This window comes from Helicoverpa armigera, chromosome 24 (assembly GCF_030705265.1).
Source record: "Helicoverpa armigera isolate CAAS_96S chromosome 24, ASM3070526v1, whole genome shotgun sequence".
NCBI lineage: Eukaryota > Metazoa > Arthropoda > Insecta > Lepidoptera > Noctuidae > Helicoverpa > Helicoverpa armigera.
In genome coordinates this window covers 1782943-2071300 of record NC_087143.1, presented here as the reverse complement: position 1 = coordinate 2071300, position 288358 = coordinate 1782943, and the positions used below count along the sequence as shown (strand labels likewise).

Here is a 288358-nt window from a genome sequence, read left to right as displayed (position 1 = left end):
ACAAAAACCTCTCAAACACTACGGGCATCTTGTATCCCTTTCTGTCCCTATATCGGTGTCCCGTTCCCTCTAATCGTATTAAGCCGCCATTTTTGTAAGCGCTTGGAGCCCGATCCAATTTCAAACTCATTTGTTAGAGCATAAAACAATTATTAAAAAACGCCAGTGATTTGGCGAGCAATTTTTGCCGTTTTACATCACTTAACGGTGCCCAGGAAAATCTGTGGAGATGGCCTATTTTTGTAGAGAATATTGGTGTTAAAATGAGCTTTAGTTTTAACACTTTCAATATAGTTTCTTCGTCATCCATCATCTCGCGAGCCTTTCCCCAACTGTGTCGGTAGTTTCTTTGTTATAAAAGTTAACACGTACTGAAACTGATTTTTATTAAGAGTCATCATCATCTCATCTGCCTAGCCTATTCTCAACGATGTTAGACTCCACTTCTAGTATAACTTAATGCTGCGGAGTACCAGTGTTTTACATACAACGACTGCCTATCTGGCCTCCTCAACCCAGTAACCCGGGCAATTCCTTACGTAATACCCTTAAGTAAGACTGGCTGATTTATAGTTAGTAAATTATTAAAAGTACAGTACTAATACATTAAGGGCTACCTCCTTCACAAAAAACCAGCGGATCATTTTACAGTTCGATGCCGTTTTTTGGTGCACTTTACAGTTGCGGTCAATCACTAAAAACAACATTATCATCCCCGCTCATTAACATCAGCAATTCCGCAAAAGACGCGGTGGCACTATACAAAACGAATTCACTTTAGAAAAATGTGCCTAAAAACTTGTTTCTAGAACACTCTTTGCCAACCACTGTCCATATACTGAGCGTTGTGTTTTTTCGTCTCAGTAATCGAATGATCGTGCGTGCGAGCCGACAACGGGTGCCCTACCCGCTAGCGCCGCGAAAACAATAACCTTTGAGTGAAGGCGAAATTATATTATTTGCAAATATATCGATACTATAGCTTTAAGGGATAAACCTCATTTAAAGTGAAAATGGTTAAAACATGATCCTATTATGAACAACTAATCATCATTTGCGTAACCTTTTTGCAGTTGTCTCCGATTGGTATTTTGTAGCTCATTGACAGTCGTTACTGGTAGTAGGTAACTAGTAAGAAGCCATTAACTAGATTGTGGAGGTCAGACAGACAGTCCTTCCATGCACTCAACCCTAACTCCAACAAGCACCTCAGAAACTCTATATTGTAAATACTATGTCACATACTTTCCGATTATTTTTCATTATAGGTACGTGCTATTTTTCATGGCAGAAATACAGTAAGCCCATTGACCGGACCTTGATAACAGCTGCATCTGAAAACATGAAAACTCGGATGAAGTGTGTGAATGACGATATAGCTAAAAAGAACTTATAAGACAAGGTTAGATACACAAGCATGAAAGATGAAGACATGCTGCAGTGACCCAAATTAAGAAATATGGATAAAGGCAGGAGGAAGATGATGTTTGAACCACACAAATAAAATGGGAATATTTGTGGAACCCAAGCAATTGCAAAAAAACTTCTAGCATATCAATGATTGTTGAACTAACAGTTTTTTATACATGTGTTTTGTGATATCTACAGTTTAGTTTCGCGACACATTGCACTCAATAATACAGTGAACATGTGATTATTTGCCAAACGTGTAGTTTTCGCCGCGGGGCGCCGCGTGACAATCTCCGTGGATTCTTTTGTGTGTACACGACTTTATTAGGGTTCCTTGCTAAAATGGTAATGTGGTGTAGACGTTTTTAGAGTTGTAAGTTGAAAAAAGATCCCGATGAATTGTAAAGCTTCTCCTTTTTGGGATGTCGGTTGAAAATTAGGGTTTTACAAGGATAGGTAGGTAACCAAAGTACGATTTTTTCAACTTCAATCTTCATTCTATTGTAATCTGTTCATCGAATTTAATTCTAGGTAAACTCCCATGTTGATTCTCATAATTTTTTTGAACATTTTTGTGGTCCAAAATTATAGTTTTCTCTAGAATTCTTCCTCATCTTCTCATTTGTTTAATTTGATTCCATTTCCATTCTCTTTTTTATTGCTTTAGCACAAATTTTGTAGGTACTCTATTCCATATGGGGTGATATGTGTTCTTGAGCGACACACATATAAAACACAGGTAAAAAATATATAAATAAAATTAAAATTTCGTGATTTCATACTAATGGGTGTAAAGTGCAATAATTACAATATACAGAACCATATCAAACAAAACTTATCAATTTTAAAGTAACAATATTAGAGACGGGATGTAGCCAGCGGGTGGCGAGCGTTCAGTCCCAAGTTCGATCCCGGGGCGGAGTCAGCTTTGACGCTGTTACCGGGATCATATCCCGGGGCTAGTAAACTGTTCAAATCAACTCTATAATATGAAACTTTGAAAGGGGAATTAGATTTTAAATTTAAATTAACTAAAGTATCGTATCTACATACCCCCGTTATGATCAGAGGGTTATAGTTAATGAAAACTGCGTGAGTTCAAGCAATGGACCATTAAATTCGTTTAGGAGATGTTTATCTACATAGTTGAAAACAAAGAGACCAAACAATGGATATTTAAAGTCTCTATTATCTCCTATATCCTTAACAGTCGTTACGATTAATCAGAAGAATCAGTGTTTTACATGGATCGACGGCCTATCTGAACTCGTCAACGCAGTTACCCGGGCAACCTAATACTCCTTGTTAAAACTGTTTCTCTGACTCTCTGGCTTCTGACTACCCGTAACGTCTACCAAAGATGTTAAACAGACAGCCGGGACCCACCAATTTATCATGCCTTCCGAATCACTGAAGAATTTTGATGTATTTAACCTATTTCTCTGTCAAAATGAAGTTCTATGATGATATGTCTCGTTATACTTACACACACAAAGCTAAGCTCCGAGATGCTATCTCTATTAACTCTCGACTGCATCTCTATGCGTTTTTCAATTTATTGTTCGCGTTAAATTGCTCGAATCTATCCGATCGTGTGATAACGTCCTAATAAGAGGCTGTTTAGACGATATTGTTATATTTTTTTTAAGAGGACGACAGCTGTAAGTATTTTGTTGTAAAATTGTGCAATGTCATGTACAGTAAAGGTTTTTTAATTTGATTTTAGGTGCTTTGACCTATGTTTAAGTTAAAGTGATGTGAGTCTTAAAGTGTATAGTTATGTAAATGATCTACTTATGATTTAGAACAGTTTTGAATTTCTGCCAATAGCCATTCCGAGGATAGAATATTTAAGAAAATATTTTTTTGTTTACATAATAAACACTGCTTTTTTAATAAATTGTATATAATTTCAGTTATAATATGCTTTTTCAATAGATGCTAAAAAAGAAAAACCGCTACAAAAAAACTCGTTATTATCTACTTAATTATCAATTGACCGCATCATAATTTTCCAGCGTAACGTGTGAACTGATTCAATTTTTCCAGTAAAATATATTAAAAACACATAGACTCTTTATAATAAAAAACATGCATTACTATTGCAAACATCATAACAATTAGTTGTGGACAAACGAACATAACAATATACACAATAGCTATTAGTTCTAATCACTTCTCGCAACAATTGTGGCATTTATCCCGGGTAATGACATCAGAGGTTCTAAAACTTTTTATTAATATTTGGCTTTTTTATATAAAATAAAAAAATAAATAGTCAACATTTCTAAAAGCAAAATAAAATAGTTATTATACCCTATGCTTATTCCTGTGTGTTAGTGTTAATCCGTGTTTCTATTTTTTTTTTCAACTAGGTTTCTATATTTTTAAAATCTCACTTCGAAGATGGACCATACTCAATACAACAGATTACTAATACTTTAATAAATAGCCTAGAGTTGTAGATATAAATGGCTGATTTTTTATTTTTCGGCTGACGTTCAACTGTTTTATAGCGCGAGCTGATGATGTTCTTAATCATAATAACTACACACTTATTTTCTGGTTTAAAGCAACTTAGAACGTATTTTTTAAAATAAGCTACAGTTTTTGACTGTAACATTACCTGTATAAAATAAATAAAAATACATACTGCGTAGATATTGAAAAAGCGAAATCAAAGTTACAGAGATACTATGGTCGTAGATACTCTGAAAAACCATTTAGATATTTCAGAAGTCGATATATTGAATTTGTTTTTCGTTAGCCATATCCTATCGGTTCTTGTTTGTTTGTTTTTTACAGTAAAAACTAGAACTTTTACATATTTGAAACAGAAACAATATTGACTTTGGTGGGTTTTATGAGACTTTGATATTTGAAATCGTAGGCAGACCCCAATATACCAAAGATATACGTAGGTATATTACCCTACATCATCGTAAAATCATGGAATTTTTAAAATGTCTATTTTAGCAAGCTTTTTGACTATTACCTACCAACCTAATTTTACTTTCAAAAATCTTTATATCTAAAATCACAATGCAAAATACACAAATAACATAGATACATACATGTTTACAAAACTGCAAACAAATACCCAAGCACAGTAGTTCAACATGAAAATAGAAGCGACAAAAACTTTGACAATCGTGTTCGAACAAACCACAATGCAACAAAACAAATCATATTACATATCCTTGTCCCTCTCGCCTTCTGTCTCTCTCACTCAAACTCCCCGCTGACTCGTTAGCGACGAATAAACCTTGTAATACAATAAAACAGAAAATAGTGTAAAAAATACTTGTTGCATACTTAACCATACTGCTTCACAAACCCTTATTTGTATGGAATTAGAAGTGGTTTTGGCATAATTTAATGTTAAGTTAAAGTGGTAATATATGCTCAGAGTGACATTTGTTTGAGGCGTTCACCCAATATGGTGCTAGAGAGAAATAAAATTGTATTTTTCTATTTTTAATTGGTGCAAATTTTCTGTTATGAAAGGGGATGAATATGAAAGCAAATTATTTATTTACTTGATACTTTGAGGTTGTTATTTGGGGCCTCGCTTTTTTATGATAAACCGTTTTGGATATTTGAGTTAGTCTTCATTTTGTTGCATAATAACCTATGGAATGAGATTCATTCTTTACCAATATCATTTTAAACGAGTGTTACCTAGATTGTATTAATAACACCTAAGTAAATTAAATTGGAGAAATCTTTCTTTTTCATAATCTTTCTTCATGTTTCTTTTAAATTCAATTAATGGAAGGAATGTAAGGAATTCTATATTAGGTGTTATTGTTGTAAATTTCATTATACTTACATAGGTACACCGTGGTTTCAATATTCTATTTGTTAGCAAAAACTATTCATTCAAAAATATAGTGTTTCAATCAAACCACCGACGGATTCAAACCCAACAGAAACTATACCAGTCCACAAATCGGCCATCTTTGTGTAACTCAATCTGTTTAAGATCTAAACATTGATACTTGTGGTACTAAGCGCCATTGTGTCTATGGAAACGGATGTGTAGCTAGTAATTATACGACTAAAGCTTGCCGCAATTGGAATAGAAAAACGATTGTAATAAGCTTTTTAAGGATGTAGGAACGTTTGAAAAAAGCGCTGAATGGATTGTAGGAAAATGGCTGAAAATAATGGTACCTACTTGTGAGATGACTTCAGACGGGGAAGAGAAAATATATGAGAGGAACGTAAGGATAATGATGATGTTTGTTAAATTCATTCAGTAAGCTGGATTATGATAGTATACTAGGTTCTAGTTATTATACTTACCGTATCTTTTTATACGAATAAATAGGTATTCCATCGTCAAGAGCATAGATATTCAATGTTAACTTAACTGTAGATTCTGGTAGTTACTTTCTCAAAATAACATATCATATAGGTAAAATAACCAAAAAAAAACATAGTAAACACAAAATATAAATAAAATCAACTTATTCCCAAATCTACATTCAATAAGGCAACCAATTTTCTAATCCAAAACGCACTTGAAAATAATAAAAAAAACTTTACCTCAAACGCCTTCAAATAAACCTTTGAACCACACCCGATGTAATAATGTGAGCAAAATCCTTTTATACGGCCAAAAACCTAATACGTCTAATAAAGCCGCAAAATTTCGAAGAACCTTTTTTTTGTCCAGATACATACGAGTATTGACCACTGTGCGGCTGAATGTTACAAGTAGCACAATGAAAGTTCGGTCTTGTGTTCGCTCTCAAGAGGCTCGTGTTACTATGTAAGTGTGATGCACAATGGGTCGAATGAAGGAAAAAAAAATGTGGTGAAATGACCATTGGGCGGATTATGCGTTTGAAGTAGCACATTGTTGGATTTTGTTTGGCTGTGATAATATTTTATTTGTGAGGTAAATAAGCTGGGCTTTCTTTGGGGAATGATATTGACGGGCGTACCTACATACGTAGATCACGCCTGATTGAGTCGAAGGCACAAGGGCATATTAGGTACACTAACACATTTTGCCAAAGAGATTTAAGATACCTACTGTACGTTTATTGTAATTGCATTTTGCCTATTATAAACTCTATATGACTATAATCTATTTTAAAATATCTTTTCATGATCTACAACAAGCCTTTTTAAACCAATAGTCGTACTGACTCAAGCCACAGATTGCTAAATAGTTACTTAATCTAACCAGGCTATTAGCTGGAGAAACCCAATTATCTTTTTCATGATCGAAAATATAATAGGTAATTTTAGTATGGCAGTTGATAAATTATATCTTGAATAGCCATTGGTGGCTGATAAAAAGGTGAAGGAAAAACATCTTGAGGAAACCTGGACTATAGTCTGAAATCACCAACCCGCATTGAGCAAGCGATTATGCTCAATCCTTCTCCGTGTGAGAGGAGGCCTGTGCCCAGCAGTGGGACGACAAAAAAAAGGCTGTAACAGTAACAGTAACCGTTGATAAATTGCGAAGCCCAAAAAACATTAAAAACACAACATTTCATTAAACAATCTTTCGTAAAAATTCAAATAACTCGTCGCATATTTACGGGCACTCCATTTTAGATATATTGTGTACATACATGGAATCCGGAGCCAGGTGTTCAAAGGTAAAGTCAGAGGCGGGGGGAGGGGGGTGCCTGAATTCGATTCCGGGCTATTGAAAAGTTTCAAGAGGCGAAAAGCTTCGACAAACGAAGCTAAGTGAATTTCGAGCCCTCGGAAAAGACAGGACCGGATTTGGGATACGTGAATTTGAAGAATATTGTTAGTATTGGAAACATTTGAGCGTTAACATCCTTAACTAGGTACCTATATAAACTTAACTAGGTACTAAATGAATTAATTAACATATCTCGAACATCTGAGAAATACAGACAGTAAGCAAAAACACGAAAAAACTGACGAGACTAAGTAAGTGAAAAACCTTATTGGTAATTATGTTTAATTAATTATTAAGTAATCATGTTTAATTAACTATCGTGATTCGTGACGCGTTTTTAAATACTACGTCAGAATCGTTAGGTTAGAAAGATGCTGGTAATTACTCTATAGAAAACAGCAGAGTTTCGAAGGGATCAAACATGTTCGATAACAAAAATGAAAATTTTTGTTGGCACATAGTGCTGAACACCAGTTGCAGTTAAGAAACAATAAAATATACGAATAAAGATACCATATAAATACTTAAAACAATTACTCTGACATACAAAATACGTGCCTGCACAGGCGGCTTGGTTCCAATTTTTATCAATCCCATTTCATTTCCCCTTACGAAAGTTTTCCTCCAATTTCGCGCTCTCGCCCCCGCCCTTTTAGTGTTGGGAGTACATAGCTGTTTTATTGTTATCGATAAATAAGTTAAAAAGACTAAGGTATTATGGGAAATCAATCAAACGGCGTAAATGTTAGACTGATTAACTGACTTTAAAAAAAGGAAATACTCTGTTTGATATATGTAGGCATGTGTGTATGTTTGTCCGCGATTATCTCACGTTTGCGCATCTATTTTGATGCAGTTTTCAGCATAGAATTTGTAGACTGAGGAGAAGAGTTTTATTGATTCGGTTTTATGTTTTTGTAAAAGTTTTTATTTTAGTTTAAGCATAATTTGGAAGTGTTCCTGTCAATCCGATAATACTTACAATATAACCGAAATGTATGTGGCATGTATATTTTTATAGTTATGCTAGAAAAAATATCATAACCAGGTAGGTACCAAAACTATTGTAGTTTATTTTATCAGTTATAATAAGTAACGTATCGACAAAACTCAGCAGCGTCTTAAACTGAAAGTATCGATAAGTTTAAAGCGCGTCACTACAGTTTAAACATTAAAGTATTTCTCGGGAGACGCGGACGTATCAAGCGATCATTTCTGTGTTATTACGCGACCGAATTCAATTGAGTAGCGTTTACAACGACACTCGCTTATTAACTGACCTACCTTATTTGATAGGATTTCCTCATTAGAATTTAATGATGACTAATTACTAAAAAACACTATTGCATTAAATTTACCTATTTGCAGTTTTATAATTAGCTCATTTCTTGAGCTGACTTTTATTTATTTTTCTATCTATTTCTTTTTAGTCAATTGAGATCTACGTAGTGAAAATAAAATTCAGCTGTACTTGATAACTGCTTATTGAACGAACATATTACAAAAAAAAAGATAAGTATTTTCAACAATTTCACACTCTTCAGTGATTTATTTCAGAAAAAAAAATGCATATATTTTTACCATAAGTTCTATGGCTACTGTTATAAATAAACTACAATATGAAACGTGGGTAAAACAGATCAGATGTTTATATCGAAAATAATGTGTGTTCCACTACGTAAAACAGCAGGCAAAATCTAGTCTTGCAAATATTAATTTAAATTTTACACGAAGCCTTATTCTATTTCACAGGTACAAAATAAAATATAATTTAATTCCAAAACTCTTTTCGTTTTCATAATTTGTTTTGTTGGGAACCGTTTAAAGAGCAATTTACTAAGTCCCCTCTTATTTATTGGACTCCTAAAATAATTTAGTTTCGTTAGAAAAATATAGCATTTTTTGTTTTTCAAAGAAATCCATGATTTTCTTTTAAATTGGTTCGCTTTAGTTAATTACTGTATTTTGGTGTAATTTGATTTAATGTTTTTAAGTGCGATGTTATTTATTATTTCCACCGTTTTGCCATTTTACATGTTATTTTTTTTTCTTTAAATAATCTCTAGTAAAAAGTATGCCTAATATTCCAGACGATACCTATATATTTAGAATCCAGAATCCAGATATACCTAATATTAGGTACCTACCTATTAAAAAAAATATCTTAATGTCTTAACGCAAAATTCTACTAAACTAAAATATTTACCAAAAACACTCTTCTCAAAATAGTTGTTACTCTTGACACGCTAATACAAAATTACCCTACTTAACAAAAAGGTGTTAATGTTGGCTAATCCTTAAGCCCTTTCACACGAGGCGGCGGACCGCAGCGTTGCGCCTATTACACGCTGCGATGAGCACGCGTAATGGGCCCTATTCATTGGTACTGAGAATTATACATGGTGTTGAGTTTTGGTTAAAATATAGAGTGTGAAAATAGATAATTACTTCATTATGCGAGGTTCTTCAGACAAGTTTGTAAATATATTCTTTGTTTGAGTATTTTGTGTGGTTTTAAAAATTAAAATCGCGTTCCTTTCCACTATGTTCCTCAGTATGTATGTACATCAGTGGTAACTGCCATGCACCTTAACTCAATAGTAATAAGTGCGACTTTCCTATAAAACTGTTACCTCTGACCTGAAGTTGACATAGTACCTATGAAGCAAAGTTTTCCAGTAAAGTAGCAATCAACTCAAAAAACGACTATACTTCTTTTTGTGCTGTTTACATCAACAGCATAATTCATTAGAATTTTTTAAATATATTACAAAACTGAAACCCGCCCCTACTTTGGCTACAGTTCCAGGTTTTACAGGCATTTTTTTCTTAACAAAGCATCCTGTATTCAATAAAATCGCCTTACGATTATTTACATCCAATAATATCAAAACCATTAGCACATAATTCCGTGAACATTCACATAATAACCACAATAATGTACCTCAGATATAATCCGCTCATTCACGGATCATAATCGTTCATTCACGGAACATATTCACTCATTTCATTCATTCAGTGAACATATTTAACGGTTTAATGGCCGGTGAACAGCGGGTGATCGCGGATTTGGGGGTTTTTTAACACGCTTTTATTAGGTTGATCTGTATGTAACTATGTATTTAAGGTAACTAATGTACCCATCTTCCAAGGATCGCTAAACATGCAACAGTGTATATTGTGTTATATTTGGTTGCGATTTATTTCTCACATCTAGATTAAAAGTAAATAAACGCAATAGGATATATGGTTATACCTATTTATTTACACATTTTTGTACACAGACATAATAAAGAAAGATGACACTAAAGAAAGAATTTACAAAGGTAATGCTTATTTATAAAGAAATCTCTTCCAGCATACCTGCGAAAGGAAAAATAATAAAAGAGATGTAGACAGTGTGTAAAAAGCAAGGGAAAAAATTAAAAATAAATTAACAATTCTCTAATTAATATTAACCATGTTTTGCATTCACTTACCTACTTACCTACAGTTATCTTCTATAAGTTCATTACACGTTAATTGACATATAATCTAATTAACATGTCAATAAGTCTATTAGTATTTATTTTTAATAAATACTGGAACTTAATTCTCGTTAGTTACCCATCGACACAGGTAAGATGACTTCCGTAGCAATATTAAACATAAGTAAAATAGGACGCGTTAATTTAAGAGGAAATTGTAAAGAAAATGCATTCACTCCTATGCAATTGAGTGGTGGTGTAAGTTACAAGACTAGAGCGGGTAAATAGTATGAGGAAGGATGGCTTTCCTGGTTTTGACGAATTCAATAAAGAAATGTTTAATTTTTTTATAATTTTAATTTTTTTTATTATGGATCCTAAAGCTCAATATTTAATATGGAGCAAAAGGATTAATTAAGCTTAGTTTCGTGCGGTTGGTCTTTGGATGGCTGACTATCTTGTTTGAGTTCCTCCATGTTTCAGAAGGCACGTAAATTCAGTGGACCCCGGCTTGCAACATCTTTGGCAGACGTTACGCGTAGCAAGAAGGCAGAAAGTCTGAAAACCTGTCTCATTGATAACTGAGTTAAGGAGGTCAGAAAGGCAGTCGATAGGATACGATCAAGTTCTCAGTGGCGTCCGGTTAGACTGGAAACCATAGGTATAGTTGGAACTGGGACAAAGATACTTAGGCTGATGATGACATCTTCGACATTTCGATAGTTCTACAAATTATTCTCCAACCCGCTATGGACCTTTAAATTGTACCACACATCGCTACAATGAATGAGTATCGTTAATCGCGTTATATTTTCCATTTCCAGTCGGCTCCAGAGGCAGTTCCTTCCAATTTCATTCACAATTAGCTGCAGCTATTTACCGCCCGCAAATCATACCTTAACTTTAATGTATTAGGAACTAGCTTTCATAGGAAATTGTCGCTTGTTATGGATAATTTTTGTGAGAGTCTTCTGAGAAAAAGGGAAAGTTATTTTCATAATGATGAAAAAGTTAGGTGCATCATAAAATTACTTTAGTTAAATGGCCATTCTTATGATTAAAAAATACATAGCAGCTTAAATATATGTATGTCTTTTTGTTCAGGATAGATGTCCTCTTTGAAAACTCTTTTAAAACACGTACCTATACAAGAATTGCTTTGTTGTTTTATTTTTTAATATTTAGGTACGTGTTTATATTTTTAGGTGTAATGAGTAGAAATTATATCACACAAGTTTTTTAATAATGTTTGGAATTAAAAAATAAAAACTGTGAGATGCAGTGGTTCCAAAGATCTTCTAAAATACAAAAAGTATTGTTGTTCGCTAATACTGCGGTTTGATCAAAACCTCTTTGTGAAATATATCCGTTTCCTTGTATTTCATAGAGGCGTATGATCTCCTAAACAAGTTGTATAACACTTCACACCATTGTACGAAGCACACTCCTGCGCAATTCACAACATAAGCTATTGCATTTTCAACCTTATCACAACTGTATACGGTTCTATTGACTGCAAATGTAACTTTGTAAGTTTACCTAATCCGCAAAAAAGTGTGATCCATTTGCGCAAAACGCTGTGCATTACAAACTTATATTTTGCGGTCAATAATTGAGTTTTCTGAAGAAATATCTATAGAATTAGAATTCTTGCAACCGCATAGTGATGCAAGAATCAAATTCTTGTCGGTGCTATTGTGTGAAGGCGTTAGTTTTGACACAAAATAGTTTTTTTTCTATTATTTTGTAAGTATTTTGCACAAGTTTCGAGTGTGTATAATCTGATGTTTCTTGCGTGTGTCGGCTGTTAAGGATGTAAGATTATATTTTTTTTGTGTCAAAATAATGCTTTCGGCGTATATTGGGATATTACTTATCTGTTTGTTTGTAATCTTCAAGTGAGAAGAAATCTAATACACCGGTGTGACAATGTGGCCAAAATACTGTCGAAAATATAACAAATGGAAAAAGTACCTATTGTATCATGAAATGAAGTAGCCACCGCAATCACATTGGCTTGTTTAAAAAAAATCTTCCCGATTCCCTTATGAGTCTTCAATTCTTATCCAAATGTTTATTTTATGTGAGGAATACATGCCTATTAATAAGTATTTGTGTAAATACGTAGATAACTGCACTTTGTTTATGTACCTACTTATGTAATAATTAAGAAAATTTGTCAACATTCATTAATTTATTAATGACCAGTATGGAGACAACTGAATTTTCCAGATAATTTCGTACAAATGATATTCCAATTTTAATTAAACTTCCTTATTTGTCGTAATGAGCATTTATATTAGCCATTTTCAACTCAGAGTCAAAATATAACTCATAACTATACTAACACAGCTAGGTCTTCCACGACACGACAGTACGACAAACGCAAAATCGCTCTCAAATAATCGTTCAGCAATTAAAACTGCTTATTTCCTTAATTCAGAGCAATCGGACGTTTAAAGAGCCTTCTCTGAACTCCCAAACAAATTCCAACCTTATATCAACGTCCTAAAATGCATATTAGGTTACACTAAAGGGATGATTTTCCTATCAATATTTTATGGGAGAATATAGACTTTATGCCGGTGGGATTAAGGTTTAATTTTGTGTAGCAAGCGATGATGAGGCGACGTAAATGGGAAATTGTGCGCTAACTCGCCGCCGTCGGAATAAAACAACTCTTTGCGCTAATAATGAGAAAGAATGTACAGAGTAGTTTTGTAGACAGAGATTGCAATTGCCTTTCTATGTAACGAGAGGCTTTTTTGGGAGAAATTACCATCAGAATTTGTGTATAATAAAACTAACTTAGGTACCTATTCTACTGTCTTTATTTTTATTATTCATCAATAAGCAACTCACTCTCTACTTAAAGTGATTTCCATTTTTTTTGTCCTAAACTGACTTAGGTTAATGTAAACAAACGTTGATAAAAAAATACATAAAAGTATTGCCCTACTTGTAGATACCTACCTAAGTAGTAGTAGTTAAAATTAATTTTGTTTGATGTTTTCTTTTTTATTGGACCACAATATCCGTACAGTTTTATTTTCTTTATAACTTACCAGCACGCACGCAATTGAATTCAAATAAGGAAAAATAGTGTAGGTAACAACATAAAATAATCGGTAGGTACTTTAATTTTTAATTAGGTACCATACCATTTTAATCAGCAACCTCTGTTTACCAAGGCTACTCTGTGCACCAGATCGTTCCGAATCAAACGTCGAACATTAACCATTAGGGATGTGCACTTGGCGCAAGAATTGCTTTCTTGCTTGATTACTTCGTTTGCTGGCAGTTTGTGCATGTTTCTTGTTTACTGATGCTGTGCTGTTATCTCAATAGGTAGCATCATTATTTGTTTTAGAAGCTCTGTTATTAAACTGAAACTTGTCGACGCTTCACGTGACCAGAGGGCTGGCTCATTCTTGGGACAAAGAATTAGCATAGCCTTTCAACGTGGCAATGCAGCCAGTCTTCTGGGCACGTTTCCGGAGGACAATGATGCGGAGGAATACTTCGACGCCTAATCGATGTTTTTCTATATATGTTTTGTATATCGTATTTTATTTTTAGTATTGTAGATGATAAGTATTTTAAGTTTGTATATATAGTGTGTACTTATAAACTCAAACTATTTGTTGGCTTCTGCAAAAAATCTTCTGCAAATCTTTATTATTTTTATAATTATCCATAGTTAAACACATCACAAGATAATTTTAGTTATTTAGCCTGACTTATAAACGTCGAACATTAACCATTAGGGATGTGCACTTGGCGCAAGAATTGCTTTCTTGCTTGATTACTTCGTTTGCTGGCAGTTTGTGCATGTTTCTTGTTTACTGATACTGTGTGTTATCTCAATAGGTAACATCGTTTTTTAACCGACTTTACAAAACAGGAGCTTCTTAGTTTGACTTGTATGTAGGTGGGTATATGTATGTTTGTCACGTATAGCTGAAGTGATCTGTAAATTCATAATTAATTTAATATTGTATTTAATTATAATTATCCAGTTCTTTACTGTATCTTAGTAATAATACAAACTTACTGCCCTCAAATCTCACAGCCGGATAGTTAGCTAAAAACACAGAACTTCTATGATTAGGTTGGAACTCCTGCCCTTACCGGTAGGATAAGGCGATTATCACACTGCCCCGCATGATGCAGCGTAGTGCGTGGATGCGTTTTTTTCCGTTGTATGGAAATATCACCGTTTGTATGGAAAACACGCATAGTCCAACACACTGAAAATGCATCCACGCGCGTTCATGCGGACGCACATACATGCGTATGCGGGGCACGCACACACTGATCCCGCAGTGACGCGCGTGATTTTGAATGGGCGTGACGTGTATATTTGAAAATGGAACTCGATGAGAGCCGCTGTGCGTGAATTTACAAAACGCACCTACGCGCGTGAGTGCGTGAAAAACCCGCACGATGTTGCAGATCTGCACTCCCGCAGGAACGTGCGTAGGTGCGTCGACACGCAAGATGCAGCGTGATGCGGGGCAGTGTGAAGATCACCTAAAACTTCACATAAGTAAACCATTGACTAAATAATCCGAATAAAGCCTAAACGTTAGGTTCAGATACGTGAGCCCGTTCTTGAATTATAAAATTACAACAAAAAGTTGCATAGTTTTTTATATTGAAGATATACATAGAAGCAGGGGGTGATTGCAATATCTTTCAGCCAGACAAATTGTTTAATTTATCTAACTATAACGACAATTGGGAAAGTTTAATTTATAACTTTTATAATACCTAATTTAAATTAATGATACGAATATTCATTTACATTTCCTTTATTATAAAAAAACTTATGTGCAGTATCTCATCCCTTATTTTGGAGCGACATCTAGCGTCGAGTAGCTACATCACTTTTGTAGTTAACTATAAAAAGTTACAAGACTTTTTATATATAGTCAACTATGTAAGTACATTAAAAGATATAAAGTTTTACATTATTTAATTGTGTTACGTAGATACTTAGTACATCCTGGACTATAAACAAACTTAAAATAAATTATAAAGCACAATTTTTTTATCTTAAGAATTAATTAAGTAGTAGTAGTACGGAGATAAATTTACGCTTTACTTATCACAATAAATACATTAGTTCACCTAGGCTCGCATCGTTAAAGTTATATTATTGTTGTTGGTTGTACCATTAATTAGATAGTAAATAAACAACATTAATTATGTTGCTCGAAATTAGTGGCACTGACTAAATAGCAATTCTTTTGGTGTTTTAAATAACTATGCAAAATTAAATTAACAACAAAAACTTAATAACTAAAAACAACGACTAATATTCAGAGTGTATTAAAACTTAAAACAGCGCCATCTATCCTTCAGTAGCGACTCTTTTTTGTTTCTGTTCGGCCCGCTGTTGTTCATAGCGGATTACGTCAGCTAGAGTGCTCACGGCCGCGTCCATGTCTTCGAGGCGGATCTTGCTAAACGTTAGCCTTAGATACGGACAGGGGGCGCTGGTGTCGTATAAAAATGCTTGGCCAGGTACCAACATGAGGCCACGCTCGAATGCTGTGTGGAATACCTGAAAATAAATGGACAATTTAAAACTATATTAAACCAGAAGTAAGTGCAGTATCCCCATCATCTCAAAAGAATTTTCCCAACTTTGTTGGGGTCGGCTGTCGCTCTACCGGAGTATAAAGAGAATACCATACCTACCTACCGATGATCAAAGAAAAATCCACATAAATTAATTTCTTATATATCTGTTATTATATTTACATACTTAGCTGTACAAAATTAAGAACCAAACGCAAACCAAGACAAAACCAACCAAAGAGAAAAGGTTTTGACACTTTTTGGTCCTATAACAGAGTAGGTAGACGATGGTAGGTGGAGGTCTAGAAAAATAATCTTACCATATTATAAACATCATCAACGCCATTGACTCTCAGCCAGAAGTACAGGCCAGCAGTAGGATACTCGAAGGGTGCTAGACGTTCAAGCGGCTTCAATGCAGTATGTAGCGCGTCCCGGCGCTGCTTGTAGAAGTCACGAGCGAATGTCAGGTGGGAAGCGAAGGATTTGCGGTTTTTCACCAGTTCTAAGAGTATCGCCTGGAAAATAAAACAATGTATAAAATTAAGAAGTTTATCTAAGTAAGTAGGTATATCTATACTAACATTATAATGCCAAAGAGTTTGTTTGTTTGCTTCAACGCGCTAGAACTACTGGTTCGATATTAAAATTATTTCAGTGTTAGATAGCCCATTTATCGAAAAAGGCTGTAGGCTACGATTTATCCGAGTTCGTGCTGATGTTCCCTCAGGACGCGGTTAAAACCGTGGGAAACCCGCTAGGTACTACTAAATATAATACAACGATAGCTTGAGGACCTCCGTATTTTAAACTCGGTAAAGGACAACTATTAGTTCGAAAGTTCAAGTTATATTTGATATTTATAGTTAAACCAAAACAGTAGTTTCGGAGTAACCATCGAATAGGTATATCAATTTACTTCACCTGAGACAAAGTACAGGAGTGCAACAGTTCCACCTGGGAGTGCAGTTCCAATCTCTCCAGCAATGGCTTGGGTGCAGTTATCCAGGCTCCTCGCAGACCAGCGCTGACCACCTTCGACACGGAGTCTAGACGCAGCACACGACCGCACGTGTCCATGGATAGGAATGATGGAACGTTATGCTGGAATGGGACAAAGAGTTCGATTAGCTAAGAGAGCTTATTTACTTATATGTCGGAGATAGCTATGGTTTTACCTTTTGATTACTTTTAAAATTCATAATTAAATTCAAAGACGCCCACTACGCCTGCAACCACTAATGACAATGTCGCTTAGAACAATGTTTCTTCGACATATTATACAAGCTGTTGATTTGCATCACATTACAAGAACAACAAACATATCAGATATTTCCCGCAAACCATACTTTCAATAGATTATTACGTATTTACGTATTTTATGTCAACCTCCTTGAATTTTTCACGAATGAATATCAACAGCTTGTATGTTATTTAACTAAGGCATAGATACTTTCGCCATTTGTTTCTTATTAACCTACTTCTTGCAGTGGTATCTATGACTTAGACTTTCATACTCACGTCAGAATAATTCAAAAATATATAAGGATCATCTTCCACGATCAAGAAGTCGTATTTGCAGGCCAGCTCGTAGATCCGTCTCCTTCTATCCTCAGGTAGCACTGTCCCAGTGGGGTTACTTCCCGTAGGTGTGATGTATAGCATCTTCGGCATCTTCAGACCTCGTCGGAGCCGGTCAGCAAGGACTGAGTCTAAAGTCTCTGGTAGCATACCATCTTTATCTTCTGGGATGCCCAAAATTTCGGGCTGGTACGGCCTGAGCTGGAAGGAAAGTTGAACAACTGAAGTTAGATTTCAAAATATAGAGGTACAAAATTAAATTACCTTCTACGACAAAAAATCTACAGAACAAAGTATCAGAAATTAATTTTTATGTACCTATGTTGCAGCGCATTATTTACCTTCGTAAGGAATTTATATAAACGTCAAAATAGGGTATCTGTTCTCTACATCTGGATTATCATTCATGTCAGTCTACCTTTTCTTTAAGATTAACATCTCTAAGTTCTGTAGTACCTATATAAGACTACGCCGCCCACCTATGTATAATCACTTATTTTAAAATCATCATCATCATCTGCCTAGCCTTTTCCCAACTACATATGTCGGCTTCCAGTCTAACCGGATACAGCTGAGTACCAGTGTATTACCAGGAGCGACTGCCCTATCTGACCTCCTCTACTCATTTACCCGGGTAACCAGATACCCCTTGGTAAGACCTGTTGTCAGACTTACTGGCTTCTGATTATAATTACTTATTCTAAAATGTAGGAGCTTTCCACTTTCAGAATTCCTCAAAAATACTCACAGCACCATGAAAGCCGGTATAAGCGAACTCGCTGGTAAGGACAGGATCTCCCGGCTCCAACAGCAGTTCCACGCATTGGTAGATGCCATGCTGGGAGCCGTTCGTCACGAGGATGTCTCGCGGCAACTCCGGTGGACGATGAGCTTCTGATTGGAACTTGCGTAGTTCTGATAGGAGAGCTGGTAGCCTGAAAGTAGGGGATACATAGTTATTGGTTTATTTACTTTTTATATTGCGAACTCTTTACACACGGTCGGTTAGCCCAGTGCCAAACTGTTTATTAGCTTGTGTTGTGGGTGCTAACACAACTAATAGCCTGCATATGTACCTATTCATATAATAACACTCAGACCACAGTCAACAAGCGTGTTCATCACTCAAATATTCAACGTACCGGGAATCGAACCCAGGACCGTCAGCACTGCAGCTCGGCATTGTGACGTCGTCGACGTTATACACCTATGTATATGTATGTATGTAGGAAGAAGTTGAGAGTTCTTTCAAAATAATCATCCTCCATCATCCACTTGGTCGTTGTGACAAATAATCTAATTTGTGTTACTCGTATTCCCGTTGCTTTTGGGAATCAATCTGGGTAGATGTTTCTTTGCAACCAGGCCATCAGTCTGCCGACTGTTTGTTCTACAGTGCGCGAGCTCTCAAGAGTTCCATGCTACACTTACCCCTGTGACGGCAAATACTGCAATGCGGCAGCCAGTTCCTTTCCTTCCAGCACCAGGCTTGAGAACCGCGTGTCTAAAGCCAGCCTCTTGTAAGGAAAGACCTGCTCATTCGGCATACCTTCAGCTAAGGAGATCATGTCCTTGCCCACTTTGTAGGCCAGTGATGCTGGAACAAATATTTTGGTTGTTAGCAATATTTCATTCGTCAATTTCTTTTGCTTATTTGGTTTTAATAAGTATAAAATCAAAATCAAAATCAAAAGTCATTTATTCAAAGTAGGCTGAAAATCAGCACTTTTTGAACGTCAAATCTACAAAAGACACAGTACTGGGATGTTGTGGTTTACGGTTGTGTAACCTAAAGCCTTTTCGGTCGGCTACCAGTCTAACCGGATATAGCTGGCAGATACTGGCTACATGCTCGGAATTAGAGTGGTTAGCACCATGAAGCCTTATGAGACCTTATGATAATCAGCCAAATCAAACTGGCGATTTGACCAATTTTGCTGGTTAGATTTTGGTACTGTCATAGTTACCTATTTACTTGGCGTAACCCACCATTATTATGTAAATTCAAAACTTCAGTTTAATAATAAAAAACGAAAATTGTTTATACCAGCGCGGTAAAGTAAACAAGACACACCCTCTCTCTGAAATGTTGACAAAGTACCTAATTAATATTCTTATCATCATTTCGTTGACGGATGACTAGGTGTGTGTTTCACGCAAACAAACAAACAAATCTCAAAGCAAACTGAGATGCTACTTTATCTACATTATCTAAAATACGTCACTAACTGCGCATTTAAAAAATAACATGGAAATTCATCAGTGTTTTCGTTTTGGATCGTTATTTTTTTCTGTTTTCGCGAAAAATTTTGAGACCTCTGTGTAACATTTAAATATCCTAACTCCTATAATGATATTATCTTAAAGGTACACAGTATCCCAAAGAATCAACCTTCTATAAGGCAGACAAAGAGCTGATTTTTCTTCTTCTTCCTTCTGTCCTGTTCTAAATTTTATTTTGCTTCCATTTTCCCCTGTCACTCGTCATACCGACACTCACTCCCTTCCTATTCATGTCATCTTTCAGGCTATCCATCCATCTTTTCTTAGGTCTTACTCGTCAACTAAAGTAAAGGTAAATTAAATAAGTACATACTTAAATCAAACCTCCTTTTTATTTGGCCATCGACGCTTTCCACAGAATTTAGAAATTAGAAAACAGTGCTAAATCATTATCATCCTCCGAGCCTTTTTCCCAACTATGTTGGGGTCGGCTTCCAGTCTAACCGGATTCAGCTGGGTACCAGTGCTTTACAAGAAGCGACTGCCTATCTGACCTCCTCAACCCAGTTACCCGGGCAATCCAATACCCCTTGGTTAGACTGGTGTCAGACTTACTGGCTTCTGACTGCCCGCTAAAACAGTGCTAAATGTTTGTACGAAATATTTCTGTTTTCCACGCCCCCTATTGTCTTATCTAGTCATGAATATTTATTGTTATTGCTATTTGTTTAGGTTGTAATTACGTGGCTTATTGATTTAATCGTAAGTGTCATTTACTGGGTACCGGCTTATCTTTTACGCGGCATCGGAAGTAAGTATTTTGTTCCTTAATGCAAGATAAAAGGTAATTGTCACCATTTTTCGGCAGGTGGGATATATCCTACTTATAATATTATAAACGCGAAAGTTTGTTTGTATGGATGTATGGATGTTTGTTACTCTTTCACGCAAAAACTACTGAATGGATTTTAATTAAACTTTAGGGGAGACCGGGGTTGGTTGACTATAGGGGTAGGTTGACTAACTAGCAAAAACTCGTCCAACGCAATAGCCGTTCCTTCTCTCAAACGACGTGCGTGCGCGACGCCGCGTTCCCGGTGACTGAGCGGGGGGAGGTGTCGAACGTTCGTATCTCACTGGTTAGCTCAAGGCTATTGCGTTGGACGAGTTTTTGCTAGTTAGTCAACCTACCCCTATAGTCAACCAACCCCGGTCTCCCCTACAATAATATAGCTTATACATCAGAATAACACATAGGCTACAATTTGTAAACATATTGTTCGAAATACTAAACCTGCGCAGACGAAGTCGCGGGCACCAGCTAGTAAATAATGAATGACTTCTGCTATAGGTGCAGGCTATAGGAAGTTTCATTATTTTACTGACTAAAATCTGAGGTGGACTCATACAGTATTCAATGAAGACTCATACACTGTAAGAGTCTTCTTTAATGTGACTTTAACTTTCGAAAAATCCCGCAGTCCCGGCAATAAGTTTTTCTAATTTTGCAACGGATGCAAAACTTGCTAGTATGTTCTTTTGCGATAAATCTGGTACTTATTCATTAATGTTTTCTACACATACATAAACAATGTATTCGATTAAATCCAATTCTGACGAGGCACGGCAATCGTTATCATTTTCCGTGCTAAAAAAAAGTACTTATGCGGTTTTGATAATTTTCAAATCACAGACATACAAACTGAACTTCTTATCTGTCAGCGCCTTTTATATCATTAAATCAATTAATTAAAGTATGTAGATCTGATAAATGATGCATTCTTTGTGTATTTTAATCGAAAAGGGAAAATACGCACTGACATTGAAAATGTGCTCTAGGAAATAGGAAACAAACAATTTTAGTTTTATCTACGTTGTTATCTACGAGACAAGGTTTTTTATAGATTCCGTGATTTTGATATTAAATATGTATTTTGTATTTTTGATTTTCCATCCTTATAATGTCGAAGTTGTGTTGTCTGGTTTTAATCTTTTCAGGTTAAAATATTGCACTGATATTAATATATAAGTATAGGTACAAATATTACTAAATTGCCTGAAAGTGCCGATTTTGTGGCACGAATTTCAGAAACATTACAGGACCGATTTGAAAAAATCTTTCAGTGCTACTTCCAATCTCCGGGTTAAGTATGAGAGAGACGAGCAATCCCTACTTAATATTATAAATGCGAAAGTAATTCTGTCTTTCTGTTACGCTTTCACGCCTAAACCACTGAAATGATTTTAATAAAATTTGGTACAGAGATAGAGTTGACCTTGAGAAAGAACATAGGATAGTTTTTATCCCGGACTTTTGAAGAGTTCTCTTGGAAACGCGATATAATCGAACTTGACGCGAGCGAAGCCGCGGGTGGAAGCTAGTACCTAATTATAATAAACAACAAAAGTGTTTTTTTCTAGAGTGTATTTACGTAGTTTTTTTTTCAATTCTAGTCCATTCCGTCTGGCAATTGACCGTATTATTTCTACTGAATTAATCAATTGTATCGTATGGCCCCGTATTCAATTATTTAAATGTTTTATTTCGATTAGCTTCAATCATTAATTTAAATTGTTAACTTGTTTATTTTATGTTTAAAGAGTCAATGGATTCGTTTTGGACATTTATGTTAATGTACCTACTGTAATTCAGCAACCAAATATTTTAATTATTGTGAGAAATGAATCAGGTTGTTCAAACAATGACCTGAAATTTCCATTTTCATAAAGTTTTATGACATTCTTTTCCAGAAGGTTCGTAAAATTCAATTTTCAAGCATAATTGTTAATCAATGTTAAAAAACATTTTGTTATCTGGTTGTTTCTTAGTTTGTTTCGAAGGCTCCGAAACTACTGGAACTATTTGAAAAATTCTGTCACAGTTGGGAATTTAGACCATTACCGAGTATATAGTAGACTAGTAGAGTATATAATATAGCCTATATTTTATGCGGGTACCTAGTTCCCACGGGAGGCAGGTGAAACATGCGTGAAAACCGCTAGTATTTATATAAATAAATAAAATATAAGAAGAAACAAATATGATACTTGTGATTTCTGAAAATCAGCTGGTTCCTTGAGTCAAATTCTATAATATTTACAAAATGGATTGCGTAAAAGATAAAAAATAGACAGATGATCGTTTCAGATACTTAGTGCATATTAATTGCCAATGACTTTGCAAGTACACACCCAATTACGATAGTATTATGACGTAAGTACAATATTTATTGTTCTTGTTCGAGATCGATCTAGTTTTCTGTTTAAAGGCTCTGAAACTACTGGAAAAATCTTTCCAACAGTGAAAGTTTTTTTTCAAATCGGTTCAGAAGTTTCGGGAAGAGTGTATTCCCGAGTAAGGCTATAAAATATTCCGGTACAGGCAGTATATCCACGGGACGCGGTGGAACCGCGGGAACATGGCTAGTTATGATTAAAATGGCATTTTCTACTACATAAGCTATAGTAATTTGAATTTAAACTGAATTTTAGAGCCAATTATCGCTCTCCGTTCCGGTTTCTCTGAAAAGTGTTTAGATTATTTTATTTTTCTCTTTTCAGGTTTTGGTGTCAATTATTTTTTTCTTTGATAAGTTTTTTTTAAGTCTATCAATTAAGAATTCTATTTTCAATAGTTTTTAAACTGAAATTCTAAAAGAACGCATGTTTATGAACCTACACAAGTAGGTGACACTAATTTAAATAAATGCATTTAATTTTGCAATTAATTGGTCATTCCACTTTGATAATGTGTGACTAGCCTTAGTCACATGATTTTCAGTGTTTATAGTCGTTGGTCGATTCTAGATATTGAAAATATATTAAGAAACATTTTTGTAGTAAAATTACGTAATTAATCCGTGTCCAAATTATGAATGCCTGTAACACATTTACACATCTTATGTTCTTTAAAATATCAATAAAGCTATGTACTAACTATATCATAACAAAGTATGTAAGTAGGTAGGTTCTTGAAAATTAAAAAATATATATTTCGAAATTAGAGCCTAAATAAAGTTTTGAGAATGCATATATTTTTCAATAATAAAAATCACAAAATTACCCAAACAAAACTGTATAATGTACAAAATGTCTGTGACAAAAATGTATTTTCTTATCACCCTGACTAACCATTAAATCAAATCAGATCAAATCAGTGTAAATTGTTATAGTGCAGACGATAACAAACTGCACCCTACATACCTAAACGCATTCCGGCCTTTTTCAAAGTGATTCTTATATTTTTACAAACACCTGATAAAAATATAATCTATGAATTGTTGACACTTGAAAAGAATCAACATTCTGGCTAGTGATTTACGTAAATGAATAAACATGTGCATACATTGTAAATTTTGCACAATCATGACGAAGTTATTTTGGCAAAGGATATTAGTTTATTTTACTGCGCTCATCATCTGCCGAGCCTTTTCCCAATTATGTTGGAGTCAGCTTCCAGTTTAACCTGATGCAGCTGATTACCAGTGTTTTACGTGCGACTGCCTGTCTGATCTCCTCAACCCAGTTACCCGGGCAACCCAATCAATACCCATTGGTAGGACTGGTTTTCAGAAAACACGTAGTTAACGACTGCCAAAGATTTTACTGCACTCATAGTGTATTCATAAAAAAATATTTTTATAAAGTCATCTTAGTAACTAATACCAGAATTTATGATCAGGCAAAGTTAGTGAGATTGTTGTGGGCAATCACTGGATCTAAAGATATCGATTTTGAAAATTATTTTACCAATATGAAGCCAAGTATTTTAAGAGTCATAAGTAAGGTATAATATAAAAGTACTTGGCGTGCTTGCTCGATCGATCTATGGATGGACAAAGAGGAGTTCCAGAAAATTTTAGAGTTTACGTTTCTCAAATTTTCACTAATCACGATTTGAGCATCGATTTTTGATAAAATCTAGTCCTTTCAAATACTTAAACTACATCACTTTTTATATTAAATATTATAATATTAAATGCTACAACTTACTCATTTGCCTCGTCAACGATGGTTCTCTTCGCGAAGCCCTCGTGCTTAAAAACCGGTCATAATCACGATCTTTCAGTGGTTTATACCGATCTTCACATTGCCCACTCTCATTATAAAACTTGAAGAATTCATCCACATTTACATCCTTTTGGGAAAACTGTTTTTTCGACAGCAATGTCACTGAGCGAGCTTCAAATATTTTCTTCGCCAGTTCTCCATTCACCTTTCCAAATTTTGATGTCACAAACATTTTCATAAAATGTAATTTCTCTTACTTATTTTTTAAAATTTTCACAACAGGTTCGTTTGTGAAGACGTTGCGAACGAAATGTAACCGAATTGTGTTCCTTAATTAAAATGCTTAAGATTACGTCAAATTAGTGATAGAGTGATTATGCGATAACGTGATAATGAATAGCAAAGTTGTTTTAATTTGACGGTGTTGTTTGGACTACCGAGCCGATAGAACTACCGAGTTTTGAGGTATAAGTGTACCGAATTCTGTTTTGTGTGTGGGGTCGAGAAATGTGATGCAAGATTAAGAAGTCAAATAAAATATATTGTTGAAAAAAGTCTGCTTGTTCTTGCAATTTTTTTCTGCTTTTATATTGTTGAAGTGATACCCTTAAGGCCTCTTAAGGTCTATGCTTTGCATATTAGAGATAGCTACTTAGTATTCCTTGTATGGGCTAATGTCAAACTTCTATCTTTAGTAAGCTTCTTCTTCTTACATGGCAATGCATGACATGGCCATAACATATTTATTTTATGCTTTTTAAAATCGTTTAAACGTTGGCCATTGTTACTCTTCCCGATGTGAGAAAATATAAAGGGTCATAGCAATAAAAAGGTAATTTAATGATTAGATTTTTAATGACCATCATATGTACCTACTTAGACGAAACCAGGAGCATAGCCTATGCGATATATTATAAACAACGCCTTCAAACATTGACCTCCTATCAAAACAATATTGACATGACATTTGATTTCTCTGCATTGTATTTAAAAAACAATAACACAAGTGAAAATATTATGTTAACCTTTATGGCCTTTGAACCTATGTTATGATAGTTAATCTTATGTTTTTTTTATTTGCTTTACCAACTGAATGACTATGCATTTTTGAAAATATGGTGCAAAAATTCCGAATTTCTTGTAACAGCCGTAGACAACCAAAGGTTTATTTTAAACATGAATAATTAGATATTTTTTAATTGCTCCGGCTGTCGCAGGCGCGGCTGCTGTGCACGAGGTCTCAGGTTCGATTCCCGGGTATGGCCGAAATCGCTTTAAAGGTTAAAGATATTGTCAAAGTCTTATCAAAGGTCAAAAGTCTCATCAAAGGTCGAATTTTATTTAATTTGTATCAAAAATAAGTAAGCCTTGGAATAAAAGTGTTAATTTCATAATCGATGACTTTTGCTATGCCTTGGAGTTGTCATTTCACTGCCTGTCGGTGTACCAGTAATGCTTGCATCGGGAAACAGTCTGCAAACATATGAAGACATTTAAATGTTCGAAAAAAGCTACAATAGTCATAGAAGGGCTCGTCAAATTCCCGCTGATCGATCGTTAAGAGTTAAGAGTGAGTCTACACGTTGCATGAAGCTGGAGCAAGTTAACATGCGCAAGTGACAAGAGCACGCGGGTGGGTATTTTGCTTTGGTACAAGCGCTAGCTGCTGGGCACGCACGTTTTTGAAATACATGTAACCTGCGCAAGTGCCTCAACATGCGCAAGCTACTTGCACCGTGTAGATGCACCCTAAGCAACGCTTGGCGCAGTCTGTCACCACGATAAATTGAGTCCCGGCTGTCAATTGAACCTCTTTGACAGTTGTTACGGGAATTTTGTTTCTATTGGACTTTCTCTGAGTTACTTTAAGTTTACTAAGTTCTGAGTTTTAATAGTAATAGTTACCTCATGACTCGCTTGTATTCGTCCATCATTTCGTCCACGGGTTGCACTGTTATAGGGTCGAACGTTCTCAGGGCTAAATATGGCGCTCCCGCTGAGACCGCATTGTTCATCTAATAATTAAGAAAAAATATTAGTAGCTGGTATATTTCTTTATTTTTGCAAGGTACACCAATAGTCATACGCCAGTGGGGTCCAGCAGGGCCAAGGCCTGCTGAGGTTGCGGGATTGTACATCAAGAGCTTAAGAAGAAACATGATGTGCTTTTTAACTCACAGCGGATGGGGTCATTTGATTATTTCCCATTAAGGAAAGGTACATTAATTGTCGCTGTATACAAAAAAGGAGATTGTAATAGGTGTGGTGCCAACATTATCAAACAAACTTAGGAAGGAAATATTGCTCATTTTGTTATTTAAAAAAATAACATGTCTCCTGTCGGAGTCATCTTTTAAGAGCCCTTGAAGACTTATTTCCCAATCTTTTATGTATTGTAGCTTGAGCTACATCGTCGTTATCCTCGTTAGATTTAACGAACAGAGATATTTGAACTTTGTGTGACCTCAAGCTGGAAAATTATCTTACAGATTTTTTCCCACAATTTGTAAGGCAGATTGCCATCGCAGCATATTTTTTTTATAATGAGAGGGCCTTTTGATTCCCTTTATTTTTACCGATTAGGGTTTCTTTGCGGTAACTGCATACATTATTACATATTCCGAAGAGTTATCGACCCGGTGAGAATTTTCTTGCTTTTTAGGCAAGTAGATTGTGTAAAGTAGTGACTTTAAGAGAGTATCTTAATAATTATCTTTTGCACTTACCACTTGTTTGTTTGCTTCCATTTCTGCCAACTTTCTGTTCAGATCATTCTTTAGTCCTTGCATAAGCACGAAGTCCTTTTCCAAAATGCCTTGGAGTCCTGCGTTGAGAGACGGCAATTTTATATTTATTTATTTATTTGTGCCCATCATATTGTTAGATTAAATTAAAAAGTCATTTATTCAAAGTAGGGTAAAAATAAAATTTTGAAGGTCAACTTTACAAAAGATAGCCCCTTTATCATTTGATAAAATCGATCATTTACTGAAGTGCGTTTTAAAGGATCCGTTGGGAATGGGATACGTCTAAAGATAACTTTGTATAAAAAATACTTTTTAAATATTTTTATAATTTTAAAAGTAAATAAGTAACTGACCAGCATTTTCCAGCAACGTATCGAGGTCTGTGAGCGGGAACTCCGCGGTAGAAGGCGACAGCAGCTGCGGCGTCGGCGCAAGCGACGGTCTCAAGCGCGGCGTCGTTGATGACGCTGGAAAGTTGATTTTTTTATGTCATTCATTTGGCTGGATACATAATTAAACAGTTACAACCTTTTTACCGCCCCACTGCTGGGCATAGGCCTCCTCTCACACGGAAAAGAAAACATAAGTAAAAGTATGCATAAGATTTATTCATGAAAAAATTATCTTACCAGCAGACAGGCAGTATTTATTAAGCAGTGTGAGAGATGTAAGTGAAACTGAGAATTGTATCTGTTATGTACAAATGAGTGGGTTGATACCTAGAACATTTTGTTACGCTGTCGCAACACGACACCCTTGTACTCACTGCTAGTGCCGGGCTCGTCAGGCAGGTCCCAGGCGGAGGGGCGGCGCGCGCGCAGCTCGTGCGCGGGGGGCGCCACCGCGCGTCCTACTGGCGCGCTGAGCTGCAGCCGGCACACGCTGTCGCAGCACGACACTAACACCTCGCTCCGGCTGCACCGCGTGTACTCACTGCTAGTGCCGGGCTCGTCAGGCAGGTCCCAGGCGGAGGGGCGGCGCGCGCGCAGCTCGTGCGCGGGGGGCGCCACCGCGCGTCCTACTGGCGCGCTGAGCTGCAGCCGGCACACGCTGTCGCAGCACGACACTAACACCTCGCTCCGGTTGTACCGCTTGTATTCACTGGCAATCGTCATTGATTCAACTTAAGCAATGTGAGTTCTCCCATTTCGAAAGTGAGTCAACCTATTTTGAAAGTGAGTTAACCTATTTTGAAAGTGAGTAAACCTATTTTGAAAGTGATTTCTCCTATTTTGAAAGTGAGTTGAGTGGAGGATTAACTCCCATTCATCCTTTCTAGAATAGACTAGGGATGCCATCATATAATTTTATTAATTTTTTTTTCTACCTTTTTCCTGAACTATTTCTTTAATTAAAATAAAATTGCATTTATGATAGTAAAAAAACAATACTGACGGTTCATCTTCAAGTCCTTTCTTGTCCCAATCGTTCTGGCTATCGAGTTGCAGCATAAGCCCACCGGTAGATCCCTGATACACGCTCGACCCTCGACGAGACAGTATTATTGGCTCGTCTACTGGTAATTCTTCTTCATCATCCTCTTTGCGAGCTGGGCCTATGAAAGGTTCATATTGCTTTCAATTCTGCTTGGTCGTTAACGTCAAAATCGCTGTCACTTCTCACCGATGTCCCCTTGAAATACATATGGAGAGTTGCTACCTAATTGCTGCCAGATACCATTAGTTTGTTTTGTGCTCGGTTTTTCAATATTATGGGGATATTTTCTTAGGTATGACATTGAGAGCCTGATGTGTGTATTTCCGAAGGGACTCATATATTTGGAAGACAATTCTCAATTCTAGTTGATAAATCTGCCGTTCGCACATCTGATATATTATCTTATTTATTGATTTAATCATATATGTATCTACATAGTAAACAGACGTGATAGGAGAAGTAGTAAAATAAGATACTACAGAGTAAAATTGATCTAATTCTTACCAGGGTGTATACAATAGGGACCGAACTCGACTTTCTTTCCCAAGACCCCGAGAAATGGGAATTTGATTTTGATGGTCTGCAGGAGACACTCCTCGTACAAGTCCCAAATGTGTACCGTCTGTAATATTAGAAAAATATTTAGTGTTCATTCCTTGACACAATAAATCGAGGCTTGGATGTGTGACGAAGTCATTTGAACATCCTTGGTAGTACCAGATACGGGTAGTTAGACGCCAGAACGTCTGACAGCCAGTGTTATCAAGGGGTAGGTTTGCAAAGATCAGATAGGGAGTCGCTCCATTTGGCACAAACCGGGCTGAGGAGGTCAGATAGGCAGTAGCTTCATGCGGGACAAACTGGGTTGAGGAGGTCAGATAAGCAGTCGCTCCATGTGGCACAAACTGGGCTGAGGAGGTCAGATAAGCAGTCGCTACATGTGGCACGAAATTGATTGAGGGGGTCAGATAAGCCGACATACTTCCCAACATATTTGGAAAAAGGATAGGCAAACAGTTGGAAACTTATGACATGATTAAGAAGGGAGTGAGTGCCAGTGTGGCGAGTGACATTGAAGACGTATTACGCCGACCCCAAATAAAATTGGGATCAGGACAGGAAGAAGAAGAAGGCAGTTTAGAACTTACACAGTTATTACAATAAGCGAGGACCAGTTCATGCGCAGCGATGACGGCGACATCCCGCACGGGCGGTGCGGTGGGCGCCGCGAGCGTGGCGAAAGGCGCGCGGCCACTGGGCTGCCAAAGACGCACCGCGCCGTCACACCCACCCGTCGCTACCAGGTGGAGAGCTGATACTATGTGGAAGCAACTCACACCCTGTTGGCACACACACAATGTTCTGTAACGTCCTTCTAGCCGATTATCAGCTAGGGCGGTTGTTCTCATGTAAGATTAGCCAACTGCGCAGGACATATTATAGCGCACAAGCTTTTGCGCAGACACAGGTGCACTCACTATTCCTTCACTCTCATAGTCCGATGAAACGGCAAACTGACACGACCAGAGAGAGATCAGGCGTAGGACCAACATTTACGTGCTCTCGCACCCGCCTGTCGCCACTTATATGGAATGGATAGCTGATCCCTGGAAAGGGACCAAGAAAATGTTCTGTGGCATCTAACAATTACTAGAACTACTCTGGTTTCTTTGGCGGGTTTGGCTATCACAGCTGCACCGAGCCTTCGTACCCGCTTGTTGCCACCAGGTGCAGAGCTATGTGGAAGCAACTTACACCCTGGAAGAGTCCACAAAATGTTAAAGTACATACATAATGAAGTTTATAGATTAGAGTAAATAAGGGATTACAATATACGAGTACATAAGGAAGTACACAAGGGGAGTACATAAGGGGAGCACATAAGGGGAGTACATAAGGGGAGCGCATAAGGGGAGTACATAAGGAAGAACATAAGCTGAGTACATGAGAAAGTTGATTAGGTAAGTACATAAGGGGAGTAAATAAAGGTAGTACATAAGGTATTACATAAGGAAGTACATAAGGTGAGGGCATAATAAAGTATACGTAGTGACTTGCTCATAATTTAGGAGTTTATGAGCAAGTTTCAATACCTACTTCTACAAAAATTGGACTAATTGGACTTCAGATTTATGTACTGTATGCTAACTATTGTTTTTTCTTGATTGTCTTAACCTGTAGTCTGTCACTGTACTTATTAAATAAATAAATAAATAAAAAACCAACCGGTTTGTCTGTGAGAGTTCTTTCTTTTCTCATCCAGCTAGAAGGTATTTATTCAAACTTAACGGTCATCTGATTTACCCTAATAACTTTGAAGGTGTAGTCATCCATCTTGCCAGGCACGTGTCGGATCCTGAGACTGACGGAGGCATCATGAGAGCAGGAGACGAGGATGACGCCTCCGCGACTGTACGCGACGCGCTTCACTGAACGCGAGTGTACGCGGCGCCAGCGCGTTATGGCGCAGTATGATGAGTGAGGAGGTGATGGTAGCTCCTGCAAGCAAAGATAAGTAATTATAATAGTCATTTATTTTGGACCAAGGATCTGTAAGAATTAGATCTTAGTATACTTTGTAAAAAATCAAATTATATCTTCATTTTAATTTAATAATAAAATTAAATCTAAGTATACGACACTGAAACCTGCGAAGAATCGAGGCACAGCGCTTCCAAATGTTGGCATGAAATCGGTGATAGTAGTACCTAAAAAAGTCATTTGATAAATCTGTCAAGTTGATCATCGTAGGAAAACTTAGTCTTAGAAAGTATGAAATTACCTATCCGCATTGAGCAAGCTTTTTGAAAACCCTCATACCATCTCTGTATATGAAGATACTAAATACTCCCGGCTGTGCAATTTCAAAACCTAGTATCTGACAAATTTTTAAAAAAGCGTGTTTTTGCATTTTTCGACCTTATAGACCATTCTCCACATACTAGGATAGCAAAAACTCCCAAAAATTTTACAAAAACGAAGTTACACAAAGTCGGAAACCTAGTATCTACAGTAAACGTTTTCAAAATGCAAAAATTACAAGATTAAAACATAGTATCTAACATCAACCATTTTAAAAACCTAGTTAGTGCTTGTAGTTACTTAGATATAAAATGGTTCATGTAGATACTAAGCCAATGAAATGGTTGTAATAAACGTCAAAACTCCCGCGCAACTTTAGTATGTGAGAACAAGTCGTTGCAAGTGCGTGTTTTTGTCTCTAAAAATGAGCAAAAATCAGTTTTATAGGTCGAAATTGATCTTGAGTGCTTTAAAAGAACAACATGGTGAAATTTAAGTACGCTTCAGTGTATAATATTGTCAAGATTGCTTGTTTTCATAGGTTTTTTATGAATAAAAGGCATTTTTTTTAAACGACGTCAAAAATCATCAAATGACCCCTCCCGCTGTGGGTTAGCAGCGATGAGGGAGTGTCAGACTCTTACTGACCAAAAACCGTCGTGTTCCGTCGTGGGCTTTTTATTTGCCAGAGCCACGGTATCTCTTTCGAACAACCCGCAGCCCCGGCAGGCCTTGCCTACTGGGCCCCGCTGGGTTGCTGACATCTTTGAGGAGCGCGTGGAACAACGCGCGCCGTCGACACGGGTCTGTCGTCTAAGCAGACAGAGGGACGCTGAGCCACCCGAACTCACCGCCCACAAACCCATGCCTATGGTGGCCGGGAGTCATCTCGCGACACCCGGCGCCCGTGGTGTCTACCTGGTCCAGCGTGGCGGCCGGGATGAGAGGTGCGAACTCTCTGACGTTCCGCCGCCTCCTTCTCGAGCATGACTGCTTCGCAGAAGGAGGCGAAGGCTTCCCATTCCCTCTCGCTCCGGACCATGGCCTGAACCAGGGCCGGACGCGAGAAGTCGCCGCCGCCTAAAGCCTCGACGAGTACCCGGCGGTGCCCTTCCCACGCAGGGCACTCCTGGACTGTGTGGTCCACCGTGTCCTCGGGGCTGTCCGCACAGTGGTGATACCCGGGCGCCTCCTCACGAAAGATTCGATGCAAGTACCTCCCGAAACAACCGTGTCCGGTGAGGACCTGCGTCATGCGGTACGTGAGGGCGCCGTGACTCCTGCCGAGCCACTCCTCAAAGAGGGGACTTACCGCCACTATGGTGGCGTGCCCTGTACTGGGTTGCGACAGTCGTTCCCTCCAGGCCACCATAAGATCGCGCCGGAGCTCCGCCCGCTGCTCGACAACTTGCCGCGGCAACGGGGTTTCCCCCCCGGCGCTGAGCCTCCTCGCGCCAGTCGTACAGGCGCAAGAAGACTCTCGCCTCCAGATCCCACAGTGGCAGTCCGGCTAGTAGGCCAGCTGCTTCGCGGGATATCGTGCGGTACCCCCGGATTAGCCTAATGGCTCACCCTTTGGGGCACGTTCATGTAGTGTACGGCCCGCGGCCATACCGAACGTTATGAAAAAACACAATCCCTTGACCATGCCAACCTTAAAATATATTCCAAGAGGCATTAAAGAAAGTAAAAAGAAAGGCATAGTAAAATCATTATTACACCTTATGCCAATGAACAGAAGGGAGTTTTGGCAAAGTTTACCGATCAATAATAATTCAGTTGATTTAGTTTCTGGTGGTCAATTTTTAATAAGCGAATAATTTATTTTATTTGAATATTGTTTTCAAATATTTTGAGTGATTATTTTTTTTACTGAGAAAAAGAGTTTTTTTTTTTAATCTTTTTCATTAAAACTGCTTATCACTATTTCGTTGTTTTATTCTATTGTTTCTTACTAGGTTTATAAAAGTGCATTTAGTTTCTACTCAGTAAATTCAGATCTAAATGAAAACAAAGCAAGTGATCTTACTAGGTTTTGAAATTGTCACACTCAAAAAGTTAGAACTAAGAAAACAATTTTTTTATTAGTAACTGCTCCTCTACGTACATACTTGGTGATAGACGCATTAAAACACTTTTTTTTTAAACCCTGTTATCTCCCTCAAATTTTGCAATCACTCCCAGGACGGTACGACTAATATTATTGAAACGGCAAGCTGTCAAAGATATGAAATCGTTTTTCGGCTCTCCTATAAAATTTGGTTTTGTGCAGATACTGGGTTTTGATATTTCGCAGCCGCTCCGGTATTTGAGCAGTTCCACGACATCTTACATATTGCCGTGCATAGAGATACCTATATAAGACTTTTATCCACACTACGAACTTCTTTTAAACTCTTACTTACCATCCAAAAGTAATAGTTGATAGCATCAGGAGTCTTGGTATGCAGTAGCTGCACCTTCGGTTGTAGGAAGCGAACCAGTGTGACGTCACCACGTTCCGTACCGAATGCGAGCTCTGATGTATCACAGCTGTGTGATGATGGAGTGTACGCTAGACACTGGAAGGAACAGTTAATTAAAAAAGATTAAATATTCTGCTGCGGAAATTCTGGCAAAAATAGTTACAAAGGAAGGAAGACCTAAGAAAAGATGGATGGATAGCCTGAAAGAGGACATGAATAAGAAGGGAGTGAGTGTCAGTACCTATGACGAGTGATAGGGAAGAATGGAAGTGGAAGACATATTGCGCCGACCCCAAATAAGAAGAAGTTTCAATCAAGTCAAAATATAGCCGGAATTTCTTATCGTTTCTGTTGCAAAAAGTGGACCAGCGATATGCTTGACTTTTTACAGATTCTTATGTATGTGGCAAATAATTGCGATACTTGTTTCTTTAGAGTAGTAGATACCTACTCTAAAGAACGTACCTACGCCAAACATAGTGGGTGTCATTTACTTTCTTATGAACCACCTATTATTGCAACTTACCGTAGGTATATTGGGCAGACCAGTGATGCAGTAGAGAGGCGTGTGTGTCAATGTTTCTGCGTCGTACACTGTTAGACTACGGTCTGATGCTGACATCATCAGGAATTGTACGTCCTGGAAATCCAAATGTTTTGGAATGAGTTTCTAGCTCAAAAATTGACAAGTTTTTGAACTTTCGTTTTTAAACTTTAGGTTTGAGACTTTTCGTCTGAACACATTCGAGAATTTTTATGTTATTTTCAATAAAACTTATGTTTTTTTTCTTCGTAGGTAATACTAAAAGCTTGATTTTTATTTAGTAGATAGGAAAGTTTATTTACGTACCGGTAGATATATTGCGTCAGTTATCCATCGATTCTTAACTCGACCGTGAAACCCTGATCTGTGGTAAAACATCTGTAAATCAGTAAACAACCAATTAGATGCAAGCATAAGCTTCTTTATCGAAAAATGCTTACGATGAGCCATTTTACTTTTCAGTTGTCATATCGCCGATTTCACCAGTGGGATGCAACTATTTACCTGGTTATTGTTTGGTTATCGCTATTGTTAATGACAGAACTTACCGTGTTTTCAAGTGACTTTTTTAAGAATCGTGGTGCAAACTACACATTTTTCTATTGTTCATTTACCTCATAAGAATGCAGTAGCCTCATATCTCCGCTGTAGACGCCTACACGACCGCCACGCGACACCGCCACGTAACAGAATGAGTCTTCGCGTTCCACGCACACCAATTTCACCAGTGTTTCCCTCTAAAAACCATATTTTTATTAATATTACTCGCTTTAGAAAATTCACTCGTACACTGCAAATGTTTAGTCGGCTATTAGTTTGATAGTCTACGGCCAGTTTCTTCATCAAAAGTTAAAGTTAAAGTAATGTCTAAAGTAAAACTAATAGAAAAATTGAATTTGACCGTTACTTTTACTTAAGACATTACTTTAGCCATAACTTTAACTTTTGATGAAGAAACTGGCCGTTAATCATTTGCTACTGCCACTGTTGTACTTTCTAAGTATATATCTCAGATACCAATGACTGATTAAAGGTAAAGGAAAACTTTTCGATGAAAAAACCTCGGATCCGTATTAAGGAAGCGAGGTGATTAAAGCTCAATCTTTCTCCGTTTGACACTAGGTCTGTACCTAGCAGTTGGACGTTATAAAGGAAGATGTATTACTTCTGACCTTGCAATGTTCCAACCTCTGTATATCTTGTTCGGTGAGTGGCGTCCAGGCTTCGGCTCTAGTGCTGGTCTTCTTGGCCCCCACGGCCACCAGCCTGTTGATGAGCTGCCTCCACCAGACCTTGCCGCTGCTGAAGCCGTCCAGGAGTTGGAACAGCTTGTGTGCGTGTGTTGTGTACTTGTGGTGACCTAAAGCAGATTTTCTTATTTTTATTTCAAGAGTTTGAAACTGGTTCTAAAGAGTGTCTCATGGAGGAGGAGAACCGGAAGAAACTCCATAGACGCACTTTAAAAAAATGTTGCCGGCCACTGTGTTGCAGCCCAAAAATGCTCAAAAATCTAGCCCACCAAGACCCTTCATGATCCGCATCTTACCTAACTATCAAGAAGGATTCTTTTTCGAACATACTTATCTTGTATGAATGTAACAAGTATTTAGGTCCGGTTTCACTGGTTACCAGTAAAGTGTCAGTTAGTTATCTGATAGTTAATTCTATCTGCCAGATATTTACATTTTTTCCAGAGTTACAGCTAATGCGTCAGCTAAGTTTCTGACAGGGTATCAGAGAGTTTATCAGTAACCGATAACTTACTTACCGAATATATTATCAAGTGATGTTACAAAGCCGTTCTCATCAAGCCATAGAGTGTCTTGAGTCTGTGGAGCGGCTTCAGCAAACTCTATGCCTTCTTCCGCGGCAGCGGCCCGCATCACTTCTTCTACACGCCTTGTCAAGAAAATAAAACATTTTAATTTATTTAGAAAAATATCGTTAATTTTTAATCCGAGGTTATTCTTTATTTTATTCAAACAAAAAAATATTTAAAAGGTTTATTTATCCTTCAACAAATAAATTAAATTAAAATCGTACGTTTTTGGAACTTGGCTTATGCTACTTCAACGTAGTAGAAATTCGGGTAGTAAGAAGTAAACCTGTTCAGTTTTTACTATATTACAATATATAGGTATTACTTGGTGGTTACCTATCAATATCTTGCGCTTTGGTCCTCTCTTTGTTCTTCTTGAAGCAACGTCGTAATTTGCTCAGCACTGCTGGAGTCATCTTGTTCATGAGCACGCGCGCTAGACTTTCATCTTCATCATCACTGAGGAAAGAATATAATTTTGCTGCTAACTTTTAGTCGGCCGATGATTTGTTTGGACTCATAAATCAGTATGAAGATGTATGACAATAGGTACGCACACAACAAAGATAAGATATTAAGCCGGTATCTGGGCAACTCAAAACGTTGGTTGGAATCAAGATTTTTTAATTAATCTCCGACCATCGGGTCCACTGTCGGTCGACTGTTTAGTCTGCAGTGTGCTACTCTTTAAGTTATTTAAGTTCATTTAACTTTAGTTCAATATAACATTATTTTTTCTATAGTTAAAAATCTGTTAAAGTTCTATAAAAACAAAAGACTGTACATACCATGACAAGCTTTCATCGGACGCGCTTCTCACTGAATAACTTTTTTCTATTATCTCTGAACATTCTTCAAGCAATGATTTCTCAGATTTTATAGACATTTTGTTTGAAAACCAAATAGGTAACTTGGCGTCTGTTTGTTTTGGTTGCTTTTGTTAGGTCAATATATTGGCGGCAACGTTGTGGTTTATGATAGCGCCATCTCTCGTTACATTAGCACAACTTATGTTCACGCCATCTAGCGATTATTTATGAATTTACTAAAGACGATGAGACACTAAAATACAGCAACGTTAAAATGGATTTTCATTTGCAATTGAAAAAACAGAGTTCATTTTATTTATTAGGTATGTGTATTATATTGATTTTTAAACTAATTGTTTCTTTTCTCTTCTTTAAACCCTCGTTGTTTCCTTACTACGTCAACAGATGTCGCTACTAGTTCCTCTCTTTAGAGATTTTATTATTCTTCGGTTGTTTTATTTATTTTATGTATGTAGTTCTAATATGTTAATAACACAAGCTGCAAAAGTCACATTAGTAACTAGGTATGACGTTTGATGGAATAGTTTAGGTTTTTTCTAATCTTTTGTGCAATTCTCTCCTTTACACTCATTTTTTGTTTTGAAAATAAAACAGAATTTGAACATTGTCTATTTTATTGTATGTATGTATAATAATACTTAATAGCTAGTACTGTAATTCTAAAATGTAGGCTATACATACACGGAGCGAGCGATTATCGTTATCAATTAAAATATTATTTTTGTTCTAAACATTATAAACCACTCAGTCCTTTACTTATAGAAAATCGAAATCTAAAATAAAATGAAACGGTCGTAATTTTCAAAATATATGACGTAGTAGAAGTTGCGTTTTGTTAATCCAAAATGAGTTAAAGTCCCTTTGGTTTGTACATAAAAATAATAGTATGATACAGGTTACGCTTAAAACTAAGAGATTCTAAATAAAATGAAGGCTCCGAATGAAAATTAAATGTTAATAAAAACTTGAAAAGCATTAAAAACTTACACAAAACAACGGACGGAAATAACCTCTCAGATAAAAAAAAACGAAACGATTTGAGTTTTCGGAGCCCAAAACATAATAGGAACTATCAACCACTTTCAACTAATAAAAATTTAAAAAAGAAATACAGTGGCCGTGAGTTTCCAATTTTGTTTTACCTATATTGAATATACCTAGCTATACATTTACACACAAAACATACTTTTGCATCAAAATTCCGTATACAGCATAAGGTCTGAAGTTTTTTTAATAATATCTCTTGAATTATGAAAAACACTGCGAGTCACATGTCCACAATAATGTTTCAAGTTACACACTGTTCTAAATTACCCTCTTTTGTCGTAAAACTATTTATTTATTTACCGTAGAATAAACTTTTGATTTAGGGTTACCATGAACTCATTATTACCAGGACAAGGTCCTATTACTCAGTTTGACATTTGATCAACTTATGTCACTTTGACGTTTATCATTCATCAAGATTTTTTTTGACATAATAATGAGCACACGTGTTTTTCCGCTTTAAGCTGAGTTTTCATTAGGAAGGTCACAGCTTTGGCTTAATTAAAATTACTATCACATTCCCTATTGCATAAAATATTGTATTTATCTGCACTAGGTATGTGGCTATCCAGCTACATTCGGGCTCAGTCTTGCTCTTAAGTTCCTAGAAACAAATGCTGTTAATACTGATTACATTGAATTGTATTCACAAGATATTACATACATATGACGAAGCCCGAATAAACAAAAGATGTTCAGGTATTTCTACATTAAGGTGCGTTTTGAATGATAGCTGTCAACTGCAACTGCCGACCGCACTTGCGACTGTCGATATCTGAGAGCGACTGCTCATGCTGAAGTTGCTTTGGTCCAAAACGGTTGCCGTCGGCAGGTAGCTTTCAAAACGTACCTTTACATTTTGGAATGTTGGGAATCTGTTCCTAAATCTATAACCTCATATCAATTACGTCAAATTTCGTAAATACATTAATGTTACGGCTATTTAACACTATTTAATACTTTATACTCACTTAAACAATAAATAGCTTAATATTAAACTATAATTTATTATTGTACGAATGCGTATACATGTATTTTCTTGAATACAGCTCACAATTTTATCGTAAGTAATAATGTCTCTGAGAAATCGCAATAAATTGATGTCGCACTAGCGCTGAACATTTTGTATATACGTATACTTATGTAGTTCATGAAGAAAATCTTTTTTTTTTATACAAGATCACCCGTTTAAGGTAATTCCATACGAATTTTGGTGTCAGAATCTTAAAATAATGAAAATATATTTGACACTGAACTTTCGTATACTTGGTGTTTAAACAAATGAGACAAAGCCATGAATTATTTACATTTTCTTACCCCTGACTCGATTCAAATAGATTAAGTAAGTGGTTCGATAGGAGAACCGTAGTTCAACACATTGTTTATTAAAATATTTTATATCGACTGACTCTGATTCTGATGCGACTGATTCTGATTCAATAGACGGAGTAACTCAGTCAGTAGACGCTTCAGAAATGTCAATAAAAGGATAGCCAGATAAGCGCAGTCAATAGACGGGGCTATGCGGTCAGTAGACGGGGCTATGTGGTCAGTAGACGAGTCTGTGCGGTCAGTAGATGGGGCTGTGTGGTCAATAGACGGGGTAGCACGGTCAATAGACTGAGTAGCTCAGTCCGCATACGGGGTAGCACGGACAATAAAAGGATAGCGCGGTCAATCAGAAAACAGAGAAGCGCGGTCAATAGTCGACGGGGCTGTGCAGTCAATAGACGGGGCTATGCGGTCAGTAGACGGGGCTGTGCGCGTCGTAGTTGAGCTGCAGGTACGGGGGGATGGCGGCGGACAGCTCGGAGGCGCGTCGCCGGAGCGCTGCGATGCTGTGGCCGCGCCACACCTCTTCTTCCGGAGGCTCTCCGCCGTTACCTGGACAACAAAGACGTAATAACTATTAAGTAACCTGTGAATAAAGATAAAATATTAACTTAAGGACCGATTTTTCAACAGCCAGATAACTATCTGAATGACATGTTTATCTTTATTCCTCAGACAGAAGTTAATTGATGATTGAAAAATAGACCAAAATCTACATTTACATTAGTTAGCCTCCATTGTTCAGTCGTATGCTTGTTTTGGAAAATAACAGAGAAAGGCCACACAGTGCCGTGGTCTCGGCCGTGATGTCGACAATGTAAGACAACCACAAGACAACTTACCGGAGGCAGTGGGCGAAGCGTTGTTGTTCCCGCAGTGCGCCATGTGGGGAGGCGTGGGGGAGCCCTCCAGTGCACCCTGCTGCTGCTGGCTGATGTTATTGCAGTACGACATCATCGTGTCTCCTGGGAATAACACTTCTAGATTAGCATTGCGCTGAGAGATTTGATGTCTCACCGGTCGTGTCAGATTTTCCGTCCCGTCGGGCTATGAGAGTGAAGGAATAGAGAGTGAGTGCACTTGGGTCTGCGCAAATTCTCGTTCACTATTATATGTCCTCAGCTGGCTGATCTCCTAATATGAGAACAGCTGCCGTAGTCAACAAATAGAATGAAAAGAAAAACCATGGACACGAATACATATGGACCTTATCCATAGAACTTGAGTAAATACTAGGCTGAATCTAACACACCTTGTGGAGTCTTTACCACCATTTCTCCTTTCCAGCTAAAATACATAGAAAGTGGTGAAGGGCGAGCGTTTTTGCGGTTGTCTTTGCTACACTTGATGTTCAAAAAGTGCTCATTTTCAGACTTTGAATAAATGATTTGTATCTTTATTGAATTTGGTGACTTACCGAGTGAGTTGAGCGGATAATGTCCCTGGTAGGGCTGTCCGGAGGCGACAGAACTGATGGGCAGCGAAGGGTTGAGGTCTGCGGCCAGCTGCGGCAGACCACCCGCCCCGAACCCTCCCATTGATACGCCGCCTTGAGATAGCTGACCTAGACCTGTAACATAAAATAATTTATTTTTAAAAAATATTAGTTTATTTAAGGTTAAAAAGATGATCATGAGCACCAGGACTATTTAAGGGTGTTGCAGCGTTCAAAGTTGCCGTATCTATCCAATTTTTACGGGATATCATCAAACTGACTTGATGACAGGAAGACTGTAGTCAATTAGACTTACATTTCTATATTCTATCAGTTTTCTTTTAATTGCTTTTGAATTTTTTAATCCACCAGGCTCTCTAAACCCTTCAACTTAAGTTTTCGTTAATATCTTCGAAAGTTTAAACCGTAATTCTTCGCTAAAGTAACTGTAAGAAGTGGCCATGTATCTCTCGCTATCATTGAGCCCATTAATTTAAAAATCAAACGAGCATCTTATAACATCTCCTTAGGGTAATTGGAACTTGATACGGATGAGATATACACATAACTAGCTCCACTAACTTTGCCTCTAAAGGTTTCTAACATGCTTTAACAGAACTCACCAGCGGGCATAGACCAGGGTCTGTCAGCGAAGACGCCGGGACTGCACACGTCTCCCGCGCCGAATGGTGGTAGACCGTGAGACGGCAGCAGAGCGCCAGGGGATCGGAACACGTTGGTGCTCTTCTTGCGTTTCTTCCATTTGGCTCGACGGTTCTGGAACCATACCTGGGAACAATGGAATCTTTGATTAATTAATTTGCATTATTCTTGTGTTTGATATTTGCTTACAATTTGACATTGATATCAGTTGGTAGGTAATCGTAGTACGCATCGTACGCGCTATTTCTATGAGTAACCGCTAGAGGGACTGCATTTGCTATACAACATTTTTACGAGGATCGACAAATGCTATTGCTTTAAACTTACAGTAGAGGTACTGTTTCGTCCCGAATTTGGGGGTTAAGTGTAAAAACTTGAATACAGAATAAGTATACATTAATAACATCATACATATAAATATTATCCGTGATATAAACCTGAGTAACAAGGAAGTTTCAAAGATAAATTAGCAATTTAAAATATTTCTTCCTGTTGAAATGACAAACGTTCCTTTCAAATTCACACCTTGATAGACGTCGGCAACTGACCATCGTTCTCTCTAAGATATCTCATAAGTTACTTCACCCTTCTCCGATTATCATCGATCAAGCGAAAACCCCTAAGACCGGCCACGTGGGGATCATCCGAAATCGCGCGTCATTTGTCAAGGGATCCAGTCTTATTGATTCTGATAATACCGGGATAAGATCATGTCATTTGTCATTCTTCTGCCAACGGTTGCAGTTCTACCAAATTGGCATCGAAAATACGTCGAATAAACATTTTAAACATAAACTTAGTAGGTAGTATATTTATAATCCAGGGTATAGGCTATGCATCCTTACTACATTAACGTAGCCTTAGAAATCGTGCGTCATTCGTCAACGGATCCAGACTTATTGATTCTGATAATACCGGGATAAGATCACGTCATTTGTCATTCTTCTGACAAAGGTTTAAGGCTTGTGAATTTTTTGCAAGTTGTGAGAAAATATTGATTGAGTTAACTTTCGGATTTGTAAGGACTCCGTTAATGCATGTTTTAGGGATGGACCTACATCGTATAATTTAGTTTTTAAGTATATCTTTATGTCTAAATTGTTTATACTTATAACGTATTTTCGATACCAATTTGGTAGGATATTATGTGCTGCACGCACCTACAATTTCTCAGATGAAGGGATGAATATTTTTCGATGGATAATAGCCAATGATATGAAAATTTCAAACGGTATGGTATAAACCACTAAAAACGTCGAAGTGATCGAATTATACAGTTTCTGAAATGAAAAAAATACAGTTTATGAGTTAAGAGGAAATATCAACTACAAACTTTAGTGACTATAGTAAAATAATGATCACTAAGCAGAAACATTACCATCATAGGACTAACAGAACAACAGTAAAACGAAACAAAACTACCCTACCGCGTGAAAACCTTTATGCATTATTTAAATCTCGCTCCTCACTTTGTGATAAGCGAGAGCGATTTAGATGACAATTGAACGCGCATAAGAAAGTCGATTTTCAAAAGTAATTTTTACGACCTTACAATTTGCACTTTTTGAATACTACCCTGCGGTTCCAAACTTCAATTTTTTTCTTAGTTGAAGTGGCACACTTAATCTTTAGACAACAACACCCCAAAGCTACTGAAGAGTTATAATGTGATAAAAGAATTTGCTTAATTATTAAGTTAGTCTAATGACTCTAATGAGTCTAATGAGAAAAGATGGCTCTCTTTTATTTGGTGGTCCCGCTAAAATAAACCTTTAATAAGCATTTTTACACTCAAATAATCCATTCAAAATAAATAAGATTCCCATTATTAAGAAATGATTGCAGAATTTCAAGCCAGTAGAATAAAAAGCAACTTTCCCGCGTCCGCTTGTACCATATTGCACCCTCACTGTGTGCAAGCGAGAGGACATAGAGCGAGTGAGACAGACATTCTCATTTGGCAACTGTCACCGTCAGAACTCTATTATTTATGGTGTCAGCGGTTGCGTTGCTAGCTTCGCAAACATACAGGTTTTCCAAGCTTTTCGTTTGTATTTTTTTAACTTAGCAGTAAACAAAATGTACTTTTGTAAGGAAATGTATTAAAGTCTGAAGCGTCTTGGGTATCTACTGATATTGTTTTCAAGACTCATCCTTGCGACATTTGAAGTAAAATCTGTGTTAACATGGAAGTCTTTCCATTCACATTTCACACCAAAACGCAATCAAAATACTTATGAACGCATGCTTGAATGATTGCGTAGAATTGTACTGTTAATTGGTAGGCCATGATTTTGCGAAGAATTGTACTTTATGCCACGATGATTAATTCTTGCACAAGCATATAATGTATATTGTTAATATTAGCTAAAATGCTGAAGACATGGCCAATTTTAGTCCTGATTCCTTTATTCCTTGAAAAATAAAAGTTCTTTGTTACTTTGCACCCTCATAGGAAAAAGTGCTAATTCAAACTTTCTTGTAGTATCGTGTGCAAAAATTACATGAACTAATGGTCAGTCTCTTAATCCAAATCAAAAGAATTCATAGACCCAAAATGACAGAGCTTTAGCCAAACCCATTCATCTTGGAATACGTCTGGGGTATCAGGTTAATTCCCATGGGACGGCTGATCCCGGTCATCTAGCATATTGACAGGTAGCCCTGGCCGACGATCGGTCAGTAATCTCGCTATATTTCTCATGTTCTTACGGTCTTTAGAATTAACAAGTGTTATATTAGAGTTCCGCCATTTTATATTTCATTTTGAGTGAATTATTTATGAATGATTTTATCATCATCCTCCTGCAATCTTATTTTTGGTAGTCGCAGCATATTTTCTCCTATTATTCTAAATGCAATTCTGAATAATAAAAGGGCAAACTTATGTAAAATTTGGCCTTGAGGCAGGCTACTGAAACTGATATTGTTGATAATTTTGAGCTTCTGCTATCAGAAGTATCCCTATCTACAGAATTAGGTCATTCTTAATAGAACTAATTCAATTAACATAGAAATAATATTATGACACACATGATTATAAAGGCTTAATTAATTTTAGTCCTAACTATATTCTTCCACTGCTGTGCATCAACCGTCCCTACCTATCTACCGAATCCATTCAATATCTTGACGTAGATGTCCAGTTATCCTGACTGCGTCATCCGTCGGGAAACAGCTAGTGAGTGACACAATCTACTTTTTGGTCTAAGCTATTATTTCCTAATTCCGTCCATATTATTTGGTAGGCATAACTTCGTCGTTATAGAAATATCTTTAACATTGTAAGGTATTTCTTACTTTTTGACTGATTTATGTCCCAAACTTGTATTTATCGATTGCCCAACCAAACGGCAAATGGCGGCCACATTTCCCTCGACCCTGTACGTTGTACGTTTGTGCAATACAATGAGATTCATAAAGCGAGGCGTCTAATTGGGCATACGGTACAGTTTCTAAAACGTGAGCTGTTGCACTCGTGACTCTTCAGTTAGAGGCTCATGTTTGTGTTTCGTGGTCAGCTAGCGGGTGAGCGGAGGTATAGTAGGCTTGCTACAAGTTGTGGAAGGTAGCGGGTATGAAAATCTGCCTTATGTATGGAATATTTTTGATGTTAACCGATGATTTAGCCTTCCAAAGTTGTACTGAATTGTTTTGTAGAACTTGTTAATACATAGCTCTTAGCTTCACTTGGTCATAATAACTTTCTCAGGGTTAGCTTAATTATTTGAAAAGAGTGTTTATGGAGTCTCTTGCTGGTTTTTTTTATTGAGTAGAGACCCACTTTTTGGAGCCGTGCAATTGGCTTGACGTAACGAAAGAGCTCGCATAGGCCTATTTGAAATAAAAATGACTTTGAGTTCCAAGACTTCCTGACTTGATACCGATGGAAAAAATAATGAATTGAATCCATGACTGGGCTTTGCAAACCTAGTTGTTTTGAAGACTTTGTAGTTCTTCCCTAGTTTCAAATTAAACTAAGATTACACCAATACAAGAGAATTGGCAAAACTCTTGTTTGTTCCTGTTAAAACGAATTCGCTGTTGGCGCCAAAAATCTGTAATATGTTGACATTTTAAGTTTGTAAAGCAATGGCGGTGTTTGTCAATTCATCTGCACTTAGGTTCTAGATACACAATAGACTCTGAGAGTGTGAAAAAAATATGCAAATGTAAAAGTAGGCATCTCATTTGCATTAATATTGTCCGGAGTAAACTTTTTACTCGACTAGTAGCTTGGACTTAATGTTAAACGATGTGATTTCTGCTAAACTAAAAAAAAAATGTATTTTTGAGTAGTAATAATGTTTCACATAGGATTCAAACAAATATATATTTATATAGGTAATTCACTAGCATCCGAATTGCTAATTGCTCTTCTAACAGCCCATCATCAGTAACAGCTGACTTTATTTTGAAATCGCTATTATTCTTCCATTTCGGTTGGTCTTGGGAATAAACAAAAGAGTCAGGGACAGTGACAAAGGGAGTCTACAAAACTTGTCCATTTTCTTTTTTAATAAATAGGTCCCAACTGTCATTTGTACAATCATATTTGATCCTGACTGAGAGACTTCGTACTTCTTCTTCGTTCCTTACGAAACCAGAAATTTTGCCAACCACTTTGATAACGTAAACTCTTATCAACAACACTTCATACTTCTATAAATGCTGAGTCATTGCACCAAGGCTATAATGAGTGTACCACGAGCCATGGCGCCTATCAATTGCGCCAGCGCCGGTCGGTCTAATGAGGTGAGTACACATGGAGTCACGGTAGCGGAGATGTTGCTACCAGACGTTGTAGCTGGTAGAAGTATTTTTTTGTACTTGATGGTCTTTTAAATCCTGTAAAATAGGTACCTACTAAAATATGTAGAGGTATGTGAAAGTACAGGTTGCTGGCAAAATATGTGTGCCTCTAGTGTATTCTGTCTGGGTTTAGTTAGTAACAGCCTTTTTATCGTACCACTGCTAGGCTCAGGCCTCCTCTCACACGGAGAAGGATTAAGCGGTTATCAGCTCGCTCAATGCGAGTTGGTGATTTCAAACTATATAAGTACCTAGTCCAGGTTTCCTCGAGATGTTTTCTGTTTGGATTACATAGTCTGAAATTCCTCAGTCTCAAATGATTTTCGCTAAACGGGCATCATTATCAATCACATTAACAACAGAATTGCTTCCATAGTTTAATTATGCTTGTTATTCAACAACCTTCTGAATTAGGCCTGAACTTGGAGAAAATTGTTAACAATAAGGAAAGAGACATTCAAAAGCGTTTTGATGAGAACACAAGTTTTGATACAAATGTAATTACGATTAAAATGATGTTAAGCTTGAAAATATGTGATATTTGTCGATATTCGGCCCGTCTAACACAAACACTATAAAAACCCTTTGTATACTATTCTACAATGGCACAAAAAAAAGCACGATCCATAGAGAAGTACTACAATATATTTCAGTGGAATTGCAGCGCAATATTACCAGAAATTCTTGTTTTAATTAATAACAGTATTGTAGCTCCGTCGGTCTACGTGAGCGGTATATAGCCGGTACATAGCCGCCGCTCGATACATACGCGCCCGCGCGTACACGCCCTGTCGCCTGGTGGTGGGTGAGTGTCGATAAAAAATGTTATCGACATTGTAATAGTGAGTTTTGAGATGTGGGGACTCATGGTAATTCGTAATTGAGCGTAATTGAAAGACAATGCAGTTTAAAATTATGCCAAATATGCAAATGTCACTTCCAAAAAATTTACTACTCTTCAAAACACTAAATAATGTAATTAGACAGGGTTCGAAAATCTCTTTTGGAGTATCATATCAAGTCCGTTGTGTAGGCATTCAAAACTTTGATAGATAATTTATTTTGTAAATATGTGGCTTCAGACTTGAGACCACAATGTTCATTAGCGGCAAAATAAATACTTAAGTAGTATTCTCATATTATTTAATTAAAATATTGGAACCTGTTACAAATACCCTATTGAATTCAATCACTTTGAACACTTTTGTCGTATCAATCAAATTATCGATATACAGAAGTTGAAACGCTAATCCCGCACTACGACCCCACCCGCTTCCGTTGGCTATATACGTCTGTGTGCCTACGTGAATAATTATACAAACACCTATTTTTATACTTACTAAAACGTGTCAGCTATTTTCTAGTAAATTACAAAATTACGTTACTCAGTGGAAGGGAGACAACTTCAATTTCTGGGTAAACTGGGTTGATCGCCTCATAAAGACAAAGAAATAAGGCGAATAAAAACTTTGATCTAAGAGACATATAATAAGATAACATTTTGGTCCATTTTCGAGTAAAATCTTCAGTAAGTTCTTAAGAAAATCAAAGAAAAAGGAATTACTACAAAAATTAATTCACTTCAGTCATCCGTTTCATTAAGACAAAACAACTCTTTCGCTTTAAAACTTAAGAAATAATTACGAGTTGGACAAAGTTGCGCGTTTCCGTCATATTTATGTAAAGTTAATAAGTCGTTGGGAAATGAAAGTCGACGGCTGTAATCCGTCGGCTTCCGAGCGCGCGTAAATTGAATGAAGTCGCTCAAAGCGTTTCATTACAACGCGCCCGGCTTATATTAATGTTAGCCCTTCTCAGGCTCTTACCGTGCAAGTCGAGCAATTTTGGAACAGATAAATAAAAACGCTGTTAACAATATATTCTTAGATAATCTTAGGGATCTTTTGTCATAAGATTAGAAGAAATCTTAGACATTAGAAGACTCTTATGTGATTTTTCGTGAAGCTAATTGAACGATGTAGAAACGCTACAGATTTGGCTAAAACCTTACACACCGTTTTTTTATAAGTGATACTTAATGCACATATGGAACCGATAAATAAACATGAAATATGTTGTTATTGCTATCGTTGTTCTGGCAAACTTTATCACAGCAAAAAAGCCTGCTAGAATACCAGTTAACTAAAAATTACTGCACACTAAGACATAATATGGATACGATGATAAATACAAAGGATGATAAAATATTTAAATACAAGAACACAACAAAAGACTTAAATAAAACTGCAGTCGCCCGAACCAAACAAAGCCAGCTGCGGAGTACCAGGGAGTCATAACAGGGAGGATCCCTCGGGAGACTTAATTTAGTTCGCGTGTGCCTGTCAAAACGCGGAACTGGTACACAGCTACACTAATGGTCTGCAGTGTACCTACTTTCTTTGGCTCTAAAGGATGTCTGTGTAGTACAGATGAAATTAAAATTTGAGAATGCTTTTGTACCGGAATATTATCTTTATATCTTGATGCATATCGGATCTCGTTAGGATAAAAGGAGAAAATTGTTGGTCATGTGATGTGGAGACTGAGGAGACATAAGAAAGCTTACAGTTTGATTTTAATCAGCTTTAAAACTTGAAGAATTGCTTAAAGAAAAGGAACTAATGATTAAGTATAGTCAACTCTAGATCACTGTAGAGTCGCATAATAAAGATGAATAGAAGATTAGACATGAATCACTATAGATGAATAGCTCTAAACCTATTGAACACAATACTGCAATCCAATAAGAGAATGTTAAAAAATATCGAATGAATTTACACATAACATTATTAACAGCCAACAAGACTACAACAAAAGACCACTCGAAACAACACATAAATAATTTCCACAAATAAAATGTGGACACAAAACTTAATATTAGCACTGCATAACCAGAAACACGTATTTAATTGAGCGCGTAATCCGTATTAATAATAGAGCAGCTGGCAACCCCTGGTGTGATACTGCAGATTTAAAAGTCAATATCCTGGGCCGGGATTATGCCAGGGTACGGACAAAGGGGGACGTGTAATTAGGTAGCCCATAGTGCGAGAATAATCAGACTTGTTTTACGAATTATTGGGACGATCGTCATTTGTTTGGAAAGTATGGAGAAGTTGAATTAAAGGTGTAGAAATGGTGGTGATGAAAGTCATGGCAAAAAAAAATGAGTCTGACTTTTATGAGCAAGGTATTTGAAATAACATATCAATGGAGTGAAGATTTGGTACAAAAATGCTTGTTTTCTTCCAAATAAAAGAAGAATAGGCCTCAATATATTGGAAGGTTATTATTTATCATCATTTGTTTCTGAGTTTCGACAATTATTTACAGACAGTCCCTTCCCAAACCATTACTAGCCGAAGAAACAAATGATCGCTCATTTCTTATTACTTCTGAACTCACCTGGGACTGAATGAACACTGACCCTTACAAACCCCGGTGTTGCCACCAAAATTAACTCGCCCGTTGATCCTCAATACAATTTTATTGCAAATGGCCCCAAATAATGCTAAATCACAGCCAAATCCCCATAATATGGGGTACGCTCGATTTCGGGGTCTATTTTTTGGCTAGCAACATTATCTTTTATTGTGATAAGTGTTTATGTGGTGCAATTTTTGGTTTTGTTAGTGCGTTATGAAAAATGTGTTGGTGTAAAAAATACTGGTCTGTTTGCGATAATTTACATCTCAAATATGCACTGCAAAAAAGTACTCTACTCTTTAAACCATAGAGTCTTTTATATAAAGAATCGTTTAACAACATTATATTCGAACACCAAACAATAAAATGTAAATTAGTGATTAACTTAATCCATTCACAAGTTATCGATGTATCGATAACTGCACCACCTGTCGATCGATACGTGTTCCAGGTGTTAATATATTTATTATGATTACATTGTGGTTTACAAACGACCCTTCGTTTATTTGTGATTCATTGCATTCTATATTAGAAAGCTATTACGGTATTACTAAAGCTGTTTATTTTTATCATCTTTAGGAAACTCTGAGGTCTAACTACCAAGTCATTTTGCCACCTTTTTTGTGCGAAATAAATTGTTTTAGAAAAAATGATTCTATGATCAAAATAACACGTCGTGGTGGGCTAAGCGCCGGGACTTGGACCCTAAGTTATTGGGTTAATAAATCTTAATATACCGCGGCGCGGTCGGCATGCTAATGCCTCCTAATGTTGCAGGGGCGGCCACACTTGCTCAATATAATTATATTTTTGTAAGGGGTGAAAATGTGCATATAACCAGATCATTATGGGATGTAGAGAAGATACTTACTTATTGTATTTTCTGTTTTTTTTTTTTTTTTAAATATCGCGAAGCGAAGGTAGGTAAGTATAAATAAAAAGTGTGTATCTGTATGTAAGAAGGATGTATCTTTTTCTAGATTCTAATATAAGAAAATATTCGTAATAAACAATGGCTTTTGAACATTTCGAACATTTTGTCGAACTAAACATTTATTTTAAGGACGATAAGTCTATCCGTCATATATAGGTATGTATGTCTTTTATATGTCTTTCCGTCGAGGGTTAAAAATAGGTTATTGCAAAAATTAATTAAATGTTGTTAAAAGGCATTCATTACATCTAAATATTTAACAATAAAGACTGATTGTCCCGACTGTCGAATGCATCCATTTTACAATTAACGAAAATCACATCGAAAAACTAAAAAGTTTTTACACAAAAAGGTACGGAATAATTGATGATAGAAAAAGATTTCCCATGTAACGTACCCGGCGACCATTTAACTGTCTAATCGTCGAGAATATCGAATGAGGGGAACGCGTGCCATTTATTTTTATCGATGTCGGTACCCGGTATAGTGTCACAACACTAGGGTCATGCATCTTTTTAATAATGAAGGGATTTTGTAAACATGCGACACAGACGGGGTAGAGTATTTTTTATTTATTTTTATTTGATTCGCTAGAGGAGTGATGCGCGTTGTAAAATTTTAATGGTTTTACAGATTTCGTTTAGGTACCTATAAGTAGTTGTTTTCCAGGTATAGTAATTGGAAAAACATAAGTATTTGCAATATGTCAAAAATTATGTTCGCTTAATACACCTACTAGAATTTCTTCCTGTTATTTGTAACAATATACTGCAAACTTTTTCAGTAGTAAATTGTTATGAATTAATTAAATTCTTATGTTATTTTTGGTGGATAGAATAACTAGCTAAAGTCTTAAGGCTCAATGTATTGAATAATGAAAAAGTGCGAATAAGCAGGAATTCTTTGAACAATGAAAAATCAAACAAAAGCAATCGCATCACTGGCCGACGGCAGATCAAACGAGTAGGGTGACCAAGATATTCAGTTGTCAGAGATCTTCACCGATGTTTTTCTAAAAGTGCAATAATTTTGATCAAGTACACTCAAGACAATATTCATTTATGGCAATAAAAATTTAGAAAACTAACCCTACGCGATTTATACTTATTTGGCTAGATTTCAGACATTATAAATACCTTACTATCTAGATTATTTTTTTACATGAATATTTAAAAATGTGCACCTATGTGAAATCAATCCTAGAGCAACAACTGAATTTCACATACCCTAATTTGTCTTCCATAAAAACTTTAATTTTGAAATAATAACACAGAAAGTAACTCAAAGGTTTCCAAAATTAGATAAACCAACAAGTTTCCCAAACGCAAGTGTAGGTATATGGAGTTCCTACCGTTACGTATTTCTGTGTAATATTTTTATGGTAGTGCTAAAATGTTCGGCTGTAGAGTATCCGAGCACTCTTTGTTCTGATATCGTAATGTTAATAGTGTAAGAACTGTATCGTGCTGTTCAGAAAGGTCAGACGTAATTTCTTAAAGGAATTGACGTGTTTGTCTTTAGACGTTTTCGTAGGTTTCCTATCTTTACTAAAATAATATTTAACTAGCTTCTACCAGCGGTCTTTTCCCGCATCCCGTGTTAACGCTGAAAGAATTTTTCAAATCAGTCTAGTAGTTCCTGAGATTAGGAATTAGAAAATTGAATATTTGTTTAAAGGTACCGAAATTACTGAAACAATTTGAAATATTATTTATTTTTTACCCATGTAATATTTTTATGGTAGTGCTAAAATGTTCGGCTGTAGAGTTTCCGAGCACTCTTTTTCACCGTTGGAAAGCTACACTATCACCGAGTACCATAGGCTATATTGTATCTGGATAGATACGGCAAGAAGTTCCCTAGGGATACGAATGAAACCGAGGAACAACAGCTAGATACATTTATAATATCAGAAAGCTTAACAACAAGTCTAAATGTAATATTTTCTAGGCACATACCCTTGGACTGAAGCTCGTATTTTCCCATACATATACCTACATTATAGCAGTTCTGTTTGTTGAGTCGGCTGCATATTTAAATAATACGGTGCGGACCGAAGTCGGGCAAATAGTCGGAACTCAACCGCTGTTTGCAATTGACCGGCACTGTAAATAGTCCGAGAGTAGTGTATGCCCCTACAGAATACGGCCTTCTTTTCTCAGTACGGCATATACTACCTATAAATGGTGCTGTGTTTCAGCTTTGTTATGCATTCAAAATAACGGGGGCCTTAATTACTTGTATTGATTGTAAAATAGCTTTTTTTAAATCATCAAGTGACTGCTCCCGCTGTGGGTTAGGCAGCGGTGAGGAACTGTCCGACTCTTACTGACTAAAACCCATATCTAAAGTTATGGGTTTGCCATTGTCTTGAGCTGTGTCAAAGTGTGTTCAAATCAATGTGGCACGAGTTGCGCTATAAGTATTCAGTAGTGAATCAACATGCCGTAGCAATGATGATGACGATATAGTCAATGCTGAACCTACACCAATTTCAAAGATGTTGATCAGAAACTTTCAAGTACAAGACACATTTCCTGAGTAAAGTTAAATCATAACATAAAGTGGAAAGTCATCGCAAATAAAAACATATTATTCGTGAACCTAAAGTATGCTGGCCAAAGACGTCTGCAAATTAGCCAACTCCACCCACAATTTCACTTGCGCCAATCGTTAGAAACATTGTTAGTTATTTAAACCATTGGTAAGTATTTAAGATGAGTACAAGAGTAAGTAGGTATATTGACCTAATTAATTATATTTCACAACCCCAAAGAGATTCAATAGGTACCGATGACGATGACATGACAATTGACAACGACCGAATTCTATTCTCTGTGATTCTCCTGCTATCACGGTAAGACGAAAACGGAAAGACACCTTAAAGCAATAATTACTCTAAAAGCTTGAAGCTTAGACAAAGGAATGGGAAACAATAGAAGTCGAAGCCAGCACAGTAGCCGGTTGTCTGGCCGGCGGCCACACCGCGACCGACGGACGAACAAACACATTTGTGTTCGTTTTGTGTGTTTCTCCGGGACCACTTCACGCCACACTGCGACATTCTTCGTACGCGTTTTATTATGTATTTATTGTGCGTAGCAAAGCATCGACTTTTTCGACGCTACTTTTTAAAATTTTAAAATCTCAGAGGTGTAAAGGTTAGTGCTGTTTGTTTTGTGCGTCGACCATATTCATACATCACGACTTTTTTGACGAAATTCGTTTGCTTGGGCCGAATGTGTGGTTTAGGTGGGTTCCGATTGCCGTCCAATGTCGTGTTACGAAACATATTAAACTTAGACAAACTGGTGTTGTAAAATTGCTGTCGAAAATATTCTTAGATTTAATATCTTGTGATTGAGTTACAGATCTCAAATGTAGAGTCATTTACTTCGAACTTTTATTAAAACTATATACTATAAGTACCTACTCACTGCACACATTTGAACCGAAAGTTGATATAAACAGCCATATAATAAATATTCCTTTCCTACCAGACAGATTAATATAAAAAAACTAAAAACAAAACGCCTGTACTTACAAACATATTACATCTCAAACAGTTTAAAACTTGAATGAAACAACGACGTCATAAACTATGGACAGTCATCAATATTTATGAGAAGACCCAATCAATGGAGGCAACTCATTCAGTAGCAACCAACACATAGTCGATAACAGTAACAATGAATAACGTAACACTAATCTTAGTTACTGTGACGATAAACAGCCAATTTTCACGGATTACAACTGGCTACTTGGTGAAGAACACACAGATGCATAAATTGACCAACATGTTGGAGAATTCAGGTTTGAAGAGGACAAGCGTGTAATGATTTAAATTTCCTATGTAAAATATAAAGATGTAATCAAAATTGGATCAGTTGCTAGCAAAACATACTGTCTTATACTGTTAGATAACTGAAGTAGAATTGCAGAAAGACCTTTATTTGAATGAAAAGATTGACTGATGTACACTCGTTAAAGCTGCGTTCAAACCAAACTGACTATCAGCCGCCAAATGTGAGCGAACGTTACGCAGTTTATTGTATTTCCATACATATTCACGTTTTCGTTCACATCTAATCCACCTTAAGTTATGTGTAATATGCATAGACGCTGACATTCGGACGCAGCCTAAAACTGCTACAAACTTCAACCAAAACTTGGGATCTCCAACCCAACGGACCGTGTGTCTCGGGTGTTAACGAAATACAAATATTAGTCAACACACGACACAAATTAAGACTAATGTCTAATGTAAAGCATAGTTTAACTTGAAACTAAGTGCTTGAACAAAGTGACAGTGGCTGATTACTGATAGTTAGTCTTTGATATTAGTCTTTACAGAAGTTTATGCGAAATTTTCAATTAAAACATTCACACTATTATCAAGTCTGTCGTCCGTTATCATAGCACTTGTTTATCTTCAACTAAAATGTTTGCAAAAACCTGTTCGATAAGTAAAGTTACACAGTATAAAAATATGAGATATCGAAAACTGAATAAAAATGTTAATCCTATAACAAAAAAGAACCAGTTGCATTATTACCCCGTCATATATTCAGAGTCTATAAAACACGGCTACCGAAGGATATCGCGGCAATAAAAAGAAAAAAGTCAAGACACAGAGTTTAACAACTATAAAACTTTAATACATAGACTTATTCGACTATGAAGTTTTGACAAAAGCATTTGATAGCCTCGACCACCCATTTGCATGTCTTTTAAAACAGCATAACTTGAAATTTAATTTTTATTTCGTGCTCCGCGAAGGTTGAATCAGGTAGAAGATGCCGTGAAATGTATCAGTATAGTGCAACTTTTGAACTGGACGTGCGAAGAGGGAGTCTCGCAAGGTGAACGCTTGGGACCGATTCTTTTTATATTTGTGTGTTTTCAGCGGATGTTGGTAAAGGTATTTTTATCTTAAATTTATTTGTTGACAGTTATTTCAATATAATAAACCGTTTAGTAATAAAACTGGATATAAATAAAACGGTTATATTTCAAAGTAATAAATATGTACAGTTAAAATTGTAAGTCTTCAACTTCAAAACTAAAATCTGCTAACGAACGGTATATTCTTAAACTAGAAGTATACAGATAATTGCGTATATTAATTAATCACGACGTTTCGGATCCTTTACAGCGTACGTACATGGTCACGGGCAGACTGAATCTGCCGCAACAAAATCCGTAAAAGTAGTTTTATTTAAATGTCTAACATTCAGTTATGTCAAAAATCAATAATAAAACTTAAGCTAGTTTTGTGACTGACCTGAACTCTGCTCTCAGTGAGGCCGATCCTCATAGCGATCTCCTCTCGCATGAAGATGTCGGGGTAGTGTGTCTTAGAGAAACATCTCTCTAACTCGTTCAGTTGCGCCGGCGTGAACCTTAATCAAAACAAGCAAGTTATAATTTATTGATCTTCAAATAGAAGAACAGAAGGGATGCTGTAGTAAATAAAATGTTTATCATTGAAATTCCATGCACTTTAAAAAGTTTCAATTTTAAATATTCATCCTCCTGGTTGTTTTATTAGAGGTATTTTTGACGTTCGATTACGATATACTGATAACTATACTAAATTAAACTAGAATAATCATTCGATTGATACACTTTCTGATGGTATGATCCTATTTACATGGTCGTGTCGGATTTCCGTCGGATTTTGTGCGCGATTATCTCTCGTTTAGCAGCACCGATTGTCATACGGTTTCATAATCAATTAGTATAGTATATTATATGTCAGACTTAGAAATAGGTTTTAAGTACTAACCTCGTCCGATGCCTCTTCTGCTTGGCAGGCTTGTCGCTGTCTGATGCTGATGACGACATGCTGACCGGCACTGTGGCCATGTGACCCCCACTGTGCTGCTGGTGGATGCCACCTGGATGGGAGCACATCAGGCTGTACATCAAACGTTTTCAATTGAAGAGTATGACAACAAATATTTATAAAATAAGTGTGACTGGTTAATCGCCTAAAAATTCAATTAAACGGGGAAAGTATCTGGTGAATATTTCTGATTCATTTACTATCTTTGTTTTATTGCAATTATTGAAAACATATCATTGAAAGAAAAATACATAAATCAGAATTCTTTTCAATAAAAAAAAAACAGTTTGCTGAAATAGTGACGTTTCAGTGCAGAAAAAGATTAATTGCTTGATTAAGAGACAAAAGTGAATAAAGGGTGAAATAGGAATTGCAATTCGGACCATATAACCGACGTTAGCAAGCTTATTTTACCAACAAAAAAGACACTTGCGGGTAATGATTATGTGTAGTAAAGAAGGTTACCCGTGCATCGGAGAGCACGTTAATATCGGTCCTGTGCCTGATCTCTCTCCGGTCGAGTCGGATTGCCGTCCCATCGGTCTATGAGAGTGAAGGAATAGGAAGTGCACCTGCGTCTGCGCAAATGCTTGTGCACTGGCTGATCTCGTTATATGTGAACAGCCGCCGTGGCCGAAATCGGCCGTGGACGCCATTATGTGTAGTAAATGACGATGATGAAGATGAAGAAAGAAATATTGTACCTTGTAAATGTTCGGTGCGTATATTGTGCGCGATGTGCAGCCGCGGCCCGAGCGCATGGTGCGACCGGTCCAGACTAGGCTTGATCTCGTGCGGCTTGCTGTCCTCTGGGCACGACTCTTTGTGACCTGCTGAAGAAATAGGTCATGTTCACTATCATCCTCATCATTCTCCGAGCCTTTTCCCAACTACATATGTTGGGACTGGCTTCCAGTTAAACTGGATTACTGGTTAAACCGGTTTACTAATAGATATTTATTTATTTATTAACCCCCGACGCAAAAACGGAGGGGTGTTATAAGTTTGACGTGTCTGTGTGTGTGTGTGTGTGTGTGTGTGTGTGTGTGTATGTGGCATCGTAGCTCCCAAACGGATAATCCGATTGTAATGCGGTTTTTTTTGTTTAAAAGGTATGTCAGTCGGGAGTGTTCTTAGCTATGTTTGGTGGAAATCGGTTCAGGTCTTCAAGGTCATCAGCTCGTTTGCTAGATGTGATAGGAATGTTACACGGTCAGTTTACTTGCAAGTATATGTGGGATCTGAAATTTGAAACACTAATGTCTTTTGGAACCACTGAGCTGGTCTTCTGTTAGGGCACGAAGGTAGAAGACGTAACCCTGAACTGCCTTTTAGTAAACCCATTGAGTTTGGGCTCGTTGAATTTGTCTTGACGAGTTCTCTTCATGTTTCTGATTGACGAGAACCTGATGCTGGAAATGGGATGTGGCGGATGAAACCCTGGAATACCGGAATGAAACGGATAAACCGATTTATATTTTTGCTGAAAATCTAGAATGTCCAAAGGTTAATCTTTATTGTTTCTCAATCTGTGCAATTCTCCCAGAGCCAGTTTGTCATGAGGATTGTTAAACAGCTTCTTTTGGCCGAGATCGCATATAGCGACCCCATCTTAAGATAAAATAAATTAAATGAAAGAAGGAAAAATTAAGGAGCTCCTTTAAAAAGCATGAAATAAAATTAAATTATAAATTTTAAAAAACCCCCGACCCAAAAAAAGTATGCAATAATTATGACAAAAGGTTAAAAACGCTAAACCCTATAAAAAGCAAAAAATAACTTTAAACACTACGTAAACTAAATTTTGACGTGTCGGGGGGCCGCTTTTTACCTTCATAAATACTTAAATCAAATGATACCTACCTAATTACAAAATCGTTTAAAAAAAAAACACGTATCTGAAGTACTTAATGAATTAGAGCGGTCCCCCGACACGACAAAATCAGATATAAGCTGTGTTTACTATCATCCTCATCATTCTCCGAGCCTTTTCCCAACTACATATGTTGGGACTGGCTTCCAGTTAAACTGGATTACTGGTTAAACCGGTTTACTAATAGATATTTATTTATTTATTTAAATACTCCTTGCACATACCGTACAATGGCGGATTTAACGCCTTAGGCGTTCTCTACCAGTCTACAGATATTCAAACCACCATCGGGTGTAGACAGATATTCAAACTGAAATACAACTCGTCTAAAGGAAAATGCTTTATGACACTCGTAAAGATTTGCGCTTTCCGCCTCTCTTGATTTAAAACTGTTAGAATATCCTATCCTAGTGATAAATATGACCGGATTTAGTTACATTGATTTTCGCAATAGGTAAATAGAAGTACATATTCATGAGAAAAATTCAGTTGGTGTATAAGGTTTGCCTCACCCCGTTGCTTGGCCTGGCAACGGGGCGAGGAAGGGTCTAGTTTAATTACAAAAGTAAAGTCTCGACATTGTAAGCTTAATCGATAGCAGTAGCAATCGGAAAGTCCAGACACGCAACGTGGGATAAAACTGTACTGTAATTAGTGGCAAAATATCACCAATGGCAGAACTTGTATAGCCTAGCTAGACCTATTACCTACATAGCGTCACTAACGAAAAGCCCAATCAGCCAGCCACGATACGTATGAATGATTCTGAGCCACTTAAGCAGAGGGATTGTTCGTGCATGAGACAAAAATGCTCCATCACAACATGAACGATATAACACGTCTTACAAACTGCATCTCAAAATCCTCGCAACGATACAAAAATAGAACTACGTCGTTTAATAAATCCAATTTAGACGAAGAACAAAGTGCTAATGCGTGAAATTGCCGAAGTTCGGTCGTCGGCTCTTCGGAACGACTCGGCGATACTCGGCATTTTCTATTTGCCGAGAAATTGCGAATTTTCAAGCATTAAACTCGCGTCTCAAGTTGTAATGGGATAATGAAATGGTATCGTTTATAGCTGCAGATTGCAAGGTTTTGCTCGCTCGGCTTTGGGAATACTTTCGTGGGTCTGTGTGTATCTTGCAGTCGGCTGTCATGGTGATCCAAATTATAAGGTTTACAATAACATCATTATTTTGCAATAAGTCAATTTTTCGAATTTTTTTAAATATCTGCTTACTCCTACCAAAACATTGCAGGCTAACCTAATACGATGCCTTAATTAATTGATTGATCTTAAAAAAGGTATAAATTAACCTATTAACTAAAAATGGTACATCGAAGCGTCTGTGATTTAATTTTTCGAAACTCCGATCCTTGTGTGGCCACTAAATCTCAGCTCGATTGCAACCTAGTATTTTAAGTTTTACCTAAGTATAATATTTTAATTTTCAAAATTTAGCATCATTACGGCCACAGAGCATCAAGGTCAGATGATTGTGCAAGCATTTCTTTTTGCGGTTGTTACTGCCGCAAGCATTTATTTTTATCAATAGGTAAATAAATGCCTGTAAGTACGACATTTTCTTCGCATTTGTCACGGGTCGACCAAGAGTCGACCACAGGTGAAGCAGCGTAAGTCATTCGAAGTCTTTTCCTATTTTTTATCTAACCAGGCTTCGTCATGTTTTGCAGCAACTTTTCATTCAAAATATAGCAGTGAATGCAAAATACGGTGTTATATATTTTGATTAAAAACATTCGTTTGCTATCATCATCTTTAGGTAACTGAATCCTTACTTAAGAAATCGCTCCGTTGATGAGTCAACACTAGAATGTGTCATTAGCCGAATGGTGAGTAATAACGTCATCAAAACTGTCAATAGTTTGCTTGGGAAATCTAAAAGTTTACATACCTATAGTTACTTAGAATTACGAATTACAAAACTTAGACCTAAGAAATAAGCAGGTATACCTATGGGCCGCGGGATTGTGCGAAAGAATTACCGTGGCCCTGGTATATGACAACTTCAAAAAGCGATGGAATTAAACTACGATTAGACAAAAATATGATGAGTTGTTAAATAAAATGTGAACACATAACTGTCTCATGTGTAAAACCAGAGAGCAACTAGTACCTATAGACAAAATGTAGAGTAAAAATAGATTATGTTAATCTTACGACAAGGCTGAATTTAAACTATTCCAACAAGAAGTAACATGGTGGTCATTGGGCTGCAACTCATCGTCTGCCGAGCCTTTTGCCAACTATGTTGGGGTCGGCTTCTAGTCTAACCGGATGCAGCTGAGTACCAGTGTTTTACAATTAACAATTACAATTAAGGAACGAATTAACACAAAAATACGTACGTCCATGTAAACCGACACGTTTTTGAAATACTCATGTTTTTTACCAGCTCTTACCGACCGATGAATATTCTGTCGTCTCATATTATCCATTTCCACTTAAATGGAGATCACAAGTAAATTATGGTAATGACTCAGTGTTGGATAAATTAAGAGTGAGATACCGAACAACCTTTATTCCTAACATTACATAAAAACATGGAGTAAAGAAAATGTAAAAGATGAAAAATCATAAAAACTAATTAATTAATTGGAAAGTAATCAGTACCGCACAGCAACTAGCGATCAACGCTTGATGGAAATCTGCGTCTTTCTTTTTAAAATCGTCAGCGCATTAACGAAGGTTTTCTTTAAATATTTTTGTAATGCTCTATTTTCATTCAATTTTCCATGGTTTGTCATAAGTTTTTTTCACAATCTTGCTATCTTTATTTAAAGTTTTAATTCATTAAACGTCTATTTGTAGATCCGGATTTATTTTTAAAACAAAATTGTAGTGATATACCTACATTACAGAGCAGGTACGTGTCGTTTTTCCTTATTGCTTTTTAAAAAACTTTAAATTCCGTGACATAAATAACGCTGGGCTACATGGCAAAGCTGAAGTATCTTTCAACTTGCCGGCAAATTCACTGTCATTTATGTATTATTTCTTAGTTTAGCCATTTCTATATTTTGCGAAATATATTTTATTCACATGGATACACTATAAACATTTACAAAAAATATTTTAAACTATATTAATTAAGTACTTACTTAGTCAAAACCTAAATCTAAAAAGCGCCAAATCCTCCCCATCGCTGACTGAGAGCGAGCCCTTGAGGCTGGCGGCCAGTATTGCCGCGTTGGCTCGCAATGCTTATCCTTGGACGAAGGTTATAGCCAGCCTTATGGTAACAAAAAGCGTCAACCAGCTACCTAAACCTACAGGTCTTTAGAGTGTTTTCGGACCTCATGGACTCGTGGATTATTAGAATTTATGGTAACACGTTTATTATTTGTGCCGAAACATACAGAACGCTTCCTTGCAGAGGTGACTGCTTTTACAAACTCGATTATCATATGCTGTTGTGTATTCTTTTTAACAAACTTTTATACGAACGTCTAAATAGGTAACTTGAACTTGGTGGAATCTTGCGGACCAGAATATTAGGGAGATATTTCTCTAGATAGGAAAGGTAATATTATCGACCAGTATTCGAAAGGGTCACAGTAATTGACAGACATTTCCACGCTTCTGACATTGACATTGGTACGACATTAGGATCAGCAGGAAAGGTACCTATCATTAATACATTAGCCACTTAATTTCAAGGATCGATAGGTAGGCACTGACAATATTCAAATGATTTGGCCGTGGCAAAGTTGATTGGTCTTTTTCACTGTTAGAATGAATTTAATTGCCATTTGTTTCCCTGAAAACCTATTTTTTTATGGCAAATTCTCTGTTGTAGATTTTCGACTCTGATTCAAAATTCGACCGAAAAGCTGTAAGGATTGGATTCCGAGATACGCCTAGGTGGAGTTAAATTACTTTTTCTGAAGAGGACAGAATTTTTTTTACTCATTTCTAATTTAAGCTCTTTTCATTATTTCTCTTCCTCTTTGAAAACCATATCTGGACTCTTTAATTTGACATAAGGCTTGACCTTCACGGTTTTCCAATTGGAAGCAAAAAGAATTTACACATTTTTTAACACTGTAAATTCCTTTCGCAGTTACAGACTTCTCTTATCTGCCGTACCATTCTTTTCTCAAAACGATTCGGCTAATACGAAGCGTGCCAACATACATATATGCCAGATTGTTTACAGCCAGCAAGAGCCATAAGGAGCATCAATACTCTCATTATGTCACTACAATATACATGATGCGTTTTTTTAAATTCTGAGATTATTTCAATGAAATTCCGTCACTTTGTTAGTACCTGTTCACTTTGAATCGAATACTTTAAATAAGAAAATAATATTAGCAATAAATAAAAACAAAAATGAAGTTTAGTATCTGTTAACCTATAGTGCAAGTCAAACATTGAATACATTTCTGTATTGAAAAGAGTGTCTTTCGAGTTTCTTCTCCATAAGACCCATTCTTTGGAACCATGCACCTAGCTATTCACGTTTTGCAAGAACCTGTAATAGTTCTGCCTACAATTCTACACTAATATTACAAAGAGGAAAGATTTCAAAGACATGAATAGACTCCGAAAGTACTTAAGTCCAAAAATGTACTCTTTCTTTAGGAACGGCTAATATTTCAAACCATCTAATACAAATTGGTGATTTATATTCGAACACATTGAGTCAGCACATTCACCAAGTTCTAGTGGAAAATATTTTGTATTGAAATAATTTTTAGCCTAGTAATTTCAGCCACTTCTGAAATTATTTGAATTTCATCTACTTCTGAAATAATTTCGCTTCTAGTAGTAGCTTCCATTAGTTCCAGACGGGCAACTGAAAGTTTTTCGACCTTTATGTAAGTATGTTAATGGATTCTAGAGCAACTAATTAAACCATCTTTCCAGGTACCTACGTAACATTATGAAAATTTGTAGCTGTATGTAGTTCTGATGACAAGACAATAATATTGTATAGTCGAATGGATCTGATAATGGAGACGGAAGATATGAACTGGAACTTCATGACGGAGTATCGCATCATAGCTATGTCTGGACGTATTAGGAAAGTCTTGCAAAAGTTGCAATGAACTTTTACCATTTTTATGTGCATTTATAAAAGCATGTATTTTTTCGTGATTTTTTTTTTACCTATTAATTTATTAGTAATCCTATATCTAATATTCGTCGATATTTAACTAACTATTAACAAGAATATGTCTGACTGTTGAAACTTGTATCCCCATGACACAAGCTGTAGCCTAGTTTGAGGGTCAATGCCAAAATTTATAGTAACTCTTTTGACGAATAAATAACTTTGATTTAATTATTTGAACCTTATTTCGGAGCTTTCCAATCAACTGATATAATAAAACACTCTTCTTCTTAGATCAGAATTTAAATTACATCCACCCCTCGGGGGCAAAAGTCAGGGCGGTCCGGAGTTAGCGCCTCAGTCCCGGGATCACGGGATTACGAGCGGCTCATAAACACGACTTAATGGAATTGAATCCCGTAAAACAGAACGGTTCGACGCTAGTCCCGGATATTGTGGAAACCGTTTTATTGTACGCTCACTTTTGTAAGAAGTCGAAGCAGTTTTGATATTTGATTTTGTTTTGGTGGTACCTACGCGTTTTGGTTGGAGTAATTTATCAAACATTGTGTTTCAAAATCAAAACGCTCATAATTTTTATTGGGATAATGAACTTTCCATGAACATTCGCAATGCGTTCTGTTTCATTACTCCATTGAAATGCTTTAGAAATTGGTCCTCGACAATGGTATGTTCTCATGTTCATTTTAGTTGATGCATGTTGCATATCAAAGTGATAGGTTTTTATTTCTTATAGACCTATTACAGGTTCTTATGAAACGTCAATAGCGTGAAGGGGTCTTACAGAAAAGAGCAGGCAAGAAACTCCTCAGACACTTTTTAAAATAATACAATTACTCGTATCATACCAATTTATATCAAGCTCTTTCCATACAATTATGTTGTCCAAAATAGTACCTATACGAACATTATCATTACATCGGAATAGCTTCGTTTAAGTGAGATTCCTTCGTCTCTAGGACATAATACAGCTTCTCAAAGTGTCTTCTATCGCCAATCAATTTTAGCCATAGTATGGTAAGGTGTCATAATATGTTGTTCTAATAGTGGACTCGCAAAGTGACTACGAAAATAGCCACATGGCTGAAAATTGAACTACCTACAAACCGTTTCCATAGTTTAGCTGTGGGATCTTTAAGAGTTCTTTCTATTTTTTAACACGCTTAGCTTCGGTTGAAACTAACTAGGTAGGTATGTATGCAAGAAAATCTTGGAATCTTAATTTGGAACACTTCCCGGTCTTCGATTATTATGAAATTTTGCACACGCTCTGAGTTCTGATGACAATATATGACTAGCCTGTTTTTCAGATTTTAAAACCATTTTTTTAACGTTTAAGTTTAATTCTCAATTTGATAGGTTTAATAAAAACTTCTAAGCTGACTTGGCAAAACGTTTCATTGGCTGGCTTCTTGCATCAATAGGTAATATTTATTATCACTCTGTTGAACCAGGTGCCTAAAAAGAGTGTGCTGTCTTAATGTGTTGGTTAAGGCTCTTGTCTACAATGCTTTTAAGTGAAATTACTGTCGAAATGGTAAACATCTTTATTACAGCCTTTTCTTGTTTATGGAATCAATTGATAATAGTTCCAAATAATATAACTAAGCATTGTCCCGTGTACCAAGCAGTGTAATTGTTTAATAGGCTAGCAACTAATCTCAAACTATTAATTTATACTTAGCCCTAATTCATTTAAAAAGGAATTAAAGGCATTTTTGTTAGAAAAATGTTTCTACCCTGTATCAGATTTCTTATAATTATAACTGTGTCAGGGAATTAATTTGTATCATCATTTTAACTATTAGTTGTAATTTGTATGTTCTACACAATGTAATGTTGTTTTGAATGAAATGAAATAGATGTAAAGGTAGTTGTTCCCTAATCATTTTTCTTTTTTAGCGTGGGACCAAAATGGTCTTCACCATGGTAAGTTACAGGGATACAATCATCAAATAAATATTTGTGATTGCAATCTAGGTGTCTGAGCATTAATTTTTATTTATTTTTGTGCAATATAGGTCTTCTTTGATTAAACACGAGCCGTCGGGTGTCATTTCTTCGATAGCTTGAATTGTTGTAATTTCGAGCTCAGTGTTATTTTATCTGGTTTTCGTTTGAGTAAGAACTTGGCTGTTTTAATTGACTGGATAAGCAACTGTTTTTGGGCTCCAATAATGTTATATCTCCTTTGACTCATCAATACTCATCATTATCATCATCGTCCTGCACTTACCTACCCCATTTTTTTATTTTGTTAGCTTTTGCGATTTACAGTTGCAAAAATGTAGGCTTAAAGTGAATGCTTCAAATAGAAGCTTCAAATATGAACGTCTTTTTTATGGTTTAACTAAGGTAACATTCCATATGAGGCGTTCAAAAGCTATTTTTGATGTCCTTTCTTAACTCCAAAAGTTCTTACAATTGAAATGTATTAAACCTACTGTCATATTTTGCATTAAACAGTTTATCGGGTGAAGTTTGGTAACTGGATGCAACTGAGTACATGGGTCAACTACCAATCTAACCTGCTCTATACATTTGCCAAAACATTAGATTACTCCATGGTACGACTGGATTTTAGATTTCCTGGTTGCTCACTAAGTATCTACCAGTATTTTTCTGTAAATAATTTACTACGACCCGTATATTCTATCAATGCCAGTACGAATGCGGTATTTGTAACATTAGTCTCAACCACCAAAGCAAAACTTATTGGGGTTACACCAACGAATTAGTTATCAAGATTTTAGGGAAACATATTAGTTACTTACTCCCGCTATGCAGTTTCTGTCTTATTCTGTTTGTGTGTAACCTAGGTATGTTATGTCTTCCCTCAAATACTTGTTTATTTTACTGAGTTGAGTACCTAAGTACATTTAGTTTCAAGCACGCTTCGACATGAGAATTTTTTGATGCTAGGTCCATCAACTTTAATGTGAACAATCTGCTCATTCATTTGAAAGTTTTTTTTATTTTTTTGGCTTGTATCTACTTATACTTAATTTTTAGTTGGATCAGAATGAATTTGGTAGAGCTGGCAATTAAAGTGGAGAATTTGGGTAGGTAAGTCAAAATTTTCCTATTTTCTGTAACTAAGTAAGTAAATAGGTATATGTGCTGCCTACGTAAAGTCAACTAATGATTCTTGAAGAACCTTATGGGTCACTTTTCAGGTACCTATTGTGTCATATTTTTAAATGAGCTTTGTGACTGCTTGGTGAGCATCTTGGAAATTGTAAAGCATACCACTGAAGCAGAAAATATAAACTTACCTCCCAAAGCTGTCGCGGTGAGGTTATTGAGCATGGCCTCTAGGGGCCAACCCTGGCCGCCCCCTATGTCGACATCGTGCCCAACACCCCCGCGCAAACCAATGGCTGCCTCTGGCGCCCTGGCCGGCTAACCCTGGCTCCTCGGTGATCCAGCGACCATCGCCCCAAGCCACACCACTAGTCCACTTTCCTCAGACACTCCAAAATCCAAACGTCACTCACGCAACCCGACAAAAAGGACGAAATTCCAGCGAAAACCCGCCTTAATACAAAATAATTAGCGCTATATTAAACCCAATTAGTTTTAATTACGACTCCGTTCAAACTTATTTACACACTTAATTTTTGTTATAAAATTAATATAACCCGTTTAGTATCAATTTGTATAAATTTGCAGTTTGATTGGTTCGCCCTTAAAATGATCGTTTAATGTGGAAACCGACCGTCGACTGGTACAAAAACAGATAGTGCTCACATTGTTGCCGACCCTGCTCCGAGAAGCTCGACGCGAAGACAGATACCCGTCCCTGTCTAGCGGCCGGGCGACGTCTGTGCGTCTCGCTCGCGCACCACGCGTGCATCAGTAATGGATGCTTACATTTTGTTTACGTTCGATTTGAACAAACGAATAATCTATTATTTCATTCGTGCACGTATTATTGATACGGACCTTTCCCATTCATACAATATTCATGTACCGACATAACTACTTTTGTCTCGTTCTCACTGGTAGTTTCCCTACGAGATGATCGTAGCTCTGTCTCTATCGGTCGCAGGTTTTGGATATCGAACGCATTCCTCGCCAGTGCCGGGCGACCAATGAGCGCGCAGAGGAATCACTTTGGAAGCGTCTAGGGCTGGCACCCACGTCGCGATATTGAAATATTATTGCTATAGCGAGCGCAGGGCGTTCCGTTCTTTTGTAATGGAAAAAACAAATACAGGCAGTGTGCTCGTGATATAAGTCGCTATAGTTGTGTTGTCCGAGGTAAATAAGAGTACTCGAATGAGATCCGTTGGAAATATTTCAGCTGGGTTGCGTTCGGAAACGTCGCAGTCTGAGTGCGATTTCTTGTAAAAGCGCCTTTAATTTTCGGACGTTGTTGAATAAGGAATGCGGGGGAATGGACACTTGACGAAATGGATGCCGACTGTTTTATGTTACTTATATCTTTTTTGTTGTGGACCATTGAAGCTTTTATTTGATATTCGGAATGATACGTTGTATTTTCGTTCCGGGATCATAAAATATTTTCTGTTCTTTTCGGACTATTTTTAGTTCTTGATATGTTAAATTGAAAAACTGAAGGGTTTCAGTTATTTTAATGGCCACTGAAAAATCTATCAACCGTTAACATGAGATTTTGTTTTCAAGTTTTATTTTTTTTTATCACCCCACTTTCCTTCGTAGGTAGTCAATATTTTTTTACATAAGCATGTAGGTACGAGTACATCCCTACTCGCTTTTCATATTCACTTTGATGAAATTCTTTGTACTGCATAAGAATTTCATAAAATTTTGTAACATGAAAGGGGCTTTTTCTAGTGAAAAATTCTTCACATTTCCCTTAAATCATATTTGGTACTTCGTTTCGAATAAATGGTGTTGTTTCCAAGAAATATTTTGAAACGCAATTCCTGTAAAATTGAGAGTTCCCAGGACCTTAGTTTAATTTTACTTTTGAATATTTGTACATGGATGACCTGTTTACATCAAGGGTGGCGGTTTTAATAATGTTCTCCAAAAAAGTTGATGGTCTTGCAATATGGTTTTCTGATGAAGACACTACTTATAGATACCTAATTACAATACCTACCAAGTACCTAACTTCGACCAACAGTTTCACCCGCGTCTGCTGAAAAATCTTTCGCACATCAATAAAAATTAGCCTGAAGTTAAACATAAATTCGATGGATTTTTTTTAATTGGACCACTAATTGTTCGTGACCACGTTCGCACGTTCCATCAAACAAACAAACTCTTCAACTTCATAAAGTCGAAGTTATTTTATTTTATGGGATAGATAGGTATTATGTATACACATTTTATAAACACAGGAAAAGCTATTTCATTTTGACTGCGTTTCTGAAATACAAAAGAATGTAGAAAATACAAGAATTTTCAATTTTCCAATCAGGCATCAAAACGAATTTTTGGAACTTTAGATCCGAAGAAGCCAGCCGTGTTTGAATACTTAGTAGGTATGCATCACCACTTACATACTATTGAACAGCACCATAGCAGATCCTAAAAACATCCTCAATTAGTTCCAATGTAGATAGACCTACTTATTGATCCCTTTGATATAGGTTTTTTAGGGTTCTGTACCCAAAGGGTAAAACGGGACCCTATTGTTTTCGCTAGTAGGTACTAATAGTACCTAACTACTTACATGTAAGTATAACACTTCAGGTATGTATTTAGAAACTAAAAGAACAAAATGTAACTGCGAATCAATTTTCACAAAAATACCCAAGGAAGATAAAAACTATTAATATTATCATCATATGACTTATCATATGTAATAAGAAAATATACCTACTTACTAGTGCCTCCATTCAAATAAAACCTTTTCACCCAAAGATTCAATTTTGCAACAGTCTGTATAGCAATTAATTCTTTTCGGGCGGTTGCCACGCAACGGTTTTACCCCTGAGCAAGGGAGACTGTTTCGAAGTATACACTTCAGACGCAGAATACTTGCCAGTGTTACTGCCTTTCAGATATTTCAAATACCTACCTTTTACTATAAAAGTGATGTGTAATATTGGAAAATTGTGTATAGAATAAACTGGATTACAGTCTTTACAGGTTTGCAAACTGGTGAGAATTACGCAATGTGTTAATGTATACTTAGGTCAGGTTAGGTCATCGTTATTGAACCTTCAATTGATTCAACTGTTTTTCTGATTAATCCTTAGTGAAAGCTTAAGAATTCCTTTTGCATCAATGATATGAGAGGTTTAACTGCAATAAATTATATCCTTTATGCAAAATTGAACTTAATGGATGTGAAATGTAATCATCGTCCTCCGAGCCTTTTTCCCAATCATGTTGGAGTCGGCTTCCAGTCTAACCGGATTCAGCTGAGTACCAGTGCTTTACAAGAAGCGACTGCCTATCTGACCTCCTCAACCCAATTACCCGGGCAACCCAATACCCCTTGGTTAGACTGGTTTCAGACTTACTGGCTTCTGACTGATGTGAAATGTAATAGGTACTTACAAAATATCGTAGTTGATTGATTGCTGTATGACCCGGGTGGAACCGCATGATTGAACTTACTACATCCAACTATTATGGCATGTCTACTCCACAATATTTGTGGAAAACCAATTTTCGAATATATTTAATAAATAAATAGGAAAATGTGTTTATAAAAACGTTGTCGCCAAACCAACCACACTGATAAAATGCGGTGACGTGGTTTCAGTGGGTTTTGTGGTGAGCATATGGAAAAACTATTTGTGGTTCGTACCACAAATGGTTTCAAAATCAATATGAGCTTTCCATAAACAATGTGTAATCGACATGTGTTTAATAAAATTGACTTTAGAAACACTGAAATGAAGATAACCCACTGGCCGTCTGCAGGTTGATACTGGGTAAATTCCACCTTTACAGATTATTTTGTATTTTTTCAGTGTAAGCAACAAAAATAAAGCCTGTGTTTCCGTATTATGAAAAGCTGTAACTGCAAAAAGCATTTAAGTGCATGTAAATTATAGGTAAATTCTGAAGCGATTCTAAGGCTTTTTCTTCGAACATGAACTCTACATTTCTCATCATGTTCATGAGGCTTCCATACCTTCAATGTTAGGTATTCTTATACAAATATCAGATTACAGGTGGTGGGTACCTGTATATTTTTAAATGGAAGTTATATTGGATAGTTCTTTTTCTTACTAACTGTTTTTCACGGTTTCATATCCGTACCTTGGGAAGTTTTTCACGTACTTACTTATCGTAGCCTTTGTTACTCAAGGATAGTAATTTCTAAATATCTTCTCATACCGATATTCATGAAACTGAAGAATTCAATATTTGCTGGCAGACACACGTCACAATATGGCGACTGCGCGCATCACGGTATGACGTCACGGATGTAATTGCAACATATTGCATTGCTGGGCCACTTGATGTACCTACCTACTATGCCACCCGGGTTCATAGTAGAGCACCCTTACAAGTTGAAAAACGTATCAAAATCATTTTGAAACACTGTTTTTAATAAATTTACCGTTAGAGAAACCTTTTGGAATACAATTTCTTTTTTATATGATGAACTTTAATATATTTTAATTACACTTACTTCCATCCATCAGCTACCGATTGGTTCCTAACCTTAACTGGGAATGAATGCTTGAAATGAAACGTTTGAAATAATTAAATAAGACTTGGTGTTCGATGAAAATATAGGGCAATAAGAAGGTAGGTAATGTATGAGTTCCTGCGTCAAGCTTTATTTAATCGAAGTAGTTATTTAACTATGTACCTGTCACCTTTGTCCTAAATCATCTGAATTGATTGAAACAAAACTTGTTATGTAACTGTGTGCCTATGAAATTATTAAGCTAACCAGATTTTTTTCAGACCCCTTAGGAAAAGTATTTATAGATATTTTTTATTAGTTCAACAAACAACAAAATCCACAATTCGTGTGCCCCACAATATTCAGGTGAGCGCAATAAAATGACGTTTGCTAGTCCTCTGACACTAGTGTCACTAGAGCGCACGAGAGCGCTGACACAATCCGCTTTGATGTCAAACGGGAACTAAAACTCTTTGTACCACGTGAGTTATAATAAGAGCACCAAGTCAGTTTTTTTTTTAATATTTTGGATCGTAGCATTTTTTCAGGACTGATTAACTGGGGATTCATAAAACCTACTTGTCTCCTGTTTTGCGACAAAAGAATGAAAAATTGACATAATTTCTATGGATAAAATGAACAATCTCCAATCGCAAATCAACGGATAGATTCGTTATACAAATCCAGAATATGTTGGAAATATAGCGAAAAATAGATATCAGTAGGTATTGAGACATCACCCTTCAAGCTCGGTGGAGCCTTGTCTGTTTTAAATTTCAAACAGTTTGATATCCTCATTAGATGGGGCAAAAGTATATTAGAAATACACTCTAGAAATTATCAAAATTCCAATTGGAATAAATAAAGAAGCACAAACAAGTTCAAATAACACTGTCCTGAATCCAATTTAAAACTTTCACTAAATATGCATTACACTACAGTTCAAATAAACTGACCCAGTTTCTTAAAACATTTTAGATTTAATTTCACAACTGAATCCGTTAAGTCTGTAAATTATAACTAACCGTTTTCCCGTGGTTTCACCCGAGCCCCGAAGGAACTACTGCCCGTACCTAGACAGAGTAGGTACCTATAGCCTATGTTACTCGAGAAGAGTGTAGCTTTACAACAGTGAAATATTATTTCAAATCTGTTCTGCAGTTTCAGAGCCTAAACCCATTGTATGATAGCGCAGCTGTATACGAGACATTGTTTTGTAAATTAGCGACATACAAGCAGATAAGGGTACAAACAAACAAATAAAAAATGTTACCTCTTTATTACCTACTTAAGAATAGATACAAAAGAACGTATCCGCTTTATTATTTAAGTATAGATGCTTAAATCAGATTTACATTCATACCTAAACTTAGTGAAGAATTTCATGAATTCATACAAGAATCCAGCAAACAAACGCAGCAAACTAATCGTGATGGATTAAGTAAACACTTGGGGTTTCACTTAGCGCTACTTAGCGCTGCCCGTCAGATTAACACTAATGTGTCTTTACTTAAAACTAATGCAATTACTGGGCTAAAACGAGATAGCTTCGTACGAGAGAAAAGGATGGAAATACTGCGTGTAAACGTCAGGATAACGGAGTAAGGAGAGATTAATGGAGATGCCATAATGCAAGTAGGTCAGGCGAGTTCTTCTAGGTCAAATAGTTATGGTGGGCATGACCAAAATGATCAGTAACGAGTAAAGTATTTGGGTTCTTTGAGACATATGTCGACGGTTTTTGATATTACAAAAAGTGATAGGGTCCAAAGAAGGTGTATAACGGTGAAGACAGTAATGTTCCTTGTCCCCCGCCCACCTGCATTTTGGTGCGCTACTTTCTTAGAAAATTTTCTGTTATTTTTTTATTTTTATTTATTTAAGTCAGGCATCTGAGGCCCATAATTTTCTGTTATGGCACCTTTTGTTTTTTTTTTCAATCATCAAATTACATCTCCTGCTGTGGGTTAGCAGCGCGAGGGAGTGTCAGACTCTTACTGACTGAAACCCATCATGTTCCTTCGTAGTCCTTTTATGTACCAGGGCCGCGGTAACTCTTTCGAACAATCCCGCAGTCAGTTATGCCACCTCTGGTAGTTTGGTTCTCCATGGTGTAAACGTCAGGACGATTGACCTGGGATAGCTTGAAGTGGCTAAACATGTTCAGTGGGAATATATTTAATTTAATTGTACTGCAGTTTGTCTATTTCGATTTGTCTCTAATTGTTGGGCTAGATTTGCGTTGATTTACGGATACATTCTGCTTATTTCAACGCATGCTTGTAAGCTGTTGCATTTTGTGCTTTCTATTGTGAAACTTTCCTATGGGATTCTTAATAGAATAAACTTTAATGGGTTTCCAATAAAATTAACGGCATTGATCCTTCTACCACAATATTCGACTAACTTACTATAATTATTAGTATTTGTGACTTATTTCAATAATGAAATCTGGCAAAATTAATCGTTACTGATGCGTTAAAATAACATAAATAGATATTATAACTAAACATGTTAACTATCTTGATAGATTTACTATATTTGTTATAATATTTATTTGTAACAAAAACATTTAACTAAATCTTTTCATTACAAAAACAACAGCTCTCAAACTTGACATTCGCTCCGGTTCCAACAAACGAGCGTGAAATCAGCAACAAAACGCCACATTATAACAAACTTATGCAAACAAACAATAAAGCTACCAAAACACCATTACTGGGGAGCGAGGCTAGCGACCCGCTAAGCGATGATTTTTAATAAAAAATATACCCTCGGCTTAATATCGGATATGTCTATGGGTATCTGTGAAAACACTCCCCAAAAGGCAACAAAAGCCATCTCACTGCCGTTCAAAACTACCACTTATTTCAACGCTATAAAATTGAAAATTGCATAAAAAATCTCACTCTGCCTAATCTCAGCCATTCCCAATTCATGCCCTTCAAAATTCGACCTTAATCAGCAGCGATAAAGTTTAATTTTGTTCGTAAGAGAATTGTCGTTGGATCGTTATAGAAAATCGCGAGGGGTAACGCATGGTAACACCGAAACCGCGCGTAGTTTATTATAAGTTAATACGCACCCGCCTTAACTCGCAGGATAGCTTATGATACACTGCGGGACAGAATTATGTACGCAGGATATAATTGTTATTTGCGAAATTGTACCTATTCACATCAGAACATAATACAGGCTAAAGTTCAATAGATGACTAAATATACATAGTAATTTAGAAGAAAAATCTTCATAATTTTATCTGAATTGTAAATGAAAGCAGCTTAGAGTTCAATCTCAAATAAATAATTCAATCTACGTAAAACATGTATCATGACCAAAACATAGCCTTAGGTATCATTCTATGTACCTAGTCATCGGGACCTAAACTATAGATATTTCATAGCTATTTCTGATTTCTCAAGTAAATTACTGCTTAAAAGAAAGCTTGCATCGCTCACACTTATATTAAACTTGACACTTTCACAAACGTCAAAAAAACGCGTCCCATCTTCCCTGCACTGCAGTGTACCTCGCTCCCTATTTTAGCTATTCCATTGTAATAAAGTTACACGGTTTTTAACTCTGCGGGCTTGGCACTTGCCTCTAACACGTTAGTACTAAGATACTGTAGGTCCCTTCGTTCTTCGTCCCTGGGCCCTCCGTCACTCGTCCCTGGTCCCTACAGGGTCGGCAGATGTCCCGAATGTATGAGCAAAAGTGATCGGTAATGCATGTCAGTTGTTTTTGGCGTATGCTTCGTTTTTTGAAGTTGGGTAAGTCTGGACATCATGTCGTGAATGAGTTGATTTGTTAATCAATTTTCAAGAAGTACCATTGCTATTTGTGTTAAAATTAAAATTCGCTAATAGGTATGTAAAGTTGGGTATTGGTATGGAAGAAGAAAATATTATCTCTGAATAGGTAAGGAGCCTAAGTATGTAAACTTCACATGCATGGATAATAGGTACTTACCGTATTAAATTTATTCAAAAGAGATACGTAGATTTATGTGAAGTTCAATTTTCTCTTATGAATATTAAATAAGCTGGTATATATATCTTACCGTTAGAAATAACATTCTATATTGATAACAGTATAGTATAGTGAAGAATAAATACAGGCATCGTGACAGAAAAACTGTCTGCTTTGTCGCATTGAGCAGCAATATGCCGATTCTTCCTGCAGACAACTGAAATGAGAACCTGATGTGAAAACCTGGTGCCAAGACTGCAATCAATTATTTATTTATCACACTACTCATCTCACAATATCTCACAGACATAATGACAGTATCGTCTTCTAATCGTCAGCAAACAAATTGTAGTCAGGCTTACGGTCATTCCCAATACTTTATCTATGTATTGTTTTGCTTTCTACCGATAGAAATTTGACATTACTTGCATGAGGTTGGTGTCAGAATTCTATATTTAGTAAGAAAACCAACGCATAGAATATTGGAAATCGCCATTTGCGTCCAAGAGTGCATTGAGCGCGGAATGATTAACAAATACTTCCACAATAATATGTACTATAAAAGACACATAAAGAATGAATCTACAAAAACCTATAAATAGCTATAGGTTGGTAGATGAGGGAATAATTCATTTCAGAATGGATACCTACTTCTTCCGCCTTCGCCACCCGGTTGAATCGCTGCCCTGCGCAAAGTTTAGGTACCCAAACGTCTGAGAGAAGCTTTCCATGTCGATAAAGATAAATCTATAATTTTTTTTTTGTATTTTCAATTTGGTTTTTGGAAAGATACTGCAATTGACTACTGAAAAGTTTCATTAAAATCTATCTATCTATCACAGGATGATTTCCCTTCATAGGAATTTGACATATCATTTATACAACATTCTTATTCTTATTCTTTATTGCACACTAAACAGTAAATACATACGGGATACAGACAGTTATGTACAACGGCGAGCTTAACCCAGAATTGGGTTCTCTTACAGCCAACCTTAAAGCGATAGAGATATTCGATAGAGGTAGGGTCAATTATAAGTGCACAACAAATATGAAATACTCAACAAATATTAAATAACAATAAACTAAACATATGTATGTAGTAGAGCTACACAGTATATAAACATTTCTTCATAGGTAGGTACTCTAATCAGCAAGTCAACATTCAGTTTGGTTATGTCAGATTGGTTATGGAAATCCACAGTTCATGAAAAATGACGCGAAAGGATATATAATCATCATCCTCCGAGCCTTTTCCCAATCACGTTGGGGTCGGCTTCCAGTCTAACCGGATTCAGCTGAGTACCAGTGCTTTACAAGAAGCGACTGCCTATCTGACCTCCTCAACCCAGTAACCCGGGCTACCCGATACCCCTTGGTTAAACTGGTGTCAGACTTTCTGGCTTCTGACTACCCGTAACGACTGCCAAGGATGTTCACTGACAGCCGGGACCTACAGTTTAACGTGCCATCCGAAACACAGTCAATGGTGTCTAAGATATACTTAGAAAGTACATACAAACTTAGAAAAGTTGCATTGGTACTTGCCTGACCTGGGATCGACCCCGCGCCCTCATACTTGAGGTTGGTCCTTTACCCACTAGGCCACCACGATTATTACGCGAAAGGATATATAATAAAGGGGCAATATTAGATGTTAAAATCTTACCATGGCAAGGGCTTAATCAACTGATCATTGAGGCAATGTACTCATTTTTAACCGACTTCATAAAAAGGAGTTAATTAGTCAATTAGTCAGAATCTTTTTTTTATGTTCACCGAATACTCAAATACGCCTTGAACGATTTGCAACATTGATTTTTTCATCTTTCATTTCGTCATAGCAAAACAAAACTTATCGACATCGATACATCATCCCCCAAAGCTCAGCCCTACCCGGTGCCAGCGTAAGAGCTAAGCCCTGTTCCCGCTCCCCGGGGAACTAATATATTGTTATTTGTAACTGAGATACCCACTGAGTTACTCGCCGTTATTTGCGAGTCGCTTGCTCAACGCTACATATTTGATACTTACATCACACGAATTTTTTGGCTTGACTTTCGTCCTTTAGGTGGGCTGGACTGATTGTGGAAGTTGCTGGAAAAATCCTTGTCTCATGATCGAAGTTTCTTAAAATAAGCTAGTCGTCGAATTGATTCCTGACACTTACGCGAATATTAGACATTTAAATAAAACTACTTTTACGGATTTATAAATTAATTAATCGCGAATAATAAGTGATAAAATCTGTAAAAAGAGTATTTATATTATAATTATATCAATATAAAAATTAATCCTATATCCCTTGGTCACGCCCCATCACATATCAACGGCTGGACCGATTAAACTGAAAATTAGAGGCGAAGTAGCTAAGACCCGGAGGAAAGACACAGGATAGTTTTAGTCACCCTCTGGCTACGGGAAGCAGTTATCTCGGGCCCCGAGTGAAACCGCTGATGTAAGCTAGTTGTAAACGAATATAGGTGTTGTATGATTATCGTCCAATCATAGTACCTAGAGCTAACCTACCTCTAGTACCACCAGAAACGGCAAAAAATCCCAAAAATTCGCTCAAAAGTTCATAAATTCAGTATCAAAACCATAAAACCGTTTCTAAACCCCAAAACCGATACACAAGCAATCGCAATAACTGCGGAAACCACCATAACTGTTCAGAAAATCGTAACCAATGAGAACGATTCAGTAGGATAGTCGACATCGGAGCATTTTTCCTAACGCCTCGCTCTATAAGCCCGTGATCCAACCAGTAAACACCGCCCCGAATACAAACTGCCGCTAACTAGCCTCGAAACAAACATATTTCAAACTGTATTAACGCCTGATTTATAAAACGGCTTTGTACGGAAATGGCGAAGGAAAAAGCAAAAAATCCGCATTTCGCATGCCCCGGGATTTTATGATCTCGTAATGGCGGAGGGTTTAGCTAGAATGATGTATGGGAAAGATGGGCTAATAATGCGGTCAACAATTCAACCTGTTTAGTAAATATTTTTTGGGTTATGTTTGCTAAGGATTTGGGTTTTTTGTCTATGTAACAACAACTAATCCTTTAAGAGCTTTGGCTAAAAAGAAATAACAGGTGCTGATTTTTTAATCATCAGTTAATTTCTAGCTCAAGAATAAATATCGCGGGGCATACACCTACTTATATTTTATACAAAGGTGTCAAGCATAGTGTTAATGTATTTTTTGTATTTTATCTCAAGCTTTTAATAATATCTGTTGATTAAAAATTCAAACTTACTGTAAATCAGTAGAGATGACAGGGTCACATTATGATCCGAACAATACCAGCTAAGTTGCCAACTATTAATACCCCCCAAAAATCATCGCAAAGATTTGATTACGTCATCAGATGAGGCATTAACAGACGCACAAAGAATGCGTTTGTAGAACAAGGGTTGTTATTAAATCAGTGACGTGGGCGCGTGGCGGCGCGTGTCGAGCGCAACCAGGTGAGCCGAGCGCGCGCGCGCATATTTCATCGAGTACGAGTGGATTGTTCTTATTGGGGCTCGGGATTTGTACCGGTTGATATTTGCTTTCACCCGTCTTTGTTTCAGTTCAAGGTGATTTTTGAAAAATGTATTAACCTGTCAAGGTGGCTAGCGAGCTTTCTCAAGGCCCGGGGCCTTATATAGTGTTTTAGAGGATAATTTATAGTGTTTTAGAGATCAAAATTAAGTGCTGATAGCGCAGTCCTAGTTTCCACCATGTCCTGATTAGGGGTTTATTAAAATGTGGTTTTACATTTTTGATATCATAACCAAGCAAAACTTGAAACTTAAGCTAAAACATAATCGAAACACATTTCTAAAATGATCCATGATAAGCTGGATAAAAATTACATCCATTGTTGCAAATATTTTTTTGCGACAGTCTTCCACGGAGAACACTTTACAAATGTACCTAATATGACATCCTACCAGGAACCAGAAACCAGGAAAAGATATGAAGAAGTAGATCAAAGCGGAACATATCACAATAGGTATCATACAGCAAAGGTGCATTTAATAGTCTGTTGATTGATGTTTATTGGCGGGGGTTGCTACAATTTGACCTACAGCACACTTACAGCTGCAATCCCTTAAATTGTACCATCTCTCTTATGCCCCTTGCAATAGCAACCATTTTTGAATAACGCGATGTCAGTTTGAACGCAGAGGGAATGTGGTTTTAATTCATAGGTGCGTTAGTGTAGTCGTTGGCACAAGACAGGTAAGTTTCAGTAAAACTGAGCAACTTAAGAGAATGTTTGTTTTACACTAACTATTTAAAAGAAGGATAGTTCCTAGATCTTAAAAGGTAAAAGGTACGACAACACCCACAATGCGATTTACACTCAAATCAAGACCTTTATCATAGCAACTGTATTCATCATCATCTGCCTAGCCTTTTCCAAACTATGTTGAGGTCGGCTTCCAGTCTCACCTGATGCAGATGAATATTAGTTTTTTACAATGAGCTACTGCATATCTGTCCTCCTCAACCCAGTTACCCGGGAAACCCGATATCCCTTGGTAACTGACTTTCTTCATTCACATAATTTAGGCAAATTACCCCTGTTAATGTATTATGTGTATTTATTTTAAGGAAGGTGTTGTATTTAAGTAGATTGTGACAAAGGTTTTTAAATATTTTAATTTATTACATTGCACTTTGTGTTCACTATAAGTTTATTGTCTCCCATTTTAAGTTCACCTTCTGCCGTTATCTGTTGAATGTCATCAGTTTGGCATGATTCGAGTTTCTCATGAGAACTTGTAATCAGTCCAACATTGCTGACGTAATTTTATTTGACAGTCGTTTTGTACCGTTGCATATCAAACGCAATACACTGCCTTTGTAGTTCCATATTGAAGCTACATTGAAGTGCCTGTCTACCTGTCACCACTCATCTAGGAAATTGTTGCGTCAATTCGGATGGAATTTATTAATATCCTGCTTTCTGGTATTTGGTTGTGCTTATTTGTTTTTGGAACTGTTTAGTGGAAGAATTATTGGGTACTGGAAACAGAGCGATACTCAAACATAATATCGTGTGTTGTTCATGTTTGTAATTTTAACTAGATGTCAGATATTTGATTATCTTTAACAGTCTGCAAGGGTAGGAAGAAAAAAACCTCAAGAAGGCAAGGGATTTGTCGAGGTACCTGCTTTGAGGAGGTAAAATATTCAGATGTAATACACTGCTTCTAAGATTCATCTGCTAAGACTGAAGACCAACCTTAACATACTTGGGAAAGGGCTAGGTAAAGATGTATCAGTCAACGTTGTTTTTTTACTAAAAATGTGTAAAAAAATGTGAAACAAATATTGATGGGAATAGAAAAAGCAGCATGAGTCGATACTACTCAAATATTTTTTTTTATTTTGAAACCTTTTTTGAAACGCCCAGCTAGTTGAACAATTGTCAAAGTAAAACCGACAGGAAACTCCATAGACACTCTTTTCAAAACGTTAGGTAGAAACAGCACAAGTTGTAAACCCATACTTGTAAACCCCAAACTTACGCTTATTAAAAAACAAAGCTAAGATGACAGACACGCCTACCTTCCCTACACTTGGCTAAGCAGACACACCGTGCGAATCACAAACACAGCACGTTGTTAGATTGTCAGTTAACTAGATAATGGTCGGTGGTGCTGACAGGCGACGCGTTGTACCCGCGGCGATGTCGGCCGACGCTCGACAATTATAGCTGTTTAATGGTTATTTACTAATTGTTTTCAGTTTTATAGGGCATGGTTAATTTTTTCTTAGTTTTTAGGGTAAACTACTGTTCTGTGTTTCAGAGATGGGTCGTTTATGAGGACTATATTAAAGACACTATAAGTAAGCTCCGCAGAAGTTGTATTTTAGAACAGTGCTGTAGGTACCTAATGTAAGAATCTGGTTAAAAGTATTTGTTAGTCTATGTTAGTCTATCCAAAATGAGAAATGGCTGGTAGCCTTAATTATAGGAAAGCATCCTTTACGCTAGAGTTCTGCTTTTCTTGAACGGATAGTCAACTTTTCTTGAATTTATATCGAATAAAGATCATAAAAACATTAAGTTATAAAACACACAAGAGTGTGTTATAAAAGAATTGAGAAATTCTTTTGAAACTTCTCCCAAAGGTTAGTTTAGGCTTCTTTTATAACAGCTTAATTCTTAACTCCATCGATTTCAGCAATACACGCATCATTTGATTCCCACTAAGCGCCATTTATTGCTTTTATTTATGACTTGCAAGTTCCACCTTTACAGTTTAAACAAACAATAAGGGCGGGTGCACACGGCGCGAGCCCCCGCCGCGATAATGACCTTGCAAACATGCGCTACAATAATAAATAGATATTAGGAGATTAACGCTGTAGTCGGCACGTGTCGGGAAGCCGCCCGTCTGTACACGACATTATGAATTTTTAGTTGGTTTTCATTTGGGCGGGGTGGCTTAATAAGTTTGGCGTGGGATGTTTATCTCAATTTAGCAAGGTATGTTCTATGCAGATTTTATCCTCTAGTATGTATGGGAAGTAAGTAGGTAGGTATACTTATTGTTGGTATGGGAAACTGTGTCTAGTGATGGAACAATGAAAAAAGCTGATGATGACGTTCTGCTGAGATAATTTCTGTTCTGAAAAATAATTTTCTAAAATTACTGAAAAAACTTAAAATTACTAAAAAAATGTAGTTCAACAGATTACTTATTCATTACGAAGAAGCATTTGCCTATATACGTACACGTACGTACTTATGTGTATGGTATGAGTATGAACGTATAAAAGCTTACATATAAACGAGTTCTTTATTTACACCTCCACATCTATTTTCCTTCAGCACATTTCGTTTCAAAATAACATCAGTACCTAAACTCACGTAGGTAGTGAGAATTTAATCAAAGAAACGTCAATACAATATATCTGGAGAGACGTAGCGAATGCTCGACATAGCCGGCGTGCCTGACGCAGTGACGTCACAAGATGGCCGCGCGGAGACGAGACAAATTAATTTATTGAGAACAATACGACTTGGAAGTTTGGTTGTGAACGCTGGGTAGCTGAGAAAAGTGTTTGAGCAAGAAAATCTACAAGAATCGATCGATTAAGCTTAAGTTAGGCCGCCGTTTTATAACCGTTTCCTTCAGTAATGCATTTGGTGGTCGTCAACTTGTGATGTTAATAAAATATAAAAATCTGTTGTGCCTAATCCAGGTGTAGACCAGATAGCAATCTTTGGAGTTGCATATAGCTATGGAATGTACCTAATAGTGAAAATACTTTCAGGCTTCTTGACTATATTAGGTAATACTTTCAGGGACAGCGAAGGTTTTTTATGTAATAGAAAAATACATTGTACTCACTAGCATCCTATGCTTGAACCAAAAACAACGAGGGAATCGATTTCAACTAAGATTATAATTCAAGAACCGGCTGAAACGCTCCGACTTACCAGTCGTATGTTTCCACCACTGAACATAGCTCTCGAGGCATTTGCAACCATAGCGACAATCTCACTGAGGGCCTATACCAGCTATACGATCTGAGAGCATCTTCAGCCAGCCTATAGTGTACTTGACGATGAGCACTCTGGACATAAGCTGCCTCTCTGATTGATATGTTATTTGAAATATCCTGCTATACCTATATGAAGGAGACATGCTGTTACTTACTTTATAGATTTTATACTAGGTCACTTTTAGTTTTAGCCGAAAACCGTCTATTGCTGGACCCCAAGTTTCGCCACTTTGCTCGAGCTTCAGCAATCTGCATCCACTGCTTCCCGACGACATCGTTGCATCTTCCGGGTCGTGGTCACTGTTTTGTAGTATTTATGTACTCCAAAAATGCTTGTTCGAAGAAAAACCTTCGACCAGACAGGCATATTATATATATACTTATGTTATTTTGAATTACAGTTAGTTTAGTTTTGTTTTGTTTTTGTGTTAGATTTAAGTTAAATGTTTATTCATTTTGTACGTATAGATAATAACTGTGGACCCCACTATCATATTGGTTGAGCTGTAATGATAGTGTGTATATTTAAATAAATAAATAAATATTTACAAACAAATAAAATTTTCAAATTGAGGAATCAGGTCTTATTCGCTTACTGTGAAATTGCACAGTTAATCCTTGACCTTCAAGTAAATGATTTTCTCTGAATTCACATGTACATTATTGTGTCCTGAAATCAATTAAACTATCGTTTAATTTCCCGTTATCTTCCCGTTATCTAGTAATTTGTCTCAACAGTACTTAGTTTCCCGACAGAATAGGGTCCGCTGTCGAACAGTGATTGATGTTAATGAAACATGTCCTGGACAAACATGCGCCTATTGCTTCATTACTTATGTTATATCTTAATTAGGTATGCTAGTATTTGATGGCTGGATTTTTCATTCCTAACGACTTCAGTGCAAAGACGGTCCTATTTTATTGAAAAATTCATACCTGTTCCGATTGCACTTCCAGCCAGCTGTACCTAAAGATTTAAACAAAAATTGTGGAAATATTATTAAAATAAAAGAAATACCTGAATAATTTTGTCTTTTCTTTCGGGATGCAGATGATGCAGCGGAAAAACGATTTCAAATCCCAAAGAACTTAGTTATTTACAAATTAGTAAGAAATTACACGGGTATCATACATCCAGCCTATATTTAAGACTTTATGTAATTTATCCTGTAAATGAATAGTTAAAGATTGCATTTGAATTCATTACTTATACGAAATAAACCACAATTGACAAGATTATTAATATAAAATGTAAACATTGATGCCGTGGCCTCCCAGGACATGCACTATAAACGTGAGAACCGCTCTCATAAAACGAACACCCGAAATCGCTTTGTAACTAAACGTAGAACAAAAAGAACTGGACCTCTTTGTTGCTGGACGAATGTCTACTCTATGCCGTTGTGATAAGGACTGTGAGCTGGTGACCTCCCACGCGTCGGGTGGTTCAAGAAAACTCCCGCGCTTATAGGGTTGCTCGATTTTAATGCTAAGATTGCTTTCTTGTGGAGTTCCTGATTTCTAAGGAACAGGCAGGTCATTCCACAAAAGAATAGCTTGAATTTGACAAGAAGAATGGATAGTGTCAGAAGTATGGGTAGGACAGTGAAGAAGAAGAGAAGGGTGGAGATTTTTGAAATGACCTGAGCAACAATATTTATGAAAGACTCGCAGCTAAAATAAAGACGAATAACACAAGATAAATTACATACCTACCTACCATACCGACTTATCTTCACTTAGTGGCTCCTTGATCAGTATTGGGATTCTATAAAACTCGATCAACAACTCGCATTTCACTTCGATTCGTAATGTCATTTCATACTTTAGGGGAGGTAGGGGAGCGATGGGCACTTTTTCACATTTATTGCATAAAAAATCAGATTTTACAGATAATCAACTTTTATTGCCATTTCTTATGTTTGGCTAGATAAAATCAAAGAGCTATCCTAAAAATTACAATCAGTTTCAACATTACGAGACATTTAAACGGTTTAAATAAAACCGTCGACACGTCAAAATTTTGTTTAGTCTGACATGCTTTAGTTGGTACTTACGTAGTGTTTAAAGTTACTTTTTGCTTTTTATAGGGTTTATCGTTTATAACATTTTGTCATAATAATTGCGTACTTTTTTGGGTCGGGGGTTTTTTTTAATTTATAATTTTATTTTATTTCAGGGATTTTAAAGGAGCTCCTTAATGTTTCCTTCTTTTATGATGGGTTCGCTAATGCGATCTCAGCCAAAGGAAGCTGTTTAACAATCCTCATGACAAACTGGCTCTGGGAGAATTGCACAGATTGAGAAACAATAAAGATGGACCTTTGTTGATCCAGGGTTATATATCATTCTAGGGTTTCATCCGCCACATCCCATTTCCAGAATTAGGTTCTCGTCAATTAGAAACATGAAGAAAACTAGTCAAGACAAATTAAACGAGCCCAAACTCGATGGGTTTACTAAAAGGCAGTTCAGGGTTACCTATCTTCGTGTCCTAACAGCAGACCAGCTCAGTGGTTCCAGAAGACATTAGTATTTCAAATTTTAGATCCCACATATGCTTGCAAGTAAACTGAGCGTGTAACATTCCTATCACACCTAACAAACGAGCTGATGACCTTGAAGACCTGAACCGATTTCCACCAAACATAGCTAAGAACACTCCCGAATGACATTCCTTTTAAAAAAAAAAAACCGCATTACAATCGGATCATCCGTTTGGGAGCTACGATGCCACATACACACACACACACACAGACACGTCAAACTTATAACACCCCGTCGTTTTTGCGTCGGGGCACATAGGGGTATTTTGCATTTCTAGCCGGGCGAAACTAGAAAAACAAACTTCAATAGAAAATAAAAATTTTATGCTTGTTAGAAAGCCAGGTAACTACTGAACAAAATCCGACCAGTTTCAGGCTCCTACTCCCTCGCCATTCAGTCACAAACCTCTCGGAACTTTATCATTGTGACATGCACTCGCGTCAGTTCTGACTACATTAAAAACGTACCGTGTTTGAAACCTCAGAACTTTTTTATTGTCAGCTATTTAACCAAAACGACTATGGATTATCATAATACAGATAAGAACAGTTTTATTTGTTAGGATTTAATAATGTTTACGTGTATTTTTTAAGGTTCAAAATCAATTCTTAAAGTTCAAAATGTTTGAACCGTTTTTTAATGAATTGTACTTTCCACAGTGAATATAGTTATCTTCCGAGTGCTTCCGGCTAATGATTTCTGTTGTAACGTATTACAAACAATGTCAGATGATAGATATTACACACATTAGGTGCTACTTTTTGCTACTTTTGACAGAACTTAGATGTTACTGCTGGTGTAAACTAAAAACAATTAACCATTATTTTCAAGCAAATTATTAAATGTTTTCTTTTTAATAAGCTTATTTATTGTTTTAGGCATACCAGGGAGCTCTAACTATAAACATTTAAGTAAAGAATACCTGTTCAATATGATTTTTATCTAATTAGTTAGTCAATAAAACCTTCTCCAAATCATGAATATTCCTTTATTTTATCATCGTATCAGCCCATAATACTCACTTTTGAATTAAGGCCGTCTCAATGGTTTTCTGTAAATATTTGTAAGTCCTATCTACTTTACAGCAGAAAAACCCGTACTAATAGTTTCGCCCGGCTAAACATGCAAAATACCCCTATGTGCGGGGGTTAAAAAGAATGGTTTGCGACGGGAAATTCCTAAAGATTTAATATAACGAGCAATACAAGAGGTATCAAAAGGTTAAAAAATAAAATTAACAGCTGATAAATATGGAGTCCCTAGATCAAGTTGGCAACGGTACCTGAAACAAGATTCTATAAAGGATTTTTAGCGCAGATTTATAACCTCACAAATTTTCACTGAAGAAGAAGAACAAAAATTTACAAATTATACATTACATGGTATGTCCAAGCCTCCCTACCATAGGGAGCATTGGACACTTTTGACTTAGTTTATAAAAAAAAAATCGGTAAAAAAACTTAAGTAAAACGGTTTTATCTTATGTGCACTGAAAACTAGAAAATAAAAAATAGTTACTTACCTGTCAACCTACGTAGGTGGTCCCGGTCATATTAGACTAAAATAAAAACGTGGGGCCCATAAACTATTGCTGTAGTACCTCTTCTAGAGGTATAATAGGTGTGGATTGCATCGACTTACTATAATCGTAACTGGAGATTTTGACAATCAATCATTAATAATAGAAATAACACATACCTTTCATTAGTTTTCTCTTTATAACGATCCGAAACCGCAACAAAATATTTAAGTACTTTTACGAGTGTTTGTTCTTGACAACTCACAGAAATGACAGATAGTCTATGGATGAACACCGTTACCAGTCGGTAACGTAAACTACCCAATAAAACTATGATCAAATCAGAATAAAAGGACCCCTTTAATCTGATTTGATCATGTCTCAACTGCCCACCTCTCCCTACCTCCCTATAGATAGACAGATTTTGGCAGATCTGTCAAAATCTCGACTTTAATTTAGTTCAACTTGTCAACACGCTCGATAGTGTAGCGCTAGTGTAGTTTGACAATGTCAATCACGAAACTTTAAGGTAGAATTCCGTGGGTCGCGATTGTCGCAGCCGCGCGCGACAAAGTCAACCTATGAAAATGTATGGCACCGCTGCCGAGGGCCGCGACAGTCGCGCGCGGACGACGAATTTCGTGAGCCGCTGGCGGCCGTACGCTTCTCAACATGGTCTAGCGCTTAATAACATCTATAGAATTTTAGTAAAACCAGAATTAAATTGTTGACAATGCCGCGAGCAGCTTACGAAATTCGTCGGCCGCGCGCGACTGTCACGGGCCTCGGCAACGGTGCCATACATTTTCATAGGTTGACTATTGTCGCGTCCACGGAATTCTACCTTTAGATCGAAGTCGAAGTGAGAGTGATGTCGAAGTGAGTTGTGATATTTTATAGAATCGACATGCAGCATCATGTAGTTTCAAATAAGTGAAGACCCTTTTTTATTTTAAGAGCATGGCGTTTCACCCGCCGATGAAATATTTTTCGGATAAATTGTCACCTAAGTCGTCGTTTCCCATCTTCAGCAGAAACTCCTTATGACAAACTGAGCAACGTCCGTGGATGAGTGACCATTTTGTCAAAACAAGCGTTGCTTGTCCTTGAAATTCTCGAGCTATGAGTATCCCCAAGATAATGATCGTTCCCCAAGGTATTAACAAACTTGAATTAAAGAAATTATGTTTTGTTTTCAGAAACTAGTGGCAGCCCTCGGTTCCGCGGCCGGAAGCGGCGCGCGCGCATCCACGGTAGCCGGGAGCTGATACGTCAATTAGCGGGTAAATGTCAAAATTCTATGTGAACTACGCGCTCACATACAGTGGGTTGTGATCGATTTTTTTAAATATTATCCTATGCACTCGATGATGTATGTATTTTTCGTACGATTGGAAGAGAAACTCCACAGTGATGGAAATAAATACTAAAGAAAAGTGCAACCGCAAATCGTGCTTTCATATTTCTAACGTCATCTCCTGAACTCAGACTTTGAATTAAACCCATTGATGAAGAAAACTTCTCACCTGACAGTCGATAGAGTGCATTACAATTTCAGTCTCAATACCTGATCTATCCGCTGTTCTACGATTAAAATCCATAGTATGTCCACAATATTGCTTCTACATCAAATCGTGACTTTTTTGGTGGCAATCTTTTCACGCATGAAGTGATAGAGATGCATTTCCGAAAGGAATCGCGTTTTGACTGTTGAAGTACTCATAAACATTTCTAGATATTCTTCCATTTTTCTATTAAATATTTAGCTGCAAAAATATTATTTTCGTTTCCATCAACTCTCTCTGCAGATCAGAACACGCTGTAGTTCCACAAACAAACAGCGCACGCCCGGCTGTTCACACGTCACGCGGAATATTACTACCCCTCTCTGACTCCTCAGCTCCCCCCCACGACACAAGACCGTCTGTGCTACTCCTTATAAAGGTGAGCTGTTACAGTTACACAATGCTTGGCCTTTTTGGTTCGGAAGCCCAGTTCAGGACAGGAGGATCCATAGCCATCTAGTAAGCATGAATATCCCTAGCTAGATAGAAGGACTGGTGAATAAAACAGATTTAACACACTTAATTGTAATTACCATTTCGATGAGCTGGTTGTTAGTCAGGTGACCAATAATGTGGCAAATCATCTGAAAGTAGTAGTCAGAAGCCAGTAAGTCTGACACCAGTCTAACCAAGGGGTATCGGGTTGCCCGGCTAACTGGGTTGAGGAGGTCAGATAGGCAGTCGCTTCTTGTAAAGCACTGGTACTCAGCTGAATCCGGTTAGACTGGAAGCCTACCCCAACATGATTGGCAAAAGGCTCGGAGGATGAGGATGACTATATCATCTGAAAAAGAAAGAAAGAAACAACATTATTGACACAACACAAGACGAACACATCACTGAAAACGGAATTAATAGTGCAAAAACAAATATATGACAGCACAAACAAATGAGACTTAAATAGATGTATGCGTTATGCAAAAATTAAAATGATTATATTCTTAGCACATTTGGTCATCTGACTGCACTAGGTAATTTTAATACATGATAAAGTTTCACCAAAACTAGGTACACTGAACATCACACACAGCAGTAAGTCACTGGTTAAAACCGAGATTAGCGCCACGCCGCGCCCCTCGCCTTATAAATCAGAGCCCGTGATTTAATATTAATGATGTTTTAACCTTAGTGATTTATTGACGATGGCCCATGGTGTAGGGGAAAGCGATTTTAGTTGTTACCAATAATGTGACTGTGTTGAGCAGCTACATATTCAATAGAAATAAACAGCATCTTTTAGGTGTAGTGAAATTGAAGACAATACTTACATGGCCTGGGACGAGGCGCTGTTCCCAGGATTGGACAAGATGGTGGTGTTCAAGGAATGGTGGACCTTGCCTTATTAAGGAGATATAGGAGACAAGACCAAGTGCTCCAGTTGAGAGACACTTCATGCATGATTGGAAACAATATTTTAAAGTTAGATGAGAGAAGCCCATTTATCGAGGATGCCAGACTGTTTTATGCGAGCTCGCGATATGCGGGTGCTTCTGTCAAAAGTATGGGTGAAACGTTGTATGTTACGTCCAATTCGTCAACAAATCATTCTCGCTCCTTCCTTTAACTTGCAGTTCCCCAGTCGCGACCGGGTGTTGTCGGCCCCACTTTTGTTTATTGCTAATAAGCTATCGTAAGCTATCTACAGCAAATTGCGTGGCTGTGGGGGAATTCTCAACTTTTCCTCGCCTCCCTACAACTTGCACTGCGCAAAAAATATAAATTTACTAAATAATGTTGTTTAAGATCAGGTTAAAATGTTTCTTTCTTGGTAAAGCCAATAATATTATGTCGCTATGCTGAATTTGCGCTTATGTTTTGTTTCGACATGGACTTCAATAACACAATAAGTAGTGATGAGACCCAATTCTGCTAATATTTTACTTGCTACACAATGCCGACCAAAGACTGTGGTTGATGAACCGACGTACTTAACCCATCCGACTATACACTTTACATCTTACTTGTGTCATGATGTTAAGCCCGTCAGTGCAGTTTCTGGTTTCATTTCATCATTATTATACTTTCCACGTTACTGTCGCCTCTCTCCCGTTGCTAGGCAATTCCTCAGTAGTCTCAGTAGTCTCCAAGTTCCTGTTAAGTGGTGCAGTGCTCCGATTTTAGAGCAAACACCTTTTTATTTGTGTTTCTAGTTAGAAGCTGGCGGCGTCACGTTACGGTGCTAAAAGCCACAATAGACGTGAAGTCGATCGTCGCCGGATTTCTGAATAAATATTGTAATACCTAAACATGATGGAAACTGCGGTTGTAAGTATGAGAATTTGATTCTCAAAAATTAGGTTTCATATGAAGATTTTGCGGTTCTTGTTACCTACATTCGTCTGTGGCTTTCGAGGAAGAAGCTTTGGTTCCAAATAATTAGGTTTTGCATGAAGATTTTGCAATTCTTGTTACCTATCCGTTTGTGGTTTTCGAGGAAAAACATTATGCTAGGCCCAGATAAATGTTTGATGAAAAGCATGTTGGAAAGGTACATTGAACTCATTGATATTTGTTATATTTAAGGTATAAATAACAACCACACCAATTAGATCATATTAAAAATATGTATGTAATTTTTTTTTCCAAGAACTTTTCCACTTTCCTCAAAAAACTATTCTAAGAAAGCCTGTAAATTATCACTTACACATAGATACATTTTTGTAAGTAAAGACTGGATTACCGTTGCTCGCCATATAGGGAGACAGACAAACAGACACACGCTAAAACAAAAGCCAGTGACATGCCCGTGATAATTGTAACACAGAGCCGTGTGAAGAAAATAAAATATATCACTATACGGATATACGGCAGTCGCTCCTTGTAAAACACTGGTACTCAGCTGCATTCGGTTAGACTGGAAGCCAACCACAACATAGTTGAGAAAAAGGCTCGGAGGATGATGAGATGATGATGACTACACGGATATACGCCTGTCATTTGAACATCTTTGGTAGTCGTTACGGATACTCAGTAGCCAGTAAGGTCTGACAATCAGTCTTACCTAGGAGTACTGGTTTGCCTGGGCAAACGAGTTGAGGAGGTCAGATAGGCAGTCCTTCCTTGTGAAACCACTGTTGTTCCACTGGTACTCGGCTGCATCCGGTTAGACTGGAAGCCGACCCCAACATAGTTAGGCAAAGGATAGGCAGACTATTTATACGCATACACGTCGGTACTGAGAAAATGCTAAAAAGATTAAAGATAAGCTATCTTTGTTACTAGCTATAGGACGAGCTGGACCCAAAATGAAAATCTCATCATCTGAACATAACGGAAAATAAATAGGGAATAAGGTAACACCTCAGTGTAAAAACCTGTGATGGACCTAAAAGTTAGTCGTAGAAAGGTTTTTACATCGCTCACATAATGACGAATGTTTCGCTCAGATTTTATGAATCAGATCTTAAAATAAACTATCTTAGCTCGCTGTAGGTACAACCAGGACATCCTAGAGAGCGCTCATACACTATTAACAAGCAAACCCATTACAAGTGAGATCAAGAGACCAGTCAAACGTCACGCTAATGAAATTTCCATGTAGCCAGTCGAACGACAGTGTACGACGCAAATGAAACGTCCTAATCTCTAGGGCATTCGTTGCGCAGTCGGGTAGAGGGCGCAGGTTTTACCTATTGTGATGGGGTTTTTATAGTGTTATGGAAGAACAGATTAAAGAGGAAACTTCTTTTTTGTTTGTCTGTAAACCCAGGCTCCGAAACGACGAAATTGTTTTTTTTTTAATTTTCACTAAGTATACGTAAAAAATCCTCCTTCCTAAGCTGTGTTAAGATTCAGTGCCCAGACAAAATATTTGGACTATCTGGAGCGGAAAATTGAGGAAGACTTTTGAAATACTAAAATCTTAAAAAAAAAGTAAGTAAAGTACCACATCAAAATTGGTCGAGCGACAATTGAGCATATACATACATAGGTAGGTACATATATGCAGGTCAAACTGAGAACCTCTTTTTTGAGGACGGTTAAATTTTTATGTTTGGGATACAGTCATGTTCATAAATGATTTTGTCTCTATCCACCAGCACATCAAGTAAAATACAAACTTATTGCTTATTTTTTTTTTTTTTACATTCTTACCTTATTCGAGCCGTGAGCAGCCCTAGTCATCGCCCTCGGTAGGGCGCGGCCCTCTGGGAGCCGCCGGACAAGACTCAGCCATTACGACGTCACAGACTGACGTACCTACCCACCTACAGCGACGTGAAGGAACAATGGAAGAAATCGGTAGAAGAGGGTAAATAAATTATAAGATTTTTAATTCGTGTTTTTTAACCTAAGTAGCTTCCTAAATACATGTAAGTACCTAAGGATAAAAAGAAATGGAAAGTGAATGGAAAATGTTAAAAATAAATTCATATTATGCCTATAACATTCAGGACACTTCTTAGGAACCATTAAGTACTTTCTTATCACGTCAATTCATTATGTCGTCACTAACCCGACTGTCGCAGCTGAAGGAAACGCAGAAGTAGGTAGAGGTTGGAAGAAATAAAGGTTTCGTGTTTCAGAGAGCATGTTTAGTTTGTGGATGCCAGCGGTCATTTGAACAGTTTTGGCGGTCGTCAGGTCAGTAGTCGGAAAATCTGTCAAAACGTCTCACCTTATCTGTATCTGATTTGAGGTCAGATAGGCAGACACTGGCATTTTTTAGATTAGGAGCCAACCCAGTTGGGAAAAGGCTAGCTAGACGATGTTGTTTTGATGAAGCGCCATCTATCAGGTTATTGTAGCAACAATGAAATGTATGTTAGCGCCATCTAGACACACAGCTAAAACATCAACAACGTTCAACTTCAGGTTCTTGTTTTCGTTAAGCTACTCGGTGATAGATGGCGCTATTTTACGATTTTATTAAAACGTACACCAAAATTCTAGAGATGTTTTAAGAGAATAAAGAATTCATTATTAATAGGTCGACTATATTTTAGTTTCGATATAACATTAAGTAAATTGTTGATTTATTTTAAATGAGTGATAAAAGCAGTAGTATAGAAGCCAGTAGGAGGTCGCTTCAAAATCATGTTTGTTTAGTGAGTTCCATTCGCCAACAGGTGTCGCCAACTGTAACAAACTAAAAAAAAGGCTTTACTTACATGTTTTTTTTTTGTTTATTTATAATATTATATGTAAATACTTAATTGGTACCTACTTCGTTCGTGGTGCCACGTATTAGCACTAGGAGCGATAACCGCGCCGATTTTCTTCACTCCATCAGAGGATAGGAAAAGTAAAAGCTGCTCTAAATACAGTCAAACTAGAATAAAAAATAACTAAATAACGCGTTTTTTGATGCAACACACCATAACAGTCTATTTCCATATAGGTAAACGCACATTTAGTGATATGCGCGTGATCAGAATTCGTCCACGCACTATCATGTCAAACCGCACAGTGTGAACCGCACGTAATGTCGTTACGTCACGTTATGTCGCGTCAATTACGCCTAGTGTGCGCCGCATCTTAATAATGAACTAGTTTGGTTTATTGTAGAAGATGGATTGCGTGTGACATGAACGTAGGAGTCTTTTTGAGCCATTTTCGAGGTTTATTTTGTGATTGCCACGGTCAATTTATGGATTGAGTAACGATGTAAGTAATTGACTGAATGATCTGTGATCATAGCATTGCAAAACATGGTAGATCCACGATTTTGATTTGGGGGAGACCGATAACATGGCGTAGGATTCTTCAAGCTGAAAACCAGGCCATATACCTACAGGTGCCACATATTGGGAGACGCTTATGACAAGTAAGTAAGTAAGTATTCAAGTGCTCTTATTCAATAGAGCGATGACGATTCGAGAATAAAATAAAAATTTTGTTTGAGTTTTGAGACTCCTGCTCTGGATTGGTATATTCTGAGTTTAACACAGCCCATGTTAATTTAACTTTACTTATGTTTTTCTAGGTAAAGACTTAAAAATAAAGTTCCTAATACGGTAGGTTTCGTAGACAGTTAGTCTAATTAGAACGTTCAGAAAATCTCACGGCATAAACCATCTCACGCGCAAATTGCTGCACTTTATTGCAAAAGTGCAAATATAGTGCACTCACATGTAGAGCTTTCCGTGTCAAGGACCTTTCAAACGGTTTATACATAGGTATAAGTACAGCTACCTATATATATTTCTTAATTAAGTGTGAGATGATCCACATACAGTACTTAGATTTCTTAAATGTCTTCCCATAGATAGATACTTTGATATCATCCAATGTCTAAAACCGTCAGGCGCCATTATGACAACTCCAATTTTCATGGTCAGGGAACTTCTTAGCGCTGCATTCACATACATAAAATAAAAATAAACACTGAAAACCACTATGAAATTCGATTATTTTAAATAGGCTAGCTTTACTTGCTTGCAGCTAAAATACACATTAGCTACATATAAGCAGATACAATCTAGGTAAGTAAGTACCTATACCCTGTAGGTAGGTACCTTTCGTTCTTTCTATTTACCTTCAGCTACTCTCAAAGTACCTACTTACAGAGGTATGTAACATGCAAAACCATTTCTTATATAATTTATAGCAAAATATATGTACCTATGTGAAAGGCACATAATCTCGATTAATCGATTAAAATTACAGGTAGACATGCTAATTCGTCAAACTGGCTATTTTGGCGATACGAACGCATACCTTCACAGGGGTTTTTCAAGCACCAGAATAAATTAGGAACTTACCTTCTTTTCTAGAATTCAAAAGTCCAGGATTATCAGTGTACCTAAGTTTTAATGAGTGACAAATAAAGACAGAATGAAGAAGAAAACACACTGCGCCGACAAACGAAATCAAATTGCGACGAGGGCAGGACGATGTTGATGTAACAAAGATCTTACCAGCAATCTAGAATATGCCAATTTGTGAAGCCATAAGCTTTTCAAGAAAAGTGTAAGTTTTCACTAATTGTTCCCTTCACTCATAAACGTATCCCATGCACACACATATCACATTCCTAAGATTTCTCTAAGTTTATCTTGAACACCAATGGCTGATAAAAAGGTGAAGGAAAACATCTTGAGGAAACCTGGACTTTAAAGTCTGAAATCACCGACCCGTGGTGATTAATGCTCAATCCTTCTCCGTGTGAGAGAAGGCCTGTGCCCAGCCGTGGGACGATAAAAAGGCTGTAACAGTAACAGTAAGATTTTTTGAAGATTTATCCTGTACACAGATTACTTAATAGCCACTACGTATGACCTGAAATCCCGCGTGTTCACAGGTGTAACCAGCCATTGAGTAGGCGTAATAAGTAGGCAGTAATAATTATTAATAAGCGTATCAGTGTTGCGTGGATATTATTACACAGGTGTGCTTTCGTCGCCTGAGGCAAGAAAGTTTCATTCATTCATACTTTGGTACGAGGAGAGAGGAGCATGTTGCTTAATTGAAGATTCTTTTTATTATCTATGTTATGACCATGGCGTTGTACACCATAAACTTTAGATATTGTTTAGCTTCCAAGTAAAATATAACTTTTGATCGTTTGAAAACTTTTTAAGTACCTACAACAAAACTGACAGTGAGATTGAAAAGATTTTTGTGTCGTTTAAATCTCGTGCTATTAAATATTTCATACAAAGCATACCGTTTTATTCATACAGCAGCAACTGAAAAAACATTTAGCTAGGTATTGGTAAAAAATATATACCTAAATGCGAAAGCTACCTACTGTCTATATGCCACACCTTCACCCCTTAACTGCTAAATGGAATTTGATATCTACTGTGATAGACTATTGGGTCTAAGAAACGATACTCAGTCTTCTTTTTATCTAGATAGTTTCCTCACTTTTCCCTCGAGATGAGAATGGAACCGCGTTGAATAACTAGTTAAGTTCAAGCCTAGTAAGTAATAGACAACTATAATCACAACCTTCTCAATCACCAATACATACCTACATAAATAATCTCAGCTACAAAGAATGTATCATAGGTACATTCTTCGACCGAAGCTTCGCGTGTGACGTCACAAGCTCTCCGAGTTACGTAAGAAGGCGTGCCGAAGAAAGTGCCCAGACCATGTGTAGCCCCCAGTCCACTCGGACATAGTAAATAATCTTACAACATACCTACTTAATACTTATAATATCGCATTTCTCTTCCGATGGTGTAGGCTGGGCCCGTCATGCTTGAAGAATGGTGTGTTTGGAAGAAGTGTACTTATGTAGTAGGTAATGTATGATATGATAGTTGGGTAAAATGTGGCCCTTAATGGTCACAAAATTATATGTACCATGACGATTTGCTTTCATGCTGATGGATATTTAAAGCAAATAAATCGAGACTGTCACTGAATTGTTTATCAAAGGCTTTTCCAATATAATAAAGAGGAAAACTTTTTCGTTTGTTCGTACCTCAAAGGCACCGAAAGTACAGAACCCGTTTGAAAAATTCTTTCACTGTAGCAAAGCTAAACTCTTCTCGAGCAACAGGATATATTTTATCCCGACACGGTTAGTAGTTCCCACTGTTCAAACTGAGGGAAATCAGTTGATCACTTTAGATTAGAAAAAGCACCCCTAAAACTATTGATCAAACCATCCATCCATTATATCCATTATAACCTACATATAGTCATTTTGTTAGTAACGACATACATAATGCAAGACTTGCACTTTCCACCAGAGCGGTCACTGTCATGTTCTTGACCCCTGTGTCGAATCTCTATGTAAGTATCTGAGCGTCGGTCGGTGATGACTTGAAGAAATATTGCAATGACGGCAGAATTGATGACGATAGGCTTTCGATGTTTTTGAGTCAAGATTTGTTAATGGAATCAAATTTGAGATTTAATTCTAATCTGAAAGCCATCTTAATTTACTGGTTCAATTCGTTTTAAGTATATCTAAAGCTGAAGACCTGGTTTCGTGGGATCAATCTACATAAGAACGCTGTATCCATAAGTTCTGAAATTCAATACAGAATTTTCACCGTGAAAGCGTAACAAACGAACAAACAAAGACATAATAATATCAAGGATCTACGGCCCCAGGAAGTGCCACGTAAACTATTGACCTAAGAAAGTATGATCATCAAGTTTTCTTCGCATCCTGCTTTTAACTAGAAAGTTCTTTGTGGTAATATTATATTACTTATGCCTACGTATTTGAGTGGACAAGGCTTTTGACACGTGCGGTTTGTATGGTTTAAGCTATGGGCATTTTATTTTAATAATACACACCTAATAGTATAGGACGTGAATGTGATTTTAATAAACCGCTTTTGGCTTCAAACCGCATTCGATCTTCTCTTTTTCATGTCGATCGTCCTTACTTAAATATAAAGTATAATTATAACGTTTATTTCAATGAAAAAATATAAATTATTAATGTACACACTATACATATATACAAACTTAAACTACTTATCTTTATACAAAACTAAGAATAAAATACTATATATATACAAAATCTATATAAACATAAAACATAATATAAAAGAGCATCGATCAGGCGTCGAAGTATTCCTCCGCATCACTGTCCTCCGGAAACGTGCCCAGAAGACTGGCTGCATTGCCACGTTGAATGGCAATGCTAATAACTAATTAACTAATTAATTACTTAAATATGTATCTTTTTATGTGTATATTAAACCAGCTGTTCCATCCGCTTCTTCGAGAAACTCATTCCCATACCCGTAAAAATAGCCTGTTTTCAGCGCAGAGAGCGTAGCTTCACAATAGTGATAGAATATTTCAAATCGGTTCAGTGGATCCGGAGACTATTCGATGCAAACAATCAAATCTTTTCTCTTTATGTATCACTTGGGTGTCTGAACCCTTCAAAATAAAAACCCAATGATGACCTTAAAAAATTTAAACGTGGCTCTTCAAACAATGCCAATGAACAAAGATGCGTTGTTCGGTCACTGCCTTACCATGAATAAGTAAACTTATCCCTTAACCTTGTTGTGTTAATATTCTCGTTAAACTCTCGCTTTGTTTTCAGCCGACTGAACCACGCCTATAACTTTCACACTGTTCAGACAGTGTGTTCAAATTGTTAAGAAAACCGTGATCTCGAAGGAGCTAAGTGCATTGCGTCAGATTTTCACCAGCGCCAATATGCAGGGGACTTTGAGAAGATCCACTAAACAAAATTGTAATTTAGTAGATGCTCAACCAGAGCACTTATTCTCACATAAATCGATTCGAATAATATAAGATACGAAAGCAAATAGTTTCTACTGAAGTTTACTAAGTACCTACTTAGGTACAGCAATGAGACCCAGAAGCTAATAGGTACATGAAGTCATTTTTCACGCTAGCTTTGCAAATTCTGAACCATTTTTTTATAAATTGTTACCATGTGTATGTACTAGATTATTATTGTTTAGGCTTATAGTATTTTTCTAATCATCATCAGCCTATCGCAGTCCACTGCTGGACATAGGCCTCTCCAAGTGCACGCCACTGAGATCGATTTTCGGCTACTCGCATCCAGCTCCTGCCAGCCGTCTTGCGCAAGTCATCACTCCACCGTGCCTGAGGACGTCCTACACTACGCTTGCCGAGGCGTGGTCTCCACTCTAGAACTCGTTTACCCCAACGGTTATCGGTTCTTCGGCTAATATGGCCAGCCCACTGCCACTTCAGCTTGCTGATTCGGTGGGCTATGTCGATGACCTTGGTTCTCTGACGGATTACCTCATTTCTGATGCGATCCCTCAGAGAAATGCCAAGCATAGCCCTTTCCATAGCCCGCTGAGCGACTTTAAACTTGTGGACCAGCCGTACCGTCAGTGTCCACGTTTCGGCTCCGTAAGTCATGACAGGTAGGACGCACTGATTGAAGACTTTCGTCTTTAGGCACTGTGGGATCGACGATGTTAGGACTCGACGTAGCTTCCCAAATGCAGCCCAAACCCACTGAATTCTCCTATTCACCTCGTCCTCAAAGTTGTTTCTACCTAACTGCAATGTCTGCCCGAGGTATACATATTTCCGAACAACTTCGAGAACGCTTTTTTCTAATAATAGCTAGAAAATATGTTTGTCATGTTTCATTGGGAAAAATATTCGAATTTTTTTGGTTATTCGAACTGGGTTTTCTGAAACCCTGCGCACACGCCACTGTCGCTAACGATACGCCACACAACGCAATGTAAGTAACTCAATTTGACCGTTTGACTAAGAAAGTTATGACATTTTCTCACTTTTACTTTTCTTCGTATTATAATCATTTTATTTATATATCTATACATACGTCACATGTTCGCAAACTATAAAACTTTCTCAACCTGAAGAATATTGGCTTGAATAAATTAATAATGTATATATTAATGATTTTTGCGTAGTTTTCAACAAAACAAATAATAGTGAATTAGCGTGAGAATGATATAAGAATTCGTCTCTTTCCGGCTTGATGAAGTTCATTCATATTCATTTCGATTTTTATTGGAGGCTTCATTCATAAATTGGAAACAAAACCTGCGTCCTGCCCTACCCATTGACCAAAAACTTTTTCTTCTCCACTGTCACATTTTTTGTTATTTATTAAAGGGTAAATTTTTCGCAGTGATTTTTGTTGCTTCTTTCAAGAGAAAATATGGGATTTAGAAATGAGTAAGTAGGCGTGTAGGATTACTATAACTTTGACTTTGAAATTACCTATATATGTGTAATATTTTTTATACAACTTAATTCTATTCTATATTTCTCATACTTTCACGTCATTTTAATACACATAACAATGTCTGACGTAAGACAGTCAAAAATTCTTAATAAATTAAAGATTAAATAATCCCACCAAAAACATTAAATGTAAAAAAAGCCAATCCTCTACGCAATTCCTCCACCGTAAAAAGTTTTGAGATCGCATAGAAGCCAAGTCCTGTTCAACTTTATTTGTAATAATAAATCAATATTTTGTGACCATATCAATAGTTTCGTTCACTTTACAATAATATTAACTTGGCCATGAGCACAATAAACCACAAATATAATACAGCATATCTTGGAGAGGTGAAAGTCAATCATGAAGTTTAATATCACAGAATTAAATACTTTTAGTTTTTTCAATTGTTACTAAATGACCGACAGTCAGTATCATCCAAAATCATGACCTGCACATTTACTATGGCGCATGTTTGGTCCATGGTGATCTCAAATTCCAATCAGTCCAATCGTAAAATCATGTCCATATAGAATGTATCAATTCAATGGTATTTACACATTATTTCAGGGAGCGACTATTAACTTGTGCTCATGGCCAAGACAATATTATTGTAATGTGAACAAAACTATTGATATAGTCACAAAATATTGATTTATTATTACAAATAAAGTTGAACAGGACTTGGCTTCTATGCGATCTCAAAACTTTTTACGGTGGAGGAATTGCGTAGAGGATTGGCTTTTTTTACATTTAATGTTTTTGGTGGGATCTAATTTATTTTTTGTAGGTCTTCTTCTCTAAGTATATAACAAATTAAATTAACTTATATGCAACTAACTAAACATATAACAAACTAAATAAATATGTAGACCTAAAGTAGCACGTAAACAACATTTTTTTTAAATAAATTAAACAATTTCGAAATTGTCGAATTTTTTAATCGAATATCTTTTAGAATAAAAGAGATTTATTTCAGAGGTAGATGGCGCTATCACATGAAATTATTTGTTTTTTTTTTTTAACTAAAAACCGTAGCGCGATTTAGACCAGGACAACGCCATCTATCGAGCGAGCATGCAGTATTTATTGCACTGCATTAATATGAAAGATTTTATCATTATTCATTTTATTTTAACCTAGCTTTTTTATTCATATGTATGTATATTTAATACATAATAACAATATACCACACTACGTAACAATAAAACAAATGGTAACATTTTGTACATAAATAAATAACAAAGTTATCAATGCAGTCAAAATTCATACACAATGTTCTTGAAAAACCGCAAATATAAATTTGTTTCCAATTTTTTTATGAAGTTTTAAGGTTTTTATAATTTTCCCTTTATATGTAGCCAATAACCTATCTTGGTGCCAAATTTGAAGGTTCTAAGTTTGCTAGAAGTACCTTAGACTTTTGATGATCGGTCAGTGAGTGAGTCAGTGACAAAATGGTGTAACTTTGATCGCTCATAACTCGTAAACTATTTATTCAAATTTCTTGTAATTTTGGGACTGAGCTTGTTCTAATACTTACTCTTGGTCATCGAAAACCTAAACTCCTAGCTTTGTTCACATGGAAGATACAGGGGGCTGAAATAGCCGCGAAACGCTTCGAGAAAAGATAGTACGGCCGTGCCCGCTTTGCTCGAGTCTTGGCTGGGGCACTGCCGTGCCCTCAGATAATTGATTGCAGCATAAAACTAATGTTTTTACCTGAGCATGCCAGAAGCAAGTCCCTTATACAGGATACACAAAAACTCACCTGCCGACATCAAATAAATTAGCCTATAAAAAATATCATGTAACTGTAGGCGCGGGCTGCAGGGCCGGACTTCAGTCAAACTACTTACCGAGTTAGTTTAACCCACAGCTAACTAAAGGAAGATTAAAAGGCTAAAATAGTTTGGACTGCGAAATGGCTCGAAAAAGTTATCATGGCCTTGCAAAGGGCTTTTACGCGCAGCGGGGAGGGTCATTTAATTATTCTTCTTCTCCACAATAAGGCTCCTTTTCTAAGTACTTTCCTATGTAAAAGAAAGGTATATTTTTATGAAAATCCATCAAAAATTTTCATTTGTGGCAGGCTCCTATATACTCTTAGGGCTACAATAACTTTTGAAAATTGTTTCAGACCCTATACCTATTTATTTACGTCATACTTAGGAAACATATATATTTAAACAAATCTTACACATCTAACCATAACGTAAATGACAAAATCATAATGTCCACAAAACTTTCACTAGCTTCCTCAATTCTATTGTAAATACAGATTTTACGAGACAGATTAAAATCAGCAGCTGTCAATACCATCATACCTATATTATTTCACAGAAAAAGAAACGATACTGTTCGCTTAGTAGGTAAAAGTTGATCACAAGAATATGATTAAACACACAAATTAGGCAATTAATATGTTCTTATAACACTAATACTAGTGCTTAAGCTAATATAGCTATTCAGAAGTTAATTTAAAAGCTCTGATTCTCGACTTAATGATAATTTGTGAGTTACGAATGCGGCCCTGGCAAGCGATAGTTAAGTTGCAGTCAAGTTACTGAGTGAACGAGCCAGTGTACGCTCGTCAGGCGTCGTGAAACCACGCACCTTCACTTAACTGAAACTTAAAGACTTTTTTTATTTTATTATTTTCCCAAAAGTTAAGTAAAGAACACGGAGTGTCATGTTGAACCATTTTTGTATTTCGAAAAATGTGATTCAGTCAACGAAAGGATTTGGTTTCTAATTTTTTTGTTTTTAATTTTTATTTTTTGGGATTTTTGAGTGTACGAACTATACAGGAGGTTTGATTTGGAATTGAAGTGACGTTGTTTTTATAAGGTAAGTTTTTGATAATTTTTTATTTTAGAAATTATAACATAAACTAGGTATAAGTATCTACATTTAGTTAAATAATTACTAAATTTTGTCTGTACCCATACAGTCGTAGAATATTTACAGTAAAAAATATGAGTTTCATGCATTCCCAGGTTCTTACATTTTTTACAATATGACTTTACATAGGTATGACTTAAACATATACTTACTATACTTACAGTTAATTTAATTCATATCATAAATCGAGCAGATCTCATAAATCTCTCTAACACCCGGATCTGCGATCTGCACAAATATTCATTGCGGGAATCGAACCCGCGACACGCAACGCAGCTATTACAACAATTAATAGGCGTTTTATGAACGCATTACAATTACAAATATAATTTAGTTACAAAGAAGTTACTTATGCGAGCATGAATGCGAGCATGAATTTACATTATTTGGGGAAGATTTTCGATTATTAGTTTGCTTCTATGAGTATAAATATAGCAATTTAAAATATTTTATTTTTCAAATTCATATGGCGATTGAATAATTTTAGATCTTTAGTATTTTTTTAATATTTACTTAAAAAAGCTCTAGGTATTATAAATGCTTTTTATTCTCTTCGATGCATATGTGTCAGATATTTTTTTTTCTATTGGACTGAAATATTAACTTGTAATCATTAGGTATGGCCATCGGAGAAAGCAGTCAAAATTAATATTGATCACCTTAAGCGTGTAAGGGTACAGGATATAGGCCTCTATTCTCACAGAGATGGAACATAAATAAAAATAAAGAATGTTAAGAACAACCTGGAACTGTGGAATCCATTCTAGATAATTCATTAATTAATATTTAACAATAGAATATTATCTAAGTAATATTTCAGAGGTTTAAAAAATTTAACTAATCGATATCGTATATCGTCAGGTATAAGTTTTGCAATAAATAATTATATTTTGTTAAATCTTATAATGTCCGAAAGCAGTCACATTCATCAGCCGACAGGTAACTTTCTCTCTCGATACAAGGGCGTAAAGCGCGCCATAAAATGTACGACAAAACACACGCTTTTTATGCGACGATACTCTATAGTCGTACTTATAGCCTATGTATAGATACCTATACTATGCATTATGCACTATAGGTACCTACTACAATATACGAGAATAACTTACTAGCCGTTTTCCCGCGGTTTCGCCCGCGTCCCGTGGGCACTACTGCCCGTACCGGGATAAAATATAGCCTATTTTACCCGGGAAGAGTGTAGCTTTACAACGGTGAAATATTTTTTTCATATCTGTTCAATAGTACCTATCTTTAAAAAAATTATCACGCACCATTTTAGAAAAGAAGCTTAAAATATGATGCAAAATTGTGAACACACTTTTTTCCGTAATATTTTCCAATCGAGGTGAATGAACTCAATAAATTAACATAACTAAGTAACAATATCAATAAATTCTATTTCGTATACTTTCACAGCAGCATTCTGTTCATAAGACTACAGACTCAAGACTAAACAGTCGGCCGACAGTTGGCCCGATGGTCATCATCTACCATCATCTACCTAGCCTTTTCCCAACTATGTTGGGGTCGGCTTCCAGTCTAACCGGATGCAGCTGAGTACCAGGGTTTTACAAGGAGCGACTGCCTATCTGACCTCCTCAACCCAGTTACCTGGGCAACCCGATACCCCTTGGTAAGACTGGTTGTCAGACTTTCTGGCTTCTGACTACCCGTAACGACTACCAAAGATGTTTAAATGGCAGCCGGGACCTACAGTTTATCGTGCCATCCGAAACACGGAAGAACTCATTATGACAAGATGGTCACCCATCCACGGACCGACCGCGCCAAGCGTTGCTTAACCTTATGATCGATCGATCCGCGCGGCTTTGACTTAGCCACGAGCTCTTCTGAATGAATCGATGCTCGATGGTAAAAAGAAAAAATGTTTTTTAAGAAAATCGTGAATTAAATCAAAGTTTTTAGTGGCCCTGATACAGACCAAATACCTGATCGTTCATTTTCATACTTATTAATGAGCTCGAACAAACTGTCAGCCGACTAAAAGTTTGCAGTGTAGGTACCTACTCTTAAATATAATAGCGTTACCTTCATAAATATAAGACGTCTTACTGCCAACGAGTACCTGCACTTTGTTCAAAATCAAAGAGTCGATTTCGCTCATCATCTTAACAATTATAGCAAATAAATACTTCTTATTAGCTGTTATTAAATAGAAAGTCTCGTATATGGCGGCTCAGACTTGACGTTTCTCTTCATATCAAGACTATTGTGTCCGTAAAAGTTTAGCTTACTCTATGATAACTTGTGATCATGAAAACCTTACAATTTTATCGACCGGCCGTTGATAGAGATGAAAAGTAACCTATATTTTTCCATCTCAGTATTAGGTACAAGGCAAGTAGGCTTATATTGGTAACTCATGAAAATTTTCACAAATTCCAGTGCGAATATTATGTACGAGTAGTTCCGTCTCAACACTTGTGGTTATAAAAATCCATATTTACTTGATTACATTGTTATGCAGATGTAAAAGTAAGTAACACTTGTTCAATTTGAAACGCATATTGACCCAACATAGTATGAAAAATATTTCGATCGGGAAAAATACAGCCAGACATTATTAAAATACCAACAATTTATGAGACAAGAAAGTAATGCAACACTCAAGTGCAAAGGCACTGCTTATTTCTCAAGAAAAGTCCGGCAGAGAGACTAGAAAGAGGTGTAGAAAGACTGTGTCAAAAGTTGGTCAAAACACAAGTAAATATTAATACACTACAATAAGTATTGTTACATGATCTTTGATCCGGGAACATTCTAGGCTGTAAATCATCAAAACAACAGCAAGCTATTAAATATAGCAACAGCCGGCAAGCCCCACTTTCGCGTTCGGATTCCGGAATCAACTCAACCAGACGAGAATAGCCCCCGAGAGAATGTAGCGATTAAATACTTCAGACAAGACAATATTAATAAACTGTCTGTGTAACTAATACTACTCATAGTCCTGGAGCAGTTATTCTATGAACACAGACCAGGAACAAAACTGCTACGTACGGAGTTTGTTTCTTCTTCCCAGCAAATACACAAACGAAATGGCAAAGTTTTTGGGACTGTCTTGTAAAGGTGGGTCTACAAAATGTCCTGATTTTCAGCCTACTTTGAATAGGTTTAGGACTTTTTATCTTTTCTGTCTTTCTTTAACCACTCCGAATTTACTATTTGTTTTAGCGATAGTCAAAATTGTACGGCGGCAAAAGTTACTGCATTCGCGTATAGCGTCATATGTACAACCTTCGAGCACCCCTGTTTTGTGAGCTGGACGATCTTCTTCTTCTAAACTTTATTCTTCTCCACTCAGCAGTGCTCATGACATTATACTTGATAGTTTCTCTCGCCTTTGAAAAGTCTGATTATGAACCTCTACAGGCGACAACTATTGGACAGATTTCTCACATCTCCTATCTTGAAGACGTCTTTCATCCTTTTGCTATGTGAAAACTATTTTTTGGTCAAAAATTGTTCTTGTTTTATAATGGTGATGTACCTACCTTACCAATGAGGCCTACAAGAGCGTCGATTGTCGACATAACAACGTTCCATTGATCTCTGGTTACCTTGTAAGGGCAAACCCGACACTTTTACTCAGCCTTACGTAATGAAGAATGCTGAACTTATAACAATATCGGCAGGTGTCACCACTAACCCGTCGGTAACCCCGCCCATCACTTTCTCAGAAGAAAGTTGTCACCCAAAGCCCAATATGCTAAACTAGAGAAATCCGGAAACGGCCAGTTTAAGCGAGAAACTAATTAGAAGAACTTTAATCGGAGTTTGATCACTCGTTAAAGTTTAATGTTTTCTGGCTTTGATCTGCTATGATTAACGTGTTATGTAATGCTATATTGCGAGTAGTTGTGTTTTTAATTAAGCCTGTGGATATTAAAATGTGGTGTTGGAATGTGGCTGTTGAAAGCCGAATAACGTTAAGAGAGAGGTGCGAAAGCTATTAATTGTAATACGTTGTTAAATACTTGACTATCTAAGAGAAGGAAAATCTTAAATAGCTTGGTAGCTTAATAAGATTTCTCGAGAACTGTAACTATAAAATTCATAAAAAGGAATTTGTTCCAGTTAAAAAACGTTATATTACGGAGTGCACGATAACAAGTAAAGCAGCTTACATAAGCCCTCAGTACATAAATAACAACAATTTCCCAATAAACGGGTCCTTTCTAAGCTCATTAACCAGTTATGGTGTAAAAATGTAAATACATCAGCGCATGCGCTCGCGTGCGACTCGCGCGCCGAGCATGTAGCACAGTGGGCCGACGGTTTTCATTGCACACAAGATTTGCATTTGTTGCTAGTTTTTTTACATATTAATATCTCATTTGAATAGTTTTGGGGGAAATGGATTTGTAATGGTTGGATTATGATTGCTGATTTTTTTGTTAAGGTTTGCTTTTTTTTTGTTTTTGTTGCTTTACTACCGGTAATATTGATAAACGCAATAGGACCTTTAGTTACTTGTACTCCTCCATAGCAACATATGACTATAAGTATACTCTCTAAAATGTAGATAACTCATACGTGTACTGAAAAGTTAACACAAATGCTTATTATCCCTATGCTTATTTTCTCCTGGCCTCACCTTATCTAATATTATTTGTTATCAGCACAGAATGATCATCCATACTTTCCTATCTGGCATCTTCCAAGTAGCAGTATTTCTAGCCATAACGACTCTCACACAATTCATCCATGTAAAACATAAATGTGTTTTTTTGTTACATTTACGTATTTATGTATTTTATACCTTTAAATTCCAGTTTATTTACTTTAACATATCTAAACTTGACGAGATATTAAACTAAGTTCAGTATTACCGTACCGTATGTGAGTGGACACTCGCAATCTCGCGGGTACATCGACCGGCGTGTTTCCGCAAACATCTTCTGTATATCGGAACAATTTCACTTATTCGCATAACCATTTCATCTGGCTTGCTTTGAGACGGATGGTGAATCCGGGACTGTTGGTGCATTAAAGTTAGGTTTGGGTCCTGATGTTTTGTGTTGGGATTTTGAAGGATTTTTAATAAATATCACAGAAAATAACAATTTAATAGATAACAATATGTACGTACGTAATGGAAAATTACATGATAACGATGTAAGATGGAAATAAGTAGATAGATCTAACAAATAGTATATAAGTCACGAAAATATATATTTTTTAAATTCCTACCTGAGCAAAAATAAATAAGCTAATCACTTTTTTCAGTTCCTACTTTTTTTAGAAAATAAATAATTCTTAAATGCATGAAAGAAATTACCTCAAGTACCTAATATAAAACGATTGAGTAATTCAACATTTGAAAGCAATAAAAGTAGTCTAGACTAGTCAATAATAGTTTATATTATAACAAGCCTATTTTCATAATACTTTTATTGAAATCGTAAAATTGATAAATGGATTTGCTTGAAAATTTAAACTGCCAACCGTACTTAAGTGTTTAACGAATGCCCAGTAAGTATATAATTTATTTTAATTCACAAGACAGATAAATGTTCTTAATCTTCTTCCGTTTCACTGTTCAAGTCCTTATGTCTTGCACGTAATACAAACTGAAACTAAAACACAATATTGTAAAACAACACCTAAACAATAACACAAAAACAATAGTTCCCAAGCGTCGACAATCCGTTACTCACTATTACCGAAACACCGAAATTCCGCATTCGTTTATTTTTCGTTCATTTTATTGTATTTTTCAACTTTCGCCGAAAACCGGCTGTATCGCGGTCGACGGCTTTCTTCTCGTAACGCAAACCTGTGCGTTTGGGCACTTGCCTATCTTTTGTTTTGTACCGTCATGCTAATTGTATTATTACGTAAACTTTGATGTAATCGGGGTTATTTTTTTCCTTTGTTTCTTGTCTAATTTGTTAAATAAGAGTGTTTTGTGTTTTGTTTCTTGTTGCCACGCGGGTTCGTTGATTAATTGGGTTAGAATTGCTGTGGGCAGTCTACGGATGGGTGGGTGATTTCGTCAGACTTAAACCCTTCGTATTCTTGGTGGGCACTTGAAACGATCTGTCTTGCTCCGGTTGAGTCGTATTGCCGTTTCAGGCAATGTGAGTGAGGGAATGGAGAGCGCGAGTTCCAATTTAGTACTAGAGTCAGCCTACTGGATGAGCTAAAATAGCACCTTTTATTATTATTGTCCAATAAGTCTAAAAAACATAATTTTGAACCATATTAGCCGTTATCGATACACAAATAATCGCTGAACCGATCATAATCTCCTTAAATAACTTCTAATTAATCGGTTATCGAATTAGACCGACTTCCCTCATCAAAGGATATTGCCACTGCATAAACTGTCGATCGCCGTGTTCCTACATGAAGCAACATTTCTTCACACGCTCCACTGCGCTTGCGCATATTGGCACAATTGTAGCATATTCCACCGGGATCCAAGCGGAAATATTGGTGTTTATGAGTCTTAATTGTGACATTAATTCGCTCTAATGGTTTATGTTTTTTATATGATCATTTGGAGTATCCGTCTCCCCTAGACGGGACGGACATACTAGGTATTACCGGTAATTTCCTTCCCTTTTTTGTAACCTAACCAACCAAATTTTTGCCCATTTTTCCGGTCCTTAATTAATCCAGGATGTAGGTTCAATCACTCTTCACAGGAACATTGCTCTTCTGATGAAATCCAAAATTGAGTTAATTGGCGAATCTCTGGTAAGCTTCCACCTCTTTAAATCCCATTGCACGTGACCCCTGTCAAGTTGAGATTCTACGACGGCATACTGGAGTACCTACCAGTTGCCTTTCTATGTATTACAATAGGCCTTCTGTTACAAGGCTGCCTCTATGAGTAATCTTAAGTTCATTAAGCCATACATGTCGGTAGCAAAACTGCGGACAGAATATTAAAATAGGCATTACTAACCACAAGACCCACCGACACAAATTAGTAAGGCCCTTGCAATGCGCTGTAATCAGTTGCATACTTGCATTCATTTGTCTAATTTACAAGGCAAAGCAAACTAATCTATTGGGTTGTGGGATTGCTACTGGAATCTTGAGCGGCTTTTCTTGTTATCTTATACCTAATGTAAATCTTATCTTCATCAGAACTGAGACCCTATCTATTATACAATACCTATACAATTTTACTTGCCAACAATTTACACCTCTGCCAAGGTCCTTCATCCTTATCCATTGATCATTATATGCCCAGAGCCCTGCCGTTTATAGAGATTCTCTTGGACCATTCATAGGGACCTGGGAAACCAGGACAATTTGCCACACTAGACGTTGACTTTTTTCACAGTGCCTTAACTTTGGGCATTGAAAAGAAAACTAAGAGCGTCTCTTTTTTCGTTGATCAGCTTTAACTACATTCGTCGCTCAAAGTTTGAGCGTGTGAAATCATAGACAAATCGCGTGTCACATCTTTCACATGACGTGTGCTTAAAATTTGCGGATTATATGCTTTTTATTGCCGCAACGGAGATGGGTGTGCGAACACATGCAATTTTAGGCAGCGTCCTAAATTAATAATTAAGTTTCGTGCCAAAAATTGCTTTTGGGATACCTATTCGTCTTGATCATTAGCCTTGACTTTCTTCGACATTATTGAAGGCAGCTCTTTCAGAGGCTCACGTAATTTCTGTAATAAACAAACATGGCTATCTTTCTTCAGAAAGGTTCTAAAATGATAGTGAAATATTGTTTTATTTCCAAAAGACGATGCGAACGACTTTCGACGTTTCTTATAAATATGCAAAGGATTACGATGGAGGATGCATTATTAATGAGTGTTAAATAGTTTTATTCATTCTTGATATCTCCCCATTAATTGTTGCATGATTTGATTTCGTATCATTTGCCAGATTACAATAAGCTTGTCTCGAAGTAGACCAGGTAGGTATATAGATTTATAATTAAAACAATTAATTAAAAATAATTGAATAAACGACCAAAATCAGCACCAAGCATTGTTCATGTACCAAACATCATCCATTTCAACACAGCACCTACCATAGACAATTGATCTATTAAAAGCTCTCGCACTTCCGTAGCCGATAGTTAAGTTAACAAGAAGTTTGTAAGCCTTTGATCTGGCGCCGACACCGTGAAGGACGAACCATTGTTAGCACGGTTAACTGTAAGAATGGCCTTAGACGTATCTAGATTGGTTTTATTGAAGTCAGTACTTGATTTCGTCTGTATTCATCTTATTATAAAACGTGCCTTGAAAAGTACCAGCTTTAGTGCTGGATTTAGTCCACTAACATTGTTCGGGATGGTGGAGTTAAAACTAGTACTAAAACTCATAGTTTGGGACTAATTTGTGAAACATGGTGGAAAAACTCTATGCTCAATTATCTTGTGGCTAGCTAAGTTTGTGTCTGCTATCTACTAGGTACTACTAGTTACCTATGTTTAGCATAGTGTACCAGAGAAAGATCGTGTAGTTGTCCCAGGGTTTATATTATTAGAAAAAGCGAAAATCTTGTCATGACTTATCACGACTTTCAATGACTGCTTTGTGGACAGTGGCTAACACTAAGCTGCATCCATCTAGAATGGAAGCCAACGTCCAAGAAACTTGTGAAAGCAAAGTCAAATAATAATAACGAGGTGTCAGCATATCTGCTTGTAATTAATTCAGTACATCTATTTCAGAGGAAATCTCTGTCAACGACAGAAAACGGATGAACGATAATAATATTGTGGAGGCGGATGTCACAAATCAGACTATCTCGTAATCTGAGTGCTTAGTGCGAGTTTTCGTGAATTTTTTTACGGACTCACATGAGAGCGCGTATACTAAGATTTGTATGCAGTGTTGCCAACTTAGTGGATTTTCCACTAATACTGGTGGTTTAAGTCCCCTATTTAGTGGCGAAATGTTGAAAGTACTGCGGGTCAAGTAGCGAAATGTAAGTTTTGTGGTACAACTTTAAGGAGTTACTATGGAGATTTGAAGTCTCACGGAATGTCAAAAAAGCATCTACAAAACAAAAAGGTGAACGACTACTATATAATTATATTAAGTACTCATTCATTGGTCAAATGCGTAACTAAACAATTTGTGAAACTACTACGCCGATTATAATTTGTGAAGGATTCGGATCGGGTCGGATGAATTGCTAAACAGATGTAATGCTTTGTCTGTTTTAATTTTCTATCGTTGCCGAGTTACATCTTTGGATGATTAAATTGTTTTAGGTTACAATAAAATATAAACAATATTTTTTTAGTGGTGAATTTGGTGGTGATTTTAAGTGTGGGATAAATTTTTGTTAGTGGTTTTCTGGTGGTTTTAAAAGTTGACTCTGGTGGTAAGCTTCTACAACTGTTGGCAACACTGTTTGTATGGAACAAAAACAGGTTCCAATTTTTGACACTAGGTGGAGCTGTTTTTGTTCCATACAAATCTTAGTATACGCGCTCTCATGTGAGTCCGTAAAAAAATTCACGAAAACTCGCACTAAGCACTCTGTATTAGAGAAGTACACTGTAGACTAAACCGTTGCCCGACAGTTGCCTGATAGTTGGGAAATATTTTTTTAAGAAAATCGTGAATTCAATCAGTCTTTAGTCGGTATATAAGACATAAATGTACGTGGTCGTTGTTATATGCGTACCAGTCATCTCCGTACTGATTTTTGAGCCTTACAAACCATCGGCCGACTAAAAATTTGCAGTGTGCACTCTTAACTTTGAAGGCAAACTAGATTACTTTTTTTAACAAACTAAATTAGGTCATGTTCTATTAAGATTAAGATTAGGGAAATGAAGTACGCCTACATAGGAGTTACATAATAAAATTGTCGTGAATAACATAAGACTTACGTGAGCCCTTGTTGCTTCCTGATTGATAAAATATGTAATAATAATTGTTTGTAATATAATGTAAGTGATTATTATAAGAAGTTTACTACCAAGACTGTGCTTTTTACTGCCCACGCTGTATGTACTATACATTTACAAGGAGAATAGTTTGACTAGCGTGATACTGGAGATATCATACATAACGCAAAATCTCCTAAGAAAGAAGCGCGCTAAAATTCAGTTGTTAGAATGAACCACCCTCATTCTCTTCTTCAATAAAGACCAGTCTATGAAAGACTCGTTAGTTCTAGTAACTGATCACGCCTTCAGTACGCTACAAGAATTCGTCTGACCTACCTGCCTCTTGGCATCTCCGCTCATTTTTCTCATTCATCCGTGACTACATATAATGATTTAGAATTAAATGAAATGAATGTAGCCACGGCCAAATGTTATAATTATTACAAACTTTTATACAATAGTTACGCAGGAGTTAATAACCTAATAACACACAATATTTCACAAAGGATACAAACTACTTCATAACCAACGTAATTTAAACTTTCATATCGTACTATTTTAACTTCCTGAGGGCTCTAATAACTGTTAATTAGACTTTAGGCAATATCCACTGACAAATGATTTATAGAAGAAGTATTGAATTCACAAAGTTAAGTAATGATAATGAAAATCCGGTAAATGACGATAATTATGTGTGTACGATATATTTTGTATACTTGTGTAACGGAAGAGGTGTGTCTTAACAGTTAATGTTATAATATGATATGTTACTGTTGCTCATAATTATTGGATCATACTTTAAGTAGGTAACGTAAGTAATAGTTGCCCTTCATAGAGAGTTCAGTCACGTAGGTCTTTTACAACCTTGTTGATGGTCATCTACAAATCCGTCTATCTAACTAACGTAACCTGATGCATGTGACGATGTGAGTACACAGACTCTAGAACATGCTAATGTTCATCATCTGCCTGACCTTTTTCCAACTATTTTGGGGTCGGCTTCCAGCCTTACCAGATGCAGCTAACTTGGTTTTAGGTACATAGCGACTACCTGTCTGATCTCCATCCCATTTAACTGGGCAACACATATGTACTTTGTTTGGTAAGACTGTTAGACAGAGTTTGCGGCTTTAAAATAGTTTAATAGATGAGCACAGAATAGGCAATACGCTTATGTATTAAGCAAAACATGTATGTTCGTCCATTATATTTTAAGTTACCATCTTATATACCATGTTTTATGCAAATAAATGATATTCTTCTTCTTTTTCTTCTTAATAGTAGGAAGAACTTTCTATCTCTGACAAAGATCCATCCATACTCCTTTACCAGCCATTTCATTCCAGAGCCACAAAGCTTTAGAACAATCCACAACAGTTCTTAGTACACCAAACACATTAAGATGTAAGATAGATGGTCATTACGGTTAAAGACCTGGTGATTACCAATCAGATACACTTTGTCACGGTTGCTACCTTTCTGTTCTATAGAATCTATTAGTGTCCTTCAACAATTCGCTATGGTTATTACCTCTTTGGAACTAGAGCCTCTCACTATGTGTAAAGGTACCTTTCTGATATCGGCGATAGTCGTACACAGCCCATGTAGCATTAAGTCACAGTATTGTGTGAGCCCGTTTCTGAGGCATGTGACATTAGCCATCAGCCGCTCGCGACAGAATGCCTGTGTCGGAAAAGTAGCTTAAAGTACTATATGCCCTAAATTGACATAAAATAATGTAATGTACAGTACACTATTATATGTTGTTTATACACATGGTGTATGCAAAAAGGAACGGGTGTGGCGTGTTGAGTCGTACACATCCTGTATTTAAGTGTTACTGATTAAGTTAATTAACATGTCAAATTAATATGTAGCACGTGTAAAGATTAGTTTAATGATTACCTGAATATAGACCAACAGATTTTTAGAGGAACGTTTCCCTCTGCCCTACTTATTTAATAGTTAGGTACGTCTGAATCTACTCAGATGTAATAAACTTCGACGAATTTTTGTTTCCCAAAAGGATTTTCAAAACCTTACCTAATTCTAGAAAACTTAAAAGGTAAATCCAAAAGTACGGGAAAACGATTCTGGATGTCCTACAATTAAAATATATAAACCCACAGTGATAAGCCTTGATGTTCAATAACACGAAAGCTTCTCATTTAACCTCTAAATCGTCCGACATACACTTAACCGTCCACGGCGCCGTGGGTTACAAATTACAACACTTACAATATCATTACTGCATTACCATTCATCTTAGGCTGCCTACACTGAACTACAATCATCCGATAAAATCGGTGACCGACTTTTTGTAGGAGGAAAATAGAACACACTCACAGCAAGTGCAACGCAAACGTCCTAAACGTCCTAAAAGTCCGACAGAAAATCCTTGTCAGCTTCATCTCCCGAGCTTTATCCTTTTATTTTTAATGTTGGGTTCGGCTGCCAGTGTAATTGGATGAAGCTGATACTTATTCATATGTATATCAAATCCTTGTCATCGCGAGGAGACTTGAGTTCGATCCTGAGGTCGCGCAATACTACGGTATTATTCGAAAGAGTTACCGAGGCCCTGGTACATAAAAGGCTTAAGAAGGGACATGATAGGTTTTAGTCAGTAAGAGTCTGACACTCCCTCACACTGCTAACCCACAGCGGGTCATTTGATGATTTCCCATAAAAATAGAGTCTAAAGATATCGGCCCATTTATCTGTCCTACAAAAAGTCGGACGTAGGCGGCCTTACGTTACCTGCATCACTATTAATCTTATGGTCTACCCACAACCGAGACATAAAGGTAGAGACACATTGCAATAAGGACGAGCACCCACGCTAGGCATTTGTACAATTAATTTTGCAATAACAACTATTGTATTTTAATTTACACTGGGCCTATTATTATAGTAATTAGTGCTACTACCGTTATGTGTTTTAACACCTGTAGATTAGAAAAAGAAAAAGAATAGTCTTGCTATTGTAATTTTTATTTTATCTATAGAAATATTTACATTTAAATTAAAAACTATTCTAGTACAAAACCTATAAGTCTAAAAAATTCGAGAAGCGTTAACCAGCCGCCTGGATAGATCTTTAAAGGTGTGGGCATTCGGACCCCACGACTTCTTACTTGTGAGATGACGGCAGACAGAATAGTATGGAAGAAGGAAACATGCTGCGCCGACCCCAAATAAAATTGGGATAAGGCTAGGAGGATGATGATACAGACTTACTAAGGGGGTATCGGGTTGCCCAAATAACTGGGTTGAGGAGGTCAGATAGGCTGTCGCCCTATGTAAAACACTGGTACTCAGCTGCACGTGGTTAGACTGGAAGCCGACCCCAACATAGTTTGGAAAAGGATACGCAAATGATGAGATTTGAATTCGTATTTATTTCTTTATTATATTCCTTACTTCATTAGGAAAGTGTCAACAGCCATTTAACGTTTTTATTTAGGAAAACGTAATTCAGTGAATACTTATAAAATTTTATTGATCCGCCGACGATCATGCAAGCTAATATAATAATAAATTTCCTTCATATCCAAGCCTATTACGTATTTTAATTAAAATAACACGATTCCTACTAGAAATTCAAGCTACTTGCTTATTAAAATTAATACGTACCTACTTATAAATAGAAAATGAAATTAAATAACGAATGAATTAGGTACTTATTGAAATAGAAAAAAAAAATTTTTTTTTATGAGTGTAACATTAATTATGTAGTTAATATAGGTAATTAAGATCAGCGTGACATATGTATCTTATGATGAGTTGCCCCATTTAACTATAACGATAGCCGAATCATTTTCAGTTGTCAAATCACCGATTTGACCAATGGGCGGCAAGTATACGGCTGGTTATAGTTTGGTTATTGTTAAATAATGTAACTCACACTTACTGAAACATTTGTTTACGTATAAAAATTACAATGTTTTTCTGTTTACATTGAATTAATGTATTTTTCCTTTTGTTTGCAGGTAAACCACATTCCAATATTATGATACTTCTGCCAAACTGCGGCGAAATATAATATGTCATTTTGTAACATCTTGAAGATTGCAGTAAGTATGAGTCATAGATTAACAAATAGTTAAAGTAAGTATTTCAAGCCTACAGAGAAAAAACCGGCAAGGTGCGAGTTATGAAGGGTTCTGTACCATTATTTATAAAAAGGCCGAGGGATCACGTTTTTTATTATGAGCCCCTCATATATTTATGCAATTCTGGATTTCACAATTTTGCTTAGAGTGTCGCTCTTGCTTGATCCGGCACTGTCCTTTAGAGTACAGCAACCTAGGTACCTCTATCTGTCAAAATTCTTCAATAGATTTTCAACCTTATCACAAAAGCGAAAAATTAATATTCCATAGGTAAAATTTGACAGATTTGGGTAAGTTAACCTGCTGGCATCTGTACTAAGCAAAGTAACTTAACAGATTTTAGGTACATTTATTTTATGTGCGTAGGTTAACCAAACTACTTATTTGGTACTTAACCCATCACAGCCGTATTTGGAAATGTTTAGGCTTGCTTAAAACCTTTTTGCTAAACACACAAGACGTTATTCCAGTCTTCATAGTTTCAAGGTAAGCTGGTAGAACAGTGTAACCTAGTTAAAATATTATACTGTTTTAACGTGTTACTGTGTTGTTATAATATTTCTTGTTAGAAGTAAGCATGTACAATCGTGGTTGAGCAAAACTTCAATTATTTTCTCCTACAGTTAATTCAAACTCAAACTCATTTTATTTAATTTCAAGTAGGCCTATAAAAGCACTTTCGAAACTTCGAGCTATTTTGCACCTATTTTCATGCTAATTAGATAGCTATCGCTTAAACTAGGTACCTAGGTAATAAAAGATAGCTAAAACTAGTTAATAGTTACTCTATATTCAAATAATTAAGCATGGCATAGCTGAAAGTTGACCCTACTGTACTACTGATAGGTTCATCCATGAATAAATAATATTTAAAGGGAAACCACCAGTAGGTACATAGGTACCCAATACTATTTCTCAAAGCATTTTCTCACAACCATATTCAATCTGTCCCGTTTTTCCACCATTATAGCCCCGACGACTACTAAAGCCTAAACTTTCAAGTGACCACCTCAATCCTCAATTCCTTAGCTACAATTCTTCACAGAATGCACGAGTAGTGTCTACTTCATCACAATGCACTATAAGCATGTAGGTGCATGCATCCTCGGTTTCGAAGCCACTCGAAGTAATCGCTTTGGCAAATGGCCGACATAGTCGCGCCAACAGTTTTCACTCACAATTGCCTTGTTATGACAGGTGGGCCGATATTGTAGTTTTATAAAGATAAATTCAATTGGATTTCCTTTATTTAACAGACAAAGTCTATGGGTTAGTTACAAAACACTTATGATCTATGTTATTGAAAATTCAATAGCCCATTGGAATATTTGTTTTTGTTACACCGGTATTACTTGCAGGGTATATTCCCCACAAAGCTTAGAAAAAATAAAGAATAAGTTGAAGCTAAATTGGATGTAGATAATTTTTAGGTTTCACTAAAATATATTATTGTTACAAATCCCATACTTACTTGCACGTATATCCTGGTCAAATAAGAAAAGAAAAAAACACAAAGAATAGTAGGGGAACTAAAGCCAATAATACCATAACAAATTAACATCATACAATGACGTTTTACTTTACAAAATGATCTCGCAAACGCGTGTCCAGTGAGTGATGTACTATTCACGCAGAGAAAATACCGACTGCCGGATGTTTAGCCATCCTAGATTTCTAATGGGGGAAAACTGTGTTTATTTAACACGCTTTATAATAAATCACGTATGAAAATATGTTTTTGCTTTCCTGTATTGAGCATCGGAAAATTGGAATCGTGTGCAATGATTTGCTTGGAACTGTTGAACGGTTGCTTACGTAGTCAAAGTGCTTATAAAGGGGAGTTTGGACCGTTATTGTTATGTTCTCAACCGAACGAAATTGCTCCGTCTAAAAATTCTTATCATAATTTTACAGATATCTGAAATCGTAGTTCAAGGACATGACAGATACAATTTATTGATAAAAAAGTAAATAAAAAAAACATGTAAACTGCTTAATAAAACATAAATAAGGTTTTAATTAATTTAATGACAAAATGTTGAAAAACACTGTCCACAATTCATTGAAAAAGTTGCAATAAAAGAAATTAAATAAAAAGAAAATAGATTAAAAATAAAAACTTAATGGCATCCGATTATTTTTTCGACAAAACCAGCCAGTACTAGGTATATCAGATATGGAACTGAAAAGAGTCTTTATACATTTTGGCGCTATTTTCTGACGCAATGACGGAATGCGAAACAGGAACTATGAAGAAACTCGTAAGAAATACGAGATATCGTGTATCATTCGCTCGGATTACCAAATCGAGACTATTACTCAACATTATAAGCCTATGAGAGCGAAACTTTCACTGTTTATAATCAATAATAGCATTCAAAAATAAAATATTTGCCATAGATAGAGGCTCGGTCAAGAGCTTTCTCCGGTCAGTCGGCGGTCAATGGTAGGGTTGCCAGTTTTTGAACTTGTTTTGGTAACTTTTTTGTGTGAATTGGATAGGAAAATGTGCTCGTAATTTTACTAATCATTTTTTTATGATAAATTTTACATTTTTATTTTTCAATACTTTTTTATATTACTGAAATAGCGAGCTAGTTTTGCGTTTAGGATTTAAATATTGAATACCTCATCCTACTCGATAAATGTAGGTATATTACACGATAATAAAAATATATACAAACAAATGAGAACCTCCTCCATTTTGGGAAGTCGGTTATAAATTAATGAATTTGTAACTGAGACAGCCCTGTTCGTTGTCTGTCAGGTGCAACAACCTCACAGAATTAAAGGGAGTCGGTGTTTGCTGACCACTTTGTTCGAGAGGAGAAAGTTTACATAAATTAGCCACTATTATCCTTAAATACGCGTTGTTATGTAGATTCTAGTTGGCACTTGAATATTTTCAGTACGGACCTAGGATACGTAATCAACCTTTTTGCGAAACTAGGCTGAATGCATGTTTGTCTTTGCATGAATAGGATGTCATGGAAGAATTCTGAATTCAAAATGGCTTCTTTGTCGATTACATAATGTTGTGAAAAATAATGAATTTGTGCAATAATTATACAAAAATAAGTCTCTGAATATTGAATAAATAATATTTTTACTGTGACGTAAGATAAATAATATTCGATTCAAAATACATAAATGTCATTTGAGCTCTTAATAAATTGTCAAAATAGCGACAAAAAATGGCAGTATCATGTAGCTAATAAGATATTCAATAGCTGTATGCGATTAAGTAACTGTTACGGTAGTATCTAGACACACGGCAGTGTGTCCGCCAAGTTCGAGCAAAAAAAGCGACACACCGGCCGTGGGTTATATTACACGAACCATTTCGGGCCCAATTCGACCCCCCTGTAACTCAAAATCTATTTTATTTACGCATATCAAATTTCTAGTATCTGTTGAGACCCTCTCACTTATCTAAAATACAAAATTTCATTAATATACCTATTGTAGGTCTTGAGATATTGACGTCAGAAAATCGCTATTTTTACTATACACTCACTGACTGATTCACTGACTCACTCATCAAAAACCTAGACCACTTCCAATGGTCGTATTGACTTGAAATTTGGCATGGAGGTAGGTCTTTATGTCAAAGTAAAGGGAAAAATCTGAAAATGGCCAAGTGTGAGTCGGTTTCAAAATAACGAAGGTGTTTTATACCCGGTGTAAATTTATACCCCTAAGGAACTAAAACGAACTAAATGTATCTATATTTATATAATATACCTTCGAATGGCACAAAGGTTTGTATTTAGTTAAAGTAAAGTAAAAATCTGAAAACGGTCAAGTGTGAGTCGGTTTCAAAATAATGAAGGTGTTTTATACCCGGTGTAAATTAATACCCCTAACGAACTAAAACGAACTAAATGTATCTATATTTATATAATATATCTTCGAATGGCACAAAGGTTTGTATTTAGTAAAAGTAAAGTAAAAATCTGAAAACGGCCAAGTGTGAATCACTTTCGAAAATAACGAATGTGTAACTTTGATCCACGAATATAATATATGATAACATGTCATGTCAGTCAGTTGGTAAATCTAGTCCATTTAGTTAATCTAGTTCATTTCTTTGTAAGAAACATAGTGCATATTAAAAAATCTAAAAGATAGTATAAATGAGACATTTCTTTAACTAACTTCATCATAAGAAAAAAATAAAATAAACAACCTTACAAAAATAAATGAAATCCCAAGTTCGATAATATGGGAATGCTTCGCTTATAAAAGAAGTGAGATCTGAATAAGTACCAAGTTCCATACACATACCTCAGTTAAAAATAGTTACTTTTTAATGATGTTACTTGGCAAGTTTTAATAGAAAATTAAATACTTGATTCATTGCGTTTAGTAGGTTTATAACAAGGTGCATGAAAACTTGCCAAATAACATCATTAAAAAGTAACTATTTTTAACTGAGGTATGTGTATGGAACTTGGTACTTATTCAGATCTCACTTCTTTTATAAGCGAAGCATTCCCATATTATCGAACTTGGCAGTCTTTCACATTTTTGTTTTGGGTGGGTTATATTGTCACTACGCTGCAGACTGGTGTGAATAGAATGATAAATGCTAACAATTATTTTGCCTTATCGATATAAAATAAACGATTGTACAAGGCTTTTCTTACTAATTATTAATTAAGAAAATCCAAGTGAACATCTTTAGCAGTCGTCACGGGTTGTCAGAAGCCAGTAAGTCTGGCAACCAGACTGAGCAAGGAGTATTTGATTACACAGCTAACTGGGTTCAGGTCAAATAAGTAGTCGCTACAGCGGAGTAAACTGGAAGCCGACCCCAACAGTTGGGCAAAGGCCAGGCAGATTTTGATGGATTTTGGCAGATTCGTTTTCGAGATGTAAACGAATCAAGTTCATTCATTTATTTTGGAGTTTTTACTTAACTATTATTTCCCACGCTCATTAATACCCAAATATTCACAGATATCATTCATTCACTAACATAGTTCATTCCTTTCACCGTGAGTGAACCTAAGACCTGTCAAAGTTCAAGGAAAGAAAGAAAGCATTGTTTCGGCTCGCCGCGTTGTGAGAAAATATTATAAGTATTGTTAGGAGTCAAGGTTAGTTTTTGTTTACACAATAAAAGTGCACTTTACTTACTTATATAATTTTAGGTTATTGAACTTGTTCTAGTGTAATTGTTTTGCCCGACTTTGCTTGCGTTGAATTACTTTTGAGCTGGCTTTGTTTTATCAGACTCTAGCTGTTTTCCCGCGATTTTTCTCGCGTCCCGTTGTAACTACAGCCTGTGTCGGGATAAAATATAGCCTATGTTACTCGGGAAGAGTGTAGCTTTCCAACAGTGAAATATTTTTTCAAATCGTTTCAGTAGTTTCGAAGCCTTTACGAACAAACAAGAAACTCAAAACTTGGTATCATGAAATCAGTTTTCTTTCCTACAAATATGTGTTAGTTACCTTTTTGTCATTTTCTTAAAAGCTATTTTATCAAAGCACTGTTCGGCTTTTTCTCCTCTACGCTTAATCATAAAAAAATAATACATTTATAAATTGAGTATTTCTTGTGCATGAGTCCATCTTATAATCTAGAAAATTACACGCATCAACTTACAGCATACTTAGATCTTAATCAATTAAGTGTGACATAAGTTTGACATTTGATGACAGAATAAAATAATTGTAACTATTGATCATATCCCTGACATTTAGAGCTGACAATTATTAATTAATCATCCATGAACAGTTGAAGGTTACAAAGATATGTTAGTAGGGCATCCTAACATCCTACATAGACATCCATACCTACTAATATAATAAAAAGCAAACATTTTTCTGTTTCTTTGTTTGTACCCTAAACGCTCCGATAATACTGAACCCATTTGAAAAATTCTTTCACTGTCTGAAAGCTGTACTCTTCCCGAGAAAGATAGGCTATATTTTACTCAGGTACGTGAACAAGGACTCGGACCCGGGACGCGGGTTAAACTGCGAAAACATCTAGTAATGGATAAACCACCAGTGCTCAGAAAATAGCCACAAGTCTGTCTTCCTACTAACTTCACATCTTATGAGTGATTCAGCTATTTTGCGACCGTTCAAAAGTTGCGGTTACTATAATACTGTTTATTTCAATAAACTCAATTTAATTCAATAAACCACCTCAAAAATAAAGGTTGGGCGTTTATTCATAAAATCTTTTCGTAACCACATCGATAGATTGCGGTTTTGTGAAGTCGGTGTAAAGGTTAATGACCTCACTTTCATTGTCAATGGCGAATACTTTCCACTAATTTTGCGTAAAATTGATCAACTGGTTATTTGTTAATCAAATTAGTACATAGTCAAAATATCTTTATCTATAGGTACTAATATAATGAAGAGAAATGTTTTTTTTTTGTTTGTTTATTTGTACCCTGAAGCCTCCGAAAATTTGATTTGAAAAATTCTTTCACTGTTGGAAAGCCACACTCTTCCCGTTATTCGGGAAGGCTATATTTTATCCAGGTACAGGTAATAATTCCCGGGAGACGCGGGCTTAACCGCGAGAAATCGGCTAGTGATATATATTGTTAAGATTTTGTACCAACTTTGTGTTATTTCGTAATTTGAAATCGGGGATTTTGCAACATGTCTAAATGTATTTATTAAAAATAATTTAGCATTCTTGAATAAACATAGGAAGCAAATTAAAATTAAAGACGATACTTAACATTTATTACATGTATTTATCGATTGCAAAATGATAACCTAAAACATATACAAACATAAAATCGTTATAAAATATTGCAGACTAATTAAATATGAAGTCTATTAAAAATAACGTTATTTATGAATGTTATGCTCATATTCCGTGAGTTACGCAACAAACAGATATAAACAGTTGATAAGTTATTTAAAATAAAAAACTTTTCCTCAATTACATAAATTAAATTTGTAGTAACGTAATTTAAAACTCCGAATCCAAATTATTTAGAGAAAGTCAAAACTCGCTGAAAGTTTTAAACTAATTTACGACGACAGATAATTTACGAAATAATAAATCTAATTTGGACGATTGTACAATTTTCATCTTTCATGGTAAGATGGTCACCAAAACCATGTCAGCCATCTTGGATTGACGGCTCTTTCCCGCCAAATGGCGTATCGGACTTTCTTCCATTAAACTATGGTGGTAAATAGCTAGAAACATTGTTATAGAATCCGTTAAATTAATATACTTCACTTTCTATCTGATTTGCATAGATTCGTTGTGCTTTAAATGATTTGCTCAACCTTTTCTCAATCTTTCTATTTTCTTTCCTTTCACTTATTTGCAACCTGTATTGATAAAACATATTATTATTGTAGTTTATTCAAATAAGATTCATGTATAAAAAGCTACAAAATAAAGTTTTTTATACCTTTCGTATTGAAATCGATACAATTAATTTGATACCCTGACGTCGTGGGGTCCGAATGCCCACGTTCTTTTCAAAGAAAGACCTTTCCAAACAGTTAACACTTCTTGTGACCAAAAGGTGTGATCCAGCGTGGCAATAATGCCAGCTTTTTGGGCATACTCCCAGTCGACAGCGATGAGAAGGAATTTTGCGACGCTTTTTAGTATTAGTGTAATAAATGAGTCTTTTTAGTAAAAGAAATCTAATATTAACTTCACTAACTGTTGTTACCTTGTCGCTTACGCTCTGTCAAATGTCTGTAGTATTTTTACTGCTCAATAAAGTACATTTTTTACCTAAACAGCCTTTAAACGCAGCTACTGTTATAAATGACTCACGATCCTAATAATGTAGACAATCCGTCGACAGCTGAAGTACGAGGTTAAGTTCATAAAAAAATGGTATTATTTCCAACTGTCATAGTACAACGATTTAAAGAATTATGTTGTAATGTTGCGTGGAATTATGTCACAGTAATTTAAACGTCTTGACTTCTAAACTATGTCTACATATTTTCTCAGGTACGTCTTCTCATAACCTGTCAGCGTAATACTATTTACCAGATTACAAAAAAGGAGAGAATCGCATCATAGGTCATCATCACTTCTCTAGATTTAAATAAATAGTCTCCTGATTCTTCCTCCTACAACTCTGTCAGCGGAATTAAGTTTCAGATAGATAGATACTTTATTAGGTCCACAAATTTTTACATTTTTGATCTCAGATCTAATTAAAGTAGGTGACATAAAAGGCTCATTTACTTAATATTTTGTCTATACCTACGCTACGTTCATTTAAATCTTACAGAATAGGTACAGGTTTCTTGTTAGATCTCTAAGACCACAAACGTGTTCAACGCCTTACAGCCGTGACGATTATCGCTTATCAAATTATAATCGCCCAGTAAAGGGCAGGAGAATTATTTAGCGATCGCTCCACTTACTTGTTAACCTTTTCAACTAACCGTTTGTTCGCAAGGTCTTTAGAACCAATCTAACTATCAATTGTTTTTTGTGCCTTTGTACTAACTACTAATTGGATATCTCAACTGTTTTATGTCAGTCTCAACTGAGTGATGGTTTGTGAATGTATGTCGGTTACTTTGCTTTAATTTTGAATTTACATTTATAGCATCGTGTACATATGGCGTTTTGTATGGTAATTGAAGTTAGAGTGGTAATTAAAGTTTTGTACTACGTATGCTAAGCCCTCGTGATTTATGATCGCTATTGTTAAATTATTTTTCTTAATTAATATACGTAGTGTCCGTCTTTAGATCTCATTCACAATGCAGATAGTCACGTATCCCATAAAAATAAACTACTTGTGTCCATTTTCCACCCTGAAAAAATATAAATAAATAAAACTTTGATGATGCAATCTATTTAAAGACATGTGAATATTTTTTATTCCATAAAAGCATTGTTATAGGAATAATAAATACGTCTTTTCGCTCTCTTATATTACGAAACTTAGCCACACTTGATCGTGTGAAACATTTTTCGAAATTTTATAAGGCTGTATGAAAAATGTTCATGGAATCGTTTTCTCAATAACTTTCTCTGATGATTAATGCTGCTGAGCCTCCACATATGGATAGGCGACTTTTGGAAATTTATGCCAGATCTACTTGAGAGATATCTCTTACAGCATTTTTTTCGCACGCAGTTTTTATTACTGTACTCATAATATCATTACCATAGTGATTGACATCTTAATTAATGATAAAAAACGGTATTAAATAAATGTAGATCAGAAATGTAAATAAAATATGTTTTTTTTTTAAATGCCATCACAATGTCAAAATATTTATTACATGTAATATCTAATTTAATTCCATAATTAATTCAGCAAGTAACATATTCACCGAATGTTAAACATTTTTCTACAGTAGGTGTTAAACGTAAGTAAATAAAATTCACTTTTTACTCATGTCCGACGACGCTCAGACGTTTTCACTTTCGCCGAAACTCGTCGAGCGACCTGTCGCATGATTGATGTGTGTGTAACCTGTCACCACGGTTATGTTTGTGTGCGTGTACTTGTGTTCAGATAGGAGGATAGTGCTTTAATGATGGAGAAAGATAGCTTAATTATTGTTGATTTGATCTGCCTAGCTTTTCTCAATTATGTTGGGGTCGGTTTCCAGTCTAACCGAATCCTGAGTACCTAGGGTTTTACATGGGACGACTATCTGACCTCTACAACCCAGTTACCCGGACAATCTATACCCCTTGTTAAAACTCGCTGTCAGACTTTCTGGCTTCTAGCAGTCGTTAGCTAAAAGTATTGACAGCAACTTCTGCAAACCTTTTGATTAATTTGGAGATAGATGAAATATTAGGCATCATCATCAAAATCACACTATGCTTCCGTATGCTCGTTTGTCTCATCACAGAGAAAAAACATATAATATGTAGGTTAATACTGTGGTTAGTTAAATTTTACTGAAACGTGCACATCGTTACCTATTAAAATGTTTTGGCTTACCTTGTAAACCATTTCCAAAACTTCCATTAATCTTCTCTAACAATCTCTATTGACTAAGAACCAGTACTGCAGTGGTTACGTAACGCTGCGTGCTCATCAAGTCATCATGTGGTGAGAAATGACCACCTTCTGACCTTGCTCTCACAGAGGTCATTGACTGTGGGAGCCGTGATCGTAGGCTTTTGTTTATTGTCAGTTACGAAAGTCATGTCTTTTTAACTAATTTTAAGAATCAGGAGGTTTTCGTATGTATTTCTGTTTTGTTCGAGTTTCCAGCATACTATGAGAATGAATGATGTAAAAGATTGTAAAGTACAAAAGATGGTACGAATTGAAAACATTATTTTTCGAGAAAGCTTATATGGCCTTTTTTCCAATATTTGGTAATTTTCACCATGCTTCATTTAAGGCTTCTGAATCAGTAGGTACCTTATAATATTTATTTAATTTTAAGTGTACCTATGTAGTCGTTAGAAACGACATAAACCTAGCTGTGATTACCAAAGCAAGTATGTAAAACTTTGTCAGTGCTGATAAAAATGATGGCAATATATTAAAGTCCCTCATTAAAAAGAACACTATTTCCTATAATATGACAATAAAAACAATACATAACATTTACTAGGAAGCACCAGTGCAAAACCCGATGCAACTTTACCTACAAACACCCTGCAATTTAACTAAATGTCAGCCTGCTATGAATAGGTAGGAAGCAAACTATGGGCAAACATTTGGATCGGTAACAGTACCCACTTGGCTTTCTAAGTTTCAAGTTGGATAACATAATATACTTACAAGGTATACAATTCCTATAGTGAAGCTTGGTATTTGTGAGTTGCACCTAAAATAAGCTAAACGGTCTTTATAGTAATTTGTCTAAAATAGAAGATAATATTTTGGTTTCTGTACCCAATTTTGAAGTGTGGAATTTGCAAACAGAAGAAGGACATAATAGGTATCAAGGGAAAGTAAAAGAAATTATGGGAACTGGTTAAAAACAACCATTTCTATCTGAGTTCATGAAGACGCAAAACCTGTTGCTTCATTAATTACCAATTTCACGCCAATCATGCAAACCTCTATCTTCGAAAAATTTCCTCGGCCTCAAACAACAACAGCCTGACACACTTTTTTCAATGATTTGCGAAATTATGAATCATCTACCTAGCCTTTTCTCAACTATGCAGGAGTCGGATGCAGCTGAATACCAGTGTTTTACAAGGAGCGACTACTTACCTATCTGACCTCCTCAACCCAGTTACCTAGGCAACCCTAAACACTTTAGTAAGAAGGTTTGTGGGACTTTCGTGAAATTATTAATTACTATAAAGTATTTTCGTCTCAACTGACAATGGCTTAAATACATGGTGTTTCCTGAGAAAGCGAGGGGACGAGGAAAGTGGGTGTCTCGTACCGGTATTCACGTGTTTGGTCGAGGCAATCTACTCTCGTTTCCGCTGGAAACCTGCAGCATCCCACCAGTTAACATATGCGTAATCACTCGCATTTTACTTGTTAATATTAATTATTTTACATTAAAATTATTATAGGTCTGTATTAGGTAAAGCATTACAGCCCTGAGCTTAAATCTCACCTTGGAGGAACTACTGCAAATGTACCGTTTCAGAGAGTAATTTTTTGGAAAGAGATGAAACAAGGGCTTGTAAAACGTGACTGAACTGCTTCGTGAAGTCTATCCACACTCAAACATGATCAGAAATATTAAGGAACTCCGAATTTGTCAGCTATCAGAGGAGCATATCTTGAGCTCACTCCTGATAAGTTTATTCCACAAGGTAATTTTGAACAACTAAATTGACGTAGTTTTACCAAGATTAAAACATTGGTGGCTTTTCGCTTTCACACTGGAATTTGGCTCACTTGAACTTGTAATAAGCTCGGATTCTTTTTAAACTATTCTTTCTTTCTGATTAGTTTCGGTTGGTTTAATTTAATTCCGCCATATTGGGTCATGTTTTAATATTTATCATGTTACAAACCATCTGGGCTTGTTTTCACGCAATTAACGTTTTTAACACTTAAAAACTAACTAGTGCATGTGCACACTCACGGGCTATGAGTCGGTGCATTAGTTACGCTTTACATAGAAACTGGTTCGAACCAGTTATGACCAGTAGCCAACCAGTTTTGTCCGGCTCCAACTGGACCGGCCACTCTTCCTGTCATTTCACTCATTTTTTGTGAAACTAGCCGCATACCTCATAAGGCTATCTATGGAAAATTGAGAGTCACGTGTTATGATCCTTATCTTCTTACACATAAGATTGAAAATAGTGTTTTCTGTCGTTACATTTAAAGTTGTTTTCTAAATGTGGACACATTGAGTTTATTTGCGTTTTATGGATGTGGTCGTAATTTCTTCCTTAGTGAATATTATACAAGACTTTCGTTGCGATTTTGTCAGTGACAAATAAGTTTCAATTTATTATGTAAGTGAGATTAAGCTACAAAGCTTATCTTAGTGGTACAGGCTGGTAATCATCATATGAAGGAAACCGTTTTCGCGCAAGACATTTTATATCTTGGCGGAAAATAACTGTTTTATTTCTTTACTTTCTAGTAAGACATTATACTGTTGCAACTTTTTTATTTTTCAGTTCACAACTACAGAATACTAGCCGTTTTCACGCTTAAGACTGTCTATACCAGAATAAAATATAGCCTGTGTTACTCGGGAAGAGTGTAGCTTTCCAACAGATTTAGATCAAATTTTTCGAATCGGTTCAGTAGTTTCGGAACCTTTACCGTTACAAACAAACTTAAAAATATTTCCTCTAAATTATATTAATTAAGATTATATCCAGTACACCTGTACAGGAGTCACGAAGATCTTTCAAGGCAAAAACTGTTTCTGTTGTCCAAAAATCCGTTTCCAAAATATAGAAAGTACCAATAAAAACATAAAAATGCAATTGCAAGAAAACTACAAAAATAGAATAGAAGATGTTCAGCGATCACCACATACTGAACATAGTATAACGCTCTACTTAGCCGGAAGAATCACTACGCTCCGCTAACCTAACACAAACAAACCAACTTGGATCTTACAACTTAGATCATAAAGTTGAAAATTCCATAGCTTTGGAAGCAGACGAACATATCAAAACCAATTGCAGACTGATTAATGGTGTAGTAGCGAAGTGAAAATAAATTAATAAGCAGAATAAATTGCTTGATGAATTGTTAGTACAGGCGGTTTTTGGAAATATTTTTCCTGGTATTGACATCAACCACGGACGGTTTTCTAATGTAACATACTATACTTTATTAATATTTATAAACTAGCTCCCGTAGCCGGATATCATATGTCCTCCCGGGTCTAAGCTATCTCCCCTCATAATTTTCAGCTTATACGCTTAAACCATTCTTGAGTTATACGTAGCGTAAGTCACACGTCATTTTATTGTTCAGACATGACATTGATAGGAGGATTACATCAAAGTGTTTCCTTCTTCATAAGAAGCTTATATTAGACACTCGGAAAATGATTCGAGACTGACATTGCGAAATGGACACGAAGCGATATGTTGTGACTTTTCCAGTTGTACATTTTACTTACAATGTTACTAATTTGCATCTGCCTACTTGAAAAGCAGGCCAGCAGAACTCAACAACTTAAACTTACAAATTGATACTCATTACATTACACAATAATAAAACCCGTTAATCAATTAAATCGATTGTATAAGCAATTAACTAATAATCCAATTATAGCGTGTTCAGTAAGCAGAAAAATCGCCTGCAATGACCGGCCAAGTCGTTAAAATGATAGTAAATGCGTAAGCTGTTACGTTGAGGGTAAAAAGAGGAATATTACTTTAGTTACGGTAGTTATTTTTGGATGGCAACTGTCTCTTTTTTATGCATATGCATAGGGGCGGGACCTTTTCTGCATGTGCATATGCATGAGAGTAATACAACATCCTGCGAGGCTGAAATGGATACAACATACATTAAAGCTAAGGATTTTTGCAAACGCTTGATCCATAATTTTACTATAGATATTTGTGAAGTTATGGCGATTATTTGAAGGACTCGAAACTTACCCCGGTATGCATAGCTACTGGCTAAACTTGAATCCTTTTTTGGCTCATGGCTAGTTATTCAATAGAATGTCGGTGAACAAACCTGGAGGCTATGTTCTGTTCCTCTCATGTTATGAAGAAAATTGTATTGATCTATGAAAGCTTCGGAATACGTAATGGTTCTTTCCTAAACGAGACGTTATTGAAGTCACCGTTACTTAGCAACTTTTCTGGTTTCAAAAAATATTGCAAGAAATCTATATTCTTTGAAACTGTATTTCGTTATGCAGCACAGTGTGCGCAGTAACTTTTAAAAGAAGAAGTAGGTACCTGATAAATATGTAGGTAAAGGTAAATTACAAATACCTCCAAATTCAAAAGAAAGTGGTACAAATCAAGATCATAAAATTCTTCCAACAGGAAGTGGAGACACATTGACATACCTACAAAGTTATGAGTAAAACTAATTTTACACCTAGCTAGCTACAGGTTTGATATCCGCCATGCAAATACACTAGCCGGTACTAAGTTAGTTCACAACCATGGAGAACAAAATGACTAGCGGAGGTGCCATAAACGAAAATCTCTTCAGAAAGTAGCGCGCCTAAATGCGGGTGTTCGGGGGACGAGGAACGTTACTGTCTTCGCCCTTATACGCCTTATTTGGACCCGATAATTTTTGTAATAGCAAAAATCGTTGACGGATGTTTTGAAGAACCTGAACGCCTCGTAACAGATCGTTTTGGTAATGCCCACGGTATGTATTTATTTGACCTACAAGAAGGCGCCTGACCTACCTACATTCTGGCATCTCCTCTCATTTTTCGTTACTCCTTGGTGCACAAACGTGACTGCTGGCTGGACCTGTCGCTACGGCCTAGTTTCTATTTAGATTGTGGAGCCGTGATTTCAGTTTATATTCTGAATATTATAGGAGATACTGTTTTAGCCTTAGAATTGAATAAGGCTGTTGTATTTGCTGAGTAAGGTCTTGGGCGATCTATAGATCTGATTAAAGATTAATGGTATAATTTTGGAGGGAAGAGACGTACTGATAATGTTCGTAAAATCAATGGATGTTGTCAACTAAATAGTTTGGTTGATGGTAACATACGAAGAGAAGATATCACAGCAACGAAAACTGGCTTGTTTTATAAACTTATGATATTTTCCAGTCACGTAAAATTAAACTTAATTCCCACTATAGTAGGTACTCCTTCATGAATATATTCAAAGAGCTATTAATGAAGTAGTTTATGACGTACTAATTATACAGTAGCTTATCAATAAAGGTCTTATATCTAACGACAACGATTAAGATTCTGATTTAACTGAAACGATTAACAAAGGCCTTGTACTTAACAGAGCCAAACATTCTCCAGTTGATTTATAGACCCGACCATATGACATTTGTGTAGATACTGATACTATGATACCAATAATATTTACTATTACTAAATATGTCCTGTAGTATTGACTAACTTTGCTCCTATTGCTTTAAGTTTGTCAATTTGTAGTGTGTTAATGATCGATCCGATTTATGATTTACTTCATACGAGTGATATGTTGTAAGAATTTAATTAACTTCAAATAAAAATATTTTGACATGATTGCATACTGCATATATATTGCTTAAAAATTGCATTCATAGCAAGCAAGGACTTTTATTTCTTCATCAACACCAGTTACATCTTTCACATCCGTTTCTCGAATATAAAATATATATTTTTATTCTTATAATGGTCTATTTTTATTACATTAGTGCAACAAAATTGTATTCTATAGACAATTCCTCTCTTCAGCATCCTTCAATTATTTTTGAGCATCCTAATATTTCAAGCGTCGACCGCTTGACATCCATACTCACGTCTGAATCTGTCATTAGTCGCGGTACGAACGAAGTAGAACATACCACGATATTATATACATAAGAGACCATAGAACCGCAGTTACGATACAGCTAAGGTAATCATTATATCAGAAGTGTGTTCGTCGGTGCGCAAACATTAACAATTATCAACGATTAAAAATAACTTGCTCCAGATAGGGATCTGATGCGGTCACTAGTTATATAGGATTCCTATTAAAAGCTAAGTGTGTTATAATTTCCATTCTTAGCTTCAGCTTACTTTCTAAGTATAGCTGTTTGAGAATGCACACACCTTTAGGATCCACTCAAATATTGATATGTAGCAAAATGTTTTAGTGCTGTTTTGTGTCTTCAACAATATTTGTCATTTCAAGGCTAAAACACCAGCAGCCATCCATTATAACTACGTGGACGGTATCCTCACGTGCAGCCAATGCTCGAGCACGTTTACACATAAAATAAGGTACTGCAGCTGATCATCCTAGCTCTTCTCTCAATGATAACTGAAAGCAGTCACCATAGCCGAAATCGGCAGGGAAGTGTACCTATATGTATATTTGTTATTTATCAGAAATCAGGCTCCTCATTTTGAACCGACTTCCATTCTTCTTAATGTTTGACTGTCTCTTAACATTCTTTTTGGGACCGTATTTCTATCCAACATTTCTCCACTCTAGCCTGGTTTTCTCCATACCAGTGATACAATCAGCCACTTAGTATCGGCTGAGCCGTCTGTTTATGAATGGCATCAGCTAACAATGTAGGAAGTTCGGGCTCCAATGACGATGACGGTAACTCGAACCTATAATCTCTGTACTGTCTTACGGTGGATTGCTATAAAGTATCTATCTGTGGGTTTTCTTACTAGAGGTAGGATTGACATTGATTCACTGGGCCAGAAAATGATTGGTTTTTGAAATCTGCTCTATCTCTACTAGTCTCATGCTTAGATTTATTATCAGCTGGTTTTTTGGTCCATATACTTTTATTGTTTTTCCCGCAACATGGGATATCATCATAATCAGGGATTTATAACAAAACCTAGGTTTATGAAAACTAGAAACTGGCAATTCGCAGAATTTGATTGACTTGTTAAACGACTGTGAATCATGCTCAAGGTTTTAGTTTTATCTATCTATCATTTTCCAATTAGGTCTTCAAAGGGAAGCTGTTAGTCTTGAACGAAATATGCTCAATTGTCATCAACAAATCACTCAAGACGACTTAAGTTAGATTTAAATAAACATAACCCTTTTGGCACAAATAACATTATAATTGACCAATTGCATAGTAAGTCTAGTTAGCTACTATCATGGTAGGTAATAGGTAACACTTTCATCTGTCATCGTGATAAAGAAAAGACACACAACATAACAATACAACCGACAATAATACACTTATTTAGCCATTACATAACGCTATATAAAGTAATTTAAACCATGCATTTACCGTTCTCTACAACGTTACACTGTCCGCCAAAAAAAAGTACCACAGTCTAAAACTAACAAGACACTTTCACTACGGCAAATTATAGCAAACAAAGAGAGTTCTGTACGACAGTCCGACGGTCTACAGATTGTCGGCCATTGTTAGCAATAGTGAACAGGTGGCGTAATATAGGTCAGAAGAGTCTATAGTTCCGGCCGATAGTGCAATATTCGTGGAAAATTTCATGCAAATAATATAACGTGTGTTGTTGTCATATTTACTGTGGGAAATTTATGTAAGAGAGATCATGGAAATGTCAGTTTTGACGGTAATTGGAAACTTTCGTCATTTTCGAGTGGTATTTTAAATTATCTTCCAGAATATTACCTGATTAGATTCTGACATGGTTGATCTAATCGTTAATAAATAAAAATTGAAATCGTTCTAACAGATTTTGCAAACCACGCAACATTTGCACTTCAAAAAATCTGCAATACCAAACAAAATTCGTTTCAGACATGAATAAATTAAATTAATGTCGTCACAGACAATAAAACATATCGTAAGCTACTCTTGCATGTAAATTACCTCGCAATGCCAATTAAACTCAATAAGACAGACAAATAATGTCATAACGGCACCATTTACGCAAAAACATTAAATAATAAAAAAAATAATTTAGTATAGAATTACGTAAAACCGAACGCACAAAAGTGGGTAAACGACGATACTTGTTCCGTTCCACGCGACGCATCTATGCCCGAGATATGCAACCGCGCATGTCATTTACTTGGCCTGCAGTGTACGCGTGTTATTGCCTGTTTATTCTGTTTTTTTATTGTAGAAAAAATTTGATCATAATCTGTACTGACTTGTATATTAAATTACTACAGATATTAAGTACTGTTTTGCTATGTAAAGAAGGTATGCGAAGAGATTAATATTTTCTAAGTAGGATCATAAAAAATGTTAATGTAGTTAATGTCGAAATTATGCGATTTCTTCGTATTTATCATCAAATATTGCAGCTGCGGAGATGTCTAGTTGTTTGAGCAAATGATTTCCGAATTTAATTGCCTGTCTGCAATCCATATTTTATTTGTTCAGAGCTACGATTGAGTGTTCGTGACTGCGGCTCTCGTGACGGTAAAGTTTGCTCAAATGAATGATCGCAGTTCATCGTCTCTTGTACAATCGATGACACGATTCTTATGAAAAAAAAACAACGTAAGTAGCAATTTATGCGTGCTTCTTTGTAAAACTGTTAAATAATCCATATTTTTATGCAATTTTTTGACTGTCTAATTAGTAATAGTAACAATTTAGGTTCTAGACATCTGCTAAAGCTGTATTTTTTACAATTTCTTCTTTGTTACTAAGTCATCATCATCATCATCTGCCTAACCTTTTCCCAACTATGTTGGAGTACCAGTGTTTTACAAAGAGCGAGTGTCTACGTGACATCTTTTTTATTAAGTACGCTTTTATATAAGGAAACGACCGAATCACCAAAATTTTATATAAGAAACAGTATCTCTCAAATCTTACACTACCAGCAAAAGAAAGACCCACAATATTAATATTTACTCCTAACAAATGCAATCCCCGCTGTCCACTTTCATCGCACCTCACGTACTAAGCGGATGCATTCGTACAAGAAAACGCATAGATAATGCACTGTGCAACATCTAATATTCGCTATTGCACGCCACGCTGCCTGAACCAATGTTGACAAATGGGAAATAACTGCATTCTATGCCAATGCGAGTGCAATACTGTATGCGGAATATATGTATGTGGACTTATGTATCTTAAAACAATTTCAAAATCATAGATATAATGTTAATTTTGAACTATGAGTAGGGGGCAACCACGACGGAATAAATGGATCGTGTGAAAGATTAAAGATAGACAATTAGATTTTTTTAAAATCCTAAAACCTTTCTACTGAGTCTGACAAATATGGACTTTAGACAAAAAATTATCCGACTTCAATAAATGCCTCAAACCTTCTCCTAAGTCTAACAAATACTGTGCTGAAAACCGCATAAAAATTGTTTCAGCCGAACGTGAGATAATTGCGCAGATATACGTACATACTCCATTTTGAAGTCGATAAAAAAGTATAGAAGGAGACATGCCGCATGAGACCCTAAATATAATTTTGATACAAGATAATAAATAATTTTGAACTATTTTAAATGTTATTACTACAGTTTCATTGTGTCTATTATATAATATTATAACTATGAATGTATAGAGCAACTTCAATAGACCACTCTATACTTTGTTAGGCTAATAGGCAATGGGCTAACAATAGTGTTTATCTCACCATTGTTAAATCTTCATTAAAAGAGTAGCCAATTATTTGGCAATTATCACACTGTAATTATTATAGTAAAGATTCGGCGACAAATCTATCTTTATCTTCTCAGTCACATCCAAATTCATGAGCTTTTAAAATTCGTATCTTATATTTCGTTTTCTACTTTAATACCGTTTTATTAAAATACTTAGATCAAGGCTTTAAAATCAACTTGTTAATTTCCTAAATCACAAGTATTTCCATAATATATTAATATATAACAATATATTCCATACTATATTATTTGTAACTAAACTTAGATATCTTCAGACGGACTGCATCTGAAATTCTATCATGTTTAGTAAACTATATCCAAACAGAAATATCATTAGTGATGTCCACACAGTAAAATAAGCATATCGATAATAACACATATCGACCACTACTTATGTCTTACGAAGCGAAGAAACATGACACTTATTACTCATATTTATCTTCTTTCCATATTATTACTTCGACTAATAATGCAGTATTATTTAACTGTGTAATATTGGTATTGCAAGTAAAACTATAAAGTTAGCTTTTCCTCTCCGATGTTGTGGTGAAACGGTCATTATGAGAAACCGCCAACTTTCACTGAACAACCAATATATTAATGGTGGGCTTATCGTGGTGACAATGTTTGTAATGTGATCGACGCGTGCGCCTGTTGGCTTTGACTTTCAGGTAAAAACAAGTTCCTAATGTCTCTTTGCATATGGACGTGATAAAATTACGAAAAAATACATGGTTTCTTAGATCATAATCATTTTTCAAAAAGACTTCCAAAAAAAATAAAAGCTAAAAAATATAATAAAGATAGGTACCTACTTAATGAAGTTTCCCAGTATGAAATGTTGAATTTCTATGCAATATGAAACTCGTCGATACCAAGACATGAATATAGCTGACTACACTAGCAAGCAATTTACGTTTCTTCATAAATAATATTAACATTTAAATCGATTTGCTTTCTTTTTATCGATATTTATTACGACAATCGATAGATAAATTGCGATGCGACAGTAACTTCCTTACTGTTTATATTTACTACCTCATAGTCTGGGTAAACCAATTGGTATAACTAAGTAATATACTAACTACTAGACTTAACTAGTTTATTTGTACAAATCTGATTCTTCAAACCAAATAGAGACAGACAAATGTGTTGCTGGGGAGTTTGTTGAGCCACTTCTTCCCAACAAAAACTCATAGAAAGTGGTGAAGGACGGGCGTTTTGGGGGCTGTCTTTTGTTTTGGCGTTCGATGAGTGCTGATTTATCAGTCTAATCTGAATAATTTACGGTAAAGCAATTTTTAGAAAGATATAACAGCTTATCTTTCAAAATCGTACACAGCCTTTGTTTATCTACCAATCACAGGCCTATACAAATACATACTCCAACTTTCACAATAAGTAACTTTAAATAAGTGGTCGTACGTTGAAAAGTTTTGTTGTTTTAAGACGGACATATAAACGGACGCACTTTCTTGTGGATACGTGTAACTTAATGTTGTAACCAATTAGCATTGAGACGAGGAAAGTACATTATCTACAATACGACACGTTCAATTACCTGTGTGTGTGTGGTGTGTGTAACAAGCGGCAGCGGGAGCGGGGGCGGATGATGATGATGTGTTGTTATTTAGGTACTAAATGTAAAACGTGAAAAGAAAATATGTAAGCGATCTTATGCATCGTCGTGAATAATATCACCGTCTTTTTTACTGAGGTGCTTGAATTACCAAACTGGCACGATTGGTCTGCGCGTTTTTTATATGCGTACTTATTCGCAATCGATTAAACCGTCGTATTTTTAGACAGCAAATTAATATACGTGACAAGTAATTTTATAATTTAAAGTATAGATAAGCTCAAGTAATCGTTATTTCTTCATTAAGTTAATCGCTAGTTCTTAATTAATATAATTACTATTACAACTGATTTCCATAGGAAGTAGACTTCATAAAAATATAACCTCACTTTTAGATGCAGTATAATTAGCTAATTACGCACTTGCTTTCATTGCTATTGAGTGTAAATTGTAATCGAATTATGAGGTATAGGCAAAGACTATAAAACCACTTGACTGCGCATACAGTGCCCCGACGCTCGCCAAAAGTTAGTGATTTTGCGCGTACTATAAGGCTATGATCAGTACGATCCTTTAGTAGCGACCGTGAACTGACCAATAGTAGCCGCGGATTATGCCGCGTCCCCCCGCCCGCAGTGGTGAGTCGTGTTCTTAGAAGAAATTGGCGAGTGCGCTCTCTAGTGGTTATTTACTTTATGGGTATAGGGTGTTGCAAAGGCTTTATACTCGTAGATCATAACTACTCAAAAACGCAAGTATGAAAAGATACTTCAACTATGTATTTTTTAATAATTTTCCGGGTAGGGTAGACTGGGTACGGTTGCGACAATTTTCAAATGATTGACTATAGCTTTTTATTTATGCTATTAATCTGAAAAAAAAATGTATTCTAATTAAGTTTATTCATTGCTTAACGTATAAACATGAAAGTATATGTCTAAATCAAATGGTTAGTACATAAAATGAAATTTAAAAAAAAAGGTAAATTGTCACAGCCGTACCCACCCCAAGGGCGGTTGTGACAGTACTGGGGGTCAATAGTGACACGATGAAAATACTGTAATATGATCACAAAATAAGATAAAAATACTCTAAAATGCCAATAAAACACTTTAATTGCAAAAAATATTTATTTATTTTTATATAATAATCAACTAAATTATACTTTCCTAACAAAAGAAATAAAATCTTTGAACATTTTAATTTCTTACAACATATAAGGCACTATAGGATCTTTGGTTACAATCAGTAGTCTTCATTAGTACAGTCAGTCTTCATCTATACCCACTATTTAAGTACCTTAAAGTATTTATAACAGTCTGCACTTAAAATTAGTTAAAGCGGACTTAACAAATATAATATATTAATCATGTTCATAATCACATTAGAACTTAATCTCTATTCTATTTTGAAACTAAACTCAAAACATAACAAAATCTTTTAAACAGGAACTCAAATATTTTTTTTAGAAATGTAGCATGTGAAAATTTATAAAAGTAAGTTTGACAACTAATCTAATCCGACTCATCACAGTTGTGACAAATATAATACCGACTACCATCTGTACAGTCTACATGGGCCCAAAGGTTACACTTTCCTTGGCATTTAATCCATTTTTCGCCAGGCCTACTTTCAGAATATGGACCAAGGCACACCAAACAAAAATATTCTTCTTCATCTGATATTGACGGTGATTGTTTCCTTTTCGTTGCTTTACCTTTTCCTTTTCCTTTCGGCTCATTGAGATTTTTTTTGATGCCCTTTGCCTTCAGTCGTTTTTCTTTTGCTTCATATTCTTGCCTGACTGCCTCTTTTTCAGGCGTGTCCGTGTAAATCGTAGACTTCTTGGTTCTAGGTCCTCGCGTTTTTCTTTGGGAAGCTTTTGGAAAGGGCCGAACAATTTCAGGAGAAAAAACTGATGGTATGGCAGAAGTAGATGGTTGAACATTGCTAAAATTTTGGCTTGGTGTATTGTCTAATATAGAAGGTGAAAGTGGTGGACTTTTATTATTAGGTCCAAAATTCTCAGTAACAAAATTTTCTTCTTGAATACAGTCAAGGTTGGCAATATTTACTAAAAATGGTGCTATGGGAGCATCCTCTTGATTGTCAGGGATTGGTCTGCTTATTACAGGTGATGGTGCTGCAGGAGAAATATCTTCAGTGTCTGTTCTGCTTGTTGTGTGAGATGGTATTGCAGAAGCATTATTTTCAGTGTCAGGATTTGGTCTAGTTCTTCCAGGTGACGGTACTGCAGGAATATTGTCTTCAGTATCAGGGTTTGGTCTGTCGGTTACGAAAGAGGGTGCAAAGTCAATATCTCCGAACAGATTACGGTTGTATGGATAGATCCCAGTTTTCATAAAACCAGCCTGTATGTTCGCCTGTGTAAGAGCCAGAGGCATAGCAATTTTGATGATACCTGGTATATCATATATTGTCATCGTTTTACCAGGGTGGCTTCGCATCCATCCATCGCAAGCAGTGTTAATAGCTTTTTTTAAAGGTCCGAAGACAGACCGGTCGAGAGGCTGAAGCTTGTGAGAGCAATGTGGGGGAAATGAAAGTAAAGTGATCCCGTTTTCTTTACAATAATCTAAGGTATTAATGTGAATGTGCGATGAATGATTATCAAGCACGAGTAACACTTTGTGAGTTAGTGAAGCATTACAAAATTTCTTAAAATGTTTAAGAAATTCTAAGAAGGATAGATCTTGCATCCAGCCGGAAGGGTTTGCAGCTCCAACAGATCCAACTGGTCCGTCCCTCACAAAGTGGTCGTGGTAACGAACACGAGGGAAAATAAAAAACGGAGGCATGGTATTTCCCAAGGCGTTCACTGCAAAAGCTACCGTAACTAACGTGCCCCGTTCAGCAGAAGTAACGGCTCCCACTTGCCGCGTACCACGTCTTGCAATGACTTTATCAGGTTTTTGGACCGTAGTGACGCCTGTTTCGTCGACATTGTAGATATCCTGTGGCTCGTAAGGATGTCTATCCATAACAACTTGCAAGTTGTCGTAAAAAGCTTCCACATTTGTTTTATTGAAACTAGTTGCCCTTGAAAGGCTTGTAGCTTGAGCTACTCGAACAGATAGAGAAGGATTTCTATTCAGGAAGGAACGGAACCATTCTTCGCCTGCCATCTCATTCTCAGCCCAAGTAGCAGGTCGCTTTAGGTTATATTGAGTTGCAAGCTCAAAAGCCAACTTCCGCACCTCTTTTGCAGTAAGTCCGAAATAAATGTCCGCGCAACGCTGTAAATATTTTGACAACTGCTGCTCTTGTTGTTCGGAAAATACTTTATTGTGAGCAACATACCCCATGCTAATGCTATTGTTTTCATTATCGCCCGTGCTGGCATTATCGCGTTTTCGAACATACCTTAATAGTGACATGCGATTAACATCATGCATTTCCGCAGCTTGTCGCAAAGAAGTCCCGCGTTTAGTTTCTTTGTAAGCATCTTCATACTGATTCAAGCTGAACTGTGCTCTTGTAGTCTTTCGTTTGCGTATTCTAGGCATCTAAAACAATAAACAACCGCTTTTACTTATGTCACAACCGTACCCAGTAAAAATGTCACAACTGTACCCACAGATCGTTTTAATAAAAGAAACACCACCACGTCAAAACAAAATAACCTACAATAAATGTAACCACTGATATTACACTGCTACTATTTGATTTATATCGATGAACAACACTCAATACCCTATCAGTATACATGTTATAGCAATTACGAAATAATAATGAATCAAAATACTTACTTTTTGCGTTCAAAAATCAAAATGTGCTCCTGGTCACGTACACTCTGCGCGTCGGATGACGCAACACTGTGACACAGGTTGAGACGTGCAAGGCGCTCGTCTTTCCCCTTGCACGCCCCCCGCTAATCCTTATATTTTCGACAATACAGCGACTGTCACTACCGTACCCTGGCACAACCGTACCCAGTCTACCCTACCTATACCTACCTATGTATTCTGGGGGGAGTTTAAGTCCTTACTCATTTAGGTACTTACTCACTTTATTAGTATCTAAAAAGTATTTATATAGTTTTCAGAGCAAAAAAGGAATACTTACCATAAATCCTTCAATTTAGTAGAAGTACTATGTAATGCAGATACCTCTTATGATTTGCACCACAATAGTAATCAAGTGAGCCTTTCCACTTTATACTAAAAAGATATAAGATTAATTCATTGCGTCGTGAAATTATATTAGAAATCTATGTGTTACAGGAACTGTTTATCTTAACACAATCAGTTAATTTATTTTCTGAATGTTGTTAAAATATAAATAGGCAAGTAATTAAGCTTCACTACCACTTTAAGTATATCTCATACACCAATGACTGTGTTTCGGATGGCACGTTAAACTGTAGGTCCCGGCTGTCATTGCACATCCTTGGCAATCGTTACGGGTAGTCAAAAGCCTGTAAGTCTGACACCAGTCTAACCAAGGGGTAGGTATTGGGTTGCCCGGGTAACTGGGTTGGGGAGGTCAGGCAGGGCAGTCGCTCCTTGTAAAGCACTGGTACTCAGCTACATCCGGTTAGACTTGAAGCCGACCCCAACATAGTTGGGAAAAAGGCTCGGAGGTTGGAGGATGAATTAAGTTCACTACTTACATAAGGAAAAAGAGCTTACATAGTCAATGATAATATTTATCATGTAGGTATAATGCAATAAATCAGGTACTTAATGAATCTTATACAACAAATTGAATATAAAAACAATAAAATTTTGCAAATTTTGAAATTTATGATAATTACAAAACTAACTGTTTGGAACATAAACCTGCATACTGACATAATGTACGTAAATAAGGCATTTCTTGTGAAAGAAGTTATATAAGGTGTTACGCATATTACTACGTATAGGGTATATAGATCATAGCCGTTGCACAAATGTGCGTGTGTGCATTACTTTCAAGGTTTTCCACTGAAATCATGCAGGTTTTTTAATTATAGCATTTCTTTGGCTGCATTGCCAAACGCATCTACAGAAATCTGTTTGTTTTTTCATAGAAAATTAACTTCAGTACTTCTACCATTTTGACTATTTTTTATACTAACAATTTCAATCAACTGAGACCTACGGACTACCTCGCACAAACTCCCTACTAAAATCCATCTCCAAATGATCCGCTCTTCAATATTAGTGCTTCAAAAACAACGCTCTACAAACAACACATTAGAACATTAAAAAAACATTATGACATATATAGATCAGATAACATAAGGGCTATTGTTGCATCACAGTTACGAAGCACCCACCATACCATAGCATATGTAATACAGATCTTCTTGCGTAACCACAGATTCACATGCCATGAGCCACAGAGTATCAAACTTGTGGCCTAATGCTACGTGTGATGACCAGTTGGCTAAATGACCTAATATTCAAGCCACAGTCTAACCTTACATCGTAATTAGGAGGTCGTAAATGGACAGGCCGTGTGAATTCGAATGGGGTTTGGTAATCGTGGTAGGTCAATGAGAAAGAGGTCAATATTCCATATAGAAAAAATATTTACCTGGGTCCATAAATGCTGTGTGAATTTAGGTGCATTTCTTTGTTATCACAGCTTAAAACAACTAATTCAAAAGCAAATAGTTTTTCAGCAGAATATACATGCTACAAACTATATTTATATTATTAGACCTATAAACTTTATTAAGTCAATATAACTAATTACACCATTTCTATTGACCTAATTAATTCTTACGTTAATTTATGATAATCCTTACAAAACAAATACAACATTTGTTAGTTCAATTACGACCTTACATAAAAATAATTATGTCAAAAGATACCATCGAGTGACTAGCGCCTAATGTTTGTTTTGCTCAAAGATTTTTCTCATAGAATTGCACAATAGTAGCAAAGTGGTCTATGTAACTTATTGTTTGTAAAGTCCCAGACGTTACAACTAACTTGACCTGTAGGTACAAATTGCTTTGAACGATAGTAAAATATATTGTTTGTCTTTACACATTGAGAACTGGCATCGCACTTTTGAAGTGTTCATCGTTAAATCGGTTGCTTTCAGCATCAAGCAAGATACAACCTCAGCTCTTGCAACTGCGCCAACACTTCCGTTAGATATATCTGGGACAATAGTTTAGATGTTGAACAAAATGTATATCGTATTTCTCACTACACTTATAAACCATGTATAAAATCCGTTTTGTCCATGTATAAAATCTTTTTACTGATCCCCTTTTTCTTTTGATTTCAGATGGCGCACCGCACCGTGCACCGCCTCGCCTGCCTCGTGACACTCCTGGCTGTGACGTCATCAGCCAAGAAGGACCAGTCAAGATGGTCTCGTCAGATCAGCACCTACACATCAGACATCAGCGACTGGGTGCCCCTGTCCGGCCCCGTCGAGAGAGAACCCGAACAACCTCAACAACCTCAGATTAAGAGACAAGCCGTTGCAGAACCTAGAATACTGACGGAACCATTCCCAGGACTAACACGACCAACAGGATTCAGCCAAGATGCCTTCCCACACAGGAACTTTTATAATGCTCCAGCAAACAGACAGCTGTACCTTCAATCTGTGCCATCGGCCCCACAGAATTATCTGACTGACCAAGGCTTCGGGACAGGCATTCGATTTGGTTTGTCACAGCCTAATTTCCCACTGAGTCAAGGATTTGTAGCTCCCCCATTCGGATTTGAAACCGTTCAGCCTCAGAAGCCCAGGCCACAGCCGATTCTTAACCCAGTTAGCTTCAATCAAGCGTTACCTGGTCCATCTCAAGCAAAACCTTTTCTGGGCCAACATCAAAAACCTAAACTGGAAGTTCCCCGGCTTGTTGATGGATACCGCGCTGAAAACGTGAGCAACGCCTTCGGCTTTGTTAACAAGAAACCTCAGTCTCTACAGAAAATTAAATTTGATACCATCGATAAACCATTGAAACCAGAATCAGTGCCGCAGAACAAACACGAGAGAGAGGAAGTTCAGTTATTGTACGTGCCTTTAGAGTCGTTGAACAGAGGACAGTTTAACTTCAGGACTCCCCTGACAACTTCGCAGTTGGTTAATTCAGAATTGTATTCTCAAGGAGGCGCAAGACCCAATCCTGTCAAACAGACATTCGTCAGCGATTATCAAAGACCAGGTGCTAAGCCAGTAGACCCACTGTCAGGTCAAAACTATTTCTCTGAATTCTCTCAAATGAAAGACGTTGATCAAGTGCCAAAATTCTCAACAATTCCAACTCCTTTCCCCACTCAACCTTCAACGACGCCGAAACCGAAGAAGTTGAAGCCACATCAACCACCATTAGCTATTTTCATGACCAAGGAAGTCAGTAAGAACAGTCAAGTTAAAGTGGGAGACGTGTTATCTTCTCTAAAGAATGCCGACACTATTGCTGTGCTAGACTCAGTCAATCCTTTGAATGCACCCAAGGTTTTCATTGGACCCTCAACTTTACCACCACCTGACAACTTCGTCAAATTCGAACTGCCTTACCTATCAAACATAGAGAACAGCGACAAGAAACTAAAACAATTGCCATTCTTTGTTGCACCCTTGAGCTACAACACTCCAAATGGGTTCGCAAAAATTCCTTTCCCATCTCCACATGTGGGATCAGTAGTCATTAACTCACAAATCCGTGACTCATCACAACCTCAGGCGCCATCACAACCAGGATATAATCAGAACTATTACGCAGTCACACAGCCGCCTTACAAGCCCGAAAAACCTGTAACACAAAAACCCACATTCAGCTACTATACCACTGCCGCGCCTAAACCAAACCCAGTGCCAAACTACCAGTCGAATTACTACTCCTTCGAGCCACAAACTGTCTCATCAATCAGGCCACCAAAGCAACCTGAGACAGCCACAGCACCACCCAAATCAGGTTCATATTTTATAAACAACGCGGGACATCAACCCAACTCTCAAGAGTACAGCAACTACCAGGCTCAGAATAATTTCAAGTCTTCAGAGACCGATCAGTACTACCAGAGGAAACCAGATCATACGACCACATTACGTACAACTACGACAACTACAACGACGACAACTAAACCGCCTTCAACTTATCCGAGTCAACTGCTTGAGACTCATAATCCTTACTCTATCAACCAGGCGTTCCACTTCAGCACTCCGTTAGATTACCACAACTACTTCGATGATATTAAACAGCCTTATCCTACACCTGCGTCAGAAGGACATTCATCACCATCTCCAACACGGCCGGCTTCCCCATCCCCAACTCCAGCCAGCCCAACTAGTGCTGAAAAACAACCTGAACAAGTAATTACACAAAAGCCAAAGTACCGCCAACAGGCCACACCAAGCTATTTACAAAACTACACCCCAGAAATCCACCATGATTCTGATCCGAATCTGAAATACCCTGTATTCAACCCAACTGACTATTTTGCTAAAACGGAACATACTACAGAAAAGACCCAGCCAAGCCCGGTTTACACTAATAGTGTTACTCCAGCACCAGTAAGAAATATATACAACCAAGATGCTGGAAAACAAAACAATTACAATCAGCAAGAAATCTTGAAAACTAACTACAATCAAGAAGTCAATGCTCCTGTAAAACAAACTTATCAGCAAGACTTTAACGCCCCAGTTAGGCAGACTTATAACCAAGATTTCCATGCTCCTCAAACTAACAACTACAACCAAGACGTAAATGTTCCAGTAAGTAACAATTACAATCAAGATTCTAATACTCCCGTAAGAAATAACTACAATCAGGAGGTAACAACTCCAGTTAGAAATAACTACAACCAAGAAGTAACATCTCCAGTAGGAAACAATTATAATGTGGAAAACACCGCACCAGTTAGCAACAACTACAACACAGAAATCGATGCTCAAGTAAATACATACAAAACAGAATATAACCAAAACGTTGAACCTCAACCTGCAGTGGACCAAAACATTCCATCAGGTCCATCAGTAGACATTAACAGTGTGCCAACCATTTCTGAAGTAGATACTCCGCCTAAATACAGTGGTGAAGAGTACACATACCAAAATAACTATGAATCTGCTGAAGTGAGTCCTACTTCATCTTCAACCACAACGACGACCACAACTACACGTAGAACTCCTCAGAGGAACAGAGGCCGTCCCCGATACACCACCACACCTCGATCTGAATCTTACGAGTCTACCAGCAAAGTAGTAGTCACAAGGCGACCCTTACGAGAACGACGACCACTTCCATCCAGACCTCGTTATGAACCAAACAAAATCACTACCGAAAAAACAATCAAAAAACTATCAGAGTCAGCGGAGAGTACAACAAAATCTTCAAGACAACGAACGAGGGGACGTATCCACTATAAGCCATCAGAAAACGAGGATATTTACGATAGAAGAGTTAAAACTCATAACAGCAAGGAAGAAGACCTCGCGTATCAGAGAGACGTCTTGCATCAAAACTATCCAGTAACCTTGATGGAACGTATGAGCACCGTCGATATTGAAGCTATCACTGAACCCACCCCTAAAGAGACTTCAGAAAAATCCGAAGAACCTATCACCGAAAATGATACTGAAAATGCTTACACAAACGAAAAGGCATCTATAAGCCAACACTACACAAATGTTGACTCAAAAGAAGAAGCGGCATTGCCAACCTTTACTTCGAGAAGCACTGTGCAAACAGAAACATCATATGTGCCTAATTTGCCATCTACCCGTCAAGAATACTTCTACCAGTCACGAAGCAGTATTGCGCCAGTAGAAGCCTCTGCTTTTGATGAAACAAGTCCCGAAAAAGAAGAAGACATTTACGTCAAACAAACAACACCAATAACGAAACCAGAATATGACATTAGTTCATATGCTACTGACACACCCGCTAGCCCTGCGACCGAACAAAGTGTAAGCTTTTCAGTCAGTCACGAATATGACTCTGGTAAACAAGAAGAATCCACCACTGCCCCTGAAAATGAAGATATCAAAATCGAAAACCAGGAGCACCAGGAAATTGAAGAAGAAGAAGAAAATGTTGTTCAAACCACACCATCATACAACCGAGTACGCGTGCGCCCTGGAGTCATCCGACAGTATCACCAAGCTTCAACAGAATCTTCCAGAAACAAGGAAAGGAAGAGACCAGCTCAGCCAGTCACTTATAGACCAGCTTTCGACCGACGAAGAACAACAATGAGAATTGATGAAATTGAAGCTGACTTGAAGACAAAGCAAGTACACGCTAGGCCGGAAGTACAAGAAATTAGGCACCCTGTGTACAGACCGGAACCTACCACAGAACCATCTGCGACATCTCCCTCTACGACGGAAAGTTCTACTAAACGTGGACATTTTCGCCGAAGAAGACCTTCATATTCTTATACTACGACATCGACTGAGTCATCGAGCACTAAACGTGTTTATGAAGTAAAGAACAGATTCAGAGGACGAAGACCCACTGAGAAACCCACGGACAAACCAGATGTACAGACCGAAGCACCCAACACTACCAACAGAAGCCAACTTCATACGAGATACAGCCCTAGACCAAGACTGTCCGAGAGATACAACAAGAAACCCGAAAGCAAGGAAGAAGAAACAGAAGATCAGGATTCTAACTTTTCCATCAACAGACCAAAGTACGCTGAACCCGAAACAGACCAGTGGTCACCCAAGATCTCAAGCGATTCCTTTAAACCATTCAATCCTAATGATATCATAGATGAACAGAAAGTCGCAACAACTGAGCGTAGATCAGACAAGGAGAGTGAACTGGACATAATCACAGCTAGGAACGAGTTTGATGATATACTGCTAACTGTAACTCCAGCAACTAACACTAGATCAGTCAAGAAAATTCCTGAAATCCCCCCAACTCTAGAGGCTTTGGTAGAACAGAGCAAAGTTACCAGAAGCGACACCACTGACTCCATGTCTACTTTTGAAAGTATGTTGGAAGAAGTGATGAAAAGCTTGGAGGAACAAGATCAGGATGAGTACACCACGAATGTGATGAAACACAAAGGCGGTGAGATTGGTGAAATTCCCCCGGAGAGAATAATATCTTCTGGAGAGACCTACGTACAGAAGCAGACTACACCGATGGAAGAAATCACGACTGAGCAAACTACGGCCTATGACTCTTCTGTTAATGCAGAGGTAAGAAACACCTAGTTCTTAATGTATTCAAAAATAGAGTTGACAAAGAAGCACGGCTTGTAGATCTAGGTCATATATATCTTTTAAGCAGAATACATCTGATTTCACCACTTTTTTCTGTACAACGTAACTAATGTATCAATATTTTCATTCCAGGATGACAAAGACCGCAAGGGCCGCCGTCGTGGATTCTGGAAGAAAGTCAAAGTGCGTCCTGCATCCACCGAATCCATAGAATTTGCTGAATCGCAGTACTACACTCACACCGTCAACCGCCTCGGACAACCATTAAAGCTATCCAAAAACGTTCATGACAAAACAGAAAGAATTGAAAAACCCAAGGTTACAACTTACAAACCAAGCTACGATTTTATCAAAGACCTATTCTCAAGTAACGATGAAGCAGAAAACATTGATGTGATCCCTACTGTAGACATACCTAAACTAACTAGCAAAGACTCCGAAAAGGATGAAACTCTCATTACTGAAGAAAGCAAACAGACCACAGTTTATCTGCCAAAAGAAACGCAGACTGAAACAGCTATCAGTCCCGGAGACTTGGACCTAGGAACAGGTTCACCAGACCCTACCATGGATGACATGTACGTTACCACTCCAACTGAACCGACCACTACCAACAAACCTGTGACAGATAACAAATCTGATGCTGGGTTCAGTTTCATGGACTACTTATTTGGAACGACTTCAGAGGACAAACAGGTCAGCCCAGAAAACGAAGCCAAAACAACTGAACTAGAAATACAAATTACCACAGAGCAACCCAAACCTAAGATAGTCACGACGGAAAGCGCATTCATTCCTGAAGAAATAACTGCTGCGTCTGTTACTGACGAAAATACGGAATCTGTAACCGATTTTACTGAAATCAAAAAGCTGAATACTACTGAGGAAAGTCAAACAGAAAAGGTTGATGAAGTTACTGAAACATCAGTAGTTCGAGTAGAGAGTTCATCTGTGTCATCTTTCATGAATCCTGCTAATGTAGTGAGCACGTCAATGTCCACAGAGGTGTCGCATGAAACTGAAATATGCTTTAGAGGAAAATGCATCAAAACTAGCAAAGACATCCTATAAACCCCAAGTGATCTAAAACCATGGTGCTATTGACTTTTGTGTTCAAAGTAGTGAATTTGTGAAAGGACAAATGACTCATTTAGCTAAGGTCAAGTGTAAGGAGTCAGCGAAATTCTATAATCTTGTATGAAATATTTATTAATATTTTTGTGGATTAGGTATTCGGTGCGGTGAAATCTTGTAAATAGTATTTTGAGAGGCTCTTTACTTGGTTCCACCTGAGTAATCTTTAATTAATTAATTAGACTTAACTTTCTATTACTTTTAAGGTCTGTGGCCACATGCTTTAAGAGTTCACACTATGTAATATATTTTTACGTAGTTAATATTTTGATTGTAAGAACAATTTAATATTAATTTTTTACCTACATACTCTACCTAATGTAAATATGACTGAACATTTTATAACCATTATTTTTAAGATTTTCTTGTTAATGACTATTTATTTTCTTAGTTTAATTAACTATGTACTAAGTTCTTCTCCACACTTGAAGATTACCTTCCATTATTTTCAATATTATGGGAAAATCAAAGACACTTCTTATACTATCCCACCCAAATAATAACAATCTTGCTTATTTGATAGATATTTTATAAGAGTTATCTGTTAAATAACCACTGGAATTGTAACTGTATTGAAAATAAAATAAAAGTATTACCAATTACTAATCGTTTTATTGTACCTTACTCCATAACGGCATTTTTGTGCACAGACTTAACACAATTATTAACGGCAAATTAAGTGCAACGAGGCCAACTATACGAAAAATATACTTTTAACGAGAGATAAACATTCTTGTCTTTCATTTTTTAATAACAAATCAGAGGGTGTCAGTCGAGAAAGATAAGATAATTACCTATATAGAATCTAAAGAAAAAGCCAAAATGCTTAACTAAATCGTAAAGCTCCCACCGATGAGACATAAGTTACAACTAATTTTGGCCACTGGTGCGCAGCTAAGACGAATGCTACACATATTTTTAATAGAATGTAATAGGACACGACTATGTTTAGCTGCATGTGGTCGGCGAGACCAAGGTGTAGCTACGCTTCAGGCTTTAGCCGCAGGCTGCGGGTTGTTCGAAAGAGATACCGCGGCCCTGGTACATAAAAGGCCTATGACGGAACACGACGGTTTTTAGTCAGTAAGAGTCTGACACTCCCTCACCGCTGCTAACCCACAGCGGGAGGGGTCATTTGATGATTTTTAACGTCGGAAAAAAAAAAAGGCTTTAGCCGCAATGTATTATGTAGGTATCTCCCTAATAAATACAGGGAGACGTCGTTACACGTATAATTTTGATTGATAATTGAAGGAAACCCGCCAACCCAAAAGTCGGTGATTCCGTTCGTTCGGTTAACAACAAAACGTATTTACAGAGACGAAACAAAACGTTATTTTTGACATTGACAGATATGTCAATTGCTGCTTTGACTGCAGTGCTTTTGTTTGGTGAGGTTAGAAATTTGCCGTAAACACACAAAAATATAACTAAAACTTCTGAAAATGGATATTGAAACCAAGATCAAAGACGACATGAAGGCTTTAGGCTGCCATTCCGATCTAAAAATGTCGCTTGCATATAATCTTTACATACATTTAGTGGACGAGAAGCTAATGTATGACACTGAGTATTGTTACAACAAGGACATAGACACACTTTACATCGTCGCCCGCCCAAATAAGAACGAGAAACTCAACATATACGTGCCAATACCGACATACGACGAGATCAGCGTGGATTACATCAACAAAATACAAGAAAACTTATGTACTGTTGAGACTGGACCGACAGTAAACTTGGCTTTCATTGAAGGTGACTTTACGACAGTGATATACACTTTTACTAAAGGAATAGTGGACCGGCCGCCTCCTGACAAAGTGTCCTACCAGAGAGCAAGAGAGGGAAGACGGAATTTCATAGACAATGAGCTGAAAAAGAGTAGGAATAACATTTTAAATGATGCTTTGAATGGAGGAGTGGTGGATGATGATGACTGTCACGTTTTAGATTGAAGGAGGTTTTAAGCTCGATTGGAACTTATTTGTATGAAGGCCGACCGAAAGGTCCTTCGCTCAAATCTTCTGTCAAGTATGCTGTAGAAAATCACTGCTACAGAATAAGAATTTATGTTGACGGCAGAGACATTAAGCCAAATAAAAAAAAACTACAACCTGTTTAGAGTTGAATTTTAGTTCAACAAGTAGTATTAAAATTATAATAGTAGTAGTAAAATTGAAGTGAAGCATGTTTCGTAATAAGAGGTCAAAATTATATTTCTAAATCAAATCAATTGTATCATTGTTAATTAGGAAGCTAGGTACTTTAGAATAAGCTCGGTAGTACAGGACTTCAACAGGCCATAAATTCTCGGGAAGTAAATTAAGCCTATTTTGAGGAATATTTTCTACGACAATCTATCTAATTTTTTTAAAAATGGCTCCTTTTAAATGATACAAAAATGTACAACTATGTTCCCACCGTTTCATTTGCATTCCAGGGTAACTTCTTCCCATATTTATATAAAATATAGCCTATGTTACTCGGGAAGAGTAGCTTTCCAACAGTGAATGATTTTTCAAATCAGTCCGGTTTTTTCAGTCTTAAAAAAAACTTTACTTTTTATTTTAATACTAGCTTCCGCTCCCGGCTTCTGCTGCGTGATGTATTGATAACTAGTAGCCTATGTATGGTAGACTGCACATCCGTGGTAATCGGTCCAGCCGTTTTTGCGTGAAAGAATAACAAACATACATCCATACATTCTGACAAACTTTCACATTTATAATATTAGTAGGATAGATTTATAATTTACCATTTTTTCGGTGCAATTTGCTGTTTGCCACTTATGTGATATCAGCCTAATAGTAGGTTGGACTGTGATTATAATTATGTCATTATCTCCCGAGCCTTTTCCCAACTATGTTAGGGTTGGCTTCCAGTCCAACCTTATTCAGCTGATTACAAAATACATATATGTATGTAATGATAATAACAGAGTAATCATTATAATTATTTAAGTTACTGTACAAAAAAAAACTCCCTAGCATTATGTTTGCATGTTACTGCATGTTTGCAGTATTTTATATGTCAGAAAATTTTATGAATATAAATAAATGATTAGGTACCGACAAAATTATAGTGTTTGTGATATTCATCAAAAGCATTATAAAAAGGATTGGATTCTCTAATTTTCACAATTTGGTAAACAATAAAACATGATGACACAAAATATGCATTTTTATTACCTACATCACCTTTTTTTTAACGACGTCAAAAATCATCAAATGACCCCTCCCGCTGTGGGTTAGCAGCGGTGAGGGAGTGTCAGACTCTTACTGACTAAAAACCGTCGTGTTCCGTCATAGGCCTTTTATGTACCAGGGTCGCGGTATCTCTTTCGAACAACCCGCAGTACCTACATTTTTTATTACCTACTTCACCTTTAGACAAGCCATAGATGCTGAACAAAGGAAACTTAGGGAAACTGGTGAACACCAGCAAAATACTTTTTTTTATGGGACTTTAAATGAACCCTCCCGCAGTGGGTACATCGGGACTACGGGAGGGAGTTTCAGACTAAAACCCACCGTGTTCCTTCTTAAGCCATTTATGTACCAGGGCTGCAGTAACTCTCGAACAATCCTGCAGCCATCAGCAAAATACTGGTGTCAACATTTTGTAGCGCTATGAAGATAAGAAGGTATTATGGCATCAGGCATGAGTATAAAAATAACCAACGGAAGAAAGAAAACATTTGACGCAGGAACAAAACATTGTTTAAGTTTTTAAAGAAAAAAAATAATGTTTTTTGATAATTATTTCATAGCTTATAATTACCGATTATTTTATTTGCTGCATTGTTTTGCCGACTTGCTGTAATGTCTTGAGGGAAAACAAATTAAACTCATTGAGACGGATGGATGAAAATATTAGTATCCATTTTAATAGTAAAAAGAATGCGTTTAAACGTGCATGGCAACACAGGTTCAGTTTTCTTTTCAAAACTTTGATATTGTGATTTGTTTCAATTGTTTTTATTTGAAGTCATAATTAATCATGTTTGTCGTTATAGTGTGTGTGTATAAATTGTAAATTCGTCACTCCCCGATGTTATATTTTCGAAAAACTCAATAGGTACGATATTCTTATTATAGGTTGTGATTTTACTATGCATAAATACTATTTGGTGTAGAAGCAGACTTAAAAAATAAGGACAACCCATATTCAAGGTAGGTTTTATTTGTTATTTATATCTATGCTTTTGCCACTCGCTTCGGATAATTTCAAATTGAAAGTACTCATTTTACGTGGTGATGTATGATTTCTATAATATCATGTATATTATTGACGGTAAACACGGCTATGTACTTGCCAGCATAGTCATGGGTACCGAATTGAATATCATATTAAAATTTAAGTTATAAAACCAAAAGAGCAGTGTAAACTAAAATACCTATAACTTTTCAAGACAAGAAATTACGCTATATGCTGCCATCTGTTATTGAATAGCGTGACTAAATAAACAAACTTATTGCATAGTAGTACAACTACTAGCCACTAGATGGCACTGTTTGCTACAATTGTAATAATGTTTTACAATTGGCAAATAAATAATTAAATTTTAACCTGAATTAAATTGAATTGAATTAAATTTTAGAAACATTTAATCATATGTAAGCAAGCAATTCACATTTCATACTAAGCATTGGTATTATATTAAAATTTTCGTATAATCATTTTATAACGCGTTCTTCATTTGCGAATCGTACAGTCATATTTTTTTTGTAAAAAAAACTATTGAATCAGAGTTTTCCTTTATAAAAGTTATACATTTTCACTGTTCGAAATGTCATCCGTAATTTCGACCTGATTCGCATCTGTCAGGATGGCCGAGCGGTCTAAGGCGCCAGACTCAAGGTTCCCTTGCTCACTGATCGTGAGTCCGAGTTGTTCTGGTCCTCTCTGAGGGCGTGGGTTCGAATCCCACTTCTGACAAACCTTTTTGCTTCACAACATTGTACTAGACTAGCACCAAAACGTTTTTTTTTTTAATCTGTTTTCGCATTGGATTATTCATAATATCGCTTATGATAAACTTTTGAATTTGAAAACGGGTGATCTTTTATTACACTTTATTTTACTTCTGTCTGATAGAATCTGTACCGGTGAATAAAAAGGATTGGGACCTCCATACTTAATCAAACTAAACCCAAAAATGGTCTCCTTAAAGAAAAAAATCAAAAAGGTACTTTCCCGTACCGGGAATCGAACCCGAGCCTCCTGGGTGAAAGCCAGGTATCCTAGCCACTAGACCATACGGGATGTGAGTGATGGTTCAAAATATCTGTTCGTAATTTTGGACCATTTGTTCAAACTCATTCTACTTGTGACACTCCATATGCAGCATGATCTTTTATTTGTCAGATAAGTTGACCACAATATTGAAAGTTTATTAAACATATTTAAAAAAATGTAACTTGTATGTGCAAGCATTCAAAAACTGCGCTTTTTTTTTGTTTTAGCGCCAAACTTTGCGCATTAGAAAAGTTAATTGGACTTTTCGTAAGAAAGGCATTCACAAAGTCTTGAATTTGTATGTATCAAAAAAAAAATGTTCGCCGGCCTGGGGACTATAAGATTATACAGTGCGAGTCTTTATAATGAACACATGTTAATAACGATTTCCCGCTGTCTCACCCGCGTCCCGTACCCGCCCAAAACATAGTTCGGTTCAGTACTTTCGGACCCGTAAGGTCCCAGGTAAGTACTGAACCCGTTATAAAGTGCAAGCAAACACAAAAATGTAAAAACAACGCATTATGTGTGAAGCTTTCAACTTTCCGTCTAAGTATCACGTCTCATGAGAAATGATACCTAGGTTCTCCTATAAAGAAACACTAAAAATAATTCTCAATTTTCATCTTATACAAACATGCTTCTGTCTATCCATTGGTTTAAGAAAATATTTTTATCTTTTATATGGCTTCTAATATGCTTAAAAAATTTCAATACAATACCTACTCTGTGCTTCGAACAATCAACTATGGAATCATTTCAAGTAGTACCTAATATTTTGCTTGTTTCGCTTTATTTGAGTAACCAAAGCGTTTTTTTATTCTTATTTTATTTATTGGGCACACTTCCCTACTTAGCTAGAATTTTGAGTAATGTTCTGTCAAATTATCACAAATGTTGAAATGAAGTGCTAATGTAGAATTCTAGAATTAAGTAAAGTAAGTAACATTTGGAAAAATTAGAAGTTAGTTAAGCAGTGTTTGGTTTGGTGATTGGTGATAAATGGGTAAGTATGTGAGCTAATATAATGGTTTTGGACTTTTTATTTGCCTATAAATGATATTGAATACTTGCCAATAAGAATAACAGGTGCTTTTATTTTCATTGCTTAAGTAGGTACCTATATTATGCTATTTTTATTTATAAATATAAAGTGGCTTCCAAGAAAATCATGGTATATATTTTTTTTGCTTTTATAGATAGAACCTATGCATGTTGCTTTATGTACATAATGGCTTCTTCTACATTCAAGCTTAGTTATTATATCCCTTTCATAGCTTTTTCTCAAGTACCTGTGTTTGTCTGCTTTTGCTGCTTGGAAATCATCTGTTTTCTTTTTAAAATAAAGCAATTTAGGTATTAAGCTTATCCTGTTTAGACAATTATTGTCCACCGCAAAAAATGTGACTGAAAGATCTTTTTTTATATTTTTGTGCTATTTTTTTACATAAGTCTAATCTAAATATCTATTTCGCGTCTTCCACCACGGCCTCCGTGGCGCAATTGGCTAGCGCGTTCGGCTGTTAACCGAAAGGTTGGTGGTTCGAGCCCACCCGGGGGCGGCTTCTTTTTGCATTTCAGTATTATACGAAAATAAACCAATACTAATGGAAACGAAACGAAACGAAACGCTCGGACCATGGGGCCCGAGTTCGCGGTTACTTTATAAGGACATCGCGAAAAGGCTTGTCGACGCTTCGCGTGACCAGAGGGCTGGCTTATTCTTCGGACAAAGAATCAGCATTGCCATTCAACGTGGCAATGCAGCCAGTCTTCTGGGCACGTTTCCGGAGGACAGTGATGCGGAGGAATACTTCGACGCCTGATCGATGCTCTTTTATATTTTATGTTTTATGTTTATATGTTACAGCCAAAGTGATTAAATATATATCATACATAATGACTGGTCATTGTATATAATACCCAAATTGGCTAGACAGTGTGATAGATTAATCACTTTATCTGGATCTAATTCATAATAGCTGGTCAAAGTTAGCCAAAGTAATAAATATGGTATAATCGTCTGACTACTTACTAATTCTTATAAACGGCTCAAGTTATTATCGACTCTTTTTATGATAAATCATTAAATGATTCCTCCCACTGTGGGAGAGCAGCGTGAGGGACTCAGAGAGCGAGAGCGTGCAGCGTGAGGTCAGACTGTTAGTGGCTTAAACCCACGCGTTGAACAACGTGCGCCGCCGAGACGGGTCCGTGTCTCCCAGGAGACGGAAGGCTGATAAGGCACCCGAACTCATCGCACAGGCTCACGTCTACGGTAGCTGGGAGTCGTCTCTCGACCACACAGAAGGAGACGATGGCATCCCAGTACCTCTCGCCCCGGACATTGGCTTGAACCAGGGCCGGGCGCGAGAGGTCGCCGCTGCCGACTGCCTTGACGAGGACACGGCGGTGCCCTTCCCGGGCAGGGCACACTCCGGGCCGCCCGTACAGTGGCCCGTGCCACACTTCAAAGAGGGGACTTTTCGCTACTATTATGGAGTGCACTGTGCTAACTAGCCTTTTTCGAATTATATTAAGGCACTTTAGTTAGTTAACATGAAATAATCATCTTTATCTACTTGTTTTATTACATTATCTAAGTCTATGGAGATATTCTATAAAATTGCTAGACAATGTGATTAATTCTGTGTCAATTATCACTTTATCCAAATTGAGTAGATATTATAAATAATAGCTAGATAATATGTATAACATGCGGACTTATTACTTTGGCTGTAACATATATACATTTTGTATATAGTATTTTATTTTTAGCCTTGTATAAAGATAAGTAGTTTAAGTTTGTATATATGTATAGTGTGTACATTGTAGAAATAGATTATAAAAATAAAAAGCCAGTTTTTACGTTCTTAACATTGATAAAATTGATCTAGATACTAATGGAAATACCTTCTCAATATATTTTTTTGTAACGCGTATAATATTTTTTATGTCCTATAAGTCCTTGCGCACGACGCCATCAGATTATTTTTTTTACTCATCAACCGAGTAACTTTTAAGCCGCATTTTTTTATGTTTATTCAATTACCATACATTGTTATAGTACCTAGTATCTTAACTGAAATCAATTACACTTATCAAAATAAGTAATAAATAAAAAACCGGGACCGTATTTTTAAGGATATCATCACGTTTAGAACTTTGAAAAAAAACTAAAATCAAGGGTCAATTCACTTTGACATTTTGGTTGATGCAATCAAAACACATATTTTCTACATCTGAAATATTGTTGGTTAACGATGACAAACAATTTAGTTGATAATCATTTTAATACTCTAATTATGTTGTAGATATAATCAATTTATTAAATCCTCATTATTTAGGCTTACTGAAGAGCTTAGCGATAAAGTAGAGATCCTACTAACAACAACGATGTCAATGTTAACAAAACCAGTTTTAAAATGATGAAACAGCTTATTTATTGAGTTACCATGCAAAATTAACAATGAAAACAAAATTATCTTTACTCCACATAACTGCAAAAGTTATTAATAAACTTCTTATCATTGAAAACCAGTTCTCTTGTTCTTATAAAACTTGTAAATAAATGAAACCCGTTAAAATCGGTGTAGGTGGTAGAACATAACTGGTACAACTAGTGACGTATATGAATATAGGAGTATGAACGCTTATTTTAGCTACTTAGTCATCGGGGATATAGCTCAGTGGTAGAGCATTCGACTGCAGATCGAGAGGTCCCCGGTTCAAACCCGGGTGTCCCCTTAAATTCTCTTTTGTTTTTTTTTCGCCTTATTTATAGAAAATGGGGTTATGTAACCTTTTTATTTATTCGCCTTATAGGTACGTTTTCTTTTATTCGTACAACTAAGTTATACCTACACACGTTTTTATTTAATTTATGGAAATTAAGTAAGTGTCCATGTTTAGAAACAGCAAATGATGTTTTATCAAAATTTAAATCTCAAACTTACTCTGTAAATAACCATTATTTTATTTTATAAAGACCTTCATGAAATTGTCCCATTTGTCAATATGCATGGAGTATTGTGTATATCAATATGTAGATACTTACAGAATTAATAAATTACTTAATACCTAATTTATTAAAACACTAACATTAATTTAAGTGTTTTTTTTTTTCCTTTTTTTAATATTATATAATAGTTATCATGTGATAATGATATTTCTATGACTTTTTGACTTGTTTTGTATACATTCTGGTTCTTCAAACCTTACAGACAGACATGTGTTGCTGGGGAGTTTGTTGCGCCACTTCTTCTTCCCAGCAAAAACACATAGGAAGTGGTGAAGGGCGGGCGTTTTTGGGGGCTGTCTTTTGTTTTTGACGTTCGAAAAGTGCTGATTTATCAGCCTAATTTGAATAAACGATTTTTGAGTTTGAGTTTGAGTTTAATATATTTTTTTTTAATTTTAAATATATAGGTAGGTATACAACTAAAAACTAGTATATTGCATCAAAAAATTGGTCCTCGTCGCTGTCACTTAATACGTAAAATTAACGTAATATCGAATAATTCTTTTAGCTATTAGCTGTATGAACTGGTTTCGTTATAGAAATCGGATGAAGTGGGAAGGAAGAAATACTACTATAATATGTTACGACCAAAAAAATAACATTTGGACAGTAAATCAATGGGCAATATGTTCAGCAAACCATTTATGGTAATCATAACACAGCGAACGGAAAATAGAAGTTTATATTTTTGTAGAATAGCAACTCCCAGGGTATTTAAGTTATAAGAGGAGGTTAAAGCAATTAATTGTAAAATTCAGCCAGCAACCATGTAGCAGTCGTGGCCGAGTGGTTAAGGCGTCTGACTCGAAATCAGATTCCCTCTGGGAGCGTAGGTTCGAATCCTACCGGCTGCGGATCTTTTTGTCTTTCCAAAACAAAAAAAAAATTGTCAATCCATATAATATGTTTTTTCCAGTGTAATTTAATGACTTAGTAACTATCTTTTAATTTATCACATGATTTGCATGTTGCATTTACAGTAGATATTTGAAAAGAATATTCAATTAAAACTAGAACGGTTTAAATAAATTACTTGCGATTAGGTTTTTGTTTTTATTTTTAAATAATGATTATGTTCTGTCTTTAAATAAAAAAATAAATAAGTTCAAATTTCAAATTCAAAATAATTTTAAGCGAACTAATAAGGTATGAAAGGATCTTATAATTAGGTACGTTCTTAGAACTTAGTGGCCTGTTGAGGCACTGCAATTTATTACGAAAAAAATATATTAATTAAAATTAGGTCTCTACATTTATAAATTTCTCTTAATAAAACTAATTTTAGTAAGATCTTAAAGTTACTTAATATTAAATTCTATTCTTATATTCTAGGCACATTACATTCTTAACAATAATTTCTAATCATACTTTATTAAGTACAGATTTTTTTTTTACATTTACTTAAATTTTTAATTATATTATTTATCTTCAAGGATTTCTTTTACTGAATAGTAGGCTTTTTCAATTAGGAAGTGATCTATCGGTGAAATAAATTCATAGCAAGATGAATTTCAAAAATTATCCTCACAAAAACTAATTAATCTTCTAAAATGTAAATAATTGCGACTTAATTGCATACAAAATACACTTTCTGGCACACAAATAATGTTGTAAAGAAATTCTTCTAATTTTTCCCCTTATCTATTCCTGAACGAATAGTTTATTTCTTCAAACACGAAATTGTTAAGATAACCTAAATTAAGCCGCAACAATGTTTTAAATTCACGAAGGCTTTTCTTAAACACGTGTTAATTAGTATGTATCTTTATATGAAGTGGCAAAGCAAGGCCGATATCGACAATTAAAAACGGTTTTACTCCTACAGGCAAGTTAAATTGATCAGTTCCTTCGGTGGTTTGGGCAAACACCGTCGTCTACGATCGTAACGAAATATTTAAAGTAGTGGCAAATAAAAACAATTATTTTATTACTACGACGGTAAGTTTAGTGTGCTTTTGAGGTCCGTTCTGTGGCCCATTTTATTTAGTTACAAGTGGTGACGATAATGCAAACACTTTGGCACAAAACTTGACATAAATATAAAAATTGTTTTTTTTTCTTGACTGGAAATATTTTTCGGATTATTCTAGTCCAAAAATACGAAAAAGATATCGTGGCCCATGAGGGGATCGAACCCGCGACCTTCGCGTTATTAGCACGACGCTCTAACCAACTGAGCTAATGGGCCGATGTGTGGAGTGTCGAAATAGACTAGTACGTTCGTTTTGTGATAAAATGAGATGGTATGTATTTGCGACGTCTCCAAATAAACATAGCACTCAATGCCCTACTAATAGAAGTCTTTCTAACTATCTCAACTCAAAATGACTGCTTACTATGTAGATAATAAACTTTGAAAGTTGAAGATGTTTTTCATAAAAGTCTGACTTATTACGAAAGTGCTTGTCTGCTTTAATGAACTGTCAAAAGCAAAAAAATTATACATCCTCCATATTGCGAAGTCTATTAAAAATAGGAGTATCCAGTGACACCATAACCATGCCATTTCCAGCCCAAAAAATGCAGTGGCAGCCCCCAAACCTGACTGCATCATGTCCTGCCCACTCCGAGATCACTGCATGCAGTCCACTTGGCTACATGTACCTGAGCCTCATAGTCCAGCTATACAGCGGCAGTAAGGACGCCAGGATACAGGAGAAGATCCACCAGTGTCCTCGTGAAGAAGTGGAGAAGGATGAAGAATATGACTTTATTATTGTTGGGGCTGGGGCAGCTGGGTGCGTGCTGGCTAATCGGCTGTCTGCTTTTGAGCAGTGGAAGGTAGGTGCATAGGTACAGTAGACCGCACATCAGTGGTAACTGTCATGCACCTTAACTCAACAGTAATAAGTACGATTTTCCTATAAAACTGTTACCACTGACCTGCAGTTGACTGTACAAAATAATTCTTAACGAATGGTCTTGTAATGAACTTTGTTGTATTAAGTTCTGCATGTATAAAAGCGTGTTTTTCTAGTGGTTTTAAACTATTGATTTATTATACTAAGACATATAAATCTAGACACACGGCAGTGTGTCCGCCAAGTTCGAGCAAAAAAAGCGACACACCGGCCGTGGGTTATATTACACGAACCATTTCGGGCCAAATTCGACCCCCCTATAACTCAAAATCTATTTTATTTACGCATACCAAATTTCTAGTATCTGTTGAGACCCCCTCACTTATCTAAAATACAAAATTTCATTAATATACCTATTGTAGGTCTTGAGATATTGACGTCAGAAAATCGCTATTTTTACTATACACTCACTGACTGACTGACTGACTGACTCACTCATCAAAAACCTAGACCACTTCCAATGGTCGTATTGACTTGAAATTTGGCATGGAGGTAGGTCTTTATGTCAAGGTAAAGGGAAAAATCTGAAAATGGCCAAGTGTGAGTCGGTTTCAAAATAATGAAGATGTTTTATACCCGGTGTAAATTTATACCCCTAAGGAACTAAAACGAAATAAATGTATCTATATTTATATAATATATCTTCGAATGGTCGTACCGATCTGAAATTCGTTACAAAGGTTTGTATTAAGTCAAAGTAAAGTAAAAATCTGATCTGAAAACGACCAAGTGTGCGTCAGTTTCGAAAATAACGAATGTGTAACTTTGATCCACGAACATAATATATGATAACATGTCATGTCAGTCAGTTGGTAAATCTAGTCCATTTAGTTAATCTAGTTCATTTCTTTGTAAGAAGCATAAATCTGAAAGATAGTATAAATGAGACATTTCCTTAACTAATTTAATCATAAGAAAAAAATAAAATAATCAACCTTACAAAAATAAATGAAATCCCACCCAAAACAATAATGTGAAAGACTGCCAAGTTCGATAATATGGGAATGCTTCGCCTATAAAAGAAGTGAGATCTGAATAAGTACCAAGTTCCATAGTTACATATACCTCAGTTCAAAATAGTTACTTTTTAATGATGTTACTTGGCAAGTTTTAATAGAAAATTAAATACTTACTTGATTCATTGCGTTTAGTAGGTTTATAACAAGGTGTGTGAAAACTTGCCAAGTAGCATCATTAAAAAGTAACTATTTTGAACTGAGGTATATGTAACTATGGAACTTGGTACTTATTCAGATCTCACTTCTTTTATAGGCGAAGCATTCCCATATTATCGAACTTGGCAGTCTTTCACATTATTGTTTTGGGTGGGATTAATTTAATTCGAATGGATAACGTGGTGATTAACGCTCAATCCTTTTCCGTGTGAGAGGGTGTCTTTTTTTTTTTTTTTAGCGACGTAAAATCATCAAATGACCCCTCCCGCTGTGGGTTAGCAGCGGTGAGGGAGTGTCAGACTCTTACTGACTAAAATCGTCGTGTTCCGTCATAGGCCTTTTATGTACCAGGGCCGCGGTATCTCTTTCGAACAACCCGCAGCCCCGGCAGGCCTTGGCCCTGCTGGGCCCCGCTGGGGTTGCTGACATCTCTTTGAGGAGCGCGTGGAACAACGCGCGCCGTCGACACGGGTCTGTCGTCTAGAAAGACAGAGGGACGATGAGCCACCCGAACTCACCGCCCACAGACCCACGCCTACGGTGGCCGGGAGTCATCTCGCGACACCCGGCGCCCATGGTGTCTACCTGGTCCAGCGCGGCGGCCGGGATGAGAGGTGCGAACTCTCTGGCGTTCCGCCTCCTCCTTCTCGAGCATGACCGCTTCGCAGAAGGAGGCGACGGCATCCCATTCCCTCTCGCCCCGGACCATGGCCTGAACCAGGGCCGGACGCGAGAGGTCGCCGCCGCCCAAAGCCTCGACGAGGACCCGGCGGTGCCCTTCCCATGCGGGGCACACCTGGACTGTGTGGTCCACCGTGTCCTCGGGGCTGTCCGCACAATGGTGACACCCGGGCGCCTCCTCACGACCGATGCGGTGCAGGTACCTCCCGAAACAACCGTGTCCGGTGAGGACCTGCGTCATGCGGTACGTGAGGGCGCCGTGACTCCTCCCGAGCCACTCCTCAAAGAGGGGACTTACCGCCACGATGGTGGCGTGCCCTGTGAGAGGGTGTCTGTGCCCAGAACTGGGTCGATTAAAAGGCAGAACTGGGTCGATGACAGAAAATGTTCTTTTTTTCATTGAAATAATTTACTTGAAATGTTGTTTAACTTCAATAGCAGGAAGCTTATTAAAGATATAACAACATAATTTTCATGCTTTGGGAGTACCTTCCAATTACAATTCGTGTATTTTATGTCTTGTACTTACTAAATATTCGAATAAACTTAATGTTTGCGTTTATTGTAATCATCGCGTAATTGTTAATGATTCATGTTCAAGTATCTTTTAATTAGTTGCTTCCACTCTAAATTACTTAGCTCATGTAGCATTCATTTACAAAATAACGCACTGTGTGACCTGATTTACTTTGACTATAGACGTTTATTAATCATCCTTTATTTACTTTACGTTTTAAATATAATATAACTAGTCGTTTTCCCGCGGTTTCAGCCGCGTCCCGTGGGAGCTACTGCCCGCACCGGGATAAAATATGGCCTATATTACTCGAAGATAATATAGCTTTCTAATGGTGAAAGAATATTTAAAATCGGTCCAGTAGTTTTTTACAACCAACCAAACAAACAAAGTTTTCCTCTTTATAGTATAGATAAATGTAGGTATACTGCAATTGGCGCACTGAAAATTTTTAGTCGGTCGATAGTTTGTTTGGGTTCTTAAATCAGTATGGAGATGAATTACTAGCAGGTACGCATATTAGAGCGATCAGGTATTTAGCCGGTATCAGATCGACTGACAACTTTGAGAGGAAATAAGATTTCCTTAATAAAACTGTCTTCTATCGGGTCAACTGTCGGCCAACTGTTTGCAGTGTGTAGGTACCAACTGAACATTTTAAAAAGCAAAGCTGCCATGCAAAAACAATTCCAACAATTTTAAATGTTATTCTTTGCTTTATTACTAACTAGCGACTTCGCATGGGCGCAACGCTTACATGCGACGCATATAAACCTTCCTCTTCAAGCACTCTATCTATAAAAAACCGCGTCGTTTGAAAGATATACGCATACAAATATGTACATAGGGACAGAGAAAGCGACTTTATTTATTTATGTAATACTTTATGTACTCAGATACACACACAGAATACACACAAGAAGAAAATATATGTAGTGATTTCCACTTTCCACCCAGGTGCTGGTCCTAGAAGCTGGCACGGAACAGCCCGACGTGAGCCTGGTTCCTGGGCTAGCGACGGCCATGCTAGGCTCCAGCGTTGACTGGGGGTACACTACTATGCCTGATGGAAGGAGCTGCCTCGCAAGACCTGGACAGGCCTGCTCGTGGCCTAGGTAAATATTATACTAATATAACTTAAATATAAGAATATCAGCCAGCTGCGCAGGACATATTATACGTAGTACCTACCTACTACTACCACAAGCATTTGCGCAGTGGGTATCAAAAATATGTGTGTAGTGTGGAGGAAAACACCAAATCTCCCTATGAACCTAGAAAATCTACTTCAATAGAAATCCCAAAACGTCGTATTCAGAAGCTACTTAATTGCTACCGATAATATCATATACATATTTATCATACTTTAATTTAATTTAATATCTGATATTAGATATCTCCTAACATAAGAATCTTCATAAGATATATTCTAATATCAGTCTAGATAAAATAAAAACTAATTATCTATGTAAGTATATGATAATACAGGTAGGTATACTACTTTGTTTCCAAACAGGTTAAATCACGTTACAAATTATTTATCGCAATCATCTGTAATCAGTAATACATAAAGCTAATGATATAATTATTAGCTCTATCATTATTTCCACAAATATACTTAAAACTTAATAAGGCGAAACTGCCAATTGTATATAATACTCATGGATATTATATTTACATGATTCATGAATTGTTGAATCCGTGTTTTAAATAATATATCAGGTAAATCAATCTTAGATACCGATAGCTCAAGCGCCTTTATCAAAAGGAAAAGAATTCAAACAAAACATGATAATACAAACATTTCTAGATTAACGACCAATTTATTTTCATTTGAAGCTGGAAGAACCCTAGCCATTTTTGTATCAAATACATTTACTATTACATTAAATCGAAATATACATAGTAGGGTGGAGCGAAAATGTATGGAGCAAAAAAAAAATCGTTTTTTCTCAACGGAATAGGGATGAAAAGTTGTCTTATAATATTCAAAACAAGTGTACAAAATTTGACTTACCAGTCGCAATATTTTGAGGTGCCCCAGAGGAGATGAAAATAAAAAATATAAAAAAATCCAATTTTTCTATTTATTGCAAAAATTAAACATTAAAAAAGCAAACTTAAATATCAAACTGATTTTTCGTATTAAAAGTAGGCATTCGTTTACGCGAAAGCAGTCTCGCTCTAATGAAACCGTCTCTTTTATTATCTCCACAAACTGCATTTGATGCTTCTGTCACCAACTTGATGCAGCGCTCTACTGCTTGAGTGTGACATGGAAAATCAATAATCTGACACATACTGAGACCGTTCTTGACCACATTTTTCAAGGTTTCAATAATGCCAACATCTTTCAAGACAGAAGAAGCTATAATAGCAGCGGCTCTATGCGAAACTCCAGTACGATCGCATGCAAGAGCTAATGAGGTTAAATTCAATCGTTTTTATTAGGTGGCGAAGCTTTATGTTTTACCTGTTCTGGGTTTTTATACTGAGGACTAGTAGATGGCACAAGCAAACTATCGCATGAGCTGCTGCTTTCTGTTACCAAATCATCAGTCAATGAACGAGAACAACAAGGTTTATCAAAATAGTTTACCTCTCTACTGCGATATAAAGCTTTTCTTTTCTTTCTTGCTTTTATTTTTTGCCGCTGTAGCCACATCGACACCGCCTATTATCATTTTTCTGGTCGTTCTTTGATCCAATAAAAAAACAACTTCCTCCTTGGGAATGCGACATTCTTTAGGACAGTTACAATCCGATATAACTTTGCATTTGCAGCTACAAATATCAAAGAAATGAAAGAAATGAAAAGTCTGATATGAATTTATTATTTTTCTTGGTATTTAATGTCCGTTTGACGGCCTCGATATGGTTTCATTAAGCATCTGTATTTGTCATGATAAACGCGAATCAATTGTAGGATTCTTTTGAAACTTACAGTTGGCAGCGACGATTTTGCCATATTTATAAAACTTCTTGAGCCAGCCTTTCAGATATTTCATGAACTGTTGGCTCTTTTGTTGCTATATCAGGCTTCAATTCATTTTTGATAAATAAATAATATTTCATAATGTCGTTGTAAGTTGGTAACTGGGAAACAGGCAACTTTTCTGGCAAACCAGAGGCAGGACAGCTTGACATTTGTCGTGTTTTAACTTGCAACATATTTCTGTAATTAAGACAAAGAATACTTTTAATAGTACTACGGTTATAACCGAAACTGCAAGTTTTGAATGTGAAAAATATTACTTACAATATATGTATTTGTTCCCAGCCGTCAGATTCGATGTGTCAAGTACCTAAGTGCACGACAAACAAGTGAGCTCGTGTACGCGCGCGAGTTGGCTAATGCCATTTCTTTGATGAGAGGGAACCTACCGATCAGAACAAACACGTTTCCAGTTCAATCTTGTTTAGTTTACACTAATAAAGCATCGCTAAGAATATAATTCCGAGTTTATACAATGTTTGCGATTTTATGGAATTTGCGCAAATTTTCAAAACTTTACGATGATGGGGGCACCTCTAAACTTGACGTAAACAAACTGAGCTTTCTCGTATTTAGTAATGACCTAAAATAGCAACTTTATACAGGTATGCCGAAGCAAAAATTCAAAAAAAATAAAATCGCTCCACCCTAATACATAGTGTCAGACTCTTACTGACTAAAACCCACCATGTTCCTTCTTAACACCTTTATGTATCAGGGCCGCGGTAACTCTTTCGAACAATCCCGCAGGCCAGCAATTCATAGCCTAGGGACATAAATATTTCCTGGTCCATTGCCGCTCCAGTGTGGTCCACAATGAACTATAGGTTAAGACGCCCCTAACTAGATACTTATTGATACAAGAAAAAAAAAAATACTAAGCAAGATCACAAACTTTTGCCCATTACTATTGACAATTAAAAATCGATACAATCGCGTCACAATCTCAACATACGCAATCGATTGGGATCGCCTTTCCTAATCGCAGTTTTACTCGACAATTATTCGTTTATCATTAATCTGATAGCGCATCGGCTCCATTACTTTATGCCCTTGTCGCCTATCAGTGCAAACATTGCGAACATTCCTCGTCGCACACGTTTCGCTAATCTTATCATAGTCACTACTAGTTATGTTACTAAGCCCTATTACTACGCTTTTCATCTGCTGTATACTTTATAATATTGTTTGCTATTTCGTTCTCTTTCTTCCTCTTCATCTTAGGTTTTGTTGAGAATCCTGCTATCTATAGCTTGGTAATAGCAATCGGTAGCATTAAAAGGGTTATGTTGTGGGATAGAAAAACTGTGTAAAGCCAATGAAGATTCCAAGGGTCACTGCAGTTGGTTTGATTTTCCTACTCCACGACAGATGTTGTTATCTTAAAACTGTAATGTGTTGAACAGTGTTTTAAGTCATGGTCCAATTTTTCCTGTAGTTTTAGTGTTTTTATTTAGCCTTAATTAATTTTGGCCGTGACCGTAATAAAACTAGTTTTTCTGCATTTCTTTGATCTTTTAATTTTTCAGTGCCTATTCCTAGTATTATTTCATAGCAATGATTTGCTTACGCGTTTCCTTATTTACAAAAGTAAACCTTCATGACTCCTTTTCTAAAATGCTGGCTGTGTCTTCCTCTTATACTACTATACTATATATAGAGCGGCAGAGAATAACAAAGTTTTACTTAAAAACAGCACGTTCCTAATGGAGCCCTTTGTATTCCCGGGCCACAGTGACTCTTCCATCCCTCAAAAGTGATAAAGTGCTGACCCTGTCGATCTCAATGCCAATGCTTTCAGACATACAACATATATTTCTGCGGTATCATGTTTTTCCACTATCTCAATACGTGATTGTATTTACATTCAAATAAACGAATGATAAGCACATGATAACTGTCTGCCAAGATATCAATTTTTTCGCAATATTTCATAACGAATTTATTTTAGGTTTGTTTGTTGAATTTTGATCTGTAGATATGAGGATAACCCGTTTATCTAGGTGATGGGTATCTTCATAGACGTCAATGGCATTGTTGTTTCTTTAATTTCCATGCCTATGTTTTCAAAATACCTATGGAGTTCCTGGCCTGTTCATAGACTTTGTGAGACCTTTAGAACGGTGGAAGGCCTAGAGTTTTTTCAGAATATAAGACGATAAATATGCTTTTAGAGGTAAAATGATGGGCGGGTCGAGTTCTATCAACTCATTCGCGTACATCCGAGGTAACAAGCTTGACTATGACCACTGGGCGGAGTTGGGCAACGATGGCTGGAGCTACGAAGAAGTGAGAAACATATCGCTATGCACTTTACCTATTGCACTGAACAAATAGCTATAGAAGGAATTAATTTAGGAAGCACTGTTGCACAAAAATGTTGTAGGCTGATAATTTTATGATAGTCTAATAAGGCTAATCCCTTGCCAAGCCCTAAGTAATACCCAAAGGGGATATTTACTTAAATGATGCATCTTGATTCCTAGGTGCTGCCATATTTCAAGAAATCCGAACGAAATTTGAATATAGAAGGCCTGGACCGCAAATATCATGGAGTCCACGGCGAACAATCGGTCCAACGACTGCCTTACACGGACAAACCTTCTCTCATGTTGATAGAAGCGTTTCAAGAACGAGGTATCCCTATCAGAGACTATAATGCAGCCTACCAGGTTGGCGCCATGAAGGCACAAGAGACCTCAGAGGACGGCGAGCGCGTCTCCGCCAACAACGCCTTCATGCAACCCATTAGATACAAAAGGAAGAACTTGACCGTCAAAGTAAAATCTGAAGTGACCAAAATCCTCATCAACAAACAAAAAGTCGCTTACGGAGTTAAATATGTTAAAGATGGTCGTGTTCACAGAGCTTATGCTAGGAAGGAAGTTATCGTCAGCGGTGGATCTATTAACTCTCCTAAACTCCTCATGTTATCCGGTATAGGACCTAAGAAGCATTTGTCTGAATTAAATATTACCGTAAAGCAAGATTTAGCCGTCGGAGAAAATTTGCACGATCACGTTACTTTCAATGGTATCATTGTAGTTCTACCTAACAGGACAGCCACTACAGTCAGTGGGGATGAGTTATTGCAGGAGTTGCGTGATTATAAGAAAATGGAACATAAGGATGGACCACTGGCTTCCCAAGGACCAGTCAACTCCATCTCATTCATTAAGACTGATCATGATCTGCCCGCACCAGATGTTCAGTACCAATATTTACAACTCTTAGTTGACGAATACGCTAGTAACATGTCGCTGTATGAGTCTGTTAATATATTCCCCCCTGCGTACTACAATGGTGTGTCGCCCAGAGCTATGAATTTGGTTCCTAAGAGTAGAGGGAAGTTACTGCTCAACCCTGATGATCCGAACGGCAAGCCCTTGATTTACGCCAATTATTTCGCAGATCCGTCTGATTTCATCCCCATTATAAAAGGACTTAAATTCTTCTTTACTTTTGAGCACACAGAAACGTTCAAACGTTATGGGGCGTATTTCTTAAAGAAGTCATTGTACCCGTGTGAGCATTACGAATGGGGTACTGATGAGTACATCATCTGTATGGCAAGAGCATACACTTCGAGCACATATCACCCCGTGGGGACCTGCAAAATGGGCCCCAGTTGTGATGACAAAGCGGTCGTTGACCCCAAACTGAAGGTTTATGGCATTTCTCGTTTGAGAGTCATAGATGCATCTATCATGCCTGTTGTGAATCGTGGAAACACCGTAGCACCTACCTTGATGATTGCAGAAAAGGGTGCGGATTTCATAATCGACGAATGGTTAAATAAATACTAGCATTCATTCCCTCAGAAGTCAGGTGTTTAAAGCTAGATTACACTGGTGTTTTAGCTACTGCATAACAGATGGCGTTACTGGTATCATATTGGAGCTGACTTCAATGACCCAGTTTTTGCTGGTGATTCATTTGTTTCGATATTTTATCGTTAATGTGTGTTATGCAAAATTAAATTACGAAATCTATTATACGAATTATGCAGTTTTATTAATTACTAGGTATTACCCATGTCATTGCACCCATGTGGGGGGTAATTGATTTATTTTTGTATTATCTGCAGCTTAACAGTTTTGCTTTTGGTAACCTTGCATTTTTATTTCTTTTTGATTTACTAACACTGGCACGTGTTGGTCCATCAGACTTGATTCGTGTAAAAATCTTTTATTCATTTTACTAAGTGTATTTTTTCGAACTATAGCTTTTTGTAATCAATCACAAGCCCCTTCAAGGGCTATAATTTTACTTTTTCATCATCATCATCATCAGCCTATCGCAGTCCACTGCTGGACATAGGCCTCTCCAAGTGCACGCCACTGAGATCTATTTTCGGCTGCTCGCATCCAGCTTCTGCCAGCCGTCTTGCGCAAGTCATCACTCCACCGTGCCTGAGGACGTCCTACACTACGTTTGCCGAGGCGCGGTCTCCACTCTAGAACTCGTTTACCCCAACGGTTATCGGTTCTTCGGCTAATATGGCCAGCCCACTGCCACTTCAGCTTGCTGATTCGGTTTTATTTTTTTTTTAATTTTAGCAATAATATTGCTTAGATTGGTGGTCAGATAAAGGATAAAATAACAAATCATTTTATATCATAACAATATATTTATTCTTATTCAATTTCATCTTTCACATTTTTTCAAATTACAAAAGTATAAAATCCAACAATATCTCCCGACGAACTTCTCCGAATATTAATAAGTAAACAATTTTTTTTTTCAACAACTTCATGCAAATTGCATAGCAAGCCAACATGGCGAATATCAGCAATATTTACTATTCACAATTCACAATCGGAATACTTTTTTCTTTTGTACATTTTATGGCATAGATGCCGAAGTCATACTGTCTATTCTCTATACATTACAAATAGACTACAAGTTACAATACAAACTTTACAAGTTAGAAATACCTTGAATAACATTCAACAGTTTAATCACTGGTACAACGCTCTAACAGACGTAATTGTAACTACTAGACAAAAGATGGCGCTACACGCCGAAGCCACAGCCAACATGGCCGAAATGGCAAACGAACCTACTTGGTCGTGTTAATTTTTTTTCCATATTTTTTTTTTCCAAGAACATGATGCTTTCGACGGTTTCACTTCTCGGGCAACTTGATGACGGGGGTCTGTGAATATCCCCAGTTCATCTCACAATGCTCGATAAGATCTCTCTCGGTGTCCGACAATGTCGAGAAGTCGAACTCCTGGCTGTCGCTGAAGGGGTCTGTATATGGATAGTGGACCAACACGCAGCTAAAGTCCATTGAAGATCCGCAGCAGCCGAGAAGTTTGCGCAACTTTGTTTCCGAGTCAACCTGTAGACAAAACAGATAGTTTGTTAATACCATTGTTCTTATATCTTAAACAAATAGAGCATATAGACATTGCAAATATTTTCTAGTACAAAATCGTAACTCTAAAGATTGGAATGCAACAAAATAAGTTAATAACAAGTTTCTGAACCGACGTCAAGAGTTCTTGAGGAAAATGCGCAAAGAATTTAAAATTGCATTGCACAACCTTTAAAACAGGTTTGGAGAGAGTCAAGAATGCAGTTAACGGTGTTAAAATTTACCTTAATGACGTAGATGTCGTTTTCGACGCAGAAGGCCTGGAGCAGGACTTCTTGCATGTGGGTCGCACTGTCTCCTGGGGGCGCCTCTGCCGTCAGACAGAAGAGGGCTCGGTTGCTGTTCTTGGAGAGGTACTGGATGGCAGGCAGGAGGCCGACCGTCAGTCGTTTCTCCACGCATGCTCGTCGCAGCACCGTTTTGATGCATTGACTTATTGGGCTGAGGAAAAACATGTTTTATTAGTTACTTTGCTTGAGAAAGTTAGATGGCAATTATGGAAGATATTGCTTCAAGGGTTTGAATAAGCACTTTTCTGGGTCAAAGTTATGTTTTGATCTATTTTTTTGTCTGGTTGGTCCTGAAGGGTCCTTAAGATTTTTGCGGATTTTAATGAAGTTAGAACTTAACCAGTTGCACAAAAATTTGGAGTTTTAATTGTATCATTTACTAATGTTCTCAAACCGCAGTTCAATGGACAAAATTATGATCATTAATTTCTAATTTGTCTTGGGGACTTTAAAAAGCAGTAATTTAGAATTGCACAATATTGCAATAATCACCTCTTGGCAGCCATGCCGCTGAACGTTTCAGCTTTAACGGGAACAACTGAATCCTTGTACATTATGTTAGACAGTTTAATGCTCTTCAACTCAAACTGATCACTGATTTTCAACACTGTGTAATCCTCGTGAGGAATTATCACAAACACTTCACTCCAATCCAAAAAACTCCAGTATTATGCAATCCAAAAGGGTTCACAAACTCTTCAACTTATCGAAGTTTATGTCACAATGATTTCACAACTTTGCGATTCAAACTAGCGTGGTGTCTCTCTGAATGCTTGGTGCAGAATGTGGCGTCACCGAGATAGCGTCCGTGTTTTATAGAGTTTATCGCGCATGCGCACGGGTTTGCCAGTGTGCGTGAAGCTGCCGCCCGATATTGACGGCGATTCTTCGAAAATCGCTAGTAAATTCAGTAGTGTGTGAATATTGTCTGTGTAGAGCGTTCGTACGGGCGTGTAGATATAGGAGGTGAGTGTGTGTGAGTTGGGTCGTGCTCCGTACAAACTTGTGACCAGCGGGTCGCAACGTGTCCGTTAATGCGCCACTCTTCGTGAGCTCCTCCGCCCCCCGTTGTGTTTGGGTTACGGGCGTCAGAGGGGGTATTTGACTGATACCAAGATTCTTAAATAGTTAAGCTTATCAAGCAAGTGTATGTGTGCGGCGTTTTATCCGTAGCGTTTGGAATTCCCAATAACTTGGGTTTTATACGTTCGGAGGAAACGCGCTTGGATTGCGTTTGTTTCGCGTTATTTGGGTTTGTGATGGCGGATGCTGAAATTTCACGGGATTTCTTGGTCAATCTTCACTGAGTCCGGCTGCGGATAGCTAATTATCTTAGCTTGCAAAACATTCAACGTTTGCACGGTTATCGAGTCCTTATCTAATCTTGGATAGTAATTGTGTGTTCATGATAATCGAGTTTCTATGGCACAAGTAATTATACGCCACCTGCAGTACTGAAACGAGGAAAACAACAAATGTTTTGTGCAACAATATACCTAATCCTTTTCTCAAACTTATCCTAATTTAAAATCTTTTGGCTCATCCATCTCGGTGCCTTCTTTAGTAAAGTTATAAGTCTTCTGATTTCATTCTACGCAGATAACAATGTTTGTTTTTGCTCCTTTCTTAAAAACATTATCATCTACTGTCCCCATTTCTTTTACCTTGGTCATTCTAAAAATAACACGAGCAGACATTGTTTTGTTAACCGTTTTTAAATGATTTTCATTGAAAATGTTACGTAGCTTGGTGACGGAAGAAGAATCTGGTGTCCTGCGTCATTGCGTTATATCGGCTCTGATTGATTTTATATAAATTGGTAGTTTGGTTATGCTGGTATTGTCGTACGCATTGAAATGTCTGTTTAGGACTAATTAGAGAAAATATTTTGCGTTGTCGGCGTGTCTGGAAGAGTAGATTTTATTTTAGTGGGTTACTACAATGGTTTGAACTAAATCAAGTTTGACAGGCATACCCTCAGATCAAAGAATACCTACCCATTACTTCTTGAAAACTGAAGATGACGGTAGGTCATAATTTTTTTTCTGGGTAATAAATCAAAATATTAATTTACTACTACATTTTCCTGTAAAACTTCACTAAAAATAGAATTATGATTAAAATTTTTCAATGTTATTTTTAGCATTATTTACTGATAAGCTAATTGTTTTACTGAAAAACCCTCAATTATTCCAATTCTTGATAATATGTAATCCGATTACTTATCGTTTGTTTTGAATGATAGCGAACTTGAGTCATAGCGAACTCCTTGTAGTATTTTGTTCTTTTTTTTTTAAATAGGTATATATAGCAGGTGGTTTATATAACCTTTGTACTTAACCAAGTGGTTTAAAAAAAAAGTGAACTTGCTCTGCATTCTACTGCACTTTTTAGGGAAAAGACTCATATTGACTCTGTAACATGCAAAGTTCACTCTATTTTTGATAAGGAAAATCAATTCAATGAAAACATGGAAATACCACAATTTGATATTAAGCTATTTTTCAAATAACACTAGATTTTATCGTAGAATTCTTGGGAAATCACTAATTTACTTCTTAGTTAGATAAAGACATTTTTTTACTTTTATATATGTAAGTATGTACATTTATTTATATCTTGCTTTTGTTACATGTAGCGAAGAGTTATTAAATATATCATCCTCCGAGCCTTTTTTCTAACTATGTTGGGGTCGGCTTTCAGTCCAGCCGGTTTCAGCTGAGTACCAGTGCTTTACAAGAAGCGACTGCCTATCTGACCTCCTCAACCCAGTTACCCGGGCAACCCAATACCGCTTGGTTAGACTTTTATTAAATATATAGGGAAGTAAATAAACTCATATAACATTATGTATGTATGTAGGAGGATATTAAACCTTCATAATGTCATCCGTTCATTGCCTTCAGATTCCCTGTTTGATAACGACTTTACACGAGTTATCATTAAGCACCAAGTAGTACAAGATAAATCGATTTTATTCGTACTTTTTTGGGATATTTAAGAGAAAAAAAATTACACAAACATCAATATTGACATTACACCGTAAGTAAATGTATTAATATCTTCTTGTTGAATTAATATTTATGTCCTTCATCAGCATCAGCCTTTTTATCGTCCCACTGCTAGGCTGCGGCCTCCTCTCACACAGAGAAGGATTGAGCGTTAATCACCACGCGTACTCATTTCAGACTATTACCGAAGTAGGTAACTGATAGTACGTATGTAATAGTTAGTGCTATTACTTAAATAACTAATTGATGTCACTACACTACAAGTTCTTTCATTGAAATACATAAATATCGGTATTCTTACAAATCTCCGCTACGGAATATTTGTATCAAGGTGCTAATTAACTCGTTAAGACGAAGTTGGACTGTTAAAATGCTTTGTCATGGCACATGTAACATTGTATAATAACACGACACATGCGAACGTTGACCCCGGCCTTTGAACAATATTGTTTTATCGACTTTTCATGTATTTTCAAGCTCGTGGCTAAGGCAAAGCCGCGCGGATCGAACGATCATAAGGTTAAGCAACGCTTGGCGCGGTCGGTCCGTGGATGGGTGACCATCTTGCCAAAGTTCTTCCATGTTTCGGAAAGCACGGTAAACTGGCTCCAGCTGTTATTTGAACATCTTTAGCGGTCCTTCCGTGTAGGCGGAAGCCTGAAATTCTGACAATAGTATTAACAAGTATCGGGTTGCCCGGATAACTAGGTTGTGGAGGTCAGATAGGTAGTTGCTTCTTGCAAAACACGGGAACTCAGCTGCATTCGGTTATACTGGAAGCTGACCCCAACATAGTTGGGAAAAGGCTAGACAGATGATGACTTTTCAGGTATTTCATAATAAATGTATGTATGTATAACCTGCATGTGTTTCAGTAATTACAATATTATCGTATCACGTTTATAATGTATATTTACTTGCAGATATCACATTATATGCGCATCCAATTAATGTGAAGTAGAATCGTTAAAATGTTTGAGGTTATCACCGAGCAAACATCGGAAAATGGCGCGTAAATACCATAAACAATATTTTTTAGGAGAAACCTCTTTTATTTTAAAAAATATTTTCTGTTTTTTTTTTAATTTGTTTTGATGATTTTGTAGGACATTCCTATTTACAAGAACAACTATTGCTGGGGGTGTTCTATAATCCAATGTGTACAATTGATTATTACACATCATTTGAGGCAAAGCTTGAACATCTCACACCTTTATATGAGCACACTATTATCCTCGGAGACTTCAACACTTGCTTGCTTAAGGATGATGTGCGCAGCCGCAAACTCCGCTCTCTTGTCTCTTCTGTCAATATGCATATCCTTCAGCTTAACGCTACACATCATGCCCCACATTGCAATCCTTCTCTTTTAGATCTCATACTAGTATCCGATCCTAGCAAAGTAGCCACTCATGGGCAACTCCCTGCCTCTTTCTCTTATCATGACCTTCTATTTTTATCTTATAAGATCCGTCCACCTAAACGTAAAGCCAAATTTCTCTTCCTTCGCAGTTTCAAGAACATTGATATGGATCGTTTGAGAGAAGATGCGGGCATTATTGACTGGTCTCCTGTTTATGACTGCAATGATGTTGACACAATGGTCTCTACATTTAATAATTTAGTGTTGAATCTCTTCGACAAACATGCACCTCTCAAAAAGGTTAGAGTGAGACATCTTCCGGCCCCGTGGTTGTCGGAAAATATTAAGCAGATGATGGCGAAGAGGGATAGGGCAAAGCGTCGTTTCAGTCGTTTCGTCAGTTCGCTGCAGTCGTCTGTGCAGAGATGCAAAGAGACGCCATATTCACAATTCCATTAAAAACTTTAACACTGCACAAGTATGGCAATTCCTCAAGTCTTTTGGAATCGGCAAGGCTGCTAATGATAGCGCCTCCGATATAGATCTTAATACGATCAACGCACATTTTTCGAAGTCACCAGTGACGCTGGATGACAACGTTAAATCGTGCACTCTCAATTATCTGTCGAACATTTCTTTGCCAAATTGTACTTCGTTTTCCTTCCATCCAGCTACCGAGGGGGATATAAAGCGTTCCATTTTATCCATTTCCTCAAAGGCAGTAGGAGATGATGGACTTCATCTTCAAATGCTTCTTCCTATCCTTGATGTACTAATTCCTGTAATTTTACATCTTGTTAACTACTCCTTATTTACCAGTTCCTTTCCCACATCATGGAAAAGAGCCCATGTATTGCCTTTGCCCAAGATACCCAATCCCTCCACAGTTTCCCAGTTCCGTCCAATATCCATACTTCCAATCCTCTCCAAAGTCCTTGAGAGTGTTGTCAATAATCAACTGTCTCGCTTTCTTTCCTCTAATAGCCTGCTGAGTCCGTACCAATCTGGTTTCCGTCCTGGCCATAGCACGGTATCTGCATTGGTGAAAATCACAGATGATATCCGTCTGGCTATGGAGAACAGGCGCTTAACAGTTTTGGTATTGCTAGATTTCAGTAGTGCTTTTAACTCAGTTGATTTTGACATCCTCCTAGGTATCCTCTCCTCTCTTAATATATCTCCGTCTGTAACTGCGTGGTTTAGCTCCTATCTTCGAGGTCGCTCGCAGTTGGTTCGCTCTGACGAGGGTTCCTCTGAGTGGTGTGATCTTGCTGCGGGTGTTCCTCAGGGTGGCGTTCTCTCCCCTCTACTTTTCTCCGTTTTTATTAACGCCATCACAAAGACACTTACTTCACATTACCATCTCTATGCAGACGATTTGCAGCTTTATCAACATTGTCATCTCGAAGAGCTTCCTAGGACAATTGATGCCATCAATAATGATCTTGACAACATAAGTCAATGGGCTAAAAGCTTTGGTCTTTTGGTCAACCCTTCCAAATCTCAAGCCATCATTATTGGTGGCAGATATTTTCTGAATAGGCTGCATTCTCCCCCGTCACTCTTGTACGACAATGTCACAATACCTTACTCTTCGCAAGTCAGAAACTTGGGTGTACTAATGGACTGCAACCTGTCCTGGGGTAAGCACATTGCAGAAGTAAGCAGGAGAGTATTTTGCACGTTTCAGTCTCTCAAACGTCTCCAGAAGTTCCTGCCTTTTCCAACAAAAATTACTCTTGCTCAGTCGCTTCTTCTCCCTCTTTAGATTATGCTGATGTCTGTTTCCTTGATGCGACTGAGGAACTTCTAGATAAGCTTGAACGTCTGCAGAATCTGTGCATTCGCTTCATTTTCGGGCTCAGAAAGTACGACCACGTGTCGGAGTTTCGGAGTCGGCTGAAGTGGCTGCCTATTCGGCGGCGTCGAGATGCTCACATACTTTCTTTTCTCTCTTCTATAATCCCTTCTCACCAAGTTATCTTCGGGAACGTTTTGAATTTCTTGTTCCGAGAGGCAAACCTTGTCGTACTTCCTCATCTCTTCTCCTTCGTGTCCCTTCCCACACTACGAGCCGCTATGATGGATCGTTCACTGTTCGTGCTGTGAGACTGTGGAATTCCCTTCCACACTCGATACGCGAAAGCCAATCGTTGGATGCATTTAAGAGACGAGTAAAGGAATACTATTTATCAAGATGATATTTCTGTTCTTATATATATATATATATTATATTATATTATATATATATTATATTCTATATGTATTATGTTTATATACTGTGTAGCTCTACTACATACATATGTTTAGTTTATTGTTATTTAATATTTGTTTAGTATTTCATATTTGTTGTGCACATATAATTGACCCTACCTCTATCGAATATCTCTATCGCTTTAAGGTTGGCTGTAAGAGAACCCAATTCTGGGTTAAGCTCGCCGTTGTACATAACTGTCTGTATCCCGTATGTATTTACTGTTTAGTGTGCAATAAAGAATAAGAAAAAAAAAAAAAAAAACAGTTACAGATATAAATAACTTTATATCATTATTTCGCAATATTTGTTTATTATGTCTATAGTGAAGTTTCATTGTTTGCGGTTTTAATATTATTCTTATAAACGTAATGCATTTGTAATACTTTATTTTTTTAACTTTTAGCACGCGCTGTGTTTATGGTGGTGCAATTTTAATAGTCATTTGTTTATTTATGTAACTTTTTTCTTCTCTGGCCGCAATATTTTGAAAATCTAAGTGTTAAAAAGATAATCGCACACAAATACAGGTACATACAGGTTGAACTGAGAACCTCCTTTTTTTAGTCTATTCATATTTTTTACAAAAATGAATGAATTTCAGTAAAGAGCGGTTGCATGCTGTATTTTATAAGCAAGTAAGGAGAGTGAAGAAGTTTCCCCACGGACACGGGAAAACCACATGAGACTGTTTACACAAATGAAAGGTCATTGAAGTAAATATTTACTGTATTAATTAGGTAATTCATAACGACATGTCCTGCGTTGTAATATATCATAATATATTTGTATTCAAATGAAAAACCTGACTCACTACGTATATGATACCTAGCAACAATTGATGTTCAAAACAGAATAATTAGTTTATTTTATTTGTTTTATACAAATTACTTCAAACGATATTCGAGGGAAAACCATTAAAGTAAACAGAACTTTGATTTCAATAATTTGTTTATAATCTTAATTGTACAGAATAATGAATACATAACATTAGGAATCGATAAATGAATCAACAGTCAAAAGATATTATTCTCACCATCTGCTTAGCTTTTTCCCAACTATGTTGGAGTCACGGATACAGCTAAGTACCAGTGTTTTACGTGGAGCGACTATCTGACCTCCTCAACCCACTTAGCCGGGCAACCCGATACTCCTTGGTATTACATATTTTGATATTCAATAAAACAACAAAATCAAATGCGTTCTTTGAAAATAAGCGTAATTACATAGGTAGCAAAGAATGCCTATTTCCCAAACAAGAAAAATGTATCCTTTGCATAAATTGTCCTTGTTCACATAATCTACAAGTCGAAACTTACGTAAATTACAAAACAAAAACAAATTCTACAACAACAACAAGAAATCTTGTTTACCTGTCATTTGTTACGACGTCAAAATGAAAGAGTAACCCTGTAACCTTTTCTTTTTCTTGTATTCGATTCCTTCTAGAATTTCTTGGAACTCACTAACCTGATTATGTCCTAGTATGTTGGGGAGTAAACATAGTACGTACTTACTAGTAAATCCTATTAGATTCGTAGTAAACATGTGTCATGAGAAGGGCTTACTCTACGAACCCATCCACTGTCTAGATGTTTGTACAAATGTTGACTTCATGTCAGTCTCCATTTATTTATACAGCTAAATATGTTCTTATTTATTTTATTTACTAGTTTCCACTAGCAGTTTCAGCCGAACCTTCAGCTTTCCTTGATAAACCGGTTGTCATCGGCTGTCAAACGCTGAAGGAATCTTTAAAATCGTTCCAGCAGAACCTGAGACTATCGGGTTTAAACAAACAATCTCTTCACCTTTAGAACAATAAACTTACCTTCTTACTTTGCTTACTTACTTACCTAACCACTGCTTACCGTTATTTTCTGTGACTTCAGGGTTCCGAAGTTTGCTATCAAGACAGTTGACCTACCAATTGGGGCTCATGAGAACTAACCAGTAGAACAGAAAAATCCCAGAGCTCTTTTCATCCGTTATCACCACAGTGACATACATATTTTAACTTTATACTTTGTTGAACCAAATGTAACAATTACTGCGTACAAATGCCGATCAAAACAACAACAGTTCTTATGCAATGGTTTTATACGAAATGTTATGAACAACTGCGCCGTGTAGCCATTGTTTTGATGTCAAATATAGAAAGACGAGCCTGGTAACATTTTTGTTTAAATTAATTGAAATTGCGTTGACATAATCCTGCTCATAATGATAATTATGCGAAAGTTATGACGGACACGTTAAATGATTGGTGCCTTTACAAGAAGAAACTCTTGATTTTCATCTGCTAAGATTTCCAAATAATAAACTAGATGAATTTGGAATTATGAGCATAATTATAATATCAATTTCTGGATTAAACAGGTCTGTTGTCTGTCAGATTTGTAGTCAAAAACTAGTCTTTCACACAAACAAAAGGTCGATAATCTCTCAAACAATTTTACATTACAAGCATGTGTTACAAATACAAAGTAAATGAAAACACAGATTAAACGTTAAACTGCGACTTAACTTGATCTGGTCGTTGACAGCTACGATAAGCCATAGACAAGCGTATGGAAACTTTGACCTCTATCGATCGGTTCCTCGTGGCGGTCAAGGCCGAACACCCTTCAGATTGCTAATCACCTCGTTTCTAGCAATTCCATATAATAAAAAAATGTGTATATGTATAATATCGGACATATTGTCGTTCGTGGTAAAAAGTGATTTAGCTTTCTAGCTAGTTGTAAAGTTTTCGTAGTTATCGTTTCAAACATCTAGGTAATTTGTTTTGAATTTTTGAGAATTTTGTTGTGTACTTAAACATTTCACTGTCCACGAAGCAGACACAATAGTTAGGTAAACAATCGGTGTGTATCACATATGACTCATGGTATAGGGAAGTTGTTAATACCTATGTATTGAAATTTCATCGTCAATTCCAGCTTAGATGGCAATAAAAATTATGAAAATTCAAATTGTGACGTTGCTTGATTCTACAAAAGATCACATATGTAAGTACCTAATATCAAAAAAAATATACACGAACGAACGTCAGTGTTAGATGAGCAATCTTGTATTTTTTTGGCCATTTTAGCATTTTTAACTTGTATTTTTATAATGAATGCAAAGACGTTGAATACATTTTTGTGTGATTCATCCAAATACTATGAAATCTCTTTCGTAAAACTTGTCTAAAGACGTTGTATTTTGCGTCAAATATTTAAAGACGTGCCAACGTAGGAAAACAAAATATGCAATTCTTAATTATAGTTTTTAGACTGTACCTATTCCTAAACAAAAGTGCAGCTAGACCACGTAACATGAAACTACTTAAATATAATAAAAAAAATGTAATTATGTCTGAGAAATGGTTAAGACAGTTAACAGAGATATCGCCCACATCATAACAAACCTTTGAAATTTCTTATATCTGTACTAAGAAGATTTACATAACGGATTTCAAGTTTTCAACCCTCTTGCCGACTTTGTGTCACTACGGTAAAAAATGTTACTAAAATATGCGGTAATCATTTCTCGGCTGAAACATTCGTAATATGATATAATAAATGTATACAATAACAATATTATTTTCTCAAGAAAATACTGGAGTTATATTATGTAATTTAGAACTTTTCTTCTTAAGGAAAAAACCCTGGAAAATTCTTTTTCCCATTGCATTGCATGAAGGGTGAAACTTAGTAAGAGAAGCCAAACGAAATGCAACTTGTATATTAGTTAAAAAGCTTTTGTGTAAAACATTAAAGTATTATGATGTTTTCTAAATGTAGAAAAAGGGTTTATTGTTTTAAAAACAATCTTAGAAATGGGATTAGGTATTATTTTATCCTCAAAGTGTTTATTTTGTTAAATGTAAAGACATTTCTGCACGACCTTTTTGGTATTTATTTTTTCTGAACAGCAACCTTTTTTAATAGATCTGGCCATATTTTGTTGATGATTCATGGCCGTTTATTGATTAGAAGAATAACATTAGTTTGATAAATAATTAATTTAAAATAGAAGAGCTGTTGATGGTTGATTCTTAGTATTCAATCACTAGGCTAGTTATATAAATAATTAGAAAGAACTTGACTTAATGAGTTATTGATACGAGTTTAGAGTGGTCATTTTCAATGTAAATGAAGTTAAAGAGGGAGCTAATGAGTAATAGGTTTATGGTGAAAATAATATTTTTTAAAGCAATAATTTTTATTTATTTTATTTAACAGATTTTAAACATATTTGAAAATAAAACTCCTTGCTCAAAGTTTACTTAGTCATAAATAATGAATGTTTTTTTTAAATGATGTATCTTGCCCACGTATTGGGTTTGTTTAGAAACTACTAAAACGAGGAAAATAAAAGATATATGTTCAACAAGGAAATGGCAAAATATCATGTTTCTACTGACGTGTTTTATTTATTTATTAAGGAAATCAATTAATGTGCATTATTCTACATTGTAAGATTAATATCTAATTGAAAGTTGTTTTGCGTTGATTAAATAAAACCTTCCTGGAACATGCAATTTGAAATTATCAGTTCAACATCATGCTTCTCAGGTAAATAAAATATACTTTCATAGTAAATCTTTTGTTAAAGAAATGGGGCTTAAAAACTCTCATTTTTTAATATTACATGATCCTTTTGTCAAATTACTTTGCAAAATTCTTACAGCAATTTAAATTCAATGTTTGTTTCCTCTAATAGTTCAGTTTTCCTGTTTTGTTCTAAACACGCAATAAACCCATTTACAGGAGGTCAAAAAACACAGACTTTGCAAAACAACATATAAACAACATTTCCTAGGATTTGACAAAAACAGCTCCGAAGTTTAAAATCAAGGCTGACCTCAAAATCTTAAAATTCGGGTCAAGATACATCGTCTCGGAATTCTAGAAGGAAAAATGTTGATAAGGGAACATTTATAAACAATAACAACACAGATTTGTGTTGTTTGCTAACATCGTGACATGCATTTGCAGATATATGACAAAGATATTGTAAATGATGTAGACGGATTGAAGCTTTGAGGAGTTGGTCGTTGTTTTGCGCACAAACTTAATACGAATACTTCTTGGAAAAAAATAAAAACGCTACATTTGGCTAAGGGAGTAGGAGTAAAATAAGGGTCTTTTAAAGAGATTTTGGGATCAGAAGGACTTGCTGCTTAGATAGATTTATTGCAGACCGCACTTGTACAAAATGTGCAGAAGTATTAAATAAATAAATACTATACCTACACCATATCACAAAGGAATTGTCAAAGTGGCTACTATAGTAACATGATTCAATTGGTGTAGTATTTAATCCTATTATGTAGCCATATCACAGACAGACTTCTATCAAAACGCATTGATTAACTCTAGTACAATATTTTCAATAATAGCCAATATATCGAAGTTATGTTTACTAATAACCAAGCTACTTTATCTACACTCCAACATACATTGCACGTCTATGAACTTTAAAAGTGCATGCAAATTGTGCGTGGCTATCAGCCTGTGTTTTGATGACGATAACAATGGCGCCATGAATCAGTAATCAGTATAGTAATAGCAATATAGATTAGTAGATAACACTCTATTTAAACAATTACTCGGAAATATTTTCTAATCTTATCTTGGAGTAGAAATTGCAAATTCTTTTCCTTAACTACCAATCTTGAACCATGGGTCTTTGCACTTCTTTAATGTACCTACTGTTTAAGGATAATCAATGTTTCGGATGGCACGTTAAACTGTAGGTCCCAGCTGTCATTGAACATCCTTGGCAGTCATTACAGGTAGTCAGAAGCCAGTAAGTCTGACACCAGTCTAACCAAGGGGTATTGGGTTGCCTGGGTAACTGGGTTGAGGGGGTCAGATAGGGCAGTCGCTCCTTGTAAAGCACTGGTACTCAGCTACATCCAGTTAGACTGGAAGCCGACCCCAACATAGGTGGGAAAAGGCTCGGAGGACGGAAAATCTAAGGATAAGGCTTTGTAATGAAACCTCCACTATAATGTGCAATTAATCTTTACACGTTAATTTGGTTTATCTTTATATCTGCAAATTGCCTGTAATAATAAAATCTTAGCTAAACATGAATGACTTGCACATAGTTTAACAAATTACCACTACCACATTACATTAGTTCAACCGGTATTTCTACGAACGAGATGGAGACTCTAGAATATCATGCTTGAGCAAAGTTTAGTTCGATCAGGACTCATATAGAAAACTAGGATATTAGCTCAATGTTTTGCGTCTTCTGTCTATCAGAGTCCATCAAATTGTTTGCACAACCGACACACCTCTTTTATCTTATCAGATTCAGCATTGCTAAGCTGAAATCAACCTTTGGGGATGGAAATAAAATTGAAGATCCTTCCAACGGGTTAATTACGTCGTAAAAAGCAATGGCATTCAGTCGATAAGCTGATAATGTTAATGTTTATAAGGTTAAAGAACTAGATCAATTCGGGATATTTTCTAGAATCGAGGCTGAATTTATTATGGAAAGTTTGTTTGTGGAAGAACTCCGTACTTTGCCTTTTAAGTATCCAACAGTTGAACCGCATATGGTTGCATATCTTTAAGCCATTCTTAGAGAGTCCATAAAAGGCAAATGTTGAGTAACAATATGCATTTTATTCGTAGAAATCCCATACGACAAAGATTACAAGTATTTTCAATCAGACACATAATGAGACTTATGTTTTACTCTGATCATCATGGATGTGAATGATTTTCCTAAGGATATTAAAGGTTTAGTGGGCATTGAGAAGTATGGTAGCATTGTTAGTGTACATCATCATTGTCCTATCGAATATCACTTTACTGTTAGCCTTCACACCACCGGGTTCTCAACTTTTGGAGCATCCAACGTCGGCTTCTAATACTTCATCTAGTCAGAACGCTTCGTAGACTGTTTGCTTAGCCGTAGTTACACCTCAGGAATCATATTTGGCATGTTAATGTGTTTCCCACCAATTTTAGTTGCCATTGTAACAATAAAAGGAGCATGTGTCATTGTTTTCATTTGTTTATCGTTTGTTTTAGTAACACTATCATTAATTTCATCATGCCTTTCACTGATATCAGGTATTAACAAGTCGATAGCTTTGTGAGGGTTTATGATAACTCTGTTGTCACCGGACAGTGGACACTTCTCGTAATTAATTTTCCTCATTAGATATTTTTTCAATTTTGAGATTCTTTTTCTTTGACCATCGTGGCCGATTAGAATATCTTTTCCTCAATGCTGCGACTTCAGCCTTATAAAACATCAGACTGGTTTGCATATCTCCGTCAGACAAATCTTTTTTCAAAACATTATGATATTTGGTTTCTTGTGAATCATCATTTTTCTCAATTCACAGAATATCTTTATCAAAATCGATTGATAAGGTCTTAATCTCCACTTAGTCATTCGTTTGCATTTATCCTACAGCCATTCATCCCATCTCATGTTAGTTCCTTATCAAAATAATCATCAATCAGTTATTATCTTTTCTTAACCAGTCAGCTTCTGTAACGTAACGTTTAGTATTATTGTGTAACTTTTGCAGTTATTTAAATACCTATAAAAACATCATATGATCCTAACCACAGTGTGTCATACTTCTTTAATTAAACACAAATAAAGAAAATAAGTCTGGCCGTTATGAAACCCCATCATTTTTTAGTGGAACAACCAGCTTTGATAAAGGACTCAGAAACGACAAAATCACTTTAATCCCCTGGAAGGAATTCCCTGACACTGCGATTGTAACCGGGAAACAGTTCGTTGACCTACAAAGACCAATCGGAATGTCCCTTTGGCATCCAGTTTAAGTTGACATGACATTTAAATCGTCCTTTTCATTTTTGCATCATCATAAAGGATCAGGTTAGACTGGTTCTGTACCGTTGGATATGACAACGTCATTTCTATACAACTTTTTAATTCCACGTGGTTTTTGCACACTGGGTCGAGCAAAGTCCGAGTCGCGTTGGAGTTTCTGATGAAACCTTTTTACGATTTATTTACATACTGTCTGGTTTGAATGGTGCACTGATTAAAATGTTATTGTCGCTAGATGATGCAACTGTTGCTCAATTTGAAGTGGGATGGGCGCTATTATTGGCCAAGTAAACACAGATGCATTTTATGATGTAACTGTGTAAGATTTTATTCTGTAGTATTTGAACTGGTTGAAGGTTACTCTTTGAAGTTTAAGTTTTTACTTGTATGTAGGTACCTACTTAGCAAAACTTTTGTTCCTACTTGGCAATTTTTCGGGAATATGTTTAGAAATCTATTACACCTAAAAATGTTTTGTAGAAACACAAATAATTCAAGTGATGACTGACGAAACGCGGTGGATTTTTTATTATAATTTTTCAGTTCAGTAAACAAATTGATTCACAGTCTTCCTTATAAGACGTTCTAAATGAAAAAGCAACTTTTGAAGCACAAAATGTTAGCGTAACATTGTAAACTGGATTATTGATATTGAGGTAAACTTGCAACTGTTGAGTGACTCATTCGAAGATTTCGGGCTTTCACGCTATCGCTACATAAAATTAAGTTAATAAAGTAAACCATGAAATTTTCCACATTTTGAGGCTTTACAAATACAATTAGTACTGAACAGTTTAGAATAACAAGAGAAGAATTTTGATCTTTAAGTTTCTCTAAGTGTACGAACTAATTTTATGCAATGATAATATTTAATTAATGAATTAAAACCTGGCTAAATCACATTTAAAGTTCATGGAACAAATACGCGGAATTCTATTCTAAATGTCAAACATCAGATGGTACCAGTTATTTTTAACGCACTGTAGAACAAAAATAGCTGCGCAAGAGTCATTTACATAATATATCGAGAACAGAACAAACTTTTTCCCGCTTCTATTCTGACTGAGAATTAAAATAAAACAATAAATAGAGAGACTATTTTCACCCGGATTTCGTACAAACTGACCTCAGTCAATTCCAGTGATTTTGAAATTATACCTTTATTCGGGAGAGTGTGAAGGTTTATCAAAAACCCAGGATTGCGAATCAGTTGTCGTCATCAACAGACGTCATTGGACGTTCGCAATACTCGTTGAAACAGGGTCATGGCGCAAGCGGCGCGTGCGCAGCTCGATAGCGTTTGTATATTTTGTTATCTCTTTTCCTCGTGTATTTTGTAACTCGTTTTATAAAGCGGATTTCCTTAACTTACTTTCTTTATCACGGATACGAAAAATGTATTTTGAGGTGAAGTAATGTCGGATTTTAAAGGGTGTTGGGTGAACTGAGAAAAAAGGGTTCAAAGGTGAAACTTGTTTTAGGCTTATGAATTATTAATAGTTTAAATAGTCTCGACCTTTGGCAAAGTTTGTTTATCTTGTTTTACGTGTATATTCAGGGTTAGCAACCTGTTTTTTGCAAGTCAGAGAAACATACCTTTGACCGCATGGTTTTGAGATTAAAGTCGAAATATTTCATAACCGTGCATTATTAGTTATTACATAGTAACTTTAACCTATGATTAATTTGCTTGAGTTAGCACAAAATTGTTAGAAGTCCAAGATCATCCACTTTAATTCTTAATAACCTTCGGAGAGTTCCATGTTGATCAAAATCAATTTTACCGCTGTATTAGTTATCCGAGGTACCCCTGACCTATAAAATTTTAAGATCTAGCTAGAGAAACAATAGTCTGAAACCACCTATCCGCCTTGATCAAGCGTGGTGATATTATACTCATAGGTCTGTACCTTTTCTGTATAACGGCACAACGTAATTAGGGCTTGTGCTCAAAAGTGGACCTGAAAAAAATACTCATATTTTTGCATTACACAGATGCAAACAAGTCCATATAGATACTTGTTGTAAGCTCAACAAGTCTCAAACACGATCAAATAGTTAGGTATTTAGTTAGACAATAGCTACATAAAGTTAGATAACAATGCAAGCACCGCTCGCTTCTAACTAGCAGGATAATCCCCACGGAACTCGGCAGCCATTATCACAAACAAAAGACAGTCAATGACTTATAAAGAAATGAGCATTAATGGTTGTTGTGTTGGTAAAACCCTTTATGGAATGTTTGCGTTCAAGGTCCTAGGCGTTGCTATGGCAACTGTGGTGCGGATTATGTGATTTACACTTCGGCCGTTTATTGGTGCAGTTGAAAAATGCTGTAAATAATTACTAACAATGGTATTTTTCCTTGAAAATTTACCACGGTCAACTGCACAAAACATTCGGTTAATATCATTAATATCACTACAAACAATTGTTTTAAACAAAGTTCTGAAAAATAGTATAATCGGCCTTTTTAGGCTTTTGTCAGTAAGGAATCCCATTGCAAAACTAGCAACGGGTTGGCCATTTACTTGATTTAAATATTAGGTTGGACTCCAAAGTAAATGTTTCAGTAATTCCCCAACTAAGGGACAGTCCGATTTCAGACCTGTGTTGTTATGGACGATGTGGGCCACGGATGTGGGCGGTCTGAATTCCCGCGATAACATAGCTAAATATAGATAAATCCATTTTAGTATTTAATTATAGTACAAATTGTCCCCTGATTATTCCGGGAAAAATTGACGACATAATACATGATATATTTGATTAAGAATCTTCTATATATTGAGTGAGCTTTCTCAAGTTTTCAAGTTCAGAGTTTTCTCAAATTGGCCTGATGGCCTCTGACGTGAAGCAGATTCAGAATTTCCAGATATCCTCAAAAGTCAAATAGATAAGTACAGAAAAACGTCATTAATTTCGTCATTAGTTACTTATTAATTTATCTAAATTCAATATGAGATATTCTCAATGACGTACGTACTCGATATGTACATCATATTATTTAAAGACGCTATCTTATATATTTATTTGCCTTAGAGTAATCGTAATACATTAACGATATTCCTTAATTGTATAGTACTTGACATCATTTAAAATTTTAGTACTTATATTGATAAAGTCACGTTAAAATAACATTTATCTCTTGAAATTGACTGCAGATGCGGGCAGAAATTTTCTATCTTCGCAGGATTTAAGTTAAGCAGGCACACTGCTATAATGCGAAATAACTTCTACTATTTTTTAGATTAATAGACTTTCATGGCCAAAAAGGTAAAACAATTTAAAAAAATATTTATCCACTTTTTCTCATGAGGTGATCAATAGTTTAAGATAAAATATAAATAAAGGCGTCGTCATCTCCCCTATTGTTGGGGTCAGTTTCCAGTCTAACCAGATGCAGCTGAATACCAGTGCTTAACAAGGAGCGACTGCCTATCTGACCTCCTCAACCCAGTTACCTGTACAACCCGATACCTCTCTGAAAGAATGGCAATTATTCGTATTTGTAACTCTAATCCATAAAGGAGTTCCCTAGGGATACAAAAAACTGCCAGTCATTCAACAGAAGAAGAAAAATAATCAAAGTTTCATAATACTTAATCACAATGTTTTTTTATCTACCACATGGCAACGATTAACATGATATGTACAAACTAGTTCCGAAATAGATTATACGCAGTACAAAAATAACTTAGTAAAATAATCATGACTTGCAGTCTTGTGAGATGAGGCAATGCGCCCAGTTGTGTGTTAATATCATGACTATTAACTATTTTCTTGTTAAAATGAGATTATTATGTACTTAGGTAAAAGCTTTGATTGGGCAGATGTTTTTTGCACCTAGGTTGAACTGTTAGAATTTGCAATTTATCCTCATTGTGACTAACAAACCCTTTTTTGTCTGATTATTTCAGCAATTTTATACGGCTTATGTTTAACTGATCACCAGATATAGTAACAAACAGCAGACAAAAATAGTAAATGATCACCAAAATGAAACTCGCATTTCAATGTAAAACTATCACCAAAGTGTTAACACTTTGCTATCCTATTTAAGTGAAATTACTCCAAAATAAATCATGCGTAAGCCAAAAATAGTAAATGATCACCAAAATTAAACCACCATTTTAAAGTAAGATTATAACCAAAGTTTTTAAATTCTGCTATCCTATTTAAGTAAAATGAGTCCAAATAAATCATTGTTATCCCAAAAGTAGTAAATGATCACCAAAAGTAGTAAATGATCACCAAAAGTAGTAAATGATCACCAAAAGAAGTAAATGATCATCAAAAAAGTTCAAGTGACTCCAAAAAAATAAGTTTGGCCTGATAAAATAAATGTAATAACATTATGGGGACCCTTTTCCTGCACTAGCGTGGAAAATTGTCTATTGCATGCCTCTAAACAGTGCGATAAGAGTGTGTTTTCGAGGGAGTGTATTGAGAAACACATTCTTCTTCTTCTTTCTCCTGCCCTGTTCCCAATTTTATTTGGCGTCGGCGCAATATGTCATTTTCTTCCATTTTCCCCTGTCACTCGTCATACTGACACTCACGCATGCATTGCAAGCCGGACACATAACTTAATATGGCATCATAATACTTTATTTGGTAATAAGCCTACATTTTATGGCAATCACAGTGACTTATTTAGGCAACAATAATACATTAATTTGGTCGTCAAGAGTTGGTGATCATTTACTAAATTTGGTGGTCGAATACAATTTAAAGTGAAGTCGTGACTAAAATAGCTGGTACTATTACACTTTTAGACTTTATTTTTCTGGTGTTCAGTAGATATTTCTGGTTACAAAACTTAGGGTATCAAAGCATTTTATGGTGGTCATTATATTTGTTCCCATTTTATACCAATTTAGCATAGGTATTAGATAAATGTGTAGGTACCTACTTACATTATTGTAATGTTACAAAAATATTTATATTCCTTTTATTTATACATATTCAAACTTTTTCAAAATTAAATGTCGAATGCTGGCTGATTCCTCACAAAAAAAACACGGAGGCCATTAAAAGGAAAAAGAAAACAAAAACTAATTTATTCTTCATACACTTTTATGGCTACTGTCGAGTTTTTCACACAAAAGCGGCCTTTTCTATATTTGAAAGGATTGTCAAAAAAGTTTGTCATGAACAAAAAGTTATTACCTTTTGAAAAAAAATATTTGCGTTGCTAACCTATTTTATTAAAGTTAGTGTTTATCCTTATTTCCTTGTATAGAATATCATGTTTGGGTTACGAATTTGCCAATTCCTAGTATATGTATTAATAAATACGCGTATTGTTTTTGTTTTATATTAAATTAAATTATTGAAACATATAAACAGGTAAACGTATTTTCTGGAATGGCTAAAATATTCATACGTCATAGAATAATCTATTTGTTTTGTTCGTTTTCCAAGGTATAGATACATGTCAGGAATTAATTACAATTCACCTATCGGTAGATTTCCTCATATATTTTCCGCTTGTCTGAGCTAGTTCACAGTAATTCTAATTATACATAAGTTTAATTTTATTTCTAAACGAACTGTTGTTTAAGCTATTCTACTCAGTATTTTGAAGCGATTAACTAATTGTTTTGTGTTATTTGGAACAGATTTTTCAAACTTTTAATTGGGTGGTATTTTTTGGCCAACGCTATAATATCTGATATATGTATATTTTTAATCTAAAACTGACATTGAAACATCCCTATTTTCTTATTCTATGAACCTCAAAGTTTAACACTAAATTCATTTTTAATGACCAATTTTTACACATTAATATCACGACCTGATTGAATTTCAGGATTTTATGAAATGAAAATGTCCTCAACCACTGAACTGAAAATTCTCATATCAAAAAGAGAACCGGTTCCCCAATCACTGCTCACTCATTCATAACCTCTCAAACAAAATCCTGTAAACAAACCATAGAATTCAACACATATCATAACCTACGTAACGGTTGCCACGTGCAATATCCACGTTGTAAATGAAAGTGGGGCGAACACAACCTGTGACCACGCGTCATGTTGGTACTTGCTAACACCAGCGACGGGAACTGCGGGATTGTCGGAAAATTGAATTGGAACACGAAGGAATTAAGAACATTTTGATGTTCATTTGTTGATTTCTCGACTGGGAAATAAAAGATAGCGTCGTGTAGAAACTTGCTAATACTAGCTAGGGATGGCGAAAATCCCGTAGTTTGTTATAGGTGTTGTTTGAAAATGGAATATAAACACAAAGGGCTAATAACGGTCATTTTAAAAAAATGTGGAGGGATAGAAAGCTAGAGACAGACCAAAGAAAGGATGGATTGACTGCCCAAAAGATGAATATCAATGAAGTTGATTTTAACAAACATATAACGCCAAACAAAGGTAACTTGGGAACATAATTCTATTTTACTCATGCTTTTGTTTTATATATTCAATTTTGGCTTTCTCCTGAAAGTTTCTCTGAAAGGTTCGCCAGCCTGTTTTATTAAATCGATATAGTGACACGATCAAACAGGACTGTATCTGTGTACACAACGAATATCTGTGTACCTATGTACCAATGTATGGAAGTGTAAACTCACTATCCATTCATGGGTAACGTCATTGATAGCATTTATCAAATTAATGGGTAGTTTAATCTGTAGTTGTAGATTTACGTTATTACGTAAATCTACGGTTACAAATTGAACCGTATTCGGTTCAATTTGTTGCTGGGGGAATATTTCATCAGTGAAAGCAATCGTGGTTTATCAGTTTTGATGACACCCATGGTTACTATTCATTTATTAAAGAATACCTCTTTAAATCTACCTATACTAATATTATAAAGCTGAAGAGTTTGCTTGAACGCGCTAATCTCAAGAACTACAGGACCGATTTGAAAATGTATTTCAGTGTTAAATTGTTAGATAGCTAAGAATCAAGGAATGCTCTATGCTACTTTTTATACCGGTGGGTGAAACAGTACCCTCACTCAGGCCATGGGTGAAGCCACTGGCAAACATTTATCATTATGATTCAGTCAATTCCCTACTACTGAGTACCTAATACATCTCCAAAAAGACAGTTTTATAAAACTTTTATTCCAAAGTTCACTCGAGGTTCAAAGTCGGTTAAAAATTCATTTTCCTCGTACACACTCGTACCATCTCATATCTTGCAGCTGCGTCCAACGTCCCCTCCTAGCTGACATCCTTCAGACTTGTGACGTCACGGCCGGGCCGCCATTCATACGTTTTGCTTTCATTTGCGCGGGCACCGGCCCGAGGTCGGTGATCCGAGACGTCTAGTCTTTGCGTAGATCTGTTGGATAGGTATGTAGGTGAGAATGAGAAAAAAGGCTGTTTCTATTTTTGGTTCTTACCTGGATTTATGGATTCTGTCATATTTTCTGTGATACCTCGTGGTTTGGACTGGCTATCGTAAGATTATTATATAACTGTAGGCAGGTTCTATTTTTCTGTGTTTTATACTAAACAGCCGTGGGTTGCAATTATAAAATCATCGTCTACCGAGCCTTTTCCCAACTGCGTTGGGGTTGGAGTATCTTTGAAACATTATTTCATACCTAATTTCACATAGTAAGTTTCCTTAACTCTTTATGAGAAAGAAATAAAGGATTGGCAACCAACCGGCATTCCAAAATACTCTTACATTGAGTCCTGTCTCTTATTCCAATTCGTTTAATTCTTCCATGCTATACCTACATGCTTTTCTCCTTTCAATCAGTAGTGACATATCAAAATAAATCAGTAGCATATAACAGACAAGTCGTACATACTTCGTGACTAGCCTCACGGCCCGACCTCGCTTGCCTAGCGGAAGGCTCTTTCGTAACACATACGCCTTGCATTTCTATGATTGCCAATGAGGTTCTGTTAACAAACATACTTCGTTGTAACCAGGATGTCAATACCACGGGTTATTTTTTTACGTAACTTTTGGATGAACGTTCAAAATGTCACATACACCTTTTTTTGTACAAACATTAGTTAATTTCCCCTTGTTTTCTCGTTTGCTGCACATCTGATCTCCACGACCCAGTTACTTACCTGGACAATCCGGTACCCTTAAGGTAAGACTGGTTGTCAGACTTTCTGGCTTTTTATTCTAGCGACTGCTAACGATGTTTTTCCACTTGTTTTGTAGTTCACATTAACATCGACAAAGTTCATTTTAAAGTCAAATATTGGCACAGGTTCATTAGGTAATGAAGTTTTAAACATTTAATTAAGTATACACACAATTCTGTTAATTCGATCAAAACAAACATCATTCTTAATTTCCCAAAACAGCATTTAGATAACATAATGAGTTATGCCCGATTCGTCATTTTAGTGATTTGGCATCCATAAAAAACGTGTCCCAGTTGGTCATTCAATAAAATATTTTATTTTGCTTAGTCCCAATTGGTCATCCGTACTTTATTTTGTAAAAAGTACTGTCAACAAGATAAGCTTTACAATATTGTAATATGTTTTTTTTTTTTATTTATTTTGGTTATGTTTTTTCCGAATATGGCAAGACGCTATTAATAAAATCGCGATTTCAACGGCGTCACACACCGCACGGCCAAAACCAAAGTACCAGGATCGCATAAATCAGATGAGTAATATACCAATCAACGAGTGTCCATGGAACTGCCCACCGTGTACTAGGACCGCATAACTTACAGGAGTATAGCAGTCAAGAGTGTCAGGATTTTACGTTTTATCCTAATTGTAGATAAACATACCAATTTACACCATCATTCATCATTTTTATGTATACAATCTCTTTGCTAGTTATGGGCCCCTGGTACTTTTGTTACCGGCACAAAAAGTATCGAGTCACATTTTCGGGTTTATAAAATGCCCAAGTTGTCTTCACCTGTGTTTTAATGTAAATTTTATTATATTTATATGAGAGCTATACCTTTACCTACATCGAAGTTTTTCATTTAAAATTTCTTCTAACACTTTTATTTCTGACGGTACTCTGATACGTGAAAGTTTATGCGGGTGACGAATCGGAACTCAAAATTTAAATATTAAATTATTTATTTTGCTCGAATGACCAATTGGGATTTGGTGTATGGAAAAAATAGTTGGTGACCAATCGGTACTAATGACAAATTGGGAATAACTCAACATAATAATGGTTTCATAACAAACAATCAAAATCCCAATTGCGTATTTACAAATTAATACAGAACCGATAAGCATCCAGAGACAAAATATCATAAACAATAATTGTGGGAGCAAAGAGTATTAAGTTCCCAGATTTCCCGCGCAATCGGGTTTATAGTGAATTCGTTATCTGTGGTCGGGTTGTGCCAGTCGACGATGTCCCGGGCTAGCACCGTATGTGTATTGTCACCTACTGTTTGTATCAGATTTCATGATCCACCCACTTCAGGTTTAAAGTTCGATTTTCCTCGTGTATACTGGGAATAGAATAGGGCAGATGTTTATGTTTGTTTGTTTCTAGGTTCTAGGGTGACATGTCGGGGATATCGCGAGATAATTCTCGATGCATCTAGTTGATTGTTTTAAGCTTCTTCAATGAAATAGTTGTCCCTTAACCCCAAATAAAATCGGAATCAAGGACAGGAGGATGATTGTCTCTTATTGAGATCTTATAAGTAAGATTTTAGTTATATAGAATGACTAAAATCCTGCGTTATGTAGAATCAGGTCATGGCCCAATTTCAGTGCACGAAAACCTGTTGCTATCCAAACAAAATGGCATTGACAACCAATTTTCAACCAAAGAGAAAGTATCGTCCTATTTTCCCACAAACCAAAAGTGTTATCCTAAATGTTTAGAAAACATTTGTGGCTTTATCGTGGATATTAAAACTGGCGACAATGATATCGATTGTTTTGTTTACATAACAAATAGCAGCTGAATGAGAGAAACACGACACCGCCATGTTTTGGTCGTGTAGCCGTCATTGCGAATAGGCTAGTTTCCTAAAAAATAATAATTAGTCCGTCTTGTAGATTGTCCAAAATTAAGCGATACGTTTTTTTTCTTTTTTAAATTGGATCAGAACTTGTTAAGATATAGCGTGTTAAAGTTGAGTGTGACGTCACAAGTTGCTACAATTTTCAGGACACTGTGACGTAAAAGGCCCCCACTCCTAATTTTTGAAGTGTATTATCTTTGTCATTTTATGTTTAATTAAAAAAAGAAAAAATACGTATCCAATATTTTTTGATTATCTAAAAAGCGGACTAAATATTATTTCATTATTTCGACCCCGGACACTACCCTATTGTAGACAGACGCCCACTAATATAACTGTCGTCAGTACTATAATTTACAGCAAATATGTGATAAGTAGGAACGTACATATTGTTGTTTTTGATGATACATATTTGCAATCCCGCTTTAAGATTGCACTATATGTTTAAAATTGGAAACCAAAATCCTTTCATCAGACATCATTTTCGTCATTTATGTAAAGATTGCAGTTGTTTTGAAATTGATGATGATGATGAACAACGGATATTAACAAAATAAATTATAATTTACATATATCTAGGATAATAATGTATAACTAATTGAAATACTTGTGGTCAATTTGAAATGCTTTCGAATTGTAGAGAGATCAGTAACTGCATAACCGCAGAAACCCAAAAGACTGACAAAAAATAACGTGAGACATTTCAAAACCCACTTAGGGACTTAACCCAAATATTTAAAACAGTCCTACGTGACTTTTGAAAAAGTTATCAAATTGACGTCACAGACAAGTTTTGAAAATGTTTTCCTGTCCATAAACACGCCAGAGTTTTTCCAAAACCATAGTAGTCCGAATTAAACGTAAATGCTAATAAACTTGATGGTCTGAATTCTTAAATACCATGTCCAAAACAAAATTTACTACTTATGTATTTTAAATGCGTATCACGCTTAAAATACTGAACCGATTTAAATGCAATTTGACACACCGATAACTGTTTTCCTGTAGACGAATATAGGCTACTTTTTAACCAGGTGATCGGAGTGGTTTTTCCGAGGTGCGGTCAAAACCGTTGAAACTAGAACGCACTAAATCATCATCATCATGCTCCTGCTCTTATCCCAATTTTATTTGTAGTCGGCGCAGCATGTTTTTTTTCCTTCCATACTCTTAAATCTGCCATCACCTCGTTTCGTTACAATGGAATAAATATTTCAAAATAAATGGTTTCCAAGACCATGTTTTTATACACAATACGCCATTCTTAGAAGCTGAACTTATGAATGAAGTCTTTTATTAATATGCTAATTTAGTCTGCTGGTAAAACCCGAACGTAGACTGTAGACAGATTTGTATATTTCCTAAGAAACAGTTGATATTGAGAATTGTGAATCTATTTACATTATGTTTATTACATAGAAGTCTTGGCACTATTCCTTGAGATACACTTTCTTGAAATACTCCATTTCTTTGTACTTTCAGTCAGTCTCAGTTACCAACAAAAGAGGAAAGTCGTGAATTCTGGAAGATGGACTTTCTTGATAAATCTTCCTTTTCCTTCCCCGTTTCCAAGTTCAGTACTTGGGATCGACGCAAAACGTTTTTTTTTGCCTTCATTTTTCGCTACCAGACGTCATACTAAAGATGGACTTTGTTGTTAACAAAATACACTATAATTGACTTATTTTTCTATTTTTAACTTGTTGTTTGACATCAACCAAAAATAACCTTTGATCAATTAAAAAAACAGCTCACTAATTTGGGTATTTTTACCACAAAACTCAATAAACCTTTGACTCCATTAATTTCTTCTATTTCTACAGCTGCATGGACTTTCTTGATGAATAAGACACAAAAATTCTCTTATTGTTCTATTTTTATCTTGTTGTTTCCATCATAAATAAACAAAGTTGTAACCTTTGGTCAATTAAAAAAACCAGCTCACTAATTTGGGTATTTCTACCACATAATTCGATAAACCTTTGACTCCATAATTTTCTTCTATTTATAACCACAGCTGCAAAAAACATCTGTTTACCAACAGAACGTGGGGTTTTCAGTATATTTTTGTTTTGAACTCTTAAAATATCTCATCATCATTAGTAGACCGTTGAATAAATTAACAGTATAGTTTTACCCAATTTTATGAATGACGCATCTCAATATTATGACCATGTTATGGACCTCTAATATTATACAGTGACGTGGTATGATCGCGTATACGCTTAGAACATTCAATCAACCAGACATATCATAGTTGCACCTTCTCTTCTAGCAAAGGTAGGATACCATAAGCTGTCATGCATGCCTACATTTGTAAGTACATGATTGTCTTCGTCAAGTTTATGTTTTGTTATTTTGTCAACTTTGTCGTATGAATGAGTAGTGATGTGGCCATTTTCAATCACATCATAAGCTATAACCATTTGATTTGTCCCCTCATCCCCCAAGCGTAATTTCGCAGACTTCTTCGCAAATATTGTGCTCATGGTGACTCCAGTTGTTAAACGCTCTAACAGTATGGTCAGCATGCGTCTTGTGGTCGAATGTGGCTGGACTGGTTTGAAAGCCGGTTCGCCAACGGATGGACGATGAACGTATAAGCCACAAATACGTCATGTTATGTTGCGTAATGCAATTAGTTCTGTTTAATTCGGCTAACGTTATTGCAATATTATTCGGGTGTACCGGATTGTGACGATTACTACATCCTGTTAGCATAGTACATCATTTTGGAGATACAAAGTATGCAGTTGAATATATGTATACCAAGTTTCGCCCAAATCCGTTTAGAACTTTTCGCAAGGAAGGGTTGATGGGTACAGAACATAGAAACCTAAAAAGTCATGCCTATACAAAGAAGATACATCTATTCTAGTGCTTTAACTCTAAAGGAAAGATAGCGGACCAACTTCCTATATGAACTTTGCTAATTTTCGCAAATATTGTCAAATACAACTTGCGGACATTGTCGAAACATGTGTTCTACTTTTAAGAGGACACAGAATCCAATCACAAACATGTAGCACCTTCCTAACACATCCTTCTATAAGATCCCATACACAACAATTATTCCTTAAAACATCCAGAAACTCCCAACAAAACATTGCGACACACAGTATCATCCGGCCTCAGTGACCGTGTGATTGAACTTGAGCAAGGCCGGCGCGAGCGCATGAATGCCAGCCGACCTACACTACATATCAAGGTAGGTACATTGTCCAGTTTATCCTGACCTCTTGTTGGATAGAAAGCTTATGGAAGGCAAGGTCAGCTTATACTGGATATGTGTGTGACGCAATTGAAAATACCGCTACTTGAGACAACCTTTGTCTAATTGTTTGTATCAATAATTCGTTATTTTAGTTATTACCTTTGGGTTTTTTGAGATTGAAATAGGCAGTCTATTTTTGGCATGTGAAATTTTTCCATTTTGGGTTTTTGCCATTGATGATATTTCGCCAGATTGTGCAAGTTTTTAGGCTTAAAGTTCGGTAACCCCATAGCGGAAATAGTTATAAATAACTAGATATAATATTCATCTCATCCGCATTTTTTTACTCCTTGACTCATCAAGTCTCAAATCAAGTCAAGAAAATAATTATTTCGTTCAGGGTAATGGACTCCATTTGCATTTTATTTAGTTTGGACAATCATTAAAGAAACAGCACTTCATATATTGAAGTAAACTTGTTGCATGATGAACTTCTAGCCAGTAAGTTGCACTTTGCACCACTTTTTCCCAGCAAAAACACTTGGTGTAGGATAAAAGTGGCTAGAGGAGACTCCGGGGGATGTCTTATGAATTTTTAGGCGTTCAAACAGAGCTACTTTGCCACCAAGTTTTGATGAATGAGCTTGAAAGGCTTTTTCCTACGTACTGTGGCAATTTACCAGTTTTGCGCAGATGCCTGATGATGCAATATGATCACAACAAAAACTTGACTACTGGCTGAAAGACCACGCCTTCTTTTTATTGTAAACATTCACTACCATAGAGGCTCGACTTTCAACCACCAACAGTGACAAACTACGTAGCGTTGTTAATAAAAATCGACCAAGTGTGAGTCAGACTTAAACACGTAAGGTTCCGTGTTTATACTGAGCACAGAACGACACCAAAATCACGTTTATTGCGTCTTCTTCTTCAATTGAAGAGCCTAGCTCTTGTCAGTGCAGCTCCTTCCATTTACGCCTCTCGAATGCCAATTCCTGAACCTGCTTATACGTCACATCCTTCACGTTATCTTGGGCTCTTTTAAATGTTTATCCTTTTCAATTTCTAGTAGATACTTTGTTGCTTAAGTGGTAATAGAAATACATCGTCTGTGAAAGTTTCAAGAAACAGCAAACCTATCACGGTTCAGGTTGGTTCAGTGGGGGGTACCTTTTATGTGCCTGCGGAACCCTAAAAACCTCTGCTGATTGAAGATCACGAGGAATGCTATATAAATATTGTCATCACATGATGTAATTGTTATCTTATCTCGGTCTAATTATAACTGTTGAACGTCATGCATTGTTGATGGAAATGACGTAGGTTTTCAAGTGGTCTACTTTCTTGGAAGGTTGTTGAAAATGAGGAATATTTCTAAGCCTTGTACACAATATTAATCATTTCACTTTAAGTTAATGATTATGAAAACTGCGATTTTCTTGTTTCACCTTAAATAACATCTACTGGGCTGAAGTGGTCAGATAGGCAACCGCTCCATGTAAAAAACTGGTACTCAGCCGCATCTTATGTGACTAGAAACCAACCCCAACATGGTTGGGAAAAGGCCAGGCAAGTAATGATGACGATGTCAATACTCCTAAACAAATATTTCACAGAGAACAAAACGACTTTGTTCCAATAAAGATTATCATTTATTTATTTACTTACTTTCTTTTTACGCATTTCCTCAGAAAATCTAGGCCATTGTTTTCAAAACAAAACAACAGTAGTTACTACGACACACCCACAGCGAAAACAGTAAATATTATCGTGATCTATTTGTCCAAGATTGATAGATCGTGCCATGCGCAGTAGCACCCAATTTATTTGCTAGACTGTGTCTAACTGTATCTAATAGGTCTCAATCATCTATGACGTATTCTGCGTACTTTTAGCAGTTTTCCCGCGTCCCGTGGAAACTACTGGCCGTACCGGGATAAAATATAGCCTTTGTTACTCGGGAAGAGTGTAGCTTTCCAACAGTGAAATATTTTTTTAAATCGGTCAAGTAGATATTGAGTTTGTCCATTACAATTTTACAAACAAAAATAAAATGTGCCTTTTTTATATGGATGTTGTACTCGGTGGAAGAAACCTCTTCAAGTTTATGTTTTCCTAGTACTTTACCGTTTGACGTTGTTTCCTTAGAAGGGAATTTCTATGGGTTTTATTTATGTTAATCCGATGGAAATTGTTGTTGTTATGTTTACGTTAGCTGTAGTTAATTGATTTGGAATTTTTGAAGTCTAAGAATGAATGGAAAGATTTTTCTTTAGAGAAGTTTTTAAAATAATGTGAGGATTGAAAATAGTATATGGACAAGTTATAATTAAGAAAAAATTTGGATGAATGGAAGAGAAGCAAAGACTAAAGAAAAGATGGAAGCATTGTTTGAGAGATGACTTGAATAAGAAGGAAGTGAATGTTAGTATGACAAGACAGAGAGGAAGAGTTGAAGTGAAGAACATAATACCCCAAATATAATTGGGAAAAGGGCAAAACAGGGCAGGAAGAAGAAAGATCTGAAAACACACAATACGGTAATATCACTGAAGAGAAAATTTACTTTCAATATTTAAACAAGCATTTCTTTTCTTTGACCTTGACCAAATTCCAATTCATAACGGTATGTGCAACACAAACGAAGGTAAACTTATCGTCCAATAAGAGTCTGACCTAGAAACACCTTTACTTTTGCAAGATTCGCAAATAATGTGAAACATTGCGCAATAACACTATTTTTATACCTACTCCTAACATTTTTAAAAGTCCATCTGTATTTCAGGGTACATGTCCCTTGAAAGAAGGGTATATATCCCGTTTTTACATGGGTTCAAAATTAGCATCTACGGTTCTAAAAATAGAGTTGTATTTACATTGTCAAGGATGTCTGTCTAGGGCGTCGAACTGATTTCAATGGATTGTCATGTGCGCAATTCTGTTGGCGCCAAGATATCAAATGATAATGTAATACATGTTTGATATTGCAAATGCTGTTATCTAGATTTTTTTGTACATATTTTAAGTGCGCCTTCTTGTCAAAATAATGGAATTTTGTGGCTTTTTCAATGTCATCTTTTCAAAATATGTGTACGCGTATAGTCAATCCTTTTCATGTCTTTGGTTTACATAAATTGAGGTTTGTGAAAATGCACCACCAAGAAAAATATTCCTTTGAAGAGTCTGAAGCGATCTTATATTAAGTATACTTAGATACAATCAGATTCACCGAGGCACTTCCAAAAAGTGTCAGATAACAAAAACGATCTTATACATAATATATTAAGCTAAGATCTAGTAGATTTTGGACAGTAGAAAACTTAAGTTTGGCTCTCACGAAACATCGAGACACTACCAAGTACTTAGGAACATAGGTATTACACTTCTTAATAAACCTCTTGACGTCAAACTCAGCCTCTTAGATACAGTTCCTACAAACCAATACATAACTAGAGCACGTCGTCAAATTATTGTCTCTGACGAGTGTATGTAGGGTTTACCTAACCACTTTGGACTTGACAGTACCTGCGTTATGCTGCGTAAGGTTATACGTAATAAGTCATTGTACTCGATTGTACCTAGTGTCTGACCTTGTAAGTCGAGGTGAGGAAGAATGAATCAGAAATGGGTTAGTTTGTGTCTACGTTATAAGTATTTCCCGATGTTCAATCCCAGTGCAGTTTGAAGGAAGTTTTTCATAGGTTTTTACTTCAAAAAGCTCTATTACAGGTTCTTGAAGTCAAAATATTGATGTACGGTCAAAAATGTATGCAGACTGAGAAGTAAATGCTAATTACCTGAGTACAAGTTCGATTCAGGAAAATACACCTTCAAAATCAATTAAATTGCGCAATACAACAACAGAAATATTATGCAACATAATTTTAAATCGCAAAAAATCATTGCGCAATCTTCAACATTAACTCTATCTAGAGAGGTAAATTTCGCACAATCTATACTAATATTAGGGGTTAAAGTATGAAATTGCCGTTTTATTCTAGTAGGTTTTTGAATTGCCATAGAGTCTTCATGGTTTGAGGTTTTCGAATGAAACTTTTTTCACGTGGTTTCTGTGATGTTCTTCTTTTAAAAAATGTGAAACATTTGATTATCGATGTTCAATTGTTTTTGTTATTCAACTTAAACAAGAAAGATGGACACTGCGAAAATTTGAGTAATTTTTGAATATGAGTTCCGACGCGGAAGTAAACGGCAGAAACAGCCCGCAATATCAATGCTGCATTTGAAGAGGTGTCTGCTAATGAACGCACCGTGCGATTTTGGATTAAACGCTTTCGTGGTGGAAACTTCGACTTGAAGAACGAGCCATGAAAAAGACCGCCTGACAGGTGATTAACGAGAAATTAAGAGAGTGGGCGAACGCCGATCCTAGTCAAACTACCCAGATACCCAGCCGAAGACGAATAATGTTGAAAAAATTAGCAGTAAAACAGCCACGACTCATGAATCGACCTTTACCGTTATTGCTCCATGACAACGCGAGGCCTCATACAGCAAAAGAAACCGTTTTAACTCTTCAGGAACTGCAGTTGGAAACTATTCGTCTTCCTCCATATTCGCCAGACCTTGCTCTAACGGACGACCATTTTTTTTTGTGATTTGGACAATTATCTGCGTCACTAGAAGTTTCTTCCCAGGAGGCAGATCAAAATTCTTTCACACAGTTTGTGCAGTCTAGATCCTCAGAGTTCTATCGTAACGGCATAAATGACCTTCTTATTAGATGGCCGCAATGTATAGATAATAATGGCAACTATTTTGATTAAATAAGTTTGTTAAAAATTAAAAAAAATTACAATTTAGATTTTCAGTACAAATCGGCAATTTCATACTTTAACCCCTATTATTAAAAAGCTGAAGAGTTTTGTTTGAACGCGCTAATCTCAGGAACTACTGGTCGGATTTGAAAATTTCAGTGTTAGATACTCCATTTATCGAGGAAGGCTATAGGCTACTTTTTATCCCGGTACGGGAAGTAGTTCCTACGGGATGCGGGTGAAACCGCTGGCAGAAGCTAGTACATAATATTGCGCAACATTGCCTACATCTACATTTCCCCGTAAAATACTCCACAATTCTCATACCCCTTTTTTTTCTCCCCAGGTCACAATGCGGAAAGACCTAGTCTCCTTAATACTGAAGCACACAGTGACCTCCCGTCGCCACCTCACTCCTGAGCTGACTCTGCGTCTGGTGACCCCTGACTGCCCGCTGTGGAGAGCCACGGAAGACCAGGTCCCGTTTAAGGACCCCTTCTGGGCTTTTTATTGGCCTGGAGGTCAGGCTACTGCGAGGTAAGGATTCTTTTAAATCTTGATTCGTTTTTCTGTATAATTATTAGTATTTCATTCAACGGCCATTTCGTCTATTGCAGACGATTTATGTGGTGGTGTCTGTGATACAACGCCTTTCGTGACTGAACAGACCGATACGAGAGCGACATCTCTTACCACAGGCTTGACAAGAGAAGTAACTGGACATTAGTGTCGAACTATGTTCATGTCTTTTCTGTCTCTTGTCAGCAAGCACTCCGAACCAGGCTTCATCGCAAAATTTGCGACCCTCTGCGACACGTTTGCGCCATTCAGGACGTTTTTCCGCGAGCTTCTCACAGTCACGGTGGTCGATTTTAAATGCTGCCATGTCTCGCTTGATGCAGTCTTTGAAACGAAGCAACGGCCTCCCAACATCTCTTTTTGCATTCGCTACTGCACCAAGAAGAACACGTCGTGGTAATCGAGAGGGTTCCATCCATCTACATACGTCAAACGGCTCAGATGTACGGCCATTAAAAACTACTGCGCCCTTCATACCCTCGTGGAAAGATTTGACGAGGCTCAGGATCTTAGGTGGACACCCAATGCTCTCCAATGCGGAGTACATACCCTCCCTGCTGACTGTATCGAAGGCTTTATTAAGGTCAACGAACGCCACGAACAGGGGAGTTTTCTGCTCTCTACATTTCTCCTGCAACTGTCGGAGTGTAAAGATCATATCCACTGTGGAACGCTGGGGACGAAAACCACACTGGGACTCAGGATATACACGTTCTGCAAGCTTTTGGAGTCTAGATAGGATGACTCGACCAAAGAGTTTGCCAACAATGCTCAGAAGAGAAATGCCGCGGTAACAGTTACAATCGCCACGATCGCCTTTCCCTTTATATAATGTGACGATGTTAGCGTCTCGCATATCTTGTGTTACTTCTCCTGCCTCCCAGCATTTACACAGTAGATTGTGCAGAATTGGTCCCACGCAGTGAAGTTTTATAATCTCAGCCTGAGTGCCATCTCCACCGGGACTCTTACCGCTTTTAAGCTGATTGACAGCCCTGATGAACTCCTCTACGGACGGTGGGTCATCTAGCTCGGTCATTACATCCAGTTTGGGCAAGTTCTGCACTGCCTCTAGTTGTAAATATACCGGACGAGCATAGAGACCGGTGTAATGCTCAACCCAGCGGTCGAGTTGCTTTTGGCTATCCCTGATGATAGCCCCATTCGCGTCCTTAAGAGGCGCTGTCTTTTTTGCGACTGGGCCAAGGGCCCGTTTAATACCTTCATGAAGGTAATTATTAGTATTACCTTTACCATAAAACCTCATTCAAATTGAAGGTTTTTAGGTCAAAAGGCGTCAAAACTACATACCTAATACCATCACCCCATATAAGGATTTACCCGCACCAGGATAAAAAATGGCCCTTATATCCTTGCTCAGGCTCTAGACAAACATTTAAAATCGGTTCAGTAGCTTTGTCACGAAAGCCGGGCAGATAGACAGCGTTACTTTCGCATTCATAATATTTGTGTTTGTTTGTTTATTGTTTTGGATATCCGATATTTCCTTATATCATAACATGATAAATAAATAAAATATCATAACATGATACTGTAACTGATATTCTTACATAATGATATTGATATAGTAATGAAACAAAACACCATGTAACGACGAAATACTTAGCAGGACGATTAAAATCATTTTCTCAAGTTTAACTTAATTCTTTTCTACTGATTCTATTCATGACTTACTTTGAGGAAATCTAAAAGTAAATTAAACTATTCAAATAATAATCAATAATCCCAAACTCTTCCTTACTATTCTAATAGCCGTTTTCCTTCCCTTTATTTCACTTTCGATTTATTTCTTAAACTTTCTAAACATTAATATTTTCAAACAGCCTTACTCCCAAAACGATGAGTCACAGAGACTTTATCCTGAAAACTCCTTGGTGAGTCACGCCACGCTATCCTTTCCAGGAATCGTTCTATCCCGCTTTACACCCCTCCCTCCCTCCCAGTTGTGTGTCTGTGTGTGTGAGGAGTGGGGTGAGAGGGGGTTGCAGGCTTACTTGGAATAAGGATGAGGATGACTCATGGTTTGCGAATTTTTGCAGTTTTCAGGAACGGTCTGGAAGAGAATTTTTCGTTTGTTGAGTAAGTATTTGCTAGTAGAAGTAGATTCATGTTGGTTACTTACCTCTATAAGTGTGTGTAGTTCTATCTCTTGTATATTATTTCGACAAAGTGATATTCATAACTTTTCAAATAAAAACGTCTGAATGAGTGGTTTTCTATTATATTTTAGCGTCATACATCCACTTACCTGTTTATGTTCTACTAAGAAGAAGAGTTACATGTTTTTTACTTTCAGTCTAGTATTAATTGGGCTCAAACTTGAAGCATAAACCATAGCATAGTACATGCCTTCTTTCCCATCTTATACTTCTAAACTCCTAAACTTTTATTAATCGATAGATATCGATAACTAAAGCAACTATCAACCAGCAACAACGTTTCAATTTATTTACATACAAACATGACTCACGCGCGTAACACACTTCATACAATACGCACGCTTTACAAGGATCAACTTTCCTTATACATACTCTTGAATGCCATATAACAACTAAAGGAGAATTTGTAATTGTATGGAAACCCCCGCGCGTTGTGTCCATTGCGAGGACTCAGGATGCTGGCAGGAAACATGTGCCCGGTACTTATGTGAGTGTTTGTAAATAAATAAATGAATATCGTCATCATCATCATGCTGCTGTAAGCAAATGAAAGAAAATCTACACAAAAAAAACTGTTTTTCTTAGCATCCATGTCTCTTACTGAAGAGGAAACCATTTTTTGTTTGTAACCTAAAGCACAGATTACTATAATAGTTTGGTTAGGTTTAGTTAGGTTCCGAAACTATTGAACTGATTTGATAAATTCTTTCCCTGTTTGGAAGCTAATCTGTCCCCGAGTAACATAGGTTTTATTTTGTCATCTCTTGCGACGCGGGTAAATCCGCGGGGAAACAGGTATCTATCTTAAAGAAAAACTGAGCCAAAATAAAATACTTATTGGCTACTTTACTTGTATCGTGATCTACACATCAAAATCGTGCTAAAAACGCGATCAATTTTCCTCAATAACTAGATAGATAGTAAATTGTACAGTTCACAGGAAAACGCGATAAGTGCAAGCAAAAGCCCGAGTGTAAACATAATATAATTTATTTATATGGCAACACTTAGTAGTCTTAGTACAAGGGAGTTTACCTTGCGCTGGGCACACTGAGCGGGGATTTACGCGAGTTGAATAAACTGCAATATAGGAATATTGATAAGTGCATAATAAAATAATGGGGAAAATATGGAATTTACAAGTGTAACTGGTTGTAAGTGTGGCCTTGGACAAAAATAAACTGGATTTTTTAAAAGGACAGTTCTACTATTTATCATTCCCAAGTTATCTTAACGTTAATGTGAAAGTTTTAAGTTTAGGTACCTACTTACATAATCAAATATGTACCAACCAACCTACTTATAACTAATTACATTTATATTTTTTTAAAATCTTACTAAGTAATACATGTATCGAAATAAAGTTCTAGAAATAAATAGAAATAAAGTGTCAGAAGTTTTGCAGTTATTTGTCGTTCGCTTATTTCAATTCTTACTAAGCTTCTAATATGTTTAAATATGTACCAATGATATCAAAGTAAACATACTCTATGCGATAAAAAAGGTTTCAGTCAAATAAAACTGAACATATCACTGGCCTATTTCTATGAATAACAAATGGCAAAGCCAAATATATAAAAAAAAAACAAAATACCTAATGGCATCCAATCGATTGGAATCAAGTGGCCACTAATTACAATCTTTGCAAAGAGGCTTCTTGTAAAGAAGTTGTTGCTCCCTCTTAAGTACTGAAAAAAACTGCACTAACAAAAAAGTATTTTCAAGTGAAACAGTTTTTCGTAGACCTCACTATAGTTTCACGTTATAATGCTAATTTATGTACCATATTATATTTCTTATATGTTATTTGATTAACTGAAAGCTGGTCACACTTTTATGTCAGATATGACTGAAATTTACCATTAAATTCAGGTTAACAGTTAACCTATAATTTGGTTCACATTATGAGAATTTCAGCATGACCTTTTATTTGTTATCGTGCTTTCAGAATGAGTCATTATAACTTCACTATATCAAACAGCCTATTATTCGGTTCCTAGTAAAACAAATGTTAATCGATTCGATAATATTTTATCGGAAAGTAAACATTTAAGCACTAAATAATTATTTTCCCCATCGATGGCTTTTCTACCTTTTTGGTATTAATTACCCTGAAACTGGGTAAAATGCACAGTTAGGAATAGAATTCAGTTATTTTGGAATGTGAGATTATATGTACCTACATATTTGGTAAATTACCCTTTGTACATTTGTGTAATAATAGTAGGTACCTATATGGCTTTTCCTAGTTAAATTACAAATTAAGTATAATTGAGTGCTAGTAGAAAACTATTCACATGACCGGGAAAATCTTAAAATACAACATATTTTCCAACTGCCATAGAAAAACCAAGCGGATTTTCTCTGAAAACATCTCAATAACTCAAAATATTTGTTATAGTAATATAGTATTGACGTTATCTATAAATGACAAAAACCGACAAATTGTATGCGCGTGACCATTGAAGGAATGCCCTGAATGAAACGTCAAATACCTACATTCAAAATTGAACCTAAGCGCAAAGAAAATTAGGATCACTTTCATTTAATACGCAGTGTCATAGTAGTCGTTGTGAAAAAAAATGCCATGCAAACCGCAACCTTATTTCTTAAAAGATAAGGTTTAATTGGATACAATATTTTTGTAAGTGATGATTCACGCAAAGGGTTTTCCTGATCCATTCATAGTGCAGATAGTGACAATATTTGTTCAATTGTTTTACTATGAATGATTCGTAGAAAGAAATAGCAATATAATAGTAGTTAAAAACCTTTTAAAGTAAGTATACCGGCACGGATATTGAGCTCTCGGCGGAAGAGTGGGGATCGCTCAATATCCGTGCCGATAACTATACCTTTATGTAATTTAATTAGGAACATAAAAATGATGTGTTAAGTACCTACACGTGAAATAATGTGTTAAATATTTTAGTAAAAACCATTCAAATACTTACCTAATTAGGTTTCATCGTAGTTAATGACAGATTACCTATGTGAAAAAAACAATTACATAATTATTAACTAGAAATTACAAAATAAATAAAAATGACCTGTCATTTACACTTGCAGCGGGCCCAGCATGACCGCCATAGAAACAGCTTTTGTCTACCGGAGAATCGACAAAATGACAGATTGAAGAAAGATTTCTATCGACCCGAGCATGGCGATGTTTGACATCGAGAAAAGAAATGTTTCTTGGTAGAATAGATATAGAATCGCCATGCTGAGGTGGCAGGTGATGGCCTAAATCTATACTAATATTATAAACCTGAAGAGTTTGTTTGTTTGTTTGCTTGAACGCGCTAATCTCAGGAACTACTGGTCCGATTTGAAAATTTCTTTCAGTGTTAGATTTATCGAGGAAGGCTATAGGCTACTTTTTATCTGGGTTCGTGCCGTGGTTCCTATGGGATGCGGGTGAAACCACTGACAGAAGCTAGTTGTTTATATTATAACAGGAAAGACAATTCTTCCGAAACAAACAAACAGTAAAACTATGGGCTGTCCATAAACCGATCTTAGTTTGTAAAATGCAACCATTGTGAATTCTAAACAATAGACTATTAACTGCCGATTTCTATAACCGATCTTAGATACCGAGATAAGAGATTGTTTGACATTTGTACCCTAAAGGCTCCGAAACTACTGAACCGATATTATAAACCTTTCACTGTTGGAAAGGTACACTCTTTCCGAGTAACATAGTCTATATTTTATCTCTGTACGGGCAATAGTTCTCACGAAAAACGATCACAAGGTAATTTATATTGAGCTATGGACCTATATTAAAATTCGATCTCTAATCGAAATATAAAAAATAGATTGGTTATAGAAAACCGCCGCTACACAATTTCATTACGGTAAGCCAGTCCAAAATTCCTACCATTTTAAACAATACAAAACAATTAAAAAGTCCTTAACTACAGATAAGGTACAAAGAAAGAATGATCATTCAAATTAAACCGCATTACAAGAGCAAAAGAGACAGAAATACAACTCCATACATGTGAGCGAGAAAGCGTGCTTAACCTGCGGGAATAAAGTGGGATAGACATACTTTTCTTAGTAAATAGACAGGGATAGAACACTATGAGTCATGGTTAAAGAATTGTTCAGCATAGTTGAGTAGTGAGTCACTTTTGTACGTACCTGAGTAAAAAGGTACTTATTTTGTTTTGATAAAGTGCACGTTTGACACAAAAATGTACTCAGATTATAGATAACGAGAAATACTATCGGATTTTCAAGTGGCATTTGGTCGGTACAGCACGTCAAAATGGACTAAAATGTACCTAGAAGGGATTTCCTAAAATTCTTATTACGTAACAAGGTACAGAGTCACTGATGAATGATTTTTGTGATTTTAGTTTAGTGTGACAAATTTGGGATTATAGATTTTCATTTTCAGGCTCAAAATTAGGTATGTACTTTTAGCGTACAGATATAATATTTTGTGATTGTACGCAAAATAAAGTTTTGAAGGACAGAACTTTCTATCTTTCGTTTCTCTAGACTTAAAACTTTATTTAATTGTAAAGGAAACGCGATTTGAAAAATATCGATGAATATTTAATATTAAAATATTTTTTTAAGCTTTACATTACGGAACATTCATTTATTTCACTAACTGCTGTTCCCAAAACTATTTTCAAGTCAAGAGTATAATCATTCCTTCTTCAGTCTGACAGTACAACAAATTAACAAGATCATGTGACTACCCCGTGTCACCATACATACTCTACCAAGAAATACACATGAATAGATACCTACTTAATTCGATAAGATAATACTCGCTACTATTCAGCAAATAATATAGATAGAAGTGATATTTTTATCTAGTCTGTAATTAAGGTTAATACTGGATTTTAAAGTTTGATGACTTTTATATCTTGGCAATGATAAATACATAAATTATTTATTATTTAATTTTATGATCATGACTTTGTCCTTTAGTTGAGTTTGAACTCTACGAAGTAAATATGGTTGATTGATTATATTCAATTTAATTAATACTTTCTTATGGATGACTTATAGAATGGAAATAAAAATCTTTATAAAATCATTTTTGCTTGTTTTTCAATTTCAAAGCTTTTTAACCTTTTTGGAGGAAAAAGATCCAAGATATGTACCTACTAGCATAGCAATTGTATTATCATAAATAATATATCAATTAGCCTATTTAATATCCCTAATACATAATTTAATCTAATCTTGGCGCCTCACCAATTTCACGAAAAGCTGATTATAATCTTAATATCTTGTATTCAAAGCCTACCTAGCTAAGCACGTGTAGAAATATAGGTATAATTTTACTAATACTAGATTAGGTGTTATTAAATTTATTGTTTTTATTCGTTATCGTACATATACACAGCTAGTTGACAGAAATATTTTTTTAGGAAATACCAACAAAACATTGTTATTTTGGCCAGTCCTTATATATTCAAACTTGACTACTTACCTACTTTGTGCACCCATATAGGATATATAAAGCATAAAAATATAGACTGATATAAAAATATAACTGTCTTCTGAAGTCCATCTATTTTAATACAAACTTCTATGCAAGATTGGTCAAGTCGGTTTTACTGTAAGAGCAATTGCAGTTACAGTAAACTTGGGTTCATTTGCAAAGCAAGAGAAATGTTCCTTATCTCTCCTATGTTTTCATATTCCTCTAGGTCACTGTAGAAACAGATAATTACGATCAAAGTCTACATTTAATCAGTATAAGTACTTAATCAACAATTAATTTGCTTCTTTATCGATTGAAGTGCGAATTTTAATCGTTCGTTAAGGTTAATTTCCGTGTTTAATGTGATAGTGGTCATAGCAACTTGCTTTCTAATGGGTCATGGTGATAGACAGATAGATTTATTCTTATCTTTGAAGGTATTTTGCCCGAAAACAGGTGGTCTTCAGCGCAAATTAGGATCATTTAAATTGAATCTATGGTTTTAAACAATAATATTTTCCAAATAATCAACTATGATTGAAACATAAAGCTAAATGAAATTCAACAGTTTTAAACATCAAATTACAATTGAAAGGCAGGAATTGAAAAACACCCATTTTAAATTATAAATAGGATAAGTATAAGTATCCTAGGCAGCACAGGAAGTGATAAAAAGTCAGCGTCTTCTTTATACAACCCCTAAAACCAAAGGCTTGTGTTTAAACATCACCAAAAAAAGTACCTATTTTACTACCAAAAAAATTCTAAACGGTTACCAAAATGGATAAATGGTCACCAAATAATGTTTCCAAAAATATTATTAGGTAAAACCATTTTTTCGTATTATTGACTACTAAAAAAATATATGGACGCCTTTAAAATACACTTTAGACCAAATATTATATATTGTCACTACTTAGATGTTACCAATTATGTAATACCATGACTCCTAATTTGGTCATTTTTTGTTAGACTAAAAAAGCTAACGATCGCTAGAATATTTCCCAAATACCAATTAATATACTGGGGTTCCCAAACGTACGTCGATTATTTATTGTGATATGAATTTGAGTGTAACTCAGTAGTAAAATGTAAGCACGCAACATGCAGCAATCATGGCTTCTGTCACGGCTCCGGCGCTGCGGGGCTCCGGCGGTCCCATGCGAGCTTATCGTCGCAGATCGTTTTCACGCTCACCACCGCAGCTTCGGCTTGCTGGCCAGCTCCGCCGGCCAGCCTCAGCCGCGGCGGCGAGCCTTAAAAACTACCTGCGCCTCAGCTCGCAGGCCGCCTCGCCCCTCCGCGCCTACGCAGTTTTGAATTGCACTCTAGGGGTAGGGCAGACAAGACTACGTGGAGTCGGTTTTGCAGCGATTCGTTTTCGTCACTAACTTTGATTTTGGTAGTAATATTAATCTTTTAGTTGGATAGAATTTGGTGACCATTAATCCATTTTGGGAACCAAAAATATTATTTGTGCGAGATTTGCGATTTTTCTGATGTTATTTTATTTTTTTTGGATCATAATATTATATACTTTAGTGCCCTTTTAATAAAGTCAATTTATTTTTTTTGGAGTTGTTTATTTTATTTGGTGCCTCAGCTTAGAGTCTTAAAACTATTTTTGGTGATCGCCTAAATTATACCCAAAACCAAACATTTGCAAATATTGGTACTTATCAAGCATTTTCTTTTACCTACTTATAAGTCTTTACAGCTGCTTATCACATAAAACACATAACACGACAACTACCTACCAGCTGATTCATACAAACTCACATTTCTGCCTACCGCTGTTACCACAACAAACGCACAGAGTTCACGCAGATGAGTCAACCTTCGAGCTGAGTCAGTGGACTGGGGGTCACGCCCCGTCCTGACCTTGACCCCCTACAGACGGGTACGAAGGCTGGGGTCGTAGCGAACTTGAGGCTGTTGCTAGGTTACGGCAAACTGGGAGGGTTTAGTAACTGCGGATTACTTAATAGTTAGGTACTTACTACATAAAAAAAGTAGATTATAAACCTGCTTATAAAAAAAGTTACTACATATTAAGTAAAAGGTAGCATCAAAGGTTGCAAGTAATCATGAAAACGTTTGCAAAATAAAGTATTTTAGCTGCCGCGTCCCGTGTAACTACTGCCCGCGCCGGGATAAAATATAGCTTATGTTACTCGGGAAGAGAGTAGGTTTACAATAGTTAAATATTTCTTAGGTCACAAAAATCGCTCATGAAAAACCTGCTATTACTACGGAATCAGTACTTAGGTAATTATATCTAATAAGCAAAAACGTAAAGGGAATGCTATACCAACACAAGATTAAAAATTACTTACTTATGTGAATTAGTAAATATTTACCTCATTAACGCATATGTTTGCCATTGAACTTACGTCGCAACTACGTACTAAGCTAACAAATAAGTACGTACGTAAGCTTTCAAATCCTTATTCCCCAAAACAAAACGATAAATGTCACAATAGCAAATTAAGGCAAATATTTACATCCAGATTCACAGAAACAGTAAGAACTCCAAACAACAACTTCGCGAAATTCCTAGCAAATGCGCATTATTATTGCCAGCATATCTGCTTTCTTAGAAACACCCCTTTAGGGGGTGGGTTCCATCCGTTCTCCTAGAAAAAGTTCTCAGCATAACGAGATTAGTCTGCGGTCTGAAGTCTAGAAAACACTGTCTGTTTCTAGGAATACCGATAGTTCTAACTTGGAAATGTTCCAGAGAACATTATGCTTGATGGTCGGCCCACGCTTTCAGGGAATTTAAGCTGTTAGACCTTAAATTGTGGCTGTGATTTCAGCAGAATTAAGTGCCCCTCCCCAGTTCATCGTAGTTTTAATTTTACGAGAAATGGAGCGAGCTTCGCGAATCGGTTGGGACTGAATTTTGGATAATTATTAATTCAGGGGAAATGCTGTTTTCGAAATTTCCAAATAATAAACGAAAAAAGCTCGTTTGTTAGTAAAATCCATTTTTGTATAGGTATGTTATTTTAATTTATCTTACATACTACACGAGTTGCAGATAAATCCCAAAAAAACTTCAGTATACAAAATGATACTATGCTGAAACAAACTAATTTAGCAATATAAGTAAACATGAATTCCAATGCAATTCATCTGGAACTCTTCAAAAAATCTACATAGGTACGCTTTAAATTAATAACCCACTTTTTACCTAATTGACCAAACATTATTAAATTATGCGGAAAACCTTTAATATAATTTCTGTGTTAGTAGAAAGGTTATTAGAATTTCCCCAATAACCATGAAACACTGCTTGTTTCTCATTCGAAGTATTGTCAAGTTTCCAACAGTCGACTGTTCTGATTCGAAGAACTAGAGCATATTATAGGCGAACTGTGAAGTTGATAATTGCCAAAAACTTGTAAAACTGCTTCCGCGAACTATCAAATTGAGTTCTCAATTAACAGATTGTAGTATATATATAACCCAAATTATTACGAATTTTCATTTATGTATGAAATTTAACTGATGATTCAGAAAATTGGTGATGAACCCTAGCTAGTAGAAATGCTATTTGAGTCACTAGCGCCATCTAGTTTGTACAACAAAATCCTACTAACATGAGTAAGAAACATTGTTATGTAATGAGTTCTCTGATGTTTCAATAGATGTCGCTGTCTTTAAATTAAAAACAATACTTTTTCAATGATTTTATAGAAAGTGTACTTAATTAATAATATTTATGTCGCAGTTCGGGGTTTTCATATGTTTAATCTTATTATTTTCAGGTATATCCTAGATAATGGTGATCTAGTCAAGAATAGAAAAGTCCTGGATGTCGGCTGTGGCTGCGGGGCGGGAAGCATAGCTGCTGCTAAAATGAAGGCCAAGAGAGTGGTGGCCAATGATATTGACGATTGTAAGTTATTTGCTTATGAAAATAATAAGATGGTTAAACCGTAGTACTCTTGAATTTAAAGTAAGAACCAAGTACCTAACTTCTATTGCACTTACTACTACAGATAAGGGACAGGAAATAAAACAAACACCTTTGTGATTCTCACTTTGATAACTTCCAACTGTTCACTTCCAATAGCTCCGATACTAATAAAATAAGAAGCCAAAAAAGCTTGGAGATGCCGGGGATCGAACCCGGGGCCTTTCACATGCAAAGCGAACGCTCTACCACTGAGCTACATCCCCGCTTGTATTCTCAGTCAAAATTTCTGTTCACGTTCACAGATGCCGTTATTGCCACTGAAATGAATGCCGAATTGAATGACGTCATAATTGAAACTAGTACTGAAAACTTGGTCGGTGACCCTTGTAGAGAATTTGATACTATCCTCATAGGAGATATGTTTTACGATGAAGAATTCGCCAATATATTGTTTGAATGGCTACATAGGCTCACTGCTGATGGCAAAACAGTAAGTTTGTTAGATTTTTTTAAATATTTCTACCTTTACTACGTAATAGCATATTTTTTTATGATCTTACTCTTATCGAAATTACTTAGTAGCCTTAATCGATAGCAATGGACAATACTCAGCATTTTTTAAGTCCAAAAAAAACCAAATAGGCACCTACTTTGTAAATGAAAGTAGTATTTTTGAAATCATTAAGAAAATTACTTACAAAATACTAGTTAAATCAACATGCTTGTTTCTTTCCATAATTAATTAGGGACGAGTTGTTTTTCCTTTTATTTTGATCATTAAAATTTCTGCTTTCTCATCGTGACTTCTACTCCTTGTATCTAACCTACTTATTAATGTCTGTCATATAATGTTATTGAATTGTCTGTCTATTCTGTTGTTATTTATTTACATGACAAACGTATTGTAAGATAATATCTTGTATGGTGACCTTACACCTGCTAATCCTTTTGATTTTTATTTAATAATTAGTGTTTTTTTTTTATCTCATCTTAAATAGGTCAATGCTTTAGTAGTCAGTTAGATGGTTTGTGGTCAAAATATTTAAACTTTGTCGCTAATAATCGTGATTAGGTAATTTAATTGAGGTCAGATTCACAATTCTGGATCATGACTTAATTTAGTTATTACCGAATATTAAAAAAATAGTGTAAACAAATACTTAAGGTATTTCTTACTAGTTGTTTCCCGCGGTTGCGCCAAGGGAATTACATGCTGCATCCAGATAAAAATATGTCTCCATGGGAATGCTTTTCTCAGGCTCCAAACCTTCAGTAAGTATATTGTAAAGTACTTTGTGCTCTAGTCCATTTGTATATCTTCATGTAAATCGGTTCAGTGGTTTCAACTACAATAGTCAGACAGACAGACAGATCTCCGACTACTTTTACTTACTTATGTATCACAATTTTGCCTACTATTAATGTAAAATACATAGTAACATACCATTAGCTTAATACTCACCTCTACTTTTCTCTACTTTTCTCAAAAAAAATAACAGCTCAAAAAAATTAGTTCCCCTTTTATATCTTCCATACTAACCCTAACTCTTATTACTTATTCAGGTACTAATAGGTGATCCCGGTCGTCACGGGCTGACGAACAAGAGACGGGGCGCCATGACACTTCTCGCGAGGTACCAGCTACAACCACATAGTTGTATGGAAAACCACGGGTTTACTCACACCACTGTTTGGCAGCTTAATAAATGAGATTTTTTATAGTAAGAAGTCTTTTTGACGGATTTTACCTATATTATGTACCTGTATACCTGATATATACCTGGCTGTCCCCGGATAAAATATAGTAAATATATAAGTAATAGTACTTAATATAAATATATAAGTAAATATGTAACGATGGAATAGTCTGGGTTCCAACAGTGAAAGAATTTTCAAACCTGTTCGGTTTCGGAGTAACCCTATAGGTACCAACAAAAAATGATTTCTCTTTATTAAGTAAGAATTCATGATACGGGCTACGGGTAGGTAAGGTTATCTAATCAAGATGGAAAATAAGGCTCAGTAGACATCCTTCTCGTCTAAAATAAAATATAGGGTGAAATGAAAATAAGAAAAACAACAATGTATCTAAACTTATTTGTTTAATTATGAAATTAATAACAACATTACATTACGCTTTCTACAAGGCACATTTTATCATAAGTCGTTGTCGAGTCGTTGATATTTTGAGGCACAACAGGGCATCTACTTAAACTACACAGTTTTATTTAATTTAGGCAGGAATCTTTCTTATAAACGGACGGGAAACCGTAAATATAATACAAAATCTATAAAAAAATATATTTAAGTACAAAACCATTAAAAATATTTACACTTCTACACAATTATCTTACAATTACAAACTTATCTATTTGTATTTCAGAAATAATTTAAAGCACTGCCATCTAGTGGCGAGTAGCGGTACTTCTTAGTAAGTATCAAATCCAAAGTGCTTGGGTTGGCAAAATTCGTAAATTAAAGTTGATAATTATGCATAGTGTTGGCGTAAATGCCGTGTTTTGATCTTGCAGTTCTTCCAGAATAATGTGAGTAGGTATCCATGTCCATTGTGGCGTGTGGGTGCATAATTAGAACTGGTTGTAGTGCGAGAGATTTCCGCGACCCGGAGACAGATGTCGCGTCAGTCACGTAACCGTTGTTCACTTCACCTGTAAGCAAAGACAATGCAGATTGAGTAAATGACACGCGAACGGTACAAAAGAAAGTGTTTGTCTGTCCGGTTTGGTAATATGGATTGGTCACGATAAGTTTAAGAGTTTTTGTAAAGGTCAGGTAAATTAGCGAGTCGGATATTGATAAATAAGTAATAATTATTAAGTAGGATATTATGGGGACTAAAATGGTGTTCTTCAAATAAATATTAAAGTAAAATGAAGTTTTCGATGCTCAAACCGCGTCTAACACATATTATTATTTGCTATTTATATCTCAGATATCACTTAAGTCGTCGACCATGAAATAATGCAAATTAACAAAACACGATCCTAACTGTTCTACAATATTATATTGATAGTCCCACACTTATTATATGGACTTTAGGAACTAACTTTATATTTATTTTTTAAACTATGGAAGACTTTTTCTGAAATGATCCTTTCATCTTCATCGCCCCTAGGTCCTACGCATGTCACGTAATATATTTAACCTATCAAAAAACTTCTTGCTTCATACAAAAAATCTAAATGGAAGTTAATATAAAAGCGTCGCAAACAAATAAAATTATGTATAGGATTTAGGGAATGTATTTCTTTTGAATAAACAATTTGTTTTGTTCCAATGTTCCCTACAATATTGGCCCAGGATATGTAACTATTTGTCCAACTGTCCATAGTTTAACCAGGTAACAATACAACGTCATATGGCTTCTGTAATATAAAAGTTCATGCAACCCACTCGATGTATGTACTGATAAGACCTACTTACAGCACAATAACATTTAGCTACAAGCTACGCGAAGACTTTACGAGATCCTACAAGGTCCTCTTGCACGCTTCCACTCAACAGTGAGGTGAGAAGGTCCATTGTGGCAGTAAGATTTTGTTTTCCTTGGGCAGAAATGTATGAAACTGCAGTTCAGCTTTGGATCAAATTCGCATAGAATATCCATATAATTTATGTTAATGATAAAAAGTTCTTCTCGAATTAAAACCTTTCTCCTCCGGGTGGGACCCAGGAGGATAAGCGAATAGTTAATGCACAAGCGCACTAAACTCACTTCCTTAATAAAGTACATATGTTAAGTGTGAAACGGCAAATGCACTATGCACATGGAGTACTTAACTATTGCAGTAATTTTCCCTACTATCAAATGGTATTGCGCCCATAAACGAACGTTACCATACAGTTACCTTCCAAGAAGATGATAGTTGCCTCAACGTGGCTCCGTGTTCAAAACACCTAAAAGCGAGTAGGTTATCCACGAGCTCACTTCCATAGTAAAGTGTGTATTAATTAGTAATAGTGTATTTCATAAATTGTGTGTAATGGATATTCTGTGATGTTCGTTCAGCTTGTCACGAGGTAACTGTGTCGGGAGGTGCTAGCATATTCATGAGATTGCTCCAGCCGTCTCGTATGCGACACACAAACTCTGCGGTATGCGTGTATTTGACGATTCATGGAACTTTTACAAAGAGTCATTTCTTTATTTATAGGTTGAAAAGTTGAGAGTAAAATACCCTTGGCCCAAATTCTTTCTGCCCTGTTCCCCATATAAATAGGGTCGGTGCAATAATTCTCTTTTTTTCCATTTCTCTGTCAGACGTCACACTATCCACTCCCTTCTTATTCATGTCCTCTTAAAGACAGTCTATCGTTCTTCTACCCTAGGCACAAGTTCGCCGACGAGAGCAAGAGGGTCAGTTTTTTCTTAAAACAACTGTTTACTTTGCAAGAACGCGAAGAACAACTTTGTGAAAACACAGAGTGAAAAGCCTATTTAAAAAAATTGAAATTTATGTTGTCGATGAACTTGGGCCTTGAAGTCTAAAGTCTTATCCGCTTCTGGTTCATAATGTTTTTCCTCTAACTGTCGGCAGGCAAGTACCATAAAATGATAACCCATCGTATTTGAAAGCCTTATAAAGAAGAATCTACGATGTGCAAGACAACTTTGGCTTTCATTGTTGGCATAGACGAAAATACGCTATTTGCCAAAACGCAACCGTTACATCTCAATTTACAACTTGAACCCACAACACTTTCTCTCAATAACAACGAACAATCCCACAATTCGGGTACTTCATACGAAATGTTTGTCGTTTAACCAGATTTTCCCATTGTTCTTCCTAAATTCATCACTTTCACTGTCTTTTATGTCATTTATGATGAACAGAATGCGTGCGATCTCATTATAAATGAACACGCAATGTTTTATGGGCACGATGTACCTGTAAAGTGTAACTGCTATTATTGTTTCCTGGTTCAATTGTTCTTTCACATCTGTGATGGTTGCATGACGTTTAAGTTAATTTGATTCATGTTTTATCCAATTAGCTGATGTAGTCTGTGATAAATTGTTGCCCATCTCACTTAACATTTTTTTAGTTTTTATTGTATTAACATCTGTATTAGGGTCATTCTCCATTTGAGTGGCGATAGTAATGTTTAAATAGGTAATTTTGATGAATTCATTTATCACCATATTAAGAAAGGCCGGCAGTAGCCCTCTGATTATGTTGTTGGCTTGCTGACGGTTTTGATAACCATTCTACTATTATACCTACATATTTAGTTCAGGTTCTATCATTATGTTCAATCCATGACATAGGTACTTTCTTTTCTTATTCAATTCATATCATGACATCAGCGTATTCCTTTCATAATTTACTTAACACACATAAAGTATTAGTGCTAAATATTCTGTACGACTCGCTATATTGTTTATTTAAAGTCTGACATGTGTATAGTTTTATATTAGAAGGAAGTAGTTAAAGACATCGTTATACAGTCTCTTATTAAGGAAATGTTCTGAAGAAATGTAATAACTTTTAATAGCCAATGTACGAAGCTTTATAAGTGATATTATAGCAGTTTGTTGTTATGATATAACTCATCAACATGAGCCTTTTTTCGAAAGAAGTTAGATAACCTGATGAATGTTATAAGACTTATAAGTTGCGAATTTTTTAAAGCTTGATCATAATCTGTGAAGTTAGGCAATCTGACTTTCTCGAATGAGATGTTTCCTAGGATTTTGGGCACAAAACTCAGCATGGATCATGTCACTTAGATTTGAGGAAGTGGAATTGGCAAGCCTAATAAAGATGTTAGTCAAGATTCTGAAATAAGTATTGTTTAAAAATTTGCGCTTGGATACAGATGATGATGATAATGATGATGATGATGATGATGATGAAAGATACAGATGTTGTAGATAAAGATGAGGGAATTGTCAGTAGGATAGAGTAGGAATTGACAATTTTGCCACTTTATTTTGGGAGTTCTACCTATACACAATACGAACAACGCCGCCAATTTCATAGAGAAGACGCTAGATTTCAATTTAGAATTCGAATCAGTTCAGCTACAATTCTAATTTAGCCTAGGGGTTGCAAGATCTGGCCACTAATTACAACTCACACACTCCGTATTCCATCAAACCCCTACAAACACAGATCTAATATCTGTGTATCCTTCCCACGGAGTAAGGAGAGATGAGCGGAGATGCCACAATGCAGGTAGGTCAGGCGCCTTCTCCTAGGTCAAATACATACCGCGGACAAGATAAAAACGATCAGTTACGAATGAACTGACAAGGCGTTGAGGTTATTTGAGACATCTTTCAACGAATTTTGGTATTACAGTCGGTATACGGGCGAAGATAGTAATGTTCCTCGTTCCCCGCACACTAGTATTTTGGCGCGCTATTTTCTTAGGCTCATTATCATTGAGAAGGAATGAAGGCCTTTGCCCAGCAGTGGGACGATGAAAAGGCGGTTACAGTTACTTTCTTAGGAGGTTTTCCGTTATGGCACCTCCGCTAGTCATTTTGTTTTCCATGATCCTTCCTCACTAACACAGTAACACACAAACACAGTGCTGACACCGTGTCGCTGTGTGCGCGGCAATCAGGCTGGAAACGCATTATAGCGTCGCTTGCGCAATTCTAATTGTTCTGCTCTTGTTTATGTACGCTGTGGAGGCTTTTCTTTGTTTATGTTGTTGGGTTAGGTTGGAAGATGTCGGCCTTACAGGGAAGACGGGTTTGGTGTCGTGTATCAACTGCCTACATCATTGTAGAAACAACAATGTACTTTACAAACAAAAGCACACTGATTCTGGTTTCGGTTATGATTGGGAGAAGTGTCAAGTATTTACGCTTTACCATATGGAGGAAGAGCAGCATCGCATTATTGGATAACTAGAACCTTTTTTTAAGTTGGGATCATGGGAAATCATCAGATGACGCCTACCGTTTGAGTGCCGTGAGAGGGAGTGTCAGACTTTTGCAAACTAAAACCGATATTTGTTCTATCTAGAACTCTTTGTGTACCAGGGTCAGGGTAACTCATTTATACAAATCCGTAGCCCCCGCACCCCGGCCCTACACTAAATTACCTCTTTCAAGAGAACGACCAACTAACCTAGAGATTCGAGCAATATACACAAAAACTTATTTCCAAATAACCAGTTACTAGTTCTGTACTCATTTTTTTTCAAATAGGCTTCTCGAAACTGCAAGCTAGTTGCTGTTTGTTCCAAGGAGTGGTCCATTGTCTTACCTTTATAAAGCGAAGGAGGCGGGTACCCGCTGTCAGGCTGCAGCCGCACATGACGCGTCGCCAGGATGAAGGCGAGAGCTGAGAGCACGATGCCGTCGAGGCAGCCGATCACTGCCAGTAAGTATGCCCAGCGTATGTGGCACCGACCTGGGGATGGATAGATAGGGGCATTAGGAGTGTACGTTAGATAGATATGCTCGATGAAGTTAATTTTATGAATTTTACTTAGACTTAGGATACCCCGTGCTGCCTTGGATTTCTGGGAAAAATATGAGAGTTAATTACGGGTTGATTATGTTCTGTGTGTGTGTACTGAAAGTTAATGAGAAAAAACCCTAATGATTCGCGCCTTAAAAACATTTTTTCTAAAAGATCTCATCCTTGTACGACAGAGACGGTACAGAATTAACTGAGATATAGAAACTACTGCAGCCAGAAATCAGTTTATAAAATCAAATATAATACGAGTATCAATTAGAACATCAAGGCAGCACAATACAAAATCTATCAAGGCAATAACAAATCATTTCTTCGAACTGATCCACAGTCAAATCGCAATCAACCAGGACTTTACGAAGGTCGGTTACTATCTAATACATCTTCAGCGGCTGACATTTTCTAGCATTCCAATATACCTATGAAATCCCTAGAGATCACAGAGATAGAGTTGACCTTGAGAAAGAACAGGATAGTTTGTATCCCGGACTTTTGAAGAGTTCTCTTGGAAACGCGATATAACCGAACTCGACGCGGGCGAAGCCGCGGGCGGAAGCTAGTAAGATATTATAAGTCTTGCAAACTTTATGTAACTAGTCCGAGCCTATGTATCTGATTAATTTCAGATCGATTTTGCGCAAAGATACCGATTTATTTAGAATCGATATTAGAATGATGCAGGTTGCGAGTGAATGCTGTGATGAAATTCATATCAATGCCATTACAGTTTAAGAGCACATTGCAAACTTTTAGTTGGCCAACAGTTTATTTGAGTTCATGAATCAGCATTTAAGGGTGCATACCTAAACACGGTGCATATAGCTTACGTATGTTGAGGCACATGAGCGGGTTACCTACATGAATTTTAAAAACGTGCGTATCAAACGACTCGCGCATGTACCAAAGCAACATACCCACCCGCGTGCTCTTGTCACTTGCGCATGTTAACTTGCTCCAGCTTAACGGCACCCTAAATGAATGGTGGTGCACATAACAACGATCAGTTAAGTATTAGGCCGACTAAAAACTGATTATATTGGCGGTTTTTTCAAGAAAAAAATTACAGCCAATTGGCCAACGGTCGGGCGACTTATAAGTTTGCAGTGTGCTTTTATATTTGATCGATATCTTAGAACTGAAATCATGAAACAATGTTTTAGATCTCAAGGTTTATTTCGTAATATTATATTGTGGTCCAACTGTAACAATGTCTAGTTATCTATCCATTATCTCTTTTGCACTAAGTTTGTAAAGCGTGTACTAATTTGGTGGTGTTAAAGAGGCCAAAAAGTTGATCTGATTAGTGAAGTGGTGACGAAATTACATCGTCTGAGTAATTGGTCTTAGTATTTGGCTCACGCCTTTTTTGGCAAATGCTTAACGGTTATACGGTTGGACAGATAAGTAACGTGCGAGTCTTCTTTTAATTATGGCTTTTGACCAGATGTAAACTTTTACACGCTAAGTTCTTTGACAGTGATAAATCCACAATCGTAAGCACTCACTTTGTAACAACTTTGTAAGCATTATTACGATTGTCATTTAAGATTTTTAAAACCTGTGAGATATTTAGATCCTCCTAATTTTCATTCACTTGGATTACAGCGAAATTGTCGTAACCTGTTTCTAACACCACCGTCCATCCTTTGTCTTATTAAGACCCAGATTGTTGACACCCTTGGAGGCTCTCATTTGTCAATAATTAGACTGATAAAGTCAAAGTCAACATCGTTTATTAAAGTAGTTTTTAACGTCAATAGTACTAAAAGGACAGCATCCCCAACACGCTCTCTTTTCACCACTTCATAGTGTGGAAAGTCAAGATGAATGAAAACGATGTTCCTTCTGTAGCCTCACCTATATTATACTGATCTGCAGTGGGCCCGCATGTTTCCTGCACAGCTGTCTCGCTCCACCCAGCCGGGTAGACTGCAACTCCTGCCACCATGCTCAATGCTGGAACAGAGAAACATAATCATTTGAGAAAAACAGTTTTTGGGGATATTTGATATTTGGTAGAAGACGCTATTATAATGGGATTCCTTCTGAGGACTGGCAAAGCGCATTTCGGCCTCTAAAAAAGTACCTAAATAAGGGCTCCTTAGTCAAAATTATTATTCAAACATTATTTGAATTGATAATAAGCATTCATGCACAAGCATGCATGGTAAATTGATTATGGTTCGGATAAAATTGAATTAGTAATTGTTAACGATGAAGCTAACTGCTATCCGTAGTATCAAATCACCACCATTCCACAAAAAAACGAACTTCATAAACAACATACTTCCTTTGCTCAAGTAAATGGTAGATAAGTTTCCAAGAGCCAATTGCTAAGTAAGTGGATCGAATTTAATATGAAACGAGTCTATTCCGAAAAGAAGTTTAAAATTGATAATAAGCATATACCTACTATGTCTGGTAAAATTGATGATAGTTAGATTAAACATTAATTAGATAGTATAGTACCTAAATTAACGATGAAGTTAACAACCTCCGTATTCCTTAGTATCATATCACCACCATACTACAAAAAATCATTCCCACGCACAAAAACGAACTTCATAAACAACATATTTCCTTTACTCATATAAATGGTAGGTAGCAGCGAACTGGCAACTAAGCAGATCGAATGTAAACGGAAGCCAGTGGGAACTGGGAACTGCAGGTGTAAACAATACCGCGTATTGTTTGACTCAAGGCGCCGACTGGTGCCGATAGGTACTTACTTCCCAAGATACCGGAGATTGGGATAATTTGTTGATTGTTGCCGAATTGAGGTTTTGTTTTAAGTTTTAAAATATATTTATAAGACTTTTAATTTGTAGGTTAGTGTGAAGACATGTAGGGCTTTTAATTGTCTGTGTGATGAAGCAAAATAGGCAGATTATTAATCTGTAGTGATAGCGAGGGATCTTAGAAGTTTTTTACGGGATAAAGAGATTGACTATTTGCATGTCCATGACGGTCTTTAATTTCAATGAGTTACATTTTAACCAGATATGCCATTCGTCTGGCCATTTAAATATGTTGATAATTTGTTTTATACTCCGGTGGCAGTATGACGAGTGACAGGGGAAAATGGAAGAGGATGACACATTGCGCCGACCCCAAATAAAATTGGGAACAGTGCAGGAGGAAGAAGACTCCGGTGGCAGACTTGTCATAATTTCAAAGTCATCAAAATAATTATATAATGTACGAGTACTTATGTAGGTACTAACTATCTTGAATATGCGTCTTATCGGAAAATTACAATTTATATTCTATGAGCATGACCCCAGATAAAGCTTATGTACATAATATGATATCGATTTCATTGCACATACATATACATGCAAGTAAATAGTCAGTACGTTATATACCTTCGTTGTTAAGACATACAGAGATGTGGAAATTCAAGAAACCTTAGCTTTCCACGTGCGTAACGCTAGAAAGTTAGTCAATGTGTGCTGTTTGAACTAACTCCGTAAATGGTTGAGTGCCATAAGAGTGCGTCTTCATGATGCATGTAGCTGGAGCAAGTTAACATGCTCAAGTGAGAAGAGCACGCTGGTGGGTATTTTGCTATGGTATATGCACCCGCACGTTTTTAAAACGCATGTTATCTGCGCATGTGCCTCAACATGCGCAAGCTGCTTGCACCGTGTATGTGCACCCTAAAACAAAATATAGTTGGTATTTTTACCAATAGATGGCGTTGTTGTGTGCTTGGAGAAAAAAGTATGAGTAGGAATCAATGGCCTGATATGAAGCCGTAGTAAAACTTTTGCAGGAAGTTTGCTACGGGCATTTACTAGGGTACATTGTCCTTGCTAGGTACAATTTGAACAGTATTTTTTCCAGTTTATGAATAGACAGGTTGAATGTCCGTAGAACAAAGCAATACCGAACGTCTGTAACGAATAGCAAGCAAAGTTTCGCAATTTCCTCTGTGTCTATGAACTAGACAAAAAAACCTCAACTGAATATTTATGTAAAATCACAAAAACAGTATCTAAGCACATGAATATTCATCACACGTTTTGCAAATCTACCGGTGTTGTACAAAACTAAACAGACACAAAATTCGCGCGTAAATCCGCCATGCTGCCAACATTACGAAACAAACGTCATCGAACCCAATCAGGCGTGGCAACATCATCAAAATTTTAAATTCAGAAAAGCGTTCCATTACGCGGTAGTTCCGTTACGAATTAACAGATGCTTGTCATTCAGTTTCCCTTCATTAGCCCAATGTGAAACTGAGGCTTTCTTCACACTCGGCCAAGCGTGAACCGGCCACCGCGCCACTGCGTCTTGACTTTCAATGGCGATTAATAATTATTACTCTGACTCTGCGCTGTCACTGGTTAGGGAAACGTAATATTGGTTACTCATTAATTTTCGCTTTTATAATAGTCGGAATTTTGAATATTGTAGGTGCGATAACCATGAGTAGAGGTACCTACGTGGTAAGTAGTAAGTGGTAATGAATACTTATTTTCATGATATTTAAAAAAACATAAGGTATTTTTGCGGCATAAAACTTTTTAAACAACACAGAATTAGCAAAGATACGTCATAATTTCCGTGAATAAGTAGTAACCTATTTAACGTAGTCGTTGAACAAAAAGAAATCTAAAACTTTAACACGGGCCTGGTTTAAAACTGGCAACTCACGTAATTTGAAGCCAGATTACTAGAATTCCACCATACTCTTTTATTTGCAGCTCAAAAACGTGCGAACTCGTAACCACCTCGTAACGCTATGGTAAATTGTGGATCGAAGTGAAGTCGTGATTATCAATACAACAAGTTCGAAAAACTGTGAGGAAAAACTGATTCGCCTAGTCATCTCATGTTATTGGTAGTGTACGAGAATATCAGGTGTTTTTGAAGAGATACCGTAATAGTCAAATGGATACCGCAATTGTAATGCATGACCGCATACATACTACATAACATTTTTCGCCTCCCATAATTGTGATTCAAATATCGGCCATCGGCCAATGTAATTGGAGTATTTTTCACAGAGGGGTTTTGAGAAGCAGACTTCTTGACTTGACTTCTTACTCCACTTGTCTCCGCAAGACTCGTCTTTTGTGGCGATCACATTGAAGTCACTGAACCATTGAGTGAATACCATCTGCGTTTCGGAGAAGTTCTGGTACTTCCAATAAAGGACGCATTCATCTAAACAGCCCAAAAAGTAGTGTTGTCATTTCTTTAATCCAGAATCATACGCCACAACACACACGAACAAGTCCTACGTGTGTAGGTATGTACAGTTTCCCACAGCGATCCTTCAACCGTGACGTAACTCGCTCACTTACAACATTAGCCACCACTAATTACACCTTACTATCCAGCCGCTTCAAGCGCATAACGCTTTCGCAACGATTATCAGATTAGCGCTTTTGTAACATATGACATAATGGACTAAAGGTCGCCTATCAATGCCTAATTAGTTGCAGCGTTGATAAAAAATGCGTTTTGAGAACCTAATCCGATGACTAATGGTGATAGAGGTTAGGTTAAATTGAATGGCCGTTGAAAGGTCAAAATTCGACCGAGATTCGAGGGACAATACAAACCCTAGTATTGTTTATATAATGCGTAACAAATGACAGACAAGATTTTTCGCAATGCTATCTAGGTGGTCAAACGATTTATAGAAGGCGGAGGGCAGTAGATGGAGACCAGGATGGTTGGTGCTCCTTGGGTGAGGCCTATGTTCATCAGTGGACGATAAAAGATCGATTTAATGGAGTTGGAGATCGATGACTAATTTAGAATGAAAAGCTCTACTTAAATCAAAACTGCTATGTGAAATTTTCCTTATCTTTGCAAAACGACGTACATAGATTCTTAATTTTGCAAACACCTATTTACGAAATCACAACTCAAAATCTGCACCAATTTCGACCCCACTCACAAAATAACTCAATCTAAACGTAAAATTAGCAATAATGACTGACATTACAGTCAGACATTAAGTCTAGCTGCAAACCAGTATTTCTAACAAATGTTGCGAACTTTCGGTCATTGTAGGCACCTTCACTGAGCTATCAAAATAAAACTAAAAGTGCAAAGGTGAAGCGAGCGTGTAACGTAACGCAGAACAACTGTTACTCTGTTACTCAATAGTTTTTTCATCCCACCATCTCGGAAAGAGTAGTTTTACCCTTTGATATCTGAGCGCAAAAGCCGTTTTTATCCTCTAGAGCGGCAAAGTGATTTGAATTTAGAACATTTAAACCATTTAAACCAATAAAATACTGCACAAAATAATTATTCAATTAATTAAGTAATTTTTATTATTGTTTTTACATAGATGTTTAACCTCGTTTCATTTTTAAGCTGAGTTTTCAAATAAATTAACTTTAATAGGTTCTTCTTTTTAATTTGATGCTCATATGTGCGCGCCATTTTGTTTTTTTTTGCATTTAGTAATTTCCTCGATGAGGTGGGATGAAAAGTTAAGTGTTGCACTCGAGTGCAAAGATTTTTCACCTTGTGCTCTTTTAATTCCCTCGCTATCGCTCAGGATTCTAATTATTGAAACACTCGCTACGCTCGTGTCTCAATTTTAGAATCCTTCGCTTGCTCGGTCATCAAAATTGAGCACGCAGTTAAAAAGCAACTTTGCACTCTTGTATAACAAATAACTATTATAGCAAAATTGAGATGTGTTCAAATTGTGTTGTGATCTCGCTTATTAGTTGGGGTAGATTATCAACAATGGTATAATAATGAGATAGATATGTACCTACATGTGTGTAGACACAATAGGTACATTAAGATCTTTTGAATCTGTTTGATAAGTTAATTCGCATAACGTATTATGATTTCGGGTGATCGCATCTGTGTCGCAATCTGCAAATTGTATCGAGTTAGATTTTAGTTACCGTCCTTGTATAAAGTTAAAGTAAATACCTAGTATAAAATCACAGGTTTCGCCTAACGGCCACATATAAACATACCGTACCTACTTAGTCCACTTCAGTCGAAACTTTCAGTTTCTAAGTTAGGCATAATAATTGTATGAAAACTCATCAGAAAATACAAATTCAAGCAGTATCCAGTTGCTTGAAAGAACTCGAATTTGTATTCAAGTTCATTTAAACGTAAATTATCACGTTTCATAACATTACAATTACAAAGAGGTGTAAAACTCTTAATGACAGTTTTCTACTTTTCCAAGCGTTAGTAAGATTGGCTGTCACATGACGGCTATTTATATAAAACTACCCGCGTTGGAGAAACTTTAATTGCAAGCTTTTGCGCAGTTGATGTTAATAGCCATGCGCGCAGTGACAGATTATATTCGCTTTCAGAATCCATCGGAAACGAGGGAATTTGTGTTTGTTTGTCACGGAAGATATTGTGGATCTTGCTATGCATAAATGTCTATCTTCATCTGTCTCTGAAGCCCTGCTTGTAAGCCTATAATGAGTGAGTATTGACCACCATGCATTTTTTACTCAACGGTGTTTCAGAGCGTACTTTTTAAACTTTTAAAATTGTAGGTTTGTTAAAAATAGCATGAGGATATGAATGAAAATATCCAATCATAGTAGACCCGCGATCTAGAATCCGCGATGTAGAGCTATGAATTCTATTGTGTACCTTAACTAGTTACCAAAATTCGTCTCTCTAATTTCGGCAATTGTGGAGAACGGGGTTCACAGGGAGCATTTTATAGGTGTTTTACACAACATTCGTTCCTATCCAGACAGAGCCGAGAAAAATGCCTATAGTTGATCAAGCTCATAGTGCTTATAAATAAGTTTGTGGTCGTTTACCTGCTAGCTTTCTAGTCCACTTTCGATGTTTATCGCGGTCTGGTCACTTATTTGCTTCTACTAACTATTCTTGTAAACTCGGCCTTGGATAGAAACTTGAGTGAAAATCTTTGAAATATCATATTTATACCTTAGGAGAAATTATCGTTGGCCAATCGTGTTATTCTATACAGATTACCATCTCCTATAGTCTAGCTAGTAGACGCAAGAGCGACTGCTGTGTGAGGTCTTGGGTTTCATTCCCGGGTGAGGCCGAAATCACTTTGTTTGAAGGAAATTAGTGATTGATACACCCTTGCATCGGAGAGCACGTTTATGACGGTCCTGCGACTGACAAAGGTCAGGCTGGATAAAGATCCAGCCTTGTCGATTTGTTGATTGTGTGAGGGAATAGTGAGTAAACCCGTGAGTAAGAGAGAACAGCCGACGATCGGCCTAATCACATACATATAATTATTATTATCTTACTGAATATTTTAAATGGGAAAGTTAGTCAAGTAGATCATAGTCGTCGGCCGTGGGTTGGTCTCTGGTTCATGTAGTGGGCGGTTTGGGCATTGTGAAGTCATAGTCGGATGGTAAAAGCAAATAGCAATAACAGCTATCCAAGAATTTATTTGTTAAAAATTTTTACTGGCTTCACTTAAGACGTAATATTTTGTACATAACTACACAATTAGTATAAATATTAAACTAGTTTACTGCATCGATTATGACTGCTAATTCATTTCGAATTGAAACACTTTGATCTACAAATTATCATATCTTCATTCGATAAACACAGATTCTTTAACTTCACACTTAAAAAAATATAGCAAAAACATAAATAAGCAGTTCTGTAATAATAAATTGGAGCCTGAACCACAACCACTCCAAAATTCCTGCTAGGAAATTATTCCTGCCAGGAAATTATTCCTGCTAGGAAAATTCCTAGCAGGAATTTTGGAGTGGAGCTCATTAAATAAATGAATTCTATAGGAAATAAGTTTATGTATACTCAACACAAAATATGCTATGACTATCAGATCAATAATGCAATCGCGGTGCATTTGATTAAGTATTATGTCCGGCATAGTGCACTGACTCACCCAGCAATGAGGTATGTAGTCCAGGGGAAGTATTGAGAAACGCCCAGATACCGGGTGTAACAAGGACAGTGTTCCATACATCTTGAATAGTTTAGTCAGATCTTATAGATGTCAGTAATCATCCTTAGGTATAGCTATAGATACATCACTACATATTTTGTGAAGTACTCTAAAACTAGTTAACAGATTTTAATACAGTTTTCAACAATGATAAAAGAGTGATTTGTGAGGACAACTTCGGCTATTTCAAGTCTCATCCTAGTATCATCATTTGTCGCTTGTCTGAGAACAACAATGCATTTGAGATATACTATTCCCACATAAAACAGCTAGTCACCCGTTATGTAAAACACGCGTGCAGCCGAGACACAGAAGCACAAAACAGCCATGTTTACATAGTGTAGGTATGCGTGCGCGCATCTTCGGTCAAATGAGGAAAACCGCTAGCCAATCCGACGCGTCGCATTCGTAATGACTCATGTCGAGAAAATTTTACTTTACCTGTACCTACATAGTAGGTATGCAGAAATGTGGAAATTGCTAAAGACTTAACGCTCCCTGACTTAACGCTCCCCTACTCAGGATTTGCAATGAGTTTAACAGTCTTTGTAAATTAACGAATACCGACATTCATGTTCGTTCCATGAAAAAATTTAGGAAAACTATCTCAGAGATATGGGAATGCAATTGATAGCAATAAATATTAAAATAGTTTATTCTAGTTCTTAAGTCACACTTGCTCAGAAATACTAATAACGTTTGTTAAATATTAATAGTGTTGTTGTTATAAATGATGTGTATACCTGTAATAGGCATACATACCATAAATGTAATTTTTAACGTATTTTTATAACTTCTGTGTATGTATTGCTGTTGGTGTACCTAATAAATAAATAAATAAATAAGACTTGGCAAGTCTGCTTGGAGTAGTTATGTGTTAGACTATGTTAATGGTGAGTTTCACTAGCTAAATCATCAATCTTCCTGCTGGCTTCTACCCGCAGTTTCACCCATGTCCCGTGGAAACTTCTTCTTGCACCCAGATGATAAATTAGTCTCCAGCCTTCCTCGATAATGGGCTATCTAACACAGGAATAAATATTCAAATCTGAAAAGCGTATAAACTTCACCTTAATAATAATAGTTGAATCTTTTATGACTAGATTTAATGCTTAAGTGTTCATTTGTTTAGACCTGAAGATTAAAATCAATAAGTAAAATTATCTATATTCGTGATAGAATTCAGAACCAAAACTCTAAAATTTACATAAAATTGTCGTATCCAACTACCTATATGCATTTCTAAGCGTGCTCAATAAGAGATGCAGTCTCGACTATCATTCCCGTTATCTTTGAAATCATACAATTTACTCAACTGCAGATAGAGTGTAGTCCAAATTACGTGACATCACACATTTACGTGCTGCACGCATTACATCGCGTGGCACGTCGTAAATCGTAATCTCGGTGAAAAAGTAAACCATTGAAATGTAGCCTGTTTGAGTAAATGGCCTGCCATACAAGAGTGATTTCCATTTTTCAAGTAGATGATAATATGTGGTAGAAAATATGCCTTATTTAGTCTTTTGTAAATTGTCATTAAATAAATGAAGAAAATGGATTTCTATTATAAATATTGTGTTGTATTTCTCTCACTCACTCGCATGCCCAGCGTGGTGATTATATTTTGCGCAAATACCCCCAGCTTGGGTTAGACCTTTATCTAACAGTGGAAGTTTTTAGCTTGAGCGATGACGGGATGATGTATTCCGTTAATCATGCCATTTGCTGAAGTTATCGGACCATTAACACAAACTCATAAAATAACAAGTTTTATCTCTTCATTTAAATCGAAGAAGGCCTATTAAAGATCGATTACGCAACGATTCATCTCCGTTAGAATCGAAGCACTAATTAAGGTCATACTCTATCATATAGGCTTTATTGCTTCCGTGAAACACTTTCTAATGTAATCATTCCAAGATGTAAACCACAAAAGATACATAAAAGGTGTAATTATTGTCGGTGTGTCTACATAATATGATGTGGTGTGTAAAGTAAATGATCCACCATACCGTAGCGTACCGCAATCAAACAACGACTGGCATTTGGCGTTCCATTTTTGAACTATCTGACAGTTTATATTGACCAATCCCGTCACAGTATCACGCGCATTGCATTTTTGTAGAATACAAAATTAAGAGTCAGAAGTTGGTAGCATACATGGCATAAAATAAAACATTTCTTTTTGCAAACTCAAGAAGTCATTGCATCTAAAATACCTTTCAGGATTTAAAAGCCTTTCATAAGACTATGACGAAGTCATTTTTTAAGCACATACTTTTAAACAGCTGCCATATTTAACAGACAAGTCATATTTTTTGAAATGTAAGTAATTAAAAGTTGCCAAACCAAAAATATGCCACGTCTTTGTCAAAATGATTACATCAGATTCGCATTAAACTGGGTCGGTGTGGCTCAACCGCAAATATTTAAACTAACAATGAAGTATCAACTGATGGGAATGTTGCAGTTACAACAGAATGTACTCGCTGTGATTTATGTTGGAGATTAGGTATCTTAACTGATTGAGATGGTAGATTTTTGGGTAGGTACCTAATTTGCAAAATCATCTTCCCTTCCGACATATTTAACATTCCGACATTTTCCATCTTGCGATTGGAGATTGCATTTTGACATAACCTTTTTATAAATTACTAGCCGTTTTCCCGCGGTTTCACTATAGTTATATGTCAATGGGTTTCACCCGCGTCCCGAAGAATATTTAAAATCGGTCTAGTAGTTTTTGACTTCATCTATTACAACCAAACAACCAAACAAACAAAGTTTTCCTCTTTATAATATTAGTATAGATGTCAAATTTCAATCCCGCTAAACAAAGGATGGATCGGTTATTGAAATCCACAGCTAAATTTACTAAACTTTTTGGAGTGAGAAAATATTAGTTGTCATAAAGTTAATGTGACAATCAAGAGTAATAAAACGAACCCGGCAGTACCCGAACGAGAAAGTACTGAAGATACAACAATACACGATACGGATGCAATAATATTGATTGTTTGACATAAAGACAAACTGCGGACATAACTAGCATGATTGCTGATTTCACAGAGCAATAAACTTGCAAGATTATTACATAATGAAAAGCAACAGATTCGTCAAGATGCGGGCAGTGCATGACACATTGCTGGATCTACTACTTCCATATCATAAATGTATTTGGTTTTTGGCAGACTAGACCTTTTTCTTCCGTGTACTAGACAGACATTTGGAATCAATTTTGTTGTGTTTTTAGGGTTCCGTAGCCAAAATGGCAAAAACGGAACCCTTATAGTTTCGTCATGTCCGTCTGTCCGTCTGTCACAGCCGATTTACTCGGAAACTATAAGTACTACAGTGATGAAATTTGATGGGAATATGTGTTGTATGAACCGCTACAAAAATATGACACTAAATAGTAAAAAAAAGAATTGGGGGTGGGGCCCCCCATACATGTAACTGAGGGATGAAATTTTTTTTTTCGATGTACATACCCGTGTGGGGTATCAATGGAAAGGTCTTTTAAAATGATATAAAGTTTTCTAAAAAAACATTTTTCTTAAAGTGAACGGTTTTTGAGATATCAGCTCTCAAAGTCGTAAAAAGTATGTCCCCCCCCCTCTATTTTTATAACTACGGGGTATAAAATTCTAAAAAAAATAGAGGTGATGCATGCTAATTAACTCTTTCAACGATTTTTGGTTTGATCAAAGTATCTCTTATAGTTTTTGAGATAGGTTGATTTAACTGTAATTTACGGAACCCTTCGTGCACGAGTCCGACTCGCACTTGGCCGGTTTTTTTTGTTTTGTGTGTCATTTACATTGCTACATAAGAAAATACTTAATGAGGTTTTAAAACTGATTTTTTATTGACTCTTCAATTTGTGTACACTCTTAAGCATTAGCGAATTCTTCAGGTGAGGGTAAATGTGCTCTTACCCTCGCGAGCCTGTCCTGATCTATGTTCAAACTTTTTCTCTTGCATGCGATCTCCCTCTCGAGTTGTCCTCTATACTTCATGAGTTCTGCTCTCACAGCCTCAGCCTCTCTCAATTTGCCATTTAGCGAGTCAACAGTCTCTTTAACAAACTTCGCTTCGCCCATCAGGGCATACTGAGCCTTATCTCTGCAATTTTCCACATTAGGCCTATTGTAGTTCCGATTCTGTAACCTCGTGCCCGACAGTTTGTCTCGCTCATTTACTTCTCTCAGTGAATCATTCAAATGGTCAATAAGCTTCTCTACATTGGCGATAGTCTGCAAATTGTCCTTCAAAGTTTCTTCGAGCTTCGCACATAATTGTTCTGTTGCGGCCACTGTTTCTCCGAGCGCATAATTCGTTCTATCAGCTTGGATTTTCATATCTTGAGACCCTTTTATGATTGCTGTCATCAAGTCGGCTCGCAAGTCGGCAGACTTCTGCCGAACTTCATCACAGTTTCTAATACTCTCCTTGCAAAAATGCTCCCAAAATTCTAGAGTAGTTGCATTTTCAGTCCACCGAGCTGATCCCGGATGATGAAGGATCAGGTTCGATTCAGGCGTCATATGTAAATTTTTACTATCTACCTTCAAAGATGTCATCTTGTCACTCCAATCTGACTCAATACTAGCTTTAGCTGCTCTATTATAAGCCATCTGCGTTTCTACCTTCGCCAAAGTTTCCTGGAACACCCGCCTTATTTCTCCAACGATGGCCACTTCTTTTATTAATTCTTGTTCAGCATCATCTCTTACCAAATCTGGTTCATACCTATGAGTACGGAGTTCTAAGCATTCTCTTGAAATAGCTTCAGGCAACATCAAAATTCTGCAAGCACTCTTTAATTTGGCTCTATCAGCATCTAGAGTCTTGATTTCGTGTTTCATTGCATTTAGAGCTTTCTCCACCTGTTTCTTCCAATAAGCCATATCTTTAACTCTCGACTTTAAAGTATCTGTAGTTTCACTCTGCTTCTTATCTAAACTGTCAAAAGCGTTTTTAAGATCATTTTTGATGGAAGCATCTAACGCTTTTGCTTTGTCAGTCGCTTTTGGAGTCAACATGTACAAGTTATGCCTTCTCCATTCTCCGGTAGAATAGTGAGTGATGGAATATTTGTCGACTACAGGTCGGACGCCCGTCATGCCGGCTTGGGGCGTCCAGTTCACGTGGCCGGGAGCCCAGGGTCCGATAGGCCCCATCCCGAGGAAGTCGCCGCTGGTGCTGTCCGTCGGCTGAGGGAGATACTGAGGCGGTGCATTAGGGGGGTAGATCTTCTTCTCTGGTGGTTTAATGAGGCCAGGCACGTAAGGAGATGCGTAAGGATTCTCGCCTTTTCGTCTATGCCCCGCTTGCAAGTATACCTGCTTGTTATCAGAGCCTGCCTCAGTCTGCGGACAGATGAACGGACAGGTGAGCATATCCTCTGGTGAGGGAACTGGATTAGCCATTTTAACAAGAATTTAGGTGGAAATAAATCAACAACTTAAAATTATTAAAAATATAACTAAAAAACTACTGCACAATGAAAATGTTCATTGACATTGTTTGTCACATATTTTATGTTGTAGAGTTTACTACAGTGTCAAGCAGCCAGTCATAAGTCAGTTGGTTAAAACCTTATTGCTAATATGTGTTAACACCGGTGTCTGTATAATACCTATCATCGTCATTCAGTACCTTCGACATCATTTCTCTTCAAATCATGAAAGAAAACCACATACAGGTACTGTGAGACAAATTTCGAATCAATAGCAGATCTTATCCTTACGACGAAACGAACGGGTATATAAAAAGCAAGTGTATAATTTGAGCAATATCTTCGATCTAATGATGGGATTCACTATCTTCCACTGGTGATGGGAGACTTGCTTCATAAGAAAGGTCAGTGTAACGTACACATTGTTCCAAGTTCTCATAGCTCGTGGGATTCATATTGTTTAGCAATCGTTGCTTACTACTAGTTTTTGTATTGCTACGGTTCCTTGGGTTATAGGTTCCGTTTCCGTATTAAAGAGCGTATGTTTAAAATATAGCCTTCACTATATGACCAAAATCTTCGATAAGAATGTAAGTGTAAATAAGAGTAAAGACTGAAGAACGAATTCCTTTTGGTTAAAAATTATTATTACTATTTAAAACAATACCTGTATCACTTGTTGTTTCAAATGCAAAGATTACGCCAACTTTATCAGTGTAAGTATAAATAACCGCGAAACATAATGTCATCTTGATACAGCTTACACAATGCGTAAGAGCATGCCAAGTAAATGATGTGCAAAACAATAATAAAGAGTGAAAGGTTGCGGCAAAGTGCGCCACGGCGGTTATGTCTGAAATAACTACCACTTATGTAAGCACTTTAATAAATTTGATGCCTCCATAATTCATTAAGTGAGCAAAGTTCCGGTCTCTGCCTACGAGACTTGTACACCGAAACGGGCGAAAATGAGACGATGAAAAATACATTTTTAATACAAGATATTGCAAAAAGAATCTTGCATGATAAGGGTAAGTAAAACGGCATCTTTAATCTTAAAACATTACTATTAAATATTGATACATAAATCTAAAATAAACTAGTCGAAATAACATCTAAGGAAAACTAAAGATTAGAATAGGATAGATATAAGAACATAATAGTTTAGAACCCGGCCAGTTCTGACGCGGACGGGTAGTGAGAACGAACCATTCCACATCGGTCCCGGTCTATGTTGAGAGTCTTTCTCTTCGCAGCGATAGCCTTTTCTAGTTCCACCCTCTTTTGCATCAAATCGGTCCTCAGCCTCTCAGCGTTCCTCAGTTGGCCAAGAAGTGAGGTCACCGTCTCATGGATCTTCTTGACTTCTTCAATCAAACCTAAATGTGGCTGATCCCTAACGCTCTCTCCGTGTGGCCTCCAATTATTTCTATTGTCAAGCCTAGTTTGAGCTAGTTTCATAGCCGCGTCCATTTTTTTAATAGAGTCCTGAAGATCTGCAATTAAAGCTTCCATGTCAGCTGTTCGTTGGAGCGTGGTACGTAGGTTTTCCTCCAGTCTTGTGCAGAGTTCAGATGTAATAGCCACGGTTTCAGCTAGAGCCATGTCAGTTCTGTCCGCTTGAGTGCGAAGTTTCCTACCGTTATTTATCAAAATGGCGTTCAAGCTGCCTCTTAAGTCAGCTGATTTCTGTCGAGCTGTTTCGCAATTAAGCACATTCTCTCGACAAAAATACTCCCAGTATTCTAATGGAGCACTGAAGTCACCAAACCTCGTCGAGCCAGGTCTAAACATTAACGTGTTCGATTTCGTACTAAGACTTAAATTAATAGCTTCTGTATTATAAGCCATAGTTTTATCACACCAATCGTATTCTATCCTATGTTTTGCCGCTTTATTGATTGCCATTTGTTCTTCTATAGTGGCAAGGGTATTTTTTATTGTGGCTCTGACTTCACTCACTAGATTCATTTCTTTAATAAGCTCTTGCTCTGCAATATCAGCCACTAAATCAGGTTCAAATCGATTCGACCGGAGGTCTAAACATTCTCTCGAGATTGATTCAGGTAGCATCAAAACTCTAGAAGCACCCTTTAGCCGCTGTCTATCAATTTCCAGTAACTCAACCTCTTCGGTAATGGCTTTGCAAGCTCTCTCAACCTCAATTTTCCATCGGAATATATCTCTTGCTTTCTGTTTCAATCTTTTATTGTTTTCTAGTTGCTGTTTATCAATAGTTCCAAATGCTTGCATAATGGAAGTCTTAGCATTATAGTCTACGATATTAGACTCATTTATTACGTCAGGGTTGAGAACATCATCGTTATGTTTTCTCCACTCGCTGAGGGAGTATCTGCTTAAAGAATACTTGTTAACACTGGGCCTCGTTCCAGTAAGGGCTCCAAGTGGAGTCCAGTCTACTTTGCCATCTGAGCCAGGTCTGAGCTCCGGCAGGTGTGGCAAATCATCTGCTCCAGGTCTCACTTCTGGTTCAGCTTCCGCCGGGGCTGGTTGTGGAGCCGGGGCTGGTTGTGGAGCCGCGACAGGTGGTTTGAAAGCACGGGCCGCCTGTTCTTGCTCCTTGGCCTCTCTTATTTTTTCCAAAGCCTTCTCCGGAGTCACGAGAGCTTTCGCAAAAGCTTTTATTTCCTGTTTAGTGGGGCACCTGTCTTCCTCAGGAAAAGTAGTTAATGGTGCAAGCATGATTTATTCTTTCATATAAACTGCACACAAAAATAATTAAATATTCAGAAAAATCTCTCGTTCAATGTAACGAATTTTTGTTACAAAGTGACATAAGCTTCCATTTTAAATCATTTCTGACAACTTCTTTGAAATGCCGGAATTATTTTTAATTTTTCGACAATTCATATGCAAATAGGTCAATTAAATAGGTCGATCTCGTTTTTGTCAACCACACATGTAAAATTCACTGGCTGTCCTCGCGTTGAAGATGATGCTCACACCACGTTAGTACTTTATCCTACAGGGCTACTATTACATACTAATATATATGAGAGGCCTATGTCCAGCAGTGGACTGCGATAGGCTGATGATGATGATGATATTATTGTGTATAAGAATACTATTGTCTTTTGTACCAATATTATTTTGTCGACAACATGTTTATAAAACGTGGTGTCCCTAGGCCCTAAAACATGTTATTTTTCTTTAATTTAAGTAGCCCAGAGAGGCCTGTGGGATTGTCCGATAGAATTACCGGTACATAAAAGGCCTACGAAGGAACATGATGGGTTTTAGTCAGTAAGAGTCTGACACTCCCTCACCGCTGCTAACCCACAGCTGGAGTTTAAAAAAAAAAGTCCTCAATCAGTTCCTCTCGGGACTATTCGCATAGTTATAGGAACATTTTAAATCTACTATTATCACATTATTCAGACAAGCTCACGGCGCGGGCGCAAGCTACAACGACAAATCGATAAGCTAATCGGCCAACAATCGCAGTATATTCGTTCTTGGCATCGATCATGCATGCACTTATGCACCATGTATGCAGTTATATTTCAACAAGTATATTGTAATGTGACAGGTTACCTTGGTTTCAAATTTACGGTAATTTGATATCACATTATAATTATATATTGTTGTTGTACCTTTGAATTGATAAATGAAAATCATCATCATCCAGCCTAGCCATTTCTTAGGCATATTAGGGTCCACTTCCAGGCTAACCGGATACAAATGAGATGAAAAATAAAATTGTAAATACCAGGAATAAATTATATTATAACCAATACATTCTAAAATTTTCTATCAAATAACAAAGACAAGCAATCCAAGATCAAAACAAGAAAAAAAATCTGAATTAACATTAAAATCCAGCCAATTCTGAAGCAGATGGATAATGAGATCGAACCTTCCCGCACCTCTCTCTATCTATGATGAGAGTCTCGTTTTTAGATGCGATATCTTTCTCCAACTCTTTTCTCTTAGCTATCAGATCTTGTCGCACTCTCTCAGCATTTCTTATCTGTCCCAGCAGCGATGTGACAGTCTCGTGAATTTTCTTTACCTCCTCGATCAATCCAAGATGCGCTTGGTCCCTCACATTCTCCCCATGCGGTCTCCAATTATTCCTGTTGTCTAACCTCGTCTGAGCTAGTTTCATAGCTGCATCAGTTTTCTTAACCGCATCTTGAAGTTCTTGTATCAAAAGCTCCATGTCAGCGATTTTCTGCAATGTAGCTATTAAGTTTTCCTTTAGTTTCGTACATAGTTCCGTAGTAAGAGCAACTGTTTCAGCTAACGCGACATCAGTTTTGTCTGCTTGCATGCGTAATTTTCGTCCGTTATTTATTAAAATAGCATTCAAGCTACTTCTAAGGTCAACGGACTTCTGCCGTACAGTTTCTATGTTTTCGATAGTTTCTCTGCAGAAGAACTCCCAGTACTCTAGAGGTGCGGTGAAGTCACCGAATCTTGTAGCTCCAGGTCTAAACAACAGAGTGTTGGATTTCGCATTAAGGCTCAAGTTTATAGTATCTGCATTGTAAGCCATAGTCTTGTCACACCAGTCGAATTCAATCCTGTGCTTTGCTGCCTTGTTTACCTTCATTTGTTCTTCTATTTTGTTCAATGTTGTCTGCAAAGTTTCTCTGACTTCAGTAACAAGTTTCATTTCTTTGACCAGCTGTTCATCAGCGAGATCAGCGACAAGGTCTGGTTCCGATCGATAGGAACGCATTTCTAGGCACTGTCTTGAAATTGATTCGGGAAGCATCAACACCCTGGATGCGCCTTTAAGACGTTGCCTTTCAATTTCTAGCAATTCGACTTCGTCAGATATCATTTTGCATGCTCGTTCTACCTCAACCTTCCATCGATAAATATCTTTGGCTTTTTGTTTGAGCCTATTGTTGTTTTCTAACTGTTGTTTATCGATGGTACCGAAAGCTTGCATCATAGACGTCTTAGCATTGTAGTCGATAATATTAGACTCATTAATAGTTTCTTTACTCAATACTTTATCATTGTGCTTTCTCCATTCTTCCAGAGAGTATCTACTGATAGAATATTTGTTTACCGATGGTCTAGTGCCTGAGAGCTCTGCGAGTGGTGTCCAGTCAACTTTGCCGTCAGGCCCAGGTTTCAAGGCTGATAATTCCTGGCCGAGCAACTCTTTTCTAGAGGGTCCTTCGTCCTGCGGTCGTGACGGGGGAGGCTGTGGTAGCTCCCTGTACCGTGCCTCCATCGCATGTTTCTTCTCAGCTTTAGCTTGCGCATCCTCTTGTGATATCTGTTCTTCTTTCGTTGGCTTGGGCTCTTCTGGTTTCGGCTCTTCTGTCTTCGGTGCCACTTTCTTTGCATCTCTTGTGGCTCTTATGAAAGCGCCGAGTTCTTCCGTGATCACAGGACACATATCCTTCTCAGGGAATGTTGTAAGTGTAGTTTCCATTTTTGTAATTTGCTCACAGAATGGCTTTATCAAATAAACAACTAATTAGAAAATAAAATATTCTAAGATAAATTGTTAAATAAAAAATGCCAAATGCGACGACCACGGAAAAGAAATTAACGTCTAAAATGACATTCCTTACAGCTGTCAGAAATCACAAAAAAACTGTGCTCTCTGTGCTTATAAAAGAGTAAGTATTTAATCATTTAATTGTTTTTAAGTACCTAAATGATAATACATATTACTACAGCTCTGAATCCAGTTACTTACGCGACGTCTATCATCTCGACTGTATACAATTAGGTATGCAACGTCTTAGACTGAAAACCTATAAACGCATTTTTCCCCAAATATTTTTATTTTTTTAGTCGTAGTAAAATGCGTCTCAAATCTTTCATTTACCCTCTCAGGCGTCTATGTCCGCTCACGTCCTATAAAAACCGATTTTTAGTAAGACAAAAATAGAAAACTGATAGCAATAGTGCACACGTCCTACGAAAAGTCGGTCAGAAAATCCTAGTCAGATAGTCCAACAAAAAATCGGACCAATTATAGTTATCGGCACGGATATTGAGCCCTGACCTTCACCTGCGCAGTGTACAGTGCGCAAAGCTATCCCCACTCTTCCGCCGAGAGCTCAATATCCGTGCCGGTAACTATATCTGTCCTACAAAAAGTCTGACGTTGGCAGCCTTATCAGTACAGAGATGTCCCCATACTGATACAGGATGTCCTGGTACCTACTTGAGAAGTCGGTTCACTAGTCTGTCTACATCTCGTCAGTCTGGACGACTTTCTAACAACCGCTTTTACTGCAATCCATGTTGAAACTATAAAACCTGACCTGTCAGCCGTGTTGAAAAGGAATCTAGTCAATGAGGGTGGCAAATTGATGCTCAGTGATATACATACGTATTATAGAAATCCACAGTTTATAATGCTGAAGAGTTTGTTTGTTTGGACGCGTTAATTTCCGCTCATTAAAAGAGGAAGGATATAAGTACATACTTCTTATACGTAGGGCTGCCATTTCGAATTTCGCGAAACCCGGACAAATATTAAAAAAACCCGGACATTTGGCGTAAATCGCATTTTTACCCCGGACGAGTTCGAATTTTTTTTTAACAAAACAAGACCTAGTTTTTAATATTACTATTACTACTATTATATACTTAAATTCAATGAGGTGCTTCCTTACATGTAACGTCAGGGCCAATATCTTTTTTAACGACGTAAAAATCATCAAATGACCCCTCCCGCTGTGGGTTAGCAGCGGTGAGGGAGTGTCAGACTCTTACTGACTAAAAGCCGTCGTGTTCCGTCGTAGGCCTTATGTGCTAGGGCCGCGGTACCTCTTTCGAACAACCCGCAGCCCCGGCAGGAGGGCCAATATCTAGCTCAAGTAGTAGGTACCTAGTATTAAAAGATTATGACTTAATATTTCGAAGGTCATAAATAAGAAAGCTCATATGGAAACTAGGAGTTAGCTTCTTGTTAGTAATAGGACTTAAAACGGCGCTACCTTTTTGATAGGTTACTTGATGGTGATTAGGCACTAAAGCACCTAAACTTGTATAATAAAAAAAATCCGCAAAGTGAAGAAGCCGCGAGCGAAGCGAGCGCGAAATTTTTGAGTTTTGAGACACTTCGACTTCTGCAGTCTGTGTGTCGATTGTAATTCAACTCATAAGAAAAATGTCCGGGTTTTCCCCGGACACTTCTTGAAACCCCGCCCGGACGTCCCCCGGACGGCCTCCAAACGAGGACAAATCCGGGGAAACCCGGACGGATGGCAGCCCTACTTATACGGGATCAGCGAAATAATTCCCGTGTTAGGTATGCTGACAAAACCGCGGGCTAGTAAATGTTATGTAATAACTACTGCCCGTACCGAAATATAATATAGCCTAGTGTAGCTTTCTAACAATGAAAGATTTTTTTAAAATCGGTTCAGTACATTTAACGGAGCCTTAAAGATTAAGGGTACAAACAAAAAATAATCCTCTTTATTATATTAGTATAGAAGTATAGATATGCGTAACTTTTGAAATTAACGACTTCAATATCTAGAGCGAAAACTTTTCATGCTATTCTAACATAAAGTTATTATAGCTGTTTATCGATATGGAACTCGAGTAGGTAATCGATTAGCAATAATCGTTGGATCATTCGATATGGGACAAAGTGAAAACGGTTTCTCAATTTGAAGGCGAATCGAATCAAAACCTTTTCACGTAATATTTACGGTGCAAAAATTACTAAGTAACTAATCTAATTCTTTCCGTCCATTTGTTTTTTTTTTTAATCCCATGGTATTTTAATTACAAAAAAAAATACTTTTTTACGTAACTAAGTTTTTGAAAGGTTGTCAGGAAGTTTAATGAGGTGGTTGCACCAATTACCTTCCCGTAAAAATTATTAAACAGAAAGTACTCGATATTCATTAATTGTTAAGTAATTGAATAAAAACCCCATGAAATAACCAGCTAATATTAAACTCTAAAGAGCTAGTCTTCTAACATCATTCGTATTATATGGCGCGGAACTTTAATGTCCGTCATCATTATATCACAGACAATTGCATTCGACTTTTACTTTTTATGATACCAAATTGTACTGAGCGGCAAATTCGCTGTACGTGCGTACTGTTTTATTTGTACCTTTATAGTTATTATTATACTTACGCAATTTTTTATTGTAGCCAATGACGAAGTAATCGTTAATATCTGGATCAGAATAATTGAAGTCTTTCTTGGAAAGGTGAACTTGCATGTTGCGATAGTTTTTGATATACTGCCATTATAGTGTTAGATACGGTTGGTTTAACAGTTGTAGACTAATTTATAGTTAATTTGAGTGTATCCATTACTTTTGTAGCTATTAAGCTTAAATTGAGACCCCCTATAATATCGTCGGTATTTAGCTAGAGTTTCTCACCAAACGTTTGGCTTAATCGACCAATTTAATACGAGATCGTGTTGCGATTCAGCTTCCAATTAACACATAGCAGAAAATGTAGTGCGCCGCTCCTCACATGTTCTGTAAAACTTTTTTCCCGGTCACGTAGCGGTTCACGAGAGGTGAACTGGCAACTCGAGACCTGATGAGGTCACATGGGGCTTCGCTCGCATTGTGCCATATTATGTTAACACCGGTCGTTCGCATCAATGGGTGCTTACAATACCTCATGTCTGCGTAAACTTTATACAAAAAATCCGACTCTTGTCAAGTTACAGTACAAAGAACCCGGTCAAGCAATATTTTCGATATTGCAAATGAAATAAATTGCTTTCAGATACAGTTCTGATTGAATTATTGGCTACAATATAGATTTTTAACACAGTTATGTCAGTACCACTTCATAAATATGGAATAAGGTTACGTAGAAACCTGTCCTATTGCTCAGCGAACATCGTTAACCATCTTTACCAGTATGTTGCCGCTTCATTTTGAAGCAAAATTTTTGTTGCATGACAAAGGCGTTTTACCGGTTTCAATGTCCGCACTTGGTTATTACTCATACGGTTTCGGATAGATTGGCCCTGTCTAATTTGATTTGTTCTAGTGAACGCTCTATGGTAATTGAAATTGCAGTTGAACAAATCACTCAATTTAATTTGGGTCTGTATGGCACGAATCTCGTTTTCTTTTTGGGAACTTGACTGTTAAACCACTTATCTGGCTGTCAATTACCTACTCTAGTTTTAGAGCTCTTTTAGCATAGGAATTTCGATACTGGCAACTTTGGCGCTCCTTTTTCTCATAAGGTGCAGGTGATAAAATCGCACACACCGCTGATTTCATAAGGAGTGTCAAACCTGTTTAATCTTTAAGCAATAAGTTTGATGCACCTACTAAGCACAAAAATTGATATTCAAAAGTTGACTCAAGGAGTTTCAAACATTTGAGATTATCGATTTAAAGTTCTGCAATGTTATTTTCATTTACGTATGCGTTGTTTTTAAAGATTTCAAGGCAAGTCGCACTTATATTGGATTAAAATTTAAATGTAAGCAACTTGTAAGCTTTACTTGAAGCCTGTGTAGTGTTTGCTTATTCGGAGATACCTGATATGGTAACGCATTCTAAGAATTTCCACGTTTAAATAACATGGCTTAGGAATTTTCTTCAAAAATTGTGATTATTTTGTTAAAAATTATTATTAGTTACCTATTCGATTTAACGAAAATATTTGTCATTCTGAAATGACATTCGAAGCAACCTATAAATTTTAGGAACTACCAACATGCTTAGTTTATTTTGTGGCTTTTTCTTGCTTGTAAGTGTTATAGGAATTTACGTATAATTAACTATCGTATGAAATCCCTCCAATGAACAGTGTTTATAGCTTCTAGCAAAAGATTAAAACAGCACGAAACCTCACCACATGGTATTTTATTCAAATTTCAAAACTAAACAGAAACTATAAATCCATTGTCCAATGTCCTCACTCGTTAGTCACGTCAACTTTGGCATTTTAAACGCCTTTCATTTTTGCCGTTAGCGTCTGACTCCAGAATACGGAGTTTGTTGGAATCTAGCACCTGTCCCTTACCGGATGTCTCGGGATAAGTACACCTGCTACACATACTGTAGTATATCACCTACGTCTAGCAGACTTGTTTAACGATCAACTCGAAGCAAGGTCAATCGAACTTGCTTGTATGCAAAACTTTCACTCAGGACATTTTATGATCGATTTTAAAGTCAATAACATGAGATTTGGTTATGCATGTCATGTGCTACTTGCCCAGTTTCCTCATAGTGCAACTTTTGAAGAATATTCAAATGTCATCCTTCTTTGTTACGTAAATATTGGTGTTAGATATTTAGATGTTAGTATTTATAACTAAGAAGTTGATTATTAATTAGTTGGTTTAATGTGTCTTCTCATTAGAACTCACCAGATAACAGCTGCAGCCAACCACAGATATGAAACACCGTGGTCGATTGACAAAAGAAGAACAACAACATAGCACAGATCGTAAACAGGGCCAGCGCGACCGCTATGCCCACTAACACAGTCGCAATTTTGAACACGAGCCCATTTATTGACAGGAAATCATCAAGTCTTCCTTTACAGTCCTCCAGAGCCTCGTCCGCTCTGCATATCTGCCACAACCCGAACTTTCTCGGGTACTCAGTCTCTAAATCACCAATCCACTCGGGGGTCACAAAAGCCACAACGCTTATAATCGCGTAGCAGATGGTGAATATAGCCCAAAGCACACCGATAGCTTTCGAATTGCGGACATAGTTGGTCGCGTATAAATGTGATGAATCCACGTACTCGATTTTTGAACCCATCTTGTTGATATCCGGTTGTTTACTTAACTTTTTTCAAACACTACACAAAGTACAAAATCACACGTTATTGATAACACATTTTTTGGGCAGGGTTCTGGTGCAATAGTTGTTGAGGTTTGCTTATTTACGTAGCACTAACTTCATTCATGTCTCAAAGGAAAAGTATTATTGCAAAGTACTCGAGGACGCGAGAAACACGACACGGAACGAACAAAACACGAGTTGGCACAACCTCTCGCCGCGCGCCATTCAGGTAAGTGAGTCAGAGTGGGGATAAGTAATGAAGCTGCAAGCTTGACCTATCGCCTTCACGTTGTACTATCACCTTTATTTTTGTTTTCCTATGTTAGACTCCGTTAATCTTCATATTTTGCATTCGAAATTATTCAAACTTTCAATTAGCTACCATAAAATAAGAAAGATACTACAATACAAATTTCAAAATAATCGTAACTTATAAAAGTTGGTGTACACTAACGCCATCTAGGCTGCGGAATGAACTGTAAACAAGCAGTTTTCGCGACATCTATTGCTTTCATCTAAAACTACGAATTGATAATTTTATGTCGTTGAACTTGAACATATTTTATTTTTGTATGTAATATTTACCTATATTGTTCCTATATCTCATGTAGTAAATAAACAGAATTAAATGAAATCGTTTGTAGCAACGACCATGGCAACGACTAATCTAATTAATCAAATGAGTTTTAAAACATTTTAAAAGTTCACAGCTAGCCACTGGTGTGTTTACCCTATTATTTATTACTTTTTGAATTGCATAAGAAATACGTAGATAAATAAGATACGAGCCAGTACCCAGTATGAGAAAATGGGAAATTGAAAGTACGTGAAAATACAAAATAAATTGCAGCCTGCAAATTGAAATAAATGCGATAAATCCTAAAATAAGATAAATAGATAGATACCTACGTCGAGTATGTTCGGTTTTCATGCACACTTATTTTCAATCAACAAAATGCAGTGACCTGAAAAGGTCTTTAGTTTTCAGCTTTTCGCAGCTGGCGTGAAACTAAAATGAAAACATGAGAAAAAAACATCAATCTGAACGCAATGGGCATGGAGTGCATTACGAAAGAGACACAGCTATCGTTATCTCATATGAACAAACGAGATAAAAAGCTACAATGACACATATGAAGAACTGTCAAAGGTTGAAACTTGAACGCGACTGCAAAAATGCAACTTTTTGTGTACATGTACTAGTTTCCAGATTTACAGTCAGTTTTGTGAATTTATCGAGTTGATTTCACATAATTTCAGTGTTAAATTATGATTTATTCATCGAATATGTTTGGTGTTTGTGTTGAATAGTGATGTGATAGTGTAGAAGTAAATATAACTGGTTGATTTGGTTCACAATGTCGGCAAAAGACAAGTGGGTTCGCCGGTTTTCGGTTGACGAAACCGCAAAACACAAGAATGGATTTACTATTTACAAGATTACTTCAGTGGTAAATATTTCGGTATATATCACGGGTATTTTACTCTGTTTGAAAGTCTAGACTTGATAATTTAACTGGGTTTTGGCCATTATAAAGCTGATTAACATTTACTTTTTCCTTTTACTTTTGAAACATTGATTAACTAGGACAAACTTGATAGTGAATGGTCATATATTTAGATGTTATGTTTATGGAGAATCACATTACTTATGATGAGATATATTTCATTGAGTTTAAAGTAAACAAATACAAGTTAACATTCAGTAGCAGATGATTCATAAATTGCACAATATTAGATGATACCCTTTCATTTAATTTAAAACCATACATTTATGGTTCAGTAATTATTTATGTCATGTAAAAACTTCTTAACTCTCTACTACTTAAAAATCAAATGAATACTATATACATTTATATGTATTAAGGAAAGTATAAGTAATAAAGGAAGTTCTAAAAATAATGAATAATGAAACTATTTCCTGAAATAACTATTGTTATACTTTGGGCATGGCTGCATATAGGGTAAAGTCCCGAATCACAGTTGTAACATTGTATGCATAACAGAGTTACTATGTAAAGACAAAACTTTTTGTTCATATGCTATACAGCCCACTATATTTTGTCCAGGTATGGGATGAAGTTCCTTTAGGACACAGATGAAACAGATGTTAAACCATTAGCTTTCTATAATCTACAATAGGCTGTGGCAACAATACAACAACAAGAAACATATTAATAAATAACTCTTACACATATTCAATATTCTGTTTCTCATTGTTAAACTATTATTATTGTTCCTACTATTTACTTTAGTCTTGTTTGTTATCTTTTACATAGGCTGCTTACTGTCACTTATTATTGTAGCAATACAATGATTCATCCTTGAGCAAGAGAGTCAATACAACTACAGACATCGCGATTTTAATCAAATAAAAAAAAATTGTATCGTTGCATAATGTTGTAGGATAGGGGAGTAAATAAGAGAGTACATAAGGGGGAGTATATAAAGTATATAAGGATACTACACTACTATATAGGGACTAGGGCGAGTACATAAGGAGGTAGATAAATGGACTTTCATAAAGAAGTATATAGGAGTGTGCATGTAATTAGAGATTTTACAGGAGAAGTACATAAATAGGACGAATGAGTGGGACATCACAAGTGAATTTGTGTTGTTTGCATGCTGCACAATACTCACTATGGTATATCTGTAATTTCATAATGGAGGCTCATAAAAGTTATTTGCAGTTTATCAGCACATCTTCCATCCAACTTTGTGTCCACTGAGGCTTAAAACGAATTCAAATTATTCTAAATTCTGGCTTTATTGTAAATTCCAGCTGTTCCCAATACAGTCTCCCGAGGCTCTGACGATGGTGTCGGTGTGGAAGAGGTACAGCGATGTCCAGAGGCTGCACAAGAGTATGCGGTCTCTCCATGCAGGGTTACACTTGAGGGGTACCTTCCCCTCGCTCCCACGATATAGCTTCTTTAAGAGATTTCAGCAGGAGGTATGGGAAATCGATTTTTTTTCAATAATGTTACTGTTTATTACAGATTAAACAAAGATTAACCAGTTTTTCCTAGAGCTATAGGATGCCAGTTTTTGCTATCTATTTATTTTTCAGTTTTATGTTAAAAACTGAGTCTCCCAACAAAAAATGGAGGCTCAAGGCTGTGACTGAAAATCATAAATGAGCATGCGGCTGTAACAAAGTCAGTCAAGCTAGATAGGATTAGCTAGACCTGCATATAAGACAATCTAGGAGCCTCCAATCCTACAAATATTCTAAATGCGTAACGCCGGTTTGAAGTCGTAATATCGATTGTCATAAAATGTTCCGATTGGATGAATTCTTGCAATTTATTACTAATACATTATAGCCTAGAAACGGCTAGTATATCAGTAGTTACGGATTGTCAGAAGCCAGTAAGTCTGACAACCAGTCTTACCAAGGGATATTAATTATAACTGGGTTGAGGAGCTCAGATAGGCAGTTGATCCTTGTAAAACACTGGTACTCAGCTGCATCGTATTATACTGGAAGCTGATCCCAACAGAGTTGGGAAAAGGCTCAGGAGATGATGATGAATAGCCTAGTAACAGATATAGTGAAGTAATATACTGTTATAATGTTTCAGGTGATCACAGAGCGAGCTAAGACTATTAAGTCTCTACTGGAGTTTATTGCTGAGCATCGCCTCCTCTTCACCAGTACTGACTTCGTCAACTTTTTACAGGTATGTCCTTGTATTGTCTTTTTATAGGTAATTTACCAAAAGTTACATCTTTATTACGTACAAGTATTGTAGTAGCAGTTTTCCTGCAGTTTCACCCGCGTCGCTGGGGAAACTACTTCCCGCACCGAGAAAAAATATAGCCCATGTTTCTCAGGGTTAGTGTAGCTTCCGAAAAGTGAAAGAATTGTTCATATCGGTTCCGTAGTTTCGAAGCCTTCAGGATACAATTAACAAACAAAAATAAAGTTATGCTCTTGAAACTTAATTTTCTATTGTACAATTATGAGCTGTTCAGTTTGATGTTTCTTATATATCTATTATTACATACATCAATAGAAAAATAATGTATGTAAATAATTATAATTATTTAACCCTTGGGAAAGGCATGTCAATTGAATTGCTGAGTTTTAAGTAATTCTAATTGGGACATGGAATATGCTACGGTACAATTTTAATTATATTTACCTTGAAAGCTTGGAAGGTCAATTGTGTTATTCCAGCATTGTTTTGTTTTCTACCAAACAATGTTTATGTGAAAGTGAGTACTCAGTCAGAATACTTTGTTAATTAAAATTTATCTGAAAGTAGGTAACTGAAGTCCATATCTTTTAGTTCAAGGCTATCACACATACTCGGTTCTCTTATACTGTGACCTTAGAAGTGTAGGGCCGGTTAAGTGTCGTGTTACAGCTTGTAAAGGTATTTATTTATATCCACATTATCACATTACCTTTACGATTCCATTTGTACGGAAACCACGCTTTTGTTCGTATGTGTGTATAAGGACTTTATAGGGCTCCTGTCGGATGCGGGATTGCCCACGTAAGTTACGTCACATCAATAGGAACATTGTGGGTTTTCCTCAGTAATAGTCTGATACTCCCTAATGCTGCGAGCACAGAAAAAGGGGATATTGAAGCCCCCCTTGAGTCCCATACAACAAACGTGATTTTTTTGCCGTTTTATGGCTTTTTATGGCGGACGTTTTATGGCGGGAGTCTTTAAGTGTGTCAGAAATTACAAAAGTTGTTAATTATAGCCTTTTTATCGTCCCACTGCTGGGCTGCGGCCTCCTCTCACACAGAAAAGGATTGAGCGTTAATCACCACGCTTGCTCAATGCGGGTTGGTGTCCAAGATATAAGAAATCGAAAAAATCTCCTACATATCTAACCCTGACGCCCCTACTTCCAGACAGGCTACCCGGAGCCAGAGCCTCGAGCTGGTGGCGTGATCAATGCGATCAGATCGTCGCTGCACCTGCCCATTGAGGAGACCCCGCCGCTTGAGTACCAGACCGATGATGATGATACATCCACTCCGACGCATACAGGTGAGTTTATAAATTAATTTGTTTTTGTTTTACTAGCGTTTCGAGAAATCTACTTCTACGTAGCAGGATAAATGGTAGCCTATAGCTTTTATCAATAAATATATAACACGAAAGAAATTTTTCAAATCGGGCCAAGTTTCTATTCATGAGCCGAGCTTTTACGGGACCAATCATGAGCTTAGCGCGTTCAAAGAAATAATCAAACGAATGTACAAACTCTTCAGTTTTGTAATATTGGTGTAAATACATAATCTGGATAAAAATAATTCTGCAAGCATTTCCTAGGTCGGTTATTTTGCGAGCACTATATTTGTAGGGTTTTTTTCTTTTCTTTTGCTTTCATCCTTTCTTTATAACTAACCATCATTCTTCATCCGGCACTGGTACTGGTATAAGCACTAAGCACATAAGATATTGCAATTGCAATAGACGACAGACCCGTGTCACGGCGCGCGTTGTTCCACGCGCTCCTCAAAGAGATGTCAGCAACCCCAGCGGGGCCCAGCAGGGCCAAGGCCTGCCGGGGCTGCGGGTTGTTCGAAAGAGATACCCTACCCGGCCCTGGTACATAAAAGGCCTATGACGGAACACGACGGTTTTTAGTCAGTAAGAGTCTGACACTCCCTCACCGCTGCTAACCCACAGCGGCAGGGGTCATTTGATGATTTTTGACGTCGTTGCAATTGCAACTTTATTGTTTCTTGGCAAAATATAAAGCCTCGTATTCTTTGTAAACATTTACATAGCAACAATTGATCAAAATTGTTTTGTAGGGCGAGATCTTGTCCACTGCCACTATCAACTATGCAAAGCGAATTATTGTCAGCAACTCAGCAAAGTATTAATGCATCTTTGTATATAAACAAAAGTTTACCTTGAATACGAGGCGTTATTCATTAAACACTTGACGTTACAACTCATTAACATTTCATCATCATAAACATCACATATTCTGAATTTAATCCATCGTCTATGCTTTTGAATCATATTTTTTTTTAATTTCTAGAAAGTTCGAGGCTATTATTGTAAATTGCTATTTTGTAATGTATTAATCAAATTAATTGAACCATCCACTTAAAAGTTTCAAAAGAATTATTAATTAATATTCATTTCGTTCTGTTTAATATTTATTGAAATTAATGAATGACTCATTCAGTCAGGTAATGCATTCAATCATTAAAATGCTTGCATTAGCTTAATCGTTTGCGTAATCGTCATACACAGATTAAACCTAAATATAAAGCTATTCATTAGTTTTCCTGGTTCCTAAAACTTCATTACCTGTTGAAATTAAATAAGGTAATTAATAATTATTATTTTAGTCATAAAGTCACTAATGGTCACTGCACTTTCAGCCCGGGCCGCCACAGAATCGTCCCACGCTTCACTCACAAGTCGGGACGAAACCGACTTCATCTCACAAATACCCATCTACGAGGCAGCCGACGTCGAAATCCGACATTCACCCAAAAAACTCTCCTTAGCCGACAGTTTCGAATCCATCAACTCAATAGAAAGCATCGACAGTGATTTATACGATGAACTAAATAAATTGACAGTGGATAAAAAGCCTAGTGTCAAAACAAAATCAGTGTTGCCAGACTTAATAAATTTTGACGCGCCATCGACTTCTAAATTTGATGATTACCACACTATGCGTAAGAAGGTTGATTGCGATACTGTGTCTTTGAATTCTAACGTGTGTTCTTCGAGTTGTGAAGTGGATTCTAGACGAAGTAGTTCGCGAGTGTCGTTATACAGTAAAAGTGTATTATCTTTGTCGAACGAGTGTAAGACTAAGACAGAAGACAGTTATGTGTTTGAAGCTGGTTATATGTTAAATTTGGCGGCAAGGTGCGAAGATATGGGTGACTATCAGAGAGCTTTTGAATGCTACAAATCTGGTATCGAGAAGATGTTAATTGGAGTACAAAGTAAGTAACATAGCTTTTAACAGAATTTTATTTTGTTTAACTTACTGTAATATCCTAAGTATAGTAGGTATACTGGTGGTGTGGTACTATGAATTTTAATTGGTTCTCTTATCAAACAAAATAATGAGGTTAATGTTATAATCGCCGGTTCAGTAAGAAATTGGCTATGATAAAACTTTTAAAGTATTTTTTTTTAATTGCGTAGAATATCCTCACAGCACTATCGTTCATTCTATTCTCATTCACTCCATCTTTCAAATTCATTTATCGCTTTTTTTATATTTTTCTTTCCGCAATTTCATTAGCATCACTATCAATGAATACACCTTTTTTTTAAACGTTGACGGATGTCTCAAAAAACCCAAAAGCCTCGTTAGTTCACTCGAACTTATCATTTCACCTTACGAATTTGACCTAGAAGATGACGCCTGACCTACCTGCATTATGGTATATCCTCTCATCTTTCCTTGCTTCGTATGATAGCCTTATTTTAAAATACTAGCTTTCGCCCGAGGCTTGGCCCGCGTGGTGTGTTGATAAAAAATATCCTAGTATCACAATGAATATGTACTGTACAAAGTTTCATGATGATCGGTTAAGTAGTTTTTGCGTGAAAGCGTAACAAACAAACGAACTTTCGCATTTATAATACCTATTAGTATAAATGCAACTCATGCTGCATATGCAACCGCAGGGCAAAGCTAGCCGTTATCATTGAAAACAAGGGAGATTACAGCGAGCTACTAAGAACTAGATAAGCTCTAGTGACCGCTTATCGACAGTACCGCGCTCACGATTGCCCGCATACCACGCTTATTAGACATACTTTCATTATTATATTAGAAACAAAACAAAAGTATAAGTAATCAATAAAATATTTCTGTAAAATTCTGAATTCTAGTGATTTTTTAGGTATTTTTTAAGAAAACTTTTGTAAAAAACTTAAGTGAAAGTGACAGTTCAAAGTTTGTTCAAAAAAGTTTTGTTCTTGTTTGTTTATTACGAGACAAATATAATGTAATGTACGATTATTTAATAGAGACGAAGTAAAATTGAGTAGAGAGAAAAATATAATTTGATCAAATTGGTGGGAAACATGGATTTCTTACATCTGATTCACTATTTGAGGGTGTATGAAACGTTGGATGCCATTGAGAAGTCCGCATATGAGTGTGGTTAGTATTCTCTGCAAAAATATTGACTATTTTAGAAATGAGAGGTCCCCTTTCTGATGCCTAAAGACTGACAAACTCTTCAATTCGCTCACAGTATATAGCTTTAAAACATAAGGATCCAATTCAGGTGAGGTATAAATAGAAATAATGCTGAACAAAAATTATATTGTACTTTCAAAATATCTTATAATCCTTTAAGAGTGCCATTAATATTTAGTATTGTATCAATTAAGTAACATTATCGATACCACAATATCCAAAGTTCGTTCCTATGTTCCGATTGAATCTTATCTTCTTCCCAATCAGTGCAAATAAAATAATGTTACACAAAAATTGATAAACTTTATTAATTTTATGACTATAGATAGTGCGTCTGTAAAGGGTTTCTTGTGTTTCTGTTATCAATTAAACAAATGATAAAAAGTAAAATTATAAACTGTACCTATCTGATCAATTTGTACACCTATGTAACAGAATAAATATCTTTGTGTCTGAAACTTGTGTATAAGTGTTTGCATGAGTTAACACAGTGATGCAATAATCCTTAGAAATTGATAAATGGGTTTTCTTAGAAATTACAATGTTCGGATTAATAAGTAACATCATCATCCTCCGAGCCTTTTTTCCAACCTTGTTGGGGTCGGATTAATATTACGATTTATCGGCTACGGCGAAAGTTCTCCTACAAGGAGATCAGCTATCATCGCGGGACATATGTATAGTGCTCAAGCATTTGCGCAGACACGTTCAGTTGCACTCTCTATTCCCTCACTCTCATAGCTCGATGTTACGAAAATCCGACACCGATTCGATGTAAATAATAACAGACAGCAAAAAAACATTCGGAACGAAGTCCTAGAATAAAATTAAACACTTCTATTAAAATATTAATTTGTCATTGACCCCTTAAAATGAATGGTTAAGAGTCATTAGGTCATTTGCTGGCTGTGACTTCTCTATAAAATAAAATAGAACTAATCAATGGTATCTAGTGTTTCTTTGGCAAACATAGTGTTACTTGATAACTGACATACTGCTAATAAATAGCTCTGTATTACCTATAGGATTAGGTAATTTATAAGGTACTAGTCACCTTCATTGTATGACCATTATTTGTATTGATCCTCCCGTTTGGTCCCAAAGTAGTGATAACAGACTTCCGTTTCACCCTTTTTCGGCAAAAAACCGAACTCTTTGATTATTGCAATATGTGTAAAAGTGTCATATATTTATTTTGTTCAGGTGACACAGATGCACAACGCCGGGCGTTGATAAAGGAGAAGACGAACAAATACCTGTCATACGCCGAAGAGATATACAAGAATCATTTGTGTGATACGGAACAGAGCGTGAGTCACATTGATCATAGTACTAGATAATCATGTATTAAGGAATTTTAAGAACCGAAATGTGAATTTTAGGAATTTTTGCACTGAATATGGAAAACTAGGCACTGCGGGCGTGCATTAAAAGTTACTTGTATATATAAATTCCCTAATGTACTTCCTTAAGTTCTCCCTAATGTTCTTCTTTATGTACTACCGGCATGTAATCCCTTATGTAATTTCTTTATACTTTCCTATGTACTCCCCCTGTACACTTTCTTTTGAACTACTCTTCCTAGGTTCTCCGTCACGTACCTGAACTTAATTAATTTCTTAAAAATGTGAGTTTTCAGCCAAGTCGCATGGATGTACCCACATTTTTTTTAAGAGCTGTTTAACTCGGCGTAAGAAACTCAATTCATCCTCATACTTTACCACTTCATTATCTTTCACCAGTTACTACCGGAACGCGACGACAACGCCCGAGCGATCCACTGCTCCATCCCATCGGCGATGCTGAAGCGTCCCTACGAGGAGTTGTCTCTGTACCGCGTGCTGGACATCCTGGCGTCCAGCCTCATGCTCGTGCTGCATCGCACTGAACAGGCTTACTATGCTATGAAGGTAAGATACTCATATACTACTGCATGTGTACCGCGTGCTGGACATCCTGGCGTCCAGCCTCATGCTCGTGCTGCATCGCACTGAACAGGCTTACTATGCTATGAAGGTAAGATACTCATATACTACTGCATGTGTACCGCGTGCTGGACATCCTGGCGTCCAGCCTCATGCTCGTGCTGCATCGCACTGAACAGGCTTACTATGCTATGAAGGTAAGATACTCATATACAATTAAAAACACCAGTTTATATTTCACAAGCTGTTTCTCGCAGTTTCACCCGCGTCCCGGGACAACTACTGCCCTTTTTTTTAACTTCGCAACAGTGAAAGAATTTCTCAAATCGGTTCAAAGGTATCGGAACCTTTAAAGTTCATACAAATTCTTTATAAGACACTTAATTTTTAACAAGATGATATTTTCGCAAGCACCACTAATATAATCTGAAAATGAGCAACATTTAATACTAAGTCAGTAGGTCACACTATCAGTATTGATAAGCTATGTTTATCCCAAGAATTTGGCTAATGCTAACTGTGTCAAATTGATAAGAAAAGATTAGATGAAAATATTTCAGTTATAGGTCAATGAACGATGTGTTATGGCTAGATTATAAACTATGAGATGATTATCATGATGTAATAGTATCTATACATAGAATTATTATGATATTTATGTTTATATTGGTCTTAGCAAAGCTGCCCGCGGTTTCACCCGCATCCCGTGGTAACTACTAGTTAAATATATAGCCTACTTCTCAACTGTATAATATATTTTCTAATTGATTTAAAATTTCGAAGCCATTAGGATACAAACAAAAACATGTTTCTTCCTTTCAGTATTAGTTTAGATAGATCCTTATTTCAACTGAACTCTTAATTTACGACCTACAAAATTTTGATCCAGTACATTAAACTGACAATGAATTAAACAACCAAATACTTATTAATATTAACGCCAAACATTTATATTTCCAGGTGATACAAAAAATACCGAACAACTTAACAGAATTTGACGAATTCTTCCTTCAACGTACAAACGAGACCCGACAACCAGTGTTACCAACCGTCATACCCTACATGGTACCACTACACGCATACATAGAAACCAACAACTTAATATTCCTAATACTCTCCTACGCACCTGGCAAAAAACTATTCGACTATATAAAGAATTACTCAAAATCTCTACCAGCGACACCGGCCAGAGAAGTGAATTTAGAAAATGTTTTCACCGAACCGAAGAATAAGAATGTTGAACAGAATGATAATGTTGAAATAGTGTTGGAGACTGTTGAACAGTCGGATAATAATGAGAATTTGACTGTGAATGAGTTGGTGTTGAATTCTCAAAAGTTACTGTTGAATGTCGATAAAGTGTTGAGTGAGACGAGTGGGGATGTCCCTACTGAGAAGAAGGTGGAAAGGAAAGTTGATAATGCGAGTGAAACTCCTACTTATAAGAGGGTGAGTTTTCTTTTATTTTTTTACAAGCGTACCTTAGTGCTGTTGTAGGAACAGATAATTCTTATATGGACTACCCATACATTCAAAAATTCAACAATAATATTATGATTGATTTCAAGCAAATATCTGTAAAAAAATGATATAAGTAAACTAAAAAATATTGGGAAGAAATACCGAATACGCCCGTACAAACTATTCGTAAAAACGCTACTGAGAAAGCGTCGTTTAGACCTCAAAAATGCCCTTTATGAGAGGGGCAAATTAAAAAGCATTTATTAAAAAAAGCTTCAAAAAGTTTGTGACACGTATTTTTCCAATCTTATATAGTTATATTATATTTATACTTATTTTTTTTCTATTTTATATTATTTGTTTAGCAGCTAGTACCCCTTGGTCGGGAGGTGCTGCCGGCATCAGCGTTATGCAAGTGGGGAGCTGAAATACTGACCGCCGTCGAGAGCCTGCACAACTGCGGCGTTATATGCAGGTAACATACTGACTATATTATTTTTGTAGCTATATGTTAGCTGAATAAGTGGTGAAATCATCATCGTCATCTCCCGAGCTTCTTTCCCCACTATGTTGGGGTCGGCTTCCAATCTAACCTGATGCAATTGAGTACCAGCGAGGTGTCAGACTTACTGGCTTCTGAATGCCCGTAACGATTGCAAACGATGCTCAATGACGGCTGAGTCTGACAACTTGCCCTCCGAAACACGAACTATCATTGGTCTCCAAAAAATGCTGAAGAAAGGAAGCCAACCCTGACATAGCTGGGAAAAGGCTTGGTAGATGTTTTTTTTTTTTTTGTTTCATCGTGTATTCTTAGTCTTATTTAACTTATTTTGTCTTTCCCAGAGACCTAAACCCATCCAACATCCTGCTGGGCAAGGCAGGGCAGGTGACGCTGACGTACTTCACGTACTACAGCGGCGCCGACATGCGCCACGTGTCCGACACCAGCCACAGCCGCATGTACATAGCGCCTGAACTGTAAGTCGCTTTATATAAACCCATCCAACATCCTGCTGGGCAGGGCAGGGCAGGTGACGCTGACGTACTTCACGTACTACAGCGGCGCCGACATGCGCCACGTGTCCGACACCAGCCACAGCCGCATGTACATAGCGCCTGAACTGTAAGTCGCTTTATATAAACCCATCCAACATCCTGCTGGGCAAGGCAGGGCAGGTGACGCTGACGTACTTCACGTACTACAGCGGCGCCGACATGCGCCACGTGTCCGACACCAGCCACAGCCGCATGTACATAGCGCCTGAACTGTAAGTCGCTTTATATAAACCCATCCAACATCCTGCTGGGCAAGGCAGGGCAGGTGACGCTGACGTACTTCACGTACTACAGCGGCGCCGACATGCGCCACGTGTCCGACACCAGCCACAGCCGCATGTACATAGCGCCTGAACTGTAAGTCGCTTTATATAAACCCATCCAACATCCTGCTGGGCAAGGCAGGGCAGGTGACGCTGACGTACTTCACGTACTACAGCGGCGCCGACATGCGCCACGTGTCCGACACCAGCCACAGCCGCATGTACATAGCGCCTGAACTGTAAGTCGCTTTATATAAACCCATCCAACATCCTGCTGGGCAAGGCAGGGCAGGTGACGCTGACGTACTTCACGTACTACAGCGGCGCCGACATGCGCCACGTGTCCGACACCAGCCACAGCCGCATGTACATAGCGCCTGAACTGTAAGTCGCTTTATATAAACCCATCCAACATCCTGCTGGGCAAGGCAGGGCAGGTGACGCTGACGTACTTCACGTACTACAGCGGCGCCGACATGCGCCACGTGTCCGACACCAGCCACAGCCGCATGTACATAGCGCCTGAACTGTAAGTCGCTTTATATAAACCCATCCAACATCCTGCTGGGCAAGGCAGGGCAGGTGACGCTGACGTACTTCACGTACTACAGCGGCGCCGACATGCGCCACGTGTCCGACACCAGCCACAGCCGCATGTACATAGCGCCTGAACTGTAAGTCGCTTTATATAAACCCATCCAACATCCTGCTGGGCAAGGCAGGGCAGGTGACGCTGACGTACTTCACGTACTACAGCGGCGCCGACATGCGCCACGTGTCCGACACCAGCCACAGCCGCATGTACATAGCGCCTGAACTGTAAGTCGCTTTATATAAACCCATCCAACATCCTGCTGGGCAAGGCAGGGCAGGTGACGCTGACGTACTTCACGTACTACAGCGGCGCCGACATGCGCCACGTGTCCGACACCAGCCACAGCCGCATGTACATAGCGCCTGAACTGTAAGTCGCTTTATATAAACCCATCCAACATCCTGCTGGGCAAGGCAGGGCAGGTGACGCTGACGTACTTCACGTACTACAGCGGCGCCGACATGCGCCACGTGTCCGACACCAGCCACAGCCGCATGTACATAGCGCCTGAACTGTAAGTCGCTTTATATAAACCCATCCAACATCCTGCTGGGCAAGGCAGGGCAGGTGACGCTGACGTACTTCACGTACTACAGCGGCGCCGACATGCGCCACGTGTCCGACACCAGCCACAGCCGCATGTACATAGCGCCTGAACTGTAAGTCGCTTTATATAAACCCATCCAACATCCTGCTGGGCAAGGCAGGGCAGGTGACGCTGACGTACTTCACGTACTACAGCGGCGCCGACATGCGCCACGTGTCCGACACCAGCCACAGCCGCATGTACATAGCGCCTGAACTGTAAGTCGCTTTATATAAACCCATCCAACATCCTGCTGGGCAAGGCAGGGCAGGTGACGCTGACGTACTTCACGTACTACAGCGGCGCCGACATGCGCCACGTGTCCGACACCAGCCACAGCCGCATGTACATAGCGCCTGAACTGTAAGTCGCTTTATATAAACCCATCCAACATCCTGCTGGGCAAGGCAGGGCAGGTGACGCTGACGTACTTCACGTACTACAGCGGCGCCGACATGCGCCACGTGTCCGACACCAGCCACAGCCGCATGTACATAGCGCCTGAACTGTAAGTCGCTTTATATAAACCCATCCAACATCCTGCTGGGCAAGGCAGGGCAGGTGACGCTGACGTACTTCACGTACTACAGCGGCGCCGACATGCGCCACGTGTCCGACACCAGCCACAGCCGCATGTACATAGCGCCTGAACTGTAAGTCGCTTTATATAAACCCATCCAACATCCTGCTGGGCAAGGCAGGGCAGGTGACGCTGACGTACTTCACGTACTACAGCGGCGCCGACATGCGCCACGTGTCCGACACCAGCCACAGCCGCATGTACATAGCGCCTGAACTGTAAGTCGCTTTATATAAACCCATCCAACATCCTGCTGGGCAAGGCAGGGCAGGTGACGCTGACGTACTTCACGTACTACAGCGGCGCCGACATGCGCCACGTGTCCGACACCAGCCACAGCCGCATGTACATAGCGCCTGAACTGTAAGTCGCTTTATATAAACCCATCCAACATCCTGCTGGGCAAGGCAGGGCAGGTGACGCTGACGTACTTCACGTACTACAGCGGCGCCGACATGCGCCACGTGTCCGACACCAGCCACAGCCGCATGTACATAGCGCCTGAACTGTAAGTCGCTTTATATAAACCCATCCAACATCCTGCTGGGCAAGGCAGGGCAGGTGACGCTGACGTACTTCACGTACTACAGCGGCGCCGACATGCGCCACGTGTCCGACACCAGCCACAGCCGCATGTACATAGCGCCTGAACTGTAAGTCGCTTTATATAAACCCATCCAACATCCTGCTGGGCAAGGCAGGGCAGGTGACGCTGACGTACTTCACGTACTACAGCGGCGCCGACATGCGCCACGTGTCCGACACCAGCCACAGCCGCATGTACATAGCGCCTGAACTGTAAGTCGCTTTATATAAACCCATCCAACATCCTGCTGGGCAAGGCAGGGCAGGTGACGCTGACGTACTTCACGTACTACAGCGGCGCCGACATGCGCCACGTGTCCGACACCAGCCACAGCCGCATGTACATAGCGCCTGAACTGTAAGTCGCTTTATATAAACCCATCCAACATCCTGCTGGGCAAGGCAGGGCAGGTGACGCTGACGTACTTCACGTACTACAGCGGCGCCGACATGCGCCACGTGTCCGACACCAGCCACAGCCGCATGTACATAGCGCCTGAACTGTAAGTCGCTTTATATAAACCCATCCAACATCCTGCTGGGCAAGGCAGGGCAGGTGACGCTGACGTACTTCACGTACTACAGCGGCGCCGACATGCGCCACGTGTCCGACACCAGCCACAGCCGCATGTACATAGCGCCTGAACTGTAAGTCGCTTTATATAAACCCATCCAACATCCTGCTGGGCAAGGCAGGGCAGGTGACGCTGACGTACTTCACGTACTACAGCGGCGCCGACATGCGCCACGTGTCCGACACCAGCCACAGCCGCATGTACATAGCGCCTGAACTGTAAGTCGCTTTATATAAACCCATCCAACATCCTGCTGGGCAAGGCAGGGCAGGTGACGCTGACGTACTTCACGTACTACAGCGGCGCCGACATGCGCCACGTGTCCGACACCAGCCACAGCCGCATGTACATAGCGCCTGAACTGTAAGTCGCTTTATATAAACCCATCCAACATCCTGCTGGGCAAGGCAGGGCAGGTGACGCTGACGTACTTCACGTACTACAGCGGCGCCGACATGCGCCACGTGTCCGACACCAGCCACAGCCGCATGTACATAGCGCCTGAACTGTAAGTCGCTTTATATAAACCCATCCAACATCCTGCTGGGCAAGGCAGGGCAGGTGACGCTGACGTACTTCACGTACTACAGCGGCGCCGACATGCGCCACGTGTCCGACACCAGCCACAGCCGCATGTACATAGCGCCTGAACTGTAAGTCGCTTTATATAAACCCATCCAACATCCTGCTGGGCAAGGCAGGGCAGGTGACGCTGACGTACTTCACGTACTACAGCGGCGCCGACATGCGCCACGTGTCCGACACCAGCCACAGCCGCATGTACATAGCGCCTGAACTGTAAGTCGCTTTATATAAACCCATCCAACATCCTGCTGGGCAAGGCAGGGCAGGTGACGCTGACGTACTTCACGTACTACAGCGGCGCCGACATGCGCCACGTGTCCGACACCAGCCACAGCCGCATGTACATAGCGCCTGAACTGTAAGTCGCTTTATATAAACCCATCCAACATCCTGCTGGGCAAGGCAGGGCAGGTGACGCTGACGTACTTCACGTACTACAGCGGCGCCGACATGCGCCACGTGTCCGACACCAGCCACAGCCGCATGTACATAGCGCCTGAACTGTAAGTCGCTTTATATAAACCCATCCAACATCCTGCTGGGCAAGGCAGGGCAGGTGACGCTGACGTACTTCACGTACTACAGCGGCGCCGACATGCGCCACGTGTCCGACACCAGCCACAGCCGCATGTACATAGCGCCTGAACTGTAAGTCGCTTTATATAAACCCATCCAACATCCTGCTGGGCAAGGCAGGGCAGGTGACGCTGACGTACTTCACGTACTACAGCGGCGCCGACATGCGCCACGTGTCCGACACCAGCCACAGCCGCATGTACATAGCGCCTGAACTGTAAGTCGCTTTATATAAACCCATCCAACATCCTGCTGGGCAAGGCAGGGCGGTGACGCTGACGTACTTCACGTACTACAGCGGCGCCGACATGCGCCACGTGTCCGACACCAGCCACAGCCGCATGTACATAGCGCCTGAACTGTAAGTCGCTTTATATAAACCCATCCAACATCCTGCTGGGCAAGGCAGGGCAGGTGACGCTGACGTACTTCACGTACTACAGCGGCGCCGACATGCGCCACGTGTCCGACACCAGCCACAGCCGCATGTACATAGCGCCTGAACTGTAAGTCGCTTTATATAAACCCATCCAACATCCTGCTGGGCAAGGCAGGGCAGGTGACGCTGACGTACTTCACGTACTACAGCGGCGCCGACATGCGCCACGTGTCCGACACCAGCCACAGCCGCATGTACATAGCGCCTGAACTGTAAGTCGCTTTATATAAACCCATCCAACATCCTGCTGGGCAAGGCAGGGCAGGTGACGCTGACGTACTTCACGTACTACAGCGGCGCCGACATGCGCCACGTGTCCGACACCAGCCACAGCCGCATGTACATAGCGCCTGAACTGTAAGTCGCTTTATATAAACCCATCCAACATCCTGCTGGGCAAGGCAGGGCAGGTGACGCTGACGTACTTCACGTACTACAGCGGCGCCGACATGCGCCACGTGTCCGACACCAGCCACAGCCGCATGTACATAGCGCCTGAACTGTAAGTCGCTTTATATAAACCCATCCAACATCCTGCTGGGCAAGGCAGGGCAGGTGACGCTGACGTACTTCACGTACTACAGCGGCGCCGACATGCGCCACGTGTCCGACACCAGCCACAGCCGCATGTACATAGCGCCTGAACTGTAAGTCGCTTTATATAAACCCATCCAACATCCTGCTGGGCAAGGCAGGGCAGGTGACGCTGACGTACTTCACGTACTACAGCGGCGCCGACATGCGCCACGTGTCCGACACCAGCCACAGCCGCATGTACATAGCGCCTGAACTGTAAGTCGCTTTATATAAACCCATCCAACATCCTGCTGGGCAAGGCAGGGCAGGTGACGCTGACGTACTTCACGTACTACAGCGGCGCCGACATGCGCCACGTGTCCGACACCAGCCACAGCCGCATGTACATAGCGCCTGAACTGTAAGTCGCTTTATATAAACCCATCCAACATCCTGCTGGGCAAGGCAGGGCAGGTGACGCTGACGTACTTCACGTACTACAGCGGCGCCGACATGCGCCACGTGTCCGACACCAGCCACAGCCGCATGTACATAGCGCCTGAACTGTAAGTCGCTTTATATAAACCCATCCAACATCCTGCTGGGCAAGGCAGGGCAGGTGACGCTGACGTACTTCACGTACTACAGCGGCGCCGACATGCGCCACGTGTCCGACACCAGCCACAGCCGCATGTACATAGCGCCTGAACTGTAAGTCGCTTTATATAAACCCATCCAACATCCTGCTGGGCAAGGCAGGGCAGGTGACGCTGACGTACTTCACGTACTACAGCGGCGCCGACATGCGCCACGTGTCCGACACCAGCCACAGCCGCATGTACATAGCGCCTGAACTGTAAGTCGCTTTATATAAACCCATCCAACATCCTGCTGGGCAAGGCAGGGCAGGTGACGCTGACGTACTTCACGTACTACAGCGGCGCCGACATGCGCCACGTGTCCGACACCAGCCACAGCCGCATGTACATAGCGCCTGAACTGTAAGTCGCTTTATATAAACCCATCCAACATCCTGCTGGGCAAGGCAGGGCAGGTGACGCTGACGTACTTCACGTACTACAGCGGCGCCGACATGCGCCACGTGTCCGACACCAGCCACAGCCGCATGTACATAGCGCCTGAACTGTAAGTCGCTTTATATAAACCCATCCAACATCCTGCTGGGCAAGGCAGGGCAGGTGACGCTGACGTACTTCACGTACTACAGCGGCGCCGACATGCGCCACGTGTCCGACACCAGCCACAGCCGCATGTACATAGCGCCTGAACTGTAAGTCGCTTTATATAAACCCATCCAACATCCTGCTGGGCAAGGCAGGGCAGGTGACGCTGACGTACTTCACGTACTACAGCGGCGCCGACATGCGCCACGTGTCCGACACCAGCCACAGCCGCATGTACATAGCGCCTGAACTGTAAGTCGCTTTATATAAACCCATCCAACATCCTGCTGGGCAAGGCAGGGCAGGTGACGCTGACGTACTTCACGTACTACAGCGGCGCCGACATGCGCCACGTGTCCGACACCAGCCACAGCCGCATGTACATAGCGCCTGAACTGTAAGTCGCTTTATATAAACCCATCCAACATCCTGCTGGGCAAGGCAGGGCAGGTGACGCTGACGTACTTCACGTACTACAGCGGCGCCGACATGCGCCACGTGTCCGACACCAGCCACAGCCGCATGTACATAGCGCCTGAACTGTAAGTCGCTTTATATAAACCCATCCAACATCCTGCTGGGCAAGGCAGGGCAGGTGACGCTGACGTACTTCACGTACTACAGCGGCGCCGACATGCGCCACGTGTCCGACACCAGCCACAGCCGCATGTACATAGCGCCTGAACTGTAAGTCGCTTTATATAAACCCATCCAACATCCTGCTGGGCAAGGCAGGGCAGGTGACGCTGACGTACTTCACGTACTACAGCGGCGCCGACATGCGCCACGTGTCCGACACCAGCCACAGCCGCATGTACATAGCGCCTGAACTGTAAGTCGCTTTATATAAACCCATCCAACATCCTGCTGGGCAAGGCAGGGCAGGTGACGCTGACGTACTTCACGTACTACAGCGGCGCCGACATGCGCCACGTGTCCGACACCAGCCACAGCCGCATGTACATAGCGCCTGAACTGTAAGTCGCTTTATATAAACCCATCCAACATCCTGCTGGGCAAGGCAGGGCAGGTGACGCTGACGTACTTCACGTACTACAGCGGCGCCGACATGCGCCACGTGTCCGACACCAGCCACAGCCGCATGTACATAGCGCCTGAACTGTAAGTCGCTTTATATAAACCCATCCAACATCCTGCTGGGCAAGGCAGGGCAGGTGACGCTGACGTACTTCACGTACTACAGCGGCGCCGACATGCGCCACGTGTCCGACACCAGCCACAGCCGCATGTACATAGCGCCTGAACTGTAAGTCGCTTTATATAAACCCATCCAACATCCTGCTGGGCAAGGCAGGGCAGGTGACGCTGACGTACTTCACGTACTACAGCGGCGCCGACATGCGCCACGTGTCCGACACCAGCCACAGCCGCATGTACATAGCGCCTGAACTGTAAGTCGCTTTATATAAACCCATCCAACATCCTGCTGGGCAAGGCAGGGCAGGTGACGCTGACGTACTTCACGTACTACAGCGGCGCCGACATGCGCCACGTGTCCGACACCAGCCACAGCCGCATGTACATAGCGCCTGAACTGTAAGTCGCTTTATATAAACCCATCCAACATCCTGCTGGGCAAGGCAGGGCGGGTGACGCTGACGTACTTCACGTACTACAGCGGCGCCGACATGCGCCACGTGTCCGACACCAGCCACAGCCGCATGTACATAGCGCCTGAACTGTAAGTCGCTTTATATAAACCCATCCAACATCCTGCTGGGCAAGGCAGGGCAGGTGACGCTGACGTACTTCACGTACTACAGCGGCGCCGACATGCGCCACGTGTCCGACACCAGCCACAGCCGCATGTACATAGCGCCTGAACTGTAAGTCGCTTTATATAAACCCATCCAACATCCTGCTGGGCAAGGCAGGGCAGGTGACGCTGACGTACTTCACGTACTACAGCGGCGCCGACATGCGCCACGTGTCCGACACCAGCCACAGCCGCATGTACATAGCGCCTGAACTGTAAGTCGCTTTATATAAACCCATCCAACATCCTGCTGGGCAAGGCAGGGCAGGTGACGCTGACGTACTTCACGTACTACAGCGGCGCCGACATGCGCCACGTGTCCGACACCAGCCACAGCCGCATGTACATAGCGCCTGAACTGTAAGTCGCTTTATATAAACCCATCCAACATCCTGCTGGGCAAGGCAGGGCGGGTGACGCTGACGTACTTCACGTACTACAGCGGCGCCGACATGCGCCACGTGTCCGACACCAGCCACAGCCGCATGTACATAGCGCCTGAACTGTAAGTCGCTTTATATAAACCCATCCAACATCCTGCTGGGCAAGGCAGGGCAGGTGACGCTGACGTACTTCACGTACTACAGCGGCGCCGACATGCGCCACGTGTCCGACACCAGCCACAGCCGCATGTACATAGCGCCTGAACTGTAAGTCGCTTTATATAAACCCATCCAACATCCTGCTGGGCAAGGCAGGGCAGGTGACGCTGACGTACTTCACGTACTACAGCGGCGCCGACATGCGCCACGTGTCCGACACCAGCCACAGCCGCATGTACATAGCGCCTGAACTGTAAGTCGCTTTATATAAACCCATCCAACATCCTGCTGGGCAAGGCAGGGCAGGTGACGCTGACGTACTTCACGTACTACAGCGGCGCCGACATGCGCCACGTGTCCGACACCAGCCACAGCCGCATGTACATAGCGCCTGAACTGTAAGTCGCTTTATATAAACCCATCCAACATCCTGCTGGGCAAGGCAGGGCAGGTGACGCTGACGTACTTCACGTACTACAGCGGCGCCGACATGCGCCACGTGTCCGACACCAGCCACAGCCGCATGTACATAGCGCCTGAACTGTAAGTCGCTTTATATAAACCCATCCAACATCCTGCTGGGCAAGGCAGGGCAGGTGACGCTGACGTACTTCACGTACTACAGCGGCGCCGACATGCGCCACGTGTCCGACACCAGCCACAGCCGCATGTACATAGCGCCTGAACTGTAAGTCGCTTTATATAAACCCATCCAACATCCTGCTGGGCAAGGCAGGGCAGGTGACGCTGACGTACTTCACGTACTACAGCGGCGCCGACATGCGCCACGTGTCCGACACCAGCCACAGCCGCATGTACATAGCGCCTGAACTGTAAGTCGCTTTATATAAACCCATCCAACATCCTGCTGGGCAAGGCAGGGCAGGTGACGCTGACGTACTTCACGTACTACAGCGGCGCCGACATGCGCCACGTGTCCGACACCAGCCACAGCCGCATGTACATAGCGCCTGAACTGTAAGTCGCTTTATATAAACCCATCCAACATCCTGCTGGGCAGGCAGGGCAGGTGACGCTGACGTACTTCACGTACTACAGCGGCGCCGACATGCGCCACGTGTCCGACACCAGCCACAGCCGCATGTACATAGCGCCTGAACTGTAAGTCGCTTTATATAAACCCATCCAACATCCTGCTGGGCAAGGCAGGGCAGGTGACGCTGACGTACTTCACGTACTACAGCGGCGCCGACATGCGCCACGTGTCCGACACCAGCCACAGCCGCATGTACATAGCGCCTGAACTGTAAGTCGCTTTATATAAACCCATCCAACATCCTGCTGGGCAAGGCAGGGCAGGTGACGCTGACGTACTTCACGTACTACAGCGGCGCCGACATGCGCCACGTGTCCGACACCAGCCACAGCCGCATGTACATAGCGCCTGAACTGTAAGTCGCTTTATATAAACCCATCCAACATCCTGCTGGGCAAGGCAGGGCAGGTGACGCTGACGTACTTCACGTACTACAGCGGCGCCGACATGCGCCACGTGTCCGACACCAGCCACAGCCGCATGTACATAGCGCCTGAACTGTAAGTCGCTTTATATAAACCCATCCAACATCCTGCTGGGCAAGGCAGGGCAGGTGACGCTGACGTACTTCACGTACTACAGCGGCGCCGACATGCGCCACGTGTCCGACACCAGCCACAGCCGCATGTACATAGCGCCTGAACTGTAAGTCGCTTTATATAAACCCATCCAACATCCTGCTGGGCAAGGCAGGGCAGGTGACGCTGACGTACTTCACGTACTACAGCGGCGCCGACATGCGCCACGTGTCCGACACCAGCCACAGCCGCATGTACATAGCGCCTGAACTGTAAGTCGCTTTATATAAACCCATCCAACATCCTGCTGGGCAAGGCAGGGCGGGTGACGCTGACGTACTTCACGTACTACAGCGGCGCCGACATGCGCCACGTGTCCGACACCAGCCACAGCCGCATGTACATAGCGCCTGAACTGTAAGTCGCTTTATATAAACCCATCCAACATCCTGCTGGGCAAGGCAGGGCAGGTGACGCTGACGTACTTCACGTACTACAGCGGCGCCGACATGCGCCACGTGTCCGACACCAGCCACAGCCGCATGTACATAGCGCCTGAACTGTAAGTCGCTTTATATAAACCCATCCAACATCCTGCTGGGCAAGGCAGGGCGGGTGACGCTGACGTACTTCACGTACTACAGCGGCGCCGACATGCGCCACGTGTCCGACACCAGCCACAGCCGCATGTACATAGCGCCTGAACTGTAAGTCGCTTTATATAAACCCATCCAACATCCTGCTGGGCAAGGCAGGGCAGGTGACGCTGACGTACTTCACGTACTACAGCGGCGCCGACATGCGCCACGTGTCCGACACCAGCCACAGCCGCATGTACATAGCGCCTGAACTGTAAGTCGCTTTATATAAACCCATCCAACATCCTGCTGGGCAAGGCAGGGCAGGTGACGCTGACGTACTTCACGTACTACAGCGGCGCCGACATGCGCCACGTGTCCGACACCAGCCACAGCCGCATGTACATAGCGCCTGAACTGTAAGTCGCTTTATATAAACCCATCCAACATCCTGCTGGGCAAGGCAGGGCAGGTGACGCTGACGTACTTCACGTACTACAGCGGCGCCGACATGCGCCACGTGTCCGACACCAGCCACAGCCGCATGTACATAGCGCCTGAACTGTAAGTCGCTTTATATAAACCCATCCAACATCCTGCTGGGCAAGGCAGGGCAGGTGACGCTGACGTACTTCACGTACTACAGCGGCGCCGACATGCGCCACGTGTCCGACACCAGCCACAGCCGCATGTACATAGCGCCTGAACTGTAAGTCGCTTTATATAAACCCATCCAACATCCTGCTGGGCAAGGCAGGGCAGGTGACGCTGACGTACTTCACGTACTACAGCGGCGCCGACATGCGCCACGTGTCCGACACCAGCCACAGCCGCATGTACATAGCGCCTGAACTGTAAGTCGCTTTATATAAACCCATCCAACATCCTGCTGGGCAAGGCAGGGCAGGTGACGCTGACGTACTTCACGTACTACAGCGGCGCCGACATGCGCCACGTGTCCGACACCAGCCACAGCCGCATGTACATAGCGCCTGAACTGTAAGTCGCTTTATATAAACCCATCCAACATCCTGCTGGGCAAGGCAGGGCAGGTGACGCTGACGTACTTCACGTACTACAGCGGCGCCGACATGCGCCACGTGTCCGACACCAGCCACAGCCGCATGTACATAGCGCCTGAACTGTAAGTCGCTTTATATAAACCCATCCAACATCCTGCTGGGCAAGGCAGGGCAGGTGACGCTGACGTACTTCACGTACTACAGCGGCGCCGACATGCGCCACGTGTCCGACACCAGCCACAGCCGCATGTACATAGCGCCTGAACTGTAAGTCGCTTTATATAAACCCATCCAACATCCTGCTGGGCAAGGCAGGGCAGGTGACGCTGACGTACTTCACGTACTACAGCGGCGCCGACATGCGCCACGTGTCCGACACCAGCCACAGCCGCATGTACATAGCGCCTGAACTGTAAGTCGCTTTATATAAACCCATCCAACATCCTGCTGGGCAAGGCAGGGCAGGTGACGCTGACGTACTTCACGTACTACAGCGGCGCCGACATGCGCCACGTGTCCGACACCAGCCACAGCCGCATGTACATAGCGCCTGAACTGTAAGTCGCTTTATATAAACCCATCCAACATCCTGCTGGGCAAGGCAGGGCAGGTGACGCTGACGTACTTCACGTACTACAGCGGCGCCGACATGCGCCACGTGTCCGACACCAGCCACAGCCGCATGTACATAGCGCCTGAACTGTAAGTCGCTTTATATAAACCCATCCAACATCCTGCTGGGCAAGGCAGGGCAGGTGACGCTGACGTACTTCACGTACTACAGCGGCGCCGACATGCGCCACGTGTCCGACACCAGCCACAGCCGCATGTACATAGCGCCTGAACTGTAAGTCGCTTTATATAAACCCATCCAACATCCTGCTGGGCAAGGCAGGGCAGGTGACGCTGACGTACTTCACGTACTACAGCGGCGCCGACATGCGCCACGTGTCCGACACCAGCCACAGCCGCATGTACATAGCGCCTGAACTGTAAGTCGCTTTATATAAACCCATCCAACATCCTGCTGGGCAAGGCAGGGCAGGTGACGCTGACGTACTTCACGTACTACAGCGGCGCCGACATGCGCCACGTGTCCGACACCAGCCACAGCCGCATGTACATAGCGCCTGAACTGTAAGTCGCTTTATATAAACCCATCCAACATCCTGCTGGGCAAGGCAGGGCAGGTGACGCTGACGTACTTCACGTACTACAGCGGCGCCGACATGCGCCACGTGTCCGACACCAGCCACAGCCGCATGTACATAGCGCCTGAACTGTAAGTCGCTTTATATAAACCCATCCAACATCCTGCTGGGCAAGGCAGGGCGGGTGACGCTGACGTACTTCACGTACTACAGCGGCGCCGACATGCGCCACGTGTCCGACACCAGCCACAGCCGCATGTACATAGCGCCTGAACTGTAAGTCGCTTTATATAAACCCATCCAACATCCTGCTGGGCAAGGCAGGGCAGGTGACGCTGACGTACTTCACGTACTACAGCGGCGCCGACATGCGCCACGTGTCCGACACCAGCCACAGCCGCATGTACATAGCGCCTGAACTGTAAGTCGCTTTATATAAACCCATCCAACATCCTGCTGGGCAAGGCAGGGCAGGTGACGCTGACGTACTTCACGTACTACAGCGGCGCCGACATGCGCCACGTGTCCGACACCAGCCACAGCCGCATGTACATAGCGCCTGAACTGTAAGTCGCTTTATATAAACCCATCCAACATCCTGCTGGGCAAGGCAGGGCGGGTGACGCTGACGTACTTCACGTACTACAGCGGCGCCGACATGCGCCACGTGTCCGACACCAGCCACAGCCGCATGTACATAGCGCCTGAACTGTAAGTCGCTTTATATAAACCCATCCAACATCCTGCTGGGCAAGGCAGGGCAGGTGACGCTGACGTACTTCACGTACTACAGCGGCGCCGACATGCGCCACGTGTCCGACACCAGCCACAGCCGCATGTACATAGCGCCTGAACTGTAAGTCGCTTTATATAAACCCATCCAACATCCTGCTGGGCAAGGCAGGGCAGGTGACGCTGACGTACTTCACGTACTACAGCGGCGCCGACATGCGCCACGTGTCCGACACCAGCCACAGCCGCATGTACATAGCGCCTGAACTGTAAGTCGCTTTATATAAACCCATCCAACATCCTGCTGGGCAAGGCAGGGCAGGTGACGCTGACGTACTTCACGTACTACAGCGGCGCCGACATGCGCCACGTGTCCGACACCAGCCACAGCCGCATGTACATAGCGCCTGAACTGTAAGTCGCTTTATATAAACCCATCCAACATCCTGCTGGGCAAGGCAGGGCGGTGACGCTGACGTACTTCACGTACTACAGCGGCGCCGACATGCGCCACGTGTCCGACACCAGCCACAGCCGCATGTACATAGCGCCTGAACTGTAAGTCGCTTTATATAAACCCATCCAACATCCTGCTGGGCAAGGCAGGGCGGGTGACGCTGACGTACTTCACGTACTACAGCGGCGCCGACATGCGCCACGTGTCCGACACCAGCCACAGCCGCATGTACATAGCGCCTGAACTGTAAGTCGCTTTATATAAACCCATCCAACATCCTGCTGGGCAAGGCAGGGCAGGTGACGCTGACGTACTTCACGTACTACAGCGGCGCCGACATGCGCCACGTGTCCGACACCAGCCACAGCCGCATGTACATAGCGCCTGAACTGTAAGTCGCTTTATATAAACCCATCCAACATCCTGCTGGGCAAGGCAGGGCAGGTGACGCTGACGTACTTCACGTACTACAGCGGCGCCGACATGCGCCACGTGTCCGACACCAGCCACAGCCGCATGTACATAGCGCCTGAACTGTAAGTCGCTTTATATAAACCCATCCAACATCCTGCTGGGCAAGGCAGGGCAGGTGACGCTGACGTACTTCACGTACTACAGCGGCGCCGACATGCGCCACGTGTCCGACACCAGCCACAGCCGCATGTACATAGCGCCTGAACTGTAAGTCGCTTTATATAAACCCATCCAACATCCTGCTGGGCAAGGCAGGGCAGGTGACGCTGACGTACTTCACGTACTACAGCGGCGCCGACATGCGCCACGTGTCCGACACCAGCCACAGCCGCATGTACATAGCGCCTGAACTGTAAGTCGCTTTATATAAACCCATCCAACATCCTGCTGGGCAAGGCAGGGCAGGTGACGCTGACGTACTTCACGTACTACAGCGGCGCCGACATGCGCCACGTGTCCGACACCAGCCACAGCCGCATGTACATAGCGCCTGAACTGTAAGTCGCTTTATATAAACCCATCCAACATCCTGCTGGGCAAGGCAGGGCAGGTGACGCTGACGTACTTCACGTACTACAGCGGCGCCGACATGCGCCACGTGTCCGACACCAGCCACAGCCGCATGTACATAGCGCCTGAACTGTAAGTCGCTTTATATAAACCCATCCAACATCCTGCTGGGCAAGGCAGGGCAGGTGACGCTGACGTACTTCACGTACTACAGCGGCGCCGACATGCGCCACGTGTCCGACACCAGCCACAGCCGCATGTACATAGCGCCTGAACTGTAAGTCGCTTTATATAAACCCATCCAACATCCTGCTGGGCAAGGCAGGGCAGGTATTTATGCTCTGATAAAAACTTATACTCGATATAGACTGGTAGAGAACGCCTAAGGCTTCAAGTCCGCCATTGTACAATTTGTACATCATGTGCAAGCAGCATTCAATAAATAAATAAATAAGTGAGAAGTTCGTCCCACTATCTCTTCATGTCAGGAAAAAAGTGATAAATGTCGTTCTTTTGACAAAAGACTGAAAAGAAAATGATAAATGTGTTGCCATTTCAAGACCCAACTGCTACTTTTTGTGACACAATATGTTATGAATCCTAACTTTACACAAACGTTTTAAATAAAATTGTTTAATTCCAATAACCGTTTTTTAATTATAATTTTTGATATTCTGTTTGGCAGTACTGATTTATACGTCTCAATTATTACGATATTGTTAATTACTAACAAAACGTGTAACATTGCAGTCACTCGCCGTGTCTATACTTCCCGGCGGAGTTGGACCACGTGTGTGACTTCTGGAGCTACGGCGCCATTATGTACGAACTGCTGTGTGGCGTGGTAAGCTTATTATTATTAACACGCTTATATTAGCTTCACTTCTAACTATGTGTGTAAGGAAATCTTGGAATCCCAATTTGACCCCTCTTCATGAAATTTTGTTACTAGCTTCTCTACCTGCGTATCTGAATACAAACATACTCTATAGCCCTCTTCGTTAAATGGGCTATCTAACATATTTTTTTCAAATTGGGCCAATAATTCCTGAGATAAGCGTGTAACGAACTCTTTAACTGTATATTATTACTGGTTGTTTTCCCACGGTTTTTTTTACCTGCCTTCCAGGGGGAACTTCGTCCCCTAGCGGAAATAAATGACTCGGGAATATTGTAGATTTCCCACAGTTAAATAATTTTTCAAATCGGTACAGTAAAAAAAAAATTATAGATTAGTGAAGATATTACTGCTAAGTTTCCTCAAATCTGTTCAGTAGATTTACCCTGAAAAAAGACCAAACCATACATTCATAATTGAGGCCTTATAATATTAGTAAGATTAATTAATATATTTTCCTTACAGCCGTTATCCTACTACCACCGCACGGTTTTCACGTCGCATACCATACTGCACTTGCCGGACGGACTCTCCATGGAAGCACAGTCTTTACTTACACAGGTAATTATAACGAATATATATTCTTTTGTTGCTAGCATACATGCTGAGCATGTTATAAGGAATTGCATATAATTATTCAGCTCTGTTGATTGATTACAACCACACATACACTATACACCATACACTATAGCACATGAGCGAGAGTTGAATACAGCTGTCGCGATTTCTAATCCCATTCTTTATCGGCACGGGTTGTACAATAATTGATCCATCTGTTATTTTTCAATTAGAGATTTGATACATTTTTTTTAAAGCTAAAGTAAAATTCAATCTCCAATCAGAATTCAGTCAGTATTGTGTCATAAAATGAGTTATAAGGGGAAACCATAAGTGTAGAATCACTATACGACATAACATTGACATGAAAGAAGAAGGAAGGGTGTGTACCATAATTATTAGACCCGAAAAATAGACTAATGCATTTACGTCTCAACAGTAGCAATATGTGTTTTTTAGGGCATGAGCTGTATAATATAAATATGTAGTCCCTAAAACAGAATTTACTTCAAGATGTTTGAAAAATAACTCTAGATAATGCAATGCAGTAGTGTTAGTTGTTGAGAAACTTGGAAGATATTGGTTCAGTATTTCGACTCCACGAACGTCAACGTCCATACCACGTTGAAAGCACCAGTTCTCGTCCGATCACCGAAGTTAAGCAACATCGGGCGCGGTTAGTACTTGGATGGGTGACCGCCTGGGAATACCGCGTGACGTTGACTTTTTGCCGTTTTTAATTTATTTTTATGCTCTAATTATTATGTATTTTCAATATTGATTTTAATGGTTTTGGTCAGGTTATATAATAATGTGCAATTGTGCATGAGTATAATGTTCAGAAAGTTGTTGCCATACTTACCTATAATTTTTTTTCTAGCTAATCATTTATCAAGTAGCCACGATATTTTTTAAATATGTACTATAAATAAATAAAATGATATCTTTAAAAATAATAACAAATTCACTAAATTTCAAGTGCCCTAGAGACTAGGGATTTGGTACCGTATTTCGAAACATTGCACATCGGCCCATTAGCTCAGTTGGTTAGAGCGTCGTGCTAATAACGCGAAGGTCGCGGGTTCGATCCCCTCATGGGCCACTATATCTTTTTGTTTTATTTGAGCATAAAACAATTCATTTCTATTCATACTTTATTTATGCCAATGTGTTTATTGGAAAAGACATCAAAATTGATGCTGAGCCTTTGTACCTGTTAAATTGTTATTAATCTTATGACATTTAAAGATTCATAGTAATGAATATTTCGCACCTATATTTTCAAGAAGTAGGCAGAAATTGAAAGATTTGGAGGAGGCCTACGTCCGAAGATGGACAACCTAGGGGTTGTGCTGTGATGGATGGATATTTTTAAGAACTAGATTTCGCCCGAGATTTCGGCGGCATCCCACCCCTGGATTAGTGACCTAACCTCACTTCTAATTAACCTTTTCACGAATTTATATGACTTAATTTCTTTCAACATGTTATTTACAGCTCCTTACATACGAGCCATCAGAACGCCTGGGGGCAGGTAAGGACGGCATCGAAGAGATTAAGCGACACCCATACTTCAAGCATATCGACTGGCAGTACATATACGACAGCTGGACTGTACCAGACTGATGTTGTGTAGCGCATAGTGAAGGGACAATGTTGTCGATACGTGAATAAGTTGTCGACGAAATTGTTTTGTTGCAAGTTAAGTTAGTAGTGTGATTGGTTTGTTTTAATTATTATTGATGAATGGCAAAATAACTGTTGAATTAAAAACTTCTTTTTTATTACATAAAATCTAGGTCTGGCCGGAAAGATCGATAATAATGAAGATTTCCCATGATAATGTTGTTATAATTATTTATCTTTTAAATACATTTTTTTCACATTTCATGCAAAACTTAATCACAATTTTAGTTGCAAAAACATATTTACGTTTACTTTACATTCAATAAAAAAAAATGTGTATACGACTATACTACATAATTAGACAAGTTACAATTTACGTATCGACAATATATGAACTTAATCATGCACTGAGTACTCAGTATTATAGACTGTAGGTTACAAATTGTAGTGAGGTTTGATAATGTAGGCTCGTAGCGACACTGTTGGTCATTCTAGTGGTTTCTGAACGTATTGGTACTTGAGGCTTTCCGAATTATAATGTAATATGTATTGTTAAGCCATTTTCATCGACAACATAATCGTCAATTTTTCTCAAAACAACTGTTTACCTTGAAAATTATCTTGAATTTGAATAGTTGACAGTTGTTTTAAGAAGACTTTTATGATGTCGGAAAACCTGTAGCTCATGTATACTATATACATGTGAAATTGTATACATAATTACATATCGATATCGATAAATTATTGTACCTTGTAAGCTAACGGCACTAAGCTAATGAAGCTAAAATTTCATTTTGTTTTATTTTGTGGTACTTAGTTATTTTTATAACTAAAAACTTACTGAATGTAAGTATGCTCTCTTAATTTCAAAGCATTTTCTGCATTATTTTTAAGTGGAATTTTCTTCACAATGTTATTTTGAACTTTTGCACGCACCGATCCAGGTGTAGACTTTTAATGGGTACGACTTATGCTATTGATCATCGTCATCATCAGCCTATCGCAGTCCACTGCTGGACATAGGCCTCTCCAAGTGCACGCCACTGAGATCGATTTTCGGCTGCTCGCATCCAGCTCCTGCCATTTGCATTGATCAAATAAGTTAATTACCGACGCTGTACTGAAACGTCATTTATTTTGAAATACTGCTCAAACGTATGTTACGTTACTAACTGAGACAGAAATTTAAGTAGAAAGTTAAGTGACATTTGAGTATTTGGAGTTATAGTATAATTAGTATTTTTTTTTACCAATACGTTCTAAGCCACCAATTTCTCGATATGTATGAGATCTGTGTAGTACAACCAATATTCCTATATGTTTTAACAAAATTCAATATCCAATTGAAATCATTATAATTGTTTAAAATAAAGAAGGATTAACTAGGAGGTCAAGTAGTTTATTTTAGAAATATTTTGAGTTACTAACTTTTATTTGAGTTTTTAAGTTAGTATTGTCTGTTTTCTTTTTTAATTTAATTTATCGTTTATTATACGTTATTTGAAAATTCTTTGTAATTTTTTTCTTAGTTAGCTGGGAAAATATTTTAAAACTTACTCTACTAAAATATTGAAAACTACATGTTAATTGTGTGTGAAAGTTAAAAACTGCAATCTCAAAAAATACCGAAACAAAGTAAAGAAATTACTTATACTTATTTATTTAAAATATGATAATAACGCTTTAGCTAAAATATATATTAGTTAATTTTCTCATAGATTTGATTTATTTGGATTTGTATCAGTATTTATAGTTCGCTCACATGATTTACGAAATCTCTTATTTATATTTGTTTTGTTGCTTACACTTATGTAGGAATATATAATTATTATATAAAATTGTGTGCATCTAGTCTGTACGTTGATTGTCCTACAATTAAGAGTATTATTCACATATTTATTTATATTTAAGTAGTTTTAGTACAAAGTATAATCGTAAATGAGTGTATAAGTTTGTAAGCTTGTTATAAGTTATTATTTTAAAGAAAGACATTTAGTTTTAATTTGTATTTAGTTCCTTACTGCTTTTCTATTTATACAACACTTATAACTTGCTTTGAAAAAAATATTAAATATATTATGCATTTACTATAAACATTTCAATTAAAGAATATGCGCTATTACGTAGCAAGAGTAGAGAAAGCTGAATCTTAATTTTTTTCTCGAAATTACCAACATATCTCTACAGATATTCACTTCGTCATAAACGAAGTCAAACACTTTTTCATCGTCATTAATTAATGTACTTACTTTAATAGATAGATGGGTATATTAATATTATACAAAAACCGTCTAAATACCATCAAAACTTATCTTTTGTATTTGTCTAAAAGCTTTGCTTGTCCGAAGTTGGCTCAGTTGGCTGCTAATGTCTTCATCTTCATGCTAGTCAAAATGTATGAACAGAACAGTACTGCGAATGTGCTGGGCTTCAAATGGCTAACTTCGGAGAAGCAAAGTTAATTGACGAGACTTTAAACATATTGTTTTATCACATTTACAAGAAAATTAGAGAGAGAAGGTGGACAAAGTTTTTCCAAGGAGTCTGGTTTATTCATTTATTTATTTTATCACTATTTATCTAAACATTAATTAAAGTGTAGTACTATTTTGTCAAAATATGTATGATATCATATTAGGCCTCATGTATTAATTCGACCAAATTGTTTAAATTAATGTTATTATAATTAATAATACATTGTGTATGTGATACGAGTAGTTTGTGGTACTTCTTTTGAATAGTATTTGTATGATAGAATAAATGAATACGAGTAATTGTAGTTTTTCATTTCGTCCCATTATGAAACCATTCCTTCATTATTACGTATCTATTTTTGAATTGGTTTATCTGTCCCATTAAATTATTTATTTACCAATTAATTTACAAAGATGCATTTTTTACTACGTTGGTGCCTATCTACACATACAGTCATTTTAATTTTAGACGTAATAAAAAAATATCCTACTAATATTATAAACGCGAAAGTTTGTATGTATGGATGTATGGATGTTTGTTACTCTTGAAACTTTACAATAATATAGCTTATACATCAGAATAACACATAGGCTACAATTTGTAAACATATTGTTCGAAATACTAAACCTGCGCAGACGAAGTCGCGGGCACCAGCTAGTATCAAATATTTCTCGCATTAATTTGTCGTGATAGAAAAGAAAGGAGGATCGTACCTATCTAAATGGTGTGCGTTCGCGCAGCGGAATGTTGTCGAATTTAAAGATTTTAATTATGCAGATAATTAGTGTAAGACGTCCTATAATTGTGTATGGTAAATAAAAATTTGTGTATGCAGCCATTGTGGAGAAATTCACTAAAAACAGATTCCGCTGGGCGAACGTTGGCGAACGTTGTCCTGGCGGAACTTTTTTTAATCCATAGACTTTAGAAGAAAAGAGATTTGTCCGAAAATTAGTGTGTATTTGTGTATAATTGATTATGTATGAATGAAATTAGTGCATGCATAAACTTCGGAGAAATTCAAGTTTCCGCTACGTGAACGTTTGGCCATTAGCTAGTTTTCATATAAAGCGCTTACATCGAGAGCTGTAGATTTTTACATACGTTGTTTTGAATTTGTTTATATTTGTTTAAAAAACAGATTTAGAAAAAGTCGTAGGGTTTAAAAGATAAAAATATAAACGTAAAATACACTTATTAGGTCTTAGTTCTTAAAGTATGCAGTTTGGGGTCTAGATTTTCACGTTTACACAAACCTTGTAAGTGTCTCCAACATGTTGCCAAGTATCAATGATATTCCGTTAGTAATTAAAAAGTTATAGGATATTTTACCATGAACAGATCACTGTTTACAAAGCAGTCGAATATCACGACGTTCTAAAGGAATTGCATGGTAAAATGTATGCCAATAATTAGTTTAATCATTCAACTATTCACTTGCAAAATTTCATGTCATTAAATTCAGTAATTAAAGAAAGACAATTATAATACTGACGGAGCATCGAAACCCTACATAATCCGACCAAGTTCGGATAGCTACAAAAAAGCGGCCGTGCCATATGTCTAAGCAACGTTCTTAACTTGGAAGGTTAGTATATTTATTAATATGGTACAGTTGCGTACACAAGCGTTAGGAAAAAATAAAACAATTGCATTTCTTGAGTGAAAATATTTGTTTAATAATAATGCCACTATCTACGACATTTTGTTAAAATACGTAACGTTTATTAACGTTATTTTTAATCATGTAGTCAAGTAATTTATGTAAGTAATAATAATAAAATATTTTTGTACACGGATATTTAAATAGAGAAGTACTTGTTAATTGAAGATTTATTTTTATCGTAGATAGTGGCATTATTATTAAAAATATTTTTCAATCAAGAAATACAATTGTTTTATTTTTCCTAACGCTTGTGTACGCAACTGTGCCATATTAATAAATACTAACCTACCAAGTTAAGAACGTTGCTTAGACAATGGCACGGCCGCTTTAGCTATCTAACTTGGTCGGATTATGTAGGGTTTCGATGCTCCGTCAGTATTATAATCTTTAATTACTGAATTTAATGACATGAATTTTGCAAGTGAATAGTTGAATGATTAAACTAATTATTGGCATACATTTTACCATGCAATTCGAACGTTATTTGCTTTGTAAACAGTGATCTGTTCATGGTAAAATATCCAATAACTTTTAATACTAACGGAACATCATTGATACGGCAACATGTTGGAGACACTTACAGGTTTGTGCAAACGTGAAAATCTAGACCCCAAACTGCATACTTTAAGAACTAAGACCTAATAAGTGTATTTTACGTTTATATTTTTATCTTTTAAACCCTACGACTTTTCTAAATCTGTTTTTAAACAAATATAAACAAATTCAAAACAACGTATGTAAAAATCTACAGCTCTCTATGGCGCTTATGAAAACTAGCGAATGGAAACGTTCGCGTAGCGGAAACTTTCTCCGAAGTTTATGCATGCACTGATTTTCATACATAATCAATTATACACAAATACACTAATTTTCGGACACGTCTCTTCTTCTAAAGTCTATGGATTAAAGTTCCGCCAGGACAACGTTTGCCAACGTTCGCCCAGCGGAATCTGTTTTTGGTGAATTTCTCCACAATGGCTGCATACACAAATTTTTATTTACCATACACAATTATAGGACGTCTTACACTAATTATCTGCATAATTAAAATCTTTAAATTCAACAACATTCCGCTGCGCGAACGCACACATCTAAATGATTACGTAGAAGCAAAGTTAAGTGTTATTGAAAAGTTATAAGTTATGACTGCGTGAAGGAATCTAAGCATTTCTTTCGCAAAAAAGACAACGCGATTTATTATTTACGCTTATGACAAAAATAATTAAACTGTCAGCGAATTTCTCCTTCAACAGTAATTACATATATCTGCTTACATCTTCACATTACATAACCACGGAAGAAGCTATTAGACAAGCAATTAACAGTATTTGCAAAGTTATTAAGTCGCTAAGCTTACAATTATTGACGCCTCATTGCTTGTTAAGTCACGTCTGTTGACGGAAGTCGGTATGTGTGAGTACGTGAGTGACAGTCCTTAGTTTCTATTCGAGGCGATGTGACTCACTGGTCTGAGACCTAAGGAATGCTAGAAAAGTGATTGGATTCGCTTGTTGGGTAAATATCAACGCTCTCGCGTAGTTATGTCGCTGTAGGTAATGTTTTTGTATGAGCGCCATCTAGCGGTGAGTAGTTAAACTTCGTAGGTCTTATTATTTTAAATTTATAGCTTACTATTACTTCAATGAACAATCATTATTACTTAAAGTATATTTTTGCTATAATTTTTTTTAATTATAAATATTATAGTAGAAATACGATGCAAAAATAATAATTTTGTAGTCCCGTTTACCGCCTGGTTCAATACAGATGTCGCTAGTTGCTTAAATAAAATATTAGAGCAGAATTTTAAATATGTAAATATTTCATTTAAATTCCATATAAATTACTAGTCATCGAGTCCTCACGTTACTTTAATATGATAAATAAAGGTCGTTATAATTTCAAAAGTATTATTATAATGTCCCAAATTGGGAAACAATAGAAAAGTTCAGCAGGTGGTTACGTCACGTACGATGATAAAATATCAAGATTCTGCACGGGCTTTCGGGCCACTCAACTATGCACTGCACATACCACTCGAGGCCACAGCATTTCTTCTAAGGTGATCAACTTAACATTTACATGAACAAGCCATTTTAACCAC

General features: G+C 37.5%; 13 protein-coding genes and 9 non-coding genes across 27 annotated transcripts; 11 read left to right on the top strand and 11 right to left on the bottom strand.

Annotated features, from left to right (window-relative positions):
- Positions 1-15384: 15384 nt before the first annotated feature.
- On the bottom strand, positions 15385-25406 carry LOC110378047 (kynurenine/alpha-aminoadipate aminotransferase, mitochondrial). The gene is made up of 7 exons (XM_049850325.2): positions 24934-25406; positions 19150-19315; positions 18467-18653; positions 17659-17919; positions 17062-17241; positions 16458-16655; positions 15385-16120 (listed from the first exon to the last, which is right to left on the bottom strand). Exons 1-7 carry the CDS (start codon positions 25187-25189, stop codon positions 15908-15910), a joined length of 1461 nt encoding a protein of 486 aa, XP_049706282.2. The 5' UTR covers positions 25190-25406; the 3' UTR covers positions 15385-15907.
- Positions 25407-25849: 443 nt separating this feature from the next.
- Positions 25850-37676, bottom strand: LOC126056621 (uncharacterized). The gene is made up of 17 exons (XM_064041252.1): positions 37554-37676; positions 37102-37224; positions 36715-36845; positions 36119-36306; positions 35561-35683; positions 35253-35324; positions 34929-35042; positions 34343-34498; positions 31440-31634; positions 30284-30475; positions 29640-29757; positions 29094-29253; positions 28465-28799; positions 28052-28165; positions 27678-27775; positions 26857-26966; positions 25850-26424 (listed from the first exon to the last, which is right to left on the bottom strand). Exons 1-17 carry the CDS (start codon positions 37649-37651, stop codon positions 26340-26342), a joined length of 2412 nt encoding a protein of 803 aa, XP_063897322.1. The 5' UTR covers positions 37652-37676; the 3' UTR covers positions 25850-26339.
- Positions 37677-38191: 515 nt separating this feature from the next.
- LOC110378049 (homeobox protein orthopedia) lies at positions 38192-67827 on the bottom strand. 2 transcript variants are annotated; one of them, XM_064041256.1, is made up of 8 exons: positions 67346-67827; positions 57797-57922; positions 57033-57144; positions 56529-56646; positions 42033-42198; positions 41392-41544; positions 40817-40939; positions 38192-40526 (listed from the first exon to the last, which is right to left on the bottom strand). In XM_064041256.1, the coding sequence occupies exons 1-8, from the start codon at positions 67377-67379 to the stop codon at positions 40387-40389; spliced, it is 972 nt and encodes a 323-aa protein (XP_063897326.1). In that variant the 5' UTR covers positions 67380-67827; the 3' UTR covers positions 38192-40386. The 2 variants fall into 2 exon arrangements, with proteins under 2 accessions (XP_063897326.1, XP_063897325.1); XM_064041255.1 differs by having other exon boundaries at positions 57797-57925; positions 67346-67825.
- Positions 67828-102993: 35166 nt separating this feature from the next.
- LOC110381517 (mucin-2) lies at positions 102994-151404 on the top strand. The gene is made up of 3 exons (XM_021341865.3): positions 102994-103267; positions 144749-149644; positions 149801-151404. Exons 2-3 carry the CDS (start codon positions 144749-144751, stop codon positions 150737-150739), a joined length of 5835 nt encoding a protein of 1944 aa, XP_021197540.3. The 5' UTR covers positions 102994-103267; the 3' UTR covers positions 150740-151404.
- A 759-nt stretch (positions 151405-152163) lies between these two features.
- LOC110381516 (uncharacterized) lies at positions 152164-153171 on the top strand. The gene has a single exon (XM_021341864.3). It carries the CDS (start codon positions 152248-152250, stop codon positions 152755-152757), a length of 510 nt encoding a protein of 169 aa, XP_021197539.1. The 5' UTR covers positions 152164-152247; the 3' UTR covers positions 152758-153171.
- A 2453-nt stretch (positions 153172-155624) lies between these two features.
- Trnal-caa (transfer RNA leucine (anticodon CAA)) lies at positions 155625-155740 on the top strand. The gene is made up of 2 exons: positions 155625-155662; positions 155696-155740. It is a non-coding gene; the product is annotated as a tRNA-Leu (tRNA).
- Positions 155741-155995: 255 nt separating this feature from the next.
- Positions 155996-156067, bottom strand: Trnae-uuc (transfer RNA glutamic acid (anticodon UUC)). Its single transcript has one exon. It is a non-coding gene; the product is annotated as a tRNA-Glu (tRNA).
- A 1040-nt stretch (positions 156068-157107) lies between these two features.
- Positions 157108-172291, top strand: LOC110381520 (glucose dehydrogenase [FAD, quinone]). 2 transcript variants are annotated; one of them, XM_064041207.1, is made up of 5 exons: positions 157108-157129; positions 162574-162842; positions 166253-166410; positions 170465-170579; positions 170777-172291. In XM_064041207.1, exons 2-5 carry the CDS (start codon positions 162582-162584, stop codon positions 172094-172096), a joined length of 1854 nt encoding a protein of 617 aa, XP_063897277.1. In that variant the 5' UTR covers positions 157108-157129; positions 162574-162581; the 3' UTR covers positions 172097-172291. The 2 variants fall into 2 exon arrangements, with proteins under 2 accessions (XP_063897277.1, XP_021197544.3); XM_021341869.3 differs by lacking the exon at positions 157108-157129 and adding an exon at positions 161852-161999.
- Positions 157529-157602, top strand: Trnan-guu (transfer RNA asparagine (anticodon GUU)). Its single transcript has one exon. It is a non-coding gene; the product is annotated as a tRNA-Asn (tRNA).
- Trnac-gca (transfer RNA cysteine (anticodon GCA)) lies at positions 159716-159787 on the top strand. Its single transcript has one exon. It is a non-coding gene; the product is annotated as a tRNA-Cys (tRNA).
- Trnas-cga (transfer RNA serine (anticodon CGA)) lies at positions 160834-160915 on the top strand. The gene has a single exon. It is a non-coding gene; the product is annotated as a tRNA-Ser (tRNA).
- Positions 162176-162249, bottom strand: Trnai-aau (transfer RNA isoleucine (anticodon AAU)). Its single transcript has one exon. It is a non-coding gene; the product is annotated as a tRNA-Ile (tRNA).
- A 608-nt stretch (positions 172292-172899) lies between the features above and the next one.
- LOC110381518 (growth arrest and DNA damage-inducible protein GADD45 alpha) lies at positions 172900-174775 on the bottom strand. The gene is made up of 3 exons (XM_021341866.3): positions 174456-174775; positions 173898-174114; positions 172900-173637 (listed from the first exon to the last, which is right to left on the bottom strand). Exons 1-3 carry the CDS (start codon positions 174515-174517, stop codon positions 173419-173421), a joined length of 498 nt encoding a protein of 165 aa, XP_021197541.3. The 5' UTR covers positions 174518-174775; the 3' UTR covers positions 172900-173418.
- A 14-nt stretch (positions 174776-174789) lies between these two features.
- LOC110381510 (electron transfer flavoprotein beta subunit lysine methyltransferase) lies at positions 174790-220231 on the top strand. Of its 2 annotated transcripts, none has more exons than XM_064041314.1 (5): positions 174790-174929; positions 206720-206910; positions 218361-218491; positions 218815-219002; positions 220076-220231. In XM_064041314.1, exons 2-5 carry the CDS (start codon positions 206726-206728, stop codon positions 220220-220222), a joined length of 651 nt encoding a protein of 216 aa, XP_063897384.1. In that variant the 5' UTR covers positions 174790-174929; positions 206720-206725; the 3' UTR covers positions 220223-220231. The 2 variants fall into 2 exon arrangements, with proteins under 2 accessions (XP_063897384.1, XP_063897385.1); XM_064041315.1 differs by lacking the exon at positions 174790-174929 and adding an exon at positions 189657-189883.
- On the bottom strand, positions 218704-218775 carry Trnaa-ugc (transfer RNA alanine (anticodon UGC)). The gene has a single exon. It is a non-coding gene; the product is annotated as a tRNA-Ala (tRNA).
- Positions 220232-220594: 363 nt separating the features above from the next.
- Tmhs (Tetraspan membrane protein in hair cell stereocilia) lies at positions 220595-251382 on the bottom strand. Its single transcript, XM_064041175.1, has 4 exons — positions 250692-251382; positions 227830-227928; positions 225757-225903; positions 220595-221181 (listed from the first exon to the last, which is right to left on the bottom strand). The coding sequence occupies exons 1-4, from the start codon at positions 251092-251094 to the stop codon at positions 220988-220990; spliced, it is 843 nt and encodes a 280-aa protein (XP_063897245.1). The 5' UTR covers positions 251095-251382; the 3' UTR covers positions 220595-220987.
- LOC110381513 (tektin-4) lies at positions 238755-240454 on the bottom strand. The gene has a single exon (XM_021341860.3). It carries the CDS (start codon positions 240340-240342, stop codon positions 238804-238806), a length of 1539 nt encoding a protein of 512 aa, XP_021197535.3. The 5' UTR covers positions 240343-240454; the 3' UTR covers positions 238755-238803.
- Positions 241420-243202, bottom strand: LOC110381514 (tektin-4). The gene has a single exon (XM_021341862.3). The coding sequence runs from the start codon at positions 243072-243074 to the stop codon at positions 241536-241538; it is 1539 nt and encodes a 512-aa protein (XP_021197537.2). The 5' UTR covers positions 243075-243202; the 3' UTR covers positions 241420-241535.
- On the bottom strand, positions 244105-245930 carry LOC110381512 (tektin-4). Its single transcript, XM_021341859.3, has one exon. The coding sequence runs from the start codon at positions 245785-245787 to the stop codon at positions 244204-244206; it is 1584 nt and encodes a 527-aa protein (XP_021197534.1). The 5' UTR covers positions 245788-245930; the 3' UTR covers positions 244105-244203.
- Positions 251383-252252: 870 nt separating the features above from the next.
- LOC110381519 (uncharacterized) lies at positions 252253-284887 on the top strand. Of its 3 annotated transcripts, none has more exons than XM_064041310.1 (13): positions 252253-252581; positions 253904-254074; positions 254706-254804; positions 255998-256136; positions 257492-258070; positions 260488-260594; positions 261027-261194; positions 262170-262658; positions 263036-263145; positions 263517-263651; positions 279782-279875; positions 280395-280490; positions 281985-284887. In XM_064041310.1, the coding sequence occupies exons 1-13, from the start codon at positions 252477-252479 to the stop codon at positions 282111-282113; spliced, it is 2421 nt and encodes an 806-aa protein (XP_063897380.1). In that variant the 5' UTR covers positions 252253-252476; the 3' UTR covers positions 282114-284887. The 3 variants fall into 3 exon arrangements, with proteins under 3 accessions (XP_063897380.1, XP_063897382.1, XP_063897381.1); XM_064041312.1 differs by having other exon boundaries at positions 252254-252569; XM_064041311.1 differs by having other exon boundaries at positions 252254-252581; positions 263039-263145.
- On the top strand, positions 281094-281212 carry LOC135118684 (5S ribosomal RNA). Its single transcript, XR_010277716.1, has one exon. It is a non-coding gene; the product is annotated as a 5S ribosomal RNA (ribosomal RNA).
- Trnai-aau (transfer RNA isoleucine (anticodon AAU)) lies at positions 281516-281589 on the top strand. The gene has a single exon. It is a non-coding gene; the product is annotated as a tRNA-Ile (tRNA).
- Positions 284888-288358: the final 3471 nt, after the last annotated feature.

Excerpts from the sequence above, each read along its gene's own strand:
- LOC110378047 (XM_049850325.2), bottom strand. The coding sequence starts at position 25,189 with ATGAAAATGTTTGTGACATCAAAATTTGGAAAGGTGAATGGAGAACTG. Across the intron at positions 19,316-24,933 it reads ATCGTTGACGAGGCAAATGA|CATCACTGGCCTACAAAGTG; the intron begins GTAAGTTGTAGC and ends TATTTGTTCCAG. Across the intron at positions 17,242-17,658 it reads TATTTTTGAATTATTCTGAC|CATAACGTTCCATCATTCCT; the intron begins GTGAGTATGAAA and ends GTCCCATTCCAG.
- LOC126056621 (XM_064041252.1), bottom strand. The coding sequence starts at position 37,651 with ATGTCTATAAAATCTGAGAAATCATTGCTTGAAGAATGTTCAGAGATA. Across the intron at positions 31,635-34,342 it reads TCAACTATTACTTTTGGATG|GAGCTACCATCACCTCCTCA; the intron begins GTAAGTAAGAGT and ends CTTTGCTTGCAG. Across the intron at positions 29,254-29,639 it reads TCCCTATTGTATACACCCTG|GCCCAGCTCGCAAAGAGGAT; the intron begins GTAAGAATTAGA and ends AACCTTTCATAG.
- LOC110378049 (XM_064041255.1), bottom strand. The coding sequence starts at position 67,379 with ATGCTCAATAACCTCACCGCGACAGCTTTGGGAG. Across the intron at positions 41,545-42,032 it reads ACCCTGGTCTATGCCCGCTG|GTCTAGGTCAGCTATCTCAA; the intron begins GTGAGTTCTGTT and ends TTTATGTTACAG. Across the intron at positions 40,527-40,816 it reads CGCTTCGCCCACTGCCTCCG|GTAACGGCGGAGAGCCTCCG; the intron begins GTAAGTTGTCTT and ends TTTGTTGTCCAG.
- LOC110381517 (XM_021341865.3), top strand. The coding sequence starts at position 144,749 with ATGGCGCACCGCACCGTGCACCGCCTCGCCTGCCTCGTGACACTCCTG. Across the intron at positions 149,645-149,800 it reads ACTCTTCTGTTAATGCAGAG|GATGACAAAGACCGCAAGGG; the intron begins GTAAGAAACACC and ends TTTTCATTCCAG.
- LOC110381516 (XM_021341864.3), top strand. The coding sequence starts at position 152,248 with ATGGATATTGAAACCAAGATCAAAGACGACATGAAGGCTTTAGGCTGC.
- LOC110381520 (XM_064041207.1), top strand. The coding sequence starts at position 162,582 with ATGCAGTGGCAGCCCCCAAACCTGACTGCATCATGTCCTGCCCACTCC. Across the intron at positions 162,843-166,252 it reads CTGCTTTTGAGCAGTGGAAG|GTGCTGGTCCTAGAAGCTGG; the intron begins GTAGGTGCATAG and ends CTTTCCACCCAG. Across the intron at positions 166,411-170,464 it reads CAGGCCTGCTCGTGGCCTAG|AGGTAAAATGATGGGCGGGT; the intron begins GTAAATATTATA and ends ATATGCTTTTAG.
- LOC110381518 (XM_021341866.3), bottom strand. The coding sequence starts at position 174,517 with ATGTACAAGGATTCAGTTGTTCCCGTTAAAGCTGAAACGTTCAGCGGC. Across the intron at positions 174,115-174,455 it reads AGCGGCATGGCTGCCAAGAG|CCCAATAAGTCAATGCATCA; the intron begins GTGATTATTGCA and ends GTTTTTCCTCAG. Across the intron at positions 173,638-173,897 it reads ACGACATCTACGTCATTAAG|GTTGACTCGGAAACAAAGTT; the intron begins GTAAATTTTAAC and ends TTTTGTCTACAG.
- LOC110381510 (XM_064041314.1), top strand. The coding sequence starts at position 206,726 with ATGCGGAAAGACCTAGTCTCCTTAATACTGAAGCACACAGTGACCTCC. Across the intron at positions 206,911-218,360 it reads GGAGGTCAGGCTACTGCGAG|GTATATCCTAGATAATGGTG; the intron begins GTAAGGATTCTT and ends TATTATTTTCAG. Across the intron at positions 218,492-218,814 it reads GGCCAATGATATTGACGATT|ATGCCGTTATTGCCACTGAA; the intron begins GTAAGTTATTTG and ends TCACGTTCACAG.
- LOC110381513 (XM_021341860.3), bottom strand. The coding sequence starts at position 240,342 with ATGGCTAATCCAGTTCCCTCACCAGAGGATATGCTCACCTGTCCGTTC.
- LOC110381514 (XM_021341862.3), bottom strand. The coding sequence starts at position 243,074 with ATGCTTGCACCATTAACTACTTTTCCTGAGGAAGACAGGTGCCCCACT.
- LOC110381512 (XM_021341859.3), bottom strand. The coding sequence starts at position 245,787 with ATGGAAACTACACTTACAACATTCCCTGAGAAGGATATGTGTCCTGTG.
- Tmhs (XM_064041175.1), bottom strand. The coding sequence starts at position 251,094 with ATGGGTTCAAAAATCGAGTACGTGGATTCATCACATTTATACGCGACC. Across the intron at positions 227,929-250,691 it reads TTGGCTGCAGCTGTTATCTG|CATTGAGCATGGTGGCAGGA; the intron begins GTGAGTTCTAAT and ends TCTCTGTTCCAG. Across the intron at positions 225,904-227,829 it reads TGCAGATCAGTATAATATAG|GTCGGTGCCACATACGCTGG; the intron begins GTGAGGCTACAG and ends ATCCATCCCCAG.
- LOC110381519 (XM_064041310.1), top strand. The coding sequence starts at position 252,477 with ATGTCGGCAAAAGACAAGTGGGTTCGCCGGTTTTCGGTTGACGAAACC. Across the intron at positions 254,075-254,705 it reads TTAAGAGATTTCAGCAGGAG|GTGATCACAGAGCGAGCTAA; the intron begins GTATGGGAAATC and ends ATAATGTTTCAG. Across the intron at positions 256,137-257,491 it reads ATCCACTCCGACGCATACAG|CCCGGGCCGCCACAGAATCG; the intron begins GTGAGTTTATAA and ends CTGCACTTTCAG.